This window comes from Leptopilina heterotoma, unplaced genomic scaffold (genome assembly GCF_015476425.1).
Source record: "Leptopilina heterotoma isolate Lh14 unplaced genomic scaffold, ASM1547642v1 Lhet_6, whole genome shotgun sequence".
NCBI lineage: Eukaryota > Metazoa > Arthropoda > Insecta > Hymenoptera > Figitidae > Leptopilina > Leptopilina heterotoma.
This window is the reverse complement of record NW_025111137.1, coordinates 4,963,203-5,234,360: the sequence shown is the minus strand read 5'-3', so window position 1 is coordinate 5,234,360 and position 271,158 is coordinate 4,963,203. Positions and strand designations below refer to the sequence as shown.

At 28.5% G+C, this 271,158-nt stretch overlaps 7 protein-coding genes and 1 long non-coding RNA gene across 9 annotated transcripts; 3 read left to right on the top strand and 5 right to left on the bottom strand.

Annotated features, from left to right (window-relative positions):
- Positions 1–102,197: 102,197 nt before the first annotated feature.
- Positions 102,198–219,588, bottom strand: LOC122509169. Its single transcript, XR_006302316.1, has 7 exons — positions 219,430–219,588; positions 218,801–218,889; positions 208,547–208,695; positions 137,345–137,439; positions 132,262–132,346; positions 124,904–125,023; positions 102,198–106,952 (listed from the first exon to the last, which is right to left on the bottom strand). It is a non-coding gene; the product is annotated as an uncharacterized LOC122509169 (long non-coding RNA).
- On the bottom strand, positions 122,341–124,488 carry LOC122509166 (putative small proline-rich protein 5). Of its 2 annotated transcripts, XM_043622995.1 has the most exons (4): positions 124,350–124,488; positions 123,702–123,887; positions 123,362–123,650; positions 122,341–122,624 (listed from the first exon to the last, which is right to left on the bottom strand). In XM_043622995.1, exons 2-3 carry the CDS (start codon positions 123,852–123,854, stop codon positions 123,369–123,371), a joined length of 435 nt encoding a protein of 144 aa, XP_043478930.1. In that variant the 5' UTR covers positions 123,855–123,887; positions 124,350–124,488; the 3' UTR covers positions 122,341–122,624; positions 123,362–123,368. The 2 variants fall into 2 exon arrangements, with proteins under 2 accessions (XP_043478930.1, XP_043478929.1); XM_043622994.1 differs by having other exon boundaries at positions 123,362–123,887.
- LOC122509168 (mitochondrial pyruvate carrier 1-like) lies at positions 192,886–194,266 on the top strand. Its single transcript, XM_043622996.1, has 4 exons — positions 192,886–193,078; positions 193,239–193,557; positions 193,700–193,800; positions 193,869–194,266. The coding sequence occupies exons 2-4, from the start codon at positions 193,499–193,501 to the stop codon at positions 194,036–194,038; spliced, it is 330 nt and encodes a 109-aa protein (XP_043478931.1). The 5' UTR covers positions 192,886–193,078; positions 193,239–193,498; the 3' UTR covers positions 194,039–194,266.
- A 1,786-nt stretch (positions 219,589–221,374) lies between the features above and the next one.
- On the bottom strand, positions 221,375–222,182 carry LOC122509230. Its single transcript, XM_043623103.1, has 3 exons — positions 222,050–222,182; positions 221,786–221,866; positions 221,375–221,567 (listed from the first exon to the last, which is right to left on the bottom strand). Exons 1-3 carry the CDS (start codon positions 222,180–222,182, stop codon positions 221,440–221,442), a joined length of 342 nt encoding a protein of 113 aa, XP_043479038.1. The 3' UTR covers positions 221,375–221,439.
- Positions 222,183–226,118: 3,936 nt separating this feature from the next.
- Positions 226,119–228,151, bottom strand: LOC122509153 (jerky protein homolog-like). Its single transcript, XM_043622974.1, has 3 exons — positions 227,749–228,151; positions 227,182–227,645; positions 226,119–227,083 (listed from the first exon to the last, which is right to left on the bottom strand). Exons 1-3 carry the CDS (start codon positions 228,079–228,081, stop codon positions 226,159–226,161), a joined length of 1,722 nt encoding a protein of 573 aa, XP_043478909.1. The 5' UTR covers positions 228,082–228,151; the 3' UTR covers positions 226,119–226,158.
- Positions 228,152–228,539: 388 nt separating this feature from the next.
- Positions 228,540–230,920, top strand: LOC122509151 (jerky protein homolog-like). Its single transcript, XM_043622973.1, has 3 exons — positions 228,540–228,987; positions 229,056–229,519; positions 229,612–230,920. Exons 1-3 carry the CDS (start codon positions 228,652–228,654, stop codon positions 230,741–230,743), a joined length of 1,932 nt encoding a protein of 643 aa, XP_043478908.1. The 5' UTR covers positions 228,540–228,651; the 3' UTR covers positions 230,744–230,920.
- Positions 230,921–231,058: 138 nt separating this feature from the next.
- Positions 231,059–235,569, top strand: LOC122509154 (valacyclovir hydrolase). The gene is made up of 5 exons (XM_043622975.1): positions 231,059–231,196; positions 233,246–233,336; positions 233,606–233,926; positions 234,873–235,128; positions 235,224–235,569. The coding sequence occupies exons 1-5, from the start codon at positions 231,092–231,094 to the stop codon at positions 235,324–235,326; spliced, it is 876 nt and encodes a 291-aa protein (XP_043478910.1). The 5' UTR covers positions 231,059–231,091; the 3' UTR covers positions 235,327–235,569.
- Positions 235,570–238,275: 2,706 nt separating this feature from the next.
- LOC122509164 lies at positions 238,276–258,652 on the bottom strand. The gene is made up of 6 exons (XM_043622987.1): positions 256,929–258,652; positions 243,193–243,294; positions 242,058–242,195; positions 241,868–241,951; positions 241,555–241,711; positions 238,276–238,911 (listed from the first exon to the last, which is right to left on the bottom strand). The coding sequence occupies exons 1-6, from the start codon at positions 257,911–257,913 to the stop codon at positions 238,737–238,739; spliced, it is 1,641 nt and encodes a 546-aa protein (XP_043478922.1). The 5' UTR covers positions 257,914–258,652; the 3' UTR covers positions 238,276–238,736.
- Positions 258,653–271,158: the final 12,506 nt, after the last annotated feature.

Sequence of the window (271,158 nt, the reverse complement as noted above, 5' to 3'; positions counted from 1 at the left end):
TTTGATATTCTTCTTCCAAATTGCTTAAATTCGCTCTCTAAATTTAAAGTAGTAAAAATGTTTAAATTATTTTAATTAGTGATTGACTTTTTGCTTTTGAATTAGTGAATTTTACTAGTTAATAGTAATTTCTACTAATTTATTAGTAAAATGAACTAATTCAAAAGCAAAAAATCGGTCACTATTTAAAATTAGTGAAAAATTTTTCTAATTCAAATTTAGGGAGCTTTTGAAACTTGTTACTTGGGGGTTTTCGGGGTCGACCAATTTTGAAAAAAATGTCGGCCATATTGGATCCGCCATTTTGAATTTTGAAAATCTGACTTTAGGTTCGTAATCAGCGACCCCAAAAACCCTCGAGTAGCAAATTTTATTCCAATTCGAGAGATTTGTAATTTTTTCGACCGCCATATTGGATCCGCCATTTTGAATTTTCGATCTCAGTCAGTGAGTTCGTACATCAATAAATACGAAACTTTGCAAAAACGTTGACTTTAGAAATTCTATTTTTTTCACATTTATTTTTTGAAATAAATGTTTTCCTATCTTAATAAATATTATATTATATTGAAAACTGTTGAAAAATTGATCTGTTCTAACAATTCGTCGTGCTTCTTGAAAAAAAAGGATTAAAACTGAATGATTATTCAATATTATCCCTTCTGAGTGATTTTTTTTTAGTATGTATATTCAGACCCCTTGCTTTTAAAATAGTAACGAAATAGTCACATGTTTACAATCGCGATGAATAAAAAAGGATCAAGTGACGGCACGCGAAGGGTCTATTATAATTCATGATACGCATGCACCTTAATCTGAATATACAATTTAAAACCCTTCTTGTAGCACATGGTAAAAGGGTACCCTTTTTTTTCATTATTATTATTCGTCTCCGCAGGTATTTGCATGACCTGCGACTCAGAACTATAAACTCTGCCACGCCTCAACCCTTTTTTGACTTATTTCAAAAAGGGTGAACCTGTCTCATCTGGGGTAACTTTGTATGGTAATAGATCATGACACCTGTAGTTATGAACTGAGAGTGGATAATCATTACCCTGAAAAAAAGGGGTTGTACATTTTTTGCCTCTCTATTAGTGTATATTTACCCCTATTTAATTCCCAGGGTAATTTTCAGGGATAATTGGGATCACTGATGATGCTATTTCTTATTTCATTCCACTAATTATTCGAATTTATCGAAATTTAGAATTGTCAACTTGAAACGTGTATTTTATGACCAAAATTAAGATTTATGAATGTTTTTATTATTTTTAATATAAACTTTTAGGTAGGAGAAAAACTGTTTAAATAATTAAATTAAAAGTTTCGGTAAATTTAGTACAGAGATAATATAATGGATTTAATCGAGACACCCGATACGGATTATAAGGTATCGCGTGCGTTTGACCCTTGACCCTTGACGGGAGATTCGACGACCTGTCCACTCACTTTCTATACGTAAATAGTGGAGGTAGTTGCACTACCATTCGACCACCTGCGGCTCCTGACATCTCAAGTAAGGAGAGTGACCGGTTTAACACTCTCTTCGTCTACTAATTCCCTTATAAAGTTTACGCACCGTCATTTATAGAATCTGATACCACATCTACTACCAAAGGAATATTTATTTTGTTTCCACCAATTTTTTTTTATTCTTTCCTCTTATTTTAACAAAAGGACTTTATTATCGGTCATTTTATTCGTTTTTTTTTAGGATTTCGTGACCAAGGCCCAAAACCCTTAAGGCGAGACAGTTTCACGACAAGTATTTTTCCCGACAAAATAAAAGAAAGCATTTTGGTTGCTATAGAAACAATGAAACAAATTTTGACAGTATATTTCCAAATTCTAGTGTGTCACAATTCTTGTCATATAATAATTTCTTGTTAATAATTGTCAAAATTCTTGTTAATAATTGTCAAACATGGAATATTCTGGAACAATCGTGGATAAAAAATTAATTGTTAATGGTTACGTTTATTTAAAATCAAGAAAGCGGGGTGAGAAAACGTATTGGGAATTTTTATTAAAAGTACTGAAAGAAATTAAATTTTTAGAATTCATAAGAAAATTCTGAATTTTTGTGTCTTTTTTCTTTGACAAACTATAAAATTACCACGAATTCTAAAACAAAACCTTCAATTTCTGACAAACATTTCTTTTTAAATAACTTAAATCTTGAACAACTATCATAAAATAAATAGATTATTTAATGAATAATTTTACTTAAGTATTTCAAATCTAATTCAATTTTAAAAGAGTTGCGTTAACAATTTTCATAAATAAATGAACTTCAAACGGTTTTAATTTGAAATTTTATAAAATTTCAATGTTGAATGAATTTAATTAGAAATTTTAATTAACTTAGATTTTTGAAAAATTTTAATAATTCAAAATCTTCCAAAATTAGTTAAATTTACCAATAACTATTTAATTAATTACTAAAAATAATGGATTTGTAGAAGAATTTTAGTTAAAAACAATAAAAAAATTGAATTTTGAAGAAGTTACAAATGATTGTGTAAATTCAATTATTTTCAAAAGTAATAAAATTCTTATCACAAAATTCAATTATTATGATTATTATGATTTAAATGATATTTTCGCCTAATTATAATTATAATTAGGCGAAGATTTTATTGAAATGTTCAGGAATGTTTCGCGTTAAACATTTATTTAATCGGGACATTTAAATCTTTACACAACTTTCAATAAACATTGCAATTAAATATTCCGAATATTGCAAGTAAATATTTAATAAATTTTCGGTACTGTGGGGGATTTTAAAAAACTTCTTTAATTTTAAAGAATTTAATAGGTACATTTCCAATTTTTTAAAATACCACCAAATAATATACTGACCTACATATTTTCCTCTCAACCGACATATAAAACAGGAAAGGAGGAATAATTTTTTTTCTTCCTTTTTTTTCCGTCACCCAACTTCTTATATATATACGCAACAATAGAGAAATTCGAATACTGGAATACTTGAAAAAGTAGATCTCGTGAAAAATTTCAAGTGGACCTGCACGAGCATTCATGATTTTTAAAACCGTTAGTTAGGGGCAATTTAGAATCTCGAGGATTTTTACGAAATGAGAAAAAAAATAACAACAGACGTTTTTTTTTTATAAAAATTCTAGAAGAAAAAAGAAACCCCCTAAGGTGCGAGAAGTAGATTTTTTTCGCTATTTCTCCCACCCTTTTTTTTCTCACATGATATACAAGGTAAATATATATACACACACACCGTGCTTCTATTATATGGAAAATTAAAGGTTAGATGCAAGTACACGCATTATAAATATATTCTATCACGGGAGGACATTTTTTTTTCTTACCCTGTAATCGGGGTTATAATGGACCAGCTGCATTCATTCAAGATTTTTTTTTATTTCTATTAAAAGGAAAGTGGTGACATTTCAACATTCTTCTCGTGTTTTTGTGTTTCTGTCTAATTTTCCATTTGAGTTTGTCACATGAGAGTGTCACGCTGCTTTTTATATTGACAATAGAAATTGAGAAAAGTGAATTAGCGTCATTTGGCGTTTTGCAAAAAAATAAGAATACAAAAAATTTGGACAATTACCCTCTATTGCACGGAATATTTATTTTACATTTCTGGAATATTCCATTCGAAAATTGAAAATATTCCACTATTCCATTACAATATTATAATGATTCCTAGAATATTCCATTATAACATTGGGAATATTCCTTTGGAATATTAGAAATATTTTTTTGGAATATTAAGAATATTACGTTTGGAATATTGATAATATTTCTCTAGAACGTTAGGAATATTTATTTTGTATATTCAATCCACATTTTAGAAACATTAAAATGTTTGACTTTTAACAAATTTCTTTGGAATATCCCTTTGCAATAATGTAGGAATATTCCATGGAAATATTTTAATTGGAATGTAGTAGAAATATTTCATTAGATATTTTGATATTTATAGAAAATTGGAAATATTACATCAGAATATTACTTTCTAAATTTACAATTTTTAAAGTTGAATATAAATTGTTGAATTTATTTTAGAATTATATCAATAATACTAAAAAAAAATTTTTATTTAATTCCAATATAATATTCCCACAATATTTTGAAGGAATATTTCTATAGTATTTCAATGGAATATTCCAATGGTTGGACATTTTAATATTCCTAAAATATGAGAGGAAAATTCTGGAGAAATATTGTCAATGTTCCAATTGAATATTCCAGGAATGTGAATGGAATGCTCAATGCTATTAGTGTAAAAAAATTTTATGTATAAATTTTTAATAGAAAATTAAAGGAATTATTCCATATTATTAAAAAGTTTTTTTTATTATTGTCATTATTATTATACTATTAATATTATTCCCAAAATTTCCGAAGCAACAAAAAAAAAAAAATATAAATATTTCTGTAATGTTGCAGATTAATATTTCGAATATTCCATTGCACAATTTCAGAATTTTGTATGGAATATTCCGTTCAGTTCACGGAATATTGTTATTTTTACCATTATTATATTTCCACTAAACATTTGCTGCGACTTATTAATAAATTATTAATTTAATTTAAAATAAAAAAGTTAAAATACAAAATACAATATATTTAAAATATTATTCGTCGGAATATTGCGAATATTCCATCCACATTTTAAGAATATTAACGTAAGTCCCATCTTTGGAATATTCCCTAAGGAATAATGTATAGGGATATTCCACTGAAATATGATAATTGAAATGTAGAGCACATTTAATTGGAATATTAGTAAAATATTGCAATGGAATATTACTTTTGTAATTTACAATTTTTTAAATTCAAAATAAATTGGCATTTTATTTAAAAAAAACTGCAAAAATTGATCAGTATATCATCCATAATAAATAATAATAAATAATAATAAAAAAATTATTACTAAATTTCGATGTAATATTCCTATAATATTTTTAACGAATATTCCTAGAATTTCAAAGGAATATTCCAAAGGTAATTTTAATATTTAATATTTTTAAATTCCGAAAATGTTGATGGAATATTCTAATGCTATTGTGGGTGGAAATTCATAAAATATTCCCGATGTTAGAACACAATATTCCAGAAATATGAATAGAATATTCCTCTTAATGGAATATTTATATTATTATTAATTATTTTTAAAATTTTAATTAATTATTTCATTTATTTCTTATATTATTTTCTTTACTGTATTAATAAATTATCAATTTATTTTAAGTTAAAACATACTTAAGCCTAGAATATTAATTACAATGTTTTAATTATAGTATTCCTAAAAAATATTCCAATTGAATATTCCTAAAATATTCAAATGATTTATTTCTACTTTATGTCAATGAAATATTTCAGCATTCTAAAGAAAATTTTTCGATGCAGAAAATTTTAATTTTGAAGGCAACTTGATAATAAATATTCCCGTTTTCAAAAGGTGATATTCCAGGAATATGAATCGAATATTCCATGATATTTGCGTTTTGATAATTTCAATATTCTTTTTTCTCTTAAAAAAGTAATTTTATTTTCACCTAAATCACATATTTATTTTTAGAATTTGTTTCCTCAAAGATATATATTTCGCAGAATTTTTTTTTATTTTGAAAAATTTTTAAATTCTGAAGAACCGTAATAATGTTTAATAATTTTAGGCATAATATAGGCATTTGAGGTATTTACGGTTATTTATTTATTTTTTCTTGCCTAGTTATTGAATGAAGAAGAAAGAAAACTACGCACTGTGCCGTTTCGGTGACGAACGGTACTCTGTCTGATTTATGAAGGGCCCAGCGTTCTTTTCTTTTTTTTGCAATATTGTGTCGTTCAAGATAGAAACAGGTAGGTGGGTTGAAAGAGAGAGAGAGAGAGAGAGAGAGTGAGATAAATCTCTGTAAGAGAGACTAAACTATTTGCTTATTTACTTATTACTTTATAGAGCGTTTAAAATTCCTAGACTTTAAAAAAAGTTTTCCTTTTTTTCGAGGTTTTTTTTCCTTCATTTTATTATTATTCAAAAGGTAAAGACATTCAACAAAAAAAAAAATCTTTATGACTATGGAAATGAAAATGCTATTTTTTAAGTCTACGCTAAGCAAATTTTGAAGGACGAAAAAGTTAAAGTGTTATTGTAATTTGTACCCTAATTTTATGACAACCATATTTTAGGTCAATGTTGACCTAAAAACTCTTAACTTTTAAATGATATAAGAAAACAAAATTTCCTAAGCAGATTTTCAATTGGAATGTATTTACTTAATTACTAATTAATAATAATTAATCATGTTAATTAATAATATTATTTAATAATAAATATTGATTCATTGTTAAATAATAAAAATTAATTATAATTAATAATCAATAAAAGTAATAAATTATAATTAATGAGTATTAAATAATTTATATTAATTAATATTAATTAATTAAGGCTTATTGTTTATTAGAAAATCTTTTAAATTTCTCTATTTTGAATTTTTCTTTCAAAATTCCTTCCTTCATGTAAATTGAGAGAAATGTTAATAAAAATAAAAAGTAAAGAAATAAAAATTTCTTTTAAGAGATAAATTTTTGTTTTATATTTATTTTAATGTTTTTAAATATTTTGGGATTGTATTAAAAGATACGATTAATGCATTTTCTGGACCCACTTTTTATTAATAGTTTTTAGTTGTGGGGTTATTAAATTATGCGTTTCATTTACTGATAATTAGAACAGTTAAATGACTATTTCAGGCAAATTTAGTCGTTAAAAACTAAAGAACATTACCTATTCAGATAAGCACAAAGACTTCCGACTCTTTTTTTTTATCTAAAAAATAAAGTGGTTTTAGGATTTTTTTTTATTGCTCTTTAAATAAAGCAGTACAATTTCAAAAGAAAAATATTTCTATATATATTATACTAATGGGTTTAATGTTTTACAGTCTTAAATATTACAAGATAATTTAACAAAAAAAAAATTTTTTTCTTTTTGAAAGTAGTTCAAAAATCTATTTTCTCTGATGACGAATATACAGGTGAAGCATTTTTTTAAAGGTAAAAATCGTTTCATACAAATTTATTAAAGATTTTACAGGAGATTTACATTATACAGTCAGACATGTCAGAATGCAACTCTATTTAAAAAATTTGTTGTATTTAAAAATTTTCAACAAGAATTATTTTTGCCAAGTTCTAGAATATTGTAAAAATATTACAAAATTAAATTATTAAAAAAAATTTTAAGGATTTTTTATTGTAATAAAATTTAAAAAATCCAGTTGCATTCCGACAGGTTTCATTGTACATTGAAATTCAAAAACAATTTTCTTACCGAAAAATATTGGTAAAGAATTTTCTTTTTTAATTTTTTACATTTGTATAAACAATATTGTTATTGAGAAAAATAATTTGTTAATTTATTTACTAATTTTCAATTATTAATTCCATACATCATAATGAAGATTAGAAGTAAAATTTATGAAAGAAATTTATTCAATCGGCAAATGTCCGAAAATACAGTTTTACAGTTTGTAAATTTAATTTATTAAGAATATGAAATTTTCCTGGAAGAAATAATAAAGTGGAATTCATATCCGAGTGCGCGGCATTTATTCATGTTTCCTGAGTAAATTTTTATGCCTGTTGGGACTTATGCAGTGCTCATAAAATTGGCATAAGTGTGCAAGAGCAAAAGTCACGCGTGCGAGTGACGCGAGAGTGTAAGTGCGCGCAAGATGTGCGGTTTATCATCAAAGCGAGTTGCAGTTAGTTGAGCCACTTAACATCACACAAGTTTTCACATTAGCGTGGTAAAAGAGGTTTTCTACAACCCTCCCCCCTTTTTTTTCTTCTCTTTCGTCAACAACCTCCCCCCCCTTTTTTTTTCGCTAATCTTTCACTCTATTACGATTTCGTAGTGTCAGCTGATCTTTATGAGAATGACGTTTTAAATTACTCTCTGCATAATTTTCAATTGAGTATAAAATTCTTCACTAAAAGGCTCTACTTTTTATTTTTTAGTCTAAAAATTATTTCTTGACATTTGTAATAAAAAAAAAAATGAAATATAATAATAAAAAAATAGCAGGAATCGAACCCTGGTTACGCTGGCACAACCTTAGCTACTTAAGCACCTCAGCTATTTCAGGGTTGACACAAAAATCTAATTTTGTTTTTCCCTGGCTTTTCCCTGATTACCAGACAAAATTTTGACATTTTCTCTTACCCTAAAGAATATTCTGATTACAAGAATATTGTTACTGTAACTTCTTTAAAATTATTTTCATAATTTCAATTCAATTATTATTTTCAAGAATTTTTAACTAAAATTCTTCTTTAAATATGTAAATTATTTTTAACAATTTTCAAAAAAGTTCTTTTGCGAATTTTCAAATCCATTTGTTTACAATTCAATTTTAACATTTTAAGTGACATTTTCATTATTCGGAACTCTTTTAATTAAATATACATTAAAAAATAAAACCTTCAAATAATTTTAAAAGATTTCGATTAAGCTTTTTGAAGAAAGTTACATAGTTTCATAGAATTTTTAATTAAATTCAAAGATTTTAATTTGAAAGCTTTACAAAATTCAATTATTTCTAAAAATTGCAATTATTACTAACTTCTCAAAAATTAAATTATTAGATATCTAAAACTTTAACTGAAATTAATTTTTAATTCAATTTTTATTAGAAAAATTTTACGAGAATTCAATTATTTAAATACAAACATAAAAAATTTATTGAATAATTAAATGTTTCTTAAAATTGAATTCTTATACATAATTTTATCAACAAATTTTTTAAATAGTTGAATTCATTCGACGAATTTTAATAACATTTTGAAGAATAATTACATTTCCTGAGTAATTAAAATTAAAAAAATTAAAATTGTATAAAAAATAATTTAAATTCTCCAATGAATTTTATCATTTATGAAAATAATTGAATTATTGCAAAGAATTTTAAAAAAAGTTTTAAACAATTAATTTTTTTCAAAACAAAAATTTAGGCAATTTCTATTTTTTTAAAATTGAATTCCTGTGAAATTTTCATTATTTTAGAAAATAATTGAATATTCGTGTATAGAACTTTGTCAAAATTGCTTTTAAATAATTAAATTATTTTGGTAAATTTAATTAAAATAATAGATATACACAAATTATTGAATAAAGAAAAATTTTTGAAAATAATTGCAATTTTGCAATGAATTTTATTAAATTTTTCAAAAAATAATTGAATTTTATTACTTTTGAAAATAATTGAATTCTTGTGATGAATATTGTTATTTATAAACATAATTTACTTCCTCCGAATAATTTTATTATTTATGAAAATAATTAACCCTTAAAGTACACACTGAGTACAGATCGTCCAGGTGTTTTGTTCAAATGCGTTCCATTCTTAAAAGCATGTCACTGTTTATTGTTAAATATTTTTTAACAAATTAATTTTATATCAACCAAACTATATTTTTCATATTCCTTAAAACATTTCCTATCTATTAAAAAAAATCCACTGACTTTCATCAATTTTTTTGAAATTTATTTTTGAAAAAATAAAATAATATGATTGTGCCATGAATTTTATTGAAATTCCTAAAAATAATTGAATTCTTCTGATGAATATGGTTATTTATGAAAATAATTGAAAATAATTGAATTCTTTATTCATACTATTATTTATGAATACTATAAATTTTGAAATGAATTTTATTAAAATTTCTAAAAATAATTGAATTCTGTTGAAGAATTTTACTATGCATTTATAAAGATAATTGAAATGTTGACGACAATTTTTTTGTTTGTTGATTTTTTGAAAATAATTGAATTTCAGCGAAGAATTTAATAATTTTGAAAATAATTTAATTCTTCTGATGAATATTGTTGAATTTATGAAAATAATTGAATTTTGTAATGAATTTTATAGAAATTCCTAAATATTTTGATATTTATAGTAAAGATAAATAAAATGTTGAAGAGAATTTTCTTTTAAATTTTTTAAAATAATTGAATTTCTGGAAAGAATTTTAAAATTTATTAATATAGTTTAATTTCTTTCAAAGAATTGGGTTAAAATTTTTTAAATTGAAACTAATTTCAAGAGAAATGAATTTAGAATTTTTCAACAAAAAAAATACTTCATTAAATTATTTATAAGTAATAACTTTATGGCAGTTCTTTAATAGAATTATAAGTTATTTAAATTTTAAAATAAATTATATTCAGAAATAGAAAAAATGTAATGTTTTTTTTAGAATTCGTGATAATTTTATAGTTTATGAGGCAAACAAAAAGAAACAAAAATCGAGAATTTTCTTATAAATTCTAAACATTTAATTTTTTTCTGTATTTTTAATAAAAATCCCTGACGTTTGCCCATTTTGTGTAACAAATCGCTCTCACTATTTCCATATGTTCTATAATCAGAAAATAATGCACAAAGGTGACGATTCTATTACCACAATGTCATAGACACAATGCTTGTCAGAAAATCAAATTCTAAATTGTTTATAAACATATAATTGCTCATTTTGTTCGGAGTTGGTGTGTATATATGTATATAGGGGAACGACTTCTTTCCGTACGTAATTCAGTCGTTAAAATGTAATTCGTTAGTGACCGTAGCTGCCAGCTGGATAGAATTGAGGCGCGTGCTATATTACTCTTGATATCGCTGTGAAACTTAATACCAGCAACCTTTACGACAAGCTTCATTAACCGCATACATATTGTATATATGAAAGCAGTATATATGCAATTTGCAAGACAAAAAAAATTCTTAATTCACCCAAAAAACCTGCAATTTTTAAGAATGTTCAATTTTCCACAAAATTGACCTCTCATGCTAAAAAGAACTAATTTCTTCATTTTATGACATCGTAGAATTCCCCCCCCCCCCTTCACTTGGGTTGATAATAATCAAGAATTAATTTTTAACCCCAAGTTGCAAAATGGTTAAATTTAATTTGCAATTTAGCTAATTTTTTGCTAAATTGTTTTCTTTTTGTAAAAAAAACCTCTATAACATAGTTGTTTACCTGTCCAGCTAAAAAAGTTCTATAGAATTTCACTAGAAGCATTCTATAAAATAATTCTATACGAATTTTATTGAATATTCTACAGAATTTCACTGGAATGATTTTATAGAATTTCTAAATGAATTCTATTAAGTTTTAGTGATTTTTAATTAGAAAAAATTTAAATTCGTGAAATAATATTTTTCAACTTTATCAAATTTTTCTTTAAATCAATTAATTTTCGAAAAAATTCTTCTACAATTTTCAAAATTCATTTATTTATAATATTCAATTTTACAAATTTCAATTATTCGTAAAATCTTCAATTAAATATGAATTAGAAAATAAAAACTTCAAATAATTTTAAAAAAATTCAATTACACTTTTTCAGAAAAATCCATTTCAAAATTCAATTATTTCTACAAAATTAACGCTTTATTGCTTTTAATATTCAATTATTATCTAAAATTTGAACTGAAATTTATTTTTAAATCAATTTTTATTAGAAAATTTTACTAGAATTCGATTATTTAAATACAAAAGAAAGTAATTTATTAAACAATTAAATGTTTCTTGAAATTAAATTCTCATTAAGAATATTTTATCAACTTGTTTTTTAATAATTTAATTCTTACAACGATTTTTAAAAAAATTTTTAAGAATAAATGCGATTAAAATTTTATTAAAAATAATTAAAATTCTGCATTGAGTTATATTATTTATGAAAATAATTGAATTCCTAAGAAGAATTTTATTATTTTTTAACATATATAATTAAATTTCTAAGAAGGATTTTATTACTCTTGAAAACAATTTAATTTTCAATTATTTAAATACAGAAAAATAATTTATTGAATATTTGAATGTTTCTTAAAATTGAATTCTTATAAAGAATTTTATCAACAAATTTTTAAATAATTGAATTCGTTTGATGAATATTAATAAAATTTTTAATAATAATTACATTTATCGAGGATTTCGATTAAAATTTTATCAAAAATAATTGAAATTCTGAGTTTAGTTTTACTATTTATGAAAATAATTGAAACCCTGTAAAAATTTTATTATTTATAAAAATAATTGAATTATATTGCGAAGAAATTTATAGAAAATTTGTAAATAATTGAATTTCTGTGAAATTTTTATTATTTTTTAAAAATAATTAAATGTTTGCGTAGAATTATATTAAAATTTTTTTAAACAATTCAATTCTTTTGAAAAATTTTATTAATATAATAGATATTAAAAATAATTGAATAGAAAAATTTGTTTGAAAGGAATTGAAAATTTAACCAAGAATTTTATTATAATTTTTGAAAATAATTGAATTTCGGATAAAAATTTGAATAATTTATAAAGGTAATTGAAAATTTGACGAGAATTTTAAAAAATTTTTTTAAATTTTTGAACATAATTGAATTTCTGAGAAGAATTTTATTACTTTTGAAAATAATTGAATTTCTACAGTCATTTGTAATTTCTCTAAAATTTTCCAAATTATATATCGTCCAATTTACGAACTTTTCGTCCTTTTCTAATAAAAAATTACGGACTTTATAGACCTTTTTTTTAAAAAAAAAAAAGTGACTTTTTCGGATTTGAAGCAAATTGACGGACCTTTACGGGATTTACGGACCTAGTTCGAGCCCTGTTATGTAGTAACCATAATGCTAAAAAAAATCATTCAACGAAATTTATATTCTTAATTAAAAATAACTAAAATTTAATACAATTCATGTAGAAATTCTATAGAATCGTTGCAGTGAAATTCTATACAATATTCACTATTTATATACTCGTACAATTTCGGGGACGATTTGCATTGATGGTTACAAACCGCATACCGCCAGGCGGCACGCTTATGAGATAAAAATTAAAAGTAATTTAAAAAAATTGAAATTTCCGGAAAAAAGTGGATAGAAAATCTAATACGAAATTACAAGAGATTTTCCAATAAAATGAGAAATGCAAACTCTACCAGTGATTACAGAAAATTATTACGTATAATATCTGATGTCTTTCGTCGCAATTGCCTCGGCGCCAGAGTCAGTGGACATTTGCCTATTATATTCTGCATCTTCCGGACGTTTATATGACCTGCAGTGCATATCAGTAGCAAAAATTAACAAGACTCGGCGAAATTATGGAATTATGTAAGATTCATACTGTATATATATGTGAATGTGTCACAGAGAGAAATGAGCAATTAGGAAGAAGATGGAGAATGAAGCGGTCTTTTAGAACTCATATATGTCGCGCGATATGCCCGCATACATTGCAAAGGGAAACGACCAATCGTTCTCACACAATATACACACGTCTTTAAAAAGTGAAACTTGCATTTTGTTATTGTCGTGGTAAAATGCACACATATACATACAATATATAAATACAAACGCCCACGTAAATAAGAGACAGATCTTTCAAAAAGATGCGTGACACACGCACGTCCTTCTCAAATGGTGCGCGTAAATTATCCTAATACCGCGAATATTCTCCACAACGCATGCGCTAAATATTATTTCACCGAAGCATTCAATATTATAGGGAATTTATCCTTTTTTGCTTATAAATTCACTTAGTTTCTTCGAATATGAAATTTTATACGCTCTAATATAGGGGAACATAGTCAAGGTCGGACCACCTTTTGACTTATCTTTATAACTTTTTTTTAACGCAATGAATTTGGTCGCAATTAAAGTTGGAAAGTCCTGAGTAATTGGAACACTTTTGCTAAACAGAGTAAATTGATTAGTTTTAAAATGAAAAAGTTATAAATATTTATAAAAATGTAGTCAAGGTTGGACCTTATATCCAGCGTTTCTTCTCCCCATGCTTAGTCATACTTTGTCCATGGTTCAAAAATAAAAAAAAAATCGAAAACTTTTTCTGCTTCTTTGAGTTGATTGAATATTTTAGTAAAAACTATATACAATTATTTTTAATATTTGATTATAATATTAATTTTATAATTTTAACATCTCTTTTTAGTTTGTAATTTTCGTTCATTATTTTGGTCCGTTAATAAAATGAATAAAAACATTACGTGGTTTCAAATTATATAGGTACTTTTGTTATTAATATCAAATTAATTATTATTTACAATAATTATATAGAATAAAAAAAAATATGAATGCTAAAGAAAAATAATCATATTTGAGCATTTAATCACGGCACATAAAAAAAATTTCTTTCTCCTGATCAAAGATTTGACTTAACAAGTATTAATTATTTAAAAACTTCATTTTAAATGCATACGGTGAAAATTAAAATCCACTTTAATGCAATTGCCAGAACTATATTTAATTTATAACATTATATTATACATTTAATTGGAAATTAACTTTATGTCTAAATTATCTTATACTATAGCCGCGCAAGAAAATAAACGATTTACAACACTTGCAGACAAATTTAATGGGGAAAAAAAAATTCAACAACAGAGAAGAGTGTTATTAAACCGAGCGATAAATATTCTGATTAGTTTTGTAGACTGACTATATTTAATTACGAACATCATTTACGTGTCGACATTATACATTTTTAATAGCAAAAATTAATAAGAAAAAAGAAAATATACACATTTATGATTATATGTTATTTGCACATAAGTGTTAAATTCAAATATAATCGCAATTTTTTTCACTAGCCAACCATAAATGTGAATTTGCGTGTGACATTTAGTTCAAGTGCGTAATAGAAATTCTGCAAAAAAAAAAGATGAAGATTCTCTTTTAGATAATAAAGAAATTTTTAATGATCGCAATTAATTAGTGTAATTAATAATTATGGTAATTAATATCAGAAGCTTTTAATTATGTGAATAAGGGAACAATTGTGGGGATTTATTTAAAAAAAAAATAACCATAAGACATTTATTCAAATTTTCTAAATTTTTATTATCTTATATATTTACATTATAACATTAATCAACTGGATGATAAAAATACTAGAAAAAAAATTGTGATTTGTCACAACCCTCTAGGGGGAAAAAAATCATCGACTAAAGTAGTTTCCCACCATTTCGTTACGGATTCTTGAGCTGATCGTTGGTTTTATGCAAATATTGATCTTCCCTTTCTGCGTTTCAGGAAAAAAATACAAGGCATCTGCATACAGGCGGATATACAATGGAACTTGGGGTGGAAAATGAGTTTTTTTTTAACTTCAGACTCTTTTTTTTTTGCTTTACGTTCGGTTGACAGTTGGTCGAGCACACTGGGCAATTTCCAAAATGCTGAATAAAATAGTATTGGGCGTGTTTGATAATATCGATCATATAATTGAAAACCGTTCTTCTTGTTTCTTTATAATCGAGTTTCGATTGAATAAAGCGACCTTTGTGATTATATTCTTTATCTGCTTTGATTTTTCATATTCATATGATAAAGAAACTAAAGTTACAATTATATTTTTTTTCTATTTTTTACTAATAAGAGCAATTAGTTAAATATAAACTTTATGTATATTATAATTTATTTATTTTCTTTATTTATTTTGTTAATTTAGTTTTTTTTTATTAATTAACTAGCACGCGAAACGTGATATTCAATTTATTATTACGATGTAAATTACAAAAGTTTTTATTTTCAATTATAAATTTTTAAATAATTTCATAATCAAAATTTAAAAAATTCACTTATTAAGTACAAAATTAATTATTATTGTTTATATTTTCAAAAATTTTAATACAATTCCATAAAATTCAAATATTTCTTAAAATTTTAATAATTTATTCGAAACAATTCAACTATTTTTATAAATACTAAAATACTTTGCAGAAATTAAATCATTTTTAATCTAATTTAAATAAAATTACACACGAAAGACTTTAATTATATTCAAAAATTTCCATAAAATTCAATTTCAAGAAGAATTTAAAATTCTCTAAAAATAATTAAATTATTCTCAAAATATTAAAAAAAAATTCTATATGAAAATGAAATTACTTTCAAAGAAATTTTTAAATATACTCGTCAAAAAATTTAAAGAATTCAATTATTTTCAAAAAATAATAAAATTTTTCTGCGATGAATTCAATTATTTGAAATTTAATTTTAATAAAATTCTTTACAGAAATTCAATTATTTTCGAAACAACTTCAATTGAATTTCTGGAAAGAATTTAATTATTTTAAAATATTTCTACAAAATTCTTCAAAACAATTGAATTATTTTTTTAAATTTTAATAAATTCTTCGAAACATTTCAATTGTTTTTATAAATATAGTAAAATTTTACGCAATAATTCAATTATTTTTATAAATAATAAAATTCTTTGCAGAAATTCAATTTTTTTAAAAACAATTTTAATAGAATTTCTTGAAAGAATTTAATTATTTTCAAATATTTACTTAAAATTCATTTATTTCCTAAAATTTTAATAAATTCTTCGGAACAATTCAATTATTTTCATGAATAAAAAAATTCTTCGAGAAAGAATTCAATTATTCTCTTCAAATTTTTTGATAAAAAAAATTTTGTTCATTTATTTGTTTATTTATTTGCTTATTTCTTATTAAATAACGCATGGGTTAAGAAATAAATTTTGCTTATTTATTTAGTTCCTTTGCTTTTTTTTATTTTTCTAATTATATGAAATGTTTATTACATTTTTTCCATTTTTTTGTATATTTATCTTTTTATTTAACTATTTTTGTATTTATTTATTTAAACTATATTCAAGCTTTTATTAAGAAAAAAAAATTTTTCTTTCTTACAAGTAACATCTTATAAAAAATAAATATGTATAAAATGAATTTTAATCTAAATTTTTTTATTAATTTTTTTGTGGCGGTGTCAACTGACCACAATTCAACAGCATACAATAGAACTGCATAAAAGCATCAAATTTTGATAATAAAATTATTAAATTGAATTTAAAAAGTTATTATCGTAAAAAGAAATTGTCTTTGATTCACAAAAAAAATTTTTTAAGGATGCACTGCACTTTTTTAATACGAGTGTATATTTTATTAAAAAATAACCGGTATCATCATTTTTACTATGCGGATGATGATTAATAATGAGATAAATATACTTAAAAAAATTCTTTTTAGGGTGAATATTATATTTAGTCGTGGATGCATAATAGGTATAGATAAAGTTTTTGTCATAAAATGTCACTATGATCTATTCATCTTTCCTATTATAATGCATTTTTCACGTCAAAACATTTCAATAAATCAATTCAGCCAAAAGAGAGGAAGAAAACTGCAACTGACGTGTTTGTCGAAGAAAAAGGTAAAAATTGAACAGAAAAGTTGAAGTTTCGTTCTAAATGGCACTTTTTTCTAATTTTCTATTTTCTACTTCTAAAAAAATATAAAATCAGACAAATTGCGTTTATTAAAAAATTTCTTTTCCACTAAAGAGTTATATTTAAAAAAATTAAATTTGTCTTCGCAAGAAATTTATTTTCATAAATGTGACGCGCTCCCAAGAAAGGTGCCTATTAGAAGCAACAAATTTTAGATTATGTTTATAATTTTTGGTGTAGAAGAAAAGTCAATTATTACTGAAAATTATTGATCTCCAAGTTTTCGGTATATCCAAAATATTCCATAAAAATTGTTTTCAAATTTACATAATTAAAAATTGACTTTTATTGAAAATAAATCTAACACAAAAATAACCTAAAACTTGTTTGCTTCTTAGGTAGTTTTTTTTGCGTGTCACAACTTAAGAATATTTTTGATTATATGCATTATTTTAATTTACTTTTTAAAAACATGCCTTTTTCATTTTAACGAAAATTTTTAAATCGATTAACATATAATATATATAAAAATAGTTTTTAGTTTTTAAATAATACTTTTGAATTTTAACGGTTGTTATAAGGATCAACATTTCTGAGTCCATTATTAAAAGGCAACGTTTATTGGAATGAATTGAAATTCAGTAAAACCTGTAATTATCCCTGCCGAGCGCGCTTGGGAATACCCGCTGTTTATAGAAGTAGTGCAAAGAATCCTTGTATTTTTATCGTCCCTTAGATATTTTTACAAAAAGCAGTCTATTTCTCAAACGGTCGCAATCCGTGGGATTTGTCCAAATTCAACATTCACTTACTTCAAAATCTTACGTTCGAAACAAATTCTACAAAAATAATGCGTAAAGGGCTCAATTTGTAAATCCATGCACGAATTTCTACTCATTTGCAATAAATACATAACTAAAATTAATCCAAATTCCATCTTTCGATTGTCACGCTCTTGGCGGGTGTTTTCAGAAACGCAAACTTTGGCCGCTCGCCACCCAGTAGGCACACTTGTTCAAAAGACGTCCTAAGGATGTCTTTTTGCGGACGTCTTTTGGACTTGTACAAAAAGACGTCTTTAAGACGTCTTAAAGACGTCCTATTCATGTTCTATGTCTTGGCCATTAGATGTCTTTAAAGTGTCTAAAAGACGTCTTTTTCATTCAACATTTGAAAATAGAAAAATTTTTATAAATAGAAAATATTATTTACTAAGTTCAACTTGGACTTAGAAATTTATGAATGTGAAATTCATTGGAATTTTTCTAAGTGAAATTTATTTCATTGACAAGTGAGATCGTTAACTTTGTAGAGGTTCATATCTGTCTTGAACGGCTGAGGTGCTTAAGGCGCAGTGTTTCAAGCCCAAGGTATCCGAGTTCGATCCCAGCTTCGTAGGAATTTTTTCATTATTTCTCCACATTTTAGAAAAAATAAAATTAAACTTAAAATAAATTTAATACAATGTTACTGAATTTCAACTTAGAAAATGTTATAAAAGAAATGTTTATTTAAGATCTGAAGGAATGTAAAAAGGACGTCCAAAAGACGTCTTAAAGACGTCTTTTAGACGTCCCTTTTATGTCTTTTAGACGTCCAAAAGACGTCTTTTAGACGTACTTTAGACGTCCTTTCTTATGTCTTTTAGACGTCTTTTGGACCAGACATAGGACGTCTTTTAGACGTCTTTTAGTTGTCTTTTTGATGACTCAGAGACATTGCCCTCATTGTCCCCGAATCGTCCGCGGACAAAAAGGGACGTCTTTAAGACGTCTTTTAGACGTCCCTGTGCCCACTGGGCACTAGAGTTTTCAGATAAGTACCTGGCTCAAGCATCATTGACACTGCTGCATCCAGTAAAAACAATCAAATCTATATCAAAAATTAAGATAATTATCATGATTATGATAACTAATATTATCAGAATTTGCTGTTTAAAAAAGTAATTATAAATTAAAGGGACTTGGGTTAAATTATTCGAAATGCCACTGTTGAAGTGTAAGAGTATCCTTTTTGACGCTTAGATGCGGCAATAAGAAGAAACTATTGAAAACTCTTTTGTTCATGGCAAAGGGCGAGAGTGGAATCGCTGCTGAAGGTTGTCAGGTGATGGTGGCGAGGGGGCGCAACTATTAGCTGGCAGATTAGCAGTTAAAATTGAAATTTGCACGGACAGTTCGATGCGCAGTGGTTTCAGCATCAGAAGCATCATAGCATCGACGGCGGCGGCAAGTAAAGAGAAAAGGAGATTGGAGAACCAAATCTGCCACGCATTGAGTTCGACGTGCTCTTCCTCTCTTAGGCCTTTCTATATTCACTGACTCTTCACAGGTATGAAATGAGATATGGTTATATACGATGACCATATACCACCATATATATATATACAGCAAGCTCAAGGCCATCGACCCCATACGTTGTATTTCCAAATGAAATATCCACAGCATCGAAAAAGACTCCCTTGAATTTGCAAGTTATGTACCGCTCGTGATTACTAATACTATAAGGCAACTTGCCACGGGAGGCATGACGAAATACGTTTAACGCGAATCGAAAACAAGACAATACACGAACTGAATTCCATTCAAAGTACACTGCAGTCTCAATATATGATGCTTCTAAAAATTCTCAATCTTAATAGTATACGAATTTTCTAACACCTCTAACTTTACTTTTAATAAAAACTCTACTCATCTTCTTGTCTATTTATCTAATAGACAACGTAAAGTAACAATGGGTAAATTTTCGTCAGATGTCTTTGTACTAAACATGGGAGTCCCCCAAGGATCTAGTCTCGGTTTACCATCACGGAGAAAAAAGGTGTTGTTGTGCAAACAATTTTTGGATTGTTATTAGTAGATTTGTTCTTGATACAATTTGGAATGTTGAAATTAGAATTCGCATTGTTGTCAATACAAGTGTATCTTGTTTTAGCAACAATACAAATTAGTTACAATCAGCCTGTTCAGTTTACAATTTTATATTGTTGTAGAAGCAAATCTCCCGCCGATTGCTGATGGAACAATTCGGATTTGTTGGACTGACAGGTTAATTGTTCACGTTGTCATCCCTGTACATTTCCGTATACTTGAGCGTCTTGCGTATATGTGCCGCTCTTCTTTTTTAGTGCTTTATTCTAAATTAAGTGATTTTATAAGTTGGTTATGATTCCGGAAAAAGAAAAAAAAGTGCGCGAGTTGTTAAGACAGTGAGGAATTTTTGTTACATGTCTATTAAATTAAATATTAATTTAACGATAATTAATTAAACAAATTGTTTTGTCAAAATGACAATCTAGATTTGTTCAATCAACTTATCCATAACAATTCTGCTTGTTCATCGAACATATCTGAATAGTTTTCATAACAATTCTATTTTAACAATTATTCTCTGTCTCAACAACAAATAGAATTGCTAGTTCTATATTGCCAATCCAGAATTATTATGTGGACTTAATTTTTAGTTACCACAACAATTCCTTTTTCTCCATGGCACTTTTTTCAATTTATATATTAATGATATAATGATATTACCCACACAGCACATGATATTTCCTGAATACTTCCTGAATATTTCACTGAAAGATTGAAATATTTCATTGCAAGATTCAGGAAATATTTCTGCAAACAGGAAAATGTCCGCTTATGTAGGAATATTGACGCGAAAATTGAGAAAATATTTCATTGAAATATTCCTGCAATATTACACATAAAGATTCTGCAATATTGTGAAAATATTTCAAAAAATGGAAAAATTTGTTAAACACCTCAAATCAATAGGAATTTTCTGAAATATTTTAAAACCCATAGGATATAGTAAGCCAAAAACTACTGCGCAACTCTACAGGCCATAGAAACTGAGTTCGACCAGTGCGCATCATTTCAGTTGAATATTTCCAAAATATTTCAATGAAATATTTTCTCAACTTTCGCGTCAATATTCCCACATAAGCGGACATTTTCCTGTTTGCAGAAATATTTCCTGAATCTTGCAATAAAATATTTCAATCTTTCAGTGAAATATTCAGGAAGTATTCAGGAAATATCATGTGCTGTGTGGGTAATAATAATTAGAAAAAATGTATTGCCAAAATTGCAATCTAACATTTCTAAAATTTTGCATTCAAATGTGGAGAAAATTCTTTTAAATTCTCCATAAGAAGAATACTCTCGGTCATATATTATAATTAAATAAATTAAACAATTTAAAAAATATTTTCATCCGCAAAAAAAATGAATGGAATGAAAAATAAAATAGAAAAATACAAAGAATGAAGAAAGATAAAATAATGAAATGTAAGAAAAAAAATTAAAAGGGAGTTACCGTGATATTTTTTTTCGCAGTAATTAGGTGCACTGCATAAGAAGTGGTATTTTAATGAATCGTAAAACTGGTAGTTTCGCGTTGCAATTGTTGCCAAGCAGGAACAGGTCACTCTTTTACTCTGTGTAAATTAAACACACTGCATTTATATACTTGAATAAAAAAAAGGATTAAAAGTGTTTAGCTTTTTCCATGAATTTGTTTAAATTAAAAAAAATTCCTTTTTGATAATTTAAATAATGGAATAGAAAAGGAAAGTTACATTTGCGTCATTCTCCTTTTCCTAACTTGGTATTTGATCCTAATTCAATGTGCAATTTGTTTATTATTTTATTTATATTTTTTATCTTCTCCTTTTCTTTTTTTTACATTTATTAAAATGTTGGGCGCACTTTCTTTGTGTTTTAAATTGAGAAATCAACTTCCGGATAATTCCGGAATATGTTATTCTATTCTTTCCCGCTAATAACTATAAAGACAATTTACTATCTTATAGAATAGTCGACAGGTGTACGAAGACAGTGAACAGAAGCGGCTAATCGCATATGCACAGTAGCTCTTTTTCCTGACAATAAAATAGCGGCTAGAACCTTTCTTCTCCCTGTGTGGGCCTTACCGACTTATTGTCATTTATGTATAGTATTTTCTATTATGCATGCAGGTGTTTGCAAATAAGCTACTGTCATATAATCAAATCATATGCATATATACTGTTCATCAATAGTCAACATATTCAGTAAAAAAATTTTACTCCACTAGTTAGAAACTCTACTTTCTTTATTTAAAATATTAGCAAAAGGAAAGATTACCTAAAAATATTACAAACCCGGAAGTTAAAGTCAAAAGGAAATGGTAAGACAGAATAAATTCGGAAAAGTTTTTAGCGAACACAAAAATGACATTTTTCAAAATACATAAATTTTGTTCACTTTTGCACAAGACAGATTAGTGGAAAATAATTTTAGAGCTACTTGGCAACTTGTTGATGAATTCGAAGTGTAGAATTCACTGGCTTCATTACCAACTTCGTTACCACCAAAGTTACAGCATTTTTGTGTCAAATCTTCCCCCAAGTAAGTGGTGTTCATTACAGTGTGTATTATAACTATTTATTACATTCTTTTTTAATTAGATAAATTATGCAATTGGCGACTGTAAATATTAGCGAAAGTAGTATTGCAAAATGAATTCGTATTAATTGCTTGATTGGAATACTTCACGAATTTGCTTCCGTGACACCATCTTTTGCGGAATTAACTATTTTTTATTTTTTCATCTTTAGGTAATACTTGTAATTTACCTCTTGCTTTTTAATTAAGCTTGTGAGGTGTCACGTATTCGTAACTTGTTGTAAAATTATATAAAAATATGAAATATCTTAACGAAGAAAATAATTATCTTAGTCGCGTTTTAATCTTTGTACTCAACATATTATTGAAATCCTTGTACCTTTCATTGAAAGTGTCTTCTTCAAATTTTCAATGAAATATTTTGAGAAGTTAAAAGACCTCTTGCTTAACGAACAATTATTTTACTGCACACCAAATCCCAACTGTCAGCCAAACAAGTTGCCAACTTATCGCCTACTTCCTCAACCAAGTATCTACCTATTAACATTCAACTCCCAGGAATTTCATGGCAAATAATTTTGGTAAGTTAAACCATCTTATTTTCATTAAACATTCTTTTCCTTATTTTTTTGTTTGTAGTTGGAAGTGGAAAATCTGTGAATTCAGATACCTGGATAAAGAATTCCAGGTTATGTGGGGATGACCATTTTCTGGTCGACCCACTAAAAACCACTCCCGTCTTAATCTGGACTCTTTTTCAACCCACGGAACTACCTAACTACTTCCAACTTCGTTGGGTGAAGGTCCCATATAATCGCTGAAGCGATTTTTCCGTGACGCTCTTGTTCTGGCCTTATTTTCTCCTTGTCATTGACAAAGCCTTCTTCGCTTCCTCTATGACAGTTCTGAAGACTCTGCATCTTCCTGATCCAGCGACATGTTGGATATTCTCCTTTTCGCCGAACTTCGCCTGGCATAAGAAGCAGTACTGCATTATGGCAATCTCTACCTATATGACCATAGTCAAGACAATTATGACACCTTGCGACCATTACTCTTCTACTAAGTTTGCAGGACACGAAACCAATCTTAAGGTGCCCTATTGTCTCCAGTTTGTTAGCGTCCTCTTGGATGGTAACCACGACAGCAATCTTTATTCCTCCTTGACGTCTTCCTATTCCGTAAGGATGTCCATATCGCGGATTTCCAGCGTAGTCTACCGATCAGCCATCTGCACCTTACCTAAGTCACCGATTACCTTTGTCAAATCTTCAGCTAACGTCCTCTTGTTTGAAGACCTTCCAATTTTAATAAGGATGTCTCCCTGCTGAGTGGGTCTTACTCCCACAACCCTTGTCTCACTAGCCTTCAGATCTGCCTCTTCCTGAACCTTCGGCAGCACTGTGGAAATAACGTTCCTTCAGCTACTTTGACGATCATCGTTTGTTGTGGTTCTCTTTTCTTGCTGGCTGAACCCAACTGTGGTGCCGTTTTGGTCCTCTTGCCATCAGTCTTTTTCGGGAGATCCTTCCTCTTTCTTCTTCTTTAAGTTCTACGGAAACTCAGGACTACTTCTCTTCCGCTTCTGAGCATCTAGGACAACGTTTCTTAACACGATTGCATCTCAGCCTTCGATCTTGGCGTGCTTCTTCTGACCAGTCTAGTCCCTGGTAGAACATCTCATCTCTTTTATTCGCTGCTGCGTGCTTTTCCTTGACATCCTGTATAAGCGATGATAAAGCTTTTGAGTCCATCCTCGATTGTCATGTTAACATTCTTGTGGATTTCACAGGACTTCAGCATCTTGCTGACCTCTTCTTCCACTTTTAAATTGCACGCTGTCTCTTCCTCCCGCAGCTTAATGCATTCATCTCGACCTATTAGCTTATTAATAAATTTATATTTTTTGTTTGTGTTTTAAAGCCTCTGAAAGTTTGACAAAAAAAGATGAAACTATACTTTAAGATTTTTAGTGTTTGTTAAAATTCCAGTTTTACCTTTTACTAGTTTATTGTGAATAATAATGTATTATGTTGTTTTTTTCTGTAAAATATAATGTAAAATTTTTTAAGGTCGATTATCAGCAGTGTGGCCCACCAGTAATTTTAGAGATCGTCAACCAACATCCTAGAAATGAAGCAACATATACGATAAATAACTAATTTTAACTTTAGTATTTTTCAAGAAAAATTTCTTATCTTTGGGATCACAAACAATGTTAATAGGCCTTCTCGAATAAACTATATATACAGATATATACGCGGACACAGAGGCCATGCAAGGCACTTGTGGCTTCCTTGCGTGTTACCGTTTCACTTATTTGCCTGGTAACGAACGTCTCCGCCACGATGTACATTTATTTAAATAATTAAACACAAATTGCCCCCTTTCGCGTTGTTCTCTTGAACAGTTGGTGCCACACTGCCTCCTGCCGATATAACATATAACCACCTTCATCGTTGGATAGTGCATGTTTGCATGTGAGCGAGCATTCTGAGAATTACTTGCTTACTATCGGACGCGAAATCTCGTGCGTAAACTATCGAGGGACAACAAGGATGCCTCGACTCGAGTATATCCTCACGTATATGCGCCTAGACGTATATTCTCCATAGTATTGTTGTATGTATGCTATATGGCATATTTAAACATGCATTCACCTGTTGATGAGGTTCTATGAATAATTACAAAATGGAAAGGTTTACACGTTTCATTAAATTTAATTGTGAGCTAGGCATATTCAACTCTTCAAGTAATTTAAAACGTTTAGTGATTTTCTTGCTTTAGATTAATTATCAATTTTAAATATTTTTTAGGATTTGGAAGGATGTCAAGATCTGTTCACGGAAATTTTGCCTTTTTTGCTGATCAGGAAGAGGCTGGACCTAATCAAAAATATCGAAGAACCTGAAACAGGAGGGAATTTCAAGTTGCAGGTAGTGAATGAATTCAAGGCATTTATAATATAATTGATCACGTAATATGATAATGCCCAGTGGGTATGGAAGCATGAAGTTACCTTAGAACGTCTTTAGAACATCTTTAGCACGTTCAGGTTCATCCAAAAATATCCTAAAGACTCTTTATCATCAATAGACGTCTTTAGGAGATGAGATTAAATTGTTCTATTCAATATAAATTACGTTAATTTATACTTCATAAAAACAACTTTAATTTTAGTTTTTCCAAAAACTTTTTTATTTGTTGTAAAAAAGAATTTATTTTCAAAAAGTAAAATTGCATTTCGACCTTCTATCAAGGACATTTGATGACTCCACGAGAAAGTAACGAGGAGACACTCGCATATATAGGAATTCCATTGGACAGTAGCGAACGTATTTTGACGTTCAAATGTTTTGATTGGGCTAAATGCATACTCATAGTATTCCGTACCTGACACTGATTTAACATGCATAATACACCTCGAACGATACACAAATACCACCCGGTTGATTATGCAAATGCTATTGAAAGTCGTTTCCTAATGTCGATACGTGACAAAGCTTTGTGATGATGATATTCTATAGGTAAATGAACTTATATTTGCATACAACTTTTACAAAATAATGCTGCCTTCTCGTCATTCGCAAACATTTAATATATATATTTATATTGAAAAAAATTCAGTCAATTTTTAATTTTTATGTCCACCATATTTGGTACAACATTTTGATTTTTTAAAAAATAAGTACAAATTCGTATTCAGCAACCCTAAAAACCCCAGAGTAACGAATTTCAACAGAATTAAGTCGTTTTTTATGTCCGCCATATTGGATCCGCCATTTTGAATTTTTAAAAATTGACCCTAAATTCGTATTCAACGACCCCAAAAACCCCTGAGTAACTATTTTTAAGCGAATTCAGACGATTTTAAATTTTCATGTCCGGCATATTGGATCCGACATTTTGAATTTTTAAAAACTGGCCCTAGATTCGTATTCAGCGACCTCAAAAGCCCCGAGTAACTATTTTCAAGCAAATTCTATAGATTTTAAATTGTCACGTCCGACATATTGGATCCGCCATTTTGAATTTTTTAAAACTGATCCCAAATTCGTATTCAGTGGCTCCTTAAATCACCGAGTAACGATTTACAAGCGAATTTAGTAAAAAAATCAGTCAGAAAAGCAGGCGCAATGCGCCTACATCATAGGGTTTCGTGGCCTAAAATAACAGAAAACTAAATAATAATATTTAGAAAAAATTTTTGTACTTAAACGAAACCCTAATAAAAATGTGTCACTCAAAGGGTGAAAAATACAAAATTTTCAAACAATGTATATGAGAGTGATTTAAAAAAATTATTATCTTAAAAGAATATTAAATAAATAACCTCATTATTTACTTATTATTACTTAAAATTAAAAAAAAATTCTCTGTATTTTATTCTTAATGAGAATATCTTAATGAAAATAAAATTTTAACTAATCTTGAAATTGTTATTTATATTTTTTTTTAACATTCTGATGATAAAGAATTTAATACAAATTAATAAAAACATATATAATTAAAAAATAAATAAACAATTTATAAACTTAAAAAAATAGACTTCAGCTCATTTTATTAAATGTTTATTTATTTATGTCAATAAATCCCTTTAATTTATTTATTGAACTTTTATTTTTTTTATATTGAAATTTTTCAAATTAAAAAAAAGTAATTTTTATTTCATATTTTCTTTTTGTAAAAATGGTTTTTGATTATTAAAATACCATTTCATCGAGTCATTGAATATTAATTAATATAAAATGATTCTTAGAATTCTTAATAACATTTGATATTATCACCTAAAAAACAATCTCATTAAGAAGGTATTTAAAATTAGGTTCTTCAGGTATTACATAAACTCAAAAGAACAAATTAATATTGGAAATAAAAGAGTACATAAAATAAGTTAGTAATGTATATGTAAAATTTTATTTATTTATATTGCTTTTATATTTTACATTTATTATATAATCTACATTTCTTATCATTATATAGGCAATAAATATATTTTTTCCATAAATTTCCAGTTTTCGTAATAATTCTACAAAATCGTGAAAAAAAAATTTACTTCCTACAATTGCACAGTTCACTGAATATGAATGTTCATCCGCAGCTATCAGTAATCAGTAAAGCAAGGAAAACGACTCAATTAAACTTTTAATTTTGATCAGAAAAAAATGCAAAAATTGTTATTTAGATGAAACTTTAAGTTTGCTAATTATTATTTCCCTCTAAAGAAAAGAAAAAAAGAATACAATTTAAAGTTAATAACTGAAAGGCACGTCAAGAGAGAAGACAATTCTGCGAAGACAGTTACGCGGGCGTATCGACGTCTCTCACGAAAGCACGCAAACAATGTATTTATATTTATTCCTTCATTCCTATGAATTTATTCCTTGGTCAAGATGAAGAAAGAGGGGAGAGAACGAGGAAAACCACTCGGACTTGAAGAAAACGAAACACTCTCGTTTTTCCACGGATTTTCCCTCTGGGAAACTCTCACCCTTTACTTTTATTCCATTTTTTTTTCTTTTCCTTCCAGATTTTATGCCATCCACATACAAGAAACGCCTTAAGAATCCTTTTTTATGTCCTTCTTTTTTACTCGCTACTTCACTCGTTTTTCTAAATTTAAATTCTTTTCATTTTTATGTGGTCACTTAAAATTTCAAATTTCTATTCATTACTTTTATCGTCGCATTAAATTTATGTTACAGTGTGTTTAATATTGATTAATTTTAATAAATTATTTTTTTAGAATTATTGTTTTTCCTAATAAATAAAGTTGATTGCATAAAATAAAATTGGCAGAGTCAATCTGCTTGAAAAGTGTTGAGAGACGTGCACGCACGTATATGATCGATCGTGCATCAATCACCAATAAGTTGTGCATATGCATTCGAGGATGATGGTTACAAGTCCCTCTTTCGCCCCCTCGAACTTCACCGCTCCTTGTCCGTTGACACCTTGCATGCATATCAATTTATTTAACTTTTGCACACATCAATGGCTCATTGCTCATTCGAGTGTTGCGAGGAAATTTAGGCGGATTTGCATTCACAACGCAATGCTTTTAGTTTCGACGACCGAAATAAAAGAGCAAAAAAATTTCCTAAATAATTATTTCGCTAGGCCAGCACTCTCCTTTCTTAAATATAGTTCCAAAAAGGAGTAGACAATTTTGTTTATTTAGTGAACTAAATTTTTTCATGAAAGTTAATTCTAGATTTTAAATTGTTTTCAGAATTCAGATGGAGCGTTTTGGATGGTTGTCAAGAATTACTCAAGGAAACTTGGTATTCATTATTGCTGACCAGGAAGACGCCGAGGGTAATCAAAAATAATAAATAACATCATCATCAAGTATAATTAATCCAGTCTAATCTTTACTTTTAGTATTTTTCAGTTTCTAATTTTTAGGTGACAAACCACAGCAAGGAACCACTTTGTGAAAAATGGAATTATCTTTCTCAGCAGAATTTTGGAATTTCTCGAGTCATAATGATGACTCGCGGAATTCCAAATTGCTGCTGAAAAAGATAATGCCATTTTTCACAAAGTAACCAGCGGAATGAAGAAATTCAGTCAAATTTTGGTAGTTTCATAAACTATCTTCATACTAGATGATGAATAAATTAACACTTTTTATCTGTGTTTTAAACTCTTGACAAGTTTGACAACTGTTGGATTTTTTAATATAAGTGAAACACGTTAATGAATTCTCCAGAATTTAATTCTGAAATGAATTCTGTAGAAGTACATTTGGGTAAAAAATTTTCGATAACTTTGACATTGGGGAAAAGGCCATTATATGGGGGAATGTATTCGGGATTTAGTACGGGAATCTTGTACGAAAATTTACGTCACTATATTTTAACGAATAATTTATTTGATTCAAAAATATAGTCACGTAGATTCCCGTACAAAATCATACATTGAAAAAAATTAAAAAGATAAAAGGAGTATAAAAAGGAACTTTGATTAAAATATTAGAAACTATACTTTTAAAAATGTAGATAGCCTATTTAGTTAAAGGTCAAGAAAGTAAAATTACATATTCACAAAGAGTTATCCATTTGCTGATTATAAAGACGCCTATAGGAGAAAAATATGATTTAGTGATAGAAATTAAAACCAGGTAGCTGGATTAGGGTTTTCGAGTAATTAGAGAAGCGGCTTCTCAACCCCCCCTGGGGCTAATTCCAAATTTTTCTTGTTTCATTTGCTTTCTTAGTTTCTTTTTTAAATACTTCGTTTTTGGGGGTCGCGGATTCCCTAAAGGGTTGTTCTCGCAATATTCAGAGGAAGCCATGGAACCTAATAAATCAGCGAAGGCGCATTTAAAAGTGTATTAGAGCACTCTGATTGATATGCATTTAATAATATAGATCTGACGCCAGAAGGTACTCGTCTAGGAAGTTTATGGTCTAGTCGCCAAATTCTTGAGCTTTAGTTTTTGATTAAGCCAAAGTCCGACCTGGTTGCGGGTGGCTCACAACTTTTGAATAGAGTTTAATAATATGTTTTTAGTCTAAAGGGCTCCCGATCCTTATATACATGTGATGCCTCGGGCTTTAGGACGCCCTTTTCGCTCCTCTGGTTTTCTTTCTCCTCTCGCTACGGTAGTAGCCTCCTTAGGTATAATACCATTTCTTCTGGTTGATAATTAAACAAAAATAATACTTGACATGAACAAGATCTTGTTTTTATTTTCTATTTTTACTTAGACAAAGCTTTTAGATGATTTTGATGAGAATTTGATTTATTTCAACAGGAGGAGGGAATTAACATCAATTATTTAAAATTTAATATTCCTAATTGAAAAAATCAGGTTTGGGGGAGAAGTGATGAAACATAGTTTCAAATAAATTAGATGATGTCGTTACACCTGTAAATTTGATGTTAAAGTGGAGGCTTTTTGTGTAGTATGGTTTTCTATGAGGACAAGAAAAGGAGCGTCGTGTGGCTGTCGTTATCAGATTCGATGCAGCTTCCTGATAGTTAATTAACGAGTTCATTATGCACCCTTGCCCTCTGTAGGCCCACGGGACGTGCAGCCATGATCAGAGTAAAGTGAGGCATTGCCGAGATGCTCGAGAGATAACGACGGCCCGGTGGGTGGCGCTATTTTATTGCATCACGACTCCCGCGGCCCCGGACCTAGAATCTACTCGCTAAGTGCACATATTCTCCACCAAGGGAGGCCTTTCTGGAATCTTCATAAAATCTACTTGATCCATTTTTTATTTTTAACTTTTTTTATCGTCCTCATTTTCTCTGCTTTTCATATCCGGTTTATCATGTGTCTCGTCCGTCCTCGTGACGTGTATTATTCCCCATATAATATTCTTTCATTTCGTAAACTAAAGATTAATTCTGCTTTCAGTGGAGTTAATGCAATCTTGAAGAAAACTGCTCACCTGTAAATTTCGACGAAAATTGTATTTGTAAAAATAAATAAAGGAAAAATTATTTCATCTAAGCATTAGCTTAGCTCAAAGCCTAGCGTTTTGTAAATAAATCAGGCAAACAATTAAAACACCAGTACTGATCTCCTTCTGAGACATAACACATGCAAACAATTTATTATTGTCCTGCAATAGGAAATTATTATTATTATTATTACTTTATTTGCAATTTAGAATCTTTTGGGTAATTTTTAAGTTTCTTTAAATATAGTGTTGCCTGTAAAATTAAATGCCCCCATAATAGCAACTTGATAATAAGTGGAGGGAGTTATTAACGCCTGGTTTTGAGTCTGACGTTTCGCTATTTAATTTCCTGGAAAACGTCAGAATGTAGTTTCTGGCTAAAGCATCAATCACCTGACCTGACAAGGAGGCTGTAATTTGGCTAACCTTTTCTTCGCTCTCTATCGTCTTAGGCGGCTAACCTCGACTTGCGATTAGGTCAACGTTTTTTGATTTTGTTTACGACATGTTGCCAAAAAAACCTGCATAATCAACAAGCTTGCTTCAGTTGTCTCTATACAAGTTATTATTTCGAAAAATTTATATGTCACCGATATTTTTAAACACAAGTTACCCTATTCTGATTTTCATAAAATTTTAATCAATCTATAGAAAGATAAATTTGTTTATTGAAATGGATATTTGGATGTGCATTTGGAAAAGAAACGGAGAGTTAAAGTCATCTTTAGATAAAATTTAAGAGAGAAGATATCGAACGTTAATGGGTATGAGGGTGTTGATACCACGTTATCTCGATGTAAACGGAGCGATTTTATCCGTTTACCTGGTGCTCTCTTCGCAAAGACGATAGCAGTTCACGTATGAGTCAGACCACCAATCCACTTCGCGAGATTTTAGATTGCGTTTCCTATAATGCCACCTTTATAACATATATACTTTGCTATATCGATTTTGTGTTTATTATACTTTATAGAATTTCACATTTATTTCAAATAATCATTAATAGATAAATTCTTTTTAAAAATTCTAATTAGATTCGATTTTTACTGTTATTTTGATTACTATTGTTTCATTGTTAAATGATCCTAACCATTAAAATCTATGGGGGTACAATTTTAAAATTCCATAAAAGCATTGGAGAAATAATTATTAGTTTCTTAAGAGGTTGAACGAATTTTGCAAACAATAATATAAATCAATTTTATTATGCAACTGTCCCAAAGCAACAATTTGCATTCTAAAAATTTAACGTCCATCAGATAAGGTAAAGCCTTCATGCAGCAGAAGCATATACTCGTACAGAAATATACGCACATATGAAAGAAGGTCCATCCTCTTGCTCTTCTTCTTTGTCTCCCTCCCTTTTCTTTTCTCCGTCCTACCAATGTAACTAAATAAAGAAACAAGCGAGCTGCCAAATGGTCCCAGCGGTAATTTCGGCGTATACTGATGAATTTATGAATGGCGGGATATTTGAATGTTGCCAGAAGGGACGGCCTACGTCTAGCCAAGGCTCTCGCTAATATTTAAGACGAAAGATTTAGAACTAGATGCCGGCCTCGCTCAGCGCGGTAGGATGTAAATCATCCAAACTCTATCGTAACCCCTATAATCACTCGGAAATGGTTATGCATCTTTCTAGAAGGGGTCGACTAGAAATTTCGAAGTGGATTTTAACAACGGATCCCGAATTGTGGACCCGGTCATGTACGATTATCTCCAATCTGAACCGTTCTCCTAAATCTCATTGCAATTTTTTAATTAATCAAATTTTTCTCATATTGTAATTAATTCGACCTTTTGTTTTCAATGGTCAAATTTATTTTTTATACTCTAGTGATTAGGATTTGAATAATATTGCAATTACCGTTTTCTTTGGAACAGAAAAACGTTTTGAAATCAAACTGTAAGTGTCAATTCCTAAGAATGAGTTATTAGTTGGGCCATCAGTAACAATAGATAAAAATTAAACACACAATTGTAAGTATCCAGTCTATGTTGACGTAATTCATGAGGCAGAATCAATATGATCTGGATGACCACGTCAGCAATTTAATTAAATAATTTAGTGTGATTAAGTACATTCAATCAAGCAAGCAGAAGAAGAAAAAACAGTCAAAAGATCTTCATACTAGATGATGAATAAATTTAGACTTTTTATCTGTGTTTTAAACTCTCGGCGAGTTGGACAAGAAATGGCAACTACCATTTAGGGTTGTGTTATTGAAAAGAATGATCGTATGCATTACCGGAAAAATGTTTTGCAATCGAACTGCAAGTGTAAATCCCTGAGAACGAGAACGAGTTATTAGTGGCGCCCTCAGTAACATTAGATAAAAATTAAACACCCAATTGTAAGTATCCAGTCTATGTTGACGTAGTTTATGAGGCAGAATCAATATCAGCTTGATGACCAGGTAAGCAAGTTAATAAAATATTTCAGTGTTTATATTAAGTAATTGATTATATTCAAACTATTTCTTATGTTTCAGTTTACAATCTTTCGGTGACAAGGAACAGCGAAAAATTATTATTAAAGTATTTTCAAATTGCTGTGCTTAGATAAGGCAATCAGAAAAATAAAGAAAATGTCAAAAGATCTTCATACTAGATGATGAATAAATTTATACTTTTTATCGAGGTTTGACAAGAAAATACAACAACTTTCTAGGGTTATGTTATTGTACAGAATGGTAACCATTTTGCAAAAGTAGTTGCAACAATTTTCTCTTTTCAGATTATAACAAAAGTCCAGGAAAGGTCTACTTGAATCAATACTAAAAATGAAGTATTTCGACTCAAGTAAACACGAGAGTAAACAATATCAGATTACCATATGGCTTCGCTTTATTTAGTATTCTCCTTGTTCTTTTCGTAAATTTGAATAATGAAATTTTTAATGTAGGCTCGTTTGAATTTTATGATGTTTGATATCCCTGTCAGGGTGCCACAACGATTGAGTCGTTTTGAAACTTGTTTTTGTTTCTTCTTCTTCTTCTTCGTCCTTCTCTTTTCATTTTCTTATTCCATCGGCTCCTTCCGTTGTATATATACTCATCTTCTTCCTGTCGACATTTTGCGTAACCATAACGAAACGTCGAGAGCCCTTCGGGCGGAAATACGAACAAGTACATAAACAGTGTGTTCAAAGAGTAGAATATGTAATTTGCACCTAATAAAATAATGACTACCCTCGCCATCTTAATGACGACAGCAAACAATCTGAGATTTCACTTTTTGACCAAAAGTGACAGTCTTAACACTTCCCTCTTCTTTTCAACCTCAAAGAATATCTATCTGAAAATCTACATCTTCAGTATATTGTACTTGAGTCAAGAAAGGGTAAAATTTAAATTATAGTGAATAAATATTCCTTGCTTAACATAAATTTTTTAATTCACTTATATTTCCACTGAAATTGTAATATTGCAACGACCTTGAATCGACAATAAGTGGAAAATTGATAAACTCAATGATAGGTCATTTGCACCTTTCATTGTAAGTATGCATCGTTATGAGTTTAAATTATTATTGGGAATATTTCGAACATGTAATTTTGTACGATACGTGATCAAATGCTAATTCATAAACTGAAGATTGCTATGGGAACGGACTAAAATTGATGTAGGATCTTATTTTTAAATATGAAAATAATTTTATGACATTTTACTAATTTTTTAGGACAATTATAAAAAAATATATATTGAATATAATTTTGTAAATTAAATATTTAATTATTCAGGGTGATAAAATATTAAAAGAAATATTTGAACTCCTGAAGATTAATTATTTTCATTGAATTTTCTAGAAGTGAGTATTAATTATTTTAATACAATAATGATAATAAACGATCTTGAAAATCGATCTGGATTTTTCATCTCTCCTCATATCGATCAATGCATTATCTTTTGTGCATGATACGGAACCGTGAGATTAACGGATGGAAGTTATATATGTAATTAATAGTGAATCACTAAAGCTATTATTAAAACGTGATTAAATACTTAAATCACTTAGATAAATTTCCACCTGGATTTAGTAAAAATGATATAATGGCACTGAAGAACAGAAAGAGAATTCTATCGATTCCTATGAGTTTAATTTCTACAAATTAACTTTCAACTTTTTATTTTAAATTAGTTTGTTATTTCACAATTTTTATTTTTAATTAGAGATTTAAAAATTCAATGTTAAGCAAAATTTTTATGAATGTTAAAATGATTGGTGGAAATTTTCCCAATGAAGAAAGATGATAGGCTCGGTTTATATAAATAAAAATAAAAAAATGTCATATATATACGAACGTAAGAGTGGTAATTTGAGAGATGTTGTAACCGGTAATTTTATGCTGAAGAAAAAAGAAAATTTCAAGTTTTGTAGATATACTCTCGATGTTGGGTGTGTTCTCCATCCCTTGAACGGAAGGTTATCTCTTGAGAGGGTGTTCAAATACAAATTCATTATTCTACATATACGTGTATATATCAGTATAATGAAAAAGCACTTGTGTGAAGATACCAATATAATATATATATATATATATAAAGTTAGTTTGCAAGCTGGCTTTGCGGACCACGAAGTAATGCAATAATAGGTGTATACTAATGATACGGGTCTCTCAGAACTTGCAACGCAGACTGAGGATTCAGTCACGTAGTTGCATTAAACTTAATATAAATAATAGCGGTTTGTGGATCGGCGGTCATGGAGAGAGAATGTATATACCCACCTATCTCCATCTTCTCCCGCACACACGGTTCTTCATAATATACTTGCCCGTCTATCCATCCGCACTCGCCTCCACTTAATAAGCAGGATCATCATAAGGAACCTGAATCACCAGCAGCTCACCTCAACTATCAAATTCGAATGGATTGTTCTTTTTCTCGATACAATCGTGTCTCGTAACTGCAAAATTTTTTACGATGGTACTCTTCATCGGTATATACAAGCTGATGTCATCAAATGCACATAAATTCGGAAACAAAAATATCTCAACGAGAATGGTTGGGAATCTATCATTGTTGCAATTACTAAATCTGTAGAATAAAAAAATTATCATGCAATTTAATTTTTAGTATGAATCTTGGATTAAAATAAAATATTAGTGATGACATCAATACCAATTATTGCAAATTAAACACCCAATTGTAAATATTCAGTCTATGTTGATGTACAGTTTATTTTCTGTGGATTCAATATCAATTTAATTTTCATATCTTTCAGTTTGCAATGTTTTAGTAATAAGGGACGACGGAAAAAAAGGTTTTTTGTTTTGCAGCTAAAAAAGATAGTTTTACTTACAACAAGGAAGTAATGAGAAGAAAAAAAAGATCTTCATACTAGATGATGAATAAATTTATACTTTTTGCTTATTGAATTTGAAACTCTGGGTGAGTTGAACAAGGACAGGGTTGAAACAGAATTTTAATTTTGTTTTTTCCTAATTTTCGGTCACAATTTTGACTTTTTTCCTGACGCTAAAGAATATTCGGATTCACTCTAAAAATCATGAGATACTCAAAAAAATGTTTTATTACATTTATAGACGAATTTCTTTAATTGTAAAATTATTCGATAACATAAATTAATTTTATGTATTATAAATAAATATTTATGATTTAATAATCATTATTATTTTTTCATAGGAATTAAGATTTTCAAAAATTTCAAATTCAAAGCTTTTTGAAATTGTAAACTGTAACTTCTTCAAAATTTGTTTCATCATTTTAATTTAAATTCTCTAGAATTTGAATTAAAATTCTTCTCAAAATCAATTATTTTCAATAATTTTTGAAAAAGTTCTTTGAGAATTTTCAAATCTATTTGTTTATAATTCAATTTTACGAAATTTCGATTATTCAAATTCAATTAAAATACTAAAAAATATAAACTTTAAATAATTTTAAAAAAATTCAAATAAATTTTAAAAAAGAAATCAATTCTACAGAATTGTCAGTTAAAAATATAAAAAATTCAGATTTTCAAAGATTTTAATTTGAAACCATTTCAAAATTCAATTATTTCTAAGAAGTTGTGCAATACTACTTTTAATATTCAATTATTTATTATCTAAAATTTTAACCGAAATTCATTTTGAAATCAAGTTTTATTAGAACATTCAATGAGAATTGGATTATTTAAATAGAAAAATAAATAATTTTTGAATAATTGCATCAATATCAATATTATAATTGCTTCAAATTGCATCAATATAATTGGTCTTTAGGTTATTTTAAATAAATAAAATTTTGACAAATCATAACTAACCCATAAATGTAATAAATTATTATTCTTACTAGACACAAAATTTATGCTTTGTAATTAATAAAAATACTTTTAAGAAAATATTAAAAATAATATTCCCTTGTAATATTTAAAATTAAAATTTTTTTAATTATAAATGAAAAATGTTTATAATCAATATAATAAGTTAATGATAATGATATGCATAATGCTTTAATAGTTTTTTAGATTTATAAAAATGAAGTTACCATAAATTTACAAACCTGGACAATTAAAATAGCAGTGCATGTAAGAAAAATCGCTCACAAATAAATTTCAAAACAACTTTAACCAAACTTTAACCTCATAAATGACAATTTGAAAAAAGCATGTTACTACATGGTAATAATGTAGAATTATAATTCAATTCGATTTTGGATTATAAAATTTATAATCTATTGTGCATACCAGAAATAATTCTAAAACATTAAAAGCTTGTAAATAGATTATAAAGAGTATTAATCAGATTATACCTATTCAGTATGATTTTATTTTCTATATTCCTAATTGTATAATACATTTTTCTCCGTGCGAGTTATTAATTTATGAAAATAATAAAATTAAATGTTTACGTAGAATTTTATGAAATTTTTTTAAAAATAATTTTTTCAAAATCCATTATTTTTAAAAATTAAATAAATATATATATATTAAAAAATTTAAGTCTAAAAAAGTCTAAGTTTTTTAAAATTTCTAATTGAATTCATTCGAAATAGAAATTTAAAAAAATTTTTAATTAAAATTTAATAAAAAACTATTACTTAAGAATTTTCAAATTGTTGCTGAGATAAGGCAACCAGACGAAAAGAGAAAAAGTCAAAAGATTTTCATACTAAATGATGAATAAGTTTATACATTTTATTTGGGTTTTATACTCTAGGCGAGTTGGAGAAAATCTAAGTCCTTAAAAATTTCTAAATAAATTAATTTAAAATAGTAGTTTTAAAAATTTTTAAATTTAAAACCGTTTGAAGTTGGTCTGTTTATGAAATTTTATAATAGTTCTTCAAGAATTAAGTGATTTAAAAAGAAATTCTTGTCAGAAATAGAAAAAATTGGTTAATTGTATTAGAATTCGTGGTAATTTCAAACAGTTTACGATACAAACAAAAAAGACATCAGAATTTTTTTATGAATAATTTTTTCGTCCTGAACCGTTCTCTTGAATCTTCTTGCAATATTTAAATTACTTAAATTTTTCATAGCATATTTCGTCTATTCATTTGCAATTTAACTTTAAGTGCGAATCTTGCCTGAAAATTTGCTATGTTGCAAAAAACCAATAAGACAGAAATAAGGTAATTAAACCTTGTAGAAATTTTATTCAACGTTGAATCTATTTGGTCTAACTTATTTTTTCCACTTTCAGTTCTACAATTTTTTTGTGACGTGGACATTAAAAAATTATGACTCAAGTATTTCCAAATTTGTACTGAGAGTAATGGTTCTACATTCAACAAGGAACACATAATAAAAAGAAAAATAGAACCAATATTGGAAATATTACTAACGATCTTCATACTAGATGATGAATAAATTTTTACTTTATTTCTGTTTTATACTCTCGGCGAGTTCGATAAGAGAGGATACATTAATTATTATTATTTTATAGTAAATTTAGGCAAATTTTTAATCTAGGTTTGCTAATATTTTTTTCTATCCTTGTGCCACGATTGTGCCAAAATTGTTCTTGATTCTTAAAATTAACGACAATATTTAAAAATTTAACTTTATGGTCCGCAAGAGGATTAGAGGAACCGATAGAAATCACTGTTACAGTTTCTTAAATCACGAGCAAGAGGGTCTTATGAAATAACTAGTCTCCCACGCCAATTTCGTTCTAATTTACCTTCTTTATTTATAAGTATACCCTCTAACAATGATTTGTACACAGTGCGACTGAAACGACTCTTAAAGTATAGGCTCGACATGATTTGTATAGATGCGTCCGTCAGAAATGTGTTTCGCACCTGAATCATCCGCAGCATCATCCATACTCTCCTTTTTATAACAAGAGAAGAAAAAAAGAAAGAACATAAACGAAATAACTAAACAATAATTTTTTTTCTCGCATAGTTTTCTTTCTTTTCGATGTACACCTTAAGATTGGATATGGCCTAAAGGATCATCGCGTAATTGGCGGCGATATAAAAACACGATAATTATGACAAAATGTGAGCGCAGTTTTCGCCTAATTGTCGGCATCCCATACTCTCTATTCGAAATTTGTTTGAAGAAACCATTTTTCACCTTAGTAATAGTAGTGATTCGATTTGTGACCAGTTATTATCGCCCCCTAGCAAAACCCTAAAGTTTACTCTCTCTTTCTCTCTTGTTTACTATAGTCATTAAGTGCTTGAATTCCGACAAATTCGCTAAATAGACCCGGCAAAGGTCCCAAAAGTTCAATCAATCATTTTTTTCAGTCTGATAATATCCCCAGGGAGGATGATGCATTTTTTTGAATACGAAACATTTTTTAAGTATTGTAGTAAAAGGAGGTTCTTTTTAGTTACCGTTTCACTCAAGTTGATTTTGCAATTGATCTTTAGATATTATGGATTTTAATGTATCTTTCCATTTAGGAAATAAAATCAATCAGAAATGGACTACAAAATGTAATATGCATCAAATTACAACTTTCTTTGGGTTTTTTTTTCGGGTGTTTTTTTTTATAATCGATTGCAGTACATTGTAACTTGGGTTGTTTCACTTTCTCAGACTTTAAAGTCAATGACGGCCTATCATACATAAATCTCAGTTTCTTGACCAGTTTTGCAGCTAATTTTTTTCGTTTCACTTATTTACGTTTTTTTTTCCTAACAAAGCAAATCTGTCATCAATCAACGATCGCATGCCTCTCGTTCACAAGCCGAATAGCAAGAAGAAGTCTTCGGGTCTTTTTCCAACGAGATTGGTAGCTTGAGCGCGTTTATATCAGGATAAATAAAAGTGAAATAAAAGGGAAACGATATTGCCGTTGACATGGAACGCGTCACAAGTTCTCCTCTCTCGAAAAGATAAGCATCGCGTATAATAAAACGCAAACCCTTATTTATAATTTCGACAAAAAATCACAATTCTTTTTTTTAATTCTATTTTCAAAATTTTTATAGAAAAAAGAATCGCAACGTTATGTTTATAAAATAATATTTTGTAAAGTTAAAATCTGAATCTTCCTTTTCTTGTAAATGAAGCAACATATTGATCCAATAGTCTTACACCTGGGCAGTAGATACCAAATATGGTCATCAACGTTTTGTTACCCTCATATGTGACCGCGTCTGAGAAAAGGGACCTTATGACCGAAAAAATCGATTTTTAGATTTAGACGGTTTTTTACACTTTAAGGTCCTGAAAAGAGAACCAATTAGTCACGTGTAACAAAATTTTTTGGTCATAAGGTCTCTTTTCTCAGACGAGGTCACATATAGAGTCACTTACCTGCCTAATATAGGGACTAAGCACATTCGCCCTAATTAAATCAATAGAAAAAAACTAACCCAGAAAGCAACTAAAGTTATCATTTTGTTCTATTGGGAGGAACAGTATAAAAGGTACCACCCTCGCCAATTTGCCATTCCAGAAATCATCGTCTAATTAGATACCTGCGTTCTTCGTGTCAGTCCAGCAACCGCCACCAAGTTAACTAGTCGTGTACTGTCATCAAGTTTCTTCTTCGACTCCAGTCCAGAAAATCTCTTCAAGTACCAAGTTCCTTCTTCGAGTCTCGTCTTAGCCAAATTTACTCAAGGAGACAATTTCTACTACGAGGCACATTTCTATTTTTCTAAGAACTGCATTACCTCGACATCAACGTCAAATAAATAATTCGATTACTCCAAGACCCGAAAACAATTTGATGGAAATCTACTGCATTCTCTGTTTCCGCTAGACAACGTCATTTAAATGACTAGACAACATTTAAATTCTCGATTGATTCCACAAAGTTCTAATTTTGTTTCAGTGTCCCTGAAGGCATCTGGATCTACTCTTTCTCTCTCATTCTAATTGTAAAGGATTCAAATAAAAACTTTAATTTAATTTCAATTTAACAGTTCCTCTTTCTCAAACCTATCCCTGAAAATCAGAGTCTTTCGCTCTGTGAATAAATCAGATTTTGATCACCAATGCCGGACAATTTTGGGATATGTTTAGTTTCCTTGAGTCATAGCAGTATAGTAGCTTTATGATTTTCTAGATGAAAAATAAAGTGACTTTTGGAAATGATCTAGTTGACGAAGAGTTTGTCTCTTTGGCGTATATATAAGTGAGAGGTGAGAAATGAAGTTTAATTATGGGAAACTCAGAACTGCATATAACAAGCGTAAATCAGAGACAATCTCTAACTGCGCGCAAAGAGTCGTAGAGTCGACGGGAAAAAAAAAGATTATACATGCGCGGCAATACCAAAGGCAAAACCTTCGTGCATTTTATACTTATAATATAACGGTCCGGTCACGAACCTGAAAAGTTTCTCACGACCGAAAGGCAAAAATATCCGGTCGCCTAAAATTTTAATTGCAATATTCCACAGTAAAATTAATAATGTATTTACTTAATCCAATCATCAGGAAACTCGTCCCTTCTTCTTAGTTACCTGAACCTCTTAGATATCTAATTGCAAGAATCGTGAAATCTACAACTACAAATTTCTTTAAAGCTACAATTTTACTTTCCACATTTGTTTGGTAATTTTGTCTTTACAAATTAACATCAGCTTGCAGTGACACTGACATTTTTCATCATAATTTAGATGATTCCAAACATTTGTTTTACCCTCTAACGTCTCATTTAATGAAAATACACTTGATCAATTGTTTCTCATAAGATATCAAGATTGCAAATCTAATTTGGATGATATTTCGAGAGTGGTGGAATATTATTTTTCGCAAGATCGAGCCAGCACCCTGGGTTTATATAAGACAAAGGAATCAGATTGGTCCTGGTTGGTTGGCGTCGATTAATAACCGCGGAAAAGCTTTCGCGTTGAACTTGTAAGGATTTTCCAGTCACGTACAAACGCCCTGGAGTTAATTTACGAAATAAATAATATCTTCTTCTTCTTGCGCGTTGCTTTACTCTATACCGTTGAGTCTTGATGTGAAGAGAAAGAGAAGCTGAAGTTAAGAAAAAGAGTGAGAGATAGATATGGACGGAAACAAGGGGGGGGAGAGGGTGGCTGGTCAGGGAGAAAAGACAGGGAGGGCGAGAGACTCATAAAGCTGCCTACGTGTCGGGAGTAATGAGAGCCGGTGATTTTTCTTCCCTCGCTTCTGCTCACGAATCTTAAGGGAAATAAAAGTCGAATAAGATAATATCTAAATGTATTTAAATAAATCAATTATATATTAAAGTCTTTTAATAATTTTATAACTTCGTGACTTGAAAATTTTCCAATTACAATGACAGCGAAGTTTTTCTTTTTATCAGATTCCCAGTAGACACGAAGATGTCTTAATGATATCCTAAGATAATATTCTTAAGTGTCCAGAATAACTCTAAATCCCTGAGTAAAATTTTGTAGACAATAATTTTAATTTAAAATAATTTGTACTAGACATATTGGATCAGCCATTTTGGATTTTCTGAACCTTTTATTTTGAAATTTGAAAAACGAACATCGGATTCGTAATCAGCGACCCCAAAAACCCCCGAATAGCGAGATTTAAGCGAAACCGAACAATTTTTAAATTTCATCCGCCTTATTGGATCCGCCATTTTGAATTTTAAAAAACAAAGGTCAGATTCATAATCAGCGACCCTGAATTAGCTAAAAATAAAAATATTCTAGGAATAGAAAAATGCGAAATTCCCAAAAAGCGGAAATTAGATTTATTGACCACAACATCTATAGAATATCATAAAACATCCAGTCCTCTTAAATAACTTTCAGTTAAGCTTATTTACAAGTATTGTTCGGAAATATCGTTTTATTTTCCAAATGTTAAACTTTTTTCAAGAAGATAATCGCCATTCTTGAGATCATTCATTGGCGAGTATTAATATTGTAGCAAGACGGGTTTTTAATTCCGCATAAGTCCTTACGTTCGTTGAGTTCGCCTCGTCGGGTTTTCTCCAGAGAGAAGATGTTATTAGCAGAGGCATTAATCAGAAGAGCGAGAGAAAAGCAGAAGGGAAAGGGGGTTGGGGTCGAGCGAGCGAGCGAGGGGGGGAGGGTGAGATATGAAACGAAAGAAAACTTAGCGAAGCCACCCTTCCAACCCCCCTCTCCTCATGGCAAAAGAAAAACCGCTCCCTCCGTCACCCTTTGACATTCTCCTATCTAGAAGAAGTTCACCGCGCGGTTCTAAGGATCTGAAGCGCCACTCCGCGGCTCCCAGATGAAGCGTTTTAATGAAAAGATGGTGTTACAGGGGCGCTGGTTATATTTTGTAGCCAAGGGGTATGAGGGTGGCTGTTTTAGTTTGCTCATCAGAAACCACTGCATGAGTCCAGGCTCAAATGAAATTGCTGCTATAAAAATGATGCCCGTGTATATGCCCCGGGTATTAGGTTTGCCGCGTGCAGTCTCCTTGGGATTCACTGCAGAAATTGCACGTCCAAACTTTCCACGTTGTTGTGTCATTTAAAAAAAAAGTTTGTCTACAAAACATGATCTTTGATGATGAAATTATTTTTCTACAATAGAAATAATAACCTAACTAAATTGTATAATGAATCTTCTTAATCATTATGCAATTTAGTTAGGTACTTACTCAGGAGTAATAAAAGTGGATGGTATTATGATTTCTTTTCATTTAGAGTAACCTATAAAAGGTGTCACCCTTGCCGAATTCGTCCGTCTAGAAGTCGCTACCGAATCAGCTACCTATCTTCTTTATGTCAGTCTAGAAATCACCCTCTATTCAGATACTTGCGATCTTCGTGTCAGTCCAGAAATCGCCACCAAGTTAACCAGTTGTGTACTACCCCCAAAGTGTCTTCTTCGACTCCAGTCCAGAAAATCTCTTCAAGTATCAAGTGTATTCTTCGAGTCTCGTCTTAGTCAAGTTCATTCAAGGAGATAATTTATATTACGAGGTACATTTCTATTTTTCTAAGGACAGCATCATTTCGACATCAACGTCAAATGAATAATTCGGTCACTTCTAAGCTGAGGGGTGTTTTATCTAATTTACATCGATACCTGGACCTTGGACCTTTCATTTTGGTTGCTCTGAAAACAATTTGAGGAAAATCTACTGCATTCTCTGTTTCTGCTAGACAACGTCATTTCTTCGATCTCACACTAAAGGAGGTATCGCTTGTTGGGTCTAGGACTCAAAGAATAATTTAAAAAGGTAAGTGACTAATACTTTTAAATTTTGTCCCCATTTAAATCCTCGATTAACTCCACAAAGTTCTAATTTTGTTTCAGTGTCCCTGAAGACATCTGGATCTACTCTTTCTTTCTGATTCTAATTCTAAAGGACTCAAATAAAAGAATAACGATACCTGAATAGTACATTTGAAAAAATACTAATTACCATCAATATGATTCAAAAATTTGCTGTACAGAAAATGTTAATTAAATTAATAAAAAAATTATGATACCTAATAGTATGACGATTTTTAGAAGATATCCTACAGATACTTAAAATCTAAAAAGTTTAAATATCGTCGTGGGAAAAAGAGCAAAAAATGTTTTCTTTTGCTAGTAGAAATAAATGCGGTAAGAAAAAGTAGAAGGCGGATTCGTCAATGCGGATTCTTCTTGGTCAGACCGTAAAAGTTTATATGTGTGTGGCGTGTGCGTCGTCGAGAAGTAATTTATTATGTGGACAGGGCAGTTTAGTAATTAGCCGTTTGTAATGGGGATATACCGCTACTTTAAAATCTAAAGGAATGAAAATGTGGAAAATGTATGACGTAATTCTTATTTGTAATCAGAATGTCGATATAGAAATGATTATTTTTTTTAAAACTATTTTTACGAAATCGATTTTATTAATTTTATCGTAGCTGTCTATTGCAGATTTCTCGCGCTTTATACTATAAGGGAACTCATTATCCAAGCTGTCGTTGCCTTTTTCATATCCCGTCACTCACCTACTTGATTCGTTGGGAACCCATCATTTTACTACACTTGAGAAATAAAAGACTTGAATTTTATTCCGAGAGTAACGTTTTAACTAGCTACAGCACTCACAGCTGTGTAAAAAGTTCTCATTACTCTTACGAGATTGGCTACATACTTTGCATACGCTATGTTGAAATTTTTCTTTCTTCAACTTACCGCTATATAAATCACGATTTTTCTCATAATTGTTGCTAAATTGAATCAATGTTTTATTCACGAGGTTCTCTGTAGTCCTAATCCTTTCACTTTTTTTTTAATGCTGACTCTACAAAACTCAAGAGCGATTAAATAAAAATTGTAAATATTTATTTTCTATTTGTGAAGTCCTAGTTAAATATTGTAATTTCATTTTAATTTCGGTAAATATTAGAAATAATTATCGACCTTTTTTATTTTGTTCAAAAAGGGGATTTGAAAATCATGGAAGTAAAATTGTGATAAAACTGAATGTAATAAAACAGGTGACGGCGGTACAATTTGTGGCAAAAAGAAATGCAGTCTAAAGGTAGAAATGGAGAAACTATAGGAACCGCGGAGGAACTGGTCAAGGAGAAACAAAACGTCCCTGCTTCCCATTTAAGCCTGTTTCCTCGGAACATCAAAGGTTGAAGACTGCTTTTCTTTTCCACTGAATTCAATGTGCACAACACACGTCTAATTTGACGAGAGACTCATCTCGTTTTACAGTATTTTCTCATGCGTGCCTTTCAGAATCCGCGACCTTTTCCAAGGATCGTTTCATCTGCAATAATTTCAAAATCTCAAGCTTCTCAAACAACCCATCAATGCTTCACGCCAAATGAAAACGAAAATTTATAGAATGCAAAAAAGTGCTGTATATTTAAATTATTTTACTCGAATTTTAAATACACCGTATTTTTTAGAAAATTATTTACAGGATTTCTTAAAGAATATTCTTTTTTTTAGGAGAGTAAGAGGTAATTATTATTTTTTGAAGAATAATGACGTTGAATCGGCTACTTGCACTGGCTACTGAAGAATTGTATATGGTTTAAAAGGGATCCCTGAAGAAGACTTGTAGAATAGCTGCAGTCGAGGTTAATAGAGTTCGCGTCAATCCTTTCTCCCTACATAATATTAATATTCCTTGGCTGCTATGCCAAGTGCATGATGATGTGTCACTCAAGTGCTACCCGTACAATCATAGCAGATCAAATCCTTAGTCCTTTTTTGTAGATGTTATCTCATGTTATAACAATTTTGTAGATCAATTACAAAAGACAACATTATGCTAACATAAGGCCAAAACTTAAAAAATCATGGGAAAAAACTATGGTTATGGGCAAAGATCAAAAAAAGTTTAAAACATTAAAATTTGTATGGGTTTAAAATATTTTCAGTCGCTTGAAATAATCGCCGCTGTTCTGATTTTATGCGAAGTCGATTCTAACGGATTTTGGTAATATAATAGTTGTAATTGAACTTCCATGATCAATTTTCACTCCTCTCTAAACTTCTCTTTTGATGGAAAAAAAATGCGAAGTGAGAGATTGTAAACTAGATCAAAAACTTTCTGTCTCATCTTTTCTTGGATCGTTAGGCAGCACTATTATCCATTAATCTAATCGAATCTTTCGCGTAACGAGCTCTAATTCGAATCCGCGTGATCAATAACGGTACAAAAATTATCCTTTTGCGAACTAGCATTTATCTAATTGCTGCCAATAAACACAAAATTATTTTCTCTTATTCCATCATCCAAATCGTATCTATAGAACGGATTCAATTTTAGAATTTTTTCAATGCAGACTCTTTTGTTTATTCAGCAATTGCTAATTAGATTTTGCAAGAATAATTATCAATTATTATAAATGATTAATGATGGTTTAAAAAGTTATGGAAGTTAAGGAACAAAAGCAGAAAGAAAGAATGGATAATTAATAAAGGATGTGTGCTACTTTGCGTAGGTGTAGCTCATAATTATTTCTTTATTGTCATATAATCGAAATATTAAGAAATATGAATTGTATTTAAAAAGTACGAGGCAATTTCATCAATAGGGTCACCCACAGTTTGTGAGTGCAATTGTGATTTTTTATCGAAATTAAATGGCGCTTGGGTTATAATCGAAGAGGGAGAGAGAGAGAGAGAGTGCTCTTTTCTTTTGTGTCCCACCTCTTTTAATACTTCTCGTGTTCCTCTTTTAGTTCTGGCTAAAGTAAGCTCCCCTTGCATCAGCTTATTATCATTATTTTACGATAAATATAAAATCACTGCGAAAACCTTCACTGGCACTTATCAACTTGAGTTTGTGTGTGAGTTGGTTTTTTTTCTTTTTAAAGAGATGGGTATATATGATGGTAGAAGCTGATACCTAATCGATTGAGATCCAATCGAATATTATGGCTAACGAGCTGTCACGCCCGCTTGAGCACGTTCTCTTCCTCTACCGAAACGCCATTTTCTTCCAAGATGTGCTAGGGTTTTTATTGTTAGGTCCGATAAAAGCTTTCCTGAGATGTTTATGATGGACATGTAATTCTATTTCAATGTTTCACGTTTTTCTCCGTTCTGACTTCTTGATTTACGATGGTAATTTTATTGACAATTTAGTACAAATACAGTGGAATGGTTTTTTTTGGAAATTTTATTTTTCTATCTTTGGGAAAAAGTATGAAATAGCCCAATATTTAACCGCAAACAAATTTTTTTCGGGTATTAACGGATTTTTCAATTGTTAGATAGACAAATTTATGAATTTATTTGCGGAATTTGTTCACTTCTTGGAAGAGAAATTGTAAGGTCAAAAAAAAGAATGAGGAAGGCGATTTTAAAGGGTAAGAATTTATTCTTTCAGGTGCCCGAGACTCCTGTTAGTTTCTTAAGGCATCGAAGAGGTAACACATATAACACCAGATGCGGCACTCCTACTAAATCACAGCCAACGCATTTATGAAGGTAGTAAAACCCCCTTTCGTTGTTCTTATAAGAAAAAGAGGACTCCTATGTGTAGCGAGGCCGTGTGTGTCACGCATCTCCCCAAGGATTCAATGTCACGCAATAATTCCAAAAAGAGAACTAAGAATGAAAACATTTTCAAACTATCAAATTTTTCCATTCACAGATTTTTGAGGATATAATTGTGAGGAATTATTGTTTATTTTTCGTTTTACACTTGTGTTCTTAAAGCTACTACCGTGATTATTCGGAACCTTCCAATGGATGAGTAATGGATATTCCCTCGGGATGTTTCGCCTAAATTAGACTGGCTATTGCTCCTCCTTTATCAACTGATAAAATCAGTTTCAGGAGGGAACACTTTGTATTGCCTCTTGTAAAGGGTTTATGAATCTTGCTTTCAACATGTAAGCATGAATAATTTTTTCCTTTAATTACCATATTACCTCTGGATAATAGGATTTCAATTTAAATTTTCAATTACCACTTACATAATTTGATAAGTTTTCACTTTTTAATTATTATTATTGCAGGTTTAAATATTTTTGAATCACTAATGTTTATTAATTTTATATCACACTTTTCCTAATTTTACCAGCAAGTAAGGAAACCTTGGAAGACAATAGATGTTATATGAAATTTTTTAGTTCTTATTTTTATTTAAAAGAATTTTACGCATTGAGTTGGTGAAGGTAACATTGACTAAAGATAAAGACGCTATCGTCATACATGAGGTTTAAGGAGATCGTACGGGATCTGGAGGTAATATTTGCGTTTGGTATCGGGCACTCATCTGCCAGCTCGCTTATAAATAACTTCGCTTGACTTTCGCAATGCTTGCCCGGCTTAAAGAAATATCGTGCATTATGCTTGTTATTGTAATACCATATAGTCCGACTCGATGACCGATAAGCCAAGAAACCTGGGAATCCTTTTGGATGCGCCATCGCTCTCATGGCTACGAATCAAAAGGGCCAAAAATTTTCCAATAAAATTTTGTGACGTTGGAATTTGTTTATGATCGAATTAATATAGTCTTCAATCAATTAAATCATTTGCATTAAATTCCATCCAAGAAAGTCTCTATTCCACTAAGCCAATAATCTCAAATCTCCAAAATATATCTTATTGGGGAATTCTACTAAGCTGATGTCGTGTGGCAAAACGGTCCTCTGAACAACGAACAACCAAACGAACTTTTCAAACACGACGGTTGAGATGCTACCAATATTGCACTAATCTCGCAGTTGGGTCCAGAATATTCTGGTGGGCACTAGAATGTCTTAAAGATATCCTAAGAACATCCTAAAATTTTCAGGATAAATCTAAATGTCCTTAGGAAATAAAAAGACGACCATAAGTAGTTCATAGGACGTTCTATATGTCCGGTCCAGTAAAAATTGTCATTTATCAAAGTCCAAAAGACGTTCGCAAAAAGACTTCACGTTTTTTGAACAAGCATCATCAAGGGATTAAATACTGAATCTTTTTTTTCTATTTAATTCTTAAAAAAAAGACTATTAATTGATCAGAAAAAAAGTTTAGGACTAAAATGAAAAAAGGAAAGAATGAAATTGGATTTAAAAGAAGAAGACCAAATTTCGTAAAAAAGGAATACAGAAAGTGCAAAAATGTAAAGAAGTAAAAAACAAAGGAAAAGATGGAAAAGGTGGGAAGAAAAAGAAGAAACGATATTCGTTCGTGTGGAGATGGGTAAGAATGATAGTCTTTCCAATAAGGTTCGTTACTATACGAACATATAAACGTATGGTCATGTAACGAAGAAGAAACATCAAATTAAATGAATTACGCGCATAATTACGCCGTGATCCTTATCGCACCTCGACAAACGCTCGTAATGTGGGGTTACCCACTACCCCAAACAGTTACGATGAAGGTACTACGATTGTTTCAGCAGAAGCAGGTGCAGTCTAACACGATTTACGAGTCGCCTTCACTTTACCTTAAAAACATATTTCGGCAGTGAAAGCGCCTCATTTAAATACGACCCTCATTGTAAACTGAGCACACGCGTGCATTACGTCATACGGAAAACGTCATCTTCTACAAGAATCCAAAGAGACAATGCAAAGTTAATATTTTTTATTAACTTCTGCAAATTTTCACAACTTTCTAATTTTTTTGACTGTCTTAAAGATAGTTTTTTTAATTTCCGTTTGTAATATTTGAATAAAACCTTCTGTTAGTGGATTTTTCTTCTTAAATATCTGATAAGTGGTTAGAGTTATATCCTTCCATAGTTGTATTAATATTGATATAATCTTGATATAATAATGATATAATCTTGGGAAGGTAAAAATTAAATTAAATTCAAAAGTGTGTCGTTAAAGAAGCGACGTTTCGTTGACTAAGATTTGCCATCCTCATCAGGCTAAAATTTATTAAAAAGACGAATTACATGTCCGTATTATATGAAGATCCAAAAGTTATATTTTTGGTAAATTATCAACAATAACATACCTAGATTTTGTTAGAACACAGAACACATGCTAACACGTTAAAAAAATTGAAAAGTTTGTCTTAATATATATACTTTCGAATTGCTAATTCCGAATTATAAATTGACTTGCAAATGGTATGGAGAAAAATTCGTTACATCGATAATAATTGTTCATATTTAAAAGAGCATCGTAAAAATTAATTGGGTTGACGAAAAAAGTACGTTTTTTTCGTAAATTGGCTGAAGGCTTTTGATGCTAAGTGGTCAGATTGGAAGGGTTTAGGTATGAGATAAGTATAAGTGAACTTTAACATGGAATGAGTATGGGTATTCCGTGCACGAAAATTCAAAGTGTAGCCAGATGGTAGCGAGCAAAGGAGCCCGTCTCACGATATTGGCAGGATAGGACTCTCGGGCACAGTGGCGTGAGCAGATCTGAAATCACTTTTACGTAGTATAAAGTATAAGGTGGTTTACACACTTTTGCGGCGGGAGTAGACAGCCCGGTTTAAAGGTTTTTGTAGACGGCGTACATGAGCGAACGTAACGTACATAGATAAGATCCCTCTTGGTTCAGGAGGAGCGTGAAGCGTATGCAGGAACGACCCAGCGTAGGCCAACCGCAAGGCCTAACTCAACTCGAGCCAAGCAAGGACTTTACAGAGTTAGCGGGTGTAATTGGCTGAAGCTAACCAGATCCTATCGTCTCGTGGATCGAGATTCTCGCACCCGCAAACTGCAACCGCACCCAACACCCATAGCCCGGTTCTCCTCGAAATCTCAGATTCCGTCAAGTAATTCTTTTTTCATCTCATTTGATGATAAAAGATTTATTGGAAGAAAGAATTCAAAAAGTAGGTCAGTGAGTCGTGAAAAATTACGATTATTTTATTTAAACAGTGTACACTTTTTTAAAAAAAAGTGACTAAGCAAAGAAAGCCGATGATGAAAGTCCAATATTCACGCAAAGATTCCGATACCACCCACCAGCTAAACTGGTTCTTAGAGTTTATTGGGTAGGCAACTATAATACCTGCAGGCGTGCAATGGGTCAATGAGGTGCTTGTTATGGCAAACACGGAATATTTTGCATACTCCATAGATATTCATCGCTCGATGTAACTTCACGCTAGTAGGACTGCTTTCGCACTTCGTATTGCGAGCACACATAATAGAATAAAACGATCACGAAGCTTATGTAAAAATGACTAAACTCATTAACATATTGTCCAAGTAACCGGAAAGAACCAGAAATTCTTGAATAAATAACAAAATATAAGCAAAATGATAATTTAAATATTAATTCCTCATCATTAACGGGTTATTTCCTATTGGGAGAGGTAAATAATAACCAACAACCGAGGTCATCGCGTGCACTATAAAATTTCATTTCCTGTCATGTTAATGATCTTTCGAAGGCGTTGGTAGAGTACCCCATTGGCGATATGGGGTCCTCTATTCAGGAGCAAATGTGTATAAATACATAAAGAGAAAAAATAATAAATACATAGAGAGAAAGAGAGAGAGAGAGAGAAACATATGGAGCATCACAGAGTATAGCGTGCACGTTCGCAATGTATCACTGGGGAGGACCTACAATCCACATCCGATCCTCATGTGGCGTCTGGTTCCCTCGATTCTTATCGATCTTGAATCGACTCGCGTAATTGGGCACCTAAGAATGTACGATATTGCACCATGCAAATGGGCATTCCCGATGGAAATAAAACATTCTGAAAAGCACGCACGCTTATACCGGTCTTTCTTGAATGTCTACCCACTCGCGCTTGGAGGTCTTCGACGACCTTACACGCCTGGAATCTCATTCAATACGGAGATCGAATTCCCCAATCGAATATTCACAAGATAAAATGTATGATAGTTCATTTTCACTTGGGGGTTATTTTGTCTGACCTGGTGCAGTGCAATTCTAATTGACAAAAACGTGGTTTTTCAAAAGCATTTTTGATGAGTTGATTACTCAACTTTTTAAAGTTCTAAGAAGAGTTAAAGTTGTCGTGGGCATTTGAAAACGATCTTGGGATATCTGTAAGACATCCTAATACCTGCTGGAAATTTAAAAGAAAAGAAAATTTCCCCAATTTTTAATTAGGAAAAAATTATTTTAATATTTTATAGAATAAAATTAGATAGAGCAAGTATTAAGGAAGGTCTACTTAAGCTCTAATTTCTAAGTAGTATTTTGGAATATCTTTCAAATATAAAAAAATATTTATAGTAATGATACTATCATATTTATCCTGACTCGGAGTGATCGATTTTTTTCATCATCTTAATAAAAAAATATTGTGCTCTTGTCTATTCATGTAGTAAGCTGATGTGCGACTACAGTATTATATTCTCATAAGGAACAATTTGTAATCTGTGACAAAAAGTGATCAATTTATATTATAAAAGAAACTCTCGCATTACACCTAAAGCTTGTTGCAGGTTGTACGCCTCTTTTATTGTCCGTTTGTGTGCAGTACTCCACGACGTCAAACTTAAACAATATTCAGCATCCCAGCAACAGAGGCGCTTACTCTAAAGTTTTTTTTAACGAGGCCGGGCGTTTAGCCTCGAATTATTCTGTCACGGCGCATTAAGAATGACGCCGCGGAAAGGACTATTTCTTCCTACGCTGAGCTCAGTTTATACGAGCTGCTAATGAGCCGGTTGGCTTCGTTAAATTTCACGATCGTATAAAGACGACAACTTATTTCTGCGTATAATAAAACTCCCCATATAAACTTTTCAACGAAACTTCACGTTCGCTTTTCCCCGAAAAGAGACAACTTTTGCAATGCGAATGTCCACGTCCTGATCCTCTCGTTGAAATTTCACTTGTCAAGCACGTCTCTGTCTGATTGGACAAATTATTCTAGATAAGATCGTACTTTCCGGCTGACTGGAGATTTTTTATGTTCCCCCTTGTTACATGAATGTGTCATACAAAATGACTACTAACATTTCTAAATGGAACTCTTTAGAGATATCTTGTTCCTTTGATATAGTACCCTAATTTGCCTAGAGTATAGCAAATTCAATATCAACTTTTGTTTCCCAAGTGAGAATGAAACAAAAAATCAAACAACAAAATATAATTTGTTGAACAAGTGAAAGGCAAAAAAAGGTACCTTCGTAAATTAATTTTTTATTCAGATCAGAAAAACAATTGGATTTATAAAAGAACGATCTTACTGTCGATCAAAGAAGTAAGTACGTATAATAAAGGACGCGATCGTGCTCGTGTTTCACGATCGCTCGAAAGATCGTCGTCTTCGAGCGATAATTCCACCGTCGATCGTCCGAGAGGACCCGCATTTTATTCTGCTGAACTTTTTCCCTCACTGGGATTTACTAAAGCAAGATCGGATTCCGCGAATGGATTGAACTGCATTCCGTTCGCACCTGTTTTCGCTCTGTGTGCGCTTCTTCTGTTGCGATTCCAATGGTTCTCTTTTGCAGAGTTTCTTCCTCTTCATTCTCCCCCTATGAAAACCCCCACAATCCACCGAATGAACGATTTCTCTCCTTTCTCTTTTCTCGATCCTCACGCGATATCACAAGACAAAACCAAAGTACTTATAAACCATTCCTCGCCCCCTTCAAAAAGAACATCCTAGATGTGTGGCGATTCTCCACTCATAGATCGTAAACTCCCCCCAATAATAATCGATCGTTTGATACGTATCGTTCTCAAAGACTACACGATCAAAATTCCCTAACCATTTTTTTGCACACCTCTGAAAAATTTTTCGCCATTATAATTTGTACTACCCACATCGAAAAATTCCATGGAAATACCCCCTGGGATTTCTGAAGAGTTTCCATAGGAATTCTGATAGTTTTTTATTTTAAAAATATTTTAACATTTCCAGTATTGTCATAGGTCAGGGAAATCAGGGAAAAGTCAGAGATTTTTATTACAGTACTGGAAAAAATTGAATTTAGAAGAAGTTTGATATTATGTTAACATTCCTATGACGATTAGAATTTAATAATAAACAAAATTCGTTACATAATTTAACAAAATTCGTATTTCAAAGTAAACTCGCATCAGGAGATTGATGTAAGTTGTAATAATAATTATATTAATCATTAATTATATTTTAATAAAAACATTAATTTAGTGCATCACAATTGCTTATTTCATCACTTCAAGGGCTGTCTGCAATAAGGGGACGAACGCCTGGTTGAAAGGGATAGTACCAGTCAGGTACGCAAAGAATTAAAAATCCAGTTAAAAGTCCAGTAAAAATTCCAGTTAAAAGTTAAGTAAAAAGTCCAGTTAAAAGTTAAGTAAAAATTCCAGTTAAAAGTCCAGTTAAAAGTCTAGTTAAAAGTTAAGTAAAAAGTCCAGTAAAATGTCCAGTTAAAAGTTTAGTGAAAAGTACAGTTAAAAGTCCAGTTCAAAGTCTAGTAAAAAGTACAGTAAAAAGTTAAGTAAAAAGTCCAGTTAAAAGTTAAGTAAAAAGTCCAGGAAAAAGTCCAGGAAAAAGTCCAGTTTGAAGTCTAGTTAAAAGTTAAGTAAAAAGTCCAGTAAAATGTCCCGTAAAAAGTTAAGTAAAAAGTACAGTAAAAAGTCCAGTTAAAAGTTAAGTAAAAATTCCAGTTAAAAGTTAAGTAAAAAGTACAGTAAAAAGTCCAGTTAAAAGTTAAGTAAATAGTCCAGTTAAAAGTTAAGTAAAAATTACAGTAAAAAGTCCAGTTAAAAGTTAAGTAAAAAGTACAGTAAAAAGTCCAGTTAAAAGTTAAGTAAAAAGTCCAGGAAAAAGTCCAGTTAAAAGTTAAGTGAAAAGTCCAGTTAAAAGTACAGTAAAAAGTTAAGTAAAAAGTACAGTACAAACTCTAGTTAAAAGTTAAGTAAAAAGTACAGTAAAAATTCCAGTTAAAAGTTAAGTAAAAAGTCCAGTTAAAAGTCTAGTTAAAAGTTAAGTAAAAAGTCCAGTAAAATGTCCAGTTAAAAGTTTAGTGAAAAGTACAGTTAAAAGTCCAGTTCAAAGTCTAGTAAGAAGTACAGTAAAAAGTTAAGTAAAAAGTCCAGTTAAAAGTTAAGTAAAAAGTACAGTAAAAAGTCCAGTTAAAAGTTAAGTAAAAAGTCCAGGAAAAAGTCCAGTTAAAAGTTAAGTGAAAAGTCCAGTTAAAAGTACAGTACAAAGTCTAGTTAAAAGTTAAGTAAAAAGTCTAGTAAAAAGTAAAAATTAATAACTAAATTATTAAAAATAATTTTACTAATTTACTTTAATAGGGTAAATGTACCAATTGTCGAGAACTGTCTTAGTTGTCTAGTAAGCAGACTTTGTATTTTATTTAAACATTGTATCACATTGTAAATGTAGTAATTAATAGATACTTATTTTCGTGTGCGTTATAAATGTAACGCACAATGTATATTCATATTACATAACCAAACAAATGAGACATTTTAGACAATATTTATTGGTTATCATTATAGCAACTTTGACAAATAAGACACCCTCGGTAATTGGTATAATTACCACATTTTAAATTTAAAATTATATTGAATAAAGTAATAATTAAATTAATTAATAAAATAATTAGATTTTATGTATATTACTTTTCTATTATTAATTTGAAAATGTGAACATGCCAAATTTTTGTAAATTTAGAAGGTTAGTTTTTACTATAGTTGCAACATTCAAACTATATTCAAAAGTTGTGTACAACCTAATTGTATTTAAAATCTAAAAGTCCAGTTAAAAGTTAAGTAAAGAGTCTAGTAAAAAGTCCAGTTAAAAGTTTAGTGAAAAGTACAGTTAAAAGTCCAGTTCAAAGTCTAGTAAAAAGTACAGTAAAAAGTTAAGTAAAAAGTCCAGTAAAAAGTTAACTAAAAAGTCAAGTAAAAAGTTAAGTAAAAAGTCAAGTAAAAAGTCCAGTTAAAAGTTAAGTGAAAAGTCCAGTCAAAAGTACAGTAAAAAGTTAAGTAAAAAGTACAGTACAAAGTCCAGTAAAAAGTTAAGTAAAAAGTACAGTAAAATGTCCAGTTAAAAGTTAAGTAAAAAGTCCAGTTAAAAGTTAAGTGAAAAGTCCAGTTAAAAGTACAGTACAAAGTCTACTTAAAAGTTAAGTAAAAAGTCTAGTAAAAAGTAAAAATTAATAACTAAATTATTAAAAATAATTTAACTAATTTACTTTAATAGGGTAAATGTACCAATTGTCGAGAACTGTCTTAGTTGTCTAGTTAGCAGACTTTGTATTTTATTTAAACATTGTATCACATTGTAAATGTAGTAATTAATAGATACTTATTTTCGTGTGCGTTATAAATGTAACCCACAATGTATATTCATATTACATAACCAAACGAATGAGACATTTTAGACAATATTTATTGGTTATCATTATGGCAACTTTGATAAATAGGACACCCTCGGTAATTGGTATAATTACCACATTTTAAATTTAAAATTAAATTGAATAAAGTAATAATTAAATTAATTAATAAAATAATTAGATTTTATGTATATTACTCTGCTTTTATTAATTTGAAAATGTAAACATGCCAAATTTTTGTAAAATTAGAAGGTTAGTTTTTACAGAAAACAATTAAATTTTACATAATATTTATTTGATTTTTGTTAATGGATTTTACACCCCAAACTTGTTTTTCTAAAGTCTAACAAATTTTAAAGTTAGTTTAATTTCTAAAAATTAACATTGTATATATTTTCAGTATAGTTTTCTCCTTATCTACAAACATTTACTTTTATTACCCGTTTGCTTCAACTGGTTGTAATATGTTCGAAAAGTTGATCAAAATTTTATACTCAGAGCAACTCAAAATTTAAAATTACAATAAAAACTATATTACTATAGTTGCAAAATTCAAACTATATTCAAAAGTTGTGTATAACCTAATTGTATTTATAATCTAAAAGTCCAGTTAAAAGTTAAGTAAAAAGTCTAGTAAAAAATCCAGAAAAATGTCCAGTTAAAAGTTAAGTAAAAAGTACAGTAAAAAGTCCAGTTAAAAGTCCAGTAAAAAGTTAAGTAAAAAGTACAGTAAAAAGACCAGTTAAAAGTTAAGTAAAAAGTCCAGTAAAAAGTTAAATAAAAAGTTTAGTTAAAAGTCCAGTAAAAAATACAGTAAAAAGTTAGGTAAAAAGTCTAGTTAAAAGTTAAGTAAAAAGTCCAGTAAAAAGTCCAGTAAAAAGTTAAGTAAAAAGTATGGTAAAAAGTCCAGTTAAAAGTACAGTAAAAAGTCCTGTTAAAAGTTAAGTAAAAAGTCCAGTTAAAAGTTAAGTAAAAAATACAGTAAAAAGTCCAATAAAAAGTTAAGTAAAAAGTACAGTAAAAAGTACAGTAAAAAGTCCAGCAAAAAGTCCAGTTAAAAATGTACCCTATTAAAGTAAATTAAATTATTTTTAATTATTTAGTTATTAATTTTTACTTTTTACTGGACTTTTTACTTAACTCTTAACTGGACTTTTTACTTAACTTTTGCTGGACTTTTTACTTGACTTTTGACTGAACTTTTACTGCACTTTTTACTTAACTTGTAACTGGACTTTTTACTGTATTTTTTACTTAACTTATTACTGTACTTTTTACTTAACTTTTAACGGGACTTTTTACTATACTTTTTACTGGACTTTTTACTGTACTTTTAACTGGACATTTTACTGGACTTTTTACTGTACTTATTACTGGACTTTTAACTGGACTTTTTACTGGTTTTTTTATTGCACTATTTACTGTACTTTTTACTTAACTTTTAACTGATTTTTTTACTGGACTTTTTACTAAACTTTTTACTGTACTTTTTACTTTACTTTCACTAGACTTTTTACTGGACTTATTACTAATTTTTTTACTGTACTTTTAATTGTACTTTTACTATACTGTTTATTTAACTTTTTACCGGACTTCTTACCTAACTTTTTACTAGATTTTTTACTGGACTTTTTACTAAACTTTTTATTGTACTTTTTACTGTACTTTTACTATACTGTTTATTTAACTTTTTACTGGACTTTTTACTTAACTTTTTACTAGATTTTTTACTGGACTTTTTACTAAACTTTTTACTGTACTTTTTACTGTACTTTTACTATAATGTTTATTTAACTTTTTACTGGACTTTTTACTTAACTTTTTACTAGGTTTTTTACTGGACTTTTTACTCAACTTTTAACTGGACTTTTCACTGGACTTTTAACTAAACTTTTTACTGTAGTTATTACTGTATTTTTTACTGGACTTTTTACTTAACTTCTTACTGGACTTTTTACTTAACTTTTTAATGAACGTTTTACTAAACTTTCTACTGCACTTTTTACTCAACTTTTAACTGGACTTTTTACTTAACTTTTTACTGGATTTTTTACTAGACTTTTTAGTGGACTTTTTACTAGATTTTTTACTGCACTTTTAACTAGACTTTTTCTGCAGTTTTAACTGGACTTTTTACTTAACCTTTTTCTAGGTTTTCTACTTAACTTTTTAATGGACTTTTTACTTAAGTTTTTACTGGACTTTTAACTAGACTATGGTACTATGTTATTCTACCATAGCCTATACTTTTCTCATAATTTGCTTTATTTTTTGTCTACACTTTGATTTCTAGACGTGATTGTCATTGATGAATTTTTCTACACTGAGTTTATGAAAATTGTTTTTTATGAAAAATTCCAAAAGTTATTTTGAGAAATTTGTCGAGTAGGAGAAAATTAAGATTTTGTCGCATATGTATGTTTTTTTGTAAAAATAAACACTTGTCAAGTCCAGGAGAGAAAGTTGTGAGGACTTTACGTAATCTTTGTGTGTTTAGAATGCAACATTCAACTCGAAGAGTTATGTTAGTGCACGGCTGACGTGCGATTATCGAAGGCATCGTGAGACTTCTGTCAGATGACATGCCAAAGATTAATTCACTTTCAGATAAGATCAAAGCATGTCGTTCTTAAGAAAGCGAAATCCCACTCTCCGCAGGGTATTTTATTGAAAATGGGACGAAAAGTAGAATTTGTTTCTGCGGACATCTTCAAAGAATAATTTCCCAATGTAGGATTTGATTTTATTAATTTTTAACAATTCTTCCTTTAGCTATTTCTCTAGTTTCTCTAGAAAATTTAAAGAAATAAAATTTTCCACTAATGATTTCTATTTAATCCAGAGGGAAATAGAATGTATCCTACAAGAATGTTCTAAAATGTCTAGGATGACTAAAAATGTTCTTAGATATGGAAAAGACCATATGTGCACAAGATGTTATGTTTCTGATCCAGAGACGGTTTTAAAACATCTAATAGATCTTGGTCCTTCTAAGATATATCAAAAAGAATCCCAGTGTAATATTAATTCTTGTTAATTATTAATTATATTTCGGTTGCTAGGCATTATAAAAGACTAAAAATAATTAAAGTCGGTTAGCAGTTGTAAAAATATACTATAAAAGGAAGAAAGTGAAAAAAATATGCATGGGAGATGAAAGAAGTTAAAAATAGTTGATTGGAAAAAAGATGGGGTCAGGGACAGCGGTCATTCGACGACTTGGAAGATATTCAAATACCTGCTCGTCTTTCAGTGAACGTCACTGGCGAAGGACAGTTTCTTGCGCATTGGGTGCGCCTGTAAAAAGAATCGTATCAACTCAACTCACTCATGGCTGGCAAGGTTCAGCAAGTCTGCTACAAAGCAGTTAAGTGAGCAGCCAGTCAAGCTAGGCTTCATCGCCGCAAGCTTTGTCCGTCCAGGATATTCGCCTGCTATGCCTGGCATTTTCACGAGAAGTCTTTGATTCAGTCGCGGCAGAAATACCCCTATCGGGCAGCCACGCGAGTGTTTTGCCAACTACCGCCATACGCCTTTTGAATCTCACAAGCCATCTTCACATCAGCGTTTTTTCTCATCCTCCCAATGCATCATATGCGACTCTACATTAACTTATTAAAAATTTGTGTTTATTCTATTTTTTTTAATTTGTATCTATCTAGTGGGCACTAGGATATTTTAAAGATATTATAGAAACGTTTTATTTTTATAATCATCCAGAATAAATCTAAATGTTCTTAGAACATAATAAAGACGACCATAAGCAGTATATAAATTTTTTTATATATATCTAATATTCTATTCTATATTCGAAGACGTTTATAAACCATCTCTAACATCTTTAGGATAGTCTTTAGACATTTCTAGAATGTCTGGTTATAAGCTAAAATCTGAGTGCTTTTTGCACTTAAATTATTATTTGTTATAAATACAAAATTAAAGTATCTAATTAAATCAATTAAAATTTATAATTACAATGTAATTGCGTTTGCAGAAAAATGATTGAAACAGGATTTACTTTAATATTTTTAACTTAGCTTTGTCAGAGAGTACTTTTCCGGATGTTGGGAAGAGCACAAAGATGTGTCCTGTTTTTAAACAGGGTGATAAATCTAATGTAGAAAACTATCGGCCAATTTTTATTATTAATAATTTTTCCAAGATCTTTGAAATCTGTCTTTATAATATTATTTTTAGTAAATTTTCAAGTTCTATATCTATTTATCAACATGGTTTTGTTCCTAAAGAATCAACAGTAACAAATTTATTAATTTTCACGCAACATATTTATGAATTATGTAATGATTTCCCTCAAATTGATGTTACCTACACTGACCTTATCAAAGCTTTTGATATAGTTGATCATAAATTATTAATTGATAAACTTCTTACATTTGATTATCCTGATAAATTTAATACAATTAGTCAGGTCTTATTTAACTAACAGACCAAATTTTGTACAATATAGTGGCAATGTTTCAAATCCTTTTTTTCCTTCATCTGGAGTTCCTCAGGGATCCAATTTAGGACTGTTACTTTTTTCTATATATGAACGATGTATCTCTTTTTTAATTTGCTACCATCTACTTTATGCTGATGATGTAAAACTTTACCTTCCAATTTCTAATGTTGATTCATGTCAAGTTTTGCAAGATAATGTGAAAAATTTTTAATATTGGTGTAAAGATAATAAATTTAAATTGAACATTGGTAAATGTAAAGTAATGAAATTTGTGAGAAGGAAATCAATCATACCATATCAGTACTCTATTGAAGATTATGTGCTTGAAAGAGTAAATAAAATTAAAGATCTTGGTGTAACTTTTTTGCCTAATTTATCCTTTAATGATCACATTAGTAACATATTGTTGACAGCGCTAGTAAAATCCTTGAATTTTTTATTAGATCATGCAAACAGTTTAAAAGAAGCTCAACTAGAAAAATTCTCTTCCAAAAATTTGTAGTATCCAAATTCATTTATGCGTCTGTTATTTGGTCTCCGAACTTTCTAAAGTATTGTGAGGCAATTGAATACTGACATAAACAATTTTAAAAATTTTTAGCTTGGAAGGAGGATAAAGTTTATCCTCCTAGAGGAACTGAATTCGAGATTACTTTTCTAATATTGCGTAGAGGTTGACTTTGATCCACAAGCTAACGTGTACCTTGATAATTTTTAGTGTTTAACAGTAACTATTTGCAGAATTGATGCGTAATCATTATCACATTTATATTTTGTTCAAATATTGTCTTTCTTTTTGGAGAAATGTTTGAAACGAGAAAATTATGATAATTCTTATCTTTACTGAAGACATGAATTCAGCTCAGAGGAGATATTCGAAATCGAAGAAGCATATATAGGAATACTTATCAGGTGCACGCAGAGGGTCGTCGTGAGGCACTGCTAACCAGTACGTGACCGCGCATGCGCGAGCTTTTTGCTCTCAAAGAATGCTGCAACGGCGGGTCGTTTGAATCGGACTCTGATTGCACAGTTGCCCACAAGATCGACCGATTGTTACTGACTCGTCGGCTGATTTCGTATGAGTTGCGGCGACCGGTTGATCACCGTGGAATTTGTAGCTCAATTAAACCTTCACTACAAATACCACTATATACACAATGTATTCTCATTGTTCAGTTAATTTATTTACATTTTTTCATACTATTTTTAATCCTCTTTTTAAAAAAAGAAACACTCTCTCTGTTTGGGGCGATATTCTTCTATATTAGATCCTCTCTCCATGATATGAAATTTTCTTCCAAGAGTATATTTAGATGAGAAGTAAATTCGATCAATGGAAGGTCAAAACATAAAAACAAATTTGTTTTATTTTGTCAAGTTGTGACATTTCGATGATGGGATTTACTATCTTCTTTAGGCTGAGTATTTAGAATAGTAATGCAACTAATCAATGTTAAAAATGATAGTTACAATTTAAAATTATTACATAAAAAACAAGCGACAGTTTTCGTCATTTCGATGCAATCATCAAGTAAAAACTGATGCAATAATTTTTTTTTACTTTCTAAATAAAAATTAGAATCCGAACTTCTGCAATAATGCGGCAATTATAGTTAATTAAATAAAGGAGAAAAATGATCATTTTGAGTGAAATATCATAAAGTTTGTTGACTTTTAGCTCAATTTAGACCTCATGACATTTCCTGGTCAATTCGTTTCGAGTGGCGAGTTGATTTATCATTAAAGGGAATGCAGATACTTCATAAATTATATACGATGGACATTGGACGTCGTTTTCTGTGTGCGCACTACTGCCAAAGAGATGTCGTCTGGCACGCCAAGCACGAGCCTCGAATACCGTCCTTCTCTGATCAGGAATCCCAACTTGAAATCTAATGGGAAGAAAGTAGACAATTAAAAATGATGGACAATAATTATATCATATAATTATTCTCTACTATAAAGAGTTTACTAAAGAGTCTACTAAACTGTCCACACACAAAAAAAGACTCTAGAAAAAAGTTATGAACATTCAGAAAATTTGATGTCTTTTTTGCGGACTAAAAAAAAAAGTTCCGGATTATTAGCGTCTTGGTAAAGTATCAAAAAATGAGAATGTAATATCAGTGGGTATGAAAGAATTATTGAAAAAATAATATTGAGACAAAGGTTGGGATATAAGATATGCGTTTGAATGGAAATTTCTTGCGAGTTAACGAATCAATTTATAATTAATCAAGCATAAAAGTGGCATTCAATATTTCAATGTCGACGACCCTGCAGGTCCCACGCGATTAACCAGACGTCATTATACCCAATGATGATGGTCGATCGATGGACAGAAGGACACAGAAGGAGCGGCGATCGTCTCCTCGTAAAATTATGCAGCAGCGCCAACAACAACTATACTCAACGGGGGACACCTGACAACCTGTTTAACCTCGCGGACGACTCTCATTATGACAAAAAGAGGAAGACCTGGCAATATGGCGCTTGTGCTTATTAAAGATGGCGACTCAAGAAGGCGGCGACGGTCACATTGGTTTTCTTGCTTCGCCCTCGACACACCATATTTGAATGTGACTTGAACAACGTTTTCTCATCCATCCGACAAGACATCCACGCATCAGCTTCGGTGGACCAACATCGAGGTAAATTACTCTGAAAGATTCTGTATTCTTTTACTTCCATTTTCAGTAGACACATGTGCCTCTTAACATGGCAAACATATTATCGTTTTATTGCAAAAGAGACACGAGATTATTATCCTGTCGACTAAAGACAGAGGGACTCTAATAATCTGTAAAAGAAACACTTTACGTTTTTTTGTCAACCTGGAAAATTTAATTCTTCATTTTTGGTTGGGACAGAACTTTGCAGATCAGTAATTATCGCCGAGGTCTTTTGTTTTTTCTTATACAGAGTGTATAAAAGTAATGACTTTGTGGAATGGACAACTGATAACTATGAGAAAGACAAATTTATGGTAGGCTGATGACTTTGCATTTCATTGCAAAGCATAAGGTCAAGGTTAGGCCCCCTATAACAAAAGAGATTTTTTGATCAAGTTAACACATTAAATAATATTCAAACAAATTCTATTTTATTAATAATACATTTTATTAAAAGATTTTAACCACTTTAATATTTCATTCATTTTTCCATTTCAGGTTTGATCCCTTTCAAATGCGCAGAAAAGTCAGAAAGATATTTCAAACCAGAGGTTACTACAGCATTAGGTTACGTTTTTAATCGCTCTTATGATTGGGGAAGCGGTAGAAATGAATCTCTCACAAATTTATGGTTTACCCAAGATCCATAAGCATGACAATCCTTTAAGACCTGCTGTTCCTACTATTAGCGTACCAACTCATTTTTTATCCAAACAATTATTTAAACTTTTTAATAATTCTACAAAAAAAGACTAAAATCGCATATACGTAATAGTTCTAATTTTATAAACAAAATTAAATCTTTTGCTATTCCTGATGATCATATTTTAATTAGTTTAGTCGCTGTCTCTTTGTTTACAAAAATGCCGCCTCTGATCATATTCCAAGTTATTTTTTTCTTAAGAAACCATTTTTCCAATGTTTTTTTTATTTCACGCCGACTTCATATTAAACAACACTGTCACTAATCTTGGAGATTGTGGTTGTGTCAAAATTGTCTAGTATATTTACACTCGTTTTGTTTGTTTTTTTTAAAGTGATCGTTGACTTCAATACTTATTTAAAATACTCTTTTTTTTAAACAAAACATAAAACTGTGGTAGTTTGGCACCCCAGGCGACGTTGAACACCACACTAATCAAAATTAAAGTACTACTAGTCGCGAATGGTCGCGAACAAGGATCGAAATCATTAACATAAAGTAAACAAAGAACTACAAAAAGAAAACAGTTGGCAACTCTGGTTTTCTCTGGGTCAAGAACGTTTTAAAATAAAAAAAAAATGAAGAAGTCTTTAAAAACATATTTAATAAATTTATGATATACGAATGCACACAGTAACAAAGAAAAGTGAAAAAAATTTGCACCTGTTTCCGGCTATCAAAACAAATTATTGTTCGCGTGAAAAAGTGAAGGGTTATAGATGTTTTTTTTCGGCACCTTAAAGATTTATCGTGAAAAACGTTTGGTCGTTCATTTGCAAAGTATTCATTTAATTTCTGTTTTTTTATTATTGTTGTTGAGAATTGCATCTCAAGACTCCGTGACTTATTGCTTTTCGGCAGCAGAGCATGACATTCTTGTCGGCATGCTTGCGATGAGCTGCAGCAATAAGAAAGGTGGAATCAGTTTGGAGAGAAGTTTTGCAGGTGGGGTTTGTGTTACTGAAAGTCAGAAGAGCGATAAATGATTTTTTCTGAATTGATCTATTTATTTGACAGGGTATACACATATACGGGGAGGGGGGAGGATGAGGGTTCAAGAAAAGGGGGTTTTGTGCTGGTGACCAACTAAAATTCCGTTGGCGTGTACGTTCTTACATATCGATGAAGGCGGAGGAGAAATAACATTGTGGTGTTGCCGGTACAAGGTAAAAGATGTCGGCCGAGAGTATCGCAAGAACGGATTTTGCAACAAGAAGGATGACGGGGATTGCGGGGCACCTGGTTTCAGCGTCAAGGATGACGTATGGCCCGATCCCCAACTCGCGCAACTGCCACCTTCAGCTCATTCTTATTCCGCGGGTCTCCACAAAGTGCCTCGTACATCTTTTTATCAGAGAATTTCCCTGTCAACATCAACACCAATCCTTGTTCTGCTCCATTCTCAGCGAAACACGTCTCAACGGAAGATATAGTTATAAGCTTACTTGAAACTAAATATAAACAGTCTTCCTTACTCAGAAAGCTTATTACCAAAGATCTTTTCATTTTTCTTTTTTGAAAGTTAGAAAAATTACAAACAGGTAGAAAGTTTTCATAATTCAAATATATTTTATTTCGATTTTGTTGTTGTAGATGGAAATACTTGAGGCGTGGGATGATTTTTAGTCCTGGAACAAATATCGCATGAGCATGAACGATACAATTCGTAATCAAAGATCAATTTATCAATGTCAAAGGGACATTGAGCAAAAAGAATTGCTACCATCTCGCTGTGTAAACGACTCGGTGGCGTGTATATTTCGGGGGTAGGACAAAACAATTATACATTATTTAATATGTCCCCGTACGAGTCTGGGAGCCTCCCTAATTGTAAAGCAAGAGTCTGAGCGAGTTTTTTTTCGTCTATCACCCCCTTGCTCCTCAATTCCGTTCCTCTTTGCCCTCATCCCTATATCCATTCCTCCAGTTTCTGCCTCCGCATGCCTCTGTTTTTTCTGCTTCCTCTCATGTCTTATATTCTACCCGAATTACAAAGTCAGAAGGACCCATACATCCATTTCTGTAGGTGATCGACCTCTCCTTACGAAAATACACCTCTACGTCATTGCCTTAATTTTCTTATTGATTGACAGATCGTAAAGAAAAAACTATTCATCCCATTGGGATGAGTATTATCATCAAATTTTTCTCAAGGAAGCTGATCTTTAATAAAGAAAAAAATATTTTTTTAAAAGCTTAAAAATCCCCAACACATTGTCTGGCGCATGACTTATATATAAGCATCTTTTCTTTTTATTCAACCGTCTTGAATCATCAAAATCTATTTTCATTTTCGTATTTAGCGACCCTAAAAACCTCTTAATAACGAATTTCAAGTGAATTCATTCGATTTTTAATCTTCATGTCCGCCATATTGGATCCGCCATTTTGAATTTTCGAAAAATGACCTCAGATTTGTATTCAGCGACCATAAAAACCCCCGAGTAACAATTTTTCAAGTGATTTCGATAAATTTTTAATATTGCCATCCGCCATATTGGGTCCGCCATTTTGAATTTTGAAAAACCGATGACAAATTCGTAATCAACGACCTCGAAAACCCCTGAGTCAAAATTAAGTTTACGACAATGTATTCTGCTTGTTTCTCAACAAGGGATAGAATGGTTTTTCTATTTTTCGATATCTTTCAAATTGTTATAAAAAAACCCCAAAAAATTTTTATTTTTTAAATGTTTGGTTTCAATTATTTTGATATTCCAAGGACTTTTAGGGCGCAAAAAAGTATATGTATGTATATTTTAAAAATTCCCCAACGGAGAACGAGTTTATTGCCATGAGTGATATGAACATGTTTAGAAATCGCAGTGTAATTACTCGGCGGAATTAGAATCTTATAAAAGAGACTTATTTATGGGAAAGAGTCGCACGACTGTTGCAAGTGTAATTAGTTGACAATCTTTCCGTGAACAGCTGCCATAGTGACATTATACGAATTGATAAATAAACGTAATTTTAACTTACGTCAACGTTTCTTGTTATTTTAATTATACTATAGAGTCGCAAAAGAGTAAAGACTATACAGTATCTTATATAGTATAATAAACGCATATAGTATATCTAACATCAGGCAATTGAAAATAATTTATATACACCCTCATAACAACAGGTTACATTTAAAAAAAAGTAATTTCTTTCACGTGCTTAATAAAGAAAGCAGTGGACGTTTCTAATTTTTTTTCCAACTCCAGATGTATTAGCTTTTCTTCCGTCTCTTCTTTATTCTCTCTAATTTAGGTTTGGATTATTATCTGCGAGTAAGATAGAGTTTCGTTCGAGCAAAACTATCGCCAGTTGTCTTTATGCTGGAAAAAATATCGAAATCTTTCTGCATACTCATAAAGGTTCATTAGTTGTTTTTCTAGAGTTATCATTTGTTGATCTCGAACAAAGTCGTCAGTTATTTCTTTTTGCTTGAGCAAAAAGATGTAATCATTTAAGATCATTCAATTTGTTTTGTTGACCTTATCACTATCTCGAGCTAAAAAGTTATTTTTCTTTTATTATTTTCAAGTTCAGAATATTATCAGTTGTTCATTTCGAACAAATTGATCAGTTGTCCAACTTTCTTCAATTTTTTTCAGAGTGTTGAAAGTGAATTAGTGACTTTTTAAGACATCGTAAGTTATCAGTTCTTCCATAAGTATGAAGTTATCAATTTTTATTTTTAAAGAAAGTTATCAGTTGTCTTTTGGCTTTAATAGAAAGTAGAAAACTTGAAATCGTCACCAAAGCACATTGTGTGTCTAGTCATCGTCAGTTGTCAGTTATTCTTTTTATTTAAAGTTATCAACCGTTTCTTTAAAACAAAGTTATCAGTTGCCTTCTTCTTTCTACAAAAAAAAGAAAATTTTCAGTTTGGCAAATGCAAATTGGAATCATTTAAATCATCGTAAGTTTAAAGTTTTTATTTTATTCTAGAGTTATCAATTGTTAATTGTTAAATAAAGTTATCAGTTGTCTTAAGGCTTTAACAAAAAATGAAGAATTATTTAATAGAAAATAATTGGCCACCGAAAGATGTCATTTAATATTTTAATCAAGAGTTATCAATTAGTACTTTTAAACAAAGTTATCAGTTTTCCCTTTCTCTTAAAATAAAAAGTGATAAATTTTTTAGCGAGTTAAATGCAAATTGATGTCACTTTAGATCTTGAAAGTTGTCAATTTTTTAACATTCAAATTATATCAATCTGAATGAAAGTTATTAGTTTTGTTTTAACGAAAAATAAAAAATGGTTCAAAACACATAATTATAATTGTATTGTAGATATTGAAAGTTATCAGTTGTTCTTCTGGTTCAGAGTTGTCAGTTACAATTTTTAACAAAGTTATCAGTTGTCTTTATCCTCCAAAAAAAGGTTAGTCATTACATTTGTTTTACTCCTGAATATTCAGCTTTTGCTTTCAAGAGTTATCAGTTGTCCCTTTAAACAAAGTTAGCAGTTGTCTTTAACTTTTATTCTCAGTTACATTTATTTTTTCTTAAACAGAGTTATCATAGTTGTCTATTGGCTTTCAAAAAAGAAGTAAAGTCTTCATAGTCTTTAATACACTGTTATTACTTTAATTAATATGAATTATCAGTTGCATCTTTTAAACAAGCTATCAGTTGTCTTCTGGCTTTAGAGAAGTAGTCATTTGTCAGTTCTTTTTAGTTTCGAGTAATCAATTGTTATTTTCTAACAAGTTATAAGTTGTCTTTTCATTTGACCAAAAACAAAAAAATTGTCATAATTTTAAATCAACATTAGTGTCATTTTTGTCGTTAAAAATTTTTCATTTAGTTTCGAGTTAATGAAGTTTTTATGGTAGTTGTTCTTTTCTATCAACGTTATCAGTTAATTATAAAAAAAACAATCAACAATTAATTGTCTATTCAGAACAAATTTATCAGTTGTCCACTTCCGTCAGTTTTCATCAGTCATCGTCAGTTGTTTATTTATAGCAAAGTTATCAGTTGTCCACTTTCATCAGTTGTCTATTTAGAACGAAGTTATCAATTGATTATTTAGAACAAAGTTATCAGTTGTCATCAGTCATCGCCAGTTGTTTATTTAGAATGAAGTTATCACTTGTCCATTTTCTTCAGTTGTTTTTTAAGTTTAGAGATATCAATTGTTTATTTAGAACAAACTAATCAGTTGTCCATTTCCGTGAGTTGTAATCAGTCATCGTCAGTTGTTTATTTGAAACAAAGTTATCAGTTGTTTATTTTCGTCAGTTGTTTATTAAGAACGAAGTTACCATTTGTCCATTTTCGTCAGTTGTTTCTAAAGTTTAGAGTTAACAATTGTATATTTTAGAACAAAGTTATCAATTGTCCATTTTTGTCAGTTGTCAGGCATCGTCAGTTGTTTATTTAGAACAAAGTTATCAGTTGTCTATTTCCCTTATAAAAAATATAGAAAATTTTTCTCAGCATTAAGTGTACATTTGTTGTCATTTTAGACCATGAAAGTTATCAGTTGTTCCTCTCATCGCCACCAATACTAACTCTAGTATCATTTTAATGGTGGAGAGTTATCAGTTGTCCTTTTATTATAAAGTTATGGTAATTGTTCACTTAGAAGGTTTGGAGGTTTGTCAGTTTTTTTCAGTTGTCTTTTAGCTATCATTTGCTATTTAACTGAAGGTAAAATTGTTTAATGATGATGCTTTTTAATTAATTCATCAGAAGTTATCACTTGTCCTTCCGTACAAGATTTTCAATTAACCCTTACAGTTTTTTCTCTACCTAACAAATATTTTTTATCTACCAAAAATAAATCTACCCAATCAACCAAAAATTAATCATTGAACAGATCCAAATGAAACTTAAATCTGTCACTACCACTGATGTTGGATCACGGACGTTGAAACAGAACCAAGATTCCGAGGAGGAGGAGGGTTGAGCATGAGTAAAGAGGAAAGGGGAAACATAAAGAGTAAAGGGAAAAAGGAGAGGCAGTAAGATGATTCTGGACCAATGAGACGCTGTACTCTCTAACCGTATGCAAACTGCATGACCGCCTCCACATGCCTTGTTTCATCGACTATGCAAAGTCCTTGCGACATGCTCCGCCCATCAAACACTGAAATTCACATCAAGAATATTGTTTCTCTGTGTGCTGTCATCTCTATATACCATTCTACATCTTACACTCAACGCCGCGGTCACTCTTAAAATCCATTTACTCTCATTAACTCCATCGAACTTCTTTGAATGCTCTCGCAAGGGGAACTTGTTCTCATAAAACATCTCTCGCCGAGCTGCGTACACAGAATTTTGTTCTTGTATACATTTCATTATATTAATTCCCTTCTTCTCACTGTTATAACTTCAAAGTTATCGTTGTTCTTCTCATCGCCTCAATTCATTGATACCAAAAATTTGGATCAAATAAAAAATTGATCAAAACTTTCTGCATCAATTTGATCCGCACTTTAATACCAATTTGATTAAATATAACTTTGAAGAAAACTCTGAGCTAGCAATAAGATTCTATACCTTACTATATAATCATATTCTCAAAGCAAGAAAATTATTTTCTTCCTGTTCCAGTACAAAGGTTTTTTTATTTCTTTTCCTTTGCGATTTTCCTTTTTTGGTTCCATTTGGAAAAAAATGCAGATCGTTGTAAATGTTTGAGAGTTGGAAGGACGATGATTTAGGCAGGCGTGAGATTTCAAAGAGAAGTTTAGAATGAAGGGTGGATTTTATCAGTGGAAGGAAAACTCGTTTCGCGTTAACGTTACGCAAGCTGACCCGACACACGACGGCTTCTTTACGAGCGCCCTGTATATACGTCGATAGTAGTTGTGTCCCGGGAAAAATTCTCAGCTTCCCGGGGTTTATAGCCTTCAACTTGTCGTATAGCCATGCGAAAGGCTCGCTATGTCCGCTTGCTTTTTAACTATATAGGGTGCACACTATTTTCCACCCATAACTCAATGGAAAAACCAAATTTTCATTCGCTTCCAATTCCCCTCACTTTGCAGTAAAAAAAAATTTTGTTAGTCAGTATATTATAATTTGAAACTATGGCAAAAATCTAGAAAACCATGAGAAAAAAGAATATTTTTAAAACAAAAAATCTTTTTTTTTCGATTTTTAGCTAAGTTTAAAATCTAGCGAACCATTGACGGCGGCAGAAATAGTTTTAAATTGATTTTGTCATTGGACATGGCTTACTATAACACAGACACAAAAAAAAAATTAAAGTGGTCTGCTTATTGAACCGCAGACCTACATGTCTTATAGTATTTTTGCCCGCTGAAAACGAATATGAAGTCAGAATTGCTCCAACACCCTTTCTTTTTTTAAATGGAAAAAACCACCCTTAAATGTGTAACTTTAAAGTAAAAAAATGAGATAATAGATTTTTTTTTAAACAGAACAATAAATTTATATATTTCTTTTTCAAAAACTCAAAAACAATGTCAAAATTAAAACATCATCATTTTAGTATCATAAAGAGAAATTTTTTGGAAAATTAAAAATTTCAAGTAAAATTTATAAAAAAAACTCTAAATCTTCAAGCAACCTAGAAATAATAAAATCTTCATGATTAAAAAGTTATTATTTTTACATGAAACTTAAATAAAATAAATAAATTATTAGGGTCAGTTGAGGTAAATAGAAATAATGGGTAAATCGAAACAGTATAGTTATTTCAGTTAAATAAAAAATTTTTTAAATAAATACGGCCTTAAACCTTAAACCTTAGATAACCCCCAAAAGATTCTATGTATTTTTTCATTTTCTGTTTGTCAATTAACAGCAGTATATAAAATATATTTCTATTGCATGAAAAATTGAAAATCAAAGAAGACACCCTTTCACTTTTTTGACTCGCATTTGGAAAAAAATAAACTAAAAATTCATATTAAAATTCACAATTCTCTCTTATTAATACTGCAACAAAAATCAACTTTGATTTTTTCATTTTGCAAACATTAATTAAAATTAGGAGATTGTTTCTATTTACCCCTAAAAAACTGGAAACTCGGGGTAAATAGAAACAGAATAATTACAACAATATTTCTTATAATATAAAGAGAGAAAATTATTTCTATCAAAGTACAACACTATTTTCAGCATTTTAAAAATTCATTGAGAGAGAACAAACCTTTATTTGTGTAATGTGTTTCAACTTTTGGCATGGTTTGTTTTTAAACTTATGTAGTGCATTATTATTTATTAGTTTGAATTATTTTATAACTAACAACTTTTTTTATGTAATTCTTTGTATCTTTTAACATTTCCATACTTGAAATTGATTTTTTCTTAAATTTTGTAAGAAATAATCAACTGTTTCTATTTACCCCTAAATTTGGGCAAAGTTGAAAAATTTAGGGGTAAATATTGATTATTGCGATTTAATGATACCCATATTTTCTACTACCCCCTAAAATTGTTCCACGGAACTGAAATATTAACTCAATACACAAAAAAACCGAAAGTATTCCGATTACAAAGAAAAAACTTATGTTATTAGTGAAACTTAGCAAATCTGTTTCTATTTACCCCAACTGACCCTATTCAATATTATGGAAGTGAAAATTAGTTGTCAAAATGTACTTTTAAAAAAATTATTCCAAAAATTAAAAAAAGGAAATGTCTGCGAATATAGAATATTCCCTAGGTAAATTCAAAGAATATGAAGAATGATTTTAATGCGGAATATTTTATTAACATACCTGCGAATAATATTCAGGGAATATTGAAAACTTATAGTTAAGGAATATTCACTATGAGTACTTACAAAATTTATTAATATAACTTACAGTGAATATTAAAAATATAAATTCTTTTAATATTAATTGAGAATATTGTTAAATTGTTTCTTAAAATTATTTACAAATATTACTTGGGGGTATTTTGACAGTGATTCATATTTATTAAAATAGTTGTAAAATTAACAGCAGATTCATAATCAGCGACCCTGAAAACCCCTGAGTATCAAGTTTTAAGTGAATCTAATGAAATTTTAAAAATGTCCGCCATATTGGGTCCGCCATCTTGAATTTCTGAAAACTGTTATCATATTCGTAATCAGCCACCCCAAAAACTCCCGAGTAACAAATTTCAAGTGAATCTAATGAATTTTTAAATAATTTGTCACAGCTAGCCGGAATGCAATCAATACATATCTATATACTTTAAACTAATTTTTTATTTATTTATAAAAAAAATTTTGTTTTTTAATAAAGAAATTTCTTTTATTTAACATAAGTAACGTGGATCTGGAGCGCTGAGACGAAATTTTAATATTTATTTGACTAAAATGAAAAAACGTGTAGTCGTGGGTACCCGGATATGAACACAAGGGTTAAAAAGCTCAATTAAAATTTGTTTTTCCTAAGTCTGAGTTGTGAGAACAAAAATACAGAAACTTATGGTTCTGTTAAAAAAATTAATTTAAAAATATTTTTTTCTAGTTAACTCTATGTTCTTTTTAATCGTAGTTTTTTTTATTTAAAAAATTGGAGGGTGATGAAGCAATTCTGATGCTTTTTTGAGCTGTTAAAATAAAAATACAAAAACATATGCTTTAGTTTAAAAAATTAATATTGTTTTCCTGCCAAGTTTGAATTTATTATCTTTAGGGTTGTTTTCTTTAATTTAAATAAAAAATTGGGTTGTTTTTAAGTTGTTGTAAAAGAAGTACATAAATTAATTGTTCAGTTTTGAAAAACAACCTGTTATTTCATTCTTTTACTTTAAAGTTTGGATTTGCACATTTAAGGGTGGGTTTTTCCATTTAAAAAAGAAATGTAATGGAGCAATTCTAACATTGTTTCTGATATTATTGATATTGTTCGACTTTAAAAAACAATCTTTTATTTCATTTTTTTTACTTTAAACTTTGAATTGGTACATTTAAAGGTAGTTTTTTTCGATTTAAAAAAACAGAGGGTGATGGAGCAACTCTGACTTCATATTCGAAATTTTCAGATTTAATGTAGTTTTTCCGTTGGCCATATGTCAAAATATAACAATTTTATGGTTTTAAACTATTTTTGCCATTGCTCATGGTTCGCTACATTTAAGCAGTGATACATATTATTTTTTAGTACGAGAAACGACTATAAGGTCCAACCTAGCCTAAATTAATTTTTTTAAAAGTTATAAACAAAGTTCAAAAGGTGGTCCAACCTTGACCATGTTCACCTATACTGTTTGCAGTGCGTCGTCGAGTCAATCGATAACTCTCTATTGTCGAGATAGCCTTAAAATTTATCGACTATCACGCTCGTAGTGGTCAATTCAAAAAACGATGCTTTATTCAAAATATGAGTCATAGCCATAGAGTAAATAAAAAACCAAAATTTACAAGAGAAGAAAACAAAATGAAGAAATAATCATTAGCATAGAGAATAAATGAATAAAAAAATTTATAACCATATATGTTTTACTAATTTTTTTCACACGCGCGAATAAATAATTTTTTTCCCCATTGATTCTTTATAAGTTAATATGGCCGCCAGAGTGAAACTTGGAAGAAGGAGATGCTTATGTGCGCGCACAATGTCGGTTGTCTTTATTGCGGTGAATCCGAGCCGTGGGTTAATAATGGATTTTCAACCTGTCCTTACCTTTACGAGAATTTCTCTTACATGACCACCGCGCCTACCTACTGTATATATACATGAGCGATAAGGTTTGCCGCATATGTGGACAACGCTCATCGCTCGCTCTTCCCATCAGTTTCGCGATTATGCCACTTTTTGCCATTAGTTTCCCTAAACGTGCTCGGCAGTCTGTCGTCTGACTTGTTCAGCATAGTTGCGATTTATCCCTACGATACATGATACAATCTCCCTATATCGTTTCATTTTCATATACAATTTCGTTTCTTTGTTGAAAACAAAAAAATTTACTCTAAATTTGAAAAAAAAATATTTCCTAGAAGATCTGAATAAAAATATATTCTTATATTAATCACAGTGTGGGAAAATTTTAACTAAACTCAGAACCGAGAAACAGACAATGCTTTTTTGAAGTTTTTAATTTTTTATAGCTACATTAATTCAAATCTGAATTCAGAAGTACAAAATTCAAAATGGCCGATCCAATATGTCGGACACTTGCTACTGTATTAGATTCAAGTTAATTATACATATGAACGATTTTTATTAACTGCTTTTAAATATTGATAAATTTTTCAATTTTTTTTTTTTTGTTGCAATTCAGCAGAAAGCAATCTTTTTTTTGTTAAATACCGTTTTGAAATGTGATGGTATCAGAACTGTAGTATATTGAGCTTTAGCGGCTCACGGAGGCAATGAAGTGTAACACGTATCAAAAGGTGTAAGAAATATTGTACATTGCATTATACTATGATCCGCGACCAGAGTCCCTTGTAATTCAAGCGGTCAGACAATTCCAGATATTACATTGGCCTACGTGATATCGCACACACGACATAAGGCCATAAACATCTGATGGACGCTGCGCTGGGGAAAACTGTTAGTAATGTTCACTATATATGAACAATTTAAGATTCGAATAGATATATACAATAAGTTTTATGAAAACATTTCTGAAATGAAACTCTCATCCGTTCAACTAAACACTTTACCAACAGGGTCAAATTTTCTCAAAAAAAAAAAATCAAAATTGGTCATGGGGATTTCAATTTTTCTAAAACTTGGTATAAATGACAGAAGATTTTAGGAAAGAAAAGATTTTTAAAAATTTTCAAAATTGTGGATTTTACCGGGCATTAAACATAAAAATACATTTTTTTTTAAAAACGAATAACTTTTATTCATTTAGTTAGATTTTGGGTGATAATAACTGATTTTCTAACAATTTAAAGTGCAATATAAAAAAAATCCAAAATCTGCCCGGAAAAAAAGTCAAAAAAAAATCAAGTGGGGAATTGTGTCCAGTTGTGAGACACCTCCAGTTGTGAGACAGTCAATTTTTTTAACACGTAATATTAACTAAAAAGCGTTTTTTCAATAAATGCAAAGTACTTTTTTTCCAAGTTAATTAATTGAAAAAGGTAAATATAAATCATTTTCTTTTAGTATTTTTCTTATATTTTGTGATGCAATATTGCATTGTTCCAATCTACGGTTGAAAATAATTTAAATTTCCTTTTTCAAAATAGCGCCAATTTCTGGGTGTGAGACACAGCATATCACCAGTTGTGATTAAATTGTGTTTATTTGATAGTCACATTTTGACGAATAAATATTATTATTTAGTATATAGTAATATATATTATTAATATATTTAATTATTTATACTAAACATAACGTTTTATGTCAAACTTTTTAAATTTGAGCAATTTTTAATAAGTGTCTCACAACTGGACATATTTATTTTTTGACAAAAGCGATGTGCTCGGAAAAATGATCATAACTTTTTTTGAGTTCATCTGAACACTATACTTTCTTTGAATAAAATGTTGCGTATTTAAATCAATTTTCGAACGGTATATTTTATTTACAATTTCGTTAACCCATTTATAATTTATGGGTCAAAAACAAAACCCGTCTCATACCTAGACACACTCCCCTATAGTATTAATTTTTGAAAAAATTATAAAATACTGTTCAAGAAAATTTAAAGACAAATAATCATTATGAATAGCTATATTCTATTATTTAAAATATTGTATTTTGAAAGCAGACAAGTATAAAGAAATTATTTTAAAAAATTATTTTCTAATTTTTTTATTATGAAATGTACAAGTTATGAATTTTTTTGTTAGACGCTACGCTGTTGGTTTTTGAACTTGGCGTGACATCTTCGGCTCATAACTTTTATATCTGAAAGCAAAAAAAAAATAATATAAACAGTATATTTATAATTTAGGAAATTTTGTAATAAAACTAATTTTTTTAGGTATTTTTAAATTGTAAATATTTACCCATAACATTTTTGTAATGACATATTTTTTAATGAAATTCATATAGAGATAAAAAAATGTATTGTCGTTTTTGTAGTAAAAGACGCAGGGTTTATAGTGGTTACTTGGACGTTATCGAAGTTATATGACGGTAGAGCAGCACCGTGTTGACCTCCCCTGACCTTTCTATAGATATCACCCACTCTAACCTTCGTTTTTTATTATACTAGCACCAGCAAATATAAAGGATGGTTTAGCGCTTTTATATACGAGAAATTCAATAGCAAAACTGTTACAAACACTTATCAATAACACTATAGATAGGAATACCTTAATATTATGCGTAAGACAATAATTTTTTTTACTGTCTAAATTTTCCATATATTTGTCGTTTTCCAAAAAAGAATTGGAAAATAATTCCAAAATTATACTTGGAAAATTACAAAATTAAACAAATAAATAATGTTCATATTATTGGACTCAAAAATAGGACAAATTTGAAAATATAGATAGAAGGAATAATTTTCTATTTTATGGTTTACTTGAAAGAAATGAAAATTGTAGTTATAATATGTAAATCAGAAACGATTATAAGAAGAAAGATTATAAAATAAAAGTAGTTAAACTACTAAAGAGGTATAAACTTGGTAAACCCATCACGACCGGATGTCGAATACGAGACATAAAATGGACCATAAAAATGCGTGTGTGAATTTAGTTTCATTACCAACAACATTTTCTTTATTTTCCCTCGTTTTCGAATTTAACAATTCTTTAATTAATTTGTTTTATTCGGTTTTATTATTATCAGATCAAATTTTAGAATTTTTTTCCATAACAAATTTCCTTTCCTTTTTTTCATTAAAAAAATTAATTATGATTTTGACTTAGGTTTATAGCAAGTGTAAACAAACAAGTGCTAACTATGTTCCACAAACTTTTTAAAAAAACTAAATACACAAGTCAGATATACTCAAATAATCCCATCATTGGGATATTTAGACAAATATATTTTACACATTGATATTAGTTTCATATTATTAGATAAAAACAAGCAGATAATAAATGAAATTCACGTTTGTTTTCGTCATGCGGTAAGACAAAAAGAAGATTTTTAATTTTAGACAACTTTGATAATGCGGAATTGTATATTGGGTTTATTTACAAGAAAAGTAAACTAACGACTTTGGCATATTGCCAAGAACCGTAAATTCCGCCTAGCGAGAAAAATAGTGCGAATGCATCTTGTACCTTCTTTCTTGCTTTATAAGAATGAATCGTGTTTCGTATTATAACTTTACCAAATTTATCAACAGGAAGGTTATTATTTTTTTCCAAAATATATTTCTTGTAAAATGAATTATATTCTTAACTCCACAGTTTTACTATATGTGAACTTTGCAGTATATGACGTTACCGCAATATTGTAGCAAGCGATCTGACTTCATATTCGTATTCAGCGACCCAGAAAACCCCTATATACCAATTTTAATGAAAATCCATGAAATTTTAAATTTTTAGGTCCGCCATATTGGATCCGCCATTTTGAATTTTCAAAATCTAACATCAGATTCGTAATCAGCAATCCCGAAAACCCACAGATACCAATTTTAATGAAAATTTACCAAATTTAAAATTTTTAGGTCTGCCATATTGGAACCGCCATTTTGAATTTTCATAATCTGACATCAGAATCGTAATCGGCGACCCTAAAAACCCCTAGATACCAAGTTTCGTAGAAATTCTTAAAATTTCAAATTTTGGGTCCGCCATAATGGATCCGCCATTTTGAATTTTCAAAATCTGACATCAGATTCGTAATCGGCAACCCTGAAAACCACTATATACCAAGTTTCATAGAAATTCTTTAAATTTTAAATTTTTGGTCCGCCATATTGGATCCGCCATTTTGAATTTTCAAAATCTGACATCAGAATCGTAATCAGCGACCCTAAAGACCCCTAGATACCAAGTTTCATAGAAATTCTTTAAATTTTAAACTTTAGGTCCGCCATTTTGAATTTTCAAAATCTAACACCATATTCGTAATCAGCGACCCCGAAAACTTGTAGGTGTTATTTGCAATTAAATAGATTAACCCTGCTTGAAGATAGGATTTTTATTTCTTTATGGTACAAGCATATGTACTGCTGGACGTTATAGGGTTAGTTCTAAAATTCAGTCTCAATTTATAAACATTAATTAATTATCAATTTATTCCAGTTTCTGTAATTTGATTTAACTTTGATTTTGACGCCAAATTCATTTTAAAGTCAATTATAATTGAAAACCAAAATGAATTTGGCACGAAAGTAATTGAAATTCAAAATAAAAATGAATTGGATCTCAAAGTCAATTCGGATTTGAAATCAAAGTGAAATTAAATTACACAATTGCCCTCATGAGTTGTTTTTAAGACGTTTGGTTTATTAACTTTTAGCAACTTTGAAACTTAAACAATATTAATATTTGTGTAAACTGTAGCTGATGCCCAAAAAAACTTTTTTTTAAAGCGGCTTGCGATTTGCACGATAAAACAGGAACAAGTTAACTGAAATGAAAATCAAAGAAAATTTTGTTAGTTTACTATGTTTACCTCGTTCGTGAAGAAAGGAATTTTAATTTGAACCGAAATTAATATTTTATTCAGTCAAAAAACCGATTTTTAAAAAACCTAAAAATTTGATTTTTGAGGAAAATCATTGCTATTTCTAGAAAAAATTGTTTTTCTCAAATCCCTTTGTTTACGAATAAGGTGATGTAGTAAACTAACAAAATTTTCTTTGATTTTAATTTGAGTTAAGTTAAGAACATTATTTTAATAAAGTTTTACTGAAAAGTCTAAAAATAATTATGAAAATCACTCATTTTTTGCAGTCAAAAAGGTATGTAACGCCTTAATTATTAATTAATTATAATTCTGCTTTGATATTTATTTTACAGTCTTATTTGCGGCTATTACTTTTTTGTAATTAAGTCTTCCTCTAATAGAACAGTATCGTAAGCTTTTATCAATCGTTTTTTATTTTCCCGTAGGAGGTAAATAGATATTTTGGTCCAACTTGATGCTTCATCAATTATCTCAAAAATTTTGTTGACTTGTAAACTAAAAACATTTTGACAGAAATGATAATTGTGGTGATACTTGGCATAAACCATGTTTTGGGGGATTTGGAAGTAACAAAATGGCATCGAGCTAAATAATTGGATCCCAGAAGATTTAAAGTTGTTGGCGTCGATCGCTTCAAATATTTAGCACTTTTTCGTACTTCATAAATTTAGGACTAGACGCACTGTTAATCAACAGGTTAGACACGCTTTTTCTTCTTCAAAAATTTTAGAACTATCCAACACCTTCAACTGATACTAGTCATCACCTTTATCGTAGTGTTATTAGATGGTTCTTGTTGCGTCGCAACAAAATAATTTGATTTTAATTTTTCTATCTTTAATTTACTGTATTTGGTTTTATACGAATATTTATAAATTTTATAATTGTCAAGTGGTAATTTAGAAATAGTTGTCATAAAAGTGTTTATTATATCGAGCTCAAATCACTTATCCCTTTAGGATTAACGTCATTGTTTGAGCATAAGAATAACTAGTCGTTGTATAATTGCTTTTAGCTACACTCAAACCTTCTGAATTTTCCATACCTTCGTCTTTTTGGGTTTTTTCTATAAGTAACCAATCCTAGGAAACCTGATCCCTCCTTTGCCAAATTTGGCACATCCCTCTCATCCTCAATACTTCTCCACTTCAAATTTTCCGAAAAAACAAGTTAGAAACATTTCAAACAAGTTTAATTAATTCAGAACCATACATTAAAATAAATGTGTGGATTTAACAGTTTTAAAAGTATTCACCAAACATAAAGGTATTTAAATATAGTCTACCACGTATATCTGTGACTAATCCAAATATCTTTATCATATTTTTTATAATTGGGATCAAAATTCTATTTCCACCAACCAATGTAATATTTGAAAATTATGTTTTCCTGGCAACCTTATTTTTAATGGGTCAGTTTTCAAAAAGTAATGAGTCAGCACTTATACAAAAGAAATGTTTTCGATCGCCATCATCCATAAGATTACCAAAAAATTTGCTTGCATTCCAAAAGGAAACTTTTTAATATTCCTTTCCTTCGCTAAGAATAGTTGTACGGCTATCGTGAAACTTTCTCGGTAAATTTATTGTAAAGAGGGCAAGAGCTGGAGAATTTTTCTATGAAATATATTGTGAGCCACGCCTCGTAACTCTTATCAAGATGGCGCCGCGACGCTGAATATTCGTACGAATGTTCCCTTCTATGTTGAATGGTATTTTTCCAAGTGTAAGTAGACGAGGTTGTAGGGGGTTTACATACATTTCTATATCTACTAGTGTGCATCAGTTCGTGAAATGAAAAGGCCGCACCAAGACGGACCTCTACTACTTAATGTCTGATTCTAATTTTACTACTCAAAGTGGTAGTTGGTTTTTTGGTACCACACTAAATTTTATTATTTCAACATATGGATTACTTGACCAAAAGATGAAAAAACTTGATCTCAAAAAACTTTTGCACAAAATAGGTTTATTTTCTTATAAATTTGTTTCGAATAAAATCTTTAAAATTGGATATGCAAATTTTTTTCTATTTTTTAAACAAAATAAATGGAACTGAAAAGTTTAAAGATTGGATAGGAATAGAAATCACGGTGGCTTCAAAGTTGAATGTGGATTTTGAGATGTGGACTCTGGTGGGAGTGGAAGGGTATAAGCTGAGGTTGCGAAGGTTGAGGGGTGGGATGTTGTACACCTCTGCGATCCATATTTTACAATATGGCCGAGGGTGGCAGGCAGGTTAAGGGGTGGCCTATAGGCGGCCCTCTGATGTACGCAGGTCTGGCAACGATTGGTCGATAGCACCGCGACGTTTCTCGCCGTGTTTTAAGATTTATGCTATGCGTAGGCGTCCCAACGCTCGTATGCAGATCCCCAATATTTTTTCATCCCCTCTTCTATTTTTTAAGATCCCCTCTCGATATCAAATCATCTCGATCCCGACGAATTGCCATCAAACGGGGGTGGATCTTATACAACCACTCTTCGAATATGGCGGAATTTATCAACTATCATAAAAATGGAAAAAAATTATGTACAAAAAAAGTACAACTATAAATTGTTCTTATTTGTAAATTCATTTCCAGTCCGAAAGAAGAAAAGATTATATGAAAACTTTGTATCAAGCTTTTCTGACTTCTAAGTTTCTATACTATTGAGAAGCATTACTCGAAGATAATCCCTTTAAAATCCAAGATAATTCTCTCATCTTATTCTCATCTCGGTCGCCCTCGATCATTTCGTAAATGTCTATCCCTCGTAAATAAGCACAAGGAAGAGTTTTTGAAACCGGAAAAGTTTCGTGCTTCCGAAGAGTGCTCGGTTTGAACGGGAAAAGCGTCTCATGAAACAATGGCAATGGCAAACAAAGAATCCAGCAGTCTTCTTCTACATTATGTCCTCCTCTCAAACTCATAAGAAAACGAGACTTCGAAATAGTAATGATATTATGTTTGCGCCCATTTCCTCAATACTGCAAGATGATCCGTGTTCTCTTTCTCTTTATGGTGTATAGGAGGGGATGGAAAAAAAAGAGGGGGTGGAGGGTAAAACGTGAACCCGAAAGAGGTAAAAGGAGTGGAAAGGGGATTAAGGAGAAAAAAAAGTGGGAGGAAGGAATCCTATGGCGCGTCTGTGAAAAGAGGATGAGACGTAATATCCCGAGTAAAACTTTTCACTCAACGCGAGAATAGAAGACGAGAGATGGAGAGTTGGGAAGGAGACAAACTCGAAATGGAGGGGTGAAAAAAGGGGAGGCTAAGTACAAAGAATGTAATGTCCTCCTTCGGGTCGAGTATGTACTTTCTCCGGATTTCTACGGGGAATCATCTCGAATAATAAAGATCATAGTGTTAGTTTTTTGGAAATACAAAATATTTTTGTTTATTTGACTTCATTTGTATTTATTACCATCTTGAGTATGGTAAATGTACTGAGTTGAAGCAGAAGGAATTTATAATATAGTCCACCACGTAATTATGACTAATCAGAACACTACAAAATATTTTTTGTCCTACCTGCACGGAAAGTATGTCATTTCGGGCACTTAAGGCGGGCGCAAAGTAACACATTACGCCCGGGAGTGGGAGAAGCGGGCGGAAAAGTATTTTGCGCCCGCTTGTATGACGTCAGCGGGCGGTAAAGTATTTTCCGCCCGCTTCCCCTACCTCCGAGCGGGCGGAAAATACTTTACCGCCCGCTTGTTAATTATTTGATTTTCTTCATTAAAATGCGACATTTTCGACTTTCTTTTTATGTTGACTATAAAACTGCAAACATTTTCAACTTGTTTTATTTTGTCTATAAAAATTTGCAATTTTTTTTTTATTTTCTCTAAAAAAAATAATGAGATATTTGGTTTTGTTCCCATTTCGTTTATCAAAATTGTCAATTTTAAAAGTTCCTGTTTCAGTTTTGTTTAATTATTAATTACTACGTTCTAAATAAATACTATGTTTCCAGAATACATTGTTTTTTATTTCTATTTTAAAACTTCTATCATTAGAGACTTCATTCGATATAATGTTTATATAGAGCTTAATTTTTAACTAATATGAGAGTTTAATCGTGCGTGCCCTCAATGCCATACTTTTCATGCAGTTAGGACAAAAAATTATGTTCACATCATGGGCGCAAAGGTGATTACGACTTTGGCGAAATCACCTATTTTGCGCCCTTGTTACGAAAATAACTATTAAGGGGTTCGATGCAGTAGGAGTTGAATATTTTCTATTCCAAAACTAGGGGTCGATTACGTAAATTGATTTGATTTTGATTTGCCTTCCAACGCATTTCAATTTTTTCACTAGACACAAGTTTTTCAGTGTGACAGTTCGTACTGTAAATAAATAGAAATAACCCCCAGTAAATAAATAAAAGTATAGTTTTAAGATCTTTTAAAGTACCTTACTAGTGGAGTGGCAAAGGAGCTGACCAAGCAATTTAAAGAAATCTCTCTGCGATTCTCCGAAAATGAACGTAATTCCTCGAAGCAGTGTCCGAATTAATATATGAATATATTACTCTGGGGTTTCCGGGGTTGTTGATTACGAATCCAATGTCAGATATTCAAAATTCAAAATGGCGGATCCAATATGTCCGACGCCAAAGTTAAAAATTCATTTAATTTACTTGAAAATCGTTTTTTGGGGGTTTATTGGGTCGCTGATTATAAATCCGATGACAGTTTTTTCAAATTTAAAATGACGGATCTAATATGGCGGACGTCAAAGTTAAAAATTAATTTCAATCACTTGAAAATTGTTACTTGGAGGTTTTTGGGGTTGCTGATTACGAATCCAATGTCAGATTTTTAAAATAAAGTGGAAGTGATTGGAAATATAAAGAATTTACAATATAATCTGCCAGCACGTATTTATGATAAAACGTTTGTTATTAATTTATGTTTTCTATAATTTATCGTTTTGCATGGGAACTGCTTTCATTATAAGTGAAAATGCTTTTTTTTATAATTGACACACTATGTTAGCAATCGGTGCGAGACCTCCTGTCTTAAGTGTTTTGATTACCACATACATATGTGTAAATTCGGATAGTTTTTTGCCTTGAAAATTTACGAGATTGAAGCTCGTTATCTTTTGGAATAGAAGTTATATTTAAAATGCTTATAATCCAAGTTTGATTCATCCAGAGGTATATACTATTTTGTTCAAAAAATGCGCTATACCAGTGGGAGCACCATTTACGGTGATTTTAACCATTATTACGATGCCGTTGGCATAATGAAGGTAAGTTTTTATCCTCTGGTGCTAGCCTAATCGAGAGAGAACTATACGCTCGTTGTCGCGCTATAGTTCCAATTCTCACGGTATCCCTTATGGACGGTTGTCCACTTCAACTCCCACCGATCTTTATATACATGTATATAATCAATCCAACTATGTATATGTATAAGTATACTTGTCTCTAGAACCTCTCGATACAGATTATCGAGGAGGTCGCAAGAACTATCCTCCGCACTGTCGCCGCACGACGATGAATGTTTAAATAATTAAGGCTACGCATCGAGGCCGAGTTAATAAATCAGGGTTCCGAGAGTGTCTTTAAACTCCGCATGTCTCGAGTAGTCGAATATACTCAAAGCTCACAAGCACTTCCACTTATATGCTGTTGAATTTTAAATGGATAATTCTTAGAATTATGTAAAAGTCCATTTGTGACTGCGGAGCTTATGGTGAAAATGAATTATTGGAACGGATGGACGGATCAAAATGGTAAGTGACTTGATCAGAAAAAACTAATAGAATTCTGAATAAGAAAAATTTTACCTCTGCAATGTACATGTTTACTGATGTAAGATGCATTTGATATAAGCATTTAGAAAATGTTTCTTACCTTCGAGGGTAACCAGTCATGGTGCTAAATAGTTCTTGTGTGACATATGAAACATTTTTATATGGAAAAGTAGGGCAATAGATTATTTTTCCCCAGTAAAAACGACTAAACAAAAGGGATAAGCTTTTTTATTTCGCATCAACATTAACAATAATCATTACAATCATTATACATTTATTTAAAAATTGACATAAATTATTTAAGCATCTCAGACGGCATTTGCCATTCAAAGAACTAACAAGAAATAATGTAATAGCAACAGAAGTATATTTAAAATATAATCTACCACGTATTTATGACTAATCCCAACATTCCTCAGAGTTAACTTAAACAAGATTTTCCTTATTAATTTATTTTTATTCGGAATTTCATTTTGCCTTCATTATATGTGGAAATTTTTTAAATTTCCAATCGAACATTAGTAATAATACCGTATCCAGGTTTTTATAGCAAGTTTGATGTAACATTTAGAATAAAATAATTATCTTTTCATTTATATAATCAAAAATTCACAAACAAAGTTATAAAACAACACAGAAGAAGCGCAGAAAAATAGTAGACCTTTCCTTGGGAAAGTGGTTACGGTATTTATAAACTGTTTAATAACAATGACAGTTTTTACTTATACTTAATTATTAGAATGTAAGAATAAAAACGACGAATTCGAGATGTAAGATCATATTTCTTTAGTGAAGGGGTTATGCCACTCTAGAAACTGAAAAAATTGGTTTTTTGTGAATTTTTCTCAGATTAACATAAAGAGAATGAAAATTAGAACATGAGTTTATTTGCGACATCACTTGATGTATAAAAATATAAATTTTTATAATGATTTAATAAAAAATAGCGGCTTTGTAGGAGTTGTCCGACGACTATAATTCTGTGATGTATATGCGCTCCGTAACAGGACCAACGAAGGTATTCTTATGGTATTTTGAATTGTCTAGCCAGAGAAATACAATGTTAAACGAAAAATTATTTAAGCTCACTGTGTACTTGTAATGGATGCAGTAGATGATTATCAGAAGAATTATTTTTTACTACACATGGAAAAAAAATATTATTACCAATGATTATATTTCTGCTTCTAATGATCGAGATATTGTTGTTGACAAAGATGATAAATGCTTCTATAGTTAGCAATGTCCCCTACCGACAAGCATAAAATAGATATATTGTTACTCACAATGATAATAATTTTAATGTTATACAGCAAGAATATTTTTAACAAACGTCATTGATAATCATAAGAAACCTATAAACAATGAAGCATAACAAGAGAAGCTGCAGAATTGCAAGAAAAAAGTCACCTCCCTGAAAAATCGGTTACGGTATCTTAGAGAAGTTTAATCGCATTGAGAGTTTTTGCTGGCACTAAATAGCTGGAATGAAAGAAGGGAAACGAAGCGATCGAGATGTAAGATCGTCGTCTCTCTCTCTCTCTCTCTCTTGTCGCTCGATCTTGTATAAACGCGCATTAAAGAGAAGCTTACCCACGGCCATGGCTGCAATTAAAATGAGAGACGTCCCTCGGCAGCTGCAGAATCCTCGTTTCCAGCTATTAGTAGCCGCTGTCAAGCATGTTTTGCCCACTGAGATGGAAATAGCTGCGCTTGTAATCGTAGAAACATAGGTGCACATATATGTCAGAATGCATCGCTTACGATCTCAGCATAATTACATGGCAATTATTCATTAGACGTTTACGTATATACCATACCAATTCAATAACAACTGACCCCTACAATTACTCACTTGAAATTGAACATTTCGCGCTTCTCTTGAAACAACCTCATCACATCTTTTCACTAATCTTCTATTCTACCTTGATTTCGCAGCTTTTTTTTTAAATTACATTTTAAATTCATCTAAAAATGGTAAATTTATGGTTTTGCAATTTTAGTTTTTCCATGCCTCATGTTTTCGCGTGTGACTTCTTATCAAGGTGACGAGCATTCATTCATTGAATACATAAATAAAATAACTATCATGAATTGCAAATACATAAGTTATTGCAATTGAAATTTTTTTTACCGGCTTACGAAAGTTTTTTTTAGTTAAACATGAGTATAATTTATAACCTTGTGTATGTACGTTTTTTTAAGTAAGACACACAGTTAAATAGTCGTTAATTTAAGAATTAAATTTATGAACATGAGAAATACTTTTAGAATTAGAAAAACGAATCATTCTGCTAACACTTTTATTGGGACTCTCTGCCTGGGCAAGACAGTCCAAGTCGCGGATTTTAAGAGTTACCTTTCGATCCACCGACTGCTCCTTACCAAAATAAGGTTACAGGTTTATTTAATCTATTTATTATTGTTTCTTCTTTTTATAACTCCATATAACCTAGGAGTGCGAAAACCGCACATTGTATTTGAATCATCATCTAATCGACGTACTAATTCCGCCCTCCCTCTTTATTATAATAAAAAAACATTCCAACGCAGTGTCCCCAAATTTATTCAACCAAGTGCTAAGCTTTCGCTAACTTCTATCAACCAGTTGCCAACCTATCGCCAACTTCATCAGCCAAGTGCCAATCAGTTGACAATTTATAGTTAAGGCAGTAGTCTCCTTTATAGGCTTAAAAATCGTCTTTCTTGTCTTAAATCTATTCCAAAACTATCGAAGAATATGTCTTTAAAATTTTAGAGGCCAATTCGACATACTTTTGAAGGTAGAACAGATTTTGTGACCGACCGTCGAGAACGTGTGAATACTCGGGCAGACCCCAGCGCACGCGCTCCGCCCCTTCATGCGTTCTATTGTTTACCAAACTTTGTATACACCTGAAAAGGTGTATACAGACACTCAAAATTCGAACGAAGCGTTCAATTCGCTTGTGTAGCGCCTAAACACAAAACACGTCAATTCCGGCTCTAAAATTGTCAAAATAGCGGCAAATTTGGCTGCAGGCATTTTTAACGAGGCCTATGCATCTGTGCTTTCCACTATGCAACTCCTCGATATTGTCATCGGGCAGCAATGCAAGAATTTTGCAGACAACATCGATGCTGAGCGCATAACGCGGGAGAACCGGCGCGCATCATTTTCGAGGTTTTCGAGCAAGAAGACTCGCGCAGCTCGACTATCAGAAAGCATCCGCCAAAATGAGTTCTTCGAAAAAGAGGAAGGATTGCTGTATGGCCCAGGAATGGCTGATTAACATTTAATTAGTGTAAGTATCGAAAAACTTATATTTTTTGGACCGAAAACTTTAAAGCGTGTTTCCTCGAATTTTCATTTTCACACGTCATAGAAAACGGTGCCGGCGATAGCAAAAAGAATATTTGTCCGATCGACAAAAATCAGACCATGAAAGTGATCTAGCTTCAGTATTAAATTATCTTCTATTTGAACTAAAATAGTTGGACAAAAGTATTATTTAAACTACATCTTTTGCAACTTAAAGTGAATTTTTTTTAAAAGTGAATTTTCTTTTCAAACTTTGAAAAAATTTGGAATTTTATAACTTCTTTGGTATTCTTTTAATTCAAATGGAAAAGAAACTTATTAAAATTTTTAAAAAATTTTGGTTTGAGTGTTTCAGATGCATCGCACGACCTCCATCACCGGCACCGATTTGCAAGTGCAGACTGCAGGTGCTCCAGAAAAATCGTTATAACTTAGAAGAATTTCAATATTTTCTAATAATAAAAATTGTTTTTTTAAGCTGAAATATAGTAGAATATCACCTAAAAATTTCGTTTACCGCAATCACTTCCTTCCCTTTCAAAAAAATTGCTGAAGAAACGCTTTTTTCGGTTTCTAAAAGAGACTACTGCCTTAACTAACTGGAATCGACTGCTAGCATATTGCCAAGGTTCCATCAGCGTATCTTCCAAACCAGAAACCTGTCAATATCAAAACCAACTGGTTCTTGTTTCACTTATTAAACCCGGACACTTAAGCTTTTTGGTGAATAATTTGTGTTCATATTTTTGGAATGTTAATTAAATTTTTTTATGTGAAACAGAATGCTTCTTTCAAGCTTTAGCATAAATTCATTTCTGCAAGGGTAGTTAACTTTACAACCGAATAAATTCAATTGGAAAGGTTATGAAAACATTAAAATCTTTTTTAGAGAACCAATTTGTTACAAATTGATTCATACAGGAGTCTGTTCATTGTTCTTTGGATGGGAGACGTCTCTACGGAAACATTATGGATGTTAAGTGGGAAATTTTTGCGGATTCAGGATTTTTGGTACATAGGTATAGGGTCTCTAACTTTGGGCCTGCTGCTACGCAAGTTTTTCTGAGTTTGCGTGAGACCAAAAATTTTCTCAGCGATCTCTGGTAGCTTTTCGGTTGAAGACAGAAAATTGTAATTATTTTCCTCAAAATCATTAAAATGAAACTCATCTTAATTATAAAAGTATTATTTGCAATTAAAGAGAAATGATTTTACTGTCTAGGCCCGAGTTGGTTTTCGGTGCATTCTCAAGCTGCTGTCTTGCTCATTCTTATCCCGGTGTTCGATGTCTCTTTAATGGACCGAATGAAAATAAAATTAGTAAAAAAAATTAATTTTTTAGGATATGTTTTTAAAAACTATGTTACGAACTTGCGGAACATACATGATTAGTTTTTATAATTGTACTGATTGTTGATGACCATTAGGTTACATTCTATTTGATTCCAATACGTCCATATAACTTATAATCTATTAATTCTTCCGTTACAGGGAAAATTTTTTTTCGCAATACTCAGCAAAAAAAAGAAAAAGTAATGTGGGAACAAAGGCATGACAATGCTGAAGATGCTTAACTGTCAGAAGAGACTTTTAACGAATTCCTGGTACATGGTAGCGGGGAAAAATCACGGTGTCCTGGACCAGTACGTGATGTCGACGTGTGAGAGGATGAGACATGATAAGGGAAAAAGAATTCGAGAAGGGAAGAGGCACAGAGGGGTGGAGGGGTCTATGGTTCTGAACCTCTGAGAGAAGAAGTAAGAAGAGTAGAAAGGGGGTCGGGGGGTGGGAATAAAGGGGGCATCCAGGGGTTGAGAATTCGCTCGGTGGCGTTTGCAGAAGCGAGGTCATTATATTTTCTCGAAGCGTCGCGGAGAAGCTTAATCAAGACGCTAGCCGAGTGGAATCAGCAAGAAGCCCATTAGTATAACCCTCTGTATGTTCCTCCCTGACTCCTACTTCTCTTGCCCCTACTGAATTTCGCTCCTTACTCCCTCTTCTATGACCCTTTCTACTGCTGGGACACTCAGGGGACTCATTGTCCAACTTAATAACCGCAACTTTTAATTGAATTTCTGACTGACTCGAATCAACTTTTAGTCATGTCCCCCTCTGCTGATTGGTTCTCTCCTTCTTGTCGATTACTCACCTGAACAAGTTTTGGTAAAGCAATCATTTCTTCTTGATCATCCACTTTTTCCTCTCAACTTGCAAAAAAAAAAAATAATTGTCACTAAAATATAACAATTATTCCCATTCACAATAAATATTAAAACAAAATGATAATAATACGAGACAAAGAAAAAGTTATAACGATGAAAGGATAAATTTATTGAAGTTAAAATTCTTGTCGCATTTGATTTGCTTTACAGTTAGAAGCAAGAAATATCTATTTTCCATAAAATTGCATCTGTCTCTTAAGTTGCAAGAGGATAAGTGGAGGTTTAGAAATTATAACCAGGATCGAGTGATATACAAACAAACGTATATCTAATAAATCAGACTGTTTCCCCTTTGTAGAATGAAAAACAGTAAAATGATTCCTTAACTACACTGGCACGAAGATTCAAACCGTTAAGCTTTGCAGAGAAAACCATCTCAACTAAGACAACCGATTATCTGTCAAGAAAAATCTTAATTCTTAGGATTCACCGACAGACCGGTTGCAAACGAGAAGAGGGAGTTCGAGGTTGAGACAAAAACATTTGCAGACACGCCTTTAGGAAAATATAACAAGAAAGGTTCATAGTCGCTTAAGGCTAAATCGTCATTATCAACCTCAAGACTATTCTGGTTTTGTAAAATAAATTATTTTTTAACACTTATTTAAAAGACACTTCCTTTTTATAAATAAATCATCAATTAAAAAAAAACCTTCCAGTAAAAAATGAAGGCAAATGATTACGGTTTGTTTCTATTTTTCCTTGAATTGAAAAACGCAGATTATTGGTGTAATTTGACATCAAAATTAAAGTAGAATTACCTACAAAATTAGAATTTTAAATTTCAATGTGTTTCATATAATTAATTATCGAATTTAATTAACTTTGAAAGTCAAACTAAATTAATTGCTTTTAAATTAATTTTCTTTTGCAATAATTACATAGAGGTCATGGATCATCTTTCAGGTGATTATTCATAATGCCAAATCGATATAGCCCTATTGTTATACATATGAATTCAACTCGTTGAAATTGAAATTTCTTTTTTAAAAACATTCAATTAATTCATGCTGTTGCAGCTCAATATAAAAATAAAAGTAACTTTATTAATTTAAATTAGTATAAATAAGATATTTTTTGCATTTCGGATGATGCATTCATGAAATTATTATTTTTTTATTATAAAAATGTATGATCTTGTATGAATAACTTCACAGGTTTCCAGGCATACGTTACCATTAAGATTAATTTCCAAATAAAATCAATAAATAAAATTCAGAAATCATTACTTGTTACGTTCTTAGTTCTCTACATTCCCTGATTTAATTTTATTAAAATAATAATTAATATTGGGACGGGGTTGGTGAATGAAGCAAGAATTATTCTGCTTAAAATTTATTAATGAAAATATCATAATGACATGTATTTTTAATAATAATGAGAAAATGGAAATTATAGACCCTTTAATGATTAGACAGAAGATGACTATACGTAAATGGTTTTATTTTATTACCTATGGACACAAGTTCTTGTTTTTTCTTTGGTCGACGTCCTCCTCGCATATAGACTGAAAATTTAATTGAAAATGAAACTGAAAATTTTTTAATTTTTAGAACATAAAGGAAAAAATTTTATTGAAAAAAATGTTCTGTTAAATTTAATTAAATATATCTTTAATTGCAATATTGTTCGAAAACAATTTCTTTTTTTTTAATATTTTAAACATTTAATTATTATTATTGTTCCATAGGAATTAAGATTTTAAAAATTTCAAATTGAAACCTTACATTTCCGAGTCTTCGACTCGAAGTGATCGATTTCTTCAAGTTTTATAATAATTAAAGAATATCGAGTGTTAAAATCATTATTTTATATTATAAGCATATTATTACTGTAACTTCTTAAAAATTATTTCCATATTCAATTATTATCTAAAATTTTAAATAAAATTCATTTTCAAATTAATTTTTATTAGACAATTCTACGAGAATTCAATTATTTAAATACAAAAGTAAATTATTTATTAAATAATTGAATGTTTCTTAAAATTTAATTCTTATAAAGAATTTTATTAAAATTTTTGAAAATAATTGAATTTTGAAGAAGAATTTTTTTTATTTATAAAGATAATAAATTGGGATTTTGTGGAGATTGTTTTGTAAATCTTGAACATAATTGAATTTTGTGATATGAATTTTATTACTTTTGAAAATAATTGAATTTCTGCAATTATTTACAACTTCTTCAAAATTCAATTTTTTTAGTGTTTTTAACTAAAATTCTTCTATAAGTTCATTTTTTAAAATAATTAATTAAATATATATATTGACGGAATAACTAATTTTAGAAGATTTTAAATTATTAAAATTTTTTAAATCTGAGTTCATTATAATTTATAAGTAAATTCATTCAACACTGAAATTTTATAAAATTTCAAATTGAAACCGTTTGAAGTTCATTTATTTATGAAAATTGTAAACGCAACTCTTTTAAAATTAAATTAATCTCTGTATGTTGTACGGTGTTCAAATAATAGATTAAAATGTAAGTAGTTTTTTACTTTCTCTTCAAGCAAAAAAAATTATTATATGAACAACAATACATTATAATTTTAAAACAATTGAAAAATCATTTATTACTAAATTGAATAGTTAATTAATTAGTTGAAACTGCTTTATTGTTTATAACAGTTATTAAACTCATTAAATTAACTATTTATAAATTATCAGGATTTAATAACATTCAATGAAATAACTACATTAATCAAAAGTCATTTTAATTGTTTATGCCAATTGTGAAATTTATTAAATTTACAATTAATTTATTTATAAATTATTATTGTAAAAATTAAATATTTAGTTAAATGTTTATAATATTATATTTGTCATTAAATTTTGAGAAAAATGATTTTGTGTTATTGCTAAAGATAAATATATTATTTTAGAGCAAATGATTCTTTAGAAATACTTGCATTTATAGTAAATACTAAAATTGCTTTTTTTAATTTTTGAGATACAAAATAATAATATGAAAAATTTGTTCAACACTCATAAAAAATGCACAGCATTTGACTCTTCATCTATATAAAATGTAGAAATGATTAATTTACAATTTATTCATAAATATATATTGTCAAACTACATCTATTTCAATGTGAAAAAACATGATGATTGTCATTTTACCGAGCGACAAATTTCGAACTTTTCATTTGAATAAAATAACACTAAGGAGTAAATTTTTACCCAAATTGGTCAGGAATCAATGCTACATGTCAGATAATATTTCCAAAAATATTTTTGAAAATTATTATTTTTCTGATAGATATGAAGTAGTAAATTCGATCAATAGGAAGGTAAAGTATAAATAACATTTATATCATTTTTAAAGTTTCGGTTTCGACAGTTTGGTTCACTGTCTTCATCAGGCTAAATTTATTTAATAATAAAATCAATTAATAATATTACAACGAAAGACCATAATAAAACACATATGTATAAATTATTAATACTTGAATGTACTAAAACTTTATCATATTGCAACTATGTCAACATAATGCCTATTCTTTGATAAAAACCATAGGAATTATTGTATGTACTCATTGAAGTTGGCTGCTTCCACATGGTCTCAATACTTTACAATTAGTTAACAACAGTAATAGTTCAATTATATTAATTTATATTAATAGTTTGAGAAATTAAAAGCAAAGAGTTAAATTATTATTGTTTTATTACATCAACGATGTTCAGGGAAACCATCTTCAATCCATTCAAATCTAAACAAAAATCTAATTATAATTTAAATGAAAACATATTTTAAGTAGATCCTTTGCTTTTACGGAAAGGATGCAAGAAATTGTAACTGAAATGAATTTTCAAGCAATATATACTAGGGATAGTAAATATATAAGTGTTTTCGAAGAGTAAGCAGTTATCATTTGGTCTCATGCTGGGCAAGGATGAATCTTCAGTGTACGCACATTACTCGTTGTGCACGATCGAAGAGGTAACAGTGTTGCAACTCAAGACCGCGAAGTTCAGAACGTCCTGCATATAAAAGCCTGTCACGCATGCATCCCTCGCCTTATTTATCGTCCCTTTTCAATATGGTTAGCCGTAGTTTCGCACCCATGGACCAAAAGTTATGTCGCCGCTGTTCAAGGATCATGGGGTCAACCTTTCTACACAAGAGTCCTTACTCTTCTCTCGATTTTATTCACAGCATCATCCAAGGAAAGAGATGTGCCCGATCGATCGCATAAAATCAATAATAACCTGAGAAATTTGCAAATCAACGTCATCGTTGTATAAACTCGGGCATATCGTTATGAATATTTACGACTCATGTTTATTTTTACCACGCCTCGAAATTCAACTGTGTTGGAATATAATTCTCTTTAAAACTCCTATGACTTCCTTCGTTTTACCCCCCACTTATTAAATCCTCAATATCGTAACATTATTTATCGCTCGTTTGCGAAGGAGAATAAAATTTATTTTTACTTTGATGGCCTGTTGCTGAGAAATTTAGAGTAGTTTTAATGTTCTGTATGATGACTTATATGAGATGCAATTTGTATCACATTCCTTTGTTTATTTAATATTTAAAGATAGAAATCTTTTACCTTTATTTTTATTCTAATTTTCATATTTTACACTTTTTATTCTCCAATTGGGTATACCTATTACCATTAATAAACTGGAATTAATCCCAGGATAGTGCGTTGAAATAGGTTTGAGGTTTCATTTTCAACTGTTGTCGGGTTATTCGTCTAAACTGTCTGCAGAAAGTAGGCTCGTAACACACCCTCGATCGGACTAGTGCTAACGACTTTTAGATCATTAGTTACCGAAAGTACCAATACAATTATCGATCCAGCAAAATTTATTCCCTTAATCTTGGACCGAGACTCCAAACAAGATTGGGCACCGCCAGTGGCAATCCTGGAAAAAAAGCCATTTCGTCCCAATAAGCTTTGTTCTAACCACAATTTTCCGACGACTTCAATTAACAGGAAGTCAATCGACAAAATTTACAAACATACAATTCTGCCCTTTGCTTAATTCCCGAAATTGGTATTTTTCACCTGCTTGTTTGTAGATATTTTCGGATAGAAAAAAATTACAGACTATTACTGAAATGATACTTAATAATTTACAAATCTACATTTTTCTCTATCTATATTTCTTAAAACAAAAATTTAGATTTCGCTCGAGACTTTTCTTTTTTCTCATAATCAATTATTCGTTTCTGACGATATTTTAGCGTTAGGAATTAGTTTCTGAATTTTTAGGAACTAATATCAGATTCGTAATGAATTTTTTAACCTACATAAATTTCAATTTAATTAGATTTCACGTGTATTCCAAAATTACTGTATGACAGTTGAATATAACTCAAGATTTCTATCTTGAATTTAGAGATTTGCATACGTAAAGAAATTTAAGATAACTGCATAAAGTTGAGAGAAGGTCATGAAGATATTTTGAGACGTCGGACACCTGTGCCAAGTATGAAGCGCGCCTACATATATGCCGAACATTATTCCTCGCTTCTTTTCTCATACTCTTCTCTCTTCTGGTGTTCTTGCTACTTGCTCATCTCATCTTTTCTTCTATGTGGTTAGATCTCGCGCGTGTAATGTACGCAGCCGCGTATACTTATGTAGATATATGTTATATATATGTACGTATATGCGAAGGTATATGTATATATATACGTAGGTAAATATATATACGTACCCTACATTAAGATGCAACCGATGATAAGGGCGGCTTTACGATCTCACGCTCCGACGATTCATAGCCATGCAATACGAACAGCCGTCGTTTACCGGTCTTTCAGTATTTCGAAGTCAAGTTTTCACCTTCTTTCTTCACCTCTTCATATATTGCTTCTCCTCTTCTTATTCTCTCTATTTTTCAATATTTATTAACGCTTCCGCAGTATTGTTTCCAAGTTGTGTTAAAATTTCTTCTCTTCTGAGAGTCTAGTGCTCCTTTGGTTTAGCCTCTTCTTCAGTTTTGTTTGTAGTTGCTTTCTCTTGGTAGACTATTATCAAGTTAGTAGGCTAGCGCCTACTGACTTGAAGATATCCTTAACAAAAAAATCACATATAGATAGATAGATCTTTATTTGTTTATAATAGTAATTGTGTTTATTTACTCTCCCTACAATAGACAGGGTTCGAGACTTCCAATTACATACACAAGTCAAACTTATTCTATAAATACAAAATTCTTAAACTATAACGCCGTACATAACCCACAACAACAAAACTTGACCTAAACGCAACTTAACCTATTCGCATCTCACTCATCCTCTCAAAATTCGGCAGTGCCAGGGCTTCCGTTTCCAGTTTCCTTTGTCCATACTGACTGACTCCCCATTAACGTCCCACCCCTTCAAATTACTTAAATCCTTACCCTCAAACTTCCTTCTCCAACCATTCCTTCTCACTATTTCGTCCTAACCTTTCACTACCATAATCCCAACAAACATACAATCAAACTATCCTTCTTCATTTCTCTCCATTCACCCGATCATTCATTCCAACCTTAAACACTCGACCATTACATTCCTTTACGTACCATTTTACCCCATCCACCCACACACATTCCCTACCCATTCTTACTTCACTTCCATTCCTTCTTTCGATCCATGCCTTCTCTCCCAGTAACCATCTTATTCTCCTCTCCCTCCACGTTCTGTCCTCATCTATTCTCTCAGCACATCCTAGCAACCTTCCTTTCAACCTCATAACCTCCTCTTTCTCCTCCTCACTTCCCAGTTCCACTAACCACATCCTCGGAATCCCATTCGCATCCATACTCATCGTTCTCACCTGCCTATCACCTATTCACCCCTATCCTTTCAGCCAGTCTCTCCACCTCTTTTCTTCCTTCACTCAATCCTGCATTCATACCCCTAATCACTATATTCCTTTTTCTTTTATCCTTTTCCATCCATTCCACTCTTCTTTCCAACTCATTCACCTTTCGTTCATAATATACACTTTCACTCCCCTCACTACTCATTTTTACCCCTTTTTTTAAAAAAACCTCAATTTTTCTATCCTCTTCCTTCTTCTCTAATATAAATTCTTCCAATTCATCCACTCTTTCTGTCATACCTTCCAACTCACTCGCGCACCTTTTCCACTTTTCCTGCATTCTTTCCATTTCCTCATCCTCATCTTTACCCCTCTCATCACCTGCTCCACACACCGTCACAAAATTCTTCCCTACTTACACAAAACGCTCTTCCATTGCCTCATTCAACATTTCCACTAGCTCCATCAAGTCCATGCAGTCTTTACACGACATCACCTTCCCATTCTTCCCTATTCCTTTTTTTGAAAATTCGCGCCTTTTTCTCACTCTCTCGCACTCTACTTGAATCAAATTCAGCTATTCCAGAAATCTACCTTATCACACTATATTTCCCACTGTCTCTCTCTCTCCTTTTTCTCACTTCAAGCAACCTAACCTCACAATATCCATTACTCTTTTTTACCTTTTTTATCACTCTCACACTTACCCACTCGTACACATACACTCTTTTAACTTTCACCACCACTCTTTCCTTTGTTATCTCAAACACTACACTACCCACCCTTCAATAAAATATTCCAGATTTTGACAAAAACTCTTAACCCTTTACAAACGCGTGCACAACTCAACGGTGCCGGAAACAGAAGCCTGTTTATAATAGTATATTGTTACAAAGGTTCGAGTATCAATTATTACAATGTGCATCATACGACGTATTTCCAAATCACCTAATTTACAATTATTCATTTTTAATGAAGGCTATAATTTTCAAAGCATTTCCAACATAGCAGTACACATCATTTACCTGCTCAATATCATCAATACATAAAATGTTTTGCAAAACTTTGGTCTCGTCAAGGTTAAAATCCTTTTGTATATATTTACTAAGAAATATAGATCTAATTGGTGTGTATATAGGACATTGTGTCAAAAAATGAAAAATTGTTTCTGGCAAATTAAAGTTATATGTTTTACAACACTGAGTAGTGTCAATAAAATAGTTATTTTTTTGGTAAGTTATTTCTAAACGAGAATTTTTAGTCCAGAATAATTCTAAATGTTCTTAGGGCAAAAAAACTACCAGAAGCAGTCCATGGACTACTATCCTTTGGATAGTAGTAGCCTAAAAGTGTTTTAAAATTGTTGAAACAAGCAAGCTATTAGTAATACAGACAAGCAGATACTTAGTATTTGAAGGAACAGACATTAATTAATCAATCCTCTCTTCGTTATAACTGGAAACATTGTAATTGGAATTTGCATCATGATTTACATGATTATGAATTGTTTAAGCGCCTTCGTACAGATATTAAGAGACGTGTTGACATTGCTTATTCTAATTATACTAATCGGGTTGAGGACAGGATCTCTTCATCTCCAACAGTGTTTTGGAATCATTTTCATCGTTTAAGATCCGAGTCTAGAATACCTGGAATTATTAAATTTAATGGTATTGAATTTAATTCCCCTACTATCATATTAAGGGCCGATTTCACCACCTGTGATTAGTGTAATAATTCGTGATTAAAGTATCTTAACCATCAGAATGCGTTTCACCATAATCCAAATGATGATTAACGGAAAGTAATCACCGATTAACCTAATTGTTCAAATTTGACTCGTTTAACAACTTAAACAGCGATTTCACAGAAAAAAAATATTATTTTAACACCATATGTACAACATTTTCAACTGACACCTATTGAAAATAAACACGAGTAATTAATACATCAGGTACTGATCTTATTCCTGCTTTTGCAGTAAAAACTCTTACATACTTTAATTGAGCCACTTACAATTATTTTTAACTTAGCTTTGTCAGAGAGTACTTTTCCGGATGTTTGGAAGAGCACAAAGATTTGTCCTCTTTTTAAACAGGGTGATAAATCTAATGTAGAAAACTATCGGCCAATTTTTATTATTAATAATTTTTCCAAGATCTTTGAAATCTGTCTTTATAATATTATTTTTAGTGAAGTTTCAAGCTCTGTATCTATTTATATTATCAACATGGCTTTGTTTCTAAAAAATTAACAATGGTGTATTCCACGTCAGTTCAACACAAAAAATTTTATTAGGTTTTGGGATTCGGTTGAAATTGGGTAGATTATATCCTCTGGTGGTAGTAAATAAAATCCCCAAGCGATTTTAAAAAATTTCAAAAATTGGCGGACATATTGGATTTTTAATTTTTTTGTACTTTTTTTTGAAAAATATATATCTCTGCTTCTTCTTAACGGATTTTAGTTTATGACCTCTTAAATTGTTCGTATTGAAATATACTTTTATTTAAAAAATTAAAATTAAAAAAATTATTTAAATTTTTTGTTTAAAAAATTAATTTAATTTTTTGAAAAGCCATAGAAAAAATATGCTACCTTCAATTTTGATCATTTTTTTACCATTTGCAGCCATAAATGTGTTGAATTTGTCCTGAAATTTTCATCGTGGGACAGCCAGTAGTTTTTGAGAAAAAGAATAAAACGTAAATCCTCGCATAGCGCTGTAGCGCTCAGTTTTAATGCCGCACGATTGTAAATGGAATTTTAATGGAAGTACGAGTTTTTATTAACCCTAGAACTAAAATATGATTTTTTTATAGACTAACGAAAAACTGGGGTGGTTTGGTTTCCCAGATTTGAATTTTTTTGTAATTTTTTTAATTTGTCAACAATGTGGCTAATTTGAAAAAATTAAACGGATTTTAAAAGGTAAATAAAGAAAAACTGTAAGACCTCGGAAACTCCCCCGTAAAAAATAGAAACCTCCTTTGTAATAAATGATTTTGATTCTATTTTAAAATCATTTAACATTTGTATATATTGTAAATAATATTTAAATTTTCAAGTTGCCTTAATCAAAATAAAATTGTCTCTATTAACCTTTTAAAATCCGTTTAATTTTTTTTAAATTAGCCACATTGTTGACAAATTAAAAAAATTACAAAAAACAATTGTTTCAAATCTGAGGTACCAAACCACCTCAGTTTTTCGTTAGTCTATAAAAAAATCATATTTTAGTTCTAGGGTTAATAAAAACTCGTACTTTCATTAAAATTCCATTTACAATCGTGCGGCATTAAAACTGAGCGCTACAGCGCTATGCGAGGATTTACGTTTTATTTTTTTTCTCAAAAACTACTGGCTGTCCCACGATGAAAATTTCAGGACAAGTTCAACACATTTATGGCTACAAATGGTAAAAAAATGATCAAAATTGAAGGTAGCATATTTTTTCTATGGCTTTTCAAAAAATTAAATTAATTTTTTAAACAAAAAATTTAAATAATTTTTTTAATTTTAATTTTTTAAATAAAAGTATATTTCAATACGAACAATTTAAGGGGTCATAAACTAAAATCCGTTAAGAACAAGCAGAGATATATATTTTTCAAAAAAAAGTACAAAAAAATTAAAAATCCAATATGTCCGCCAATTTTTGAAATTTTTTAAAATCGCTTAGGGATTTTATTTATTACCACCAGAGGATATAATCTACCCAATTTCAACCGAATCCCAAAACCTAATAAAATTTTTTGTGTTGAACTGACGTGGAATACATCCAATAACAAATTTATTGGTTTTCACGCAACATATTAATGAACTATTTAATGATTTCCCTCCAATTAATGTTATTTACACTGACGCTACCAAAGCTTTTGATAAAGTTGATCATAACTTATTAATTGATAAGCTTCTTACATTTGATTTTCCTGATAAATTAATACAATTAATCAGGTCTTATTAAACTAACAGACCAAATTTTGTATAATATAGTGGCTGTGTTTCATATGCTTCTTTCCTTCATCTGGAGTTCCTCAAGGATCCCATTTAGGAGCATTACTTTTTTCTACATATATGAACGATGTCTCTCTTTTCTTAATTTTGCTACCATCTTCTTTATGCTGATGATGTAAAACTTTACCTTCCAATTTCTAATGTTTATTCATGTCAAGTTTTGCAAGATAATGTGGATAATTTTTATAATTGGTGTAAAGATAATAATTTAAAATTGAACATTCGTAAATGTAAAGTAATGAAATTTCTGATAGGGAAATCAATCATCACATACCAGTACTTTATTGAAGGTATGCGCTTGAAAGGCTAAATAAAATTAAAGATCTTGGTGTAATTTTTATTCCTAATTTATCCTTTAATGATCACATTAGTAACATTGTTAACAGCGCTAGTAAAACCCTTGGATTTCTAATTAGGTCATGTAAACAGTTTAAGAGAATCTCAACTATAGAAATTCTCTTCCAAACATTTGTAGTATCCAAATTCATTTATGCGTCTGTTATCTGGTCTCCGAACTTTCCCAAGTATCGTGAGGCAATTGAATACTGCCATAAACAATTTTAAAAATTTTTATCTTGGAGGGAGGATAAAGTTTATCCTCCTAGAGGAACTGAATTCAAGATTTTACAAGCTAGATTTAGTCTTTTGTCGCTAGAGGATAGACGTCCTCATATATTTTATTTATTTTTAAGATTATTCGTGGTTTGATTGATTGTTTTTTTATTTTGCAAATGATATCTATCAATATACCAAAGTATACGATGCGTTTCTGTACTCCATTTTATTTACCATCGGTAAATAAAATTTGTAAGGTGGTTACAAATTCTTTAATAAAAATTAAAAAGTGAAAATGAATGTTAATTTATATTAGTTTTTATTGATGATAATCCAACGAAGAATAACCGTAACATTTTCCAAAGGGTCATAAGGTCATTTAGGAACAGATGAGTGGGAAATTGGACAAGTGCGAAATCTCCTTTAGTAAAATTAATTAGGCCGTCCCTTGCTTTCTCACTTAACCAAGTTCGATTGTATACATCTGATAAGTCTGATTAGTACCTTATCGAAAGGGTTGAAAAAGGGATGAAAGATCCTCTTCCACCTTATTTCACATTTCAAATCGTAAACTTCTTCTTCAACTTCTCCTTTTAACTAAAGCCCAGGTTATGCGTTGCGTTGTGTGTAAATCAAAGTTTGCTGCCTGCCAGTAAATCATTCGATAAGTACACACTGCTCGGATAATTTACGCAGCCACATCCACCTTAGTTTAGATCCAATCGATTTAAATTTCTCACAATAGGAAAATCTATCCAAAAAAAGAAATTGTTTCCTTCTGAATTAGTATCTACTTTTACAGAAGATGCCTTCATTTTTCATATAAAAAAATCAATTAAAATAGATCACAAAAATTAATTCCAGTTCGGTAATTATAATTTATAATATGCCTCCAGTCATATCAAAAATGAAGAAATTTAAAAAATTGTTTAAAAATAGAATTGAGATGAAATGCAGAAGTTGAAAGATGTCGATGAAAATAAAGTCGATATGTTATTTGTTATCCGGGAGGCATGTCTTTAGGAAGGTGCAGGTCGCTCGTATATCGTGTGCGTTCGTATTTCATTTTGACAATGAGATGCGTTTACACGCACCTAATGGTACGATGCACGCGTGTGCTGGAGGACCCACCTTCTTCTCTTCTTTCTCGGGTATGAGAGAAACTGAAATGCCAAGGAGTGACGACAGGTGGGCTAGTTCCTTGATAAATGAAGCGAGAACTCAACGCTACTTATCCGCCAATGCATCAAATCTGTCTGGCACACTGATCCCTGTACATTAGATATGTTTATGATTCACATCCAAGATACCGACACTTTGATAAACTTGTTAGTTGTTAGCAGCATAAATTCACCTTCTCTTTATCTATTTCTCCTACAATACTGTTTCTATTTCATGTTATTATTTCTCTTACAAATATTTCGGAGGTTTTTTTTTAATAGATGTTCTTGCTGAAATGGTTTTGCTTATCCAAATTACATCCGACACAAAAATAATTTTGAGTCGAACCACCACATAAACATAAAGATTGGCATTGTTTTTTCCTTAATAGATAAAGCGATAAAATTATCTGAAGCAAAACATCATTCAGATAATATGAAAATGGTTTTTAATACTTTACAGGAAAATGGCTATCCAACCATCTTTTTAAACAAGTATATAAATAAGAGAATTGAGTTATGAAATCGAAAATAGACCAAAAGTCGATTTAGATTTTTCTAGAGTCATTTTTGTTCTTAATATAAATGATTACACAAATGAAGGGCATCATTCAATGTTCACTTATTATCATAAAGATTTTTATATGCTGACATGTTATTTTTATTTAAAATTATCAATGGTTTAATTAATTGTCCTCATTTATTTTGCTTATTCAATTTATATGTACCTCAGAGATCTGCGTGACATCCACAATTGTTTAATATTCAATTTGATGGCAAAATTTACTAATCCCTTATTTCTATCAGTGTACTAATGTATTAAAGAAGAATAACCCGTTTGCTTTTTCAAATAAATCAAATAAATTTTCAAAAAAATGATTATTCTTCTGAAAAAGTTAACATTTCTAAAATTAATGGACAAAATAATTTCTCAATAATTGAGAAAATGAGATTGCATTGTGTCGAGAGAATGAATTCTGAATGAAATAATCGTAACCATTGAAAAGGGGGAAATCATTTTTATCGTTTGAGGAAACCAGATTCCAGTTAGCAGGTTTATTCGCGAGCAATCGAGATCACAACTTGCCGACTTTGAATGACGAGTCTTGGGGTTTAAATCCAAGGCACATACCAGCGCAATTTCTAGCTTGACAGAGTGAGGAGTATCTCGAGGTCCAGGGCCGTTGGCTTCGCGGAGATGAGGACTAAAAACCAGGGCTCCGCAAAGGGACATTTAAATGATGTCGCCGCAGTTCTCGTACGACCGGTCCACCGGCAAGGAATAACTCAGGCAGTCCCGGCCGGCAACGGTTAGACAACTAGATGGACAGACGGACGGATGGATGAAAAGACGAGGCACTGCCAACGGTGACATCGCGACTCTACCTCATCTTGTCCTCTTCGTCTATCACTCGGACGAATGATTACATTCTACTCTCTTTCCTCTCCCTCTCACTCCAAATGAACGAGGTGCAGGGTGGCGCGGCTCTCTCGACAACCGAGCGGGAAGGGGAATGCTAATCAGATGCCGACAACCGCGGCGACATCAAACGAAAGTATAGCGTCACTGCTCGTCACCACGCGCGCGGACCTCTTGCTTTATTTGAATAAACCTTATTCCATCTCTTTTTGCCTCCTTATTTTTTGCTCATCCTCATTCATACATAGAAATATTCCTTCCAAATCAGAATTTTTCAAATAATTCCTAATTTAAAAATTTCACTACCCTATTTAGATTTACTTTGTACGAACGGGTTTTTCACTTATGTCTGTAATTGCTCCTCTATGGTATGCACATCTTGTCACAACATTGCTGCATGTGCAGGACTCATAAGTTATTGAAACGAAAACGATGCGAAGGAAAAGAACAAGTACACACTGAAAAGGAAGGAGAGACATAATTGCCAGTGGATTAATGAGACGGCATAATTGCACGATAATCGCTGATCGTTTTATTAGATGACGGTCTTTTCTTGAGGAGACAAACCGCATATTATTAAAGTCTCACAAATGCAATGGGGTATGTTCGGATGGTCAGAAATGACAATTACGAAAGTCCAACTAAAAAAAAACCATTGTCCCCGGAATGTCGTGGTCCCTTTCCCTCCCTACAAAGATTCATTTACTTATTTAATAATTAAATCCTGTTTAATTTTTCGATCAGTCCTGGTGGAGTCTGACAGAGAAAGCATAAAAATCGGTTTTCGTTTCAGGATCAAAAGGAAAGGGAATTGCGGATTCAGAAGAGAAAGATTTCTGTGATGATTGAAAAAATCCGCGATCCATTCTTTTTGAGGGGATATCCTCAAGTCCCTCGATTCTGAGTGACGGGCGGCGGCGCTTTTGCCACGATGTAGATTTGTTTGCATTTAAAAATCAAATCGCGACGTGTCCCTTCCCGCGCTGAACTCGATTGGGAGGTTAGTGGTAGGTATGCATGGGTCCAAGCGGGTATCCACTGACTTTTGAAACGCGCTCTCCTCTCAGACAATGCTCGCCAGTTTTTGTGTCGTTTGCTTCCTTCTCGAGCGAAAAAGAGAGAGAGAGCAGCAAACGAATGAAATCGCTGATCTTCTTGTCTTTCCTTGTTTCCCTCCTTTTCTTTTCCCTTGACTCGCCGATGTTGTTCTCTCCATTCCGCAAGACTTCCAACCTTGTCTTTTTGATTCTCCTCTTCCTCAACAATGAAATCCAAAAATTCCCCGACAAGTCTGGAGTTCTGACCATCTAAAATCAAAAATATATCTTTAGAACTAATGAAAATTGTCTTATTTTATTACTCTAACATTTTATTAGGAAATTCTATGAGTAAATCACACAATATTGTCTGTGAGAAGTTACCAATTTGTCTGAAAGTTTTTAGGTGTATTCTACCTCTAAAAATATTCAACTAACCAAAATTACACGTTCCTGTCTGTCTTATAAAGAACACTCTTATAAAGAACAATTGAAAATTGTTACTCGGAGTTTTTTAGGGTCGCTGAATACGAATCCGGGGTCAGTTTTTAAAAATTCAAAATGGCGGATCCAGTATGGCGGACATGAAAATTTAAAATCGACTGGATTCGCTTGAAAATTGTTACTCGGGGGTTTTTAGGATTGCTGAATACGAATCCGGGGTCAGTTTTTAAAAATTCAAAATGGCGGATCCAGTATGGCGGACATGAAAATTTAAAATCGACTGGATTCGCTTGAAAATTGTTACTCGGGGGTTTTTAGGATTGCTGAATACGAATCCGGGGTCAGTTTTTAAAAATTCAAAATGGCGGATCCAGTATGGCGGACATGAAAATTTAAAATCGACTGGATTCGCTTGAAAATTGTTACTCGGGGGTTTTTAGGATTGCTGAATACGAATCCGGGGTCAGTTTTTAAAAATTCAAAATGGCGGATCCAGTATGGCGGACATGAAAATTTAAAATCGACTGGATTCGCTTGAAAATTGTTACTCGGGGGTTTTTAGGATTGCTGAATACGAATCCGGGGTCAGTTTTTAAAAATTCAAAATGGCGGATCCAGTATGGCGGACATGAAAATTTAAAATCGACTGGATTCGCTTGAGAATAGTTACTAGGGGATTACTAAATTACAGATTATCTGTAACATGACTTATATATCAGCATCATTTATTTTTATTATCAACCGTTTTGAATCATCAAAATCTATTTTCATTTTCGTATTCAACGACTTTGAGCCAAATCGGTAAATTCTAACGGACAATATTGTGTGATTTACAAATGGAATTCTCCTATTATGCTTCTCAAAAAAAAGATATTAAATATACAAAAAGAATTCCGTAATATTCCCAGAGTACATAATTTCTATATTTGTCTAAATGGACTAATCTTTTTGCAGTATAAGATTATTTCTTTGGCATTTCGTGATTTCAAGTTATTAAAACGAAAGAAAATACAAAAGACGAAAACCCTGTCGTGATTGTTGATGATCGATCGGATTGAAGTACCCCCGCACAAGTTGAGAAAAAACATCTTCGTTATATACAAGAATAGTGAGTATCTGCGCGAGTTAGAGCTGTGAAAAGACGTGCTCGATACTCTTTTTTATCGTTCAACCGGTTACGACTATTCTATGAACTTAGACTGTTGAATTTATAAAGAAGAGCCCATGAAGATGAGAAAATAGAAATGAAAATATAATTACAACAAGTAAACAACAGGATGATGAAAGAAGAATCAATCCCTTTTCCTCATCTCATTATCTCTTTTTCACTTGATACTAAATACCTTTAAAGAAATTTGTCTAATTATAACCAGAAACCAATATTTTCCCAGTACTTATTCCAATTATCGATTTCTTGAATCGAAAAATCATTAATCAGATTTTTAAATAGAGGAAAAAAGTTTTTTGATAAAAAGTATAATGAATCGAGTAATTATAGAGTGGAATTAACAAGAAAAAAATGGAGTTAAAAAGGAAGAAGGTAATAGAGGCAAAAATATTATAAATTAAATAAAAAAATTTTTAATTATCTGTCAATGGATAGTGGATGATGAAAATTTAAAAAAGTTTTTAAACGCAATTGCTTTTCATTTTCTTAATAAAAAAAAAATAAACAATTGACCATGACATTTTGACCCTGGGGTTTAGATCTGCAGTAAAGTAGTTGATAATCTTATCTTGATACACGTCGCGCCAATATGTCAGTACAGCACCTGCGGTTAATAACAAAAAAAAAATTTTTTCCATTTTTAGAAAATTTTTTCACCTTCTCTTTCGATTTAATTTTAATTATTAACTATATTAATCTCCGTATTCTTTCATTCATTCTGTGTATGCTTTCGTTTTTTTTCTTGAAAAAATATTGTTTGACAAATCGAAAATATGTAGGTATTTTTTCATAATTTACAATAAAATAATATTGCAAATTAAAAAATTAAAAAAAATTTTGATTAACAAAATATACCCATTTTGTTTCTTATATGCTTTTTTCTATAACAAATTTCTTCTGACTGATTTAAATTATTATGCAAATTATTCTCCTTTTTATTTATAAAAAAATAATAGAAAATTTTGATTAAGAACTAGGAAATATACCCATTTCATGCATAATTTTTATTTCTCAATAACAATATTGTTTCCAAACTCCATTTTTTTTTTCTTTTGGGAAGAAAAACATTAGATATTCCAGTTTCTTAATATTTTTGTAAAAATTCTCAATTTTCATAAGAAAATAATTTTCAAAACAATTCTATTTCTTAATTTCAATATAAAATTCAAAGTTTTTTAAAAATAAAGGAAAAAAATGTTTATAAATTATATTTGTCAATTGGAAAATTTAATTGAAAATGAAACTGAAAATTTTTGAATTTTTAGAAAATCAAGGAAAAGTTTTATTGAAAAAAATGTTCTGTTAAATTTATTTACGAATATCTTTAATTGTAAAATTATTCGAAAACAATCATTTTTTTCTTAAATATTTAATTATTATTATTTTTTTTTTTTTTAATTAAGATTTTTAAAAATTACAAATTCAAACCTTTTTGAAATTAATGAACTTTAAAAATATTGTTATAATTGGAATTTTGAAAAGAATTTCATTAAATTTTTTGAAAATAATAAAATTGAATTTAAGAAAGAATTTTTTTATTTATAAAGATAACAATTTGGATTTTGTCGAGATCTTTTTGTACATTTTAAAAATAATTGAATTTTGTGATAAGAATTTTAATAACAAATTTTTAATTAATTGAATTCTTTTGACGAATTTTAATAAAATTTTTTGGAATAGTTACATTTCAAGAAATTTGTTTTTAAATAATTGAATTCTTTTGGGTAATTTTATTAAAATAATTGATATTGAAAATCATTAAAATGAGGAAAATTTTTGAAAATAATTGAAATTCTGACAAGAATTTTATTTCAATTTTTGAAAACAATTGATTTTGAGAAAGATTTTTTTATTTATAAAGACAACAATTAGGATTTGGTCGAGATTTTTTTTGTAAATTTTGAACATAATTGAATTTTGTGATGAATAATTTTATTACTTTTGAAAATAATTGAATTTCTGCAATCATTTGTAACTTCTTCAGAATTCATTTTTTTTTTGTCTATTTAACCAAAATTCTTCTATAAATCCATTATTTTTAATAATTAATGAAATATATATTGACAAATTTATCTAATTTTAGAAGATTTTGAATTATTAAAATTTTTCAAAAATCTAAGTTCATTAATATTTCTAATTAAATTCATTCAACATTGAAATTTTATTTATTACTTTCAATAAAAAGTCCTTATAAAAAAAATTTTAATTAAAAATTTGAACGTTGTATTATTTTTAAAATTGTTAATTTTATTTTAAAAAAAGTGAGTGAGAAGTCAGCCGCTAGTTTAGTAGCTTGCTAGTTTTTCTATTAATAATATGCGAAAAAAGAAAAAAATTGCAATATTTTAAAAAAAATATGTTTGAATTTCAGTGAAGATAATAAGTTAGTAGTGCACTCGCTTTGTGAAAGATATGTGCGTGTAGATGCATTGATGCGCTCTCTGGTGATGTTAACCTTGATAAAAAGATGACGAATGTCATCAGAAGTATCTCCCAGTTTACGAATGGGGCACCAGACGGGAAAATATAAATTTCAAATCGTCACATTGTGACGCGGCCCTGCATTTTTGTTGGAATTTCGTTGACTTAATTTCATATCCAATTAGATTGCAACAAGACGCAAAGTCCTGGGAAAAAAGTTTCTCTCTCTCTGACTCAATGAGATGATCCCCAACTGGTTGTCATCTTAAAATATTTTTATCCCCCTTTTTTTCTTTAACTTTGCCGACACAATTTTTCAATTATATTTATCTTGGGGGAAAAATTATCATTATCCAGAGTTAATTTCTTTTTTTACATGCGACAATTTTTCCAAACAAAACGATATTTTTTAAACTATATCGAAAAAATAATTTAAATATATTCTACAAAATTATTTTTATATGGTAATTTTTGATATCAAAATTTTACCAATTTCTAAATAAATAGAAATTTAAAAAAGGGTTAAAATAATTTATGACTGATTTTATTTTACAACCATTGAATTCCCAACAAGAAATTACTTTAAAAATAATTTTGTGAAATATTAAAATTATTTTCTTAATCGGTGTACCCTCCCCTTATATCCATTACATAATTTTTTATGACAATAATATTAAATCATTTAAGGGCAGATTTATTTTTTTAATAAAATTTCTTCATCCTAAGAATCCTAAGTACTTAGGGGTTTTTTGGAATGGCAGATTACGAATTTGATGTACATTTTCAAAAATCCAATATGGCGGATCAAATATGGCTGACAGAAATGATGAAAAAGTTGATTTATGCTCTTGAAAAAGGTAGCTGGTTTTGACAATTTTTTAAAAGAATATTTGGAGTCAAATATCTAGTCTTTTTTCATCATATTGGAGCTTTTTTATTAAAAAAAAATTCTGTTATTTTTGACATGTAGAAATATTATTATTCTTTTTGTAAGAGGAAAATCTTCTCAAATGAAGAATTTAACTTTTGATACAAAACATAAGAAGAAAATATTTTGAAGTGTATAATTTTGTCTTTTGTAATAGATCTAAAAAATTTTTTGTAAACTGAAATACCATTCATAAAAAACGGACTGCGGGCTTGATCTGCTTGAAATTGTATGGGTAACATTTGAGTGACCCGTCATCATGAACAGAATATTAATTTAGAAAAAGCATAATATTATAACAAAAGAGTGAATATAGGTTTTAAATTGAAATTGAGACAAATACTATATGCAACCTGGGTAATAAAGAAAAAGCTAGGGAATTAAATCACGTCGATGTCGATTAGTATTGACAACGGCGATTAAAGAGCAAGAATGATCAGTGGTCAGTCGGTATAATGACTGAGGAGAGTGGAGCATGCAATATTTAAATAGGGGCTTTTAATAGTTCTTTCTCTCTCTCTCTCTTTCTTTTTTTTTTTTTTTTCCTTTCTCTGAAGTGCTTGAGGCTCCACTTGCCCCTACCATTTCTTAAGTTCCCAATATCCCCACTTTTAGACACTGATATGTACAGTCATACTATTTATTGACTTGGTCCCCCCATTATTTCATCCAACTCTTTCATCGCCTCGTGCTTAATCGAGAATCATAAATACACTAACTACATATCAGTTCATATCCACCTGCTCGCCAAACATCTCTAGATAATTATTTGCTTAACCCCCTTTTACTGAATACTAACCATTACCCCCTCCTGCCATGTCCAAAAAAAAAACCGATTCTCTTATTTGTAATTCATTCGATTAATTTAAAAAAAATGTTTTAGAATGAGATTTACATTGAGAATTTAACAATTTTTGTAGTATTATAACCCTTCAGCAAATATGGGAGAAAAATATAATTTACACATCACATAAAAAAATATATTATTACGAATTGAAAGAATAATGAAGCAAGTGCGATTATTATCTGAAAACGTAAAGTTAGCGTGACTGACTGTAATGTTATGTCATATATCTGCCTGAATCCCCTATCTTGTGCACTTAAAAAGCGCAAGATAAAACAAATTTCAAAAAAAAAAAAAAGACGTGTATAATGTAAGCAACAAATATGAATGCAAAACACGAGAATACACTTTATGTTTTTAGGAAATGCTACGTCAAAAGCGCAAAAAGGCAAATGCCATGTCTACATTAACTTGTATAATTTCTTATGCAAATCACCTCTATTCAGGTTTATAACTTTTCTCATTCATTAAAATAAATTAGTCGTATTCTTTCTTCAGGTGAAATTTTCTTTTTTATATATTATAGTATTTTATATTCGAATGCTCTAAACAATGATCCCTAAGCAGGATTGCCACAAAAATTTAACTTTATTTTTCCCTGACTTTTCCCTGATTTCCATACAGAATTTTTACTTTTTCCCTGACATTAATATTCTGATTCACTCAATAAAAATTACAATTCTTCTTTAAATCAATTACTATTTAAAAGAACGAAAAATTTAGATTCCAAAGATTTGAATTTGAAACCTTTTCAAAATTCAATTATTTAACATGAATGTTATAATGCTTTAAATATAAAATTATTATCAAAAATTGTAACTGAAACTCATTTTTAAATCAATGTTTATTAGAAAATTCTACGAGAAATCAATTATTTAAATACAAAAATAAATAATTTATTCAATAATTGAATGTTTATTAAAATTTAAAGAATTCAATTAAAAATTTACTAAAATTTATTATATTTAAGAATTTTATAAAAATTTATTTTTAAAAATAATTGAATTCCTGAGAAGAATTTAAATAATAATTTATGAAAATAATTGAATTCATGTGATGAATTTTATTAAAGTTTGTTTAAATAATTAAAATTTGACTAAAAGATTATTTATTTAAATTTTTGACAATAATTTAATTCTTGAGAAGAATTTCGTTACCTATTTATAAAAATAATTTAATTATTGACAAGAATTTAAAAAAAATTTTGAAAATCATTTAATTTCTGCAAAGTATTTTATTTCACTATTCAAAACAATATTGAATTCTTGTGATAAATTTTGATATTTTATGAAAATAATTGAATTTTGGAAATGAATTTTATTAAAATTCCTTAAAATATTGATTTTATAGGGAGAATTTTGTTGTTCAACAAGATAATTGAATTCTTTTGCACAAAGAACTTATTATTTTATTGAATAATTGAATGTTTCTTAAATTTTAATGCTTTCGTCAAGTTTTAATAAAATTTTTAAGAATAATTGCATTTTTCGAAATTTTATTATTTATGAAAATAAAATATTCAATTATTCAATAAGTTATTAATTTTTGCATTTTAATAATTGAAATCTAGTTGAATTTTCTAATATAAATTGATTAAAAAATTAATTTCAGTTAAAATTTTAAAGATAATAATTGAATATTAATAACATGAATTTTTAGAAATAAATGAATTCTGAAAAAGTTTCAATTGAAATTTCAAATTGAAATAAAATTAATTACACAAACTGCAATTAATATTGGCCATTTTTAATTGGAAGCAAACTAATTAGTAAACCAAAAAATATCAAAGTTCAATTAATAATCAAAACTTTAAATTCAAATAAAATTCATAATTAAAATTAAAAATTGAAATCAAATTAATAATTAAAAGTTTAAATTAAAATCAAATTAATAATTAAAATTTCAAATTGAAATCAAATTAATGAAAAATTTCAAGTTGCAGTTAATAAATAAAAATTCAAAATTAAATCAAATTAACTAATCAAATTACAATGAATAATTGAAATTTCGAATTGCAATCAAATTAATTAGTCAAATTAAAATTAATCGATAAAATTTGAAATTGAGTTTCAAATTAGTTTGCTAAATTGCAAATTATCAAATTAACTAGTCCAATTGCAATGAATGATTGACAATTCAAATTTTAATATAATTAATTAAGTGAATTGCAATTTACAATTGAGATTCCATATTGAAATCATATTAATTTTTGAAAATGCAATAATTAAAATTTTGAATTAAAATTGAATTTATTTATAAAATTGCAATTAATGATTGATATTTTAAATTTGATTGACATTAATAAGTCAAATTGCAATTAACAATAAATTTTCAAATTGAATTGAAATCAATTTGTCAATTATATATAAGTTTATTTGTTTTGAATCACAGATTCATACAAAGAGTTACATTGAAGATTAATCGATACTACATCCTTATTATAAGCACTCATTCTATTTATGCGATTTTTTCTAATATTTTTATTACAAAATATGTTAATGATTTTATAGTTTCTGTTTGAGGATAATCTAATAGGTTGTAGAGAGTATCTTTTAAAATCAAGTGATCTTCGCTTTCGCATAAATATTTCAAATTTTAATCACATTAATTAGTCAAATTACAATAAATAAATAGAATTTCAAATTAAAATTAAATTAATTAGATCAATTGCAATGTTAATTATTGAATTTTCCAAATACATTTTATTAATTGAACTTTTAAAAGTCAAATCAATTTATCAAATTGCAAATAATAATTTATATTCCAAATTTGAAGCAAATTAATTTAGTCAACTTAGAATTATTAACTAAAATTTCAACTTGAAATAAATTAATTAGTCCAATTACATTTTATTGATTAAATTTACAAAATGCATTTATTAATAAATTAAAATTTTAAATCGGAATCAATTGAATTAGTAGAATTCCATTTAATTATTAAAATTGACGAAATTTTTTTATAATTTACAAAAATTAAAATTGTACTGGATCGTGTAAAGCATGTTGATTAGGAAACTGACAACGCATAAACAGCGCCACGCGTAACGTGACTAGGAATTATTATAGTTCATTATAGTCCATCAGAAGCAAAATTGGCGCCACTTGTTTTTTGTCGCCAATAAATTTTTGCAAAGCGTATTTGTTTTTAAATTCGTCTTTCAAATAATGTGAGAAAATTTACTTAAATATCAAAAAATAATTAAATATTAATTACATTTAACGATCTTTGAATTAAGAAATATATTTAAATTTTCTCAACCATTCCATTTTTTTTCACAGAATTCTATACACAAACCGCAAGTTATTCATAATAACTGTATTAAAATGCAGTATTATTTATTTTATTTCCCTGTATTCAAATAGAAATCAATTAGAAAAAATAAAATAATTTTCACATCTTTGTAGTTTCCAAAAGAAACTACACTACTTTCCGCAAATCCTTACAATAATTATTGTATTAATTAACGGTATATAGTTATTTTTTATTATTATTTGTTTTAGAGTGTATAAATTTATTGGAGAAACATGAATTCCCGATTTAAAATGCGCACTGTATTTATATACATACATATGTAAATGATGGAAAGTCAATTAAATAAATTTAATAATTGCGCGCACGCCTTTATTAATGAAATAAATGACTTTCGTATAAATATATGTACGTAGAAAAGAAATGATGTTGGTATATATATATATGAAGTTGGCGCCAGTATTCTTTCACGTGCCATTTTAATTAGTTTCAAACTAATATACATGTACTAAATCGTTCTTAACACGTTTAAAAATGTGTAATTAATCTCCAAGTGCATAGAATGAGAAATGAAATTAATGTTCCTTCATAATCACAATGACGGTAGAAAACGGAAGGAACTTGACTGCGTACTTGATTAACATCTGGAGTAATTATAAACGTATTTCATTCGCTGCTGATCATTTAGATCATAAAATTTATGTATTACTTCATTAATTCAATTCCTCGCTTTCGTAAATCGTCAGAAAATGGAACATCAATGTCTCTTTTTTTCACTTTGATAAAGATATGTATTTAATTGTCAGTGTAGTTGAAAAATTACGCGTCCTAATGTATAGTACAAAAGTTAATGCTTGTATTTTAAACGTTTTATCTTCAGGTAATATTTCATTCTTCTTTTTCTACATCTTGCTTTTCTTCATTTGTATTTTTTCTTCTCTTTAAAAAGATTTTGATCTTGAAAAAAGTGACATTGATTGCTGGGAATATTTTCCATATGATGAAAATTATGAATCTTTTTTATAAAAGAAAAATAAAAAAAAATATATATATATATATTTTTTTTATTTCTCCTTTTTTTACCTTCTAGAATCAGTTTCACCGATTTATACACGTGCTTTCAGTAATGTCATCAAAAACTGTTAAAGTAGGAAGAACGAGAAGCAGGCAGGAAGAACGTGTCGGCTTTGTCAAAGGGTTGATGTAGAAGGAGTCCGAATCAGAGATGAGATCAGATACAGAGTACCTTCTCAGATTACTGTATGTGAGCCCCTGCTGGGACCAAGCACCTTAAAACATCATTCTCACGTGCTGCGGCATAATAAATGCATGCAGATTTGCATTCGGAATTCAGAATTTCTAATAAAACTGAAAACAGAAAGAATGGAATTTCTGGAATTTTAAAGTCTCTATTTGGATCATTTGACCAGGTGCGATAAGGTATTTTTATCACTTCGGGTAATTAAAATTTTATAAATTTGTAAATCACAGTCATCCTCGATTTAACCTTTTTATGCCCATATCACACCTGTAAAAATATGAACATTATATTATTATTTTATTTTTACTTATTCAGCAACAATTTAGGTATCACAGTAAAACGTGAGGTGTTAAAATAACACCAGAATGGATTAAAATAATCTGCAACAGTTTAATCCCTCTAGGATTAAATTAACACCAGAAAGGATTAAAATAATCTATTTTGCGGTGTTATTTTTAACTATGAATGAAATTTTACTTTAAATAAAACACAAAAGTCAACGCTTTGTAAAAATTCAACGAATTTAGCTTCTCCAGGGAGAATAGTAAGTTAGTTATTACTAGCTTAGTTACTAACTTACCAACTAACTTAGTAATAATATAGTTACTGATAGTTACTAAATTCAATTGTGTTCAAAAATTTAAAAATTTCTCGTCAAAATTTCAATTCTCTTTATAAATAATAAAATTCTTCTCTGATATTCAATTATTTTACAAAATTTTAATCAAATTCTTGTCAAAATTTCAATTATTTTCAAAAGTTCTCTAAAATTCAATGATTTTCAATATCTACTATTTCAATAAAATTTTCCAAAAGAATTCGATTATTAAAAAAAATTTGAATAAAATTCTACGCAAACATTCAATTATTTTCATAAATAATAAAAATTTTTACAGGAATTCAATTAATTACAAATTATTTTATAAATTTCTTCGCAGAATTCAATTATTTTCACAAATTTTAAATAAAATTCTACTCAAGAATTTAATTACTTTTCAAAGTTAGTAAAAATTATCACAGAAATTCAATTATTTTCAAAAATTATTAAAATTATTAGCAGAAATTCAATTATTTTCGAAAAATTAGTAAAATTCTTAACAGAAATTCAATTATTTTTAAAATTAGTAAAATTCAATTATTTTCAAATATTAATCGATTTTTTCCACAAAAATTCAATTATTTTAAAAAATTAATGAAATTTTTCGTAGGAATTCAAATATTTTTAAAAATTAATAAAATTCTTACCAGAATTCAATTTTTTTCAACAATTTAAAAAAGAAATTCTCCTCAATTTTTCAATTATCTTTATAAATAGCAAAATTCTTCGTCGAAATTCAATTATTTTCAAAAATTTTTAATAAAATTCATGGCAAAATTTTAATTATGTCTTTTTAAAAACTTTCCTCAATTCAATGATTTTTAATATCTACTACTTTAATAAAAATTCCTAAAAGAATTCAATTGGTTAAAAATTTTGTTAATAAAATCCTACGCAAACATTCAATTATTTTCATAAATAATAAAAAATTTTACAGGAATTCAATTAATTACAAATTTATTTATAAATTTCTTAGCAATAATTCAATTATTTTTATAAATAATAACATTTTTACAGTGGGATTCAATTATTTTTATAAATAATAAAATTCTTTTAGGAATTCAATTATTTTCATAAATAATAAAACTCAATGCAGAATTTTAATTATTTTTAATGCAACTTTAATCGAATTCCTCGAAAAATGTAATTATTCTTAAAAATTTTATTAAAATTCGTCCAAAGAATTTAATGATTTAAAAAATTTGTTGATAACATTTTTTATGAGAATTTAATTTCAAGAAACATGAAATTAATTATTTACTTATTTTTGTATATTTAAATAATTGAATTCTCGTAGAATTTACTAATAAAAATGGTTTTAAAAATGAATTTCAGTTGAAATTTTTGATTATAATTAAATATTAAAAGCATTATAACGTGGATTTTTAGAAATAATTAAATTTTGAAAAAGTATCAAATTAAAATCATTGAAATTCTTAATTTTTCATATTTTTGACAAACCATTCTGTATAGAATTAATTCTTTTTAAAAGTTTAATAGGATTTTTATTGAAATTATTTCAAGTTTCTATTTTTCAATATATATATATTTAATTGCAGAATTTCCAAATAATTGAAATTTTGTAAAATTGAATTGTAAACGAATGAATTTGAAAATTCTCAAAGAACTTTTTTAAAAATTATTAAAAATAATGGATTTATTGAAGAATTTTAGTTAAAAACACTAAAAAAAAATTTAATTTTAAAGAAGTTACAAATTATTGCAGAAATTCAATTATTTTCAAGAGTAATAAAATTCTTCTTAAGGATTCAATTGTTTTTACTAATAATAAAACTCATTGCAGCGCTTCAATTATTTTTCATACAATTATAATATTGAATTCCTTTAAAAAATTAATTATGTTCATGCAAGTTTTAATAAAATTCGACAAAAGAATTTAATTATTTAAAAATTTGTTACTAAAATTCTTTATGAGAATTAAATTTTGAGAAACATTCAATTATTCAATAAATTATTCACTTTTGCATTTAAATAATTAAATTCTTGTAGAATTTTCTAATAAAAATTTATTTTCATTTCATAAAAATGAATTTCAGTTAAAATTTTAGATTATAATTGAATATTAAAAGCAATATAGCGTGAATTTTTAGAAATAATTGAATTTTGAAATTAATTTTTTTGAAAAAGTTTAATTGAATTTTCTTTTATATTATTTGAAGTTTTTATTTTCTAATATGCATTTAATTAAAGAATTTAGAAATAATTGAAATTTCGTGAAATTGAATATTGTAAACAAATGGATTTGAAAATTGCCAAAGAACTTTTTCGAAAATTATTAAAAATAATTGATATATAAAGTAAAATTGTAGTTAAAATTTTTTGAAAATAATAATTGAATTGAAGCTAATCCGAGTAGTTTTAATTTTTTTCTTCCGACATATTAGAAATTAGATTGTACATGTCGAATTTCGAAAAACTGTCTACAGATGCATAACACAGGCACACAAAAAAATAAAAGTGGTCTATTTATTGAACCAGACCTACATGTCTTATAGTATTTTTGCCCGATGAAAACGAATATGAAGTCAAAATTACTCCATCACCTTCTGTTTTTTTTAAATAAAAAAACTACCCTTAAATGTATAAATTCAAAGTTTCCAGTACAAAAATGAAATAACGCAGATTGTTTTTCAAAACTGAACAATAAATTTTATTCTTTATTCCTGTGTAATCTTTACACGGTAAATCGTTAGGTATTAAAATAACACCAAAAAGGATTAAAATAATCCAATTTAGTGTTATTTTAATCCATTTTGGTGTTATTTTAACACCTAACGATTTACCGTGTAGAATAATAATCAGCGATCCTGATATCAATGAAAACGGTTGCAACTTATGTTTCTTTAATATAGTTCAGTTTTTGCATGAATGTAAAAGAATTAGAGTTTAATTTTTAAATATTTATGTACATTGCGCATCCATGGGAAGTTCTCTATTTTATTGATAATAAGAAATTCAGAAATTGGAACATAATCGTACATCTGAGAGAAATTGGTTTTGGAAGCAGAACCGATTTCTGTCGACATGATCTATGGTACGTCGATATTAGCATCCGAGAACCATCGATCACGCAGGCTTGGAGATGAACGAGTGGTATATAGATTTAAAATGAAACGCAGGGACGTGATCTCCCTTTATTATCAGAGAGAGATCAATAAGGCTCCTCGGAAGGCACTTCGAGTTTGCATGCCCGACCTTAATAAGCGGTTTGCCTCAGAACAATCCGATTAATTCGAGAGTGCCTCGAACTCGATTCGGTTCGAAGACTTGCGCTCTCTGTGTGTCTGAACCTGCGCTGATAAAGTTGGCTTTTGCTTAGCTTAGGCATCAAAGTATCCTCAGTAATCATAGTATTTTCCTTTGCATTGCTCGAACGTGACTTGTGACCGAGCACTCCACCAGGAGTCCATTTCCCCGAGACCTACAACCTTCATTTCTTTGAAATTAATTATTTACTCTTTAAAGATATACGCGACTGATGTATAATGGACATTCCAGTGTCTTCAAAAAAAAAAAAATTCCAATGTTTTCCTTATTTCTCTTTAATCAACAAATTGCAATTATTATTGTGACTTGCCATTGTCTTTTTCACGCGTAGCGATAGAAATTTAAAATGCATTTTCAAATCATTTTTCAAGAAAGTTTACAGGAACGATTAAATAATTTTTTTTCCATTTGAGAAATAAGGTGGAGTCGCGGTAGAATAAAAAGCATCAGGATGAAACAATAGATTCTGTTGAATTGAATTAAAAGCCGATTTATATAATCGATCAAAGAAATATTTTTCTTTTTAATAGACCATTTGCTATTAAATTAACAATGAAATTCATTGACTTGTTAACAATTGAAATAATTACGATGTTTCAATTTCTCGAACGGCACGGAAGAAAAGAACAAAGTAACTTTTACCATCTAAAATCTAAACTGACTCGAATCTCAACAAATTTCTATCAATTTTCAATATTTCAGGAGGAAATGTTTTCATTTGCAGATTTAATTTTATTGCTTACTTTGGGACAATCTTCAATAATATTTCTTCAATGCAAAAAATTATTTTTATTAATTTATTAACTACATTTCCTACTCTAGAAAAAAAATTGTAAAAAATTTTTCTCTATTCCTTCTTAAAATAATTTTTCTAAAATTTTGTAAAAAGGTGCAATTTTAATCTTTAACTTTGATTTGGTTATTTTTTAGTAAATGTGTCCTACTACTTTTGTTCCTGGCATCAGATTCGTAATCAACGACCACAAAAACCCCTGAGTAACGAGTTGCAGGCAAATTAAATCTATTTTTAAAAAAGTTGTTCGCCATATTGGATCCGCCATTTTGAATTTTGAAAAACTGACAACGGATTCGTAATCAGTGACCTCGAAAACCCCTAAATATCCCCTAGAAGCCAGAAACGACTTGATCTAGCAAAACGGACAGTTTTTTTTTCTAGTTTCCGAAAATGTTTGATTTTTTGTGTGTGAAAAAGAGTTAAATTTTGTCGGACGGTGATTACACTACGTTAGTGTATTCTGAATGTGTTTCTTCTCGTCGAATCCAAAATCAAAGTCAGAATTGTCAGATTGGCTCAAAATTTTTTAGAAAGACTCAAAAAACGATTTAAAACGAATTAAAAAAAATAACTTTGGATTCGGATTTAGCGAATAAAAATACAATAAGTAGAATTAATTTTTGCGCTCATGGTAGGGAATAATTAAAAATTCGATAAATTCTTGCACAAGACATACAGAATTCTTTTATTTTTTCTAAATTGTTACAGTAATTCTGTTAAGATTCCATTTTGCAGAAATATTAAGAGAACAGTTGTATTATATTTTATAGAAGTTCAAATTTTTTAATTGATATTTTTTTAAATTCCCGATTAAATGAAAGTTGTTTCTGTTGTCTTGCAGTTTTTAGATTTTAGTCACATTTGTTATATCCTCATTTTGAGAAGTGTCCTGAAATTTTATAGGACAGCATTTATCGAACTCTGGATATTAGTTTTTCTTATGATCTGAAAAGAAAAATTTTATTTGATTAGAAAATATTTTGACGATTTTCAATATGTAAAGGTATATTTGTATAAAAATTGTATATAACTATATATATGTGTGTATCATAAGTTTGCATAGAAACGGCATAAATGTAGAATTAGTACATTATGCAACAAAGGCGTATTATGGTCACTCTATATGCTACCCGTGCATGCCGGTGCATTTTATGTTTCTTCATATAACTCAGCTGATCAATAAAGTGTCCAATATTGCCCTAGGGTTCCAGGTGGAAAAGTTAACGTAAGTTAACGTCATCTAATGATATTAACATTATGCTAATGTTAATCTAACGATAATGGCTAACGGCCAAAACATTTTTTGGTTAGTAACGATAGATTAACGTCAACTAAACGTTAGCCTAACTTTAGTTAACATTAATATCATTAGCTAACGCTAACTTTTCCACCTGGGATAATAATGAGTACTTTATTGACCTGTGAGAAACGATTAATAAAGTACACTTTATTGCCCTAGGGTAATAATAGATACTTTATTGACCTGCGAGCGGTTAATAAACTACACTTTATTACCTTAGGATAATAATAGATACTTTATTTACCTAGGGCAATAAACTACACTTTACTGCCCTAGATCAATAATAAGCACTTTATTGGCAGAACTGCTATAAACGTCTGAGTTGCATACAAAACTTTTTTATAGATTTAAAATTCGATTTAAGGATGTCAATTATTCTTACCATGAATTTACATCTTTGGTGCTTGGCAAGAAGGTGCTTGCTTTTGTGGTTCTGGACAGCTGACCTTTTTTGGTGGCTGTGGGCTGCAAACTTGTTGCTTTGGTGGCTCAGGGCAGCAGACTGGCTTTTGTGGTGCCTGGCACACTGGCTTTGGTGGCTCTGGACAGCAGACTGGCTTTTGTGGTGCCTGGCACACTGGCTTTGGTGGCTCAGGGCAACAGACTGGCTTTTGTGGTGCCTGGCACACTGGCTTTGGTGGCTCAGGGCAACAGACTGGCTTTTGTGGTGCCTGGCACACTGGCTTTGGTGGCTCAGGGCAACAGACTGGCTTTTGTGGTGCCTGGCACACTGGCTTTGGTGGTTCTGGGCAGCATTCTTGCTTTGGTGGCTCTGGACAGCAGACTGGCTTTTGTGGTTCCTGGCAAGCTGGTTTAGGACAGCTGACTTGCTTCTTGGGTGGTGGGCATGGCATCACAACCGTTTGTTGGCTCATTTTCGACACTGAAAGATCTCGAGTTTCTCTTTCCTGAAAAACAGAACAAATTTGTCGTCTTTTGTACAACAAAAATAGTATAAAATTCTGATAAAAGAAAATGTTTCAAAATTGTTCTAAAACTTTCTCTAAGATTAATCTTTGATATGACAGTATTTACCTAGATTTAAAGTTTGGAATCCAAATTCTCGAATTTCGTACAATAAAATCAATCAATTATTTATTATATAATCAAATTTAATAATTTTAAATGTAAAATGTTAAATTTATAATGTCCGAGTTTTTCTAAGGATATCAAATTGAGACAAAAAATGAATTAAACGTCTTGCGAAGCAGCATTTTGATTAGTTTTTTGTCTCAATTTGATATTCTTAGAGAAACTGTGGTAGTATATATTTAAATACAAATGTTCTAACAAAAATAGTTTGGACCTAACAAAAAATATTTTATCCAAAGAAAAATTTACAATTTTACACAAAAGAGGTGAATACTTACAAAAAAGAAGACTGTAGACTACTTTGCTGTAGACTGAGAATTGTTGTAGAGACTTGAAGGTACTCTTTCACTGTATATCATAATGAACTCAACAACCGTTTATATATTCGATGTCGTGCTTTACACCTTAAGTGTTAATGATCTTTTTAATGAGGATATAACGATTTGCCAAAGGCAAATCTACATATTGAGGCATTACAAAAGTAAGCATACACTATGTCATTATTTTTATACAAAATATAATAAATATATTATCACTTAATTTATAATTTCATCAGACGGTATGGAAATTGTTTCATGCTACACTTACTGTTTAAATGTATCATAATCACAACGATAATTACTCGTGTATAATTACCCTGATGATATTAATTTGGAAATTTTTATTTTTAATCTTATTTTAATGTTAATACTTTAAAAGTGGAACAGAAATTAAATTATGCATCAACCATTTTCAAAAACCGTTTTCAAGTTAATTTAAAGTTTTAATTTAATACATTTTCTATTAAATATTTTTTGCAATTATTTTAATTGTAAATTAAAAATATACGCACCTTTAATTAAAATAACTAATTTCATTCGTCTGTCTTCATTCTTTTTGTTTCTAATTATCCAGTTGGCTTTTCCATTTTGTCATTTCCTTTTGTCAATTTTTACTTCAAAGCTCCAGTGATCTAAAAAAATGTCTACTGTTAATATCCATTTATAAAATGCCAAAAGAGTTTATTAAGAGGAGGAGACATCGATATTTTAAAAATATTTTTAAAAATTTCTGTAGAATATAAAAAAATTGTTATTTTCTCGGCTGTTGATTAATGTTACAATGAAAATATCAATCTTTTATAAAGAAATTAACTTATTTTAAATTTAGTAAAGTTTTTTTTGCAAAAGTTTCAGAGTAGACCTAATAAAAAAAGTTACATTTTCTCAAGTGGAGGGACCGGAGAAATTTCCATCTTTCGATATATAAGTTGGAAGATGAAAAGATTTTTTTTTGAATTTATTTAGGATATCTTTTTTAATATTAAAATTAAAAAGAAATTTTTTTTACCATTTTCGAAATTCTATTTTTTTAATTTTAATCCTACTGTAAACTTAATTTCACGTGAAATCGACTTTTATAATTTTGAGAAAGAGAAAAAAATAGGATTATTTTATGAGAAACAATGAAAAACAAAAGTCTAACAATATTTACTTATAAATAGGTACAAATTTAAAATTACAAAAGATGTTAAATAAAAAAAGAAATCTTAAAATTTCCATTATATTCCCAAGTGGAACGTGTTCATCAGTAAAAATCGAGGATCTGGATTTTCAACTACCTCATAGTCATGCCTTTGAATGGAGAATGACTTTTACGATGGCAATAAAAACAACAACAACGACAGCAAAAAAAAAGAAAGAAAAAAAAGATGAAGAAGAAGAAGAAAAGAAAAGACAAAAAAGCATATAGACTGTTCTGTTGACATAGAGTCGATCATAAAAATATATCTCGAGAGATAAATCCGGGAAATCAATACTCAATAGGAACATCATACACAAGACTGTGAGATGCATGATTTCATGGAACTGGCTCCTCAGCAAACGTTCGCTCGAGTTGCGTGTGGGAAAAGTTGCCGGATGCATTATGTATTTATTGCTTTACTTATTTAGTTGAGAATTACTTTAACCCGACGTAATGACTTTCAGTAGGTAACGCTATCTTAGGCATTTCATAAACCTGATTTATTGGCAATAATTTTTTTTTAAATTCCACATTTTGTCATCTATGAGTCCTCTACTCCATAGATTTTCGCATTAAAAAAAAAAAAATTTCACCCCGAAAGAATTTTTATTTCATGAATTTTTAGATCAAACATATAGGTACACGGAGAGATTCTGTTTTAATATTTCGTATTATTATATTAGTATTTAGTAAAACCGATTGCAATTTGAGGAAATCATATGTACATTCATGAATTAATATTACCATTATTAAAAAAGTTTATAATAAAATTATTACTTAGTAATATTTCGAAGTAACAGAAATTAGAATATATAAGTACACAATTTGATATCCTATATTTTTCATATTCCTTAGTCCTTAGAACATTTCCTATCGATTAAAAAAAATTTAAGGGTTAATATAAAACACGATTTTCCTAAAATGAAAATGAATATATTAAATTCTATTACCAATTTTAACAAATATTAATACAAAATCTCTCTCCGTGTACTTTTTGCATATATACGTTTGATATTAATTTACGATTTTTCCTTCGAATTTATAATATCCAATTTTTTTTTGCATCAAATTAAAAAATAGTTGACTGATGATGTTTTAATAGAACATTTATTCCTTGGACAAGTTTTTGAATTAAATTTCCATAGGAAAATGTAAAATTATTTCTTTGATGTGCAATTTTAAAATTTAAATTGAAATAATTGTAATAAGAATCTAAAAAAAGCCGAGAGGAATTAATTATATTGCAATATATTTTGTAATGCAAAAAGAAAAAAATTGAATTTTTTATTTCTCAGACTAAACACACATGATCGCTACTAGTTTTGCTGAATAATCATGTCATGAACAAATACCTTTGAATTCCTAAGTTTGCCTTAATGAGAAACTTATCTATAATGTTTGGAATCTAAGGAACTCTCAATGGCACATACAAATAACAATTTATAAACTAATTTCACTTTTTAATTTTGTAAACTAATAGTAATCGTAATTTCAAAAGACAACAAACTAAGAAGCGTTTCAAACAAAAAGAAAGAAAAAATTGGAAAAAATTTGAAAAAATATTTCCAAAATTTAAATATTTGGAAAATTCAGTAATGGCGGAGCTTTTTTTAATTGGTATCAGGAAGCTAAATACGAAGGAATGGACTTCTAATGAACTCATTATTGCGAGGAAGATGTTTGCTGACTTTCAGCAAAACATGGCAGCACCTTGCGTTAAAGAAATCTCAATTTTTAACGCTTACATTTCGCTAATTGCCGCCGCTTGCATGTGAACTCGCAATAAATATTCGTGATTACATACGTGAGATATGCAGAGGCGTTATGAAAATAAAAGAAAAAAAAATAACTCGCTTCAAAGTTCCTTTAATTAGGTCGACGTGTCCTTCCTCTGAAACGAAGGGGAGAACTCAATTCGCAAATATTTAACCTTTTCCAACACCCCCTCCCCCCACCCACTAGGGGAAAAATTTATTTAAACTAAAAAAATCAAAATCAACTCAAAAAGTAAAAGAAAAATTCTCTCGAGAAACCCAGAAAAAGAATAAATATCTATATATACATTTTAATAAAAATTAATTCTTTAGGGCGTTTAATTTAATTACTCAACGAGTCACGCGCTTAGACTTTTAAAGATAAATGTTAACGATATAAAAAAAATATGTTTTAATGAAATTCATGACACTGATTGATTTGGTGAATATTGTAAGCATCTCATAATGCAAGAAATATAATAATAATTATTCTAGATCCTCATTTCCGGTTAACAAGTAAAGATAATAATTTTTCTGTATTTCTTTCATGCTTTTTAATACATAATATTTTCTGCATATACAATATATTATATTTTCACGATCTTCGTTGATTGAAATCGCGAATCAAATTCCTTGAAAATTGTATATTGCCTCCACGCAAATGTCACGTGAAATTAAAAAAGAAAAAGAATTTTTAAACACACGAGAGAAAAAAAATTCACGGAAAATATTATCGCTCTTATCCATTTTGCAGAATCGATTAAACAAATCAATATCCATTTATTCCAGCTAGAATGATAAAACTTATACGCTAATACTATTGATACAGATTTTTTTATTCCAATCATTTATTTGTACAGTGGCGACTGTCTATCAACGGATGATAAATTCTTGATTTATGATAAGCTGATGAAGGAAGAGTTTTCTAGAAAAAAAAATTTCTTTTTTATTTAATTTTGAAGGTGATATTTTTATTTCTACAATTTATTTCCTGTTGATATCTTAGTATTTAATGAAGATGAGTAATTATTATTTAAACTATGTCTATTACAGTGTTTTGTTCATACTTTATTAGATTTTTCTTTTGAGATCTTTAGATGATATCTTTTGAGATGATACGAATAGTCGATTTATAATTAAAATGAGAGTGAGGGAGAAATTTTTATTTGAGTATAGAGTCGTTGGAATGGATAATGAAAAGGGAGAGTTTTGAAGTTACTTGATCAGCCATATGTGGAGGAAAAGTATCATCGGCATTTTCCTGTTGGTGTCAATAAATCAATGCGTAGTTAACGACAATGAGCCAAGAAAACTGTTCTGCCATGACAGGGTGTGTCATTACTGTGTTACTTATAAGCTCCTTCATGATACGTTTACCGCATACAAATGAAGTGACCGATTACAAAACCTATTGAAAAAGCGACCTCCGTGGCATGCGACGTATGCAAGGATGCAGGGTGCTCGCACCATAGAAACGCGCGGGGAGATTTTATCTTGGCGAATTAATCGACCATTAACATGCAACTCGAATATTGATTTATTGTTGAGGAAATGTTTCTTAAGTTGAACAAAATGAATGCTGGACAATCGTTTTGATGAAAAAGTACACGTAGTGGTAGTAGTAATAATAATATCAGTGCTGTAGAAAAAGAAACAAATTCCTCTTTTTATATTAGAAGAACAAGAAAAATTTGTTGATAAAAAATTATTACTAGAGGATGGTTAGTTTTATGAAAAGACTGGTAAACCTTTTGTCCATACTGACTTTATCTCAACAAATTTTTTTTTTCTTTATCAACCACATTTATTTATTTAAAATCTTCTTGAAACTAATCTCCATCCATTAAAATATCCTCATCTATATATTTTCATCCATACCTTTCACTACCCTATTCACAACAATTTTACTATCACCCAAGCTTTTTAAATTTTTCCTCATTAATACCATCATACGAGCAGCGTTACAAGTCAAACCAGCTGCATTTCTGTCTCCAGTAATGCTTCGGCTAATGACATTGTTTGCTGCAATAATGATCCAGACCAAGCTATAAGGCTGCAGGAGGAGGAAGCAGCTTGTATTTAAAGAATAGAGGAAGAGGTCAGACAGATACTAATGTCCTGTGATGTCCAGCAAAACGTCAATATGACGATCAAGAACGGACTAAAAAGCATAACAACTCTCATATAGGAAATTAAGGAGCAGCACACAGCTGAAAAAAGTAGATGAGAGGTTTCACCAACAATTAGTGTGGTCAGAGGAATCAAGACAAGATCGAAGAGTTAGACTGTAGTCTAAAGAAATGTCGTCTTGGAAGGTCATAAGCAGTCGTGAGTTGTCTAAAAACTCAAAGAAGAAGAAGAATGAAGGACTTTGGTGCTTCTGCACCAAACACAGAAGAAAGGAAGGAAGGCCTCAGAAGAGGTTATCAATGATTGTTAAAGTGGCTGAAGGTTCGACGTTCGCAGCAGTTGTGGGAAAGATCCGTGAGAAAGTGAACCCAAAAAAAGCCATACTATTTGTGTAGGGGCTGTATCCGCCAAGAAGGGAAACCTGGGTAAGGTGCAGATTGTAGACTGGCCAACTACTTTGGAGATCCGTGATCTGGATTGTCTTACAGAGCCAACAGACGTCCAGGAGGCCCTAGATAGTTTCGACAACGCCAGTAGAAAGCAGAAAGGTAACTTTTTTGGGACCTAATAAGCGAGGTGCTAAGCTCGCTATTGTACACAGCAAGATGCAGAGAAGCTGGTACATCTCGGCCACATAAGGGTTGGGTTTTTATTTTGTCCAGTGAGGAAAAGAGTTATGGCCACAAAGTGTCATAGGTGCCTTGACTACGGTCATATAGGCATAGAGTGTAAATGTCGCAAAGTCCGGAAGCTGCAAGGTCTTCAGAACCGCCCTAGAGGAAGCGAACAAGACTTTGTCCAGGACACGGAGGAAATAGAGCTTGAACAAGAGCGTCACGGTACGGTCGCACAAGCAACAAAAAGGAACCATTCATCTGCGAAGTCTGAGGCTGGAAGATAGTTTCGTAGGTGGATAAAAGGTTCGAAACCCAGGGGTATTAAGAAGAGGTTTTTAGTCGGTATTGGTGACTGCAGCTATGCAAGGTTTTTTATTTTCCTTGCATTTTGTCATGAGTACCACATACCTCAGCGAAGTGGGAGCTTCCTGGGCATGCGTTAAAAGCATTTTTCTCTTCTCCCCCATGAATAAAAAAAAAGTTTGTTATAAAACATACCATTTCAATGAAGATCTATAAAAGTGTTGCACTAAAAATTTCTAATGATTAACGAACAATTGATTTAAATTATTAGAAAGTTTACGACCCGTTAAGCGAACCTAAATTTCAGTTTTTCGATTCGGTGCAAGAGACGAATGTAAATGTTGTGCCCGTCTGAAAACTCATGAAATGGTAGTTTTCTACCACCCCGACAATGTATGGTCAAAACCTATTTATCTGCATGAGCGATATCAGCCTTCTAAGTCTCGTCTTGATTCCCACATTGATATTCTCTTGTACATAGCAGGACTATGTTCGTTGCTGCTTTCGATTTTAAGTTTAGTTGCATTACTGAAAACAGACTTATTCAGGTGCTCACACTTCATCTTCTCTTTGCTTGATCCATGATGTCCGGTATGCTTAACGGACCACTATTGGTTGTCTAGGGGATGAAAGTGTATTCATGCTACGGAATTTACGTATACGGCCAGGTGAATAGTCAATCCATATTCCATCATGTGTCGTACAAGCCACTCGTCCAAAACTTAAGACTGAACTTAGACATAAGCTCGCTCAAAGCTCAAGGCTCACTTAAAACTCAAGACTTGTTTAAAGCTAAAAATTCGTCTACTATATAAGCGTGGCATAAGACTGATGCGTCAAGACTTGATTTAAGCTAAAAATTCGTTAATGATTTCAAGCTTACATAAATCTCAAAAAATGTTTTAGAACAATAAGGTCATAAGCAAAGTTAAATCTTCAAACAAGTCTTGAGCGAGTTTTACATCTTAGACCACTCTAAAATCTTGGAAGAGCTTCCAGGTTCAAATAGCTCTTTAGCCTTAAGCGAGTCTTAAGCCTTAGACGAATGTTTAATTTTAGACGTGTTTTTAGCTTCAAAAAATGTTCAGCCTGAAATAAGTCTTAAGCGAGCCTCATCTTTTAGTTCAGTCTTAACTTTTAGATGAGTTTTTAGCTTAAAGCAAGTCTTGAGCTTTAATTGAGCCTTAAGCCTTAAACGAGCCTTATATCTAAGTTCAGTCCTAAGTTTTAGAAGAGGTTTTAGCTTTAAACAAGTCTTGAGCCTTAAGTGAGCCTTGATCCTTCATTGAGTCTTATTTCTTAAGTTTTAGACTAGTTTTTAGCTTCAAACAAGACCTGAGCTTTAAGGGAGCCTTATGTCTAAGTTCAGTCCAAAGTTTTAGACGAATTTTAGCTTTAAACAAGTCTTGAGCTTTAAGCGATCCTTGAGGTAGACAAAATTTTTTTACGCGGGTACTAAATTTATTAAAATTACCGGTTGTCCTCTCACGGTTGAGCAAAGAAACCCTGCTCATCTAGGGGTGTTTGTAATTTTATTTAATCATCAGCATCCTAATAGTTCACTAAACTGGGTTTTAGATGATTTCTGTAACGGATCACAGTTCGAAAAATAGTGTAGCTTCAAAGAGTAAAATTCATGATTTCAAAATTTTACTAAGCTTGTTGATATTCTTGACTGGTTAGAAGAGGAACTTTCTGCAAGGGATAGGAAACTCGTTACGACATTTTATGTCCCCTTTTAGTGTTGGCGGCACTCAGATAATAAAATTGATTTCTGGTATTTTCAGACTCAGAATGATTTAGCATCCTATGGATAGAGAGAAATAATTTATTTTCTTTATTAAAAAGTCGTAAACAGAAATAGTGATTTTTAATTAACTAACCTTTAATTCATAAATTTTGATAATCCTGAAGCTTTTCCACCGTCATGATATTATATCTGCATTCTCGTTATCCGCAAATAGAGACCTTAAAAAAAGACTGTCATTAGAAATTTAGAAATTAATATTTTAAATGATCGAATAGAAAAAAGGTTTTGGGGCCCGAACTGAACTGAAATTCGGTGACTTATCCCACCTTATCGAAATTAGTTGCAGTTTTTTTTAAACAAAAAATTTTTTTAAATTGTCGTCGAAATTCATCTATCATGATTGAAGATAAATTGATTTACCCATAAAGAATTCCAACAACTTTAAAGACTGATCGAACTGGTTAGCAGTGCACATTCGATAGCTGATAAACACGTCGTTCTTAAAAGCGTCGAGAGTAAATGTCGACAATCCCAGTACGTATCAGACATGAGACGAGGGCCAATGTACACAATTTCCACTTTTAGGAACAACATCATTCGAGAGGGTTGAAAAGCGTCACTATCGCCATCACGTGAGAGCAACAACAATCTTAAAGGTTAAATGGTATCGTACCCAGTTTCCGCCACCAAACAACTCCAAGTCGAACTTTATCTTTTCAACTTGCTTATCCACTATTTCTTATCCCCCACCCAATACTCATTCCCCTATCTTCCTTGAGCACAGTACGAGAAACAAACCAAGTCGGGAAAATTATGAGTCTTAGTAGACCATCTACAATAACTGTCTGATTTATTTCTCACACCGATGCTCAAAAATTGACGTGTTCGTTGTCTACACAATGAAGAAAAGAAAATACGAAATAGATTCCAAGTTCCGCCGGAAGTAGCGCTGGCAACACCGGAAAATGTTACTGGATTTCTTTTTGGATGACTACATATTTTGAGGTCAACAAAAGAAGAAAATAATCATTGGTTACAAAGAGATTTATCTTTATTTATATTTAGATACTAGTTACAATTTTTATTATGGTAACTGGAACTGATTTTTATTACTAGGTTTTTTTTTGTATTACTTCCTGAATCTATAAATCAAAAATTAAATAAGGATGATTTATGTATTTAAAAAATAATGCAAAAACTATACGGTTTATTAATTTTTTTCTGTCTACATTTAAAAATAAATAAAACAAGAAAAAAAATTGAAGGAAGAAAATAGGTGTAGTGATGAAGATCCACTTGGTGGAAAAAAAAACTCTATAAATCCACGGGTGTCTGATTTCAGTGCCGTGAAATTAAAGGCCAATGGAGAAATGATCGCTGTTGGATATATATCGCTCGTATTCATCGCATCTCTTTCTTATGTTCTGTAATCTATACTATGATCACCTGTATTTCAATTACTATAGCAACAGATAAAAATGCACATCCAAACCCCTCGCACGCACTTTACAGTCAATTGTTTACTTTGCTTTAAATTAAATTGACTTTATCTTCTACAACTATTTAATTGGAATTATTAATTTTAATTTTTAATTTTCATGTATATAACAATAGTTTTTAATAAAAGTTTGACTCGAAATTTATATTTTGAAATCATGACCTTCAAGTTATTGCGCGATAAAAAATAAATGAAATTAATTTTAAAAAATAATGTCGACATTATAAAGCAATGTAAACAACTTAAGAAAAACGAATTTTTGTTTGTTTGTAAAAATGATTCAATTGATCAAAAAAGCATAAATTTAAAAAAATTATAAAAAAGTTGCAGTGATTAAAAAACCTATTGGGTTTAAAATTTTGGAAACAGATTGAACTTAATAATTAATTTAAGTGATAAGTTAATTTAAAAAAAATTTTGAAGAATATGAAATATGGTTTTCGCTTATAAATTTGGATTTATTATTGATCATAAAATTTTATTATAAAAATAGGATGTATTTATCTCAAAAAATAATAAGTAACACAAATTTCCGACATTATTTACGGACAATTATTATTAAATATAATAATTAATGTTGGTTGGAATAATTTTATTAGGAATTTCGTCTTGTAATCTAATATTTGAAAGACTAGTAGTGGTCCTAGATGAAATTTATTTGTTGGTTCTATTGTACAACGCATAATATGGGAAAATTTTCTCTTCCCTGGAATATCGTCTTGGTACATCGAAAGAACGGCAGAGAATCGTTCACAAGAAATGAATGAAGGGTTTATCTTAATCCACGGTTCGTCGAACAGACAAGCTCTAACCAACCCCCTATAATATCCGCCTTCTTTCGCTATAACCGATCACACTTCACTTGTTTTACCAGATTTCTTGTACTAAAATTTCCAAATCAAAATTACTATCCAAACATGAAAATTTCTCAAAATCATTTCTCTTTTATATATTTTTTTCACTATTTTCTATTCTAAATTTTTTAATAAGTTGATACGTTTTAATTTCTGTTAAATATGTAAGTATGAGACTTAAAAAAATTTTAAGTATGTTACATTAATGAAAATTCTAATATTTAAATAAGTGAAAACTAAAATTATTTGCAGTGAATTTATCAGCAGGTATTTTTGAATAAAGATTTTAAAAAAGAAAGGTAGAATAATTAAACGGAAGTTAACGCTGCGAGTCTGTATACTGGATTGATATCTTCCCAGGATATTACGATTTCACGTTCATTGGTAAAAGGAGAAGAATGGTGAGGAGGGCTTGGATCATGATCAAAAAGCAGAAAATCATCGAAAGGTATATAGGCAAACACCTGTAACATCGCTGGTAAAGTCACGTGCCCAGGCGTGTCCGTGACTAAATTCGAGCGGATCTGCAAAAAGGAAAATAGCAAAAAGTCACTCAGCCCGTGCCTCAAAAACGTGAAATATCTTTAGCGAATGATCCTGGGAAGTATTAAACCGCAAATCCGTCGCCAATTCTCACAAATAAACGTTTCAATGTTTCTACATCTAACGGATCATCAATTTACAATTCTTTTTTCAACTTATTTATTACCTTTATACAATGTTGCTCGTAATAAAAAAATTATTATTTTATAATTTAGAAAAATTACGTGGAATGCTTATTATATAAAAGCCCAAACCAATATTTATCTAACAAAAACTTTTTGAAAGTACTTTAATTTACTAAAAGACTATCACAGAAAAAACGATATTTTACATTTATGAATATAATCTTGGCTCCTATATAAGTATAAATTTGCCATGTGTTCTTAAAAATAATTTTAAAAATTGGAAATATTGTAAAATTTTATATTTTAAAGAATTTGACTAATTTTTTTATTTAAATAATTCAATTCTCGTCGTTGAATTCTATTTGGAATTAATTTAAGAAAAATTTCAGTTAAAATTTTAGAAAATAATTGAATATTTAAAGCGTTATAACAGGAATTTTAGGAATTAATTAAATTTTAAAAGGTGTTTTTCCTAAATTAAATTGTTTGAAAATCTAAGGGAAGCAAAAGTATAAAAATATATTTTATTTTATTTAAAAAATTATTAATTGCATTTTTTATTTTTAAAAATTCTTAAAGTTTTGAATAATTTAATTTAAAAATTGTAAAAAAAATAGAGACGTTCGGGTTCTTTTCTTAAATTTATCGGTAAAAATAATTTTAATTATTTATTACTGTAGCCCAGTATTTAACCACAAATAAATTTTTTTACATTTTAAAATCTAAAATAAAATAGTTTTATAAAAAAAAAACTTTTATAATTAAAAATTGTGAGTAAAGTGAATTTAAAACAATTATTAAAGAAGATTAATTTCTGGATACATAAAAGTTCACACGATTTTGTGTAAGTACATGTTGAAGGTCAGATAGTCAGCATGACTTTGCAGTCTTTACCCTCGACCACCAGCAATGTCCTGCTAACTATTTATCTTGTTATATCTAAGAGATTCGATTCTAACCACAGATCAATGACGTCCGCCTTGCTAACAGCTACTTTTTTCTATTTTGTAGACGATATGCCTCATCTTAGTTCACTGCCTCGTGTGACACGCGTGGAAGCATATGTTTCTGTTTACACTGTTAACTTTAACCCTTGTTTATAATTATTAAAAAATTCTTTACATTTTTGTTTAGAAAAAGAATAATGAATTGATGGGAATTTTAGTTTTTTTCTTATGCAATTTTTTTTGCGCAAACAACATTATTTAAAATAATAATCAGCATATTTCTTGTACGGCAGAGCAAAATTTTTGTAGGCAGGTGAAAACTAACCTTAGATACTTTAAATAATGATGATTTTATTTTAATTAATATAGTTAATAAATTCATTTTAATTAGTTAATAATAATGCTTGTGCTGAATCGGATTCATGTATAATCACTACTTTTTTAATAAACACGCTTTTCTTACTAGAGGAAACGTGTTAATTGACGTTTATTGTAACGTACGATATCAATTAAAAAGACTGGAAATTCAAGATGAATCTTAATTATCCATTTTAGCGTCTACTTTTTCTCTAGCGGATATTTTTTAAATTCACTTATAAATTCTATCAAAGGATTGAAGTATCTAAATTAATTTTTCCGAGAAGATAATAATTTAAAGTGTTCATAGAAATGTTAATAATAAAGTGGAATTTTTTTTCCTATATGTTTCCTTGACATGAGAGTTTGATACTTCAAAAAATAATACAGAAGTAAATTTAAAAAATTTGAATATTTTTTAATTGATTATATTAAAAATAATTATTAATCTAAATAATTTATACCGTTTTAGCAAAAATTACTTTTTAGATTTTTAAGTATCATTTCATAATATTGATTGGTCATGATAAACATTAAAATTAGAGACCTCCCACACATAGTTATAGTAAAAAATCTTTAAAGTCATTGATAATTAATTAATTCTAAGAGAGAAAGTAATTAAAATTTTCAAACTACCCAAAGGCATATTCAATCTATTAATAGTACAATACATTTTTGTATTCAAGTAGAAATAAAAGGACATTCAATTCTTGATTAGACTTATATGAAAATATTAAAAATCATGACTAACTTTTATGCGTTAATAATTAATTTTTTTCGAATAAAAGCTTATTAATTTAAAATACAAAATATCATAAGAAATTCTAAAAATTTAAATATCAACAGTTACTTTCAGGAGTGAAATAAATAATAATAATTGTTATACTTATACCTATAATTTTTGCTTCCGTGATAAATCTCCATTGTGGACCAACTTATGTAATTTTCTCCTAATTTTCCTGTTTGTTGAAAAAATCCCTTTTTAATCTGCAACAGAAAGACAATTTTTTTCTAAATACCGATTTTTTTTTAATTACACAATTATAAATATAATTTCAAATAAAATAATTTATTTGTCTTAATGTCTACAATTATGACAAGTTTACTGGTTGATAAGAAATAGTAATTGTTATTCACACTTCTACATATCAAGGACTTTAAAGGAAGACCATTATTATGTTTCAAATTTACGACTGAACTTGCTTAATGACGTCAGAAAACTCTGGGTTAATCCTTGTCACTAATGACTAATACATATAATTATATATGAAAATTATATTGTTTACAGTTCGCTTTTAGCCTTTGTATAAGAAAAATAAAAAATACAGTTAATTTTTTTTCATTCTTAATATAAATATAGAAAAAAATGAATTATTACCTTATGAATGTAATTTATTCCGCAATCCAACTACGTGGAATTTATATTTTAGCTACTTATGAAGACAATAGAATTGAATGGAGAACCTCTGTCGGTTCCGGTTTATTAATTGTGTAAAAACTGTCGGACGCACGTTCATCGCCTTTTTCATGATTTAATTAGTTACCATCCAAGGAACCTGGGCCACCTGGTTGAAATAAACCATCACAAGGTTCTTGTCCAATTTTCAATCGCGCAAGTACGGAAATAAAAAATTTGAAATTACTCCGAAAATAATAGAGACTTTAGTGAGACGCTGCGTGAGACGATGGAAAATTGTAGATGGGTAAGTTCGTTATTATTAATTAATTTTGAGATATCATATATAAATTAATAATTAAATTTGTACTAGAATTGAATTTTAAACTAATATATATATATTTATATTATATATATATTTTTTTAGATTTTGAAATGTATAAAAAGTATATTTGTGGTTAAATACTGGGCTACAGTAAAAAATAATTAAAATTATTTTTACCAACGAATTTACAGTGAAATAGATCCTCTCAAGATTCCCAAAAATGGTTTCGACTTCTCTCCCAAATTATTCACAAAATAAAATAAGAATTTTATAATTATCGACCTTCTCTCAATGATTACACAAAAAGAATTAATAAAATGGCGTTGTTTGTTTATCACCTAGGAGATTCGTTGCCAACGTAAAAAGTGAAAGACGCGTTAATAAATTAGAATCGCGCTATACAATTTGTGAATGGTTCTAAGTTAATCCGGAAATCTAGTTTCTTCACGTTGATTGGTTGGTTAAGATCGAAAAGAAATTTAAATAGCCAAAAGGTGATTCTTGAATTAAAATATTAAAAATTATGATAAAGCCTTCCAAGGATGGAAAAGTCTTGAATGTTCCGCCAGGAAACAAAGTCAATCAATAATTTCAAAGTAGCAACACTGCACACAATTTGAAAAGTGTTATTTAAAAAATAAAGATATTGACAAACTTGTCTTATAAATTATTATCCGTCCTGCTGCACCCAACATTTTAAATTCTAAACCGCCCCCACTATGAAAAAGGATACTAAACATAAATTGTAAAGTTTCCTTGATCGCGAACATGATATGAAATATCCAAGAATATATGAGAACATGTCCTAGAAGATGATTGGCGAGCAGGAAGGGTGATACGAGTTTATCCAACCCCCTGGTAAGTCGCGATGGGAATAAAATGTGAAACTGTAAATTGTGCGTGGGAAAAATTGGTCCCCGGGCGGTCGTGTTGTGGTCTTTCGGGCGTATATATATAGAGAAAAAGAAACACGGGTCTGTCGCCGCGAAGTCGAGGATTTAAATGTGCAGCCGAGCAAAAATAGAAGGGGAATGGAAAATGGTTGGAAATTTGTTATGTTTCGTTGGACTATCACTCCCTGGTGAATATGAAGAAAGAATTCTTCGGTATTTCAGTGGGGGGATAAGATTTTGAGCTTTCCTTTGGTGGACGAACGGCGTCAGAACACCCATAGTGAAACTGTGAGGGTGAATTCGCAAAGGGTGACACTACACGGTGCCAGGAATATAAAACGGAGGATAAAAGAGATGATGGTCACATATGCGAGCCGTAAAAGCTCTTCCTTGAAAAGTTGCAACTGGTCTTCTTTAACTACCATCATATTGTTTTGTGATCCTGTATATCACAAAAGTTTTTCTTAAAAACACTAATTACTGTACACAAATATAAATTACTCATACAACTAGAATTATGGGATCCAACAGTGGACGTCTAGGTATTACATGAAAGAATTTGTAGGTTACCGTTCGAGTTGAGGACTGCAACCTTATCATCGAGACGTAAACGCATATGAGCTTTCAATCACTGACAAAGGGGAAAAAGAAAAACGCTGTAGAAAGCATTTCAAGATAGACTCTAGCCTAAATACAACACATGGTAGATTACAAGAGAACTATTGTAGCCAACAGTCATCTTTATCCACAATTTAGGAAACGCTCTCAGTTAGCAAAAGACAATTTAGTCTGATCCTAACCATCAGAGAAGGATCATCCGTAAATATTATTCGTTCCTCGTGATTTTTATGTCCACGAACTATTTAAACTTATATTGATGCTAATCAATTTTAATCGTACTAATTTTAAAGTGTCTGCACAAAAAAGTGAGTTAGATTCAAAGGTCCAGAAGAATGCCAACATGACAATCAAGGATAGACTTAAAAGCCTAACATTGCTCATACAGGAAATCAAGTTGTAGTAGGAAACTGCTAAAAAGGAGGACCAGAATTTCCTTCTAAGTTTGAGAACTGTAGCAAACCTTTCCTGACAACAGCCGAGTTCTAATTGTATGTACTGGACAATAATCTACATTTCCTGTACGAAAAACAATTATATAGAATGAAAAAGGAATCAAATTAAACTATGATGCAATATACGGCAGAATTCTTGAACAAAGCTCATTTAAATTCCGAAATTGATTCCTTACAAATTCTAATTTTGTTTCAGTGTTTCCAATAAGACTTCTGGATCTATCTACTCTCGATTGTAAAGGGTTGGTTTAAAGAAAAATTTATGAATATGTAAAATAAATAATATGATAATACATTAATAATGCTGGCGACTTATTGCAACACTAAAATCCGACACACTAAAATCCGTAACCCTTATTTTGAAGTAATTTGGAAGAAAAAATATCAGAGTTTAAAGTCAGACTATAAAATTTAATTGATGATCAATATTGAATAATTATTACAATACACTTAGAAATTATTATAAAGAGCGCAATTCATAACTCCTCAAATTAAATCTCCTACTGCTAACAGTTTTCAAAAAACTTTTTAAATAATAACAATTCACCTTCATGCAAAATATCCCTTTCCCAATTCTAATTTGTAATGTAAACTGTATTATTTGCAGAACGATAAAAATTAAAAGTCCAAGACGAAGCTTTCTGCCGATTAAGTATACGATCGTAAAAGTTGTTTCACGCGAGAGAATGCTTCTCCCAAAGGAATAGGTGTGGAGAATTCTCGTTTCTATGGAAACGTAGTCAGAATCCCTATAGTCTCGAACGCTATCGGCGAATATTAAGAAATAGCTTGCTGGTATTTCCGTATTTGCGGACAGAAATGAGCCATTTGTCTGCCTCGACTGGAATAAGGCACTGTCTATGCATGGCACGCCACCCCCAACCTACCCTACCCCCCTATAAATAATACCTCACCATTCCTTTCTTTTCATCGCTTTTCCCTCTCCCCCATCTTTTCTCGACGCCTGCCTTTTTTCCTCCCAAGAATCGCTTATAATATTTATTACCCAGGCGTGATTTCGCGAAATTTTAACTTTTTCTTAATTCCCGTTAAGATATAATACGAATATGTTTAGGAAAAATAAGAAATTTTTACAAATAGAATTTATTTCGTGAGGGAAAAAACGATTAGTTGTTTTAATTGGATAGTTTATGAAAAGAAGGCGTCATATCTGAGTATGACGTAAACATTAATTTATAATAAATTGTCCTTAGCTGCCTAAGTGGAAGAGTTGTATTACCAATGGAAAGAATTAATTATTATATTTTCCAAAGAAGTGGTTTTTCTGAAGGTGAATATTTCCATTTGGAGTGTTTTCTCTATTGAGGCGTGTATTTTCTACTGGTAGAAAATTATTTTTTTCGTGACAGTGGAAACTATTGGAAATTATAAATTGCCTTTCGCTTTGGTTAAAGTTTACCCAGGCTGATTAATGTTTCTTGCCGATACAATTCCAGAAGGTCTTGTTTTAAAATAGAGGTAAATTTTACACCTCTTTTTTGGAAATCCATTCAGATTTAGTGAATCAAGTGTATGTACATTGACTAACATCAATAGTATGTCTACATTAATCACATTAAGTTTGAATCTTTTGTACGTAGAATCAACACCGCATTCATAGTTTCAGAATCGATAGAGGGGAGTTAAATCGTAAATAATATGAGTCAAAAGGCAGGAATCGGGTAGATTTTTATAATTTTAGAAAAGCAAAAAGGGCGAGGGTACTAGTCACAATCGTATTACTAATGATTTTACTTGAAGCAACCCTCGCAAACGTCATATATAGCTATGATAGGAAAGTCTGCCAGCGGAAATGCCTGTCCGATAAACCCCAACCCTAAATCTTATGAGCTGTCCTGGGTTTTGAAGGTTACGTGTCGTTTGATCAACTCTTGTTTATCGATGATTTCGTTTACCGCAAGTCGAAAATAAGAAGATGCCTAAAACGGCTTCTATAACCCACAACGACCACGTTTTCCTAAGTAGTTTTACAAATCAAACGGACAGCATATAAGCATTAGTACTAGAGGAAAGAAGAAAATTTATTTGTGGTTAAATACTGGGCTATTATAAAAAAGAATAAACGTATAGATTATGTTTTAGTTTTCCATTTAAAAAAGAAATTAAGAAAAAAGAAGAATAAAATCATTAATAGAAAATTAAAATGTGTACAAAAAAAATGGGAAAAAAGTTGCAGAAAAAGTTTATTCATTTTAGTTTGATGGGATAGAATGTCAGAGTTTCCTAATAGAGGAAAGAAGAAAACATTCGACATCTCAGTTTTCGGTGTTGTTATGTTCCCGTGAAACACCGCAGGGTATCTCTGTAGCTAAATGTCGTTCACCCCCTTCCCCAACCCCAGATACCACATTCTGCTCCTTTAGAAGAAAATCCCTCGCAGCGCTCACTCAATCATACGCTATTTTTGTCGCCATACCACGTCATTCCTTGTATCTATACAGGACCTCAAAATACAACGATAGAGAAAAAAAACGTCTACCAAGTGTGATACTCGCCCTCTTTTTCAAACCACCCTTTTCTTCAACCCCCCCAGCGACACCTAATCGTTTCGTAAACGTAGCTTAGTTCTATATACAGAAATAAGATTTTGTCAGTCCCTTTAAGAAAGTCTTAGGGTTTCTTTTTAATTCTTTAAGATTCGATATATTAGTAATTTAAAAAATATAAATGGTTTGCAAGAAAATAGACATTTTTTTGGAGGAATTGACATCAAGAAAGGCTATAGATACCAGTAAACTGGGGAAATTTCTGACTAGACGTTCCGTATCTTATCGTAAAGCAGACGTCCAAAGCAGAATCTTCACATCTTCTCATGTGTTAGTGGATGTACCTGCGCTATGTGGTTCGCGTATTTCAGTGGACCCCATCAGATTCTTCGATATATCAATATATGTGGTACATGTACTCACGTATACCTACGTGTCTATATTATACTCCGCAAAATATCGAATAGACATCGTATCGTTTTTACCCTTCTCATCTTTTTTTCCATCTTTTTGAACGGACATGCCATGCGAAGGAATAGGATCTTTTATAATAGGATATCGTATTGTATACATATATATATTATCGTTCATCGAACCATATATTCTTGTAGTAAAACCTTACTTTTCTATTTTTAATTACCTACACGCACTGCACAATGGAAAAATGAAATTTATTTTTAAATATTAGTATTTTCAAATGTCATAAAAAGTAATTTTTTTAAATTAGAAAATTATATAAAAATTAGCACCAATGGAAGAAAATTTATCCTTAAGTGAAATCGAAAATAATTTCTAACCTTACCTTTAAATAATTTCAGGTAAGTCCTAAATATTCAAGAAGGATACAAGATTAATTATTAATCTGATGATTGGAGAACAACTGGATAAGTTATGAAAGGTAATTATTATTCTAAAGAGTCGTTACGAGTGCAAAGTCTTTCTTCACTTGTGCGTGTAATTCTCAACGATCTATAATCACTTACAAATAAACTATGGCGCCAGTGATGAACTCTCAGTTCAATAGTACATATCGCCACGCGATTATTTTTAACAGGTTATTTGTGGTTAAATGATGGGCTATTTTTATAAAATATAATCGTTTGCTTTATTAGGAAGCTGAAACTGACTCACACTTAATAGCACCCACTTAGTTTTGGAAATTAAATTTTTAAGACATGGATGACCTTGAAAGCAATTATTTAAAAATATTTAAAAATAAATTTAATTGTATTCCTGTTTTCTATTTTAGATATGTTGACTATACATTTTTAAGTGTTCACACTGATCATGACGATGTAATGATTCTTTTTTCTATTGTTCTATTTTTGATGAGAGATTTTTTATTAACGAGAATGATCCTAGGATGTAAATCAAACAAAGACGGCACTACAATTTATTGTCTTTGATTTCAGTGCTTGTAACTTGAAATAAGAAAACTATTAGAATTTCCAGATAAGTAAACTAAAAAACAATTCCCTTCAAATTAATCTACTATCCAAATTTACTATTATTTTACAAAACCTGTTTTGGAGTTTCGTAAAGAATTTGTTAATTAAAAATAGTTGAAGTTAAAGGCAAAGGTTTTGAAAAGTAAAGGTGGCACTTTCGCAATGGCACGTCGAACAAAACAGCAATCAATAAAGGTGAAGTTAGGAGCCGTTCGCCGGATTCCTTCAATCAAATTAGGAACATCAAAGTACCCGGGAAGGCGAAAAGGACGAAAGGACGTTGAAGCAGGAATTGGACTTGGACATTCCTCAGGGGTTGAGGATAGAAATTAGCCTCTATCTCTAGAATCCAAACCCTCGAGACAAAGAACCACCCTCAAGTCCTCTTCGTCATCTTTGGAACACGAATCCAAGTATCTGCTTTTTGATAAGATGTTCACTAAATCAGCAAAAGAAGTAATGTTAAGTGTGAATTTTTTGCCATTAACCAAAGAATCCTATTTTTAATCGAAAATTATTATTTCACAAAGTACTTTTGTTAAACAGGAGAACATTTTTTATGTATCAATATTTATTAGTTCAAATGAGGAAAAAAGCTAAAAGTATAATCACAAATTAAGCTATAAAGTAATTAAATCAAATTAAAAAATATACTGTAATTAAATTTTACTTGAGTTTAACTCAGTCTTGCTATGCATCCCAAATTTATTTGAATCAATTACCATCATGTATGTGGATGAGACATGTGATAAGTAAAAATTACAATTTTTGCATTCCTTGAAGATTATAAAATACTTGTATAAGAGAGAAATTAGTGTAATTTTCACTGTAAGTTGCGTTGAATGAGGTGTAATTAAAATCATAAGTTCTATTTCTATCCTCTCAAAACTATATTATCATACTAACAATTAAATTCAAATGACCGTGAATGCATGCGTTAATTACGTTATAATTACAGTATTTAGCGATTTTCATAATATTTTTATGGCTTATTTAAGTATATATCAGATTGGCAGGATCTCCTTTAATTTTCAGGAAAAGAAATCAAATTCAGTCGAAACTGAGATTCGAGAAGAGTTCTATTAATAAACTATGTGGAAACGACGACCCTAGGAAAATTTTCTAGTAGCAATGTATTAATAAATAAATAAGTCATGACGTCACGCGCCACATAGCTCACGCAAACTAGAATCACCGTATGGCTCCTTCCGTTTTCAGACAACACACAGGGTGCAATATGGGGGTTTTACAGCATCATCAAAAAGGGAACTCACAATAAGATCAAACAGACCGAGAGTTTTTCATTCTAATTACATATGAGCCGCAACAATTATTAGATAACATCGTCGCGCCTTTTGTTTCCGAAGGACGACTCATGTTTCGTGCAACATTACTCTTTTGCACAACTTTTCTTCGCACCTGCTGCGTGATTTGCAGTAATAAGTTTATCATATCTCGTTCGAGGGTCAAGATTTCTGTATAAACTTGTCTAATCATAATTTCATCTTCATATATTTATGGATTCACTCATTATTTTATGCATTTCTTAGACATATATTAAATATGAATTGCATTCTAAATATGTACAATCATATAATAATGGTTATTCCAAATTATCACGAAGAAGTGAAATTAGAGATTTTTAAATATTATTACAAATTTACTTTTAAAGTATGTACAAGACAAAAGAAGAAAAGATGCTTGTAATTCTTATTTTCTCAAGTGGAACTAATTCTAATTTGCAAATTATATGCATTAGAAAAAAATTTAATTATGTATTTAAAGGAAAGATAAATATTCCTCCAAATTCGGAATAATTTATTCCTCATAGATGCAATTTTAATAAGTATAATAAGAATAAGTTTTAATAAGTAGAAGAAAAAATTATTTAAATACGGATTCGAAAAATTAAAATTAAGAATTATTGTAATTTGACTATGTATTTTATGGGCAATCATAAGAGAGCGCCCCTTGTGTCAGATATATGAGTAACTTTTAAAGATCTATGATTAAATGCAAAGAGACTATGGAGACAGTAGATATCCATCCGTTCACTAGAACACATCTATCATCAACCAGACAATTTAAATTTATTTGTGGTTGAATACTGGGCTATATGTATGAATGATAATCTGAATTATTTTTTAAAATTAAATTCATATAATTAATTAATACACATAAATTTAAAGTATATTTATTATATTCGTTTGTTATGTTTTGTGTGCAAATGTAGACAAAATCTAAAGTCGAAATTGCAAAATTCAAAATGGCGCATCCAATATGCCGGAAGAAAAAAATTACAAATCAATAAGATTTACTTGAAACTTTTTACTTCAAATTCAGCGTGTTCAGCGACCCCAAAAACTCTGGAGTAACAAGTTGCAAGTCAATCCTATTGATTTTTAATTTTTTCGCCCGCCATATTGGATCCGCCATTTTGAATTTTGTAATTTTTACTTCAGATTCGTAATCAGTGACCCAAAAAACCGTTATATTATTATTTTTTTTAAATAAGTGGATTAATAAATTTATTTACAATTTTATAAAGGAAAATTAAATGAAACTGCAATATTAAATGCTTATGAATGTTATAATTAAGAACATTGAATTGACCTAATTTAGAATTACGAGTATTTCTATGAAAAATAAAATTGTCTAAACTGAAATTATAATAGTAATTTTTTACTATAATAATATAATCATTTAGATTTTCTTAAATATTTACATGTATACATTTAAAGCATACAAGAGATAAAACCTATGTAATTGTTATTTCTCCAACTGGAACTAATTCTATAATTTGCAAATTATATGCATTAAAAAATGTAATCTTTTTCAATGAAAGATAAATTTTCGTTCGCAAATACGTAATTTCTTTCAATGTGTTAATCTTAATTAAATTTTATAAAAACTAAAATACTTATTAATATATTGATTAAAATATATAGAATTACAAAAATAGTTTAGTTCTTTTATTCAAAAACAATAAAGAATAGAATAAAAAATGAATTTCTACTTAAGAAATTAGAAATAAAGTTCATTTACGAGGTGAATTGCAAATTTTTTCGAAATGCTATATTATCATAATGAATAAAACAAAGCAGGAGAATACGCATTCGAGAATGCCACCAATTCATGGTATTCGAATCCCGAATGTGTAAACAGAATACGGTTCGAATGCGATGCGAATGGTGGGGTTGAAAATTGACGCGTAGACAATGGCCGTTGCCTTTGGTAGGGAGAACAGCGAGGCAAAGGGATAAAAGAAGAAGGTGATTGCACATGCGCAGTTGTGAAAAGTCGCCGCATAAGCATCCCTCAGAAAAAAGTGGGAAAGCCCGCGGGTATGGTAGCTCTGGGTACAGGAAAGAAAATCAAGAGAATGAAAGAGAGAAAAAGAAAGAGAAAGAAGTCGAGCGAGATAGCGAGTGGGGGATGTAAATGCCCCTGTGATGTATCGGATCGATGCCGCAGCATCCAGACACCCCTTACTACGCGACCTAAAAACGTTTTCCTCCAATGATTGACTACTTTTTCTCGCTACACATTTCTATTTATTTCCCAATTGTCACATTTTTTTTAAATCTTCACAGAATCGCAAAACGATTTTATAAAAATAACATTTTTTTCCCCAACGTTTTTTGAAAAATTTTAAACTCAAATTATTCACAAACCCCCCTCCTCCTAAAAGAATAATTCCTGATTTAATATATTTGCGGTTGAATACTGGGCTATGATTATTTCAAAGAGAATGGAAATTATTTCTTCAATATTAGAAACAACAAACCTTTCAACAACAAACCCCCTTCCCCCTAAAAGAATAACTGCTGATTTAATATATTTGCGGTTGAATACTGGGCTATGATTACTTCAAAGAGAATGGAAATTATTTCTTCAATATTTGAAACAACAAACCTTTCAGTTAAATAAGAATTCCTTCTTTGAAATTATAGAAATTATTCCGTATTAATTTTCTTAGGAAAACAATTTCTCGTCTTTTCAGAAAATTTTTACGGTCCAGGTAAGCAGTGTATCTCATCAGCAAGCGTTAATAGAAAAATAAATATGTAACGTTTAAATATACTGGTATAGATATAGAGAATACTACAAATTAAGAGTTGTAATTTGTAAAATAATTATGTTGCATGGAAATGATGAATATGAATTTAAAACCGTTATGCTGAATGATAATACGAGGAGTACTAATGAGATATGCACTAGTGTGACTTTGATTAATGAGAAAATGTGAGCGTGATCATTTGCCATAATTGCGTTAGGTTACAGTGAGAAAAAAAGGAAGCGGGGGAGGGACTTAAGCGACGAGAAACAAAGTTTGAATCGTTGGAAGCGCGCGCTGTACTTTTCTTTTCGTCTAGGAGGTTTCTTTCGTATCTTTCCTTTTGCCCGAATCTCGGTAAACCGCCACTACCGCAACTCTACTTCCCTTATAGCCTTATATGCGCTGCACAACTTTTTCGACAGATACATTTTTCGCGAAAGGCAGCCAAACTTAGTCCGTATTTTGCCACCGCTGCGGTGTTAGGAACACACGAGTAAAAAGAAAAAAGAAAGTTACTTTTTTCCTGTTGAGGAAGATGAGAATTTTTCCCTCTTCTCAAAAAAAAAGAGGAAAAAAATAACCAAACTCTTGTTTTATACTTTCCTCTATTCTCTCCCATAAGCTTTTCGACAGATTCTCTTTTGTTTTATAAAGAAAAGTATTAAAAGTGTTTTTTTGTTAATTTTTCTCCCCATGCAAAACTATTTTTGAAAAAAATCTGATTGAAAACAAATTAAATTTTCTCGTTGTTCTAAAAATAGAGTTACTATAAAATCATTCATTATCACACGGATCACCATAATTATTAAAAGAGCAGTAAGAGCGAGTTTTATGACTAAAGTTTGTTGCCTTAATATTACGCTACAATGAATTTTATTGCAAATGCATTTTCATAAAGTCATAAACTGTGAAGTTTCATACGATCCTATATGGTGATACAGAATACCAGAAGAGAGAAGAATATTTTCACTATATAGATGATAGAGTGAAAATAAATGAATACAAGGTATCTTAAAGAAAATTGTAACAAATCTTCTCATTTGTACTATTTCACTGTTTTTACAAATGATAAAGATTATTAATTATTAATTTAATCTCAAGCACGTGTTAAAGACTTTAATTAAACAACTCACTTTATTTTATCAAAAGAATCCCGCTTATCGTCTACATATCGCAAGGAAATGCACTTAATATAAAGTGCATATACTCTCTCTTAGAAACAAAATTGTAAATCCAATTGTCTAATTACGGCCTCATAAAGTTTATTTAATTACAATTAGAGATTTCAGGAAATGAGATTTAAAATTTTATCTGTAAATATTTCTTTATCTACGTGTATTTTATCACAACAAACAGTATTTTAATGTTTTATTCACTGATTTTAATAATTATGAAAATTACTTTATTTTTGTTTTTCAATTAAAATATGGTCAAATTATTACGCAGATAGACATAATTACTAGGAGTACCAATGCACATGGAAATGTCAGGAAATTTTATAAACCTTGAAACAACCTGGAAAAGTCAGGGAATTTTGATTGGAATCCTGGAAAATTATTGTTTTCTAATTGTACTTATTCTTGAAATCTAACTTTACTCAAATATTTCAAAATTAATTGAATTTTAAAAGAGTTGCGTTTAAAATTTTTATAAATAGATAAACTTCGAATTTACAATTTTTTTTTTAATTTCTTCGCAATAATTCAATTATTTTCATGAAGAATAACATTTTTTTACCAGAAATTCAATTATTTTTATAAATAATAAAATTCTATATAGGTTTTTAATTATTTTTATAAATAATAAAAGTCATTGCAGAATTTCAATTATTTTTAAAACAATTTTAATGAAATTTCTCGAAAAATGTAATTATTCTTAAAAATTTTATTAAAATTCGTCGAAAGAATTCAATTATTTAAAAATTTGTTGATACAATTCTTTATGAAAAATTAATTTTTTCTTACAAATATTAAAAACTTGTCACAAAAAATCGAGAATTCAATTATTTAAAAAAATTTTAATAAAATTCTTTGTAAAAATTCAATTAATTTTAGAAATTTTAATATATTTCTTCACAAGAATTCAATAATTTTCAAAAACAAAAACATTCTTCTAAAAAATTCAGTTATTTTCACAAATAAAGATAAATCTTCACAAGAATTCAATTATTTTAAAAGATTTTAATAAACTTCTTCTTAAAGATTCATAAATAATAAAATTCTTGTCAGGAATTCAATTAATTTTGGAAATTTTAATAAATTTCTTCCCAAGAATTCAATTATTTTTATAAATTATAAAATTATTCTTAGGAATTTATATATTTTTAAAAACTTTAATGAATTTCTTCACAAAAATTCAATTATTTTCATAAATTATAAAATTCTTGTCAGGAATTCAATTATTTTTAGAAATTTTAATCAGTTTCTTCTTAACAATTCAATTATTTTCATAAATCATAAAATTCTTCTTAGGAATTTATATATTTATAAAAACTTTAATGAATTTCTTCCTAAGAATTCAATTATTTTCGTAAATAATAAAATTCTTGTGAGAAATTCAATTATTTTAATAAATTTCTTCCCAAAAATTCAATTACCTATTGTTAGAAATTTTAATAATTTCTTCTTAACAATTCAATTATTTTCATAAGTAAAAAAATTCTTGTCAGGAATTCAATTATTTTTAAAAACTTTAATAAAAATTCTTCCTAAGAATTCAATTATTTTCATAAATAATAAAATTCTTGTTAGGAATTCAATTATTTTTAGAAATTTCAATAAATTTCTTCCCAAGAATTCAATTATTTTAATAAATCATAAAATTCTTCTTAGGAATTTATATATTTTTAAAAACTTTAATGAATTTCTTCCCAAGAATTCAATTATTTTCATAAATAATATTATTTTTGTCAGGAATTCAATTATTTTAATAAATTTCTTCCCAAGAATTCAATTATTTTCATAATTAAAAAAATTGTTCTTAGGAATTTATATATTTTTAAAAACTTTAATAAATTTCTTCCTAAGAATTCAATTATTTTCTTAAATAATAAAATTTTTGTCAGGAATTCAATTATTTTTAGAAATTTCAATAAATTTCTTCCCAAGAATTCAATTATTTTTGTAAATAATAGAATTCTTGTCAGGAATTAAATTATTTTTCGAAATTTCAATAAATTTCTTCCTAACAATTCAGTTATTTTCATAAATAATAAAATTCTTGTCGGGAAATCAATTACTTTTAGAAATAATTGAATTTTGAAAAGGTTTCAAATTATAATCTTTGAAAATTTTTGAATTTTTCCTACTTTTTCAAAAGAAATTTTTCAAAAATTATTAAAAATACCTAATTAATTTAAAGAAGAATTTCAGTTAAAAATTTTCAATAAAACTTGATGATATTGATTGCTCCGAGTCGAAGACTCAAAGTGATCGATTTCTTCATGTTTTATTAAAAATTTTTAACTAAAATTGTTTAATTTCAAAATAGTTTGAATTTGAATGTTTTGAAGAATTTTAATTCCTATGAAAAAGTAATAATGATTAAATATTTATTTAAAAAAGAAGCAATAGTACATTATTCTGAGTAATAATTTTTAAACTGAATGAGAATATTTTTTAAATCAAGGAGAAGTAAAAATTTTTTCTGGAGGAAAAAATAAATAAATAAAAATAACTAATCCTTAAATCCTGAAAAAGTATAATCTTCATTTTATTATAAAGAAGGTCAATTAGATACTTGCGCATAAAACGATAAAAATTCTCCATTGTAAAAATCTAAAAATAGAAATAGTACAGAATTTATGCGTAAGCATGTTTTTTTTTGTCCGAGTCTCGACCCCTAAAAAGGAACACTCAACGTTTTCCTCACGAACTCACGCAATCTTTCAGTTATCAGTTTGCCCCCGACACTCTTCGAAATTAATGTGTGCTGCCCTACACTCACTGGCCCTACATTGGACACGCAAACTTCTCACTACTCAATTTCTTCATCTCATGAACATGAATTGAACATAATCTGAAAAAAATTCTCAACAAAAAAAAAATATTGACAATTGCCTTAAAATTATATACCAATTATTAATTGTACAAGTAACAACAAGTACAAATACAAATAAAAACAAGTATTTAAAGTAAATAAATACAAGTAACAAAAAAAGTTAAAAATTAAAAAATTTTACATTTTTCAAACAAGGAAAAAGTATACAAGATAACATGATGATGATTTTAGAAATTGAAGTAAGGGAGGAAAATTGGCTCCATCTTAAAAAGAAATGGTGCGAATAATTTGGTAAAGATTTCTTTTTTGAAATGAACGTTTTTAGAATTGAGAGGGTCCAGAGTTATCCTTTCAATGCAAACCATCTAACGAACCATCCTTTTTCTGATCTTTCCCCGCAGTATTCATCCTAAACGGATTTGGCTTCATTAACCATCCCTATCGTTACCCCCAGCATTTCTTCAACGCAGGAAGGACGCGTAACTATGGCAACATTCGCAAAGGCAATCAGTGTGCGGCTTTTGAATTAACGTCCTACTATTCCCGATAAGAATACGATTCGAATTTTAAGAAAATCCACGTAATTCAGAAGAAACTAATTTAGTACCAACCAAAATATTTCTTTACTTTCTTGATGCAATTTTCAGGATTGACACAGATCAGGAAAATCAGGAAAAAGTCAGGGATTATTATTGAAAGTATTGAAAAAAATTAAATTTCTAGAATTCATAAAAAAAAAATAAAAATAAAAAATTCTGAATTTTGGTATCTTTTTCCTTTGCCTCATAAATTAATTTTACCATTATAATTATACCACGAATTCTTCACTGAAATTCAATTATTTTTAAGAATTTTAATAAACTTCTTTGCAAAATTCAATCATTTTCATAAATAACAATATTCATCACAAGAATTTAATTATTGGCAAAAATTTTATTGAATATCTCGTCAACAATTCAATTTTCTTTATAACTTGCATAATTTTCAAAACAAAAATTGAACAAAAATTCAATTATTTTCAAAAATTTAAATAAAATCCTTTGCAAAATTTCAATTATTTTCAAAAGTTTTTTGCAATTCAATGATTTTCAATATTTACTATTTTCATTAAATTTATCAAAAAATTTAATTATTGAAAAACATTTTTTGATACAATTCTACAAAAACATTCAATTATTTTCATAAAGAATAAAATTTTTTTTAGGAATTCAATTATTTTCATCACAGAATTTCAAATATTTTTCATACAATTTAAAATAAATTTCTGGACAAATACAATTATTCTTAAAAATGTTATTAAAACTCGACGAAAAAATTCAATTTTAAAAATCATTCAATTATTCAATAAAATAATAAAATTCGTTGCAGTAATTCAATTATTTTTATAAATTAACTTTTAATTCTTGGCAGAAAATCTATTATTTTCAAAAATTTTCAAGTAATTCTGAAAAAGAATTCAATTGTCTTGGTAAGCAACAAAATTTTTCATATAAAATAAATTATTTTAAGGAATTTTAATAAAATTTCTTTCCTAAATTCAATTGTTTTGAAAAATATAAAAATTTATTAGAAGAATTTAATTTGAAAAGTAATAAAATACTTTGAAGAAATTAAATTATTTTCAAAATTTTTGAAAAATCCTCGTCAAGAATTAAGTTATTGTTATAAATAGGTAGCGAAACTCTTCTAAAAAGTCAATTATTTTCAAAAATTTCAATAAAATTCTTGGCAAAATTTCAATTATTTAAACAAAATTTAATAAAATTTTTCGCATGAATGCAATTATTTTCATAAATTTATTATTTAAATTCTTACATGAATTCAATTATTTTTCAAAATTTTAATAAAATTCTTCAAAAGTTTTCAATTATTTTCAAAAATTCTGATAAAATTCTTTAATTCAATAAATTTGTGTAAAATTTTAACTAAATTCCTTAAAAGAAATTAATTATTTTCAAAAGTTGTTAATAAAATTCTTCATAAAAATTTAATTTTAAGAAGCATTTAACTATCCAATAAATTAATTATTTTTGTATTTAATTAATTGAAATACTCGTAGAATTCTTTAATAAAAATTTATTTCAAAATGAATTTCAGATTGATAATAATTTAATATTAAACAAATTTTATCGAAAAATTTTATTTGAATTTTTTATTTTCTAATATCTATTTAAATGAAGAATTTCCGAATATTTGAAATTTCCTAAAATTGAATTCTAAACAAATGAATTTGAAAATTCCAAAAGAACTTTTTCAAAAATTATTAAAAACAATTGATTTAAAGTAAGAATTTTAGTTAAAAATTCTAGAAAATAGTAATAATTGTATTTAAATGATGAAAATAATTTCGAAGAAGTTCGGATCACAATATTTTTTTGTAAAATAATAATTTTATCACTGCCTTATTTTTAATTATTATAAGTTGTTGAATTACAAAAGGTTTGAATTTGAAATTTTTGAAAATCTTAATTCCTGTGAAAATATAATAATGAAATATTTATTTAAAAATGAAATTATTATTGATGTTATCGAATAATTTTACAATTCAAGAAATTCGTAAATAAATGAAATAGAACATTTTTTTGAGTAACTAATCATTTTTAGAGTGAATCCAAATAGTCTGTAGGGTCAGGGAAAAAGTCAAAATTCTATCTGGAAATCAGGGAAAAGTCAGGGAAAAACAAAGTTTAGTTTTTGTGACAACCCTGATTTAAAACTTACGGATTTTTCGAAAATGTATTTTTAGTTTTTTATTAATTTAAAATTAAATTAAATTGTAATCCCTAGAAGAAAGAGGAGGGGTTTTCCGCCGAAACATGCGCACTTGAAAAATATTTACGTCCAATAAAATGCCTCGGCTGCTTTCGCGTATTTAAATTTTAAAGGATAGGGTGAGCTACCCTTTGAAAGGGGGTTTTGAAAACATGCGCAGACTATGCAAATGGGCAGACCAATCACGATACTTTAAAGGGTCGAGAAGGCTGTCTTTTTATATGAAGAGGGATTTACTCTCAAGGGTGAAAATATTGAAAGGGTTCTAAAATGCTCTATATTTAAGTACCATTGAAAAATATCAGTAAGTAAATCTAGATCGCCGAAAACATGGCCAAAAGTCGAAAAAGTGAATAAATCTTTATAAAATTTGTTTGTCAGGGGTTTTTAGGGTCGCTGAATTCAAAAATTCAAAATTCGAGATCAGCTGTTGAAAATACAAAATGGCGGATCCAATATGGCGGACAAAAATTTAAAAAGTCGAACTAAGCTTACAAAAATGACTACTCGGGGATTTTCGAGGTCTCTGATTACGAATTCGAGATCAGTTGTTGAAAATACAAAATGGCGGATCCAATATGGCTGCCATACAAGTCTTTTGTCAATTTTCGACTGTCATAAATAAATAGAAGCCTAACAATCGATTTTTAAATAATCTGACTTCCACTTACGTCTTAAATATAATATTTTTTTTTGCTTTCAGGAATTGATTTAAATATTAAAATCCCAACCCATTTATAAAATAAAATAGGTACATGTAAGACAATATGAAATTGTACCAAACCCCAACTGGAAGGTAGTTGGCGTCCATTTCTTTACTTCTTTTAATCTTACTCTCCCGCAAACGGGCAGCCAGGCGTTAATTCAACAGCATTGATTGCCACACACGAGTCCCCCCACACATTTCTTCTCCACCCCCTCTACCATCGTCTATTTCATGAATCTACCACCTCTTCTTTTACTTTGCCATTTCTCTTTTTTATCCTTTACTTTTTCGACCTTTTCCGCCCTCAGGCAACGTTCTCCCATTTGCTCATTAAAGAACTTTAATAACACTTTTCCTCGTCAATTGATTTCAAATAAATTTTTCCCTTTATAAAAGTCCCTATAATTCTTACAAATTATATAAATTACTGTTGCTTAAATAACAAAACTCTATCGCCGAGAATTGTTAACTTTTATTTTACCTTTTTTTTATATTTAAATTTACAAATAATTTTTTCATTTGAAGAAAAAGAACTATTAATGCATAAATGTCAATAGAAGTAAATAAGAAAAAGAAATAAATTCTCTAGGGGGTGTAAAGTTGATGAGGGTAAAGGGGAAATCCTATAAAACCAGAGTGACATTTTATTAAAGAATAGCATTTTTATGGTAAGGCCATACGTATAACGTAGCATTTGCTCGATGCAAACGATCGAGATAAATGGTTCAGAGCAGGATGTGTAGTTGAGAGGAGTAAAGATCCAGGAGAATGTAAGGGATGGCATGACAGACAAAGCGGGATAAAAAGAGAAAACAGGGAAAAAAAAAGAAAACTGGGGTCGAGTGTGGGGGTCAATCTATAATAAAGCCGGTGCTATCTCGACTGGCTAGTGCGAACCAACACCCAGAGTGTCATAAAAAAAAAGAGGGGGTGACGTTGCTTAAGAACGGATTACGAGGGAGAAATCGCACGACCGATGACCGCTATTCATGTATACAATCTGTTTTTTTACTGATTTAAAAATTATTTACACTACAATTATTGATTGTTCAAATCCTTTGACACAAGGTTCAAGACCGTAAGCTAAAAGTTTATCACACAAAAAAAGACCTGGTAAATTTGACTACTTTTTGACTATTTCTTGTAGTTCCAGAAGGCGCCAATAACAAATTTTACTTGAAAGTTGAAACAAATGGCAGAAGAAAATAATTAAATTAAACATTTAACCCTATAACGCTAGACTTTTTGAAGTAACAAAAAGTTCATCAATCACTGTAGTTCTTAAGAGTTTTTAGGGTCACTGATTACTAATTTGATGTAGGATTTTCAAAATTCAAAATGGCGGATCCAATATGGCGGACGAAATTTAAAAGGGGCGCATGATTATTCCCCAAATGTCATTTTTCCGAAATGTCATTTTACCGAACTGCACTTTTGCGAATTGTCATTTTTGCGAAATGTCATTTTTACAAATAGTCATTTTTGCGAAAAGCCGTTTTTGCGAATAGTAATATTTGCGAAAAGTCATTTTTACGAATTTTCATTTTTGCGAATTGTCATTTTTGCGAATCGCCATTTTTACGAATTGTCACTTTTGCGAATCGACATTTTTACGAATCGCCATTTTTACGAATTGTCACTTTTGCGAATCGACATTTTTACGAATCGCCATTTTTACGAATTGTCACTTTTGCGAATCGACATTTTTACGAAATGTCATTTTTGCGAATAGCCATTTTTGCGAAAAGTAATTTTTACGAATTGTCGTTTTTGCGAATTGTCATTTTTGCGAAAAGCTATTTTTGCGAATTGTCATTTTTGCGAAATTTCATTTTTGAGAAATGTCATTTATGCGAATTGTCACTTTTGCGTATCGCCATTTTAACGAATTGTCACTTTTCCGAAAAGTCATTTTTGCGAATTGTCATTTTTGCGAAAAATACAATAGTAAACTTGTAGTATATATAGATTCACTATTGTATTTTTCGCAAAAATGTCAATTCGCAAAAATGACTTTTCGGAAAAGTGACAATTCGTAAAAATGGCGATTCGCAAAAGTGACAATTCGCATAAATGACATTTCTCAAAAATGAAATTTCGCAAAAATAGCTTTTCGCAAAAATGACAATTCGCAAAAACGACAATTCGTAAAAATTACTTTTCGCAAAAATGGCTATTCTCAAAAATGACATTTCGTAAAAATGTCGATTCGCAAAGTGACAATTCGTAAAAATGGCGATTCGTAGAAATGTCGATTCGCAAAAGTGACAATTCGTAAAAATGGCGATTCGCAAAAATGAAAATTCGTAAAAATGACTTTTCGCAAAAAATACTATTCGCAAAAATGGCTTTTCGCAAAAATGACTATTTGTAAAAATGACATTTCGCAAAAATGACTATTCGCAAAAGTGCAGTTCGGTAAAATGACATTTCGGAAAAATGACATTTGGGGAATAATCATGCGTCCCAATTTAAAATTCATCGGATTCACTTAAAACTTGTTAGTTGGGGGTTTTTGAAGCCGATTATTACGAATCCGGTGTCAAAATTCAAAAATTCAAAATAGCGGATCCAATATGGCTTACACAACTTAAAATTCATTAGGGGGTCGATTAAGTAATTTAATTTTCATTCACTTTCATATTCATTCTTACTTTCATTTTTACTTTAACTTTGATAAATTGTTATTTTCATTTTTTTTAATAGAATTTTATTTTTACTTGCATTTTAACTTTCAGTTTGATAATTTTTTTTCATTTATTTTTATTTTCATTTTCACTTTGATATAATTTTATTTTTCCTTACATTTCTTCTTTGACTTTGATAAATTTTCTTTTCTTTTAATTTCATTTTCATTTTCATAGAATTTTATTTTTACTTTCATTTCTACTTTCACTTTAGAGAAATTTTCATTCTCCTTTTGATGATTTTCTTTAGACTCATTTTCTTTTTGAAGATAAAAATAAATTTTAATTTAAAGTTAAAATTTATCACGATAATAAACGTAAATAAAAATATACGTCAAAGTAAATGTGAAAATGAAAATAAAAGTCTATCAAAGTGGAAGTAGAAATGGAAAAAAAATTCAAAGTAAAAGCAAAAATGAAAACGAGAATGAAGGTGAAACTATAAGTGAAAATGAAAAACTCAAAGTGAAGGTAAAAATTAAAGTGAAAGTAGAAATTAAATTACATATAATCTAGCCCCTGAAAATGAATTAAAAATCTGTCAAACTAAGATGAAAGTTAAAAGAAATCTGTCAGAATGAAAGTAAAAAAAGTATGTAACAAAGTGAACATGAAATTGAAAATAAATATTTGTCAAACTGAAAGCGAAAGTGGAAATAAAAGTAAGAATAATAATCTATTATAGTAAATGTGAAAGTGGAAATAAAAATCAGTCAATGTGAAAGCAAAAAAGAAATAGAAAACGAAAGTGAAAATAAATATTTATCAAAGTGAATGTGAAAGTGATAACAAAAGTAAAAAAAATCTGTCAGAGTGAAAGTGAAAATGAGATTCTGTCAAAGTGAGAGTGAAAGTGAAAATGAAAATTTGTCAAACTGAAAATGAAAATTATAGTAAGAATAAAAATCAGTCGAACTGAAAATAAAAGTGAAAATAGAAATCTGTGAAAGCGAAAATGAAAGTGAAAATAAATATCTGTCAAAGTAAAAATAAAACTGAAAACAGAAATGTGTTAATGTGAAAGTGAAAATTAAATTACGTAATCGACTAAAACTTAGCATTAGACTAAGAGTTTGACTAAGATTTTATCTACGATTTTGACTAAGACTTTGACCAAGACTGGTCCACGATTTTGACTAAGACTTGGACTCTGACCGTTACTTTGACCACGACTTTCAGTACTTTCACTGAGACTTGGACTTTGACCAAGACTTAGACTTAGACTTTCACCATGACTAAGACTTTGACTTAGACTTGGACTTTGATCATGACTAAGAATAAGACTTGGACCTTTTCCGATATTTAGACTAAGACTTTGATTAAGACTTGAACTTTGACCATGACTAAGACTTTGACTTGCACTTGAATCATGACTAAAACTAAGACTTTGACTATCACCTTGACTAAGACTACGACTCGCTTTTACTTTCTTTGACAAAGGCTTGGTTTTAATTTGAAGTCAAATTTCATTCATAGTTAACTAATAATTTTTTTAATGTTTCCTTAAATTTATCATTTATGAATAATAAGATATCATTAGATACGAAATTAGCTTCCAAATGAACATATATGGATTCAAATTAGGAAGTCATTTCCCTTTCGAAAGTCAAGTGAAGTGCATTCTTATTTAAATTGATACACCTGCAATTTCCGTCAACCTAACAGGTGACACATCTCCCCTACTGTTAGACGATAGTCACTTTTCAGGTGACCCTTTATGCTAATAAAAAAAAGGGATACAGCTTGAAGCGTTTTTTTGATATTATCACTGGCTCTTTGAAGCTCATTTATTCAATAGGGTGGAGAATGATGCCATTTATAATAACACTCGAAGATGCTAACGAATTCTGAGTGTAAAATTGTTAGTCTGGTGTCGAGCAATTGAGAAAAATACTCGGTATTTCACGGGTTACATACAATCTACAATTACCATAATCACTTCCTTATGTAATTACACACGCCTCTGGGCATGAAGTTCTCCCATAAAATTCTGATTATTTTAAGCACTTTTGTGACTAAATGATATGTTTGCCATTGCACAACAACAACAAATTGTTCTCACTTTTTGTTTATAACTTTATTAGTACACATTTTTTTTACAAAGATCTCTCGCAAATCTAACTTTAAACACTCTCTAATTATCTTAATAAATGGATTAAAAATTACTACATTGAATAAGAAGAAAAAATTAAAATTCATATATTATAAATTTTTAATAAATGCGTATACGAATTATGTATGAGTAAATTATTTTTTAAAATTGCCAAAATTATCATACAGAGTACTTCTAAATATATATTGTATATAAGTATTTTGTCTAAAAAGGAAATCTTAATGGGAAAAATATATATATATATATACTTTTCCTACTTATATCCGATGAAAAGTGTGCGTCAATTTTCAAAAACTCGTTTAACAATCGTTATCATAAATTGTATTTCGTGCACGAACTTGCTATAATTTTCGTTATTACAGTTATACTTCATGTGTTTCTTTTAAGAATCCTTAATGGTAAAAGTAGTGAATTTTCGCAAACAATACAAAAATTATGTTCACGAGAGTTTTCCAAGCAAGTTTTGTAATCTTTTTCCTAGTTTCATTCTCTGCGTCACTGCGGGATGTTGGTCGTTTATTCAGGACACATGATGAGTAGAGCACAACAAGCTCTCAAGTCCTTATAGTTATAGTTGAACAAAAAACCCCAAAAATAATTTTCCAAGAATGTTAACTTATTTGGGATTTAGGGCATTGTTTCCAGTGCCAATTTTTTCCTATCTATTTAGGTACAGAAAACATTTTCCAAAAGTTATAATTTCAAAAGCCTGATAAATCTTTTAATTCTTCGGTTAAAATATATTATCAAAGTAGATTTGTTAATTAATGAAGAAAATTTTTGTCTAAACCTAAAATATTAGAATTTTTAAGCCTATCTTGCAAATATAGATAAAAATTTGAGTTGGCAAAGAGGGGTGTGGGGCTGTCATAAAGGTTACGACCCTTCGCATAGACGAGTTCCGACCTGTCTTTCCGGCAAACGAGGTTTCTTTTAATTAAACTGTCTCCCCCCGCTCCGTTGCTCTTGGTACGTTTCTCAAAAAAAAAAAAAGAAAGAAAGAAAAAAAAGAACCTGGACTCTCGAGACATAACAACCGACAGGCACGCGTTATCAGCACTCACCAGCAATCCGCCTTCTTCTTTTGCTAAGACTCACCCACCTCCTTCCACTTTCGAAATCCCCCAGCTTTTGCTAAGCGTGATATCGACATCGCGATGCCAATGCGAACTGATACCTCCAAAGGGACGAGCTAAAGAAAATCGACTCTTTCTCAAGTTAATCGCCCTCGATTTTTTTGTTGTTGGACGTAATGAGATACTGAACTCACCCCCCTCCCCCTCAAGGCAAACTGTTTCTAGACATTTTTCTACTGTCGTAGGGGACACAATCTCGCCCCTATTTTTGGTATTATTCTTTTTGAGTTAGAAATATTCCATATTGGAAATTTATTTGCAAAAATATTATTTTATTTATTAGTCAGACCAGCTGAATTGTGTTAGAAAAATTTTATTGATTTTCTAAAATGTTAAAACTTTTATGAAAATCTGTAGTTCAGAACAAAACAAAAAAAAACCTTTTAACCGTTTGTTGAAATTTTAAATTTTTCTTATTTTTTTTGCATTAACAAAATATTATAAAATTTAAAAAAAATTAATAACTCAAAAGCCGTTTACAATAAATTAATGAAACTTACACTGCTTACACAAAATTGTTCACTCTTTTAAAGGAAAATATTTGCATGATTGTAAATTTAAAAATTCCATATTTTTAATAACAATTTTATAAAAAATTTGAATTATTTATGTATTCTACCCCTGCAATTGCAATGAAACTCACAGGAAGTGTACTCAGTAGTCTCTTCTTGAAGTCCCAAAAAAAAATTTTGTTTTATATAGGTACAAATATATATAAAATCTATTTTTTAATTACAAATTTTAATTGCGAAAATGAAACTTTTTAAATTTTTAAAAAATAAAGTAAAAAATTTTACTCAAAAAAATGTTTTGTTACATTCATTTACGAATTTCTTTAATTGTAAAATTATTCGAAAACATTAATAACTTCTTCTTTTAAAAAAACAATTAATTATTTTTTTTCCACAGGAATTAAGATTTTTAAAAATTTCATTTTGAAATTAAACAACTTATAAAAGTATTGTTAACTTCTTTAAATTTAATTATAAAAGTATTGTTATAAAACATGAAGATATCGATTGCTCTAAGTCGAAGACACGGAGTGATCGATTTCTTCATTTTTTATAATAATTTAAAATGATCGAGAAATAAAATAATTATTTTATATTATAAGAATATTGTTACAGTCACTTCTTCAAAAATATTTTCATATATTCAACTCAATTTTTATTTTCTACAATTTTCATTTATTTTTATGAAAATAATTGAATTCCTTAAAGAAATTTTATTATTTATGAAAATAATTGAATTATTGTGAAGGGATTTATAAAAAATTTGTAGATAATTGAAATCCTGTGAAATTTTTAATATTTATGAAAATAATTAAATGTTTGCGTACAATTTTATTGACATTTTTTTTAATTAATTGAATTCTTTTTGGGAATTTTTAATTAAATAGTAGATATTGAAAATCATTGAAATTAGAAAAATGCATTTTATTTTTGAAAATAATTGAAATTAGGACAAGAATTTTATTGACATTTTTGAAAATAATTTAATTTTAGGGAAGAATTTTGTTATTTATAAAGATAATTGGGATTTTGACAAGAATTATTTTTTAAATTTTAAACATAATTGAATTTTATAAAAAGAATTTTATTACTCTTGAAAATAATTGCATTTTTGCAATTATTTGTAATTTCTCCAAAATTGGAATTTTTTTAGTGTCTTCAACAAAAATTTGAAATAAAAAATTTTAAATTCTATTATTTTTAAAATTGCTAATTTTATTTAAAAACAGTATACGTAAAAAATTAGTTAACGATAATAATCTTCTTGTTCTTTTATTTTTTTCTGTCTGTCCACACTTTGAAGTTAGTTTTTGTGGATTCTTTTGGAAAATTTTATTAAAAAGTAGTAGATATGGAAAATTATTGAAATGGGGTAACTTTTTGAAAATAATTAAAATTTTGCCAATAATTTTATTGACATTTTTGAAAATAGTTGAATTTTAGAGAAAAATTTTGTTATTTATAAAGATTTATAAAGAGAAGAATTTTATTACTTTTGAAAATAATTGAATTTTCGTAATCATTTGTAACTTCTCTAAAATTCAATTTTCTTTTAGTGTTTTTCACTAAAATTCCAAAAAATAATTGAATTTTAGAAAACTTTCAGTAAAAATTCATTAACTTATGAATTTACAAAAATTATTTTGAAATATAATCGTATTTTTGAAGAATTCTGATTAAAAATATATCTTACATTTAGATTGTTGTTAGAAATATGTTATGAATAATTTTTATTAAATTTCAAAAAGAAAATCTTTTAAAGTAACAAATGGCAATGAAAATTTCACGGGCGTTCGCGTGCGTGTACTTTTGTTAGTTATTTTATAAATTTCACTATTCTGCATTAAAAAAAAAAGTTTATTAATCTAGTTGACATAAATATTGCGTCAAAATGAGCATTTTCGCAGAAAAAATGTCAATTTTTATCAGCTTTATTCCTTCTACTGTCGTAAAAGTGAAAAAATTATTTTACACAGATAGTCTGTCATTGGTCAGTGGAACATAGAATCCCTTGGACAACATGTACATATAAACAAGTTATGATCGTGATGTCACACTGGACGCTCGTAATGTTTACCTGGAACACACCCCTATTCCACTTTTTCTAATGCAGTCTCTGCTTTTCTTACGCCGACTCGCAGTTATCTTTCAGAAAAAAAATGCTTTATATTGTTTTGTAGGCAGCACACGCTCAGTAAGAGCGAAAAAGTCAGAAAACATTATTATGGTAAAAAATATAATTTATAACAAATAAAAATTATAATAAATAGCATTCATAATAAATAAATTTTACTTTACGTCTCGAACAGAAGGCGAGGTAAATATTTTTCATTTAAATAAATTTTTAATTTAAAGAAGGGGAGGAAATGCTTCAATTCGTTTGAAACTTGATACTTTCAATTTTTTATGTAGTAGATCCACTATTTTTAATTTCAAAGTTCTGTCTCCAAATTTGTAATCAGCAATTATATAAAACTGCGAGTAACAAGTAACAAATGAATTAATGCAATTTTGTTCTTTCGTCGGCCATATTGGATCCGCCATTTTGAATTTTTAAACTATGACTGCAGATTCATAATCATTTTATAACTTTGTTGAAAAATATTAAGAATTAAATTTAAGTTTCAAATTTAACCTTATAAAAAATGGATATTGGAAAAACTATTTTTTCTATATTCAATTGTTGTTAATATGTACCTACATAAAAACTAAATTGTTAATAACATTAACAAAACAATTTTTTTTTGTTCTAAAATTTTTAGGGTCTTTTTTTTATTTTACGAAGAGTAAAAAAAAATAATTTTAGATGAAAAGAACATAATTTTTTTAATTCATTCGTTTGAGAAATTCTGACCCAATAATAGATTTTAAAAATATTAAAACTTTTGTACCTTACTGACCTTTCCTATATCAAATTTTACAATTTTCCACAAAAAAAAATTAGCTGAATTTATTTTATATCTTAAAAGTAAAATGGTCACCAGAAATTAGAATAATTTTTTTGAAGTATTTTAGGATTCTTCGTCCGGAAGTTTCTCGAATTTTTCGTTCAATTCAAAAATTTTGTTGATGTTCCCTATCTTCTGAAAGCGTTTCACTTCCGATTTTTCATCGTCATCGCTTTCTCAACTTTTGAATAGTTCTAGCATCAATATCTCCCTTTCGTCGTTTAGAAGTTCTTGGTTATAGATCCAATCTTCGCTTTTGAGTCTTTCAGAGTAGAATTTGCTTTCTATCCAATACTTCATCTCCGCTGAAGATTTTTTGGGAATTTATAGGAATTAAAGTGATGTTCTTTTCGGGAAAATTTAAATTATTTTCAAACATGAAAATTTGTAATTTTTTTTTTTTTAAAGAAATTTTTTTTTTTTTACTTGAAACAAAAATGTAGTCTTTAACAGAAGGGAATTGGAATTGAAAGTCAAAATCCGCAGTAAATGTCACGCTTCATTTGATGCTATTCCAAGTCACTACAAATGCCTTCGACATCGAGCGGTATAAACTGGTCAGCTAATTTAGACAGACTGTTCCGTAAAATTACCGGGGGTTGTTGGTAATGAGAGGGTGAGGGTAAAGAATCCATCCCCCTGAACAGAGCTCGGCTAATCACCAAGACCGCTCGTTAGCGAATTGAATGCGCCCTAACTTGTGCGAAATCAAGACCAACACGACTAAAAAGTTGAACGATTCTTTGTTATTTTTTCTTTCTTTCTTTTTTTGCTGAAGAAAATTTTCTCAAGTAAAAAAAAAAGAATTTAATTGGATTAATTCCTTATTTCTATTTATTTAAACTATTTTTGAAACATAATCGAAAAATACCTTCAGGAATTTAAAACCCCTGTTTTATAAGTTTTCGATTGTTGGTGATAATTAGATTGGATGATTTAGTTAGACCTGACTTCTGTGGAGTTATGAAAAATTCTTTTTTTTTCCATCCATGACAGAAAAGCAGAAATTCGATCCTCGGCATCTGTTCGTTTTTACGATCACTACATTTTTTAATTAGAATTCAAACAGCGAAGCGGGTCCTTCTTCCTCACCACACGTTCGAAACAAAACTTGCGGCACAATGCATTGGGCACATTGCATTGCAAATCCGGCCACGTACTTGTTCGACTGCAATTAGCGATTTAACTCTCTCGGGAGAATTTAAATTTTAATTGATTTATTTATTAGCAGCTATGCCTGAGTATCTGAGACCAAGGATTCTTCATTGGTACGAGGAGAAATGCGAGCGGCCTCGAAAGCATCTTCTGCGCGTTCACATCTTAACGAGCGAATCGGACGCGATTAACTTGCGGCAGGAAAAAAAAACTATAATATTACCAACGATTATAATTCCGCGAATTGAACAATGTTTGTAGTTTCACATGAAGTCGTTTTAATAGATAGGAAAAATGTATTTTAAATTTCATCGCAGAGAAAAAAGGCAATCGAAGATTGGGGATGAACAATAATCACAGAAAAACAAAGCGGCTGAAATAATTTCAAATTTTTGTGCGCGCGCAGTTTTGAGGTTCTAATTTATTTCATGTTGTCGAGTGCGAGTATTATATACATAATACATGATGAATATTACAGAGCATTACAGATTACAAAGTGAAGAACACTTTTTTTTCTTAAATATTCTTCATCATTCTTAATAATATTCTTAATATATAGGATGATAAAAAGTGACAAAAAAATTAGAAAATAAAAAAATATATATAAAATATAACTGATCAGAAGTGAAAAAAGTTTTGTGATTAAAATAAGGATAAGGAGGATATAGGTAAGTTTTTAAAAATTATGTAAAGTACTACTTTTTAGTGATAAAAATAATTTTTTCTTTTTGTATGTAATTGCAATTAATAAATAAACATCTTTCCCGTCTAAGTCACTTAAACATAATCTATTTTTTCTTCAATTAAACTTATAATAAAGAAATTTAAGTAACTTTCTAGAATCAGTTAAAAAATTCTTGAGTTTGCCTTGTTTAATTAAAATATTAAAATTAATGTAATTTCTGAAATACTTCCCGTGTAGAAATCACCATGCTATGCCTAAAATGATTATTGGCCCTAGCTTGGACCTAACTTGGCAACCCCTTTTTATATATCCTAGGCTGGTCCTAACTTGGTACTAGCTAGGAGATCCAGTTATGACTTAGAAAAATTTTTAGGAAAATAAAGTGTCAAAATTGATACATGAAAAACATGTAAAAATTGATAAATATTCTCAATTAATATTTATAAAATTAATTGATAATCATATTTGTTTAAACAATTTATTGTTTGACATAAATCAGAAAATTATACAAATACTATAAAATAAAGTTAATTTATTAATTTATTAATTCAGCAATTGTTTAAACAAATAATTGTTATTTACTAACTTTTTACACAATCAACTTAGAAACTAGCAGTTTTTTCTAATTTTGCAATAAGTAAATACTCAGATTAGTTAATTGCAAAATTTTAAAAGACTACAAGTGTCTAGACGCTTTATTGTCTTAAGAATTAATAAATAACAACAATTTTTTGTTTAAACAAATGCTGAATTGTTAAAATTATAAATTATCTTCATCTTTCACTACTCAAGTGTAATAATCGCGAAGTTAGATAAAAAACTGCAAATTTTTAAGTAATTTGTTACAAAAGTTAATAAAACAGCAAAATTTATTTATTTATTTAAACAGATACAGACTGCAATATAATTATCATTTCGTTTAAGTTGGTGCTAAACACTAAGAGATATTGCAATTCGAATGTGGGCTGACCCACCCAGGTCCAACCCAGGACCTACCTGGGCTTCCTAGTTTCATTAACAAAAATTTCTAAGTCCAAGTCTAAAAAATTTTTGCAACAAAAAATTAATGCTTAAAATTGTTTAGAATAATGAAAAACGTGTTTTTAACATAAATTTTTTTGACATTTTTTTAAAAAGTGGATCACCCGCTTAATTAATTAGGAAAAATTTCCAAGTCCAAAAGACGAATATTTTTTTTAGACCAAGAAATTAATGTTGAAAATGATTGAGAACAATGAAAAACCTGTTTTTAACGAAAATGTACAGATATTTTTTTTCTTGATATAATATAAAAATATTAATTTTTGAATTTTTATATTTGGATATTATTTTATTATTATTGTTGTTGTTAAACTATTTTTTTTATTTATTATCGTGTATTAGTGTCAATAATTACTATATTGAATCATCAAAAGCAAGTCCACAAGTCACTGACAATAAAAATTTTCATCTCAACTAGTTTCATTAGCATAGTGGTTAGGGCGTTAGTCTCGTAGTTCGTAGGTCGTAAGTTCGATTCCCGCGTGCGTTAGATTTTATTTACTTCTTAGGTTTGCGTTTATTCCGATTTTTCTGCATTGTATTCGTATAAGTATGCAATTTAATGATTATATATACTGTAAAATAATTTAATTAACAAATTTCTAATTTTTTTTATAATTTTTAATGTATATATTAGAGGAATATATATTAATCTCTACATATACTAACATTATTTATGAATTCGCTTTTGGTCATCACTTAATTGAAAAAAATAATAATTAATTAAAACTAATACTTATTATTAATAATTTAGGTTATTTCTTTAACAAATATTATTAACTAATTAAAATTATAATGAAATAGAAAATACTGTCTGAGATGGTCCTTTCTAGGTCCTAAAATGGACCCATAAACTGGTCCTAACTAGGCTCCCAAGTTAGGACCAGGCTAGAATCGCATCACCACCCATTGTTGGTCCAACCTACACTGCCAACCTAGGACCAAGCTATTAACAGGGCAAAATAGGTAGGACCTGGCTAGGACCAATTTTCATTTTCCACACGGGTTTACATGTTTTATTATCTTTTTAATGAATCTTAAACAAGTATCCAGATTTTATTTTAAAAATATTTATGTTGTTTTTTGTAAAAAAAGAATATTTAGGTATAAAATCAAACTCTGAAACTTAATAAACATGCTATAATAATTGGATTACAGTTTTAGCATCTTTAACTTTTAGAATTAAATTTTAATGCGGTAAATATTCTTTTTCTTAAAACAAAAACATTAATATTTTTCAAATAAACTGGATGCTTATTTCAGCTTTATCCAAAGAACATTAAAGCATGTAAAGTATTTTTGAAATTATATTAATTTTACTAATAAATATAATAGTAATAAATCATTTATCACAGAATAATTTAATCCCAACAAAAACATCTTTGATGTTATAATATAATATAAGTAAGAAGATAATAAAAGTTATAATAAACTGATGAAAAAAATCTGTAGTGTTTTTACTTTGTAATTTACATATTATCATGAACGCAGATAGTAAAATAATCTTGCATAATTGTTGTGTTCTTAAATTAAGGTTTTCTTTTGTCTCAAACGTTCAGGAGAGAGCGCGCCGTTTTTGTTCTGGTGGTCAAATAATATTACAAATTGGAAAATTTAAAAAAAATTATGAACATAATTGAATTTTATGATAAGAATTTTATTACTTTTGAAAATAATTGAATTTCTTCAATCATTTATAACTTCTTCAAAATTCAATTTCTTTTAGTGTTTTTAACTAAAATTCTTATATAAATAATAATAATATATTATATAATATATATTATATATTATATAATATAATATATAATATATTAATTATATATTATATAATAATATTCTTATATTTTTAAAAACAGACATCGGATTCGTCATCAGCGACCTCGAAAACCCCTAAGTGAGAATTTTCAAGAGAATCCAAAAATTTTTTTAAAACTTATCCGCCATTTTGAATTTTGAAAAACTGACATCGAAATCGTCATCAGCGACCCCGAAAATCCCCAAGTGACAAGTTTCAAGTGAATCCAAATTAAATAAAAAATTTACACCTTATTGGATCCGCAATTTTTAATTTGGATCAATTTATAAAAATCCATCCGCCATATTGGATCCGCCATTTTGAATTTCGAAAAACCGACATCGGATTCGTAATCAGCGACCCCAAAAACCCCCAAGTAACGAATTTCAGGTAATTTAGATTAATTTTTAAAAAACCGTCCGCCATATTGGATCCGACATTTTGAATTTTGAAAAACCGACATCAGATTCGTAATCAGCGACCCCGAAAACCCCTGAGTAACAAGTTTCAGACAAATTGGACGTTTTTTTATTTTTGGCATTCTGGGCACATTTAGTATTTTTCAGCCGGCAGGGTTAAACTTTATAATTAAATTCATTCAACATTGAAATTTTATCAAATTTCAAATTGAAACCATTTGAAGTTCATTTAGTTATGAAAATTTAAAACGCAACTCTTTTAAAATTGAATTAATTTTGAAATATTTAAGTAAAATTATTCATTAAATAATTTATTTGTTTTATGATAGTGTTCAAGATTTAAGTTATTTAAAAAGAAATTTTTGTCAGAAATTGAAAAAATTGATGGTTTTGTATTAGAATTCGTGATAATTTTATATTTTACGAGTCAAACAAAAAGAACCCAAAGATTCAGAATTTTCTTATGAATTCTAAAAATTTAATTTCTTACAGTACTTTTATTAAAAATTCCTGACTTCTCTCTGAATTCCCTATGTCAGAATATATGATTATTATAATTATAATAATATTAAAACTGTATATTCTGATTCATATTTTAGAATATGAATATACCTTTGCCAATAAGGTATGGGCAACAGCTAGAATCAATTGTTTCGATATTTTTTACTTTTCTATTCAATTTTATTAATTATTCGAATTATGGGAAGAGTTTGCCAAAGTGTGGACAACGATTGGAACAAATTTTTCCGAAATTTCATATTTTTCTATCAATTTTTATAAATTTTCCGAAAATTGTCAACGTCTGGTGAATGGATTTTTCCAAAATCATCCCAAATTATTGCTTACTTGCTTATTTTCTTATTGCTTACTTGCTGACTTACTTAATTACTTGCTTATTTCCTTTTTGCTTCTTTGCTTACTTACTTACTTAGATTAGGATTTATTGACTCTGGTACAGCTAAATTCGGTGAATTTTGATAAATCCTTGACTTGGTTTTGATTTGAAGTCAAATTTCATTCATAGTAAAAAATAACTCCAAAATGGATTATTACTTCCTCATAGAGGAAGTATTTTAATCCTTTTTTGGTGTTAATTTAATCTGCAACGCTTTTTAATACCTCAGAATTTACTGTGTTTGTGTTTAGAAAGAATAGTATTAACTTTTTTTTATAATTTATTGTCCGAAGTTAGGTTCCCTTTGAATAGCGTTAAAATGACAAGAAATGCAGTGTGAAAATGAAGATTTTCTGTAGTGTTACCATTATTATCCGGTGACATTTTTGTTGCTCTTAATTTTAACATAATTTAGAAATCGAGTTCAAGTGATACTGTGATGGAAATTTAAAAAAAATTCTAATTTTGAAATATCAATTAAACGAATTACTTGCAAGACCGCATTTTCAATCCATACTCAGAACAATGAAGTTATTCTATCGACTAAAATTTGATTTCTATCGTTTCTTTTTTCTGGTGACTTGTACAATTGAAGTTAATCTCTACTTGGTGGGGCGGTAAAGAAATACTATTTCTATGAGCTATATCTGATTGTTCTCGTTTTTGGGCAGTCAACTGTATTCGTTTAATTTCAGAATGAAAATGTAATTTAGTGTCGCTTTGAGTCGGTATTATTGTTCCTCATAGTGTTTGTAACGAGAAACACTATTTCTCCTTTTTATCGAGATTTTCTCCCTTCCTTATTTTCTCCTCCCAATTCCTGAAAGTCGACTCTTATTTTATCACGTATAGTAAGTTCATCGATAACAAAACTAATTATTTCAAATTTAATTCTAATTAAATTTATTCTTCTCACTAATTAAATTTATTATCCTCAATTCTAATTTCAGTATTTGAAAGAAAGGTGAAAAAAAGATAAATATTCTGTATAACATAAAAGAAATTGACATTCACAAACTGGAGAACCAGTCTGATATGAATTAAAATCCAACTGGAAGAGAATTGTTAAAAATTTTGACATTGAATGAAAGTAGTTTTTTGCCCGGATGAATTCCAGAGTGAATGTATGTCTGGATTGAAAGTTCATCGTCCCCTCCATTTATATGTTGACGAATCGAGATCACTCTTTCCGGAATCTGTGATCGTGAGGAAGGGAAAAAGTGTGGATTCCACTGAAATGTATAAAAAGAAAAGATTTCCTTTATGAATTTTGATTAATCCTTCAAGAGATACGAGAAAAAGAAAGAGGATAGGTGTAAGAAGTCAAAGGTTCGATTGCTCAAGTTCTTTATAGAGATTGTTTCAACATATATATATATAGGATCTGGTTGATGACTTTTGATGAATATTCATGAGGGTATTTTATGCAGAATCAAGATTCTGCTTACACCAGAGATGGCACAAACCTCAGAAAAGTGGTTGGTGAAGAACAGTGAAGAAAGAAGGAGGTAAGAAGGGAGAAATTGTTCGATCGGCATTCAAGGTTCGAAACGAGTCATCTTTTTCCTGACCACACGACTTTCTTGTATACGTGTGTTCTGCGGTTTGATTCTTGGTATACTCTTTAAAGGGGGGTGTTCGTAAAGGGGCCTTTCTTTAATTAACGAGAAATCAATCAATGGCAGAATGGCACGGAATTCCGAAGAAAGACAGAATAACAAGAGAAAGACCAATAGTTTATACTGGAATGGAAGAAAGAGATGAGGAAGAGGAAACAACTTTTCTCATCCTCGAGTTTAAAACTACAAAAGTAGAAATGGAATTCACTTCCGGATGGCCTTCACACTCGTACCCTTTCTCTTCTTCAAATCTCCTCCGGAACATAAAAAAAACATTTTAACAGAACCTGGAAACATGGAAAACCTGGAAATGTCAGGGAATTTTATAAACCTTGAAAAAACCTGGAAAAATGAGGGAATTTTTATCGAAATCCTGAAAAATTGTTGTTTTCTAAAGTTATTGTGTTTATTCTTGAAATCTAATGTCACATAAATATTTCGAAATGAATTCAATTTTAAAAGAATTGCGCTTACAATTTTCCTAAGTAGATCAACTTCGAGAGATTTTAATTTGAAATTTTGTAAAATTTCAATTTTAAATGAATTTAATTAGAAATATAAAAAAAACTTAGATTAAAAAAAAATTGTTTTTTAAAAATTCTTCTGAAATTAGATAAATTTTTTAAATTAAGGCAAATTAAACGAAAACATTCGGACAATGAATAAATAAATAAAACAATAAATATAATTCATTGTCCGAATATTTTCGTTTAATTTGCCTTAATTTATAATAGATCTCCGACGTTAAAGATTATAAACTAATTAATTTTTTTAATATATATTTAATTGATTATTAAAACTAATAGATTTAAAGTAGAATTTTAGTTAAAAACAATAAAATAAATTGAATTTTGAAGCAATTACAAATGATTGCAGAAATTCAATTATTCTCGAAAGTAGTAAAATTCTTCTCAGAAATTCAATTATTTTTTAATATTAGTAAAATTCTTCACAGAAATTCAATTATTTTCTCAAATTAATATATTTCTTCACAGAAATTCAATTATTTTCAAAAATTCATAGATATCTTCAGAGTAATTCAATTCTTTAAAAATTAATAGATTTCTTCACAGGAATTCAATTCTTTAAAAATTAATAAAATTCTTCGCAGAATTCAATTATTTTCACAAATTTTAAATAAAATTCTGCTCATGAATTTAATTACTTTTCAAAATTAGTAAAAATTTTAACAGAAATTCAATTATTATTTAAAAAAATTATTTAAATTATTAGCAGAAATTGAATTATTTTCACAAAAAATTGGTAAAATTCTTCACAGAAATTCAATTATTTTTTAAATTAGTAAAATTCAATTACTTTCAAATATTAATCGATTTTTTTCACAAAAATTCAATTATTTTCAAAAATTAATAAAATTTTTCGCAGGAATTCAAATATTTTTAAAAATTAATAAAATTCTTACCAGAATTCAATTATTTTCAACAATTAAAAAAAAATTCTCGTCAATTTTTCAATTATCTTTATAAATAGCAAAATTCTTCTTCGAAATTTAATTATTTTCAAAAATTTTAATAAAATTCATGGCAAAATTTTAATTATTTTCAAAAACTTTCAATTGGTTAAAAAAAATTTTCATAAAATTCTACGCAATTAAATTATTTTTATAAATAATAAAAATTTCACACGAATTCAATTATTTACAAATTATTTTCATACTTTATTTAATTATTTTTATGAATAATAAAATTTTTTAAAGGGATTCAATTATTTTCATAAATAATAAAACTCAATGCTGAATTTTAATTATTTTTAATAAAATTTTAATGGAATTCCTCGAGAAGAGTTACAAATTTTGTTAATATTTATCAAAGAAATTTAATTATTTTAATGACCTTTGCTACAATTTATTTATTTATTAGAATTTAAGTATTATTTTCAATAAATTTTTAATTAAATTTCTTTAAAGATTAAAATTATTTTCAAAAATTTTAATCTTTGCGTAACAATTCAATTTTTTTCGTCAAAGTTTCAATTATCTTTATAAATAATAAAATTTTTCTCCGAAATTCAATTATTTTCAAAACTTTTAATAAAATTCTTGGACAGAATTTCAATTATTTTGAAATATACAATTTTCATCAAATTTTTAGAAAAATGCAATTATTCTTAAAAATTGTACATTAAAATTTGTCAAGAGAATTCAATTATTTAAAAATTTGTTGATAAAATTCTTTATGAAAATTCAATAAAATAAAATATTTATTTTTATAGATAAATAATTGAATTCTCGTAGAATTTTCTAATAAATATAGATTTAAAAATTAATTTCTAATTAAAATCTTTGAAAATTTGTACTTTTTATACTTTTAATTAAGAATTCTATAGAATTAATTTTTCTCAATAAGTTTAATGGAATTTTTTTTTAATTATATTTGAAATTTTTAATTTCTAATATATTTTAATTGAAGAATGTCAGAATAATCGAAATTTCGTAAAATTAAATTGTAAACAAAAGAATTTGAAAATTCATAAAGAACTTTTTAAAAAAATTATTTTAAAAAAATTGACTTAAAGAAGAATTTTAGTTGAAAATTCTAGAAATGAATAATCGTAATGATGAAAATAATTTTTGAAGAAGTTACAGTAACAAAGTAGTAAGTTTTAATTATTATAAAACATCGATATCTTCATGTTTTAAAATATAATACCTATTCTTATATGTTATTGAATTTAAAATTTTTAAATATCTTAATTTCTATAAAAGAATAATGATTAAATATTTATTTAAAAATGAAGTTATTAATGTTTTCGAATAATTTTCATTTTTAAAAACCAGGAAAAATTACGTTTTTTAATCTGGAAAACCTGGAAGAGTCAGGGAATTTGAAAAGAGCAAAAACGTGGCAATAGTTTTCCCTTTTCTGTAAAACAAATTTTTTAGATCCAAGAAACATTTTTGAAAAATCAAACAAATATTAAAGTTTCAATTGAATTGTAGAAAAATCGGCAAGGACTTGACTAAGGGGGTATTGATACAAAGAGTCGTTTTCTGGAAGTCTGTACGATTGAAGAAGATACAGTTTAAAGAGGTGGGTGGTCTTTGCGGCTCCTGTGGGAGAACGACAAGGACCTGACCAAATATTTGGTTAGTCTTTGATGGGCTCGATCCCGGGAAAAAGGAGAGGCAGAAAAGAATAAAGAAGGGAGTTTCATAGTGATAGAGAGAGAGAGAGAAAAAACCAGAGATAGAGAGAAAGAAAGACAAAATGAAGGAAAAGAAAGTCGCGAAGTATCAAGTCCTTTAAAGAAGTTTGAAGGCGCGTGCTCCCTTCGTAGGATGAATCCAGACAAACGAACAAACGAATGAGCCGTTAGACAGAGAATGTCGAGCATTTTTATTGGTTTCAACTTGGCTCTCTTTTCGCAAACCCCTTGCCTCATAGAAACCCGATCAGAGGGGCAGAAAAATCAAGAAAAGACTTTAGAGATCCTTGTTTCGCATGGATCCACATTCTCTGATCATTCAACTATAACAGTGTGGTCTCGTGATATCCGAAATTCACTATCAATTTTGAATTTTTTTTTAATTTCCCTTTTCTTTTTCCTAAAATGAATTTTTCTTTTCCTTATTTAGAAGTTTCATTTATTTGGTACTTGGAGTTATTTTAATGGAATTTGGTAACTTAACCAGTGATATTGATTCTAATCGGAATTGGAAAAAATTACTTCAGGAAATAACAATCTCATATGGATTATTTCTGAGAATAAGAGGACACGATGTCAGTTAAAGGCGATCAAGGATTCTAGAGTCAAATTACCCTCTCACCCTATATTCCTCTAGCTCTTCAATCCAACGATATTGGATTCCTAAATGCTGATGCTTGAATGGCGTCTAAGAGGGCATTTCCAAAAGCATTTCACTTCTTTGTTCACCGATCTCCTCTGTCAAATTAGTAGGATTATTGCAGTCTTCTTGTATTTCGTTCTAGAAACAAAAGAACAATTTTCTCCGGGAAAAATATTTTAATTAAGGGGGAAAAACCGCATTAGATGGTTTAAAAAATCAATTTTCTTTAATTGCATATATATCGATAGTATAACTAATCAAAAGTAGGTTCATCATAATTTTTCACATAGGTAGTGACTCAACTTCTAGATAATTATTGCAAAGTAATAAATAATTTTTTTGAATTTTAGATAATATTTTAAAACATTAAATTATTTAATGTATTATTTCAATTTATTAAGCAAAGGAAAAAAGGTATTACTAAGAAACTGTACATCTTCCTTCTTCTTAATAGTAAAATTGTTATATTTAATGTAAATCATCTTAAAAATAAATCATTTTTTATAAGAAGTTTCATAAACTAAAATTTCTGCATCGTCAAAATTAAAAGAATGATTATATTCAATTTGTTATTTGTTCACAACAGATTCGAGGATTTTGTTTTTATGTTTACCAATTCTCTTTTTTAAAGTACACTGTAAAAAAGGGAGTTAAATTTTAACTCCCCAGGGGATTTTATAAAAGTCGCACCTATTGGGGAGTTAATGCCAGGGGAGTTAAATAAAGAGAGTTAAAATTTAACACCCAAATGCTAACTCCCCAAGGAAAAAATAACTCGCGCGGGTGTTGAATGAAGGGAGTTAGAAACTAACTCTCTTTTTGAGTTGATTTTTAACTCGGAAAATTTCACTCCCAACTCCCGAGTCCGTTAACTCCCTAAATTTTTTACAGTGTACGTTTTAATTCACCAATATACGTGTCTGAGCAATTATTACAATTAAATTTATAAACAATATTATTCCAATCCCATTTTCTCGTCAAGTCCTTTCATAGAACTAGCTGTCGTACCCGTCTTCGACGGGTTTTAGTTTCTACCAATACATTTAACAATGTTTCTACCAATCTGGAAAATCAGAAAATAGCCGGGAATTTAATTTGAGCGGAAAATTAATAATTAGTTACCATTAGCTATTTCCGTAGTATAATATTACTATTTGAATAGTCTCCACCCTTTAGCAAAAAATAAAAAAAAACAAAAATTCGAAAAACCGAATTTCTTAAAATTCAACAATTTTCCTTCTTTTTTATGGCATTTAGCTTCATTATTTTTGTGCTCTTCAAAAACACTTTACTTATTTAATAGTCTCCACCCTTTGGTAAAAAATCTAAAATTATGGAAAATTAGCAAAAATTCAAAAAACCGAATTTCTTAAAATCCAACATTTTTCCTTCTTTTTTATGGCATTTAGCTTCATTATTTTTGTGCTCTTCAAAAATACTCTACTTTTTTAATAGTCTCCACCCTTTGGTAAAAAATCTGAAATTATGGAAAATTAGCAAAAATTCAAAAAACCGAATTTCTTAAAATTCAACATTTTTCCTTCTCTTTTGTGACATTTAGCTTTATTATTTTTGTGCTCTTCAAAAATACTTTACTTATTTAATAGTCTCCACCCTTTGGTAAAAAATCTGAAATTATGGAAAATTAGCAAAAATTCAAAAAACCGAATTTCTTAAAATCCAACATTTTTCCTTCTCTTTTGTGACATTTAGCTTTATTATTTTTGGGCTCTTCAAAAATACTCTACTTTTTTAATAGTCTCCACCCTTTGGTAAAAAATCTAAAATTATGGAAAATTAGCAAAAATTCAAAAAACCGAATTTCTTAAAATCCAACATTTTTCCTTCTTTTTTATAGCATTTAGCTTCATTATTTTTGTGCTCTTCAAAAATACTTTACTTATTTAATAGTCTCCACCCTTTGGTAAAAAATCTAAAATTATGGAAAATTAGCAAAAATTCAAAAAACCGAATTTCTTAAAATCCAACATTTTTCCTTCTTTTTTATGGCATTTAGCTTCATTATTTTTGTGCTCTTCAAAAATACTTTACTTATTTAATAGTCTCCACCCTTTGGTAAAAAATCTGAAATTATGGAAAATTAGCAAAAATTCAAAAATCCGAATTTCTTAAAATCCAACATTTTTCCTTCTTTTTTATGGCATTTAGCTTTATTATTTTTGTGCTCTTCAAAAATACTTTACTTATTTAATAGTCTCCACCCTTTGGTAAAAAATCTGAAATTATGGAAAATTAGCAAAAATTCAAAAAACCGAATTTCTTAAAATTCAACATTTTTCCTTCTCTTTTGTGACATTTAGCTTTATTATTTTTGGGCTCTTCAAAAATACTCTACTTTTTTAATAGTCTCCACCCTTTGGTAAAAAATCTAAAATTATGGAAAATTAGCAAAAATTCAAAAAACCGAATTTCTTAAAATCCAACATTTTTCCTTCTTTTTTATGGCATTTAGCTTCATTATTTTTGTGCTCTTCAAAAATACTTTACTTATTTAATAGTCTCCACCCTTTGGTAAAAAATCTGAAATTATGGAAAATTAGCAAAAATTCAAAAATCCGAATTTCTTAAAATCCAACATTTTTCCTTCTTTTTTATGGCATTTAGCTTTATTATTTTTGTGCTCTTCAAAAATACTTTACTTATTTAATAGTCTCCACCCTTTGGTAAAAAATCTGAAATTATGGAAAATTAGCAAAAATTCAAAAAACCGAATTTCTTAAAATCCAACATTTTTCCTTCTTTTTTATGGCATTTAGCTTCATTATTTTTGTGCTCTTCAAAAATACTTTACTTATTTAATAGTCTCCACCCTTTGGTAAAAAATCTGAAATTATGGAAAATTAGCAAAAATTCAAAAAACCGAATTTCTTAAAATTCAACAATTTTCCTTCTTTTTTATAGCATTTAGCTTCATTATTTTTGTGCTTTTTAAAAATACTTTACTTATTTAATAGTCTCCACCCTTTGGTAAAACATCTGAAATTATGGAAAATTAGCAAAAATTCGAAAAACCGAATTTCTTAAAATTCAACAATTTTCCTTCTTTTTTATAGCATTTAGCTTCATTATTTTTGTGCTTTTTAAAAATACTTTACTTATTTAATAGTCTCCACCCTTTGGTAAAAAATCTAAAATTATGGAAAATTAGCAAAAATTCAAAAAACCGAATTTCTTAAAATCCAACATTTTTCCTTCTTTTTTATGGCATTTAGCTTCATTATTTTTGTGCTCTTCAAAAATACTTTACTTATTTAATAGTCTCCACCCTTTGGTAAAAAATATAAAATTATGGAAAATTAGCAAAAATTCAAAAAACCGAATTTCTTAAAATCCAACATTTTTCCTTCTTTTCTATGGCATTTAGCTTTATTATTTTTGGGCTCTTCAAAAATACTCTACTTTTTTAATAGTCTCCACCCTTTGGTAAAAAATCTAAAATTATGGAAAATTAGCAAAAATTCAAAAAACCGAATTTCTTAAAATCCAACAATTTTCCTTCTTTTTCATAGCATTTAGTTTCATTATTTTGGTGCTCTTCAAAAATACTTTACTTATTTAATAGTCTCCACCCTTTGGTAAAAAATATAAAATTATGGAAAATTAGCAAAAATTCAAAAAACCGAATTTCTTAAAATTCAACAATTTTCCTTCTTTTTTATAGCATTTAGCTTCATTATTTTTGTGCTTTTTAAAAATACTTTACTTATTTAATAGTCTCCACCCTTTGGTAAAAAATCTAAAATTATGGTAAATTAGCACAAATTCAAAAAACCGAATTTCTTAAAATTCAACATTTTTCCTTCTCTTTTGTGGCCTTTAGCTTTATTATTTTTGGGCTCTTTAAAAATACTTTACCTAATTTGTTATCTCTAACCTTTGGTAAAAAATCTAATATTATGGAAAATTAGCAAAAATTCAAAAAACCGAATTTCTTAAAATTCAACAATTTTCCTTCTTTTTCATAGCATTTAGTTTCATTATTTTGGTGCTCTTCAAAAATACTTTACTTATTTAATAGTCTCCACCCTTTGGTAAAAAATCTAAAATTATGGAAAATTAGCAAAAATTCAAAAAACCGAATTTCTTAAAATCCAACAATTTTCCTTCTTTTTTATGGCATTAAGCTTCATTATTTTTGTGCTCTTCAAAAATACTTTACTTATTTAATAGTCTCCACCCTTTGGTAAAAAATCTGAAATTATGGAAAATTAGCAAAAATTCAAAAAACCGAATTTCTTAAAATTCAACAATTTTCCTTCTTTTTTATAGCATTTACCTTAATTATTTTTGTGCTCTTCAAAAATACTTTACTTATTTGATAGTCTCCACCCTTTGGTAAAAAATCTAAAATTATGGTAAATTAGCAAAAATTCAAAAAACCGAATTTCTTAAAATTCAACAATTTTCCTTCTTTTTTATAGCATTTACCTTAATTATTTTTGTGCTCTTCAAAAATACTTTACTTATTTAATAGTCTCCACCCTTTGGTAAAAAATATAAAATTATGGAAAATTAGCAAAAATTCAAAAAACCGAATTTCTTAATATTCAACATTTTTCCTTCTCTTTTCTAGCATTTAGCTTCATTATTTTTGTGCTCTTCAAAAATACTTTACTTATTTAATAGACTCCACCCTTTGATAAAAAATCTAAAATTATGGAAAATTAGCCTAAATTCAAAAAACCGAATTTCTTAAAATTCAACATTTTTCCTTCTCTTTTGTGGCATTTAGCTTTATTATTTTTGGGTTCTTTAAAAATACTTTACTTATTTAATTGTCTCCACCCTTTGGTAAAAAATCTAAAATTATGGAAAATTAGCAAAAATTCAAAAAACCGAATTTCTTAAAATTCAACAATTTTCCTTCTTTTTTATGGCATTTAGCTTCATTATTTTTATGCTCTTTAAAAATACTTTACTTATTTAATAGTCTCCACACTTTGGTTAAAAATAAAAAATTATGGAAAATTAGCAAAAATTCAAAAAACCGAATTTCTTAAAATTCAACATTTTTCCTTTTTTTTTGGCATTTAGCTTTATTATTTTTGGGCTCTTTAAAAATACTTTACCTAATTTGTTATCTCAAACCTTTGGTAAAACATCTAAAATTATGGAAAATTAGCAAAAATTCAAAAAACTGAATTTCTTTAAATTCAACATTTTTTCTTTTTTTTTATGGCATTGATTGATAAAAAAAATAACTAAAAAAAATTAAAGTATTGTATATCTAATATTGTAAACAATAATGAGCAGAGGAACTATAATAAATTTTGAAAATTTTGTTCCTCTGCTTATTATTGTTTACAATATTAGATATATACAATACTTTAATTTTTTTAGTTATTTTTTTTAATCAAATGATTTTAATATATTTTTATAATTGTTTATTTAAATTCTACTAATTACCGATCAATGTTGCAAGTATTGTTTTAATATTTGTGTGCGGAACCCGCCATTGCAGTGCGAGTACAACTCGCACTTGTCCAATTTTTTTATTTTTCGAATTTTTTGGAAAAATGTCATAACTTCCGTTCAAGCTAATAGTTTTTAATCGGATAAGGTTATGATTTTAAGTTACGTTAATATCTAATAGACTGCTAAATTTCACTTTAATTGGTTAAACGGTTTTCAATTGATGCGCGAACAAAGTTTTGCATACAGACAGACAGACAGAAATTTTTTTTTACATTTTTCGAATTCTAATGTCTGAAAACGAAAAAATATATAAAAATTTTCAAGTTTGAAGCAATGTACAGACAGAAGTCTGATTTTATTAATGTAGAAGATATAGAGCTTAAGCTTTTTTCCACAATAGGAATAGAAAGTAAATTATATTTTTTTAAATATTAGTTAATTGATAATAAATATCATTAAAAGGAATACAGACTTTAAGTAATTGTTGATAAATATTAACGGCATTGTTACTTTGTTTTTTATCTATTGTTTTATGAAATGAATGTTCTTGTTCTATAAAATTTTTTTGTATAAATTCTAAAGGGTAATGGTTGTTATCCAAAATTCTAAAGATTCGTTTAATATTTTCATTGTGAAAGGACTTTGTGAGACAATACAATAACTCTATCATATAAATTGTAAACAATGTTCTTCTTTTGTTGAATTGGATGTCGTCGAAAATAATTTATTAATCAATTATAAGAAATAGATTTTCGATACAAATTAGTGATGAGTTGATTATTGTTTTATATTAATGTCATATCTAACAATAAGAGATTTATTTTATTATCCATATTTCTAATTCATGAGTGAATTTTAAAACTCGGATATGATAAGTGGTTCTGTTTTATAAAATCTTAGTTGATTCTTAGTTAGACATATAATGTAAAAAATTTTAAATAAAAATGTAAAGTCAGAACAAAAATTAATTTAGAAATAAATTTTATGAAATGAAATCTGAATTATTTGTGGAGAATAAATGCAGAATCGAAAAACGGTAAATATATTAGGTTTTTCTTGAACTTTCGTTGCATTGTTTAAGTGAAAAGTTTTTTTTTCTTCTTCATAAAAAATTATTTAGTACTGCGGGGTTTTTGAATAATAAACTAATAATTAATCTATTGTTTTAATTATATATTCATTTATTTACTGGGGGGTGTTTTTATTTATATTTATTATTCCCACAAAACAGGGTGAAAGAAAATTATTTGTCACGAGGACATGACAGAATAAAGACTAAAATAATGTCCGAGTTCGAATAAATCTGAATCATTTTTCCTCTTTTAAATATAAATTTCTAAAGAAACGCTTGAAAATCTATCTGCCTAATAGTATTTCCCCCCTTTAACTCAAAATGAAATTATTTTACTATTTTTGTTTAGGACGATTTTTCCCCCATTTTTCAAACTTTATGAATGCAATTATCTGAAAAGAAAAGTATATTTCAATGCGAGTGTTTTTCTAAAGTGAACACAGAATAGATGCACTGTGCGCAACAAAAATATAAGGTTTTTACCTCGAAGGTATATTCAACCCTGATCCCCTGTACAATAACATTTCTCTCGTTTCGCTTTTGTATTTTGTGAGTCAATCCGAAACATGAATCGTATAATAATTCAACGGGGAAAAGGAAAAATACTGCGAATATTATTCGTCCCTCCTAGAGCATCCCCTGAATCCACCTCCATATGTATGGGGTACGTTTTTAAATTTTTTATCCCACTTTTCGCATATATATTTTTATATTTTTAGCTACTTATTATCTTTCCCTACACTATATTATTATATTTCCAAATTATGATAATTTTCCAATTTCCATTTACAACTTTGTTGAAAAGCAACATTTTCTAAATTTTTTTTTAAAAAATTGTTTAATTCTTCAATTTTTCTTCGTAGGCAAGAGTCTTTGTGAGGGGAAAAAAATTTCTGGATTTAATTTCACAATTCTATATATGACATATAAATGTATTTTTCAGAATTTTTTTTTTCCGTGCTTGGTGGGGGCGGTAATTTATACAGACCATATGAGAAGCAAACTCATTGCAATTCCAATGAGAAAAATAGGTGCTAGGTACGTTTTGCGCGCTTCGACGGATTTCTCTTTCGCTTCTCATACATATTATGATTACTTTCAAGCGAAATCGAGACATCCTCCACAAGTAGTCATGCGCAATGGCAAGAAAATCGGAAAATCCTATCAAGTAGTCATGAAAAAAATGCTCCTAAAGAATTCAGATGATGTCAAGTGACTAAGTTAAAAAATTTTTAAAGCTAAAAATCTTAAATTACGAATTAGAATCTCCCTTTCAACTTGCAAATTGTAATGTAACCTGCGAAGTTAAAATTCTCTAACCTGACGATTTTAAGAATCATGACAAATTTCAAATTATTTATTGCAAAAGTTTTATGAAATATTTAAAGATTTTAAATCATTTTAAATCATTTCAAATCATTTTAAATCATTTTTATAAAGTTTTATAAAGTTTTATACAAGGGTTTTTTGAACAGAAATATTTTGGTGGTTTTTCGTATTTCTTGATTTTCTGTTTCATTTCCTGTTTTCAACATTATCGTGAATATGCCTCCCTCGCACATGGCCACAATGCTTCTCGATGCTAAATAGAAGGAGAATAATTTTGTGAGTGCAGCCAAATCGCTTTATCGACTGGAATAATGTTTCTTATTCAAGGGTAGCGCTCATAACTCTCCTTTCTATAGATCCAACTTTTCGGAAATTGCACGTGTCCTCACAGGAAAGATTTCCACTCGAGGTATACATATATGAGTGGATGGAAAATAAATTATACACGTGTGCATCTCGTTTATTACATAAGTACATTGGACGAATTGCACTGACATTGATATGTGAAAAGCATTAATGAATCATTAGAATCATTCATCTTAAAATTAAATTATTATTCTTTGTCATAATGTCACATGAAATTTATATTTCAGAATTCAGAAGTGCATTGTTCTTGATAAAGCAAAATTCGCCATTTTGAATTTTTCAATTTTGACTTCAGATTTTATTTTAATAATTAACCAAATTATCCGCGCATAAGCGCGCTGGAATATTGTATTGCACTATTTATTGTAAACAATTTCAAGTCATTTTAATTTAAAAAATTTTTTAAAAAAACACTTAATATGACACATAACTGAAAAACTAATTAGAATTAAATTTTCAAATTATATTATATTTTTAAACTTTAAAGTATATAAAAAAAACTTTAACAAATTTTGATACTAGTTTTAAATTTGACATCAGATTTTCAAAATTAAAAATAAACTTTCTTGTACGAGGAAAATTGAATTTCGCAAAAATTGCTATCTGATACCGAAATTAAAAATAATCTTCATTACGAAAATTTTAATTATTCTGAAGAATAGAGAAAGTAAAATAAATTATTATATATTCAACTTTCTGAACAAAGAATATAAATAATATTTTTTTTAGAGAATTTCCACTACTTTTAATTCGCTAATTTTCAAAAAAATTTCGAAAAAGTAAATTATTTAAGAAAATTTTATGCAATTTATTTTTTACACTAATTCAATTACTTTCACTAATAATAAAATTTTTCATGAAAATTCAATTTTTTAAAAAAATTTTTAATTAAATTCTAAGCATGAATTTAATTATTTTCATAAATAATAACACTCATTGAAGAATTTCAATTATTTTTATTATTATTTTAAATTAATAATCGAAAAATTCAGTTATTTTCACTAATAAAGTTTTCCACAAGAATTCAATTATTTAAACTAATAAAATTTTCATAATATTTATTATATTTCGAAAAAATTAATTATTTAAAACAATGTTTATAAAATTCTTATAAAGAATTCAATTACTTTCAAAAATAATAAAATTTTTCATAGAAATTCAATTCTTTTTAAACATTTTAATAAACTTTTCTGCAATAATTCAATAATTTTCATAAATAATAAAATTCTTCTCTGAAATTCAATTATTTTCAAAAATAATAAAATTCTTCTCTGAAATTCAATTATTTTTATAAATAATAAAATTCTTCTCCGAAATTCAATTATTTTTATAAATAATAAAATTCATAGCATAATTTGAATTATTTTTAATAAAATCTTACAGTAATTGCTTAAAAAATGTAATTATTCTTAAAAACTTAACTTCAATTCCTCGAAAAGATCGATTATTTAAAAAAATGTTTTTTTAATAATTTTTGGAAGGATTGAATAATTATTTTCAAAAATTTAATAAAATTGTTCGAAAGAAATTAATTGTCTTAAATACAATTTTAATAAAATTTTTTTGAAATAATTCAATTATTTTTTTAAAATTTTAATAAAATTTTTTCTAAGAATTCAATTATTTACATAAATAATAATAATTCAATTATTTTGAGGTATTTTAATAAAATTCTTTTCAAAATTCAATTATTTTCGTAAATAACAATATTCATCGCAATAATTGAATTATTTATAAAAGTAATAAATTTCTTCTTGGATATTCCATTATTTTAAAAAATTCTAATAAATCGTTCGCAAGAATTCAATTATTTTCATAAATAATAAAATGCTTTTTAGAAATTCAATTATTTTCAAAAAAAATTGAATAAAATTTCCCACAGACATTCAATTATTGCCAAATTTTTTAATAGAATTCTTTGTAAAATTTAATTATCTTTAAAAACTTTTCGCCATTCAATGATTTTCAATATCTACTATTTTTATAAAATTTCCAAACAGAATTCAATTATTTAAAAAATGGGATTGTAAAAATTTTCTTAAGAATTCAATTCTTTTCATGAATAATAAAAATTTTCATCAATTCAATTATTTAAATTAGAGTTTGCATAAAATTATTCGAAAGAAATGAATTATATAAAAAATTTTATAAAATTTTTCGCAAAAGAATTAAATTATTTTTTATAAATATATTTTAAATTCTTTCATGAATAATAGAATTCGTTGCAGGAATTCAATTTATTAGCAGGAGAAGAAAAAAGAAAATATTTATTATTCTGTTCAAAAATGTTTTTTTATACGTGGTAAATTATATTTAAATGCCTTATATTTTATATTTTTCCGATGAACAATTAGGACACCAAAATTAAAATTAATTTATCGTCAAAGTCAATTCGATATTTTTACCATTAAACACAGGGTTTTTGGTGCAATGTAAATATTTTTCATTGTATCTGCTCCATTCGGTAATAAAATTAAATTATTAGAGTTAGACAACATTTTCTATTTATGTAAATTATTTTTAAATTTTCCAAATCATTGTATGAATAATTCAATAATTTTTTTTTACTACCATTAACTTTTAAAAATTTTTGTCAAACTTTTGTAGGGTAAAAAAGAAACGATTACTTAAAAATCTTTGAGAGTGTATCTGTCTTGTAGTAGTGATAAATGAACAGCTACAAACAAACGCGATTTATTGTTTGTCATTGTACGATTTCCCGGCCAGCTGGGAAATTTAAGAACAACATATAGAAACGAAGAGAAAGAGTGTTATGTTATTTCAAAACTCTCTCTCTCTCTCTTCCTCTTTCTTTTTTTTCTTATTCATTTTTACACCTTACACGCGACAGTATTCACCGGACACCCACTCAGTTCTCGAGCACTTTCTGTCCGTTCTTTTCAAAACAGTAGAAACATGAAAAAAAATAAAGTTAAAAAAAGAAACAGTAAAGTGCACTCCCTCGAGTCTCAGTATAAAGCAGGATCGAGTACAATTGTGAAATATCGTGAGATTCATGTCCAACTGTTCAGAAAAACTATAAATTCATCTTATTTCAATTTGTCAACATTTGTTAACTAAAAAAATTATCTTAGACAACAAAACTGGTGTGTAACAAATGTATCATGATAATTCTGACAAGCAGGTTATATATATGCCTAAATTTAATTGTAATTCAAAAAAGATGACTAAAGTCTATTGTTGTTTTTCTGATATGATGATGATTTAATTCGATTCAAATTTATTGAATTTTTCGAAAATGGATTATTTGATAAAAATAAAAAATCTATTAGTCTTTTTTCTTTAAAATCTTTGATGCTAGGACTGATTAAGGTTATTCGTCACAAAGAGGGTGATGCAATCGACTTTATTCCAAACATCAAAGGATATTTTTCATCATCTATAGAGAATAGCAAACAAAACTCATTGACACTATTAAAGATCAAAGGCGAAACATTTAGTGACCTCTTATTTGACTTACATGGAACATTAAAATAATTACCTACTATCGACATAAAGAATATAGACATTCTACTTTTTTCAATCAACTTTAAATCGAAAAAATTTAGACATAATATTTATTTGAAAAATTCATTGTTAATATATTTTTTTTAAGATGGAAGCTATTTATATTCAAGTACTGACGATTATTATTTATAAAATACATATAAATAAAATACAAATGGATAATTAATTTTAATTTAAAATAATTTTCTTTCAGAATCCAATGCGCAAAATATAAATGGTTCAACAAGAAATGAAATATTAAAACAAAATCTGAAAGCACCCGCTGCTGAAATGTATGGTAACATCGAAAAAGTCATGACATCAAAAATCCATTCCTTACAATTCACTTTGAAAGATAAATATAAAGAAATTTCTAGGTTAAATTAATTATTGAATTAATATAAATTTCATATTTTTTAATAACTTTAGTAATAACAATTATAAATAAATGTAAAATATATAATTTTTTATGATAAATTGAAGCTTCTGTGTTATTAAATAGCATTATAAATTTTTTACAAAATACATATAAATAGAAAAATCCACTTAAAGTTATAGTTTTGTAAAACAACTTAAAAACATTATTAATTGTTTATAACAATTAATTTTTTATTAATTGTGTGTTTTGTTATTACAAAAGTTGTTAAAAAATATGAAATTGATATTAATTTTTAGTATTTTAATAAGTCTTATTATTAAATATATTTTTCAAGAAATAAACATTACTCGGAAACAAAAAATAAAAGTTTAAATACAAAATTTTTTCTGTGATTGTTGATAACAAATAAAAAACATGTTATTATTAATTTCGTATTGCTGAAAAATAATTGGGAAACTTTCTTAACTAATTACTTTCGTTTATCAATAAATATTGTAAATTTTACCAAAATTATCCCTTAAAAAAAAAAATATTTTTTATAATTTTCATTAACAAATAACGAAATTTCAGATATTATTTATTAAAAATCGACCTCAAGAAATCGATGCGCAATTTAATAGGCTTTAATTTTAAAAATTAATCTATTAAATTTTAATAAAAATTGAAACCCCAAAATACTTCGTAGCAAAAAATGGAATCATAATTTACCAGAAAAAATACTAAATTAGGCGGAGAAATTAATTTTATTTCTATTTGTTTATAACAAAAATTTTTTTTTAATAATTTGATGCTTAAAAATTGTTTAACCCCGGGCGCATGATTATTCCCCAAATGTCATTTTTCCGAAATGTCATTTTACCGAACTGCACTTTTGCGAATACTCATTTTTGCGAAAAGCCAATTTTGCGAAATGTCACTTTTGCGAATTGTCATTTTTTCGAAAAGCTATTTTTGCGAATTGTCATTTTTGCGAATCGATATTTTTACGAATTGTCAATTTTCCGAAAAGTCATTTTTGCGAATCGCCATTTTTACGAATTGTCATTTTTTTGAAAAGTCAGTTTTGCGGATTGTCATTTTTACGAAAAGACATTTTTGTGAAATGTCATTTTTGCGAAAAGCCATTTTTACGATTTGTCAATTTTTCAAAAAGTCATTTTTGCGAATTGTCATTTTTGAGAAATGTCATTTTTGCGAAAAGTTATTTTTACGAATTGTCATGTTTGCGAATCGCCATTTTTACGAATTGTCAATTTTCCGAAAAGTCATTTTTGCGAATCGCCATTTTTACGAATTGTCAATTTTTCGAAAAGTCATTTTTGCGAATTGTCATTTTTGCAAAAATTCCTATAGTGAATCTATATATGGATACAAGTTTACTATAGGAATTTTCGCAAAAATGACAATTCGCAAAAATGACTTTTCGAAAAATTGACAATTCGTAAAAATGGCGATTCGCAAAAATGACTTTTCGGAAAATTGACAATTCGTAAAAATGGCGATTCGCAAAAATGACATTTCTCAAAAATGACAATTCGCAAAAGTAGCAATTCGTAAAAATGACTTTTCGCAAAAATGGCTTTTTGCAAAAATGACATTTCACAAGAATGTCTTTTCGTAAAAATGACAATTCGCAAAAATGACTTTTTGAAAAATTGACAAATCGTAAAAATGGCGATTCGCAAAAATGACTTTTCGGAAAATTGACAATTCGTAAAAATAGCCATTCGCAAAAATGACAATTCGCAAAAATAGCTTTTCGCAAAAATGACAATTCGCGAAAGTGACATTTCGCAAAATTGGCTTTTCGCAAAAATGACTGTTCGCAAAAGTGCAGTTCGGTAAAATGACATTTCGGAAATATGACATTTGGGGAATAATCATGCGTCCCGTTTAACCCTTGTAGTCACGCAATTAGGATAATAGACAAAATATTACAAACGCTATTGTAAATGAGGTTTTTGGGATCGCTAAATACGAATCTGGGGTCAGATTTGCAAAATTTAAAAAATTCAAAATGGCGGATTTAATATGGCGGACGAATTTTTAAAAATTAAACGGATTTACTTAAAACTTGTTACTCGAGGGTTTATGGGATCGCTGATTACGAATCTGCTATTAGTTTTTAAAAATTCAAAATGGCGGATCCAATATGGCGGACGAATTTTAAAAAATTTAACGGATACACTTGAAACTTGTTACTTGGGTATTATTGGGGTCGCTGATAACGAATCTGGTATTAGTTTTTAAAAATTAAAAATGGAGGATGCAATATGGCCATATTGGGTTCGCCATTTTGAATTTTGAAAAACCGATGACGGATTCGTAATCAACGACTCGAGTAGTAATTTTAAAGAGGATTATGTGATTAATTTTGTATATCGTGAAAATTTAAGGTTATTATTGTCGACAATGCCCAATAATCGATAATGACCGTAACATCTACTTAAAAATAAGTGGAAACTTCGCTACTAAACCAAGAAGAATTACAATAAATATCACCTTATTTTTTTATCATAAAATTAATTAATGATCTTTGGTGGACTCCAGATTAGACATAAATAAAGAAAAAAGAATTTACCAACGACAATTATTTAGTGTGCATTACATCATCGCTAATTTCCAATCAAGAAATTGTATTGCAAGGGAACGTATATTAAAAAAAAGTTCGAAGACTTAAATTATGTAAAAAAAAAGTTTACTGGATTATTGCATGTAACAATTTTCTTTTCTCAGTGGCAATCGTAAGAATTAATCGCCATAGAAAAGAAGTAATGACCGTTTCCCAAGCCGTTAGTCGCACACGATAAAAAGCTGCGGCCTGCTTCATATATATAAACGCTGGCATGTCAAACGAAAAGGCGAATGTAAACGACATTTTCCCGGGAAAACGCGAGAGACCCTTGTATACTAGCTAAATCGTATATATACTCAACTGAAAATAGCGGCAATACTCTTGAGTGCCTCGAATGGTAGCCTAGGGGCTGCTGAGGGGCCAGGGGGTTGAAAAGGACCAAGGATTTGCTTTCAGAAGGGAACGATCGCGAAGATACCGTACACGAATATTCAGGGGATCCTTTCACACCAACGTAAATCCCTCGACAAAAAAAAAATTTACAAAAAAAAACCAAAGAAGAAACTCTAGTGATAAAAATAAATCGTAAGTCTACCTAAAGCTGTAAAACATAAAGAAATCTCTTTTGACAAAACAATTTTTATTTATGAATGTCAATTATTAAAAATACAACGCAAGGGATTTTTCTCTATTAGATTATGAATTCTTATCTAAATTTCCTGGAGGACTGAAAGAATACGTTAACAAAAAATAATGGTAAACAAGATTAACAATAGATTTACTGATGACATAGTGGGAAAATGAAAACGAAGAGTGATGGAAGTTTTTGGAGAAAAATTGTATAAGTGTGAAGGTTAAATGAACCCTATGAGCAACCCTATGATAAAATTTGCCTAGGACATAAGTTATGGACCACGTGAAGGGCTCCGAGTCAGGACAACACGACGCTGAACCCAGAGGGTTAGAAAACCACCCCTCTAGATCAATAATACCACCCTGTTAAAGACGCATGCGTCACCATTCCCTACTCTCACGTTTTCTCCCACCGTATTTGCGGCTTGACGGTTTCCACCCCCGCGAACTTGGATGCTACGTTCACCCTCTCTACCATGCAACATTCATAGCGCCATCAATATTATACGCGAGAAATAATAACCTGTGCATTTATTATGAGAAGGGTGGCGGAATGTAGCTTCTCGTGAATAGATATTGAAACTAGAGGGGGTTCCTGATTAAATTGAACGTATAAATGTCCTATGCAAATCTGTCGGGAAAATATTATTGATGACATTGCCGATGACAGAATCTACTTTGGAATAATTGATTACAAAATTATTCACGTTTGTCGATTTTCTTTGAACCTCTTTCTATTTTTTATTCAATTCTTTGGTCTATTTTACGATGGCGATATTTTCTTCAAATAGCTTAAAGACTTCTGTTCAAAAAAATTTTTTATACGTGGTAGATTATATTTAAATCCCTTATCCTAAGATAGCAATTATTAAAAATATTTAAACTGCTTACTGGATAATTATCAATTCCAGCGTCATATATTACAATAACATCTGTTGACGTCTCCCTCCCTTCTAAATGTTTCTTGTCAACTAGTTTGTAAGTGACTACCTGAATGATCTGCGTTACATGCCACGCGCATCATACTAACATAACATCTCCGTTCTCTCCTTCCCTCTGCTTTCGAATCTCACCTAATGTATGCACGATACTTGTAAGATTAAAAACATATACAAAACAGATAATATCTTGCATCTAATCAGCGTAGAAGGTCTGTCGATTTTATTTATATTAAAAGTTGTATCGACTAGAAAATCCGGTTTTATTCGTTGCCAGTTGATTTTTAAACGTCGACGAGTGTAGACTACAAATAATCTGATATAAAAAGAAAGAATCAATGAATTCATTGTTTTTTGTTAAAGTTAAAATTGTTAATTAGAGAAATTAATTTTTCCCTGGTAAGTACTACGTCCTTAATACAATATTCATCAGAAGATAGATGTTTGTAAACGAAAGATACTTTTTAAAATAGTTCGGTATGTGTATTATGAAAGATAATTAATTTTTGATTACCTGGAGCAATTTTTTAAACTTTATCAATTTTGGTAAATATTTCAGGAACAAATTCAACTTTTATTTGCAACAACAGAAATGTAAAAAATAACTGTTCGTGATTAAGAATGTAGGAAAACTAGAAAACAAGTATTGACTTTCAAAAGTTCAATTAGATATGAAGTAAAAGGTCAAGATCATCTTTAGACGAACTCTATTGAATAACTATCCAAATAAACATCGAACATTTATAAAACCAAAAGTCATAATTTCTCAAATTTTAAAGATTCCAACATTTTTAGAAAAAATTAAAGAATTAAACGACTATGTCAAGTCACGTTAGAAAAATAATTGCCAACAAGGAGACGAGAGATTACTTCATGAGGTAATTAATCATCATCCACAAAATTATTCCTCTCTCTAATTTAAATATATTCAAAATAAATATTTAAAACAACTTTTAATTTTTTACTAATTAGACAGAAAGAAAAACTAAATAGTTAATTGATTTTTACCAAAAATTGCAGCACCCACTTTTGGGGACCTGTTTTCAACTGGATGATTCCAATTTCGACCATTGGTGACATTCAAAGGGATCCAAAATTCATAAGTGGAAAGATGACATTAGGTAAAAATTAAATACCGTTTTTGAAAAATTTTCTTTTAAGTTAATCAAATATTTTTTTGATATTTTAGCACTATCTTGTTATTCAATGGCATTCATGAGGTTTTCCATTAAAGTGAAACCTAGAAATTTATTACTTTTTTCATGTCATATCGCTAATTTTGGAGCTCAATTAACTCAAGGATATCGATTTCTAAAATATCAACGAACCTTGAAACAACAAAAAACATTTGGGTGCTGAATATTCTTAACTTACAGTCATCAAGGTTAATCAACTTTAAGTGTCATTATAGTTGTTATTCATTAAATAAGTGTTAATCAATTAATCAAAGTCACATCGAATAAGAAAATAGAAATAATTCTTCTTTTAATGCTTCTTATTCCGCAATTTCTGACAATTATTTTTTTGATTAAAATAAATTATAATTAATTCTTATTAGATAAAAAGAATTTCGATCGAATAAAGACTCGGAAAATAAAAATTGGAGACTTTTCATGCGCCTCATTATTTTTAAGATTTCTATTCTATAAAAATTAGATTTAATTTTAATTGAAAATACAGATCTTTTGACGAAGCTGACGAATATAAAATTTATAATATTATTTAATATTCGTTTAATATTGATAAATTAATAATTATAATAGTACAGTATTGGTTACGGTGTAAAGTGTTACATTATAAAAGAATTTCTAAAACACAATTCTCCCATTAACATTTGAAAAACTTTTGTTATAAAAAAAAAACAGTCAAGTGCATATTTTTCTGGAAAAAAATATAATTCCTCTTCCATACCCTATTGAATGTTCCGAGTCAGTAATTCTTTTTTAGAACAAGTCATGCCGAGGAGAAATTTCTCTCTTTTTTTTATTTCCATCTGATTCAGTCTCACACGAATCGAGAGTAGAGAATTATTCGTTCAACCCCACGTTCAAATCGACGAATATATAAGAAGAGCAATAATTCCTTCTGCGGATCTAAGGGGGGTCTATACGATACTGCTCATAGGGATGGTGAAACTGGCCTAGGGTCACTTTATGGGCTCTCTCTCTCTCATGGTTCTAACTCCAACATACAAATCCATCGATGCCAAGTCACAGTCACATTTTTCCGAATTCTAAGCCAAAACCAACCTACCACTTCTTTTGCCCCCTTTTGATTCTCCATAAAAACTTCTATTCCCCTTTGAATAAATATATATGGCCTTATTAACCCTGCTTGCCTTCGATTATGCCCTTTTCCCTGTTTTTGCATTTTTTTTTCTTATCAAATCACCAAAGTGTGACGTCACAGTGGAAATTTATCGCGATTGGAATCAATTTAGTTTTGCAAAAATATTTAAATTGTGTGTGATAAATTTTATTGTAATACGTGATCGATTATATTTAACTTCCTTTTTTCATATTGAGATGATTCAAATATTGAACTAGGACTGAATATGAGAAATATTTTGAATATTGAAGTCTATTGGATGCAAAAGGATGCGATGCAAGGGAGGGATAGGTCCAGTGGGACTGATTTCACAAACAAATGCCGACAATTGAATCCTGGCAAGTCGCAAGATGGATCGCTCTCTTTGAATCACAGATAACCTGACTTGCCTTCGTTCGATCCTCTCACCACTCACCAATTCCTTTCCTTTTATTTTTTTTCCTTTCGTACAGCAACCAAACAATTTGCCACATGCCTACACCCATTTTATCCGCTAACCAAATCGTTCGTCAATTGAAAAATTAGTTTGAAAAAAAATTGTATCACACATTTAATCAGTTTCTTAATTAGAATTAATTTAATTTTTAAATTGCAAATTTTAAAAATTGTTCCAAATAAATAAGAAAGTATTTTTGACATTTTCTTCTTCTTTTTACATCTAAGAAAAGAGTTTATTTTTCTAGGGAAATAGAATGTAAAAAATGATAAGCGAAACGAAAACATGAAAATGACATAAATTCCAGAAGAACACTCTGACTGGGGTGAATTTCCACAAGAATAAGAAAAGAACTGGAGAATTAAGTGAACTGTAAAGCGGAATGCTTGGATTATAAACCAACCCCACTGACAAAAAATTTCTGTCGGATTGAGTCTCGACCCCTCAAAACAGCGACGACGAACCTTTACTTCTCGACAGCCTTTAAATTAAGTGTAGAAGCTTATAACGCCCATGTAAAGTCTTCAAACGGATTTTACTCATGAAAAGAAAATGTGAAAGATCTTGAAATGCGTAGCAAATCTAGAATTACTAAATCCAAAGGGATGAAAAATGATTCCCGATCCACCAACCAATGTACAGTTCATAATTTAAAAAACTATTTCTCAGCAGTAGAGAGAAAATATTTTTCCAGTTTGTGAAATTTTTATTACTTAAAACAGAAGTGATGGTTAATTAACCATCAAGTTAATTATACTGTAATAATTATAGACCTAATATTATTAAATTATCCCAATAAAAAACATATTTGAAAAAATTATTGTGATTAGCATTTACGATTTATGAATTCTAGGAACATTTGTTACTAAAATTAATTTATAAAAAAACTTATCTTTAGGTATCGTTGTTTCATACCAAAAGTAAACATTCTAGAGATCGCAAGGGATTGACTTATGAACGTGGCCATTACTCGAACAAAATAACATGTAACGACCCCTTTTCTACCTCCCAACCAGAAACGTACTTACTGATGGTGAATTCATAAAAAAGATCTCGAGTCACCCCTCTAAAAAAACATGGCAACCAGTTCGTCACACACCACACTGGTATTAAAGCGGTCCATTAAAATAAAAATGGACTCCTATTATTTTTCACTATCGATTTAATTATCACCATGATATGAATATTAAATACGATGCATTTTTAAACCAAGAAAATTGTTATTTTTTAACTAATCTACTCTGCAAGAACAAAAAACTTTCAGTCTGCCTCGGTTGGAAAATAATTTTCTACCACTGTCAATTGATTTCCCTTTTTAAGGCTAACATCTTAAATTACTAAAATAACTAATTCAGAGAAAGACTATTTCCATCATCTTCATTTTTAGTCAAGCAGGTTGGGTCATTTGGATGCGACGTAACGTCCAAGGGAGTGCCAACATAGATGGCAACATAATCCCTGATCGAGGGCTACACGTTTGGGGTTGGAGATGTGTTGGGGATGTCTTATCTTCATATTACACACACTCAACGCGGTTCTCAACTTTCGGATCAAAAATCCATCAAATTATGTTTCACACTAAACCTTAATTCAATTTAACGACAATATTTATCAATTTTCCTCTTCCGCATTTAATGGGTTTATTTATTTTTATTTATAAAATTACGAACGTAACTGTGGATTTTCTAATACGGAAATTGCTATGTTATGTCTCAGTACGAAACCAACGAAGGCTCTGATATTAAGGGACAGGTTTTAAGAAAGATTAACTGTTAAATTGCAATTAAATTATTAAAGTTTTTATTTGAATCCTTTACAATTAGAATCAGAGAGAAAAAAGTAGATTCTGATGTCTTCACGAACACTGGAACAAAATTAGAATTTTGCGGAATCAGTCGAGAATTTAAATGAGGATAACATAATTATTAGAGTCGTAGACCCAACAAACGATACCTCCTAGCGGAAACAGAGAATGCAGTAGATTTCCCTCAAATTGTTTTCGAGTCAGCAAAAGTGAAAGGTCCAGAGTCCAGATGTCGATGTAAATGAAGTAAAACACACATCAGCCAAAGAGAGACCGAATTATTGATTTGACGTCGATGTCGAAGTAATGCAGTCCTTAGAAAAATAGAAATGTGCCTCGCAGTAGAAATTATCTGCTTGAATGAATTTGACTATTTAGGACGAGACTCGAAGAAGGCACTTGGTACTTGAAGACGTTTTCTGAACTGGAGTCGAAGAATAAACTTGGTGACAGTACACAACTAGTTAACTTGGTCACGGTTGCTGGACTGACGCGAAGAAGATGCGAAGTTTATTCCGTGGTGGCTTCTGGACTAACTAACTTGAAGGCTATACCTGGACTGACTAATTCGGCTAGGGTAGCACCTTTTATAGGTTCCTTTGAATCTAATAAAAATTTTATTACATGTAAGTGGGGAACCAATAGAAGAATGACAAAATACAGATGACCATATTTGGCATCTGCTATCCAGACAAAGATTTCCGATAAATACTGCTATGATTAGAAGAAAATAAGGATTCGTCGCCATGACGTGACAAAAGTTTTGTTTATAGCCAGTTCCAGCGAAAAACAATATTTTTCTTCTAATGAAGAATTTTTATATGACCAGAGTGCAAACTGTAAAGAAAACTAACACTAATTGATTAAAATTAATTTCGAAGATGGTACCTGAATTTCACCCATAAAAGCCATAGTATAAAAATTAATGTTATTATATTTATGAACAATAATATGTTTTCTATAACTCTAGTACTAAATTTGATTTTACTTTAATGACCCAGGTGCGTTACGAGATGAGAAATAATTGAAGTTTCTTCTTTTGGTGAAAGCGATAAAAGAGGTGTTTCTGTAATTACACTGTAAGACGAATTATCGTAAGTGTATCTAGAGCAAGTTTCACACTCGTTATTCTCTTTTAGAGTTGGTATGATAGAAAAGTGGTGCAAGATCGCAATTCTATTACTTTAAAAGTGCACGATAAGCAGTAAACAACCCCCTGGAGTGCACACGCATCTGGAGTCTGGACATCGTGACAGAATCGTGCACACCCGCACCTTCTAGTCTTGGTCTCAATGACTGAAGATGCTTTATGACCCGTAACGTTCTATACTCCCCACTTGGACCCCAAAAAAACAGTTCTTGTCGACTCACACTCCCCTTTTTCCATTCGATTCATCCATACATTATTGTTTCTCACTTTCTTTTTTTTCGCCTCAAAAACCAGATTCGAAAAAAGTGAGGAACATGTTTTCTGCAAAATTGTCTAATAAAAAATTAATTTAATTTCTAAATTACTCCATCTAGATAAAAAATGTATTCCAGAAACGTTTGTGAGAGTAAATTTGAAACGTCGAGTCAAGAATAGAAAGCGGCTGAGAAATTTCCACTTTTGGAGATATGCAGCCTCTTTGCTGGATAGTTCATAGGGGTCAGCTTGAGGGTTGGGGGATTATGGGTGAGTGGGTGGTAAAGGCAGACGCTGGGGCTGGCAACTTTGAAGGATATTTTTTATTCATGTGACGTATTTGAGGGCGCGGAAAAAACACATTCTACCGATCGAGTCCCCGTGATGTCAGTAGACCCGTGGGGGGTTAGAATGGGTTCTATATAAGCATCCTGGGTTTGCCAATTTTAAAATGCCCTCGCTGAAAAACGAATCCACCATCTCGCGAATAATACATAAACCTTGGGAAAAGTCTTGTAACTGAGAAATAAACTCAGAGAAAACGCCCCTTGCCTTTTCTTTGATGCTTTTGATCGTTCGAATAAAACATAATTTTCCATCGGCTAAAATATAAATGCGCGCACCCCCTTTTTCTGCCAAAGAAATATTGACACTTAAGAGATGAAATTTCACTTGTTGATTTTCATCTTTAATATAAAATCTCAATTTTAAAAATAAAATAAAATGAAAATTTTATGATTTGTTCGCTCCCTAACCATCTCTTTATAATCTCAAACGTAGATTCAAGTTGGTAAACATTATTTTTCGTATCTAAGATCATACAATATTTGAAGGATTAGTTGGACCACGATCAACTTTAGGAACTAATAACAAAACGCAGTCTCCTATTTCAAATGTTTCCTTAATTTTTATCTAATGAATTTTATTCCATCGTTGAAGAAAGATAAAAATGTTGTTTTGAAATTAAGAGAATATATTTGACTGAATGTTGGATTCTCACCCTTCTGGTTGCTTACAGTCTTATGAGTAACGTTGGTCCCGAAGGGTGATGTCTGAATAGGGTAAGCGCAATATAATTAATGTAAGATATTGCCTCGGGGACTGGATTCGGAAAAAGAGCGTTTGGTCATAGGAAGAAGAAGAAGAAAAGAAGGAGTGCAGAGAGGGGGTGGTGGTTCCAGAGAAGTTGCAGATCAATATTATCGTAGGTATTCGTAGATATTCCCGTATGGAAGGGAAAAGGCGATATTGAATGCACTTGCTTCTGTATGAGTGGAAATTCACGTATGTGAATGTCACTGAGGTTCTAAGATATGTGCACGTTCCGCCTCGGAAACAGAATTTCTTATCGCGAATACAATGCAGTTTTCTTTTCTTATAGAAAAAAAACTTACAGGCGATACATCTTATCCAACAAAAATTTCTAATAAACAGATTTTAAATTTAAAAATATTTTAGAAGAGAATCCTTAATTCTTCAATCTGGGGGAGCAACAAAAATTAAGATACGATATTAGGATTTAAAATTTCATTCCTTAAAGATGGAAGTTGTCTCAGGGGCGAATGTAACCAAGTTTCATTAACACAATTACATTAATCACCAAAATTTGGGAATTCGGAAAATCACTTTGATGAACGTTGGGGGAAACCCTTTTTAGAAGTTGATAAGAGAATGAATGAAGACGTTTAGTGTCAGTGGCGAAAATATAACCAGTCAATTTGAAACTGACAGAACGTATAGGGGATTCCTAAATTGTTGAAACAAAGGAAGACACTCGAAAAGGACAATTAGCACCCTGATGAATGAGAATTGACAACCTGTCAAAAGAATCTAATGTCGCCTTACTTAGGTCTCATAAAGTTTTTCCTCTACTTTCTGGAAACTAATAATAGCACTAAAATTTTGCACGTTAACAAATTATGTCAAATAACATGAGGACAACCTGTGAGGAAAATTCCGAAGAGATCGTAGGTTATCCAAAAAATTGTAAATATGGAAGAAAACTAGCCGAGGTTCACGTAACAATAGTGCTAAAAACTTATAAGCAAAATCCTTTGTTCCATCAAACAATTTTTTGTTAGCATCTAAAATAACACCAACAAAAGAATTACTATTTAAATGAATATACTTAAAAAACCATAATGAATCTGATACAATCGCGGGTTTTTTTGTGTGGAACCAATTTCTGATTGAAATTCTCGCCACAGCGAAATGAAATAATTTTGTGACACAATAAAAAGTCAACTGAACAGGTTGAACACCACAATGAGAATGAGAATTAAATGGATGACCTGTCAAGAGAATTGGAGACCTTCCTTTTTTGCCGCCTTATTTAGGAGTTAATTTACAAATCAATAGTCCGTTGTCGATAATAATTCCCAAGAGTCCGGTTGTTGCAATAACATTTGCTAATTTACCATTCGTTTGAATATTCTAGAAATATTTTATTATAATTGTTCCACTTATTTAAAATAGATTCACTTATATATGTACTGATATTTTTTATTTAATAAATTTATAGATTCTGAAGAGGACAACTGTGAATAGGTTTTTCCATATTTTTGATTTCTTGACACGGTGTGATCTAACTTTCACTAATTAGAATAAGTTTAGACTTTAGAATAATCGAATGTCTTACGACGATAAGACGCGGAGAAATCTATAATGACACCAAAAACATCTCAATGGATAAGGCTTTTGTGCAAACTTCATTTAACTTAAAGCATGATCATCATTTATCCATGATGAAGATAAGTTTTCAAAGGTTTTTAGAACAGAGCCATAAGTTGAGCAAATATTTTCGTAACCATTGGAGTCAATGTGCTTTTTGCTAAAATATCAAAAAATCGGCATGATTTCGTAAAAGCAGATAGCAAGAGAATGAAAGGGTGAGAATTAAAGTAGATCCTATGTATAGAATAATAGGACAGCAGGGTGATGCATGTCCAATGTAGCATATAGGAACGTGAGACTGTGACTGATCCACGAAAGCGTGAAAGGGTTTTCCACCCTTTCTCTCGAGCCCTTTATCCACTCTCTGAGAAGCTTCGGGGGTGTCGCGAGACGATGATCAATCACTTCCTTGGCAGTTACCGTGGGTGGAGGTGGATGCTATGTCAGTATTCACATAAAGGGTTTTCTACTGATATCGCTAAACGAACCCCCCCAATGTGAATGCCTCTCCCTGCCTTTAACCTCTCGGTTGCAGTTGCGATAAAACTGCGCAACGATATATTATCCACCTGCATGTCAAGAACGAATATGCTTCTAACTTCTGGGAAATTTCATCAGCCTTTGCTATACTATATATACCCAAAACCGTTCAAACAAAAATATCAACTTTTCAATCCTAGAAAAATAATAATTAACGTAATTTCTTTTTATAAATAGTTGTTATTAATTGAATAGATATAAATTTTAATTTTAGTTTTTTTAGGAAAGGAAATAGAATAACATTTATTTATATTCAAAGGCATTCCATTTTGTTCACACCAGATAATGAGGGCATCTATGTCCGCCTGTAATTCCTTATAATCATATTCTAAACTATTAATTACACGATAAATCTTCAAATCATCTGCAAATAATAAAATAACAAGAAATTAGAAAACTTAATTGTAAATTTAATATCATTAATAAAAAGTAAAAATAATGGAGGACCCAGTGTAGAACCCTGTTATCCAGATTCAGCAAAAAAACTTGGATGAAAACCGCTGCCAAGTTGTACATTTTTATAATTTTGGACATTTCATGAACGCCTTGCTTCCTCATAAAAATAATAATAATTAAAATATAAAATTACTTTTTATAAAAGGGTTAAAAATCATTAACTCTGGGTCCAAAAAATGTGTCTTTATACACTCTTTGATTGAATCAGTCAAATTTGACTGATTCTCAGTCAAAAATGACTGATTCAATCAGTCCAGACCCGCTCACTGGCGGACCAGTCCGTTTGACTGATTCAAACCAATCATATACTGTTATTGATTGAATCAGTCAAATACACAGAAGAAATCAGTTGTTTTGAATGATAGAAATTGTTGAATCTATTATTTCATTCAATTGTTTGTATTATTTAAATCATTAACTTTTATTGAAATTTCAATAATTTTTGTCATTTAAATCAGTAATTTTGACTGTCTCAAATAATGATTTTTATTGATGAAATTAATAAAATCTACTGTTTGTATAGTTTAATTTGACTGATAGCATCAGTCAATGCTAATGAAAAAAGCAGTTGTTATGAATGATAGAAATTGTAGATTTAATTAATTTAATAAGTTATTATCATTATTTACATAATTCATTTTCATCAAAATATCAATTATATTCACTTTTTAAAATTAGTTATTGTCACTAAAGAAAATAATGATTTTTATTGATAAAATAATAAACTTTATTGTTTAAATCAATTATTTTAATTATACTTAACAATAATTTATTTTCATGAAAGTAATCATTTTTATTTTCAAAATCCGTTATTTTTATAAAATTTAAGAATAAATTTTATCAATAAATTTATGAAGTTTTACTGATTTGTAAATTGGATTAATTAATCGATCAATGGTTTCCACTGCACTTAAAATTTTTTTTATTAATAATAAAAGCATAGGTAACAAAAATTATTATTGTAACAATATTTATTAAATAAAATAAAATATAAATTAAATAAATATAAATTTTTATTGTTTAAAATAATTATTCTAATTGAAGTTATTAATGATTATTATTGATATAATAGCAAATTTCATTGTTCAAATTGATTATTTTTAATAATATTACATTAATTCAATGACTAATTTATTAAAATATTTAATAATTTTAATATAAGGTGTGCAAGGTTTCAAAACTCTTAAACAAATTTTTAAAACATTGTTTATTGAACAAAAATTAGATAAGTAACTGAAATTTGTTTAATGCACAAAAATTGTTATATAACAATCATAAATAAGTAAAGACAACTAAATTATTTGAAAGCACTACCACTCAATTTTGCAAAATTATAAATTAATTTTGTCTATACAATTCTTAAGTACCGTTCTAAAATATTTAACTCCAATCAGTTGGAATTAAATACTATTGAATCACTTCACAATCACTTCAGAATATTACTATCACTATATATTGAACAACTTTGAATAATCAGGATGAAAAGAAGAAATATCAGTCATTAGTCAATTACTAAAACTTAAAATATTTTTCTTACTCGCGGCGTCAGTTTTCCTCATGCCAAAGCTGAAGAGCAACTGACGCTTCAAAGCATCTTGAAAGACTTTTTAAAGAAAATGTATGAAATTTTCGTATACTTCCATCTTATATTTAAGTACAAAAAAATTTCACAAACTTTCTACCTAAATAAATTCATAAGAAAAAAAGGGTCCCGAAAAAGTCATAAAACACGGACCTATTGTAACGAGAAACCTATAGTTCGACATCCTAAGACAAACCAGATGTGGCAAACCTTTTGAAACGAAGGAATTCTTTCAAATATTTTATTTTCGAATAGTATATAATATAAACTACAAATATTTTACAAAACATAACTATTTACAGCAATGTATTTTATTAGTAAAAGAAAAATAGTTGCTTGTATTTTTTTGTTTAAAAAAAGAAAGTTTTTGATTTTTAATAAACAATATATTTGTTAAAAAATCATAATAATATATCATTTAATGTAAAAATTGTCAACAAATATATTTATATTAAGAAATAATGTTATTTTGTCTATATTGCAGATAAATATAATTTATTTGCATATTTAAAAAAAACAGGTGTATTTGTTAAAATGACTGATCTAAGTCAGTTAAAATAATCAACAGACAAATCAGTTAAATGAAATGACTGGTTTACAGTTAAATTCAGTGACTGATTGTATCAGTGACAATATTTGACAGATTTACCAGTCAAAATGATTATTGTGCCAATGAAAATCAATGATTTGTCAGTGAAAATGTGCGTGACTGATTGAATCAATCACATTTTGACTGATTCAAACTAAGAGTGTATATTCTATAAGATTAACCGCAATATTATTTTCAATTCCTGTTTTATTTACGGAGCTGAAGGCTACGAACTAAGGAAACTGGCAAAGGATTTCAATGGTCAAAACTTGGGTCAATAATTCGTTTCATAATCGGTTTTATATTTCAGCTAATATTAAAGATAAATAATTATAATTACTAAATGAATGGAAGAAAAAAATATTTAGAATAAATGAAAAAAAAATGGTGAGAAAGTTATTGGACAATTCCAAAACGTAGATGTTAAGAGTCAAGCAGTGAAAATTGGGGGTCAAGATCAGGACTGCCGCCTTTTATGGTTCGTTCCGTGTCGGAAGATAATAAAACTAATGTATTCATGAGATAATTATTTCTTGCATTCATTACGCGCGGTTGTAAAGTTTTTATTGGTCCGACTGACTCGCGAGCGCGAGAAACAAACCCTTACAAAGTTGACGTATCTTTTGGTCAAAAATTCTTCTTTAAAATTGTAAATAAAAACTTTGTATAATTGAAATAAATAATTTAATTGGAATTTTGAGAAAAAGTAAAAAATTTAAATGTTTTTGATTGTTATTCACATGGGGAAAAAAAGTAGCAAAAGATGTATAGGCGTCGCGACGCTAGAATACCAATAAGGAGGAATGGAATATATGACACTTGCTGCCAGAACAAAGGGTGGTCAACATCCCCGATGGGTCTAGGGTTGGAAATATATCAAGCAGAGTGTCATATAAAAATGTGTTTATGCGTCAGTCCTCAGAATTGTGAGAATGAAAACATCATCGACCAAATGGTGGACTGTGTATAGTTTGTCAAGAGTTGCATTAAATGAATAGTACTATGCTGATCTTCAAATGGGGACTTGCGTTGCTCCAAACTCCTATTGCTGAGTATTATCATAATGATGATCTAGCGTCGAATTAATGGAGGAATCTTATTAATTAAAATCTCGAAACACATTCACTATCGCGTCAAATTTGTTTATTTAAGTTAATTTAATTTTCAAGGTAAATAAAAAAAATTGCTTTTACTTAGCTTGGTAGCCTTCGTGTATCATCAATTAGTTATCTGAAGAATTTGTTTACTGATTGATATACTTAGCTTGATGACCACATTTGTCGATAATAAATATTTACTTAGTTTCAATTTTAGTTTTGACAATTACAGTAAAATAAATAATGTGTACATTCGATTTATTGGTGAATAAGAAAAGCGCCCATTTGATGACTTAGTTCGTCATCATCATTAGGATTAGTCTAAATAAACTGAAACTTGTTCAAACCAACTTGTCAGGATTAAACCAGAGAAATCTAGAGGTATTTACCTAGAAGAGTCAAGAAACTCAAAAAGTAAACAGCCTTGACAATAAAAATCGTTCAATGAAGAACTTTTTTGAAAAAATTTATCAATCCAAAAAGAAGACCCAAAACGAAATTATTTTGCTGAAATTGCTTGAAAGGTATTTAACATTTTTGAATTCGAATAATACGTGATCCGATTATATTATAAATACCTTTCGCCATTGGAAACTAGAATTAGTTTTCAATCACCTTCATTAGAATAATTATTTTTAGAATACTTTGTGCAAAAGGAAAATTTACTATCATGAAATTCAAAGAGGTGTTCTTTTGTGAATGACGTCACATCGCAGTGAGCTTCGTTTCCGGTTCCGACCTTCATGATTTTCGCCCCGTCAAATCCATTCTTCCCTTCCCCAACATCCAATCTATTCTTTTTCTATCCTATCCAAGAAAAGTCGACGTTTGCTTTGTGACGATTCACAAATCACGTTTAGATTCTCTGCTTTTATAGATAAAAAAAAACTTTCAGTTATATATAACTTTTTCTTAGAAAAAGAAATTTATGAAAAATTTATCATAATTTTAAATTGTTATTATATTTTATATTGCAAATAAAACTTTGTCTTTTTCCCTCATTCTAAAGAACTTTATTTTTAAAACAAATATTTAATCATTATTATTTTTTCCATAGAAATTAAGATTTGCAAAAGTTTTAAAATTTTGAGAATCTTTATTCAATAACATATAAGAATATTTATTATAAAACATGAAGATATCGATCACTCCGAGTTTTCGACTTGGAGTTATCGCATTCTCTATATTGTTTAAAAAGTTCTTTGACAATTTTTAAATCCTTTTGTTTACAATTTAATTTTACGAAATTTCGATTATTCTGACATTCTTCAATTAAATATATTAGAAATTAAAAACTTCAAATAATTAAAAGAAATTCAATTAAACTTTAAAAGAAAATTAATTCTACAGAATTCTTAATTAAAAGTATGAAAAGTTCAAATTTTCCAAGATTTTAATTCGAAACCTTTTCAAAATTCAATGATCTCTAAAAATTCACGATATAATGCTTTCAATATTCAATTATAATATAAAATTTTAAATGAAATTCATTTTTAAATCAATATTTATTAGAAAATTCTACGAGAATTCAATTATTTACATAAAAAAATGAACAATTTATTGAATAATTGAATATTTCTTAAAATTGAATTTTCATAAAGAATTTTATCAACAAATTTTTAAATAATTAAATTCTCTTGACAAAATTGAATACAATTTTTAAGAATAATTTCATTTTTCAAGAAATTTGATGAAAATTGTATTAAAAATATTAAAATAATTGAAATTTTGCCAAGAATTTTATTAATATTTTTGAAAATAAATGAATTTTGAAGAAAAATTCTATAAATTTATAAAGATAATTGAAATTTTGACGAGAATTTTTGTAAATTTTTGAACATAATTGAATTTTTCCGAAGAATTTATATTACTTTTGAAAATAATTGAATTCCTGAGACGAATTTTATTATAATTTCTTTTTAAATAATTGAATGCATTTTTGAAATTTTATTGAAATAGTAGACATTGAAAATAATTGAATTTTGAAAAATTAATATTTGTTGATTAGTTTTAAATATTGTTAAGTACTTTGCACAAAAGAGCTTTGTACCCGTAAACACATATAAATAAATAATAAATAAATAAATAAATTTCTACGAAGAATTTTATTAAAATTATTTTGAAAGAAATTGAATTGTTTCAAAGAATTTCAACAAAATTTTTGAGAATAATTTAATTCTTTGAAGAAATTTAATTAAAAATGTATTGAAAATATAGGTTGGCAAAGGTTTTTTAAAATAATTGAATTTCTTTGATAAATTTTAATAAAATTTTGTAAGAATAATTACATTTTTCGATGAATTCCATTCAAATTGTATTGAAGATAATTGAAAGTCTGCGATGAGTTTTATTTTTTACGAAAACATTTGAATCCTTGTAAAAATTGTTATTATTTATGAAAATTATTTGTAAATAATTGAATTTTTAGGAAATTTTTATTATTTATGAAAATAATGAAATGTTTGCTTAGGATTTTATTAAAAATTTTTTTAACTAATTGAATTCTTTTAGGAATTTTTATTAAAGTTACCTAGATATTAAAAATTACTGAATTGAGGATAGTTTTTAAAAAAATTAAAAAATTTTCCAAGAATTTTATTAAAATTTTTGAATTGTAGTTATTAAAATTTTTTTAAAATCTAGTTTTTTTAAATTTTCTATAATTAAATTCATTTAAAATCGAAATTTTACAAAATTTCAAATTAACACCTTTCGAAGTTCATCATGAAAATTGTAAACGCAATGCTTTCAAAATTGAATTAATTTTGAAATGTTTAAGGTAAAATTAGATTTTAAAAATAAAATTCCATGACTTTTCCAAGTTCTTTCAAGGTTTATAAATTTTTTTGACATTTCCATGTTTTCCAGGTTTCCAGGTTACGTGGAATATCATATAATTTCGATATAATTTAAAAAAATATAAATTTGTTTTTGTTTTATAAAAAAAAATAACTTACCATTATTTTCAAGGGGTGAGATCAAATGTTGATCATCGGTTCCAAAAGCTCTTGAATTTTCTCAGCTTTGACAGCTTTCCGTAATCCTGTAGTGTAGGCATCTCCTGAAGATGAGATGAACCGGACCCAAAGGCTCTCGAGATTTTCTTCTGAAAAGGACACGAAATTGAAATCGGCTTTCGGAAATTACACGGCGTCCGCCCCTTGGGATGGAAATGCAAACACGTCGTTGCGTAATGGAGAAAAGCAAGAAGCAAAAGGAGAATTGAGTGGAGAAAATAAGTACAAGTGAGATGGAGAAAATCGAAGAAAGGTCCTTCGAATAAATCGTCCCTTTGAGGATTTTGACCCTCGCTAAAGTTGAACGCAAAGCAAACTTGAAGCTCGCGCTATATTCAAGCTTGCTTTGAAATCGGGTAAACATTTTAGCACAAATCTCCAGGAAAAAAAGATACTGTAAAAAAAGAGGTACATAAAGGGTCTACAGTCATAGAATAATGTCTGTCATTTAATAAAATTGTTTACTCTTAAACAAAAAAACGAAAAAAAAATTCAGTTAACTTGAGAGGACATTTTTTCCCAAGGGACGAAAATTGGATTGTCTTTAATCAAAATAAAACTTTCTATTAAATATTTGCTTTTTGTTAAAATCATTGTCTAATCACTTATCCAGTGATTATTAATATATATTTTTAGTATTTAGGCATTTTATTACGAAAAAAAATTAAAAGAAGTTCTCGTTCATTCAATATGCGAAAATTGATAAATTATAAATTAAAAATTATAACAAAATTTACAAAAAATTATTAAAAGTTATAAATAAATAAAACTTATGAATTTTATAAAACTTTTCTCTATATGATCAATAGTTTGCAAGATAAAAAATCCCGAAGAAAAGTGACATTATTTTTAATTTAAAAAAGTTGTAAATTAATTAAAAATTAAAATTTTGTAACCAATGTTTATTCACAATTATTTAGAACCTTACACACTTTCAAATTAAAAAAATGAAGAAAATCCACTTTAACTTTTATTATTTAAATTAAATATTAAATTTAAATAAATGTTTGAATTCTTCATTTTAATTTTTGTTTATTAAAAATAAATTTCATAAAAATCAAATATTCCCCTTATTTTTTAAAAGAAGCGGAATAAAGCAATTTTTGGAAAGAGAACAAGAGTGCCATCTCCAAGAATGAAGACGAATCTTCTATTAACGAGAGAGTTATTACCAGTTGCGGAACATTTACCAACATGAAAAGAAAATTCAAAATATTTTTAAACAAATTGTTTTTAGAAAATTCTATCAACTACATAGAAATTAATATTTTTAGCAAACTTTATTATCCATATAATTAAGTAACTAGTTTTTGTTTTTAATTTATTTTTAGGGTAAAAATTTCTTCCATACCAACAGCTAGAGAATTGAATTCACAATTATAAAATTTTAGCACTACACGCATAGAAAATATTTTTGTTTCTCATTATTCAAAATTATATTTTTTTAAAAGTTTATTTATTAAAATGTTTGTGTTCGTTTAATTTTGAATTAATTATTCGTTGGGGAACCTTTTCTTTAATCCTGTATTTTCTAAATTTAATTCTAAATCATAATTAGATTTACTTGATTATTTAATTTTTTAAAGCCCCTAGTCAGTATTTCAAAATTCAAAATGGCGGATCCAATATGGCGAAATTTTTTTTGCGTTCATTTTTAGATTAATTATTTGTTGGGGAGCAAACAAAAATTTCCAATTAGAAACATAAACTAAATACTTTATTACTTTCATATTTTGACTAATGCTAAGTTTAAATAATTATTAATAAAAATGTCTAATCATTTTTTATGTCCACTTTAGAAATTTAGAACTTTCACAATACGATTACAAGGCAACCCGCTGTACACTTGTGCTCGACGAATATCTACTTTTACTTATGTGTACATTGGGTTGCAGTTATTTAGGGTTTATTGTCGATAGTCGACCATTTATTAAAACTATTTTAAAAATATTTAACAATAAATTATTACCATTTTTAACATTTTTAACAACGTGCCCCGTTTTAACCGCACGTATATGAAACTAAAATTATACTTGTTTTAAACAAAAATTAATTTAAATTAACTCAGTGAATTTTTGTAAACCATTGGACATTATACGAAGTAAGAACTTTCACAAAAAAACAATTTAAAAGAAAAAATAAAAGCAATTTTTTACTGTTTTTTCACTGGCATCACAATACACGCAGAACATCGAAAAACCACTTTTCAAAAAAAAAAATTAATTATTAGTGAAAATGGTTCAGATTTTTAAATACTTTCAAGGAATACATATATATTGAAAGTAAAAATATTTTCTTTTCTCTAAAATCCTTCCATTTCTGTAAACGCGAGTGCGCCGTTTTACAATTAACTTATGTAAATTTGTCGATTATTTATATTTCATGTTCGAGTCAACATCAAATTTAAATTTGAAGGTTTAATGCAGATTACAAGATTCAATTGATTGTTCGACTACTCTTCTTGATTGTATCTAAGAAATTAATAGACAAAATCAACATTAATTATTTTTCTGTTATTTGGTTTTATAAGAAAATTAGAAGATTTATCTAATTCTTGGAATGCTTTATTACACATTTAAAACGTTGCTCAAATCTCTTAATTTCTGAATGAAGATAAAGCCCGTATATTTAATATGTCACCCAATATTATGTCAATTTGGAGTGTAAGAACATTATGGATTTTATTTTGAATTTATAAATATTTTCTTGGAAAAGTGGGAGAAGTGGGTCCACTGCCGAACATCATTGATTTTTTTGATGTGTTGGGAGAAGTGGTCCTACTGTCGAATATGATTGATTTCTTTGATGTACTGGGAGAAGTGGGTCCGCTTCCAGACACGACTGGCATCATGGATATGTTCGGTAGACCTTGCCGTGGTGGCGGAGCTTTCCACTAAAGGACAACCAAACAGAAAGAAACGAACGTGATGAGAGACCGTCAAAACCAGGAATACCTGCAGGGTAATACTTCGGTTAAATCCCTCACCGGTTCCGATTGTCCAGCGCCTAGCGTGGGGACAATGGCCGGTGGCCCTTGGATGCAGAAGGGCAACGCCGCACTGAAGGTTCCACAGATCATCGTGGACAGAACAAGAAGTGGAAGTGGAAGTGGAAGTAGTCAACAGAGTGTGTTGAGTAGCAGCAGCAGGAAGTCCGCATTTAGCCCCGTACACTTGGAAGTGGATGACGAGGCGATTAGAGAGAATCGCAAGGACAGCCTTCGATTGAGGAAGGAAGAAGCATTGTGTCCTGAAAAGATACAACTGAAAGTCGCAAGGATGAGAAACTCTTGTGACAAGAAGAAGAATGTAAACAGCACCGTTCAGGACGGACTTAAAGTCCTTCAAGTCCTGCTGGAAAAAGCAAAGGCAAAGCACGCGGAGACTGACGAAGCGGATATGTACACTTGATTACATCGATGCCTTCATCAGATGAACGTGTTGCATTCATATGTTTCCATGAGTGCAACACGTTCGTCTGAGGAAGGCATCGATGTAATCAAAGATGTACTATCGGCGTAGCAGAAGGTAACCGTGAGGACAGAAAGGAGAGACGAGAGCGCCACTATAAACGTCAGTTAAGGCGCGCTGTCATAGATGCGCCGAAGAGAAGACGTAGTTCCGGCAGTCCAGAGGTGACTCAAGCCACAACTATCAAAAAGAAAAAGGAGGAAGCACCTCCAAATAAGGTGGACAAGAGTACGGAGGATACGCTGAAGCCAGAATGTCAAAAACTAGAGCAAAAGGCAGCGAGGGGATCAACAATGGTCATCCGAGTGGCTCAAGGTCGGACGTTTGCCGACAATTTGGGTAAGCTTCGTAAGGAGGTTGATCGTTAGCCACACAAAGGTCGTAGTTGCAAAGGCTACAAAAAGGAGAGACCTCCTAATTAAAATCGGAGGCAATTCCAATAATCCTTCACCGCTGAGGTTTCCAAAGGGTGGAAGGCATGGGTAAGGTACAGTCTGTGGATCAAAGAGTAACGCTGGAGAATCGCGACTTGGATTGCCTTACCCAAGTAGAATAAGTCCAACAAGTGTTAAATAATGACCTGAAGAAGCCGGGAAGCAGGAAGGTGACGGTCTTTGGACCAAACCGGCGAGGGATAAAGCTCGCTGTTGTGGTCCCAGAAGAAGCGAAAAGGCTGCAAGAAGTGGGCCGCATAGAGATTAGCTTTATGTCGTGCCCAATTAGGAAGAGAGTAATGGTCACTAGGTGTCATAGATGCCTAGATTATGGCCACACAGGAAAAGAATGTTAGGTGGCGGACAGTTCGACTGCGTGCTTCAGGTGCGAAGAAGTCAATCATAAGGTCGCACACTGTAAGTTTGCTGTTTGTCCAAGCTGCTTCCTCTGTAAGGAAAAGTATGGCGATAAGGCGAATATGAACCATATTGCCGGTAGTGGATGATGCGGAGTCTTCAAGACAGCCCTTGAAGATGCGAAGAAGACTCTCGCAAGAACAAAAAGTAAGTAGGAGGAAACTTACAAAAGGCAGGTGAGTTAGAAGAAAATTGACAGCATGACGAGAACTTCATAATCTCGGTTATGACAAGAAAAGACCTCGACGGCCGACAAAAAGCTTCAAAAAAAGGGTTACGGGTTTTAGTGTGTCGGGGCTGGCAGTAGGTCGCCAGCTTATTAAAAAATTTCCATTTTATTTATTTTGTTTTATTTTTATACCAACCCCACATAACCTTGGAGTGCGGAATCCAAGATATCTGTAGGCAGATTTCCCAAAATTCCCTAAGCAAAAAAAATGTTAAGTAATTATATTGTAGGAGTGCTGTAATGATCCAACATTTTGCATCAAAGCAATTTTATTGATTCCAAAGATTTTCTCAACTTTTAACTTGAACTCTATTAATGTCTTCAAAATTAACTTATCGATTGTTTACGATACATTGTTGTAATTTTAAAATAATTTGATCTTCAATTCTTGTTAGCAACAGATCTCCAGGGAGAATAATAAACAATCTTTTAATTGTAATTCTTTTTGTGAAATCATATGAGACGGACGTGTAAATTTAACTTGCGCAGTGAATTTGATTTAATTTAATTTGATTATTTACTGTTAGTGATTTATTATAACTTTCTGTAAATTGAAGCCATGATCGCGAAATGGGATTTAAATTATTGATTTCCTGGAAATTTGATGAATCTGTCGTATAATTTTTAACTTTTGGTAAGATTTTGTCAAATTGATTTCACTCTTGTATATTAAATTCAACGATTAAATTAATTTAGTTGTCCTAGTCTCAAATTGATAAAGAATTATTTTTTTATTCTCAAATATTGTTAAATTCTAAAAATTTTAATTTTATAAATGTCAATGATTTTATAATTAAAAATGCAGTTATAATTCTTAAAATATTATAAACGAACCTCCCCTCTGTTATTATCCAGCAAAGGGGCTAAGTTAACAAAAATTTATTTGGGAAAAAAATTTAACTTAAATTTAGTCTTTTGTTTATTTTTTTTATTTGTCCAATGATAGGACTGGCGCCCAACAATTTTGGAATCTTCCGAAGGTAACCACAGTGATCTAACTTGGGTCTCTTTTTGTTAATCTTATATGTCAATGATATACAATCTATTTTTTAACATATTTTTTTCCTTTTTTATGCAGATGATCTTAAATTTTATATAAAATCATTGAAAATTATCAGGACTACTTTAACTTACAATCAGAATTAAATAACCTTAGTAAATAGTATTGGCAAATTATTTTAGCGAGTAATTTAATTTCCTCATTTATAAGAAAAGATTTTCTTACCATTATTTGTTGCATTTTTAACTCTATTTCATAATCCATTATCCCAAATTGGAACTTAATTTCAAATCACTCAATAACCATTGTCTAAAAATCTATACTTAAAACAAAAACAGTAAGCATCAATTACACTGGTCGACAAAATTAGGATTTTTTTGCTACAAGAATATACGATAGTGATTCTTACAGAATTTTTGCGTAGATTATGAATTTATAAGTGAAATTGTCCCATCACCTCTCAATTTTGAGAACAATTTTTTTTTTTCTCAATTTTGACACTTTTTGAAGCACTTTAAAAAAAGAACGCGACGTGATGCGACAATTTTACTTATAGATTCGTAATCTACAGCAAAAATCCTGTAAGAATCACTATCGTTTATTCTTGTAGCAAAATTTTGTCGAACAGTGTTATGTACAATATGTGAAGTAAAATGTTACAAAAACAAAAATTTTTTTTTTGGTACCGTAAATTGGTGATAAGTACTACAAAAAAGGGATTTTTTTGAAAATTTAACAGGTAGGTTGAAATTTAAACACACAACACCCACGACGGGTTTTTTAAGACTGACAAGATTTCGCCTTCTATTCACTAGAGGATGCAAAGTAGTAGGGAACAGAAGCTCCACCCCTTCGCGAGAGAATTCTAAAACAGGGGATGTAAAGGGTGAACTGTTTTTTATCTACAACCCATTCGCTAGCATCAAAAAGGAAAATTATTGTCAAGCTAATAGAAAAAAAAATTTTCAAAATAAAATCAGTCGGTACGAAAATGTGATCATAACTGACTCACCAGAAATGGTGATTCGGTAAAAAATTTTAAAAAATCTCTTTTTGATCCCATTTTTTAAATTATTCGACAAAAAGGATTGAAAAGTACAAAATAAAGTTAGCATCATTGACAATTTTTTCCAAGCTCTTTGCTCTGATCGCGGGGCATAGTAAAAAGTGTGATTCTCGTGAAAGGGGTGAAATAGAAAAAGGGGTAAATAGAAAAGCGGCACACGGGAGAGGACCACTGAATCAATTTTTTTTATGAAGGTTCAACATTTTTTTTACTATAACCCTTCTTCTCTATTCGAATTAAGAGGAAATTATATAAAAGCTAAGTAAAAATAAGTTCTCTTGTAAATTTTTTAAAAATATTAATATAATATTTTTATGACTTGTGTAATTTTTTTACCAACTGCAGTTTTTGAGACTCCACCTAATCAATAAATTAGCTTCATGTGTTGCTTCAGCTATACGTTGCATAGTTTTTCATTTTCAATGTTAAACGATTTATTTGTTCATAGTGACTTTTGGGAAATCTGATTACAGATACCTTGGATTACGCAATCCAAAATTGTCTGGGGTTGTTATAAAAGGTAGAATAATTATAAATAAATGAAACATAATTTTGGTACTATTCTCATCCTCATTGGACACTACACAAAGTCAACTTTTATACGTCCCAATTCCTCTAGCTTTTCAGCTTCCTCTGGGTCGTTGACTACAAATGCAAGCTTCATTCCTTGTCATTTAACAGCTTCCTGGCTTCTTTAGCACATCTGCCAACACTCTTCCTCTGGTATATCTCTATCTCCATCCTCACAGAACAAGACACAAAGCTGAGTTCTTCCTGCTTATTTGCATCATGTTGTGTGGTTAATAAAATAGCAACCTTTACACCTCTATTTTTAGGTCCCAGGACCGTTATTTTTTTGATAGCTACTGACATTACCCAAACCCAATACAGAGACTCCTGCATATCTGTTGGTTCTGTAAAACAATCCAGATCGCGGACCTCCAAAGTAGTTGGCCGGTCCACAATTTGCACCTTACCTAGGTCACCAATCACCCTTGTCAATTCTTTGGTGAACGTTTCCTTATCCAAAGAACCTGCAAGTTTGATAAAGAGCTCTGCCTTCTTGTTAGGTCAAGTTCCAACACAAAGAGTATGGCTTTTCTCTGGGTTCACCTCCTTACGGATCTTTTTCATAACTGCTGCGTACGTCGAACCTTCAGCCACCTTAACGATCATTGTTGACCATTTCTATGAACTTCCTAATGCTTTGTTTTGTCCTTAGTCTTTTTCGGAGGTCCTTCCTCCTTTTTTTATTTTTTCGTCTGAATCTTCTATCTTGTCTTGATTCCTTTGACCACGTTAATTGTTGATTGAACATCAACGTCTTTTGCAACTGCGTGCTTCTCCTTGACCTCCTGTATGAGCGATGTTATGCTTTTCAGTCTATATTTGATTTTCATATTGGCATTTTTCTGGACATCACAGGACTTTAGCATTTTGATGACTTCCTCCTCCATTTTTTGAGTGCAAACTGCTTCCTCCTCCCGCAGCCTTCGTTGTCCTTTAGACCTCCTCAAGAGCCGCAGTAAAGACTCCGCATCTACCGCTGCTTGCGACATGGTTCACGTCAACTTTGACGCCGCACTTTTCTTATTGCATAAGAAGAAGGTTGAGCTTCTTTCGCAAGACGCAGACATATGACAAGTTTATAATCTAAGTGAACTTCGACCATATGAAAAAAGCGGTTACTAGGTTTTTAATTTGGACAGCAGCATACACCTTTCTCTGATTAGGCACGACTTAGCCCAACTTTTTAAGCTTTTCAGATTCTTCCATGTTCGTGACTACAACAACGAGCTTCAGGCAACGCTTGTTGGGCCCTAGGACCGACACTCTTCTACTAGCTGATAGTGTTCCTAAAATTTTCACCAAGGCTTCCTGGACTTCGGCATTGTTAGTAAGGCAATCCTGGTCACTGATCTGCACCTTACCAATCTCTTCTACTACTCTTGTCTGGCTGGCATCAGGTTCAGACTCTCTTAATCTTTCCCAAGACATCAGCAAAATTAATTCCTTTAGCTACCTTGACAATCATTGTTGATTTTCGCGGTAGCCTTGGTGGTTTTCTGCCTTGGTTTGTATTCGACGCTTTGTGAACCTTACCTGCAGACAGTTCTTTAACAGGAACCCCGAAAGATCCTCCAAGAATCCTTGACAATATCTTACGTAAGATGTAAATTGCAAGACAACTAATTTAAAACTTCATAAATTTCTATGAACTTTTTTAAAAATTCTTAGAGCTAAATATTGAAACATTTACAAAAAATTGCTTATGAATAAATAAAATATTTATCATGAGATACCTGACAATTATTCTCTTGAATTGAACTAGACTTTTGTCTATTATTCTCAAAAACTAAATAAAAATATTTTTTTAATGTTAAAGCTGCTTTTTAAAAACTGTTATTATTCTTTTAAATTTTACAATTTTTAACGATAATTTAAGGTCTTACTTATCACTGAACTAAACATTTTTAACGTGACGGTTGATAAAATGAATCACTTTCAACTTAATCTTTTGAGGGCCAAATTTTTTCTTAAAAAATCGCGATTTTTCATTTTTAAGCAAACTTTTCAGGGAAAGTTATTGAAGTTTTTTTACTTAAAGACCAGTGTTTGTGATACGAAATTTTCCAGACTATGTAAAAATTATTGTTTCAATATTCAGTTTTGAAAATTAAGAAATTTATGCCCGAGTTAATAAAAAAATGTTCATCTTGCCTGAATGCAACACTGGTTCTCAAAGGGTTAACAATTGTATTGCAAGTGACAGAATTATTTTAAATATAGGAACTGATTTTCAAAAAACTTTTATCTACCAACCTTGTCATCTACTAAAAAACTAATGAACTTTAAAATAAAGTTTAAAAGTTAAAACAATGTCACAAATAAATTCATAAAAATTTTTCTCAATTATTAAAAATAAATCATATTCTCTAAATTGAAGTTGCTTCCTTTTTTTGATTAACCTCGTTGTATTCGTAACATATTGCCAATTAAATGAAATTCCAGCTTAATTTTTGAAATCTTATATAAAAGAACTAAACTGATCTATGTAATATTAAGTAATTCGAAAAAATAGACATTATTCAATGTCAACATCATACACAACAAGCAGTTCAAAAAAAAATTAAGAAGATCATCCGTCGGACAGAAACTAAACTTATCGAATTTATTCTCTTTTTTTGGAATTTATAAAAGTTTAACAAATTAAATATTGCGTTCTCTTTTATAAATATCGATCAGTTGTGTTCGTACTTATTTCAAAAATATTAAAACTAGAAATTTTAATTCTATAACAAGAAAAATTCTGATAAAAAACTAAATTGTAGTATAATTTGAAAAACGTATTAAATTAAAAGAATTCAGAGTAATAAATAGTATTAACGAATAATAGAATTTATCAAACGGTTGTCTAAATGTTTTGTAAGCGATTAAAATTGAAAAACGCGTTTTAAATGAAGAATCTAATATTACCTTTACGGCGATTCTATTTTCTATACCGTCGGAAAAAGGAAATACTCTTTGTATTTTTACGATTAATTTAATTTTTTAGGGAGAAAATAAAAAATTCTTACCATTATTTGTTGTATTTTAAATCCTTTTCTAATTCATAGTCCATTATCAAGAATTGGAACTTAATATCACATCACTCACTTTCCAGCTTCTAAAAACATATATTTTAAGACAAAAAAAATTAAGCATCAGTTTTAATAATATATAAAGTGTAAATGCTCCTTTATTTTAAGCTGTTAATAAAATCAGTTTTTAATAACAAAATAAAGTAGAGCCAAAAAAATAAAATATTTAAATTGACAATATTTTTTAAGTTAGAAACAGAAAATTATTTCTTTTCTTAAATACTTTTTTAAAAAACTTTTTTTAAGAAATTAAATTTTTATTATCAAGGAAAACAAGATTATTTCAACTTGAAAATCAAAATCTAATTCTAGAGGGAAAATTGTTTTCTCGTCCAAAGTAATTCGTTCAAAATGTAAATAATCGTTTTCTAACATAGTTTCAATTTTTTTACAGAAAAAAGGTACAACTGTAATTTTGAAAATTTGTTTTGATATTTTATTCTTAGTAGAAATTATAAGACAAAAATTAAAAAGAAAATATAAATTTCGATAAAATTATGTTTTTGTAATTTTGCTAAAATTAAAAATTTTTACAAAAACATTTTGTAATTATAGATTTTTGGTACCGTAAATAATTGATGATAAAAGTACTACAAAAAAGGAATTCTTTTTTTTGAAAATTTAACAGGTATGTTGAAATTTAAACACACAACACCCACGACGGGTTTTTTAAGACTGCGAAGATTTCGTCTTCTATTCAACAGAGGATGCAAAGTGGTAGGGAACAGAAGCTCCACCCCTTCGCGAGAGAATTCTAAAACAGGGGATGTAAAGGGTGAACTGTTTTTTATCTACAACCCATTCGCTAGCATCAAAAGGGAATATTATTGTCAAGCTAATAGAAAAAAAAATTTTCAAAATAAAATCAGTCGGTACCAAAATGTGATCATAACTGCCTCACCAAAAATGGTGATTCGATAAAAATTATTAAAAAAATCTCTTTTTGATCCCATTTTTTAAATTATTGTCAAAAAAGGATTGAAAAGTACAAAATAAAATTAGCATCATTGACAATTTTTTTCAATCTCTTTGCTCTGATCTGGGGGTATAGTAAAAAGTGTGATTCTCGTGAAAGGGGTGAAATAGAAAAAGGGGTAAATAGAAAAGCGGTGCACACGAGAGGGGACCACTGAATCAATTTTTTTTATGAAGGTTCAACATTTTTTTTACTATAAGCTTCTCTATTCGAATTAACAGGAAATTATTATAAAAAAAGAAAAAAAATATTTTCTGTTAAAATTTTTTTGAAAATATTAAACTAGTTTCCAAACTTGACTAAATATTTCAAATTTATTTTTATTTAAAAAGAAAAAGTCTTGCAGATGGAAAAATTCAGACACAAAAAATACAATCATTTGTTGACATAATATGATGTAAATTAAACGAAGGTCTTCAGTGGACTGAAGCACCCTTTCCTTGAAAATGTTTTACGTGTATGTAGAGGCTTCAATTCCGTCCAATAGAACTCCAGAATCCGCCAATCCCGAAGAGAACCTGCTTCATTGGGGGTGGTCGAAAAGAAATATAAGTTTAAAAGCTCTATTGCCGTTGGCTGTGAGGAGAACAGTACCAGCCTCTCTCTCTCTCCATTTGTTTTCAACCAAAAGAGTTAAAAAAATATTTGTTTTTGAAAAAAGTATTCCTATCTTAATCAAAATTTGTTACCTCTAAAAATTAAAAAATTTTTTTTTTTGATTTGTATGTTTCTTATTTTAAAAAAATTTAAAAAGAACTAAAAATTATAAATTGCATTAATTATTTACAGAAAGCGAAAATAATTTTGTCTTGTAAAAATTTATGTTCATGAAACCCTAAAATCGAAATGTTATAGTATAGAAAAGTTTTGAATCATCGATTCTTAAAACTCCCCTAAAAGACTATTGGGAACCCTTTTTTTTAATATATCTATCCCTTTTTTTATGAGGCAAAGGGGTGAATGCTCTTTACAAAACTTACCAAGAAGGGTTGGTGAAATTTTTTAAAAACTTATACAAATATAATGATTTCGAACATTTACAGTAGCAACACTAATATTTTCTAAAAATCATTCTGTCTACACAGTGGTCTGAATCTGCAATTTACTGAACGTTCAAAAAAGTGTAAAGTCCTCAGATTTTGTCGAAATCTCGCAATTTTTTTTTAAACACTCCAAAATAAATTTTTAAGAAACTTAAAAAGGTTTAAAAAAAACCCATTTACCATCTTATGATGTTAAAAAGGTTTATTTAATTTTATTTAATTCTTGAAAATAATAGACAAGTCCAGTTTAATTTAAAAGAAAGTTTCTAAAAATTATGTATACATTTACTAAACAAATTATTACCTACTTTTAAAATTTCGGGATTCAAAAATAAATTTTTAGGTATCTGATGATGAGTATTTTATTTATTCACAAACAATATTTTTTGTAAATATTACAACATTGTACTATCTATACCTAATATAAAGTTTAGATTAACTTCTTTTGTGCAAGAGTATTGATCTTGATCATTTCCTTGAATACAGTAGCCTAAAATTTGAAAAGTTACACTTTGTTATGAAACCATAATTACATATTAATTTTGTTACAGAGCTATTTACTTACGTAGAGCATCTGTTGCATCTAAAGCACCAAAATTATTCCCTCTACACTTATATTCGATGAAAGTTCTTTTAATAGTATAATTTTCTCTTTCAGCACTGATCTTTACTTGAAGGCAATTCTCTGAAATGAATAAAATATTTAATTTCACAAACATTACTTTTATTACTATTATTAGCTTTAATATTATTACTGATATATAAAATCACTTTTTTACTTTTAATCAGAATTCTCAAAGATTCATAGAAATTTATGAAGTATTGAATAAAATGTCTTGTAATTTATATAAGATAATTTAATTTACTTGTTGTTTCTATATTGTACAAATGGTCTAAAATTACCCATAGCTTCTTCAAATGTGGAGAAAGTTTTGTTAAATATGAGTCCATACGAATCGCCAGTTGAGGTGACTAATGTAAAATCTAAAAAAAAATGTATTAAGTGAAATGCACAAAATTAATTTAATTATAATAATTAGTAACTAATTTTATATAATATTAGAGCAAGTGTATCAATGTCTCCCAGAAAATTATTTATTTTATTCTCTACTTAAAATGTAGTTTTAGTGAATCATGTAATATATTATTGACCACGAGCGAAATTACCTTCATATTTGCAAGTAATTGATGGACTTCTGCCAGACAAGGCTCCTTGATCATCACAACTTTTGCAGTTACAATTGATTAAAACACATGAAATAAAAAAAATTAAAGAAAAGGCAAATTTCGTGAGGAACATTGTAAAATTTTGAAAAAAATTCTAAAGCAAAGATATTTCTTTCAAAAAGAAAGAACGTTTTATGATACAGTTTAAATTTTTATAAGTGATGCATCAAATGGAGTTGAACTAGTTTTTATACTGAAACATGAGTACATTGCTTTATGATATTTTACTTTATTGCGTAAAGTACACAAATAATTGAACAGTTGTTCAGAATTTGAAATTTTATTAAACTATTTTTATTTCAACCGGAACTGTTTATCAAAGTTTAAATAATTTACTTTAGTCTTAAAATTCTTTAAAAAATGTTAATGTAAAAATTCTATTTTTCTATATCTAATAATTATAGCTGAAATATTAGAAAAGATATTTCTCATAAGAACAGTCTCTCTCGTTATTAGATTCTTTGTATTTAAATTTTGTTTATAAAAATGCCGAATTTTTTAAAAGGGTTCTTACAGAGGTAGGTACCATTTTTGAAATGTGACAAAAATAATCTAGAAAGAGTGTGCCTAATATTATGTTTTGGTAGACAGGTCCCTTTCACCTTGAAGCTTCACATATATTTTTAATAATTTAATAAAACATTTATATTTTATTATACCTATTTAACAATTTATTAAAAATTTATTTTTATTCATTATTAAAAAATATAAAATAATTAAATTTGAATAATGCTAATAATGTTATTCGTTAGAATAAATATTTTTCATTTTCTGTCTAATTTTAAACTATTTGTACAGCTGTTATTAGTTATCAGCAAATGAAAATTCAAAAACAAAACTAAAATTTTTTATTTCTAACTTTGTGCTTATGAGGCAAAAATTAGAACAAAATATTTGAGTAGAAAGAAAATATGAAGAAGAAGAGAAGAAATAAAATTAAGAAATCAACGTTGAGAAACAGTATAACGGCAGCGAAATATTCTATTAAATTTTAAATTCGATGCAAATGCAGAATAATCTACTATTAAATCAGCACTTCAAGATGCTTTAATTCTTTTTCTAATATAGATGTTGTAAAAAATAAATGTTACGCAGATAATAAAGAAATTATTATACCCTAAAGAAGTTATGAAATTAGTGATATTAAACCCTATACTTTATATGCAATGTTTATTATTTTTCAAGCTTCTTATTATAGAAAAGAATCACAACTAATTTTATCAAAAAAAGAATTTTTACAATACACTCCTTTAGCTGTCGTGGATTGTTCAAAACAAAACATATCCTTACAACATGGACCAGTTAATCCATGGAATTAGGAATTAGGTCAAAACAAATAGTATATCAACCCTTGGTTAGAAAATAATTATCATTCAATTCGTTGGAATATTGAATTAATAATTACTAATTACCATAACAGTTTTGGAACAGTTACGTAACGATACAAAATGAAGCTTACTTTTCTCCCTAATTTTTAACTATTTATTTGTCTATACACCCGTCTTCAGCCTACAATACTTGGCTATACAAGTGTTTCTACATAATATTTTTTTTACAATTTTCTTACTACAACATTATTCTAAGTTTTGCATCTACAGAACGACTTGAAATTAGGAGTACTCGCATTTGCATGGACCACCCATCTAATGAGTTTCACTTACAATATCACTTTCACATGTTAAGAAACTAAATCTAGGTTGGATGTCCATAGAAAATAATAGAATTGACTGGAATTAAATTTAAACGTATTTTCATGCCCAATTTTATTTTTTATTTGTAGTCGGAAGTGGAAAAATGTTGGATATTCTCCTTTTCGCCAAACTTCGCCTGGAATAAGAAGCAGCATAGGTTATTCTTACAATCTGCTACCTTATGGCCGGCTTCTCCACACTTGAAGCACGCAGCCGACCTATCTATTGCTTGTCGATCTCTGCCTATATGGCCAAAGTCAATGCACCTATGACACCTTGTGACTATAACTCTTCTACTAAAACGAGGATACACTTGATAAGAGACTGTTTGTAGTCTATACAAGTAGAGTTTCAATTATAACGCAAACAATAAACGATGGTATCAAACAAAATTCAAATAAAAATAAAACACACAAACAATTAAACTCCAGACGGCTGATAGCAATAATATTCCTTAAAATTCAAAATTTCATCGATCATAAAAATCAGTTTTTTAACAATAGTTGGGTCATTCGATGATAAAACGGAGATCCAAAATGTTACGAGGTCTACATTTGAAGGGATTGTAAAATACTTTATCCGATACCAATTGTATAATGGGCATTCAGCTAAAATGTGATAAAATTCATCCCCAACAATTCCACAAGTGTAACATGTAGCGGGACTATTTGATAGTTTGAACTTTTTCTTTCTTATATAAATATGTGTCACATGTCTATTCAAAAGTCTAATTTGAGAAAATACACGTTTAAAAAAGAGAGGGCTACGTTGGTATAGAAAGTTCTTACAATTAGTATTGTCAGTAAGTATTAAATTGGGGTAAATTAAAAGATTTTTAGATTTGCCGCAGCTATGAAAATCGCGTTGAGACAAAAATTCTTTATATTTCTAACTCTTCTACTAATTTGCAGGATACGAAACCAATCTTAACGTGCCCTATTTCCTCCAGTTTGTGTTAGCGTTCTCTTGGCTGGTAACTACGACAGCGAGCTTTATTCCTCCCTTATTTGGTCCCAGAACCGTGACTTTTCTGCTTCTGGTACCGTAGATAGATAGTTAATCCAGGGCCACCTTGACGTCGTCCTGTTCCTTAAAGATGTCCATATCGCGGATTTCCAGCGTAGTCTACCGGTCCGCCATCTGCACCTTATCTAAGTCACCGATTACCTTTGTCAAATCTTCAGCTAGCATCCTCTTGTTTGAAGACCCTCCAATTTTAATAAGGATGTCTCCCTGCTGAGTGGGTCTTACTCCCACAACTCTTGTCTAACTAGCCTTCAGGTCTGCCTCTACCCGAACCTTCCGCAGCACTGTGGCGAATGACGTTCCTTCATACTCACTTTAACGATCATCGTTTGTTGTTGTCTTTTCTTGCTGCCTGAACCCATCTGTGGTGCCTTTTTAGTCCTCTTGCCATCAGTTTTTTTGGGGGGATCCTTCATTTTTCTTCTTCTTTAAGCCCTTCGAAAACTTAGAAGTTAGAACTACTTCTCTTCCGCTTCTGAGCATCCAGGACAACGTTACTTAACACGATTGCGTTACAGCTGTTGCGTCTCAGCCTTAGGTCTTGGCGTGCTTCTTCTGACCAGTCTAGTCCCTGGTAGAACATCTCATCTCTTGTTACAAGGTATTTGTTACTGAGACAATAGCGGTTTGTTAGTATCTCTTTCTTAAATTTCCAAAGTTGATTTGATTCTGGTTGCGGCTCACTGTATGTGATGATAATAAGGCGTGGTGACGAATTTCCACGATATTGTTAGCGGCCAGAGACGAATTTATTTACAGGTGATTTGCCGTCGTTAGAGTGATAAGGAAGGATTTATCAGATTTGAGTGACCTTAGGACAAGGACAGGAAAACCGGCGTCTCAGCTGACCAGTGAATTACAAGCATAGTGATAATGATTGTGGTTTAAATAAAAAGTTATTTGAATACGAAATCGAGTGTAATTATTATTATGTGTTTAATTGGTATACATCATTAGCACCCTACTATTAATTCAACTAAAATGTAGTTTGAAATAAAATCAATGTTTTATAATTAATATTTAGAGTAATGTTATTATGTTGATGAAATGGAAACAAATCTATTTATAAAATATATGCATTGAAACGAATTCTTTTGCTTTGGAATTCAAATTTAATATAATTTTTGTTTAAAGAAATTATAATAAATGACGTAAACTTATTATTTTATTATTAATAAAAACGACAAACTAGGAAAAAAATTATTTTTTAGGAACTATATAGACTTTGCCTAAAAAAAATGGGTAATTATGAAATCATTAGGAAAAAATGGAAATTTATGAAAAAGGTGTAATTTATAGACAAAAAAATAAATTACTTTTATTCGACTCATATTAACAGTATTGCGTTATTAATTTTTCTAATTCGTCAACAAAGCGCTGATGTTTTTTTGAACTCTTTTCACACGACAATATCCATTTCTTAACTCTCCTTAATGAATTTAAAGCCTCTGTGGAAGTAACTTGATCTTCATCGTCATCCTTCACATCCTCTAATTCATTCTTCCATGTCTCATTAAATGTCATTTCACTCTCATAATTCTCTGTCGGCGTTAAGGGAATATTTTCTTGAAATTCACCGTCTATTCTAAGGGGATCATCCAACAATTCATCCTTTCTCTTATTATCCAGTGTCAAATTTATAATTTTCTCATCCGTCAGTGGATCCCAACCAAAATCATCACGTATCTTAAACCATTTGACAATAATTACCTTGTCTTTCTGTAATTTTCTTATCGAACAATCGGCACCTGGCGAAAGGCGTGCAATCAATTTATCACAAATATCATCGGGAAATGATGATAATTCGTCAATGAGATTATTAAAGAATACTGTTGTGTTTGGTTTCACTGTAATTACATCGGATGTATCACAATAGTTATCTAGAAATAGTACCCAAGCTTTACGGAGAATTGAAGAATTTAAAGTCTCCCATGATGAGGCGAGAAATGTAAAACATTCCTTTAGAGTGAATGTATTCCAAAATTGATCAACATTTTTTAATTTTGCCTTAAACATCAGAAGGAGGAGATTTCTTTTATAGATCTTTACTACTGTTGTCATTAAATCTTGCTCCATGGGTTGTATTACAGATGGTACGTTATGTGGCAAATTTATAACCTCACATTGACTGTGTACTGCATTCAGTTCATCAATATCCGAATGACATGGTGCATTATCTATAATTAGAAGTATTTTTCCAGATGTTCCAGACGCTGTCCGATGATTCAGAGCACTTGGAATAAATACAAACTCATACCTGGAAAGTAGGTTATCAATTAGTATCAAAAGTCAAGAAACCAAAAACACTAGTAGGTACAGATATCAAAGAAAAAATATTTAGTTTATACTAAGTACCAAAGTTTGAATATTTCCTTGCTCATCCTGGCATTCTTTTGACCAGCATAAGTGACATTAATACTTGTGAGGAAATTCAAGCGATTATGTTTCGTTTTTTTAGTTATTAAATCCTTTAAGCAATTTGACATTTTAGCTTCTCCGATAATTAAAAGAGGAATTTTATGATTACCAGTAGAGTTCGAGGCAAATAATGCTGTTACACGATTAGAAACATCATCATCATGACCGGAAAATTTGATTTCTGATGTTTCTATCGACGATGTACAGAAATCGGGAACCTTCCAATTAATACCGGTTTCATCCGCATTATAAATATTCTCCAACGAAAGATTTTCGGAACTAATTTTTTCCTTTAGAATATTGGAAAAATATTTTGTTCCTTCGGAACTGTTGTATTCCTTCTTTTGAAGGTATTGAATTCCACAACGTTTCTTAAAGTTATAAAGCCAAGAGCTACTTGCCTAAATAAAAAAATTAGTATCAATAAAAATTGTCGAAGAATTTAGAAAATATTAATAAAAATTGCAATATTAATTATTTTATATGTATATCTAGTTTACTAACTTTGAAAGATGATGTACCATTAATTTTTCCATGGAAAAATAATGCCTTATCTTGAATCATTCGTCCGGTAATTATTTCCCCTCTGTCTCTTGCTTGCTCAAACCATTTTTCCATAGCATCAACTAAATATTTTTCATTATTCTGCCTTAGTGTTTTTCTAATCATCACCGAAGAAGAATTGCTTACTTTATTTTTTACAATCTCTGGATTCGGGAATATTATACAGCAAGTAGCATCATTATTAATATCACAATTTTGTTCAGTACTTTTTTTTGGTGTCTCTACTATAAATTTTTTTACAACTTTCGATTTTTTATTAATATTTCGTTTCATTTTTCAATTTCTCTAAATTTCCATCAATTAACAAATACGGATTAACTTACTTTTGTCGTCTGCTGTTGTTAGTAAATATTAAGCTTGAAACACCTATAAATTTCAAGGAAACTTGAAGTAGTTATAAAATTCAACTGTGTAGCGCTGCGTTCGACTATTTCTAAACATCTTCATTGATCTTCATCAACAGTTGAGTTAAATTAGAATAAATTCCCTTCTAAACTACTTTTAAAGCAGAAAAATTTGATTTAATAAAAATTAGGCTATTTTTGAAGCACATAAAAACCAAAAATATGGTTCGGTTATATAATATCAAGGTAAATAAATGTTATGAAACTGAAATATGCGAGAGAGTCAAGGCGACTCGACACGAGTAAATGGTGAAAGTTAGAAGCACAACAATCAATACGACATATTCTCTGTAGGAGTTAGCAGTAACTATATGAACACGCTTTTAAGTCGTTACTCCAAACAGCATGTATCTGTCAAACTATACAATTCATAAAATATTTACCTCGACTTTTTTTTAACGTTTTTCCGCAAACTACTTAATGTTAAACAAAAATAAAAATGAGACGCAAAACTCTATCGTGTATAGAGCAATTTGAACTTTTAAGAAAAGTAAAAGATGGTGTACCAAAGGAAACAATTGTTCAAGATTATGATATTTGTACATCAACATACTATAGAATAATTGAACGTAAATCGGAGATTTTAAAAAATACCAACAATTTTGAAACAAATAGAAAATTTTCGAAAGCAACTAGTGCCAAATTGTTAGATGATGCTGTTATAAAATGGTATTTACAAGAAAGAGACAGAGGTAGTACACTTTCAATGGCAATTATTCAACAGAAAGCTCTTACATTTGGTAAAATGTTGGATATACCGTTGCATAAATTTAAAGTACGTATAGAAAATAGAAAATAAATCCTCTTTTTCTACTCTATCAACATACTTCTCTTTCTTTACAGGCAAGCAATGGTTGGTTTCAAAGTTTTAAAAGAAGACACTGCATTACAAATATTCAAATTAAAGATGAAGTCGTATCAAATGATTTTGGAGCGGAAAAATTTTTCTACTGTGTTCTAAATCAAAAAATAGCTGTTGAAAATTTATCAACCGAAAATGTTTATAATGCTGATGAGACTGGTATTTTTTGGAGAACATCTCCATTTTCTCAACAGTGCACAATGGAAATGAAATATCAAGAAACAAAACATTTGAATAGTCATATTACGGCTTTATTTTGTTCGAATTTCAATGGTAGTCATCGAATACCTCCGCTAATAATTGGAGATTCCGAAATGTATGGATATTTAGAGGATTTTTTTACTGGTCATTCAAAGGATAAACGGTTAAAATATAATGAAAATGTTAATATCATTTATGCTGATCAAAATAAATCATATATGGACAGTGAACTCTTTATGCTATGGTAATTTTATTTCATTTCATTAATGATTTAGAATTTAGATTTTGAAGTATATAAAGCTGATTAGGATTAGAACAAATGTTTTAAACTTTCAGGTACACGGATATTTTCATTCCACATGTCTTGGCACATCATAATTCGAGAGGCAAAACGGGAAAGGTGTTATTAATTCTAGATAACGCACCATGTCATCCAGATGTAAAAGATTTAAATTCAGTACACCAAAATTTTGAAGTTATCTACTTACCGCGTAATGTGTCACCCAAAATTCAACCCATGGAACAGGGTTTAATATCAACAACAAAAATACTTTATAAAAAAAATTTACTACAGTCATTATTAAATTACAAGAAGATACCATCTTCTGATGAATTTTTCAATCATTTAAATTTTCAGGATTGCTTAGACCTGTTAAGTAGAGCTTGGTACGGTATTGATTCAATTAGTCATGAAAAATATTGGAAATCACTTTTGGGTGATCCTTCCTTTAATGCCGAGAATTTTACATTTAAAAGAAATTCAAATGAAGATTTCATAAAATCTTCCGAAACGTCTAATGATAATTTTTTTAAATTCCCCACTGAAGTATGGAATCAATTGATTCAATTATCACCACAATTAGAATATTCTAAAGAATTGTTCATTAAATGGTTTGAAAAACACTACAGTGACTGTGGATGGGAAGCATTAAGTGATGTTGGAATTATAGATTTTGTAACAATAAAAAAGAAAAAATTGGTGATAAATAACACGGAATTTGTTGAAATATCAGATAATCCTGAGGGAAATGAAAATAATTGTGGAACAATAGAAGCAATAACATCATCAGATGCATTTGAGGATATAATAACATTTGATGATTGTTTAAAAATGGAATGTGCAAAAAGTGACAATGAGGAAAATGAAAATACTGTTGAAGCTGAAAAAGCAGAATCAGTAAGAAGTGAAATTGAAGAAAATGTGGGAAGCAAGATAATAGAATCTACTGTTAAGAGTGAAATTGAAATAATTGATAATATTGTGGAAAGTACGGATTCACAGCAAGTCACATCATCAAATGTATTAAGAGATGATGAAACAAATGAAATAAGGGAATTACAAGAAGTATCATCAACAGAAGCACATTTGGGACTAATGACATTTAGAAGGTGGATGGAAGCTTCGGGAAGAACATCAAAGAAATATTATCGTTATATAGATCAATTAGAAAATCTTATAACGAAATAGGATTTTTCCAATTAAAGTAGATCTTCACAAAATTATTTTTAAATTAACTTATATGAGCTGAACAAATAAAAATTATCGAAAACTATTTTTTTTAAACAAAAGAAAATATAAAGAAGTACTAATGTATTTTATTATGAACTCAATAAACAAATTGCTATACGCTTAGTTGAATGGTAACTTCTGCAATCAGAATCATTCATTTCAACATTTCTCATAATACCATACTTTATATTTCTTTTTACTTTTTCAGTACTGGGCACCAATGGCTTTTGATCCATCCCTGATGATTCTTAATGCAACATGCTTTATCATTTTACATTCTATAAGTGTTGATAACACGTAACAACAATGTTTTCTGACTTACAAAGAAAGTTATTTAATTCAATGCGAAAATTGTATTTTAACAATTTAAAAGTAATGGATTTTTCAACAAATGTCGAACATAAAATAAAGGTGCGTAAATACTGATAGATTTTATTCCAATATTTCTTAACCAATAAGCGCCCAGACGAAAAATTTTAACTGTCTTTGATAAACCCGTTTTCTACGAAAATGCAAACAAAAAACTTGTCATGTATCTCTTCTTAAGTAAAATTTATTCCTCTTTCAGATTCTGGGGTTAAAATTTTTCTGTAACAAATATTATAAAAGTTATAAACAATTTATTTGAAAAAAACCAATTTACGATAAAAAATTTCTTTTCTCTGAGAAAAAGCAAGATTCTCTCAAAAAAGCTCAAAATATTGCTACCATTAGTTACGCAAACACTTGTTGCGACCAATTTTTAATTTCAAGATGGCGAAGAAAAATGTTAACAAATTAGATGTTTTTTGTAGAAATTAGTCGCTATATTGGATCCGACATTTTGAAATTAAAAATTTTAAAGCAAATTTATAATCAGCGATTATAAAAAACCCCCATGAGACAAAATTCAAGGAAATTAGATGGTTTTTGAAAGAAGTAGTCGCCATATTGGATCCACCATTTTGAAATTTTGAAATATAACATTCTTAATCCAAGACCCCCAAAAAAAACTTAAGAGGAAAAAGGTTATCAGTTCTGTTAAAAAATTTTGAAGTTATTTAGCAGTTCTTCAAATTGAATCCCTTTTTGACGGAGAAACAATTTTTTTACCTCTTTTTTATCATATTTTTTTAGTAAAAAAAATAGTATTAATTATTATACATTTTGTCCACCATATTGGATCCACCATTTTAGATTTTTGAAAACTGGCATCAAATTCGTTATTCGTTTCCGCCATCTTAAAATTAAAAATTACTCGCTTTATAGGATTCAAAGCTGAGGATCCATGGATAATAATTTGACCTTCAGAGAGCATTCACTTGCTTTATTCCGGTGAAAATACGAATGAAAAGAAATTTTATAATATTTATTGCAGGCAAATTTTAACGGCATAATCTGATAGAGAAATAAATTTTCCATTAGAAAAGTTTAAACTTGTGTTTCTGATTTACATGAAAAAAAGTATAAAAATTAATTGTTATTTTTTTTATAAACTGTAATTAGGGATAGAAATTTCTAGTTTTTTCTCAACTGTACAATTTGTTAAGAGTAAAACATCTATTAATGATAGAAAATAAATTAATTAAACAATTAATTGTTGTTATTCTTTTTATAAACTGTATATTTATAAAGCTAGAAAGAGGCGCATGATTATTCCCCAAATGTCATTTGACCGAAACTGTCATTTTACCGAATTGCATTTATCTGAACTGTTGTTTTAACGAAATGTCACTTTTGCTAATCGACATTTTTACGAATTGTCACTTTTGCGAAAAATCATTTTTGCGAAATATCATTTTTACGAATTGTCATTTTTACGAATCGTTATTGTTCCGAATCGTCATTTTTTCGAATTGTCATTTTTACGAAATATAATTTTTGCGAATTGCCATTTTTACGAATTGTCACTTTTTCGAAATGTCATTTTTGCGAATTGTCATTTTTTCGAATTGTCATTTATGCGAACTGCCATTTTTTCGAATTGGCATTTTTACGTAATGTCACTGTTGCGAATTGTCATGTTTGCGAAAATTAATGTAGTAAACTTGTATGCATATAAATAGATTTACTATAACAATTTTCGCAAAAGTGACAATTCGTAAAAATGGCAATTCGCAAAAATTATATTTCGTAAAAATGACAATTCGAAAAAATGACGATTCGGAACAATAACGATTCGTAAAAATGACAATTCGTAAAAATGATATTTCGCAAAAATGACTTTTCGCAAATGTGTCAATTCGTAAAAATGTCAATTCGCAAAAGTGACATTTCTTTAAAATAACAGTTCGAATAAATGCAATTCGTTAAAATGACAGTTCGGTAAAATGACATTTGGGGAATAATTTTGCGCCTCAGCTAGAAATTATACTAGTTTCTTCTCAGTTGTGCAATGTTTTAATAAAATATCTACTGATGATAAAAAATTAAAAATTATTTATTTAAAAATTAACTTAATTTTAACTTCAACGTTTTCAGGAAGGTAAAATTAAAGTAGATGGTATTGATATTAATTGCGTTCAAGTTGGAACCGGAGAACATCCTGTATTACTTTTACCAGGTGCAATGGGTGAGTAGCAGAAAGTATTAAAATATTTCTTTTAAATAAACTTATCAGATTCTTTGGAATGTAAATTAATTTTTGCAGTGAGTTAAGTTAAGAGCCAGCCAGTTAAGTTAAAACGTTTCATTTATTTTTATTTTCCTTTTATATCAATCCCACATAACCTTGGATTTGCGGAATCCAGAAGATTTCCCAAAAGTGCCTATGCCAAAAAAATATGTCAGGCCTAAACTGTGACCATTAAAAGAAAATTAATTTCTTTTAAAATTTTTAAGGTTCAGCATGGACTGACTTTAAACCACAGATAGAATGTTTATCCAGAGATAAGTTTAAAATTGTGGCCTGGGATCCACCTGGATATGGAATGACAAGACCTCCAAACCGAACGTATCCTGAAAACTTTTTTGAACTAGATGCAATGTGGGGATGCCATTTAATGAAAGCTCTTGGACACTCAACATTTTCTTTGATTGGTTGGAGTGATGGTGGTATCACTTCCTTAATTTTAGCTTCCAAGTTTTCGGAAAACGTTAGAAAAATGTTAGTACTTGGAACTAATTCTTTTATTTTACCTGAAGAGGTTCAAATTTACAAGTGTTAGTATTTTTTTAATCAATATATACAGTACCGGCCAAAATTGTCAGTCCACCCATTTTTGAAGGAATGAAAAAAATTTTTTAACATAAAATTTATGAAAACTCAAAATTTTTTTGGTTTATATTTTGAAAGACAATAAAATTTTGAAAAGAATAAGACCTCACAGAAGTTATTTGACCAAAATTTGTAGAAGATGTTCTTAAAAATCGTCATTTTCAATGTTTTACAAAAATTTGAATAACGTCTAAAATAATGAACGCTTTTTAATAATCTTTGGCTTATTTTAAAGGTCGTTTTCTACGGAATAAGCATTACTTATAGGCATTAACCTGTAATTTTTTATTTGGAATAAGCATGACGTCAAAGTTGGACAAAAAAATTAGAAAAATTTGAAATAAATTTTTTGTACTAAAAACTATTCTAGAACATATATAAAACATGATATGGTGAAGATTTTTAAAGAAAAGTTAATAAAAAAATATGTTTGAATTTCAAAAATTATTTTTCTTTTAATAATATTATTTCAAATTTTTTGAATTTTTTTGTCCAACTTTGACGTCATGCTTATTCCAAGTAAAAAATTACAGGTTAATGCCTATAAGTAATTTTTATTCCGTAGAAAATGACCTTTAAAATAAGCCAAAGATTATTAAAAAGCGTTCATTATTTTAGAAGTTATTCAAATTTTTGTAAAACATTGAAAATGACGATTATTAAGAATATCTTCTACAAATTTTGGGCAAATGACTTCTGTGAGGTCTTATTCTTTTCAAAATTTTATCCTCTTACAAAATATAAACCAAAAAAAATTTTAGTTTTCATGAATTTTACGTTAAAGAATTTTTTTCATTCCTTTAAAAATGGGTGGACTGACAATTTCGGACGGTACTGTATATAATTTTTATTAACCTAATCCCAAACTACACCCACTTATTAACGTTATAGCTATTAGAGATATTGAGAGTTGGTCAGCAAAAATGAGAGATCCTTTCATAAATTTATATGGAAAAGATTATTTCCAAACAACTTGGATCAAGTGGGTCGACACAATGATTGTACTATTTGAAAAAAATAATGGCAATATTTGTAATGAACATCTTGCTAATATTAAATGTCCAACATTAATTGTTCATGGGAGGAAAGATGTCTTAGTTTCTCATGAGCATCCTCCATATTTGAACAAACATATCAAAAATTCACGGTGAGTACTATTAATAAACTATAGAAATATAAAAGTACAAAATATTAATATTTCAATCAAAAATATTAACCGTCAATGTTAAAATGGATTTTCAGAGTAAAATATTTTGAACAAGGAAGCCATAATCTACATTTAAGATATTCCGAGGAATTTAATGCTTTGGCGACAGAATTTATTTGCGAAAAGTCTACGTTGTAAAGAAAAAGATAATTATGAATATAATTCTATAAGAAAGATTTTTATTTTTATGACTTTTAATCAAATCTGCAAGGCTCACTTTTTTATTTTTATCGAAACCAAATCTGTTTGTCGCACCTATTTATTTTGATCGCTTCGAATCAAATCTGCCCAGCGCACTAGTTTTTATCAAATTAAATTCAGTTCATGCTAATTTCCATTCATTGTTTAAAAAAAATAATAATAAAAAACATTTAATGTAAACTTAATGTAATTATCTCTTCAGAGAATTTGTATACCTATAAAATCATGACTATAATTTATTTATTTCAATTTTTTAATTATTCAGAAATAACTGCAACGAATTTTATCACATTTCTTTTAAATAATTGAAATCATGTGAAGAATTATATTAATTTATGAAAATAATTGAATTCTTGCAATGAATTTTATTACATTTTTTTTTTAATAATTGAATTCTTTTGAGAATTTTTACCAAAATAGTTGATTTTGAAAATATTTTAATTTTAGCGAAAAATTTTATTATTTTTGAAATATAATTGAATTCTTGCAAAAAATGTTTGAAAATAATTACATTTCTCCTAGAATTCATTTGAAATTTGTAAAATAAATAAATAAAATTGTACTAAAAATAATTTGTCTCCTAGGAAAAATTGTATTATTTATGAAGAATTTTATCAAAATTTTTAAAAATAATTAAATTCTTTCGTCCGAAATTTAAAAAAATTTAAGAATAAATGCAATTTTCAATCATTTTATTTAAAATCTGTTTAAAATTATTGTATAAAAAATAATTTAATTTCTGAGATAAGCTTTTGTTATTTATAATAATAATTGAATTCTTGCAATGAATTTTATTAAAAAAAATTTTTTAAAGAATTGAATTCCAGTGAAGAATTCTTATTTCTGAAAATAATTGAATTCTTTGGAAAAATTTTATTAAAATTTCTTAAATAATTGAATTGCTTCGAAGAATTTTTTATTTTTTACAAAAATAATTGAATTGTTTCGAAGATTTTTACAAACAATTTTGACAAAAATTATTGTATTCCCAGGAAGAATGTTATATTTTACGAAAATAATTGTATGCTATGATCAATTCTATTATAATTTTTGAAATTTATAAAGCATTTTATCAAAATTTTTTTAAATAATTTAATTCTTGAAAAAAATTTTATTATTTAAGAAAATAATTGATTTCTTGCGAAGAATTTTATTCAAATTTTTTAAAATAATTTAATTCACGTAAAAAAATATATTATTCGTGAAAATAATTGAATTTTTAAAAAGAATTGTATTTGAAAATTTTATTAACTAAATCTTGTAAAGAATTTTGTCAATAACATTTTTTTAAATAATAGAATTTCGAAAAAAATTTTATTTAAATTTTTCGGAATAATTGAATTTCTCAGAACTATTTTTTCTTCTCTGAATATATTTGAATTTTTTCGAGAAATTTCATTAAAAAATGAAAAATAAAATTGAATTGGTTTAAAGAAATTTATAAAAAAAAAATTGGTAAGTAATTGAATTCCTGTGAAATTTTTATTAAAATTTTGTTTAAATAATTGAATTATTCTTTTGGAAAATTGTTATTAAAATAGTAGACATTAAAAATAATTTTATGATAGTTCTTGTGAAGAATTAAGTTATTTAAAAATAAATTTTTGTCAGAAATTGAAAAAATTGAAGGTTTCGTATTAGAATTCTTGACAATTTCATAGTTTATAAGGCAAACAAAAATGACTCTAAAATTCAGAATTTTCTTATAAATTCTAAAAATTTAATTTTTTTGTGTCAACCCTGAGCAGGTGCCGAAGGAAAAAGACAAATATGCCATTTTTAAAATTATTTCATTTACAGCTATAGCCTCATAATGCTTTTTGGAAAGAAGTAGAAAAAAAGGAGTAGTTTCTTAAAAGATAAAGATTTTCAGTATACGCATATTAAATATTTATTGATATACTGCAAAATGCTAGAATAATATTTTTGCAATATAATTCTAACTCTATATCACAAGTAAATTTAATACTTTATACAATATCATTAAAAATTATAATTACGTCTAGAAATATTAAAATTTTTAACACAAGTCATGTACAGTAATACTGTAAAAGTTGACCTAATGGTCATTTTATATTTAACTATATAATATATATAATTATTATTATTATTATCATTGTATCGGTAACTTAAGTACTGGGCTGCACACTATATCTATATACATAAAAATATTTTTTATTTTCTTATAACAAATTAATTTTTATATATTTATATTTCAATAGACGTGGACAATAGTCGTTTATTTTCTTTTTCTTTTTCTAAAAAAAATATATCGTATAGGCTTCGGTGAAAATTTACAATCACTTTTTTTTACGTGTTTTACACACACGTTCCATCATTGCAGAGTATTATTTAGAAGCCAGTCTTCTTATAAAGCAAGTTTTATTTTACATTACATAAATTAAAATTAGATTATAAATTAATTAATCAAAATTTATGCGTCTTTTTATTGTGATAAAAAAAATTAATATAAATTACACTCAGGGAAAAATTTTACTTAAATCAATTATTCTATTTCGTTGTTTAAACCTAAGTTTTAGTTTTTTATTCTGATTAAAGTTTGTTATTTATTTGATTTAATTAAATGAACATTTGGTTCAGTTTAACAATTTTTGCATTCTAAAAAGAGTTTGGTTATCTGAAGCAAATTTTTATTTGAACTAAACAAACGCACTAAAGATAAATTTTACCTGAAACAGTTACACTTTTCACTAGAGTAAAAAAAGACACTTTTTTTTTACTTTTCACGCTATAAAATCGGAATTTTTATTTCAACAAAAATTTATTTGATTCAAATAAATTTTTTTCTGAGTGTAGAACGCTGATTGGAAAAATATTTGCAAAATACATAAATTTGTGTATTTATTTTAAAATGCTTTTTAATTTTAAAACAATGAAACTTATTTAAGAACGTGTTTTATTTTTTTCGTTCATTTAGTTATTTTGTATAAAAAAAATTGTTACGCTTTATTTTATTTTAATTTATTTTTAAATCTTTCGCAGTAAAAAACTGCATTTGAATATGTTTTGTATAATTTTTTTGTTTTTTTGCACTGCTCGCTTTATCATCAAGGTATAATATATAATGTGCGTTCTATCACGAGAAATCTTAAATACGAGAAGTAAGAGAAATATGATATAATGATAAATGTTGATGATTTGTAATCTTGGAATTTCCGAAAATTCCCTTGAATTGAATTTGGATTTGATGATGACCTTCATTTATTCATTTCTGCAAGCAGATCATTTTTATTACGAAAAACAGTGTTTTCCGCGTGTTTGTGTGTTTATATTGTTCATTTAGTCATCGGTTACGTAAAACAAAAATAGTTGAAATCAGAATAAAATCACAGCTTTTCTGATTCAAAGGCTGCATTTTCAATTCCTGATTTTTCACTTTCGGTTAAAATTTTCGTCAATGATAAATTATTTTCTAAATTATTATCTCCCTTGTCCTTTTTTTGGTCTGCTTCCTCTTTTTCTAATTTGATTCTGTCTCTTCTGTGTTCTCTATAAAGCCATCTACAAAAAAATGTATTATAGAGATTATTATTTTTTATTTTTATTATTTATCACTAACAAATGTTACGCGTGCGAAAAGCGGAGTTCAATTTTTTATTATTACATATTATGCAAATTTCACAATTTTTTATTTTTCAATATTAATTTCAATTTTTGAATATAATTTTAGATTCAAAATTAAAAAACATTCAGTTATTAACTAATCAACTAATTAATTATTATCATTTATTGCATTTTTTGTAAATATAATTAAATAACCTTTCACTTTTTATAATTATAATATCAATGCTTTACATAAATATTTTAATTTTGTCGAAAGAATTCTTCAATGATTATAAAAATTTTAATAAAATTCTGAAATTATTTTTAAAAATGATAAAATTTTCAGCAGACATTAAATTATTTTCAAAATTTTAATAAAATTTATTGTAACAATTCAATTATTTTTAAAAATTTTAATCATATCTTTGCAAGAAATAAAAAAATAAATAAATAAATAAAATAAAAAAATAAAAATAAAATAAAACTCTTTGCAGAAATTCTATTATCTTCCAAAAATTCTTTAAAATTATCTTCATAATTTCAATTATTTTTATAAATAATAAAATTCTTCTTTGAACTTCAATTATATTGAAAATTTAAAAAAAATTCTTAGCATGAATTTAATTATCTTCATAAATAATAAAATTCTATGCTAAAAATGAAATATTTTCAGTATAATTTTAATAAAATTCTTGTCAAAAATCTTAAAAAATAATAAAATTTTCATCAGAAATTCAATTAGTTCCAAAATTTTAATAAAATTTTTTGCAACAATTCAATTATTTCCAAAAGTTTTAATAACATTCTTGTGAATAATTCAATTATCTTCATAAATAATAAAATTCTTGATAAAAATTTAATTATTTTCAAAAGTTTTAATAAGAATTTTTGCAAGAATTAAATAAAATAAAATTCAATAAATAAAATTATGAGCAGAAATTGAATTATTTTTAAAATTTTAATAAAATTCTTGGCAGGAATTCAATTACCTGCATAAATAATAAATTTCTTGACAGGATTTCAATTATATTTATAAATACTAAAAATCTACGCAAAAATTCAATTATTTTCAAAATTTTAATAAAATTTTTTTCAAAAATTCAATTATTTTTAAGTTTTATTAAAATTCTTGTCAAGAATTCAATTATCTTTTTAAATAATTAAAATTCAATTATTTTCAAAAGTTTCAATAAAGTTATATGCAGGAATTTAATTATTTCGTATTTAATTTTTAATTTAAAACAATTATTTTATAATTTTACAATTTAAATAATATTAAATTAAGGTTTAATTAACTTTAAAATTTAAACCATTTAGAAGCAGTAAAAATTACCAGAAAGATTAGGAAACAAAAAAGGAAACAGAATAACTTTAAACTGCGAACAGATATTTTTTTATTTACTATTTTTTTATTTTTTTTACTTAGTATTGTTTTATTATTTTTTTTATAATTTTTTCATTTATTATTTTATTATTTTTTTTTATTATCTTTTTGTTTTTTTAAAATAGATTTTCCACTTAAAAATATTTATTTTAAAACTGTCAATTATAATATATCTTGGTTTTCAATTAAATTTAATATTTAAAAATGAAGTAGTGTACATAACTCAATTATGTTCGTAATAATATTTTTTTTAATGCTCTTTTGAATTTTACGTATGTACAGCATATATATATATATATATATATATATATATATATATATATATATATATATATATATATATATGTATAACTTAAAAACTAAGAGAATTGTTATCTCATTCCTCATATAATTTTATTATCTTCTTTAAGATCTTTTTGTAATTTAAGTTTTTTTTTAGACTTTTTAAGATGAAAAGTTTAAAATTTTAAATTATTTCGTAAAGCCGCACAATTTGATTGTTATGAGCAAATTTGAATGCTTTTTAATTTACTGCTGACAAACTATTTTTCTTTTCAAGATATGATAAGTATTTATGCAGTAACGTAATTCTTGAAATTACTATAGTGTTGTTATGCAAGTTTATAATGGAAAGACATTATCAGAAAATTGCAAATGCGGACCTAGTAAAAGTGTTGATTACAATAAAAAAAAGAAGAAAATTTTATCAAAATTCCACATTCTTTTTAAAACATTTTTAGAATTTAAAACCTGATTAAGAGAAAACATCTTTGCGGTCACGTTTCTAGTATTTTTCCTTTGGTGATAAAGTAAAAATTTTCAATTATTTTTTTAGTTTAAAATTTAGTCACATAGTTTTTTAATTAAAAATTTTAATTTTTTTAATAATTTTTTTAAAAAGTTTATAATTTAAATAAAAGTTTGTTTAGTTTAAGGGCATTCGGGAGAAAATAATAGTTTCGCAAATTTCGACTGAACTGCCATCTAGCGGTGGCCTTGGCGTTCGCAGGTGAAGAGTAGAAAAGTCTCCATATTAAATTTTAAAATTTTCGTTAATATTCATAATTTTATAACTATTTTACTTTATTTATTTTATTTTTATTAACTATTTATTTATTTCAGAGAGTTTTAACTTTAAATATAAACGAATTTCAATTTTTCTTATTTTAATTTTTCCCGAATGGCGTTAAATAATAAAAATAATAAAATACACTTACAAAAAGGCGAAAACGGCTGGTGAAGTGAGAATTCCACCAAGTATGAAAAATGCTCCTGGAAATGTCTCCATCGTTGATCGATAAACGAAACTGTACATTGGTCCATAAAGTAGTGGCATTAGAGATTCGCAAACGCCAAACAAGGAATTCACTTTGCCTAAAAATTTATTTTATTAATTTTTTTCTAAATAAAACAAAATTTCGAATTTATATTTTGAAAATTTGGTAAAACGATAAAAAGAGATTAAAGTGATTATTCAACTTTAGATTGTAACATTTAATTGTTAATCGCAGAGTATAATTGATAATTTACCTAATTCATCATTTGGCACTAATTTCGACATAATTGATCGCATTGCAATAAATGAGGTTCCATTGACAATTTCGACAAGAGGGGCTGCAAATTAAAATGATCGTATATTAAAATATATCGTATAAATTTTTTCAAGGAATTATTTATCTTTTTTAAAAATATTTTTAAAAAAGGAAAAAAAAATACCTACCGAGATAAATCATTGTATTCGTTGTTGCAAAGGCGTATACGAAGCTTGATAAAATTTTACTCATGCAGCTCATAATTCCCACAACAGCATCATCAATTTTTAAAACGTGACTAAAGAGACCTACTGATATTGTAGTACCTGAAAAAGTATTTTTTAATTATTTGTTCAGAAATTTCGTTTTATTTCATACTTTTCATTATTTTACATTCTTAGGGTGTCTACTAACCGGAAATAAACCAGGAATTTTATGCCAAACCGGGAATTTTTTCACCAAATTAAAAATAGTTTTATTATTTTTATTTGTTTTTAAAGAAATGCTTTTTATTTCAATTTTTATAGATATTTATACTGTTCTCTAAATTTCAATTAGTATGTATGTAGTATGTAAATAATTTTTTTTTAAATTATCGAATTAATAGAAATGTGAGAAATTCAACTGAAAATAATTAAAGTTAAAGAATTTCAGTAAAAACTTTTTAACAAATCGAATTTTCAAAGTATTTTAATTTATTGATTGATAAATAATTGAATTTTGTAAAAAGTCACATTCTAATGTATTCATGTTTCTTAGGGCGAAGATTAATAATTAAAATTTTTATTAGTTAATTTAAAAAGAGACGCACATTTAAAATTTTTTAATAAAATTGAATTTTCGCAAAGTTTTTTTTTTGAAAATTCAGAAAAATAAGATTTTTGAAATTTTTCAATTCTATTGTTTCAAGATAATTGAATTTTTATATACAAATAATTGAAAATTTTTGAAATAATTGAAATTTCTTTATATTCTGTTAAAAATAATTAAATTCTTTTAAAGAATTTTATTTAAATTTTTCGAAAATAATAAAGGGAAGTGAGTCACCGTAATTATTTTAATTTCTAAAATATAAAGTCCCTCTTAAAGTTTTAAATAAATTTTTTGCTTCTAAAAGTTATATTATTATATTATTATTCAATAATTATAATTATTAAACTTCTCTTAAACTTTTATAATTTTAAATTTCTGAATGTTCAAATAGTTGATATTTATTTATTTATTTCTTGAGCAAATTAAATTTTTATTGCTTATTAAGTACATAATTAATTATTACTGATTATTATTTTCAAAAATTTTAATTTGAATTTAAATCTTTCTCACCAATGAGATTTGTCACCATGCTGTAAGTTGAAAACATGCTAAACCTCAGTTCGTCCCAGTTGAATCGGTATCTCATGAAAAGATACACAACTGCCATTTCACCTGGAGAAAAGTAAATCATATTATTTTTTTGTTTATTTCAACATCGTTTTATTTTAATCACAGTTCAATTTTTTTTCATAAATAATCAAATTTTTACAGGAATTCAATTATTTAAAATACAATTTTCATTGAATTTTTTTCGAAAAAAAATCGATAATTATTTAAAAGAATTTTTAGAAAATTTATTCTTCTCGGGAATTCAATTATTATTTGAAAATTTTAATGCAACTTAATTTTTCTTTAAATATTTAAATTTATTTTTTTCTTAAAAAATTATTAAAGTTTTAAATAATTTTAATTAAAAACATCAACAACAAAATTATTGAATTTTGGAAGAATTACAGTTGTAAATTTTAGAAATTGTTAAATTTCAAAAAAAATTTACACAGTAATCATTTGAAATATTGTAATTTCTGTAGAATTTAAAATTAAAATTTAGAAAATTATTGAATTTTGAAAAAATTTAGAATTCAAATTATTAGCAGTATGAGAAAAAATGTAAATTTTTTTGATGAAAATTAGAAAGAAAATGCAGAATTAAATTTTTGTGATTTTCTGAATCATCTAAAACTAGTTGTTTTTAGTCGACAGATTTAATTTTTCAATAACTACATTTTTACTACTTTTTTCGGTATTAAAGCTACTTTTTACTACTTTTTTAAAATTACTTATTGAGTACGAGGCCTGAAAGATATTCACAAATGTATTAAAAACATTTTTTTTGTATATCTAATAATTTTTATACTGAATCAGAATATTCTTTAGGGTTGGAAATTTAAAATGGATAATTATTTCTCGAAATCAGGGAGAAAGAAAATCAAATTTTTCTGCAGCAATCCTGTAAATTCTCATTTATAACAAACACTACATTTCTGCATTAAGTTCAGTTTCACGGTAACTAATTGTAACTTAGAAATAATTTTTCAATTGTTTTAAATTGTTATTGTCATGTAATGATTTAATATCATACTATCTTCCTAATAATATAATAAAAATTTCTCGTCATTAAGGCTTATATAATAGGAAGTACTAGTTATATTTTTAAAGTCTTAAGAGTATAGATAAAATTTTCTTCTTAATGTCAGGATCATTTATTTCGTTATCCTTGATACACACATAATCATTATTATCTCCAAAATCGTATGATTTTGAAAATATTATTAGAGATATTAGAGATATTTTACTTAAATTGTCAAAATTTCTCGAAACGTAGACAAATTAGAAATACTAAAAAAAAGTAGAAATACTAAAAGGGTAGGTGCTCACTTTTTTTAAAAAATATTTTTTTATCCTTTTTTTCTATAAAAACAATTCTGGTAAAAACTGATTAAAAATTTATTTATTTCAAATTAAAAAATTCTAATCATCTGAAAATCAACTGAGTTCTAGTAGGGACTGAGCCCTACACAATCCTGAAGAATAAAGAATTTTCTTGCAATTTTTAAGTAGTAGCATCCTCACCCGAACACTATTAGACAATCAAAATTTGGTAAAAAGTGATTAAAAATTTATTTCTTCTATATAAATAAATTTCTTCTCTCTATATTAAAAGCAATATAGCGTGGATTTTTAGAAATAACTGAATTTTGAAATTAATTTTTTTTTATTATTTGAAGTTTTTATTTTCTAATATATGCATTTAATTGAAGAATTTAGGAATAATTGAAATTTCTTGAAATTGAATATTGTAAACAGATGGATTTGAAAATTGCCAAAGAACTTTTACGAAAATTATTAAAAATAATTGATCTAAAGTAGAAAAAGTAAAAGAAAAAAAGTAGAATTTGAAAATAATAATTTTGAAAATAATAATTGAATTCTAAATGATGAAAATAACTTGGAAGAAGTTACTATATTCTTACAAATTGCTGATTCCATTTCAATTCATGCAGGGCGAATAGGTTAAAAATTCTAAATCAAGTTAAAGGTAATTTTTCTTGTTCTTTAGGACAAATAAAGAGACACGTATTTTTTTATTTAGCGAAAGAAAATTTTTTAGCTGAGTTATGAGTGTTTGAACATTTTAGGACATATCGTGATTTTAGAGCTAAACAGCTGACAAATTATTTTCAAATCTTTCTAGTTATTGCAAAAATAAATATTTTTCAATTTTTTTTCTTGATTTTAGTAGTGTTTTTGATACTTTTTCTTTGCAAACTTGAAAATTTGAAAAATTTTGAAAATTAATAAAATGGCGGACATTTTTCGATAAATCAAAAAAGTCAATTTTCTCAAAAATATCATTTTTTATTTTTCTTAAAATTTTTGTGTGATTACTAGATGAAAAAAGGAACTAATTTTAAAAGGTTTCATGTCCGCTAAAACTGTTTGGAAGTCGCTATAATTTTTTTCAGAAAATAACAAATCTCATTATTTTCTCTCTAAATCTGAATCAGTGAAATTCCACTGAAAATCAGTGAAATTTGACTGAGAATCAGTGACTCTATTCTCACGATTTGAATCAGTGAAATTTCACTGAAAATCAGTTAATTTTGGTACTTTTTATTTGCAAACTTGAAAATTTTGAAAATTAACAAAATGTCGACCGTTAAATTTTTTTGGTCGCCATTTTGAATTATAAAATTTTAACCAAATATTCTAACTCAGCGACCCCAAAAACCTCCAAATGAATATTTTTATTCAATTACTTTTAGTGTTTTTAGTTTTCGATTTTTTGAAAAATGGCCGCCATTTTGTTAATTTTCAAAATTTTCAAGTTTGCAAATAAAAAGTAGGTACCAAAAACACTACTAATCATCGAAAAACATAAACATGCAAAATATATAAATGCCGATACATTACTCAAAATAATGAGATTTGTTATTTTCTGAAAAAAATTATAGCGACTTCCAAACAGTTTTAGCGGACATGAAACCTTTTGGAAAAAGTTCCTTTTTTCATCTAGTAATCACACAAAAATTTTACGAAAAATAAAAAATGATATTTTTGAGAAAATTGACTTTTTTGATTTTTCGGAAAATGGCCGCCATTTTGTTAATTTTCAAAATTTTTCAAATTTTCAAGTTTGCAAAGAAAAAGTATCAAAAACACTACTAAAATCAAGAAAAAAAATGAAAAATATTTATTTTTGCAAAAAGTAGAAAGATTTGAAAATAATTTGTCAGCTGTTTAGCTTTAAAATCACGACATGTCCTAAAATTTTCAAACACTTATAACTCAGCTAAAATTTTTTTTTTCGACAAATAAAAAATACGTGTCTCTTTATTTGTCCTAAAGAACAAGAGAAATTACCTTTAACTTGATTTAGAATTTCTAACCTATTCGCCCTGCATGAATTGAGATAGAATCAGCCCAATATAAAATAATGACTTTATCGCTGGGCCATCTCTAATATGAAGAAATCTATCACTCCGAGTTATTGATGTTTTTTTTCAATTAAAGAAATTCGCTAATAAATGTATTGGAATTTTTTTTTGAGTATCTAACAATTTTTAGAATGAATCAGAATATTTTTTAGGGTCACAGAAGAAGTTAATATTTTTTCTAAAAATCAGGGTAAAGTTAAAAACAAAATTAAATTTTTGTGGCAACGATGACATGACATATAAAATTGCCGCTCTTCTTTTCATATAAGGAAAATACCTCAAAATCGACTTTGCTTAAAAATTCCTTTCTTCTATAATTTGACAATTATTTCGTACAGTATAATTCTTTCTACACTGTAAATAAAAGGTTCTAAATTAGAGCTGATTTTCGGTATTAAAATAGAACCAAATCACGATTTAGTACCTAAAATTGGTACTAAATTAGTACCTTTCTTTTTACAGTGTAACATAAGAATAAAAAAAAGTTTCCTATTTTCTGTTACATATACATTAAGTAAAATATAACTTCCAATGTGTGGTTTGATTTTTTGCTTGGCGTATATATTGAAATCTTCGTACTGCATCTTCATTGTGGCAAAAGACTGTTGCTAGCTGTTCTTAGCTTCATCGCCTAGCTTCTGTCAATTGTCTCAGAAGTTGAAAAGGTCGACAGAAGAACAAAGCATAATTCGATAAAGACCGGAGCTCAGCGGAAACGATTAAATGTCAGCCCTGATAGATGAATGTGTTGTGTAACTAACACGAGCAATCTTACATAATGTCGAGCATGTGTGTAAAAATTGTTCGGGACAAATTTCGTCCCGTGTTATATTCTGTTGATCCAAATCAACTTCCGGATACTAAATCGGTAATTTTCTATTTCCTCGTCAAGCTCCTCCTTTATATTGTTGATCATATGACGTTTCCCTGTCTCATCTAATTAGAATTATTTTTAATTCTCGCGTCATTTTAATGAAACTATATCTCGTTTTCATTTCTTCTGGAAGAAGGAACTCATTTTGAGTATTATATAGATTTTAAATAACTGAGTGAAAATTCAGATCACTGTGTAAGCGAATTTGGTCTTTCTGAGGATTGTCGAAATTGTGTCATTGTAATTTTTATTCTTGGGAAATGTTTCCTTAATTCCTGATTTGAAAGGTATTAAGGATTTAACGAAGTAGACATTTCTCGACTTGCTTCTAAAGGAAAAGAATATTACCTCACAGAAAAAATGATCATTTGGAATAACTTCAAATTTCACAAACATCAATTAAAATTAGATGATATTCTTCTTAGACAACATTATGCTTCTAATTCTAAATTATGAATTATTATATTTTAATATATATTTTCTTAATTCAATACAGAAATTCTTTACTTATTCAAAGAAATTGGATTCAAAATTCAATAGCATTGGCACTATTGGGCCAATAGTTTTTTTTCTGTATGAGGAAGTAAGAACGAAAAATATAAATATTATATTCTATTGACAATTACAATTCATACCAATGATATTTCGATGAAATAATTAATAGAGTTCGGAAGAAATTTGTAAATATTGATATAAGAATAATTGGTAATTGAGTAGATTGAGTTTTTCTAGTAAAGCAGCGAATGTTGACGGATGCACGTGTTTCGCTCGCGGTCAAAGATCTTAAATTACATCATGGTCGGTAGATATGCAAGCGGGTGTACATTAGTTATTTTAACAAACTTAAACATTGCTGACGCAGTCACTGTCACCCTACGTGTGATCATATCATAACATGTGTCATTATATTCCGTGTCATATATAAATATTTAGCATCAATCTTCCAAAGTTTCATATTTTTATTATTAACTATTATTTTTTTCACTTCTTTCCCCAAAATTTTGAGGGACAATATAGTTCAAGCGAAAAAGACGTATTATCCAGTCAAACATAATTCTTTTTTTTACTATAATTCACAAACGGTTTTCAATAATAAAAATTAACTATAAATTTACAAAAGGAAATTAATAATTTGTTTATAAATATCGAGGTGAGATTCAAGACATCTGTTTGTTCTTTGTTAAATACAGGGCTCGAACTAAGTCCAAAAAATCATTAAAGGTCCGTAGCATCAAGTCCGTAAAAGTCATTTTTTTTAAAAACGTCCGTAAAGTCCGTAATTTTATTGAAAAAGGACAAAAAGTTCGTAAATTGTACGATATAGTTTGGAGAATTTTAGAGGAATTTCAAATGATTGCAGAAATTCAATTATTTTCAAAAGTAATCAAATTCTTCGCAAAAATTCAATTATGCTTAAAAATTAAAAAAAAATTCTCATCATTTCAATTATCTTTATAAATAATAAAATTCTTCTCTGAAATTCAATTATTTTCGAAAATTTTAATACAATTCTAGACAAAATTTTAATCATTTCAATTATTTTCAAAAATTGTTCTCAATTCAATGATTTTCAATATCTATTTTACTAAAATTTTCCAAAAGAATTCAATTATTTAAAAAAACAGCAATAAAATTCTACGCAAATATTCAATTATTTACAAATTTTTTTATAAATTTCTTCGCAATAATTCAATTATTTTCATAAATAATCAAAGGTTTACAGGGATTCAATTATTTTCGTAAATAATAAAATTCTTTTTAAGAATTCAATTATTTTAATAAATAATAAAATTCATTACAGAATTTCAATTATTTTTAATACAATTTTAATCGAATTCCTTGAAAAATGTAATTAATCTTTAAAAAAATTATTAAAATTCGTCCAAAGAATTCAATTATTTAAAAATTCATTGGTAAAATTCTTTATGAGAATTCAATTTTAAGTGACATTGAATTATTCAATAAATTATTTAATTTTGTATTTAAATAATTAAATTCTCGTAGAATTTTCTAATAAATACTAATTTAAAATTGAATTTTAGTTAAAATTTTAGAAATAATTGAATTTTGAAAAATGGTTTTAAATTAAAATCTTTGAAAAGTTGAATTTTTCAAATTTTTAACTAACAATTCTGTGGAATTAATTTTTTTTAATAAGTTTAATTGCGGATTATTTTTTAAATTATTTCAAGTTTTTATTTTCTAATAAAATAAAAAACTTTTTATTATCTCATATAGATTTAATTAAAGAATTTCCGAATAATTAAAATTTTGTAAAATTGAATTATAAACAAATGAATTTGAAAATTCTCAAAGAACTTTTTCAAAAATTATTAAAAATAGTGGATTTATAGAAGAATTTGAGTTCAAAACGCTTAAAAAAATTGAATTTTGGTGAAGTTACAAATTATTACAGAAATTCAATTATTTTCAAAAGTAGGTAATAAAATTCTTCGCAGAAATTCAATTATGTTCAAAAACTTTTAAATTCTTCTTAGGGATTCTATTATTTTCAATACAATCTCAATCAAATTCAATATTCAAATTTTTAATTAAATAATTATTAACAGACACGATTATTTTAAAATGTTGAAGGACATTGTTTATTTGATTTAATTATTTTCAAACTTTTCAATTGAAATTATTATAAAAAACTACATTATTTTCAAAAAACTTAAAGAAATTCTTCAAAAGAATTTTATTATTTAGAAAAACTCTAATAAAATTGACTAATAAATATTTATAGAGAGTAAAAAATGGTGTATAACAAATATTTTTAGTAAAAATTCGAGAATAACAAAATGATTATAGAGTAAAAAATATTTAGAGTAAAAACCAGAAAGAAACAAATATTTAAATTCTATATATTTTACTTCGATTTTACTAGAATTCTGTAGTAAATTCTACTACAATTTTACTGAATAAAATAAATAGTTATCATTATTTAGATTTTCACTAAAACAATTCAATAGAATTTCTACATGAAATCTAGAAAATATTAGATAAAATTATTTACCATTTTTTTATCGATGTTAATTAATTGTGTGATTATTAATAGCAAACTATTATTATTCATTTGGTTTTTCCTATTTTGAATTTCGCGCCAATATGGTTCCTTAAACTGCCGCCTAGATGGCATGAAAATTCTCTCGTAAACGAAATGAAGTGAAATTCTAATTTAATGTTTTAAAGAATAATAAATAATAAGAGAAGTAAATTTTGTAAAACATATTTTGAAATTAAAAATCGTAATTTAATTTGTAACTTAATTTAACATTCTAAAATTTTTAAATTATCTTTTTTTTTAAAAGATTGATTATTATATTTTCCATAATTAGACTGTAATTGAATTTTATTTAAATTCTTGAAAATAATAATTTAATTCTTGCAAAGAATTTTATTATAATTTTTGACAACAATTAAATTAGTCCAAAGATAATTTTATTATTTATAAAGATAATTAAATTCATGCTAAGAATTTTATTAAAACTTATGAAAAATAACTTTTAGAAAATAATTGAACCTTTGCAAAGAATTTTGTTCAGATTTTCAAAATAATTGAATGTCTGCTGAGAATTTAATTATTTATAAAGATAATATTAAATTTTTGGCAAAAATCTTATTAAAATTTTAGAAAATAATTGCATTATTGCGAAGAATTTTATTTAAATTTTCTAAATTAATTGAATTCTTGTCTAAAATCTTATTAAAACTTTAGAATATAATTTTAAAAATAATTGAATTTCTGCGCGCAGAATTTTATTATTTGTAAAGACAATAGAATTCTTGCCAAGAATTCAACTTCTGCGAAAAATTAAATTATTTATGAAAATAATTCAATTATTGACAAGAATTTTATTAAAACTTTTGAAATTAATTAAATTCTTGTATAGAATTTTATTAAAAAAAATTTTATGTATAATTGAATTTCTGCAAAAAATTGTATTAAGGGGTTACGCCACCCTGAACGCATGAAAATCGGATGGTTTTTTAGGAATTTTTTTGATAAAACTGTTTCAGGTAGGACTTCTTTACATTTATTGATGCTTTAGTACATATATTGAGCTTTATAAATATTTAAAAAAAAATTGTTTTTAATTAAAAATGGCGGAGATATAACTATTGGCGTGGATCAATTTTTCCGGAGCACTCCTTGATGGTGTACATGATTGGCAGTTCAATTTTTGTCAGAAACAAGTAAAACAATATTTTTCTTAAAAAGTGATAAATTTTGAACAGAGTGACGAAGCCATTTTAAAAAAAAAATTTTTTTACGCAAATGGAAGCACTTCAAAAATTGACATTTTTTTTTTGGCTAAAATTACCGTATAAAAAATTGGATAAAAAATTTTCAAATTATTCAATCAAAAAAATCCCACGTCACTCTGTGGAAAATCTATTTAGGAAGATGTATATTAATTTTCAAGTCAATCGATTGAATAGTTTTTGAGTTATCGTGTACACCGTCTCGAAAATTGTGGTTTCGAGAAAAACGCAAAAGAAGAAAAAAATGAACTTTAGTGTATTATAACTTGAAAATTTTTCAATTTACTATTTAATCAGCAATTCCTGGGCCATAATTTTTTTTATTTAAGAATGGAAGGGATACAATGAAAAGGACCCTTCCTAAATCATGAAAGGGCCCCCTAGACCATTCGAAAATAGAAAGTCGCTGCTTCCAGCAGCTCTCGGCGCGTCCCCACCGCGCTGACTTCTAATGACCATAACTTTTGTAATTAGTGGGACATTGTCTTCGGCGACATCTCAAAATATTCGTTAGAATATAAACTTTGAAATTAAGCAAAAAAAAAAAATAAATTTTTTTGAAAATTTCAGGGTGGCGTAACCCCTTAAAGTTTTTAAAAATAATTGAATTCTTTTGAGAAACTTAATTAAAATTGTATGGATTGAAAATTATTGAATTCCTGACAAGAAGTTTATTATTTTTATGAAAATAATTGAATTTTTGAAAAGAGTTCCATATTAAAATTTTGAAAAATAATAAATTCAATTTTTACGAAGAATTTCTTTAAAACTTTTGTAAATAATTGAATTTTTGCTAAAGAACAATTCACAAAATCGAGAGACTCATTTTTAATATCAATATTATTGTTATTTAAAAATACCTCTCACGCTTTATAGAGTTAAATCCTTTTCAAAAATGCCGATTCTATTAAATTGTACAATTAAAATTGTAAATCCCTATAAATTTATTATAATCAAGAATCTCATAAGTTCCCTAAGATTATTATCTTAATTTCACACCTGTCGGATAATTAATAATAATTAATCAACGATTCGTAATTACAGTTAATTTAGTATCTTCGCATTAAATAAGTAAGTACGTGAAATAATTTCTAGTCTGATGTTAGTTTTTGATATAAATATCTATTTATATAACATAAGATAATAATCATTAACTGAAATTCTTTTTTTATCATGAAAATGTCTGTTACATCTTCCAAGGACTAATCAGCTTCATAAATTTTTATTTTAAAAACTTCTTTCCTGCTTTGCATAATATATTAACATTATAATTCACTAATTTAATGGATTCAAAAAAAAAAAATTCTAAAAAAAATTCTAATTACTAGTTTATTGGAAAATTTTAATTAAATATTTATTACATTATAAAGGAGATGAATTTATATTTTCTGTAATCATTTGACTTTCATTTTTTAACTCATCTTTAACTCAACTTCATCACTTTAAATTGATGAGTGTCATTTCACTTTCACTCTCCACTATACTATACCTATCAATGAAAACGCATTCTTTTTTACAATTTGATTTAAAAATTTTATTTTATTTTATTTTATTTTTACTTTTTATTCTATTTAATTTCATTTTTTATTTTATTTATTTTTATTTTTATTTGATTTCAAATTTTTTAAATTAGTTTTTAAATAACATCAAATTTTGATGATCTAGGAAAAAGGAGAAAGAAAAAAGTTGACTTAGGTATTATTATGAGCTAATAAATAAATTAATATCGCTCCATAATTTTATTCATAAAAAAAATATCAATCTTCTTCTATTATCTAATGTGCGCGCACTTATTTTTTTGCTCAAGGATTGAGCATCAATTTTTTTTTTCATGAGCAATGAAAAAGTATGTAAAAGATTATTCTAAAAATAATCCATTAAAAAAAAAATGTTAATTGTAGGAAATAAGATTTATATCCTGTGTCAGACAATGTTTCAATCTAATATTGCGAAAGTGATGAAAACTTAATTATAATCATTATTCTTCAATTTGTATTAGCGTTATTTATTTTTAATATTAAAATAACTTCCGTATTTTGTATATAGCGGCAAAAAAAACTGTTATGTCATTGAAAACGAGACAAGGGGGCAGAGATTGTTTATTACATTGCGACAGCTGTTTAAATAAATTGAAAGTTAATTTACAAAATTAAGTAGGTCATTCACTTGTTTTATTTTGTTTCAGGTACTCTTTTTTGTAAAAGGAAATAATTTTTTTTATCATTTTTTATTTATTATTTTTTTATTATTATTATTATTATTATTATTTATTTATAAACGGGACAAGCCCTTTAGTACAAATAGTATTTCTTATTATTATTTATTTTATTTTTTTAAACAAATACATTATTTTAATTTTTAATTATTATTATTATTTATTTCCTTTTTTTGTAAAAAGAAATAATAAGTTTAATTTTTACTGTCTAGTTAGTAAAAAAAAAATTGAATTGTCATTTTCTGGACAATTTACTTGGAAATGTTTTGTCCCCATTGGGCCATTGTAAAACAATGACTTTGAAAGTTAAAGAAACTGAAGGTGAAAGTGATACATAAAACAATGGCACAATTAGTAAAGAATTTGATTTGTTTTTGAATTAAGATCTCACTTTCATGGAGAAATCGCTCAAAATTTTGCTCCAGTTATAGATTCTATATATAGTAGGTTGAAAAAAAAATTTGTTTGATTCGCAAATATCCGATTACTTATTTATTGTTAAATAAATATTTTCTTAAATCAAATAAATTTTATTTAAACAAATTATTTTTTGTATTCGAAACAATATAATTTCTGTGTTTGAGACAATAATTTCTGTATTCGAAACAATAATTTCTGCATTCGAAACAATGATTTCTGTATTCAAAACAATAATTTCAGAATTTCTGTGTTTGAAACAATAATTTCTATGTTCCAAACAATAATTTCAGTATTTGAAGCAAATTTTTATTGATTGAAGCGAATGACTTAATTTAAATAAAAGATTATTTTATTGAAGTATGTAAATATTTAAGTGGTATTTTTGCCTTTTTAGGTAACTTCATTAAAAATCCGAAAATGGTCAATAAATTTTCTTTAAGTTTATGAAATTTTTGTATCTTTAGATGTAAAAAATATTTAGGGTTTAACAAAAAAGTCCGTCATCTTAAATTCATTATTTATTTTATTATTATTATTTACATCATTATTTACAATTTGGACAGCATAAAGTTCTGATAACATATGTTCAGAAATCGAGGTTCTACTGTACTTTCAGTGATAAATGTCTGTTATTTGAAGACTTAATTAAAAAAAGCCAAATTAAAATAATTAGAATTCGGGTAAAAAATTACTGGTAAATTTAATCATAACTTCTTGTTACAAAATGCTAGAATTTTTTTAGCAAAAAAACTTCTGGTTATTGTTTAAAATACAGTAAAAAAAATCTCGTTTACTTCGAACCTCTGTTATCCGAACTGTAAATCCAAATTTTCAGTTTTTACGTTAAAAATTTTGAAAATAAAGGAATTTTAATTGGTTCTCTAAGTTTCTGAAATTAGCGTCGACGCTGATTTTGTCTCTAAAAACCTCAAATCTTTGTCACAATTGAGTTTTCGACTCAATAGTGTGTAAAATAACTGCAAAAAAAATCATTTATCCATAATCATTAATGAAATATTTGTAACTTCTATTATCTGAACTTTTTTATCAAAAGCATGTTCTGCCTGAATTAATTTGGGTAATTAAATTGATACCAAAAATTTGGATAAATTTATGATTTAATGGAATCAATTTGATTCATTCTGGTATCAGTTTGATAATTTATAACAGTGATCGTAATATTGTATAATAATATAATTAATTTTAATTAAGTACTTAAGGTACTAAAGGTCCTGTACCGTTAATATTTAAATAAGTAATTGTTAATGATGATGGAAAATAGTAGATGGTGATGATGATGATAGTAACAATAGAGATTTCCGTCAAAGAATTGATAATTAATTAAATTCAAGTTAACAGTGATCGTAATTTTTGTATAATAATATAATTCATTGTAATTAAGTTCTTAAGGTACGAAAGGTCCTGTACCGTTAATATTTAAATAAATAACTAATTGTTAATGATGATGGAAAATAGCAGATGATGATGATACTAACAATAAAGATTTCCGTCAAAGAATTGATAATTAATCAATAAAAAGTTTTTCAGAATAAGATTTGTTTGGAGGAATGTTTTATCTTTACTGAAATGAAAAAAAAAAAAAAAAAAAAAAAAAAAAAGACCATTTGAGAAATGGGAGAAGAAATAAAAAAATGCATTGAAAGAAAAAGAAGCAAAAAATAAAAGCGATAATTGGAGGGCAGCTGCTGCGTGTTTTTGAATTAGCCACAGGTAAATCGTTGGACCGTGTAACGCACTTAATTTTGTTGGAATTGGTATTCCCAGTATGAGCATTAGAATCCCAGAGAATAAAGTGGAGTACAGAGTCAAGGCCAGAGAATAAGACAGAGTAGGCGAGAAAGAAACGACCCTGTTTTGATGAAAATGAAACCACTCTTCCCTCACTTGTCCCACGTTTAATAAGTCACATACTCATATCTATTTTTTACATTTCAATTCATTCGAATTAGTAATGCATTGTTTTTTTTAATGTTTTTTTGATCATATTTTTTTACTCTAAAAGATCTAAAATATCTAAGATATCTAAAATTAAGAAGTGTTAATTGATCATTAAATTCTCGATTTAGTATTTGGATTTATGGTTTAATTTTAACCGCAGGTGTTATTTTTTTCCGTTTCTTTTTGTCGAAACATATTTACATCTCTGGTAAATGTAACCTTGGAGATAGAAATGTTTCGAAACTGTTCTAAAAATGGAATAATAACAGATTTTTGGTCAATGGTGTCCTTCTATTGCTCTGAAGGATGCAACTATAAACATAAAATAATTGTGACTTTTGACAAAAAATTATAGTGTCTTTTAAACCAATTATTTTTTACGTAATAACATTCAATGCGAAAGGGGAAATTATATTATTAGTAGCATATGTAATTAAATCCTTATTCGAGTATCCTTTCAATAATTGCTTTAAGGAAACGGAAATATTTTTCTGAAAAGGTTCTTGGTTCATTATTTTAGAATTGGACAAAGCAAAAGAAAAATATCTCTTTTGGATTGAATTGAAATACTCACCATACATTGGTCCAACGATGACCATAACAACAACCATGAGAACTGCTACTCTTTGTTGTCGATTATTTTCTCCCTTCTTGAAGGCCACTTTGAAAGTATTTGAAATGTGCTTGAGTGAAAAGAAATGAAGAGTTGAAGCACAAGCGGATTTCTTGATTTCTTGATCCTTTTTGTCCTGTGCCAAGGCCGGTCTTGGTGCCTCTTTGATAACAACCAGACCATAAATGAAGCTAAGTACATAGCACACAGTGGAAATTGCGAATACACCATAGAAACCAATTTTCATGTAGAGAATTCCTGAGAGTGCCATCCCCACTGGCACACCCAACGATAGAAAAACATTCACGAAACCAATTCTCAATGTTCTTGATTCAACGCTGGTGATGTCTGCAATATAACTGAAGACAGCCATGAACATCGTGAACCACCCTCCGGTAACGGCTGGCCATAAAGCCTCCGATAGACCCGCAAACTCCATTGGCAATTCATAAAACCAATATGTACACGCGATTAAACTGATGCTGGTTAGAAACTCCCCGACAATTGGAAGTAACATACAAGGTTTCCTCAGTCCAGTTCTGTCACTCCAGGCGCCTAGGAAGAGAATTAAAATCGTTGGCAATGCACTTTGCAGTGCAGTCTTCCATGTCTGCATCCCGGCTACTAATTGCTGTACAGCTTTTTCCTCCTCAATATATCCTGATGTGTTTCTCACTGCAAGTGCATCACAGACTTGATCCGAATAAGCTAAATTTACTCTACAGGCTTTTTCTAGATTTAGATTTTGAGTTGCCAACGATGCCAGGACACTTGGCATGATATAGCAGGCAACCATCGGCTCCACCGTGATGTTGCTGGTGAAGAAATTCCACTTTTGTTTTATGCTCATAGTCTTCCAGGTGACAACTTCCTTTTCCTTGGAGTTCTCCCTCGAAAGAGTGCAAACCGGTGGTGCGAGTGCCCCGGGTGTTGCTGCATTGCTCATTTTGATAGTGTCGGTTTGGAACAGAATCAGAAAAACCGTCTTAAAAACCCTTGTAGGGTTTTGCTAGATCTTCAGGTCCTGGAGCTCATTAAGATCGTAAATCTTTTTTCTTGGGGGGGTGTTAAGAAGTTGAAGGATTCAAAGCTGTTTCAAAAGGAGTAAAAGATGAAAAGGTTCCTTTCTTCTTTCATACAGCAACCGTTGCGGTTCCTTTTTGAAAATTTTGACTAAGTTTTAGAATATAACGATCCAACTGAAGTGGGTTGAAACAGTGGTGGTAATCCAAATTTCGCATAACAAGAGAAATTTTGTTGGGGGCAAAAAAGATGTCATTCAGTTATCAACATTGAAATTAAGTAAAGAGTAAGGAGTGAATAGTAAACAGTAAAGATTAAAGATTAAATATTAAAGATTAAAGATTAAAGAATGTAGAGTAAAAAGTAAAAAGTTTAAAACTAAAGAGTAAATAGTAAAGATTAAATATTAAAGAGTAGATAGTAAAGATTAAAGAGTAAAGAGTAAAGACTTTTTTTTGGAATAGTAGAATGGGAATGTCAGAAAAGAATGGACTTTTGGGTGACGTGGTGTGAATGTAGTCACTGAAGCACTACTGGACACTACCGGCACGATATTGGTAGCTGTTGAGATGGCCCGGTTGGACTGATTGCGATTCTACCTCTGCTCCTGACTAATGCTGTATTGTGCTTTGCAATATGCTACTCCTTCCCTCTCATTGCGTTGAACCACCTTCTCTTTAGCATTGCTCTTCCTCCATCGCATCGTCTCTTGCTCTGCATTCCCCCCACTATGAGAATCGAGGGAATAGGTCTAAATACTGGAACATGTTACAGTGACCTACGTATAAGGTGTAGGCATAAGGTCGTCGGACCTTCGACTCATCCGGGTTTCATGACAAGGCGAGTTTTACTCATTCACGTCATGTGACACTCTTCACCTAATCCATCATCATCATCATCTTCCTTCCTTCCTTCCTTGAATTTTTCAAACGCGATTTCCTACATGAGCGCCCTTAACTTTAGGAATAATTAACAATTGTTTATATGTCATTATTCGCATTAATATTAAAGTCTCCATTTTCTCGGAATAGGGACTTAAAATTAAATAATTGATTTGTACCAAGTTTTATTGATTGTAACCATTACAATTTTTGATGGAAAAAAATTCTTTATAAAAAATATTCCAGTTTACTGGAAAAACTCTTTCTTTATAAAAAAAAAATATTCCAGTTTACTGGAAAAACTCTTTCTTTATAAAAAAAAGAAATTTCAGTAAGTGGATTAGAAATTTTAGTAGTAGTAGTATAAAAAATAAAAGAGCTGTTAGCTTATTAAACTGATGTTTGTTATCAAATCTATTTTCATCTGACAAAGTTTGCTAAAAATTCGCTGTAGGTACAGCAAATATTTTATCTGCGTAAAGAAAATCCCCAAACCTGACGAAAAAATTGATCATAAATTTATACATCGAAGAAATTGCATTTAACTAAATTTTCTGATTACTTGTTTTGTTGAAAGTCACCAAAAATTGTAGGAAAATAATATTTTCACAATCTATAGAATCTTGCTGGAATAATTACATAATTCTAATATTCCACATGACTTCCCATGTTATTTTAACATGAATTCTAGTTAATATTTAGTTATAATAATTCCAATTTATCTTATCTATTTTCTCCCACTTTATATTCCCTACTTTTATTGATTAACAACAATTATTTACTATTAGATTATTATTGTAATTTATTAATATTAATCATTTTTAAGAAAACTATTTTTTAGCATCATCATACTTATGTACTCTATTTGCTTTCATTTCGTTTGTGAGAGAACTTTCATGACATCTAGGCGGCAATTTAGTAAACTGTTTTGGCGCGAAATTCAAAATAAGAAAAACTTGATGAATAATATTTTGATATTAATAATAAATAATTAACTAACACCTTAAAAAAAATAATTCTGTTAACTCTCTAAATTTTTCTCTATTTTTTCTCTCTTTTTTACTTTAAATATTTTTTACACTGTAAATATTTATTACTCAATATTTTTTTACTCTCTTAATATTTTTAAATCTCTATATTGTTTACTGTCTATCTTTTAATAATATGTTTTTACGCTCTATTTTTTACCTTAAAATTTCTGCTAGCAATATTTATCTTAATATTTAACTTTATTATTGACTAAAATAATTGAATATTTTGAAAATAATGAAGTTTCATTAATAATTTTAATTGGAAATTTTCAAAATACTTGAATTTAATTAAAAATTTCTTTCAAGTTTTTAAAATAAGGGAGCGTTCACAAATGATGTCACGTTTTTTGGAGTAGGGGGGGGGTCTCTCCTAAACGTGACACAATGTATTTTTACATGTAAAATTGCATGAAATTGCGAGACAGGGGGGAGGGGCGTCTAAAATCCCGAAAAATTGCATGACATCATTTGTGAACGCTCCCTAATCGTATTTTTTTAATAATTGAAACTAAACATTTAATTATGGAATTTTATTAAAATTTTTAAAAAATGATTAAATTCCTCTCAGAATTTTAGTACAATTTTTTTAAATAATTTAATTGATTTAAAGAAGTTTACTAAAATATTAAAAATAATTAAATTCATTTGAAGAATATAGATATTTAAATTCTTTTAAACAATTTTATTAGAGTTTTTCTAAATAATTAAATTCTTTTGAAGGATTTAATTAAGTTTTTTGAAAGTAATGTAGTTTTTTAATAATTTTAATTGAAAAGTTTGAAAATAATTAAAATTAATCAAAAATTTTTCTTCAACTTTTTAAAATAACCGTGTCTGTTAATAATTATAATTACACATTTGATTATTGAATTTTATTGAGAATGTATTGAAAATATATGAATCCCTAAGAAGAATTATAAAATTTTTGAATATAAATTAAATTTCTGCGAAAAATTTTATTACTTTTGAAAATAATTGAATTTCTACAATAATTTTTAACTTCTCCAAAATTCAATTGTTTTTAGTATTTTTAACTTAAATTCTTCTATAAATCCATTATTTTTAATAATTTAAAAAAAATTTCTTTGAGAATTTTCAAATTTATTTGTTTATAATTCAATTTTTGCAAAATTTCGATTATTTGGAAATTCTTCAATTAAATATATATGAGAAAATAAAAACTTGAAATAATTTTAAAAAAAATTCAATTATACTTTTTCAAAAGAATTAATTCTACAGAATTGTTAGTTAAAAATTTGAAAAATTCCAATTTTTAAAGATTTTCATATTTGAAACCATTTTCAAAATTCAATTATTTATAAAATTTTAACTGAAATTCATTTTTAAATCAATTTTTAATAGAAAATTCGACGAGAGAATTGAATTATTTAAATACAAAACTAAATAATTAAATGTTTCTTAAAATTTAATTCTTTTGGAAAATTTTAGTAAAATAGTAGATATTGAAAATCATTGAATTGAGGAAAATTTTTGAAAATAATTAAAATCATTGAAATTTTGCCAAGAATTGTATTAAAATTTTTGAAAATAATTAAATTTCAGGGAAGAATTTTATTATATATATAAAGATAATTGAAATGATGAGAATTTTTTTTTCTAATTTTTTACCATAATTGAATTTTGGCGAAGAATTTTATTAATTTTGAAAATAATTGAATTTCTGCAATCATTTGAAATTCCTCTGAAATTCTCCAAATTATATCGCACAATTTACAAACTTTTTGTCCTTTTTTAATCTATAGGACTTTACGGACCTTTTTTCAAAAAACTGACTTTTACGGATTTGAGGCAAATTTACGGACCTTTATTGAATTTACAGACTTAGTTCGAGCCCTAACTATACAATTCTTTGGATTTTTTTTTAGCGCGAAAGTCAGCAGAAAGAAAAATTTAAAATTCAACTTTTTTCAAGTGATGAATAAAATTTCAGTTTCTTATACTTTGAAAAGTGAAAAGAATCAAATTTTTTGTTTTTTTATTTAAGAATATTATTTTTCGATAATTGATTCAAGAATAATATTTAAAGCATATTATAGGTAACTATAAAATTAATGTTTGCTACTATTGACTGAAATTATTACTGTTATTACTGTCTTTTATAAGCTACTATCTATTTCAATTATCATTAATTTTGTATAGTACTATAAACTGCAGCACACGGTCGATATAGTTGAAAATAAAATAATTACCACAATTTTTTTTTAATAATCATTATTTATAATTTGATTCATTTTACTGTGAAGACTGACAAGTTTATAGATTATAACACGTGAGAAATAAGATCGGAAATGTAAGTGGAGAAGATCGGCACACGCTATATGAGGCCAACTTTCTATTTCATTTGATAGCCACTACACTAGACGTTTTATTGCCCAGCAGTAAGATTATTATTGCTTTTTTACTCGTTTTTCCAAGACTTTCGCTGAATTGGGAAAAATTTCTACAAGTGGGTTACATGGGCTTTTCTTTTTTTTATTTCCTAAAAGATAAAATTGATGATTAATAATAATATGATCGATGATTAATGATTAATGAATAATGTATAATTGATAAAATAATTGATTACCATAAAATAATTTAGAAATGATTTACAAATGAATAAATGATTTAGAAATTATTTAAGAATAATTTCTTTATTGGCAAAATATATGATACAGATTTGGAGAATGATTTCAAAATATTGCTATGATTTTAAATATTTTAATGTACCCATTATAATGAGAAATGAATTTTTCATGTTTCATAATGACAATTGTGCGACAAAAATGATTTTATGACAAAAATATTACTAATGATCCGCTTTATTACTTATTGTATATCTAAAGGAATAATTTCGAGTGACTTTTTATTGATAATTAAGATAACATTTTGAAACATATTTCATGTCAAAACATAGGAAATAGACGATTTTCGGATTCCTTCAATTGTTTCTTTGAATCCATTTAGAATTGCATTCATAATGTGCATGAAATTTAATGGAAATTTTAATGAATGAAAAATGATTCATGTGTGCATGAAATTGTTCAAAAAACATTATTAATAGAAATAATAAAACCTTGAATAATGGGTAAAAGTGGAACACATAAGTTTTTTAAAAAGCACCTGTGTTTTTTTTATTTTGTTTGCATTTCTCGTCTTGAAAATTTTGTGCAGTGTATTTTAATGGGTAATTGTAATTCTAAATTAGTATTAAATGACCTCCAAAGACCTCTTTCAGTTGGAGATTGATATTATTTTATAGATTTCAATAATATATGAAATGAATAAATTTTTTATTATTTTTTTTTCGTCTTTGAAATATATTTTTTATATTTTTGTATTTTCTAAGAATCTAAGATAATAAGGTTCTCACATTTTCCCACTTTATTTTCTCTAATTTTATTCTTTAATTTTTCTCAACGCCATAATACGTGTACTCTATTTGCTTCAATTCGTTTGTGAGAGAACTTTCATGCCATCTAGGCGGCAATTTAGTAAACAGTTTTGGCGCGAAATTCAAAATAGGAAAAAACTTGATAAATAATATTTTAATATTAACAAGAAATAATTAACGTCTATAAAAAAATAATTCTGTAAACAATCTAAATATATTTTGGTCTCGATTTTTTTAACTCTCCTATTTTTCCTTAAAATATTTTCAACTCTCTAAATATTTATCACTAAAAATTTTTTAATGCATAAAAATTCATTGTATATTATTTTTTTCTATTTAAATATTATTTAATATGTATTTCTTACTGTCAATAAATTTTGCTCTCTTTATATTTTTACTTTAAAAATTCTTGACACAATATTTTTTTTCTCTCTGAATACTTTTTATTCTCTATTTTTTACTCTAAAAATTTTGTAAAAAATATTTTTGTCTCTAAATATTCATTAATCACTATTTTTGGTCTATTTTTTACTGTAAATAATATTAGGCAGCGAAAAAATATAAAGAAATAGCAATTTAAATTAACAGAAAAAATATATTTATAAAAATAATTGAATTATTCCGAAGAATTTATTTAAATTTTAGGAAATAGATATAAATGAATTTTATGTAAATATTGAAAAATAGTTAAATTTTTTCGAGGAATTCTGTTAAAATTGTTTAAACATATTTATTAATTAACATTTATTAAAAAAATAATTTATGGAAGTATATTTATGTAAATGCAATATTATTATTAATTAATTAATAATTCGTATCGAATGTCGTTCTATAGATTCTAGTAAAATTCTATAAAATATTTTTTAATAGCCACTCGTGTTTTTTTTTTTTTTTTTTTTTTTTTTTTTTTTGATTTTGTGATAAGAAGCTGTTAAAAGATTTCTCGACTATTATTCAGCAAAATTTTTTGAAGAATTTCTTCTTTTCATCGTGTGTAAATTAAGCGATGGTGGGAACGTGAATTTATCATTATGTGATATTATTATACACACAATCTGCTATTCAATTTGTTCCATGACAGGGATGCCTGCACAATATTTTTTCGCAGAATAGCTCTTTATTTCAAATAATTCACCGAACCGAAACAATGGGAATCTTCGGATAACGCTTTACTCACGTTTACTCGATAAATGTCTATAAACAATGCACAGAAAACGAAAACAGCTAACTCTGTAGAAACATGATAGAAAAAATGTCTATTTATAATTCAATTTTTCGAAACTCATATAAAAAAGAAAAATTATTAATATTCAATTATCATTTTAGTGCTGCTGAAATTTTAATTTTAATTAATTTTAGGTGGTACTTCAGAATAATAAAAAAATGTAAGAAATAATAATAATAGTAATAATATCTATATTAATAATCGTTGTATTCTGGTAATCTGTTCGCAGTTTGAAGTTAGTTGTTGTTTGCTTTTTTTGTTTCCTAAATTTTTAAAATAATTATTTTTTAAATGTTTAAAATTTTTAAATTATTGTACTGAAAATCATATTTAATTCTTGTAAAGTATTTATAAAAAAATTAAAAAATATAATTGAATTAAATTCAAGAATTTTATCAACATTTTTTTTCCATAATTGAATTATTTCATAAAAAATATAATCAAAATTAGATTGAAAATAATTTAATTCTTGGCAAGATTTTTATTAAAATTCTTTAAAATAATTGAATTGTTTTTAAGAATTTATTTTAATATTCTTGAAAATAGTGGAGTTTTTAAAAATAATTTTTACTGAAAATTTTTAAAGTAATTGAATTTTATGAAGAATTCAATTGAGGGCCTGGAACGTATAGTGGAAAGCAGTGGAAAGGGACTATAACAGTCAGACAACAGTGAGCACCTCTAGGCCTCTCACTGCTGTCTGACTGATACAGTCCTTTTCAACTATGCGTAGCAGGCAGTTATACGTTCCAGACTCTCAATTATTTTTAATAATAAATTTAATAATTCTTATCAGAATTTCACTTATTTTCAATTCCATTTTTAAATAATTTGTTCGAAAATTTCAATTATATCAATAAATAGTAAATTTTTTCCAGGAATTCAATTATTTTAAATAAAATTTTCATAAAATTCTTCTCAAAAATTCACTTATTTTTTAAAATTTTACAAAAAAATTAATTATTTGCAGGAATAATAAGTTTTTTTTGTCAGGAATTCAATTATTTAAAAAAGTTTTAATAAAATTCTATTCAAGAATTGAATTATTTTCAGAAATAATTAAATTTTTAATGTACTGAAAATCATTGAATTCTTGTAAAGTATTTGTAAAAAAATTTGAATATAATTGAATTCATTTCAAGAATTTTATCAACATTTTTTCAAATAATTTAATTCTTGGCAAGATTTTTATTAAAATTCTTTAAAATAATTTTTACTGAAAATTTTGAAAACAATTAAATTTTATGAAGAATTTCTTTCAAGTTTTTCAAATAATTGTGTTTATAATTAATTGTAATTAACAATTTTTCATAAATTATATTAAAATTATTTGTAGAAAATTAAATTATTTTAAGCAATTTTATCATACTTTTTGTAAATAATTACATTTATTTGAAAAATTTCATTAAATTTCGTAAAAATATTATAATTTTTATAAATAATTTATTAATTTTAATTGAAAATTTTGAAAATAATTGAAATTTACAAAGAATGCTATTAAAAACTTTTGAAAACAATTGAATCGTTTAGACAAATTTTAAAAAATAATTGAACATGTTAAAGAAATTTTATTAAAATTATCATGAATATATAATTGAATTTTTTCCTAGAAATTTTATTAACATTGTATTGAAAATAATTGAATTTCTCAGAAGAATTTTATTATTTACAAAAATAATTGAATTCTTGCCAAGAATTTTACAATTTATAAAAATAATTATTAAATTTGTTTAAATTAAAAATTTAAATTAAAATGTTTAAATTAAAATTGTTTCGAAGAATTTTTTATCAGAATTGTTGAAAATAATTGAACTTTTATTAAAACACTTGAAAATAATTGAATTTCTCCGAAACATTTTATTATTTATGAAACTAATTAAATTCCTTTTGAAGAATTTTATTATTTATAAAAATATGTTAATTCTTGTGAAGAATTTTCTTATTTAAAAGAATAATTCAATTGTTTCGAAGAATTTTTTAATTTATAAAAATAATTGAAAAGTTTCAAAGAATTTTATCTGAATTTTTGAAAATAATTGATTTTTTTAAGGAATTTTATTAAAAATTTTGAAAATAATGATTTTTTAAAAAGAATTTCATTAAAATTGTTTAAAATAATGATTTTTTAAAAAGAATTTCATTAAAATTGTTTAAAATAATTGAATTTATGTTAAAATTCTTGAAAATATAACATTTTTGTTTACAAAATAATAATAAATGGAATACAGCGCTCCGTGCGTATTAATAATATAAATACTTCTGAAAATCCTTAATTTTTAATTAATATTACTGTTGCTTCAATTTTAATTAATATTTATTAATTTTTTGAACCAATTAATTTTGAATTTTTTTATTATCATTTCATGAAAATTGCTCTCTAGGGAAAAAGAATTTATTCTGAAATTAAGAATAATATGTCTAACAAAATTATATATATATACATATTAAAATTAATAAAAGAGATTAGAAAACAAAGTTTAGCAAAAAAATTTATGATTTTTCATTTAAAAAATCCATTCGAAGTTTTAGTGAAGTGTTTAAAACAATGTTATGAGATTTTACATCGCCATGTTGCATAATATTTTACCTTGACTCCTATTTATATTTGCAAATTTTTTTTTACGACTCATGTTACTTGAGTTTTTTTTTTTAATAAATTAAAGAGCATTGTGCTTAAAAATTTGTTAATTTGTTTTGTAATGCTTTGTTACCTTTTGTCATGATGGGATTTTTGTCACTTAAGAATCATGCTGCATTTTGAATACTCGACTGAAAGTTTATACTATGTTTTTGCATAGTCTTAAGATTTATTGATCAGTCATATAATAAAGATATTTATTATTGACTCTTGACATCGTTTTATACATTATATGGAGAAGTATATTATGACTTTATCTTGAAAACTATTCTATCCTTGCATATGTCTCTTAATGGACAATTTAGACAATTACTTTCGTCTCGGAAGAAGCTCAGTCGATGACCTTGTAGATTTCACATAGTATGCCTACATCAATTGCTTACCAACTCTGCAATCAAAAATTCTAATAGAATCACAAGTGCACATATACTCGGCACTTGTTTCTATGTAAATATTTGCACACATGAAAGTAGAACGACAATTTATTTAAATTATTTATTTATTCTGACGAATTAAATGTATTGCTACTCATCAGATACCATTTAATCTTGCACTTAGGTATTTGGTAAATTTTTTAAATATTTTTTAACAACAAAATTTCTAACTAATTAAATTACTTAGAATTATTTTGTATGTAATAAATAGTACCTACGTACCTAATTAAACAGGAAAATTTCTCTTCAATTTATCAATTATTTTTACAAGATAAAGAATTTTTATTTTACTAAAATATTTTTCTGGAATATGAAAAAAAAATTATTTATTAAATTAATTTAGTTTTAACAATTATTTGGCTAAATAATTTTTTTATTTTAAATTAAATTATGAATTATAATTGTACCTAATTCATTATTTTTCAAATAAGGAGGAAGGACTAGGGTAACTGCACCAATTGCCGAGGGTGCTCCAATTGTCGAGGATAATAATTTTCTTTTTTAGATAAATAGTATAATATATAATATTTAAGAACAAAAAAAATTTCTAAATAATCTTTGTATTTTCAACTGTATATTTATATATACAAATTTCGTAGCGATTCTACTAAAATAATTATTTAATTAATATTATAATTCGCTGCTGTGAAATTTACACGAATCTCCATTTTCTTAATACTTCAGGTTGATTAAAACAGATTTTTAGAAATGCAAATTAAACGTATTTATAATGACTTTTTGTGTACAAAATTATTATTATAATTTTGTACACGAACTAAATTAATTTTGTATGCATGTTTTTTTGTTAAAAAAAAATATTTAATATTTTTTAAAAGCAAATCATCGGTATTTGGTTCCTTTTTTTTTGACAGTTCCATTTTTCGAGGTAATGACTCGAAAATTGGTGTAGTCACTTTTTTCGCTGATGCACCATTTATCGATGGTTAAGTGTTTATTTACTAAACGTCAAACATAAATGCCAAACATTTATAGGTACAGAGAAAAAGAAAAAAAATGCTCAAAAAATTTACAACCAACAGAAAATAATCAACCAAAAAAACGAGGAAGACCGAAAAAAAATTAATAAAAAAATGCATTATTTAAAACTAAAAAATTTTGTACTATAGTTTAATTATAATTAACCATTATATTTACAGTTCGTAATAAAAGTTTATTTTATTCGTTTACAAATTTAATGTGACTTAAATTAATTTATTTTTTCAATTAATGTCTGATTAACAAAATTGATTAAATTTAATTAACTTATATTTATAAAAGTTTAAAAAACAGTTAAATAATTTTCTGTCCTGTATCATCTACTATAAAAATGTTTTATATCGATATTATAAATTATTCAATTATAGTTAAATAAATATATTTGTTTTCTGATAATGTTCTATAATATTTTTATCGAAAAAATAAATATCTACTCGATTTTCTAATATCTGTACAGGTTAATTGTTAGGTTATATTGGGTTATATGTTTAAAAATGTCATACCCTCGACAATTGGAACAGACCCTCGAGAAATTAGCACAAGACCATCGACAAATGGTGCTTTTGCTCGATTGACTTTTAAATATATTTTTTGCTTAACAATTTAGTTTATATTAAAAAAATAAATATGAATATTAAACATTATTAGATCCTTCGTCCAAATATACAAAAATCAAATTTTAAAGTGCATTTACTTCCGAGAAAAAAAATGTCAAAGTCACATGTTGCCTAAAACCCTCGACAATTGGTACAGTTACCCTAATAACAGATTATATCTTTATTTTAATTTTTTTTTGATAAACTGTTTTCCTGGAAAACTTAAAAAATATTAATATTTAAATAAATTAATGATAATTATTAAGGACACTTCCTCATTTTAATTTTTAATAAAAAAAGAAAAAAAATAATTACGAAATAAAAGTTACGAAATTTCTCCTTTTAACAATGAAAGAGTGATGAATTAATTCATAATTATACATGAAATCAGTTTATACATTCTTTGATAAAAGTGATAATTGTTTATCATAGAGTTTAAAATGTTTTACAATTTTCAAAGTATAAATTTACATACAATTACAAATTACAATAAATTTCATTAGAATAATGATAGTGTTGAAATATATGTTTCGGTGCGAGAAAAATAATTTAATTTATTGATGAATTCTTTAAATTGTTATATTAAATTAGGATCTAAACTACTTTGCATAATAATTTGAAAAAAAAAATTAAATTTTTTTAAGTTTTTTGGTTTAGGGAAATATTAATATAAAAATACCATCATGAATTTAAAAATAATTTAAATTTATAACCAAAAAGAATTTGACAGCAAGCCAAACTGGACATTTTATTTGTTTCAAATAAATTTTATTTGGTTCAAATAAATTTTATTTGGTTCAAATAAACATTTTACTTGTGTTGAATAAAATTTTTATTTATTTTTAAATAACATTTATTAGACTACAGCCAACTAGACTTTTTATTTGTTTCAAATAAACATTTTATTTGTGTCGAATACAAATTTTCATTTATTTTTATTTTATTTATTTTATTTAAATAAGAAAAACAAAATAAATAAAAATAATTTAGTAGATTCTGAGACAAAGATATTTTTCTTTAACTGAAATAAATTATAATTGATTATATAAAAATTTTTCTCTTGGTGCAGAATTAATGTTGCTACGAATTACTTTTTAAAATTAAGAATAATTTTTAATAGAATAAAAATTAAAAGAAATAAATATTTAAAATAAGAATATCGATAGTCATTGAAATAGTTTAAATTTTGAGACATAATGATATGAAATAATAGAAAGTGTAATTTGTCAGGCACTATAATAAAAAATTAGATTATTTTTTATTTCTTTTTTTGCTGAATTGGAAGCTTCGGACAAATTTGAATACAAAAGAGAAGAAATCATTATTCTAGATATTCGTAGTAAATAAACTTTCACGTAGAGGAAAAAGATTAACATACAGAGAGCTTGTATTATATGAGAAATACTGGGAAAAAAAAAATTACGTCGATATTCGATTTAAAATTCAATATTTTCCTCTGCAAAAGTTTAATTATTGTGGAAACAGTTGAAGTTGAAAATACAATTAAAAAATAATTTATCTTTTGTATTTTACTTTCCGGTGATAATGAATTTAAGTATGCTGTTGCGACATTAAACCAGATTCATTCAGTTTCTTAGACGATGCACTTAAGTAAATCAGAGCACATTCATTACTTAATTCTTAAATGAAAATCATCTCTTAATCTCGATAAGACAATTTTAATGTCTATAATTTTAGCAGCAACAATTTCGCGATCTAGATTAATCATTATCATTATCACTCAAGTTTCACTTCTATTATTGTAATTTATAATTATAATTAAGAATCGGTATAATTTATAAAATAGGCAGTTTTTAATTTATTGATATTTTATTCTCTCTATCCATGGGGTCCGTAGTCTGTAATTTTTCTTAATTTTGAATCAAAACTTTTTTCAGAACGTTACTTTTTAGTTTTTTAATTACATGAATTTTACTGTATGTCTCGCATAAGTAAATTTTAGTATAAATCAG

What these genes read in the sequence shown, in the direction of transcription:
- LOC122509151 (XM_043622973.1), top strand. Translation starts at nt 228,652, where the DNA reads ATGAGACGCAAAACTCTATCGTGTATAGAGCAATTTGAACTTTTAAGA. An exon ending in TACCGTTGCATAAATTTAAA is followed by an intron (nt 228,988 to 229,055) that starts GTACGTATAGAA and finishes CTTTCTTTACAG; the next exon opens with GCAAGCAATGGTTGGTTTCA. An exon ending in AGTGAACTCTTTATGCTATG is followed by an intron (nt 229,520 to 229,611) that starts GTAATTTTATTT and finishes TTAAACTTTCAG; the next exon opens with GTACACGGATATTTTCATTC.
- LOC122509153 (XM_043622974.1), bottom strand. Translation starts at nt 228,081, where the DNA reads ATGAAACGAAATATTAATAAAAAATCGAAAGTTGTAAAAAAATTTATA. An exon ending in ATGGTACATCATCTTTCAAA is followed by an intron (nt 227,646 to 227,748) that starts GTTAGTAAACTA and finishes TTTTTTATTTAG; the next exon opens with GCAAGTAGCTCTTGGCTTTA. An exon ending in AAGGAAATATTCAAACTTTG is followed by an intron (nt 227,084 to 227,181) that starts GTACTTAGTATA and finishes CCTACTTTCCAG; the next exon opens with GTATGAGTTTGTATTTATTC.
- LOC122509164 (XM_043622987.1), bottom strand. Translation starts at nt 257,913, where the DNA reads ATGAGCAATGCAGCAACACCCGGGGCACTCGCACCACCGGTTTGCACT. An exon ending in CATGGTGACAAATCTCATTG is followed by an intron (nt 242,196 to 243,192) that starts GTGAGAAAGATT and finishes ATACTTTTTCAG; the next exon opens with GTACTACAATATCAGTAGGT. An exon ending in AGTGCCAAATGATGAATTAG is followed by an intron (nt 241,712 to 241,867) that starts GTAAATTATCAA and finishes ATAAATTTTTAG; the next exon opens with GCAAAGTGAATTCCTTGTTT.
- LOC122509166 (XM_043622994.1), bottom strand. Translation starts at nt 123,854, where the DNA reads ATGAGCCAACAAACGGTTGTGATGCCATGCCCACCACCCAAGAAGCAA.
- LOC122509168 (XM_043622996.1), top strand. Translation starts at nt 193,499, where the DNA reads ATGTCAAGTCACGTTAGAAAAATAATTGCCAACAAGGAGACGAGAGAT. An exon ending in ACGAGAGATTACTTCATGAG is followed by an intron (nt 193,558 to 193,699) that starts GTAATTAATCAT and finishes CAAAAATTGCAG; the next exon opens with CACCCACTTTTGGGGACCTG. An exon ending in AAGTGGAAAGATGACATTAG is followed by an intron (nt 193,801 to 193,868) that starts GTAAAAATTAAA and finishes TTGATATTTTAG; the next exon opens with CACTATCTTGTTATTCAATG.
- LOC122509154 (XM_043622975.1), top strand. Translation starts at nt 231,092, where the DNA reads ATGTTTTCTGACTTACAAAGAAAGTTATTTAATTCAATGCGAAAATTG. An exon ending in ACTTTTACCAGGTGCAATGG is followed by an intron (nt 233,337 to 233,605) that starts GTGAGTAGCAGA and finishes AAAATTTTTAAG; the next exon opens with GTTCAGCATGGACTGACTTT. An exon ending in AGAGGTTCAAATTTACAAGT is followed by an intron (nt 233,927 to 234,872) that starts GTTAGTATTTTT and finishes TTAACGTTATAG; the next exon opens with CTATTAGAGATATTGAGAGT.
- LOC122509230 (XM_043623103.1), bottom strand. Translation starts at nt 222,182, where the DNA reads ATGTTCCTCACGAAATTTGCCTTTTCTTTAATTTTTTTTATTTCATGT. An exon ending in AATTACTTGCAAATATGAAG is followed by an intron (nt 221,867 to 222,049) that starts GTAATTTCGCTC and finishes ATTTTTTTTTAG; the next exon opens with ATTTTACATTAGTCACCTCA. An exon ending in CACATTTGAAGAAGCTATGG is followed by an intron (nt 221,568 to 221,785) that starts GTAATTTTAGAC and finishes TATTCATTTCAG; the next exon opens with AGAATTGCCTTCAAGTAAAG.